The sequence below is a fragment of the Amblyomma maculatum genome, chromosome 1 (genome assembly GCF_055883805.1).
Source record: "Amblyomma maculatum isolate TAMU_Amacu chromosome 1, ASM5588380v1, whole genome shotgun sequence".
Taxonomy (NCBI): Eukaryota; Metazoa; Arthropoda; class Arachnida; order Ixodida; family Ixodidae; genus Amblyomma; species Amblyomma maculatum.
The window spans coordinates 449,724,429-449,970,368 of NC_139344.1; the positions used below are offsets into that span (position 1 = coordinate 449,724,429).

Genomic DNA, 245,940 nt, shown 5'->3' on the forward strand with positions numbered 1-245,940 from the left:
GCACTTCTCTCTGCCGTTTCGCTCAAAGCATGATGGGCCCACCTTACGAAGCCTCACGCTTGAAATATGTTCCTTCAGCCCTTCAACGTTCTTGCGTATTACTGCTTCAACGCTCCAGTTTTTCCTTTTTTTCTTCTGAAGTCTGAGCTGTCTGGATATTCTCCACGCGAAGGTTGAAAGGTAGCAGCCGCGCTAACGCTCGCCATTCTTTTCTTTGGTAACGATTATTCTAAACACTCTTCAATATTCTATAACATCCTGGTGTGCAGACATCTTGAATGACTGTTGCTTTCTTTGAAATACGAAGGAACGCTTGGCGCCTAAATTAGCAAAGCAAGTGGAAAACGAATCGTAATATACCACAAATTCTATTATGTTCAAGCCTAATAGTTTCCTTAGTGTTTCGTTGATTACACGTAACCTGCCGTTTAGTATTCTTTTCCTGCGTTTATATCTTATTGCTTTTCTTTGTTTGATGTGACTGACATTGCTCGTTTGATCCTAATAATTTAGTACTGAAATTGACCGTATCGGTGGTCTTGTAGTTCTGGCATCTATGTTTTGTGGAAGATGTGCATTTAAATCAATGCTGGGTGTCGCGACGGGGCACCTACCAGTCCTCAATGGCCTCAACGGGGTACATATTGCTCGTTACCCTACTACTCTGCCTCTCTATGGTGAAATGCCTATAAACTGAATATTTCCTCAATGAAGACTACATGAAAGCACATTGAGGCGCGGTTCTTTTGTTATTCTCAAGCCACTAAAATTGGTCGTCATTCATGCATGGAGGCCTGTACGTCGCTTCTGTGTGTGTGTTTTTTTTTCATTTTCCGTGACTTCACTTTTTCCATGTTCCTTCTCTACAGAAAGAAGCAGCCAGCGCACCTGTGAAGCGCCAATGTTTGCTTCTAAACAGAGGTTGACGTGTGTAAAAAAAAATTATTCTTCTTCAGACAGGAAACTTAGAAACAAAGACAAGCACCTAGCCATCTAAAGAAATCATTTCCATAAATGGCCGTCGTGCAGTCAGGCTGCGACTGTGGCAGTTTTAAGCAAAGTTGTTATTGTTAGCAGCGACCTTTTTCTTTCTCGCATTAAAACTCACTCCAGTATTATTCTCCTTCCGATGCGAAACCTTCGCCTGGTCCCAGGTTATAACATAAATGTATAACTGGCAATGCATTAGACATGCCTCTGTGGAATGTTCCGGTCTCTCGTGACAGCAGTATAGTTTACTTATACAAAGTGCTTTTCCACAGTCCCTGCTAATGCGTTCTTCCACGTGTGCGCACGGTACTCTCCGATTCCGCGTATTAAAAGCCGCTGCCATGGCTCGTATGTCCTTCGCTGTTCGAGGTCATGGTCGGCACCTGGTGTTCCAGATACTTTGCTGCAAGATTGGCATGCGTATGTTTGCACCTGATGCCTAGCTTCTGCAATATGCTTCGGCCCCTTCCAAGAATTAGTGTTCGCAGTAGGACACAGCATTCGACACTGCTAACCACTGAAAAAAATCAGTCCCGCATAGGGCTTGTTTGGTTTGGTTTGTTTGGTTTGTGGGGTTTAACGTCCCAAAGCGACTAAGGCTGAGAGAGACGCCGTAATGGAGGACTCCGGAAATTTGAACCACCTGGGGTTCTTTAACGTGCACTGACATCGCACAGCACACGGGCGCCACCCCGTTTCGCCTCCATCGAGACGCAGCCGCCGAGGTCGGGTTCGAACCCGGGCACTCCGGCAGGGTAGTCGGGCGTCTTACCACTGCACCATCCCGGCGGGGTTTGTGTTGATTTCAGGAACTAAACACGTCAATCAGTAACTGTACTGAGTGACGTTGAAGACAGAAAGCTGTGGTGACGAAGAGGTGAAAACATGGTATTAAAATCGGAATCTAATAAATTGAAAGCGTTTCGGAATGCCATTAAGCGACTTGAAAGTGGAGGTTCCAGTGCATTGTAAAATGTTCACGGACTCCAGCCATACTCAGCACGAAAAAGAACAGATTTTGATTGATTTAATAAAGGCAACGAAAAGAATAGGGTGATGTTAAAGCTTTTTTTTTTTTAAATAATCCGTATAGTGAAGTTTGTCATTCGCTGAAGTCCTACCCTCTGAAAAGGGTAACTGAGAAATCCTAAATTCCACAAAAGTTTGAGCACTGGGAAAGCATTAAAAACACAATCATGTGGCTCATAAATAAACCCGCTGGGCAATAAATGGATGAGGAAGACTTTACATACTGCCGTCAGTTGCAATCCCAATCACTAACTTGCCTCCAAACTAACGGATGAATGCTACATCGAAAGCGAAATGGTCTGACACCACGCTGAACTCTGCAAGAAGAACCATTGCGTATTAATTGTGATAAGAAATCACGTGCGTGCTTTTTTCCCGTTTTTGGAACGGTGCCGATTCCCCCCCCCCCCCCCCCCCCCCCCCGACATTTATGTTATCTGGGTGCAGCATTTCGAGACAATAAGCCAGTACACTCTTCCATAAATATTATGCTGCAATAATGCTTTGACGGACCCTTAGACGCTTTCACCAAACGTGCCGGCGATATAAAAAAGCAGCAGTACGAACTTCAGCGAGAAGACTGCACACATCTGGTTCACAATAGCCTCAAAAGTTCTCTCTCTAATTTGATAGGGGCGTTTACTATTTTTCTCTTTCCTGCTTTATTTTCCGCACTGCAGGCTGTTACGGAGAAAGATGTACACGAGTGTCATAGAGCAAGTTGGAAAAAGAAATTTGTAAGGAGCTAAAATTTCAAATACGCAAGCACAAAGGAGCGAAGGCTGCCCTCATGGTGCATGGACCGAAAGTAGTCTATGTAATGGAAAGGAAACAAGCGATGGAGGTAGCAGTCAAGGTGAACTGTAGGCTTCATCATTCAAAGAAATTTGGACAGGAGTGCTGTTAAGTTTGGGGTCAACAGAAATCGTCAAATAGGCCTAACATCGCACTGATGTAGTGCTGACCATCAACCTATATTGAGGTGACATTATCTTAAAATACAAAACCTGCTCTCCTGTTAAATTGGAGACAACAGGAAATTTTCTAAGCTAAATTTCAGCCTCGTATCCCAACGATAAAGTACAAGGGAACGTTTTCTCATGAAGTAGTTCATTTTTTTATGAGACAATCAATATTCTACTCCAATAAATTAGGCACTGCACCCTTGAAGCATGTAAGTGTTCTGTGAAATCCGCTTGTCAAAGCTGGGAAGTTATATCAGCCCTTACTATTCAGCATTGCTTAGTAAACCTAATATAAAGCGAAAGATGCCCCGCGAAGGGCTGATGAATCCACGCTTGCTGCCTGCAAACAAATAAGGCAAATCACAAGAAGGCATGAACTGCTGCCCATCGCCGAAGTTTTTTTGGAAACACGATGAAAGAGGCGCACCTATTTGTGCACCAGGTGCTTGTTAGAAAAGCAGTTCATGTTTTTACAATCTCGTGCTCTTCATTAAAAGCAAACATCGTGGCATCGTTAAGTGCAAAAACTATTTCCCCTTTGTTTGAAAATGTAAGTAAATAAACACAGGCATTGCAAAGTTTTCATACATCTCACGAATTCTTATGTCAGCATGCTAGCCAGGCGTTCACCCATCACTGGATGCATCGTCCATTCACCTGTGGAAAGCGCAGTCCCAGCTGCATCGCTTCCCACGCCAAGCTATATCGAGCGCCTCAGCCGACAGGCACAATGTCTAAAAGGAAATAGGTTGCGCGGAATTAAAAAAAAATATATCTAATCTCCGGTGAGATATGGGCATCCAAAGCTAGGGAAATTGTGTAAAGCTGCCTATGGCGCATGGCGCAGGAAAGAGCACTAACTTTGAAAACTGTTCTCCTCATCAAGCAAGCAATGCTTTTACTGGAAATAAACTTTCTTTTAATACATTGAAGTCTTCCAAGTTAGAACATTTGAAACATTTCGAAAAAAGTTCAAGGACTGCTTTTCTTTTCGTAGCCTTAATTATCAACGTGCACAGTCTTAGGCGTCACGGAGATTTAGTTTTCTTAGGGAACACAGTGCAAGGTGCTTGGCGCTTTAGGCAGGACATTTCGAGAGGTTCCTAAACGGTGAACTGAGGAGAGGATATATTGAGTTTATATCGCCTTTTGGTTTTCTCATGCGTTACGCATGGAGGTATGGCACAAAAGAAACGAGACTAAGTGTGTAGCTTCAAATAACAGTGGAATTGTAATAATTGAGCGGGTTCCCAGTGGCCAACCGTTAATCAACACTACTACATGCAAGTGCTAAGACGGCTTTGTGAAACAATTTAGCAAAAAAAGGTCACAGTTGTAGAGTGATGGATGGCTGTTGCACCGCAGGACAATGCGCCTACTCCCACGGCCCTATCTGTCAAGTAGTTTCTGACCAGCAAAAACATTTCTGCGATGGAGCATCTTCCTTATTCACCTGATTTTCCTCTAAGAGACTTTTTTTTTATTTCCTAAAGGTAAATTTTGCTTAAAGGGAGCCCACTTTACCTCAGGTAAAAAGGTTCAGGCGAAAACGGAGAATCTCCTGAAGGGCCTTCCAAAAACGTTTTTCCAGGACTGTAATTACCAGCAGTGGCAGCACCGAATGCAGAAGTGTGTGAATGCTGAAGGCGACTACTTTGAACGTGATAATGTTGATGTCCCTTCTTCATAGACATCTTCTGCACGCCACCTTTTTACGGCCTCATTTCAACGTGCCTTCGTGTTCCGACGCGCTACAGTAGCAGGTTTTTCGTCCTCCTCCATCTCGCGCAATGTTGTAACCTGGGCAGGAGCCCGAGGGCTCCTATTTAAACCGGTATCGCCCCTTTAGCGCCCTCCTCACGTGACCTTGACCTTAACAGCTGTAACGGGGCACTTGGTGGCAAACTTGACTATGCCCCAAGTCACATGGCGCGATGAAAAACTTTCCTATGTGACAGTGCGTGAGTGCAAGGGTGTATACAGCGCTGGGGTGGGTATGGCGTGAACAGCGGTAGGACGGCATGACAACATTGTTTTCTGGTAGCAATGAGTGTCAAAATGTATGAAAATTAACGAGACGACCTATTTTACGGTGAGATGTCAGGGAGGATGGAAGTGGAGGAGACACCAAGCTGTGCTTTTAATGCTGTAATACTGCTAATGTAAAGTACTCAGATCGAATACTACGAGTGGCGCGGCTTCGATTGGATTTGGGGATAATATTTAGCTTATTATGATGAGGGTCGAAAATAGCGGGACCATGTTCAGGTTTTGGTGGGATGAGAGTCTTGTAGTTAAGCAATTTAGGAAAAGGAGATGCAAGAGATAGATTGGGACGCAAACTGCTCAACAACCGGTTAGCCGAGTTAGTGATTTCTTAAGATGGTGTGCCCAAGTTAAATCCTTATAAATTTGGATTACAAAGTATACGAGGTAGAATAGGGAATGAGGTCGCGCTTAAGGAAATAAGTACGAGCGACATAGTTACGGCTGCGCTTGAAAGATGAGTGGGAAATCTTACATTGAACGTCATGAGCAACAAGTTACGTTCTGGAATAGATGTTATATGGTAGGTCGGTGATATATACTATAAAGAAGAGCCCTTTAAATTAAATTCAATTTTTTCACTGCTGCAAAAACCTGGTATATATTGCAAACGGTATCTATGTGAAGGGTTAATGCGCAGAAAATCGACAAATTGCTAGTGGTCTTCATGTTGTGTTCAGTTTGGGAGAGAACAAGCAGTACAAATTACTTTCGCTCAGTACATAGTAGTTGACTTGGTTTAAGACAAACAACGCCCAGGTTTATTTTATGTGCTCATGGCTATACTTTTCTGCGACAGGATTTTCAAATTTGACTGTGTCATGACTTACCGAAAAATTTTGAGTCGGCTAGGAGCATCAAATGCAGACGGCTGAGTGTTTTTTTAATGAAAGTTGCACTACACAAGACACAGCCGGTCGTAGCGTGAGGTTCAATATGCCCTCATTTGAGCTTCAAGGAGCAGCAAGAGAAACCGCTGCTATGCGGTTCATGTGTCCGCATAAACTGTGACACTGTTCTTTTTCTTTGCTTTAAAACAACACAAAATGTAAGCGTGGGCTACCCATTGACATTCAAGGACGCAAGGGAAAAAGTTGGCTGTAAATTTAATGTACCTTCATTTCCCCCTAAACATCTGACCGCATGAAGTGTAACCTTATGGGACACTTTGGTGTCGCGCCAGAAGGTCTTGATTTTGACTTTTTGACCTTTGGGCGAAATTTCACGTTTGCATTTGACTTTTCAAACATGGAGCTGGGGACAGAGTGGAAATGAAAATTACGACCCTCGCCTTGGTGATACAGTGATCAAAAAAAGACCGACTACTCGACCGGAGTACCCGGGCTGGAACCCGACCTCTAGCAGCTTCGTTTCTATGGAGGTGAAACGAAGAGACATCCATGCGCTGTACGATTTAAGTGCGCGTTAAATATCCCTAAGTGGTCGAAATTACTCCGTAATCCTCCACTACACCTCCTCTTTCTCTCCTCTCACATTCGCTCTCACCTTCCTTCCCTTATGGCGCTGCTCAGGTGTTCATAGAAAAGTGCCCCACACACTACGCCGCTACTTTCCTGTAGAACATCTATAAGCGATATTATGAGAAAAAAAAAAAAACGCTGATTGAAAATTAGGTGCTAGAGGGTCTATGGCTGCGACGCTCACAGCTTTCGCTTCAAGCACTATAGGTTCAAGCCATGGTTAAGCCATCTCAATTTTACTAGCGAGGTTGTTTCTCTTTTGCACCTTTTAAAGTAGGAATGTGAATAGAATAGCTATGTTCCGTGACCAAAAAGCACCTGTAAAAAGAATTCTTGACGTCTTGTAGCCAGTGATAGTGCATATCGTTCAGTATCCTGCAGATGTGAAAGTAAGGATGTATTAATGTTCGTTGGCGACGCTTAGATCGCTCTTAACAGCGGTAAGGCGAAACATGCCCCTCGACTCTTTGCTCTCATTTGCTTCGTTTTCACTGAGTTACTTCTTTTTTTTCATTTCCCTCTCTTTTTCTTGGTTTACTTTTTCTGCTTGTCTCTTTCTGTTTATTTTTTTTTATTTTACTGTTTTTTATCATTTTTCTTCTTTTACACTGGGCAGGCTGTTTTCGATGTTGTACCGAAATGACAAGGTCTGACATAAAAGCTTTGAAACATTTTTGCACTTTTTTTTTTGAAATTTTATGTATTTTGCGAAATTTCGACGTCCGTGGCTGTTTTGACATCTGCACAACAGTATCTATGTCTATAGTTACGAATTACTCCACATGAACGAATTATTGCACACTTAGACATTTTCCCCCTCTACATCACGTGCCCATTCTTTTTTTTTCTTCCTTTATTTGCTCCTCAGACAGTGTCTAACGGGAGGCAAAGGGTAAAAGCTAAAAGCCTGACAAAGCCTTAACATTTTTTACAAGTTTTTGCATCAAGAACAGAACTAAAGACAACACTTCTGCCGTTAGCAGGAATGCAACCTAACAAACTCATTAAAAGGAAAAATTGTACCTCCTTCTACAAAGACCCAAGTTTGTGGATGCACGAAAGAAAATGCGGCTTCTTGTAACACGTGTAGGCAGTGACGTGTAAGTCACTGAAAACTAAAAGTGGAAAGCTCGCAAGACAACACCAAAATCAATACATGAGAAGAAATACTAGAACATAGCAACAATTTTGTATCCAACTACACGAATTACATATAATTTCATGTGGAATCTAAAAAGCTCGGATTGATGATTCAACTATTTTGTTGACACCATAGTTATAGCATACACATCATTGAGCCGTGTATGAAATTACAGAAGTAACTAAGAAGCGTCTGCATTCCCGCTTAAAAACAGCAAACGATTTTTGAAATCGATGCGCATTCCAGAGTTCAATGGTTTGGTAGACTGAAAAGTTGGTGTTAGGCGACCATAATTAGTTCGTGTCATAGGCACTCTCCTTTTAAAATCGCGGATTGTATATACACTGATATGTTCCCCTAGGGTGATAAGCGGTCTGTTTTGGTGGATCCGCTGTAGCAATGAAAAGTAATAGACCTGGTTTGCTTTTAGCATGTTGTATTTAATGAAAAGTGGCGGGGTCCGTACGTTGCGTCTATCGCCACTGTAGTTCTCGCACAAGCGTAGAACCTTTTTTGTGCGACAATTAATTTTTTATAGATATAGGCGGTCGTCATTCCCCAAACTAATGTTTCATAACTTAGCTTAGAGGAAAAAAAGAGGATAACATAATACATGTTTTAAGGAGGTGGGTATAAGATTTTAAATTCTATAGATGCTCCCAGTTACTAGCGCCAAATGGGCTTTTAGTTGATTAACATGCGTAGTCCAGCCATTACAATTCTTTGCGGAGCCATACGCCCAGAAATGTTTGTTTTTTTACCCGTTCTATCATAGCTCCATCATAAGTTAAATTTATAGTTGTGCAGTCTCGCCTATTGAAGGGCATCATATTATGTACTTTGTTTTACTTGTATTTCGATTTACTCATAGATCACGTCATTCTCCGCCAGGGATGGTGTGACACTTTTTGCGGACGGACACTCTGTGGTCACTTAATTGCGACACCTTTAGTTTATTAAAATGCACAGTTTTTATCGACAAGTTCTTCGGTATAAGGTTATCAGTTCAATAGTACGGCGACAACTTTTCGGGTGAAAGAACTCAAAAATGGAGCTGGATACAAATTTGCAGTGTTCTTGACTATAACAAATTTACCGCGAACATTAACTCATCAGACGATCAGCAACAGGGAGAATGTACTTTGGATATTTTGCTTGCTTTTTTGTTCTATCCTTGAGGTATTGCGGGGGAGAGGAGGGACTATCTGAGACATTGTGGCGGTAGGGCGACCCTGTTGATGTGCCCCTACTGTTTTTCGGCCCACCGATTCTAAGATGGTTCGATCCGTGCTTGTCCTACTTAATCTCTTAAGTTGGGCGTTTCTCACCGTTTCAGTAAGTTCCGACCAGCTGTTATGCACCCCCGTTTTAGCAGGAGGAGATGGGTAGTCCCAGTGCCCCCTTGATGCACTGGGACTACCCATCTGGGACTACCCAGTGCCCCCAGTGGCTAATAACGGTGTATATCTTACATTTTTCGTTAGTCCTCATGCTGAGGATCGGCATGGCTTATCATATTCAGCTTATTATGTACGCCTGCATCAGTCCCATGAATATTCTATTTTTGAGGCGTCTGCCTTTAAGTGTGATCCTCCTAAATATTCCAATTACTTGAGTCGCGTGTTAAGGTTTTACAATTCCGCCGTTGTATTCGTCCTCTTCAATAAAAAGTTCGAGGATTCTTACTTGCTGGACTTTCACATTGTACCAGTTAGGGCTAAACTCAATAGTATCGTCTTCCGCTGGGGCTTCCACTTGCGCGCTAACATGCACTGAGGGTGTACAGCATAATTAGAGTCGTGTATCTGGATTTTTTTTTTCGCAGTAATTGTGGACCTTGAAGTTCAGAGAAATGCCTAACCTAGAACAGCTGCCTAGTTTTGTTTATCTTTGTCTATCGCCGTTTGTGGATACTGTTTAGAAACAGTTGTTAAAGTTGGAACCACGATTGAAGTGGCTGGTATGAAAGTTGGCAAGCTGTTATCGCCTTGTGAAAATTTGCCTTTGATCGTGTTGACGACAACAATGACCTTTCTCATAGAGGAAACAGAGTAGTTTGCACCAGAAAATTGACTATAGACAAAATTCAAGACATTGACCCGGTTTCTGAGGCTGATTGTTTCTGACGGTTTAGCAAAACGTGATCTTTTTGGAGGGGGGGGGGAAAGGAGGTTGCATATAGCGGGAATTATGACTAGGTACTAAGCCTTAATTCTCAAACGGTACACGGCACAGTACCAGCTTCGAATTAACTTGCGCGGCGCGCGCACTACTTTCTTTGCTCTGCCACCTCATAACTCACCTTTAACGCGCCATCAGGTGTCTTGCAAATACGTATTGCCAAATTGTGTGAAGGTAACGTTTGTGCAAACCAAGCGCTACACACACACACACACACACACACACACACACACACACACACACACAGACACACACACACACACACACACACACACACACACACACACACACACACACACACACACACACACACACACACACACACACACACACACACACACACACACACACACACACACACACACACACGCACACGCACGCACACGCACACGCACACGCACACGCACACGCACACGCACACACACACACACACACACACACACACACACACACACACACACACACACACACACACACACACAGGCACGCACGCACGCACGTGAGAGCAACCCAACGTGAATGCATACATGCATATTCATATTCAATATCGCCTTACTTCATCCAGATTTACGTATTCGTTTTAAGCCGCTTAGTAATAACTTGAACAGGAATTAAAATTACAGATGCGAAAATGTTTGAAAATATCATGCCGTGTTCTTGTTTCCTTTAAGGTATGTTAAAAGTGAAGCAGGATCTTTTTGCGTTGAAAGAAAGAAGAGGCCACTGTCTTTGTTCGATCTTCCTTTTTTTTTTCACTTTAGGTACTGGTAATCGACAGGCTTCTGCGCATCACGTAGCAGCGTTTACGTGTCCTATTCCAGTTGAATTTAAGCAAAAACTTATTCTTTCCTGTATCACGTGCTTCTTAAGCATTTGTTGTTTTCATTTTCGAGGCCTCATTTTTTATTATTGCTTTAGCACACCTTATCTGAAGAAATGGTCAAAAAGTAAATACATGTCACGACTGTGAGACTCAGAATATAGTAAATGTTGACAGCTGCCCCGGAAGTCAAGCAAACTTCTTGTGACCTTAAGGAGCTCTTTCCCGAGGACGTAATCAATAATTAATTAGCGAACTCAGGCGGACATAATAATGTGTGGCTGGGGCTCTGCATCACAATATTTCATTACCGCTCTCGTCTGAGTCTAGAAAGCCAATATTGACAAAGAAGAACATTTCCTTGGCGTGCGGCTTCCGGAAGATGTCAGCGTCCTTCAGTTAGGGTTTTATTTTTTATGTCCAGGTTGACCCTCTGCTTGGCACATAGCGCTCTGATCGAGCAAGAAGGTGTCTTCATATGACCTCTGAATGCAAGGCACTCATCCCACGACGTGCCGTGGACCGATTGCAACAGCGAAAGACCGGGGCTACTTTCGCTCACAGCTCAGTTTCGACATCAGCTGATCGCATTTCACGCCACATAAAATTAAAGGCTTCAAGAGGAATTTATTTCGGAATTTTCATTTGTTAATTTAACCTACGTTGTCCAAAGTGTCACCTTAGGAAGAGTTCGTTTCGAAAAGAACTCATTATCATTTACATCATTGGCGGCCCAGACAGCCAAGAGTAAGCGATTGTTTTCGCTTTATATCTGGTGTTTTCATTGGAACATGATTAAAACAAGGTTGCTGATGATGCTATTGAGCCCTTAAGCACTTCTGGTATTAATTATGCAGTGCTGGTAAATGGCTCTGGCAGTGATTGAAGAACTGCTGACGTAGTTGACTCAGGCTTGCTAAAGCATCTTGTGAAGTTTTTGTTGAAGCGTCTATGCAGATTACGCATAAGCATTCAATCTCCCTCTCCCCTTTGGCGCTTTCAAACTAAAAATTCTTTATCTCTTGCTTGCAGGCAGGAAGTTATATCGCTATTAACTGCGGTGTTACAAAAAAAATGGCTATTCCGAAAACTCTGTTAAAGACTGACGTTTTTACAGTACTACTATCAATCACAGTAATTAACATCATTGTAAAACGTGAAGCCAATGTTTATTTTGATATGCGAGGCTTTTACATTCGGGTTAATAATAAGAAAAAAAGAATAAATCATAAAGATAAAAATGATGATTAATCATTACTGCTGGGCTAACCTGTCAGTCTCAAGCAGAAAAATGATTAGGTGTGACAAATTATGCACGCACTAAAGTAAACGTGTGGGATCATTTTTGAAGCAAAACTGCCCCGCCATGAAGGCTTATTGGTTAGCGCGTTCGTCAACTGATTCCAAGGACGCTATCACCTGGGACAAGCATTCCCGCGATTTTGAAGCGATAGCTTTACTGCGCAATGTAAACCTAATGTTTCGCCAACTACAATTTGACCTTCAAGTGAGAAAAAAGTCAAACCACAAAACACTTCCCATGTCGCTATGGTGTCGTCCCCCCTCCCCCATGATAACAAAAGTGAGAGGTTAAGGTTGGTATCACAGGCCGAATGGATAATTTATGATGTGGGCATGTGGTTCGGTGTCACGTGGTAAATAACGCTTGTGACAGAGTATAGATCAACACTGATCTGTGACGTAAGCAGGATGCGGTTACGCTTCTGTCAGCAGGCTGGACCGACTGAGCGTAAAAAGTAGGATTAGCGCCCATTCGAATACATAAAACCGAAATATTTCAAAGCACTTGCCTCATTTCACAGGGCACCGACGGTGTAGTTATTCGGCACAGAGCAACCATGAACACCCCAGAACAGATCGTGAAATTATGAAGTCTCGTTACTGAAGGTAAGTATTTTTAAAATACCGCTAGATATATCGGGGTACGAGTTGGGAGTGCGACCCATAGAAACAAATGTAAACACAACTTAGCGCAACATTTTACTCGTTTCGCAGAGCACCAGAAGTGGTGGCCGGTCGTAAACGATGACTAGCGCTTTGATGAAGTGTGTGACAAAGTATGCTGCGTCATTACAGAGGCAATATACTTTAAAAAATTGGCAGTGGCTTAGCTCAGCTATGCCTGGATATAGATAGCGTAAAGCATGCGCAGTAGTGCGCCGCAACTGTCGTCAACACGGGTCCGGCTAAAGGTCACGCGTCGGAGAGGAGCGCACGCCGGCGGAGGCGGCGGCGGCGAGGAGCACGCACCGGCTGTTGCGAGGAGGTGACGCACCTGCGGTTCTCGTGAGCGCACTTGCGCTACAAAACACGACAGCTATGCACATAAATTTCTGATGCTGGAGACGTTATTATTGTAACAAGAAGACGTCGACGAAGTGTTTCCTTCCCTTGCCTCACAGAAAAACAAGGAGATGACGACGAAGTGGGACTACTCTACGAAAGGGGGAAGAAGAAGCCGACGGGAGCGGACGCACTTCGATTGTGCTCGGCTAACAAGAAAGGAAATTGTGTGGAAAATCCAACATATCCTGGAGAGTGTGTTTCGAGGACCTTCCTGAAGTCATCCGGAATTCACCGAGGCCTTTCTCAAACCCGTGAGTGTTTTATTGGACATCGAAATGGGCTTTTGAAGCTCCTCGGCGGCGGCCATGCTAGGCGATGCGAGGCCTAGTAATGCCGACTCAGAGCGCATGGATACCTTGGACCAAGGCGAAGCTGGATCTAGTGGTCTGTGTTCAACAACCGCTAACCCAGCTCACTCTGCTAAACACCAGGGAATGGAATTAGAAGTCCAAATCCAAACTTCTAATGACATGGAAGAGGGTCGTGCTTGGACGCCAGATGAACTTTACTCCAACTGGCACGTAAACATATGCAAGAAGAATCGCCAAAGGTTAGCAAGAGGCGAACAAGTCGTGATCGCAGGAAAGATCTATGCTCCCCCGACGCACTTGCTGCAGACCGTTGTGAAACCGATGAAAATGATAGCATCGCCAGTACAGCCGGGTATGGATCAAACAACGTCTCAGAAGAGGAGGAAATTACCACCCCTTCCTTAAACTGAATATAAGGTGATAATAAGACCCAAGAAAGGCATGGAAGTCAGAAAATTCGTTCCTGCCCAGTTCTCAAGAGCCATCGTGGCTGCCTGCAACAACCCAGCATTGTGCGACTTCTCCAAATTTATTGTGAGACCCTGTACAGGATCGTACATCATCATAGTCAGCACTCCTTACGAAGAGACTGCGGACGCCATACGTCACATCAAGAGTCTGACCTTGGAAAACAAGGCTTACGAAGTCAACGTCTACCTGGCAGTGCCTGAGGACGTCATCAGAGAGCTATTCATGGAGTGGATCCAAACACACCATCAGAGGAGCTTCTATCCAACATCCGACTACGCACACAAGGGGTCGAGATCTTTCAAGCACGAATGTTAAGAAAGTATAGCACGGCAGTGCTAACATTCATAGGCCCCATTCTACCCCGCTACGTCATCTATTACGGGGGAGAGACGGCATGTTACCCAATCGACCAACCCAACAGATCTGCCAAGACTGTCTCAAGGCAGGCCACAGAGCGGATGTCTGCCCAAGACCCAACGCCAAAGTATGTCGGAACTGCGGCCTTCATGAACCAGAGGAAAACCACATCTGTGAAGCCAAGTGCGTGGCCTGCCAGGGAAACCACCCAACGGGAGACAAGGCCTGCAAGCAGCGCCTCAGGGCACATATCGAACGTTACAACAACAAATCTAAACAAAGCAATAACAATCAGCAACAGAAGCCCCCCAAGCAGCACGTCAGCCGAAGAGATCAGCAGATCAAGCCGATGGAGTACCGCTGGTTTTCATCGGAGGAGGAGGAACAGCAGCTGGCAGAGAAACAGAGACCCCAGTCCCGATCGAGATCCAAGGGACAAGACTTGACAACCTACTATTCCCAACAGAAGACACAACAGATTAGGCCCAACCAGCAGGGACCACCAGAAGCGATAAGGGCGACGCCAGACCAGCTAGAGCACGACACCAAAAGGGTAAGCTGGGCTCAGGTTGCCTCTCCCACTGCTCTAAACGGGTACGGTCCATGCCAGGATTGCACATGGCTCGAAGAGCAAAATAGACAACTGAAAATCAAACTATCAGAACAACAGAAACGCCTTAATAAGGTAGAACAACAACTACAACAACTCCTACAAATGGGTCAGAAGCAAACTGCCCCCCAACGCCCATCAATAGTATCGGTACAGCCACAACCTTTACAAAATGCTGTAAACACCTCCGCATCTCAAACTCAACAGGCGAGTGTACTCCAAACGCAACGGCAGAAACCGCTTACACAATCTCTTGGACTTCACACTCAAGAAAACGCACCACGCATTCTTAGTCAAATGCAACAAATGATTAATCAAATGCAGCAGACCATGACACAACTAACCAAACAACTCCCAGACCAACAAATTGCCACGAAAACTCAATTTGCGGCAGTTCAAGAAGAATTCAATTCGAAAATCCAAATAATAACTCAGGGGGTGCGAAAACGCACGGGAATCCCCGATGACCCTCGACCAAAAGCCCACCGAAGGTCCACTGGCATGACAGATCTCAGCGACTGCGAGTCAGTGGCGAGCAACGCTGATGGCTGCCTCCCCTAACCGGCACCCAAACCACCTAGAGCTCTGGCAGTGGAACTGTCGCTCCTTCAAGAGGTAACGCAGCTCCCTGCAGATGTTTATTCAAAATCAACCGATACCTCCGGACGTCATCTGTCTCCAAGAAACAGGATGCACAACATACCTCAAAGGATACCTCACATACACCCATGACACGGCACCTAAAATAGCTACACTAGTGGCCCCCACACTAACAGTCATACCGCACGACCTTCCTTCAGCGAAATTAATCAAGTTCTCATCGAGGTCATCTCTAGAAAAAAAAAGAAGGTAGAGTGTGTTCGTCCTAAACCTTTACAGTCCTCCAAGCAACACGCAGGAAGATTTCAAGCCACTTTTACTGGAATGCACACGCATAGCGGGAACGAACCCCCTTATTATGGGGGACTTAAACGCTGTACATACGGCATGGGGCTACCACAAGGACACCCCGAAGGGAACCAAGTTGTTGGAAGCGGCTGAGCAGCTAGGTCTCTGTCTTATGACGGACACCATGTCCCCCACTAGAATAGGAAACAGTGTAAGCAGAGACACCTGCCCAGACCTAGCTTTCACCAAAAACATAAGACATTGCACCTGGACCAATCTAGAAGGAACACTCGGCAGCGATCACAAAATCCTTAGCTTATCCTTAATGACAACCCGTATGAAAAGGAACATTGGCTCTACTAAAATAACGGACTGGGATAAGTTCAGACAAATTAGACCGCCACACGACGGCATCACAACAATTGAAGATTGGGTTCAAAGCCTAAAGGATGCTCATGCAAAAACGACCCAGACCATCAACACAACGACAAAAACCCCAGAAGTAGACAGACATCTCCTACATCTATGGGAAGCCCGAAAAAGTCTATTTAAACGGTGGAAAATGCAAAAATTAAATAGAAAACCTAAAATGAAGATAGCACAGATTACGGCTGAAGCATAAGAGTATGCTATAAAGCTCGCAAAGCAAAACTGGGCAGATTTCTGCAATTCGCTGAAAGGTACCCTAAGCACGGCTAAAGCATGGTAAATATTAGGAAGCATGATAGACCTCTCAAAAACCAAAGCGGCCGCAAGAAGAACCCTCCACACCATAGCCCCTAAATACCCGGGCACAGATGCAGAGTTGATCACCGCCATGCACAAGAAATATATAGGAGACGCTACTCCGGCTTGCCAAACTTCATATGCGGGTCAACCAAACCCCTCCCTTGACACCCCAATAACACTGGCGGAGGTCTACTCAGCCGCCCGTACATTTACAAGAAACACTGCCCCTGGAGGAGACAAAGTCACCTACGCCATGATTAGGATCTTAAGCAGCGAACATCTGCAAGACCTAACGAAGTGCATCAACGAAGAACTGTGGGAGAAGGGACAGGTCCCATCAGCTTGGAGACACGCGGATATCATCAGCATAACAAAGGCTGGAAAGCCATCGGCTGTGGAGAGTCTCCGTCCTATCTCCCTCACTTCTTGCCTCGGAAAACTCTATGAAAATGTAGTCCACCTCAGGCTCCAAAATTACATCGACGAAAACAATATCTTTCCTTCCTGCATGCTGGGCTTCCGCAAGGTACTCTGCCCGCAAGATGCTTTCCTCCGGATTAGGGAAGAAGTCATCAACACCATACCACGAAAAGGCGAAAATTTCATTCTGGCACTAGATTTCAAAGGAGCATTCGACAACATTGGCCCAAACCATATTGAACGAATTAAACAGTATCAACTGCGGGGAGAAAATCTTCAAATGCGTGAAGGTTTTCCTCTCAGATCGCACAGCCACCATAGGAATAGGAGAGATCCGATCACCAAAAGTACCCATGCCGAACAAAGGTACACCGCAGGGTTCTATAATCTCTCCAATGCTATTTAACATAGCAATGATAAATTTAGCAAAATACTGTTGACTCGCAATGATATTGGCTTCACGACATCACCATCTGGGCTACTCAGGGATCCTTGGCGCGAAAAGAAGCTCTGAAAGCCGCTAGTCGAGGAATTTGCCGGGGAGAGCGGTCTTCAATGCTCCTTAGAAAAATCAAAAATTATCAGGCTACACAGAAGAAATTACAAGTCCCCAGGAGAAATTCAGCTCTCTCTTGGAGACCAGACAATTCAAGGGAAGGACAAGATCAGAGTTTTGGGGCTGTGGTTGCAAAGCAATTTTAGAGTGGATTATACAATCAAAACACTCAAAACCACAGTCAACCAAATTTCCAGAATGATTACAAGGGTGACCTGGCAACGGAAAGGGATGAGGGAGGAGGACACCCTCCGCCTTGTACAAGCCCTAGCCGTTAACAGGATTACTTACGGGCTCCCATATCACGAAATTAGAATCACTGATAAAAGGGCCATTGACACTATCATAAGAGGAGCCTATAAAACGGCCCTAAACCTCCCGTCAACAACATCAACGGAACGTCTTTGGGCACTCGGAGTGCACAACAACTTCGAGGAGCTCAAGGAGGCGGTTCTAGAGTGTCAGAAACAACGCCTAACAACAACGCAGGCGGGTAGGGAAATCCTGTCAAAACTAGGGCTATGGCAGGCACTAAGAACTTCCGAGATCAAATCACAAATTCCGACATTCACAAGAAACAACATCTATGTGAACCCGATGCCCAAGCACATGCACCATGAGTTACAGAAGGGTCGAAGGAAAGCCAGAGTCAAATCATTGGAAAAACAATTGTCTAAAGACGCGGAAGTTGTCTACGTGGACATAGGGGCTTACGGCGAGCCTGGCAAGTTCACAATAGCTGCAGTTGACCACCAGAAGAGGCCAATTATCCAGGCTTCGATCTATGCAAAGGATCCTGCGGAAGCGGAATCACTGGCAATAGCCGTCACCATAAAAACACAAGACCACCAAAAGAAGTTATCACACGTAGTGACGGACTCTCAACCAGCCTGAAGGGACTACCTGGCCGGAAAACCTCACAGAAGAGCGTGTGCAATATTACGTTCCATCTCCCAGACGCACAGAATTACATGGACACCTGGACTCGAAGGCCTAGAAGGAAATGAGGTAGCGAATGATCTAGCCCTAGCTCTCACAAACCGGGTGGATCCCCATCCCTACCCCACCCCTCTCCTAGGACCCTACGGTGACAGGCTGGAACACCTACGGTTAGAAAGAATTTTCTCACCACCACACAAACTTCCTTCCTCGGATGCTATAGACTGGAGAAAAATACAAACACATTCCCTAATCTTCACATTTTAAATAAGATAAGCCCAACCAAATACACGAGTTACTGTCCTTGGTGCGGTGCACGCCCCACACTCTATCACATCTCTTGGGAATGCCAGGACAAACCTGACCCAACGTTACTAGTGCCATGCCCGACACACGGCAGTGGGAGGCGGCCCTGACCAGCGACAACCTGGACCAGCAAGCCTGGATTATCCAGCTAGTCCGCAAGTCAGCTGCTGCCAGCGGAGCCATGGACTAGGGGCACCGACCACCCAGCTCCTGCGAATTCTTACTGATTATTATGCTCATTAAAAGTTTTCTCTCTCTCTCTCTCTACAAAAGCTTAGCGCTCGTCCTGTACCCTGTCTTGTGTGTGTCTTTGCTCACGCAACTATAAAATGTCTGAAGGCTACTCTCGCGCATGCGCTTGACGGGCGGCGCGCACTCACGCGAAACTCTGCTCTGATCCGTGTAGTGCAGGTTTACGCTACAAAAACCCTTCGTTATGTAGAATCTGAGTTAGATTACATGCACTAAGGTAGCGTGGTCCATGCAAAATATATATAAAGAACGGTTTCAAAGGAGCTGACTTTGCGCCTACGAAAGCAGTTGTTTGTTGATAGCTGGTTCATAATTTTAAGACCATGAATATATGTATGCAACAACATTTCGCGCTTGATATCTCTGTAAAGCATATTTATCAATGAATATGTTTCGGCGTGCTTCCAGACGAACCCCCCACGTCTAGGAAGCGAGTTGCCCAAGCGGCCTTTTTTTTTCGTTTAACGTCTTGTCATGTAACATCATGTTGCATGACAGTGCTGGCGACGCGCATGTGCCGCCTAGGGCAGTAAAATGATGCCATCGAGGCACTGTTGATTTTGTAACGCAAAATAACGGCTACGACGTCATTCCGTTCTGCTAACATCGATCGGGGCCAGATAGAGGCGCTTAGTGATAAAATGAATGCATACGTAGTTGCGTCGCGATACATGCATGTGGTGAACAAGTCGCAAGCAAACCTTTCAAGAGGGTTGATATTCCGACGTCTGTGCACGCGCTGCATGGTCTACGCCATAGGAGAAGACGACAGAGGAGACGGCACTGCTGTAAATCGGCTAAGTTTTGGGCGGCTGGTCCATCTTTTTCTGTTTACCCTGAGCCTTTGCGCCTTTTACCATGCTGATAACGCTCGCGGAGAGATTGTAGCTGTCAAGCTATGTCTACGCAGTCTCCCGGCTAGGGGTGCTCCCACTGGTCAACTTTCATTGCGCCTCATGATCTACCCCTGGAAGCGATGATCTGGCGTTCGAAACATTCCTGTAGCGCTGGTGCCTAAGATTGGCAGTTTTATCAAAATGAGAATCATTGGACTGTTCGATCTGCTCTCCAGGCAGCCCTTTCCCTTTATGACTCAATTACAGAAGTGAGGCAGTTCGGACGGGGGGGGGGGGGGGGGGGTATTGTGCCGACCTCCAGACCTTAATTGCGTTAAGGATTTGCTTAAATGCAATTCATTTAGAGCGCGTCAGATCAGCAGCTTCATCCCTTCTTACCCTGCATGCACAAAAGGAATGGTCCGAGGAGTGGACTCTTCTTTAACTCCAGCTATGATATTCTCTCTGCGGCTGGAGTAGTAGCGGTGTATCGTTGCAGTCGGGAAGTTAAAAATACGCGGGTACCACACAGTCAGTGATTGCCACATTTGCGGAACTTCATGCCCGTCAGAGATAAAAGCACAGCCATTGATCTTTCGTGTGGATCCTCTGGAATCTAAACCACTGCAATGTACTAATTTCTGGCAAAATGGCCACAGTGCTCGTGGTTGTAAGTCCTCCGTGTGGTGTTGCAAATGTGGCGGTGGTCATCATTCGTCACATTACCACAACAGAACGACAAATGGTGCCTATCTGGTGGAGCCCATGCTGCAACTCCTAGGATTTTTCATCTCAGAAACAGGAGCTTCAAATTCTAGAAGTAATACAGAGAAAACTCTGTTCGCATCTTGACGTTGTACGTTGTAACAGAAGTTAAAGAGCGATTACATGGTTATGCAGGTGTGCCAGCCTGATCAGGTGTGGCTCTGGATGCATCAATCTAAAAGGCGATAATCAGTGCTGTGGAAGCTTCAATTACTAAAATGGTCAACCGAATAGTTGCTGCGGTCACAGAGTTTAACGAACGTTCTGGCAGTTCAGCTAACTCAAGCCCTGCAATCAGGAACAGCCCCTGTCATAGCAAACATGCCCTCTGAACGGTCTCAACTGCTTGAAAGCACTACTGTTGCTTTGCCTCATAGGACTACTCCTCCAGATGAGGACGGAGTCCACTACGGCGTCTCTCATAGCCTTAGTCGCTTTGGGACGTTAAACCCCACAAACCAACCCACCATCATTAATGACGCAGAGATGGTGCAATCAGATGTAAGCATTCTAAAACGTTGCGTGCCTCCCATGTCCAATCCTTCTCCGCTGTCGCAACCAAAATCAAAGAAACATCAGCATGGATCAAAGCCAAAGGAGAATATTTTGGGACAGGCAGTTGCGGCTGTCCGAATTTCGCAATCATAGGGTACTAACTTTTATCCAGTGGAACTGTCGACTAATTCTAACATCTTCAACAGATGTAGCTTACACTTCTTCTCAGCATGATGCACATATAAATATTTCCCAAGCAACTTGGCTAACAACCAATAAGCATTTTCGATTTACAAAATCATCTTTCATTCCGACAAGATCGTCATTCGAAAGAAGGAGGTTTAATTATATTTGTCTCTACAAAATTCTTCCACAGAACAAAGAATTTTTTCCATCCATCTTCTCTAGGTAATGAGGTATTGGCTCTACACTTTGAAATTATAGGGCACTGTCCGTTTTCCTTAGTGAATGTTTATTTCCCTAGCGGTGTACAAGATACAAAACCTCTAGATCTGCTATTAGTTAGTTATTGGAACTCAGTTCTTCTGGCTGCTGATTTTAATTCGCATCACGTGTCATGGGGCTACCAGACAGATACTTGCGGCAAGTGTCTTTGGGATTGCGTAACACATAATAACTTTTCCGGCAGAAATTTGGGTTCGGTCACTTTCATAAGAAAACACACTCAGACTGTGTTAGATTTACTTTTACCTCTCCCAGCCTGTTTGTAAATAATTGGTCGACACTTGATTGTGTGGCCACATGCCGATTCCTTTTGATGTTAATTGCCCTGTAACTCCAGCGACTTTTCAGTTGAAGTCATTTATTAAATATAATAATCTTCAGATAAGACTACTCTCTAATCTTGAGTCAGTGGCAAACACAGATGAAGAATAAAAATCCATACTCTTATGCTCGGTGATTGAGGATTGCCGTAAGAAGTGTGATATCTTGGTACAGAATTCAAAGGCGAATACTTCAGCTATTTGGTGGAATTATGATTGTTCCCAAGATTACAGACGTAGAAAGGCGGCATAGAAAAAGCGTCTTCAAAATCAGTGCCCGAAAAACTGGCATGATTATAAGTTCATCGCAGGTATGTTTAAAAGTACAGTTGCAAAGGCGAAGGATGAGTAAGATTTTAGGCATTCCCTTTCTAAATCTGGTCACCGAACTGCTCGTTTTGTTTTTTTACGCTCGGGGAAAACGATTCCGCAATCACAAAATCTACATTCTCTTATTTTGACTCCCCATGAAGCAATAGACACCATTGAAACAATTGCCAAAGGACTGGAGAAGCGTTTTTTGTCTACACTTCATGCTCGATATCTGCAATGCCAACGGACCCAGTTAATTATGATCCTCAAAATTCCGTTTTTGAGCTTCCTCCTATAGTTATGACAATACCAGCCTCTGCTCCAGGTCCTGATAACGCAACTTCAAAAATGATAAAGATTCTTTTTGAGGAGTCACCTGACACGCTACTAGAGCCAATAAATTATTCCATCAAACATGCTTGGATACATCCAGAATGGAAACTTGCCAAAGCAATTCCTTTACATAAGAACAAATGCGGCTGCCTTTGTCATAAATAATATTACACCATTTTCATTAATATCAAACATTTACAATTAATTGAAACAGTCATACTTATGTGTTATTCAGACTTCGTGAACCAAGACAATATCCTAAGTCCTTGTCAAATTGGTTTCCGTCAAGTGTCCCATCTGGAATGCGCATGCTGACCTCGAGAGTCGAGTTCTTTTAGAGCGGTGCCAAAAAATGCACGCTGCTTTGATAACGCTATATATAACCAAAGCCTATGATAGTGTTGAACATAGCATTCTATTGCAAACATTAAATATTCTTCAGTTTCCACATTATTTAGTCGCATGGATATTTTTTTTTTTTTTGTACGCAAGCTTGCCTTAAGGCATATTTTATAAACTCATGTAAGTGGTTTTCCGTGAGGAACCGGAGCAAGCTCCCGCTCTTAGCGTTGTCGGTGAGCCATTTAGAAAAGTCCTCTTCCCTTGTTGTGTTTAGTCCCACTTCGCGCAGAACCTGTGTCCTTGATGCCCTTGTACCTGCACAAGTCAATAGCAGGTGGCGAACATCCACCTCTGCAGCTGGTGTGGAACACTTCGGGCATGTCGTTGGTCCGATGTCTGCTTGGGATTCCCATCGGCATTTTACCGATGGGGTAAGGGCCGCCCCAGCTCCTATCCTTCTAAGGGAAACCTCCTCCAATCTCGTTAAGTTACGAGGGAGTGGGAATGTACACGGAGGAATGAGGGCACGTGTACTTTTCCTTAAAGAGGATGCTGAGATGGGAACAGCGGAGCGGGAATCGAAAGGGAGCCTGGGGGGGGGGGGGGGGCGCATTAGTGTTTGGAACTTCGTGTGTGAGGTGGTCAACTTTTCTCTTCTCAGCGTTCCCAACATTTTCTTGTGTCCAATGTATCTGGATGCTTATCTTTGTTTTTTTACTGAGTGCGTAGATTTCCTGGGTAACACATAGCGTCTTCGTCACTTTCTGCAGTTGTTTTATGGCGGCTAAAGAGTCTGTATAGATGTGGGCTTCTGTTATCGAATCTATTTTATTTATGGCCTCCATAGCATCGCGGATTGCATAGAGTTCCATCGCAAGCGGGTCCGGGTATTCTGAAACATATTCTTTATGTACCTTTAGTTCGCTGTGTGTTGGACTAGTAGCTGCTGTTCTACCGCCATTTTCTATAATTGATGCGTCCGTATATGCAATACAGGTACTTGGAAGTGCATCAACCAGAGGTCGAGATGTCAGCTTTTCTTTGCGACGAAGCCGAGTGGTCTTGTTTGTCGTAATATAGTCGTGAATTCCCACGAAGGGGGGTCAGCCATTGGTGGTGTTCGAACTGCCACCTCGTTGTACAATGATGCTATGGGCATAACGTACTTTTGCTTCGTATCCCTTGTTGCCTCTCGTTGTTCAATTAATTCTATATGGATATTTGCATTTCTTCAAGACCGAGAGTTTACTGTGCATTAAATGGCGTTCATTCTGGCAAATATAAGCAAGCCAGGGGAGTGCCGCACGAAACAGTCCTCTCACTTATGCTTTTCTACATACTACGCCACTAAATTCTAGTTAATCGTGACGTTCGCACTTACGTATATGCAGGTGATATCGTGTTTTTTGCAGCTGCATCGGATATTCAATTCCTTTTCTCCTCTTGCAAACATACGTAAACTCTATTGAGAATTGGTTGTGTGGCTTGCGTCTCACAATAAATTTGAAGAAAATCGGGGTTCTTGTATTCAATATTAACGATCCTGTAAGTCAATCTGTAATGTATCAGCAACAAATAATACCTCAGGTTAAATCATTAAAGTATATAGGTGTCACTTAAGATGATACTATTTCATGGCAGGCCCACATTAACCATATTGCTATGAAAGGTGCTCGGGCCGTGAGCATGGGCCGAATTAGTCATCCCCAGTCTGGAATGCGGATAGTAGTGCTTTTAATGATTTATGTTATGTATGTGCGTCCAATTTTAGAGTTCGGTTCAGCCTTGTTTTCTGGTTCAGTAGCTTATAAAATTCTACAACTTGTTCTCTTGAAACGAGAAGCGGTGCGGTTGTATCATACTTCCAAAATTTGTTGCCAACAATGTGCTCTACCTTGAAGCCTGGATTCCTCTTTTGATATGTAGATTGCAAATTATAACTGCTCAGACGTGCCTAAGTATATATAAATAAGAGATTCACCAATCTATGTCTATATTTTGCTGTCAACCGACCTCCTTTTCAGGTCTCCGTTGGTCTACATTTCCCACCCTGCAGGTAGTTATGGTCCTAAATTTGCTAGGCCCTTTAAATGTTTCCCTTCCTAGTATTCTACCCATGCAAACCAACGGGTCGTCTGTTGAAATTGTCTTTGACCACATATTCCCGAATAATGCTAAATACTTATCATCCGTTATTCTAAACAAATTATTAGAAGATCATTTAGGAAGCCTCTTTGCCAGATTAGCAATAGCTACTGACGCATCTCAGTGTAATGAAAAGGCGGGTGTGTGTATACATTGTCCACATTTAGACTATTCTTTTTCTATTAGTGTTCTGGTCTTCCCTCCAATTTTTGAAGCGGAGTTTCTGGCGGTGGTACTCGCTTTACGCAAACTAGACTCCTATTTTTCTAAAGCGACTGTAATTTCCCACTCTCTATTCTTGTGTTCATCCCTCTCTTCGTCAGTGTATTCTCAATTGTAAAAAGCTTTCTCTCCCTGATCCCTCGACATTTGAAACTTGTATATATGGTATGGGTACCAGGCCACAGCAATGTGACTTTCAATGAATATGCTGATAGACTGGCAAAAGAGTCCCTCAATGACCCCGTATTATCTATCCTTCCGGCGACAGCGTACATCACCGCAGCAAGGTTTCGGAGAAACGTTCTATTGAATATGCAAACTGGACATCTTTTAAGATCTGATGACTATCTGCATCTAAATCATTCTTGGATTAGGAAATTATGTCATTTACGGCAACTTGATATTTTTCTAACAAGTCTGCGATGCCGTTGTCCTCATTTGGATTTCTATTTTAACAGGTTTGGTTTGGCACTTTCTCCAGCCTACGAATTTTGCGTTGAACAGGAATCATTAGATCCCTTTTTATTGTTTTACCACCGCTTCACTACTTTGAGAAGGCAGTTGATGGAAAGGCCATTGTAACAGCTTGGTCTCAGTTGAAGTAGCCCGATATAGTTATCGTTTGTCGCCACTATCCTTGGGCACAGTCACAGGTCTGTTTCTACCGCCATGCAGAATTGTTAACTGGAATAAACTCGTCCGCCTTGCTAAGCATTTCAACATCACTTGTTCGACATTTTCCAGTGTCAATCTCCCGTGCATGTTACCACTTTTCATTTTATATTTCATTGATGTCTCTTTTTGTTTTCTTTTTTTTATACCCTTCAAATCAATTTTTTTTTTAAACATGAAAGTATACTTCAAAAAAGTCCTTTGCTACCTAATTCCTGTTCGATCCCCCGCTGTGGGTAAGTGCCATATGTTATTTGATCAACAACAACAAAAACGACATATTAGAACCATAGTGATACCACGGGGAAAAATAAAATAAATGGTAAAGTAGTATAACTAGCATATAGGAGTATTCACTTGACGTCACAGCTGACGTCAGTATGCAGCCGACGCCATCTTTGCGTCCTGTTCTGACTAGTACTAGTACGGGGCGGCTGTTAGCTTAGCTGTTCGTGCGCGTCCGTTTGCTCTGTCACTCTGCTTCATGCCAGCACCGTTGTTATGAAAACTCAATCGGTATCATGAGTGACAGTTCGATTTATCGGCAAAGTCTTCGCGATGCGGACAGAGACCTGTACGAAACAAAACTTTGGTACCGACCCGTGTTCAGTCGATATGCGCAACTGCATGGTAAGCGTTGGCCTGTGCTCACGCATAAACATGGGCGACATTCATGAATTTCTTGTCCTACGAACGAGCTTCGTCGCAAGAAACCAATCGCAAGCCTACTGACCCCTTGAAGAACGCAACTACGTTACAAGCGGCTGGGTTTAGAGCCGCGGTTGAAGCAGAAGAACTTGCTCTTTGTGAATAACGTGCGGGCCGTGCCTTCCATCGTTTATGCCAACTAGACCACTGAGTTTTTGTAGCTGATATTTTGCATAGAAATGGCGCTTGGTAGCCACTATGTTTTATAGAAAACTTGTTTGGTGTACCTGCCTCAATCGATCAGAAGTCGGATGTTTGCATCGTCTGTGGCAGTAAGGAAGCAAAAGAAACCGCTGCCAAAGGCTACAGCGATGACACCGGTGGCGCCACCTCGTTGCCTCGCGGGCCCGAAATAACTTTTAGCAACAAAACTCTTGAAATACTGGAAATACAAGTTTAACGATAGTAAACCACGAGACATTTTTTCTTTCACAACTCGGGCGCCAACTTTCCTTGGGAACACATCTTATAACGCTGCCAGTTTAAAATGCGGTGTTACCTTTTCTTGTTTCTTTTGTCCGATATATTTTGAGCATCAGCGATGGATGCGTCTATGAGCTCTGAATGAAAAGGAAGCTTTCGCTTAATCTCGGGTCGCTTGCTGGGTACGGTGGTTACAGCAAATTTATTCAGAGCGCAAGTCATCGGCAGTTATTTTCAATTTGGTGATCACGTTCATATTAGTAGAACTCAGAAATTTGCCGAAGACAATCGCAAAGTAAATGAAGCAGAGAGGTAAGATATACGTGAGAAGTAAGCTTTAATGGAAGAGAAAATCTCCGAAAGAATAAAAAATTACCGGCGCCCCAAAGATCCGCCTTAACATTTGGTCTAAAGTGTTTAAGCGAGTTAAGCAATGAGGGAATACTTAGGGCTATGAAGCTATAGCTGCCAGCGGTCCTCTCTAATTAAGCACGTATTACTTAGCAATTAGTGGTAAGCAACAACCTCACGCAAAAGACCGCACAACGTATATAAACTGGATTGCCTCCGCTCCGTAAAAGCAGACCTTGCGGGGATCTGTCATGAAATTCTCAGCCGCTTCACTGCTTCCCAGCACCAGGATCTCGAGTTCCAATGCCACGAGAAACCAAAAATGTTTCCGAGCTTTTTTAAAATCACTTAACTTTCTTGAGAGTGTTAAATCTCTTGAGATATATTAGCGTTATATGTGCTTTAGTCACTTTCATTGTGGCCATTACGTCCCGTTTCATTTGATTATTGTGAAGCATTTGACACTTCCGCAAGACCAAGTAAAAACGAAATAAAAACAATCAAACAAAATTCTATTGAAAAAAAAAACGTTTTATCCAACTGCTGGAAACACAAAGGAAAGTCCAGACAAAGTTCTAATCTCTGCTGAAAACAACAAGCTTGCTATGAGTCCTAAACCTAACCTTACGCACCTTACAACTTGTCGAGCAAGACATCAGTTTCTATCTCCGTATCAAGGCAAATTAATGCGCTTAAGTGTCCACGTACTGTTGAGGATTGCAAGCTGCCTTCTGATGCGTCCTACCCATAGTCGTGTTTCATTTTTATATATATTCTTTTGTTAGTGCTGAACATGTCTCATTGTAGTATATTGTTCAGTTCAGTTCAGTCGTTCAGTTGTGTCCGACTCTTCGTGACCCTATGGACCATTTCACGCCACGCTTTCCGGTCTCACTATCTTCCTAACATCACATAACTTCATCTGCAGCGCTCGAAGATGCCTTCTAACCACGGCGTTCGCTGCCTACCCCTTCTCCGGTGACCCTCAACCTTTACCAATATCAAATCTTTCTGCAGCGACTCCTCTCTTCTCAACAGATGACCAAAGTAGCTGAGCTAGTGTATTGTTAGTTATGTTTCTATTTTGCATATATTCTCTTGTTAGTGCTGAACATGTCTCATTGTAGTATATTTTTAGCTATGTTTCGTATTTTTGTTGCAATGAGCTGGTGTTACAAAATGGAGTACTCATTTCGTCGCCCCTGCTAATGCGTATTTAGTACATGCCGTAAATGTTAAATAAGTAAACGAACCCACAGAATGTATGTGCGCTTGCGGTTTCGATCGTTAGCATGCGACAAAATCAACTTGAGTTACATCAAACTTTTGGGGCCTTACAGTAGAAACGCACTACAATACTTAGAGTGCATACAATGATTACGATTATATATTCAAGGCTACCACAAAGTACAACAGAAATACACAAAATTCTGTCGGCGACAAAACGACAGAATATTCCGCTGTAGTTTTAAACGCTTTCTCAGGTTTTTGATTCGGAAGTGATGTATAGTGACGTCAACACTCGCGACCAATCAGAATTTTGGTGACGCCATTTAAGACTCATAAGGTAGGGCGCCGAGTTTTTCAATTTATTGGAGCCCTAAAGCACTCGCTTCAAGTGTTTTGGAGTGACATGTGAACCAGCTGTGTAAACAAACTGCGCAGACAGCCATTTCACGCCGTTTCAGAAAACGGCTCGTAGTGTGTTCATTATAAGCCTCCTTCTAAGTATGTTGAATAACCTGGGCTAGCAGTACGACAGGAGACGAAATGCATAACTCATGAATAGGCCCACATAATCATTCTTTGGAGCTGACTGCGCTCGTAGCGCACGCTGGTTTTATTGCATGTGCTGCTATATTGACAACTATTCACAAAAACCCTATCAGAAGCCATGTGCAAAACCTTAATTACTTGGCTCCAGAGTGGCGTAGACAGGAAGTGCCCAGACCAATTAAATAAAAATCCTGTCACTGCTTGCTGGTCGACATAGCAACATGACTTAGTACAGTAGGTTTTGTCACAGGTGGAGGAGCGGAGAGGCCGCCGTCAGAGAAACAAAAAAAGGAGGCATCGTGGCTACCGGTCACGTGGTGGCGTGCGCAAGCGAAGCAACCCTGGAAATCGTGCGTTGCTAGAGTGAATTGCTAGGGCAGTTTTTTGCTTTTTTTGTTCTTTGCTTTTGTTAAATCATAGCACCCCTTGACTCCTTCACGAGTACTTAAGAGCATTCATTTTCCTCTGGGTGAACGCCCGTTTCACAATCTTGAAATACAATGCACCCTTGGCGCTGTATGTTGCCGATTTCGTTAGTAACGGCAGGGACGGCAGTACTGCAAAACCTTTTCTGTGATTAAATTTACGAAGTAAGGCTTCGGCTGAAAAAAATTACCGACGATTACGTCACTTCCTAATGCGAAATTTGAGCTCAACTCATTAGCTGTTTCAGATTTTCGATAGATAGAGGTTTGCGTATCGGCTCGGGCGGTAAAAATATCGAGATCCGCCGCCACCAATCCGGCGCTCTGATTGCCGCCGCACAAGGGTGGCATTGGAGGATTGAAGAGCTCAATTAAGTTATCGGGAGGTCGCGGGAGGCAGCGCTTGGGTCCATAGGAACATTGCGCGGCGAAGAGATAGAAGTGACTGAATGATGCCGCTGACGCCGCTAGCGAGTTAAGTCAACATGCATCTGCGTTTCGTTTTGGTATGCACCACCGTGATCCGTTGATGGCGAGCGGGCGCATAGGCAACCGGATAACACGGTTGGCGCCACGCAGGGAGAGGAGGCGGTGTGTCCACGCAGCGGCTAACGGTGGTGGCAGGAGTGGGCGCAGCCATCGGAGAACACGCGCGGTCGCCACCACGGAGGAAGAGGTAGTGGGGAGGGTACACGCAGCGGCGAACGGTGGCGGCAGGAGCTCTTCGAGGCAGCGGCGACTTCGGTCATCCTTTATGCCCTTCCCTTCGTCTCCCTTCGGTCGTCTCGAGTCATTCGTCTCGACACGATTCGAAGGCGCTGGATTAGAAGATTCCTCGGAGTCCCTCAATCCTCACAGATTCCCGCTACCCTTGCGGAAGCTGGTATCTACCCACTGGATCTTCTCCTCGCCCAGAGGGGACTGACCCACATTGATCGTCTCAGCCATGCTCCAGATGGTGCCTCACTCCTAGCACGGCTGCACAGCAAATCCCATTCTCGTATGGGTAAGCTGTATACAGTGTACAGAGAAATCATCGGTCCTGTCCCAGGTTTCTCAGTCCTACCCCCTCCACCCAGTCGACCCCCAATTCCTGTCTTTTTGGATACGGATGGTCACACCAAACGTCACACCCCTGCAGCTGCCTTCCAGCAGACAACTGCAGCCCTCCTTGAGGAGTGTAGAGGATCTACACTCCTCTTTACGGATGGCTCGGTTCGACCCGCTACCTTCCAAGCAGCTGCTGCTATGACAGCACCTCAGCTAGACCAGTCTAGGTCCTGCCGCCTGTCATTCCCTGCCAGTTCAACAGCTGCTGAGCTGGCCGGTCTACACCTAGCCGCACAGTTCATCGCTTCCAGTGTCCCTCCTGGACCAGTGAATGTTCTGTGCGACTCCAGATCTGCTCTGCAGCTCCTGACTATCTACCACGGCACCAACCTCTCGGTGAACATTCTCCGAGCCCGTCTCCTAGCCCTTCAGGACTCGGGGTATCAACTGGCCCTACATTGGGTTCCAGGACATACTGGAGTCCAGGGCAATGAAGAGGCGGATGCCTTGGCCAAAGCGGCGCACGACAACGGCGCCCCAGTCACTGAGGCTGTCACACCTTTTGACTTTTCAAGACCCCTCTTGAGAAGGTCGATAAGGTCTTTCCATCCTGACCGTCGTATTGCCGCTGGTGAACATCTCCAACGGCTCTCTGACAAACTTTCACGGAAGGACAAATCCCTCCTCCTACGACTTCGAATAGGCTGCACGTGGACTCCGTCCCGCATGTATGCCTGTGGCCGAGCTCCCAGCCCAGCCTGTCCCTCTTGCGGCAATACTGGCACACTGGGACACTTGCTCCTCGTGTGTCCAGCCTCCGCTGGCCATCGCCAGAAACTTCTGAATGGCTATCGGAATCTTGGTCTCCCAGCTGATACGGAAGGGCAATTGCTCTTCCCAGCTCGGAACCAACTTTCTGCTCACCGGCTCCTCCTGATTTATCTGGAGGAGTCTGGCCTCAGCTCTGTTCTGTAGGCCTGCATGGGCCTATAGTGCTTCGTGCGGAAATGGCGGCGACATAGGGGCGCCAGCAACCTTCCCCTCCCCAACCTTCCCCTAATCCCAACTTCCCCTTCCCCCTGGTCACCAAGAGTGATGCCACAAAGATGGCTAACATAAGACGTGACCAGTACCCCCTCCCCAAAAATAAACCATAGTCACCACCACCACCACCACGTGCGCGGCCCCATCTGCGAAGCTGGTTACGAGAGACAATGGCGACGGCTACGATGACGGAAAATGCAGGAACGGACTCCAAAGAGCTGTGCTCTAAAAAATGGGCTGCTTACGTGCTACGCACGCAAACTCATTGGGCTCAGCTAAAAATATACATAGGTGAGGTAGCCCAAAGTTTACGCTTTTTCGGGGAACTAAGTTCCCACAAATATGACGCACGAATAAGTGTGTGTAAAGCTAGGCCGCAAAATAAAACAGAACTCGAAAGAATGAGAGTCGATACACAGCTTTTATGATCCACGCATGACAGCTGGTGCCTCCTTTTGCGTACATTTCGCTTTGTTGTTTACCGTACGAACGGGCTTTAGCGTCTGTATGCAACGTACTGCATGCTGCTTAGTTTCGGTAGAGGTAAGAACTCTGCCCCCGCCGACGAGTATTGCACCCCTGGGGCTCTAGTATCATCATATGGCCCAGCAGAGAAATTTGTTCTGGGCCGCGAATTCCATCAACGTCTGGAAGGGTGATACATTCGCGAACGTACAGTGTTTACGTTTCGAGCCGCGCGCCAAACCGGTGGCTCGCACCGACAGGACAGTACAAACACACGTCAAGAAGCGACAGCCCGCGCACCCGCCTCCCACATACACAACGTCAGCTCAACAGCTCATACGGGCACAACGGAGCAGCTCACAGCAGACGGGAGCCGGCCGGTCGTCGGGCTCTTACTTTGTCATGCATGTTTTGCCTTAGCCAGTCAGGACGATAGAGCGCACTTAGCTTATCTCAACTCTTGCTTTCGACGCCGGATGCATAACGTGGCATAACGTCGTCCGTGGACGAAATATCTGCTTCGCGGGGACGCGCCCGCAGCGACGTCGAAGAGGCTAGAGAGCAGCTCCAGGGCGTTATTCCAGGCGTGAAGAAAACGACAGCGCTCGCCATCAGCTCGTTTATCACGGTACGAGAAAATGGACTGCTCAGCCGAGAGGCCGTTGCTGTGCTCCCTAAGCGATGAGAGGATAGACCATCGTACGCGGCGATGCGTCACGAAAGAGAACGCAGGAGAATGCATTCTTGTTGGGTGCACTGATGGGCACTATCGAAAAATGGAATGAAAAAACTTGGGAACTTCTAATTGGACAAAAACTGTTTCGACCAGAAGGAAAGCTAGGATTCTAACTGAACATGACAGAAGTAGGAATGACTGTTTTCAGGATAGAAAATTAGAGGCGAAACCAGGGCGCCCGTGTACTGGCGATGTCTTGTAGTCTGGAGAAATCGAATCACTTGCTTCTACCATGGATTTGGTATATACTCTATTGAAGGAGTACACTTGGCTGGCAATTAAAGTCATGACGCAGAAGTATCCGCTCATATTGTCAAGCAAGCTTACTGAACAAAGCAAAATGATCCTTGCCGAAGCCGGCCATTATGTGCTTCAGCCCTTTTTTTCTTCTGAGTAATACAAATAGGATCAGTTCAATCAAAAATCCGAATTATTCGACCTTTTATGATTAGCTGACAATGAAACAGTGGCGGTACGCTCGGAACAGCTGCCGGAAATCGCGGTTTTAAGAGGAAGACGTGAGCATTCCACAGGAGCATGATGAAAGTGTGATATATTCATAATGCCAATACGGTTGATGCCGTTGCTATAGACACCATTATCCTTGCTAAGGTATTTTAAGTCCCTAGGACAGTGCGATACTGGCACAAACGGCTTCATTGCCAGACAGTCTCCATCTCTGAGAGACTACCGGAATAGGGGTTTCGGCTGGCTATTCCGAAACCTTGAAATTGCTTGGCTGATGTCTTTTTATGCTTTTCGCAGGTCCTCCAGTCGCACTGCGGTGCCTCATGCTGTGAGCGAGAGGTGGCGGTTCTAGGGGCTTGTGCTGCTTGTTGCCCCAGTTTCGCTTTTAGTGATGAAAGTTTGAGTCAATTGGAGCCATGCAGGGACCCAGAGGCCTGCAAGCCCCGAATTGATGGTGAATAATAAAGTATAATGATGATGACTGGCCAGCTTGTGTACGCAATGACTGGTGTGATCGACGGTACCGAAAATCTGGATGAACGCTAACATTACATTAGTTCTTAAGAAGCGGACGCTAATGACTTAACTTACAGACCAATCAGCTTACTATCCGTTATGCTCCGTGTATTTTATAAAGTAATCAGGAACAGAAATGGACCAACTTAGATCTCAAAAAGCCAATGATCGAGCAGGTTTTAGAAAAGCCTACTCTATTATTGATAGTATTCATATCATCAATCAAGTGATGGAAAAGTTCTCCGAATATAACCAGCCCTAATACATAGCATTCTTTTATTGCTAAAAAGCATTTTACTCAGTACAGACATCAGCACTCATGCAGGAACTGCGAAATCAGGGTGTAGGCAACTACTGGAAACAGAAAGTACTGAAGACATATGTATAGTGGATGGATAGCAAACATAGTTATGCATGAAGAAAGTAACAAAATTTCCACAAAGGTGCTAGGAAGGAGGCGCAATCTACCCAGTACTATTCAATGCTTGCAGAAAGGAGGTATTGAGACACTTGGAATTGGAGCCGTCAGGGATAAGTGTGGATGGAGAATACCCCAGTAATCTGCTATTTGGTGATGACATTGCCTTGCTAAGTAACTCGGGAGATGAACTGCAAATAATGATTCATGACCTAGACAGGAAAAGTAGAAATTTAGGCTTCAAAATCAATATGCCAAAGACTATGGCATTATTCAACAGCCTCAGGAAGGAATAGAAGTTTACGTTAGGTAGCGAAGCACTGGAAGTAGTAGGCGAATATGTCTACTTAGGACAGGTAGTAACCGCAGATCCGGCCGATGAAAGGGAAATAACAAGACGCATAAGATTGGGATATAGTGCATTTGGCAAACACTCCCAGATTATGACTAGCAGCTTACGGGTATCGCTCAAGAGGACAATATACAACAGTTGCATCTAATCTGCACTCCTCTTTGGGGCTGAAAGTTGGACGCTAACGAAAAGGGTTTTACTCTCGAGTTAAGAACAAGGTAGAGGGCTGTGAAACGAAAAATGGTCGGGGTAACTTTAAGGGATAGGAAGCGTGCAGAGTGGGTCAGAGAAATAGCACAAGTTACTGATATCCTAGTCGAAATCAAGGAGAAGAAATGGTCATGGGCAGATGCAGGGCATGTAGTGCAACGAGGGTATAAGCGGTAGTCGGTTTGGGTAGGAAATTTGATTACAAGGGGAGGAAAGCGTAGCAGGAGTGACAGAATGTTAGGTGCGCGGAAGTTAAAAAACCCAAGGGGTCAGGTGCAGCGGCTATAGCCCAGATGATGATGGTGATGATGATGATGATTATGTAGCCCACACAGCCCAAGATTATTACTTCTGCTGCAGCAGAATTGTTTCCAGCTCTCTCTTCTTGCTATGTTTATGTATTTAATATTTCTGACACGCACTTCTGAATAAAACCTCGGAGTTAGGCATTATGTTTTGACCTTTGAAATCTTTTTCTTAAATTTGATCCACCGCGCGAAAAAGTGTAGTGATCTTCCTTTTATGGTTCTTCTGCAGGAACCGCTGTATGGGTTGCCGCAGCTTGTACAGTTGGGCTACGCTCAGTGGCGCAGTCTTTCTCCAGGGTGTACTTTTAAACGAACGTCACCAGTGCACTGCCTCCAGTTGTGATTACGGGGTAGCGGCAAAATTAAAGCATCGTCCGCTTAGGCAACAGTGCTTTCTTAGTGAGTTCAAGTCAAGTCAAGCCATCTCTATTTCAACATCGCAGAGATGTTAAGGGCGCCGCCAAAAAGCCTAAGAAAGGCTTAATTAAGGGCTACACCTCCATACAAATACTTGTCAACATTGGTGCAATAGATAACATAAAAAGATATGCATTTTGTATAGAAAGAGCAGCAGGGCGAAACGAAACTTCCAAATAGTGCGGACTCAAGGACGTACACGCAAAACGGAAATCATTTTTATAGAAATACCGTTTCAGTCTGTTCATAATGAACATAGAATCTGTATAGTGTAATCAATCTTCTGTTTCAGAGAACTGGCAAGTAGATATTAATACCCTGTTTTCATTGCCATACCTTGCCACTCTCTTCAGGAGTGTACGTGCTGTGCGTTCTTGCTCAGACAATACATTGGGCACGAAGGTACCCCTGTAGTTCATTTCAGTAAGTAATTAGTACATCTTGACTTTTATCGTAACTAGAATTAAATAAGTACGACATGTGCAGCTCAATAGCTAGTCCAGTTTGTTCAGTAACAGCAAACAGGAGGTTGGGGGAGGGCAGCGTCCAGTATTCCGTCCTGGGTAAGTCAGGGGCTGAGAACTTTCTCCTGGACCGACATTAGTGTCGGAGATACCACAACGTTATCGTTCGATTTCCACAAGCTAACCCCTTCCTGAATTAACCCCGCTAACCCCGTCTGAATTACTTCAGGCACACCATTAGCTTTTCCATTCTTGTGTGATACGAAAACGACTGCCTATTCCGTCCCCTCTGCTTGTCCGTCCGGATAACCGCAAGTGGCTTTTTCTTCCTGCAGTCTTTTATTCACTGAACCCTTGTCGATGGCTAGGACTGCGGCGACTATCAGATACTGGTTTGCACCGCTCCCATGAGTGCTGCACAGAGAGCAGCTAACAGCGACGTTCGTGGCTGGAAATACACGACGAAATAGCTAAGAGGATCGCGTGATGATGTGCTTCATTCTGTGGGCGGCGAACAACAGACCTTCGCAAGGGATCTACACAACCCATAAATTGTTCAGGAGACTTATACTAGAGAAACAGACCAAGACAATGACAGAATGAACGAATAAGGTTTTTATTTGCAGGGATGGGATGGCTCTCGAAAGCTCTTTACAATTAGAGAAATGGAGATAGTACTAGGAAGCCGACCCGCTTATCGTCGTCTTCGTCGCCTTCATCCAATTAGTGGGACTGTAATAACAGCCTTCCTTAATCCTGTCTCTAATTTCGCACGAAAGAAAGCGTAGTAAGGTAAGTAAAGGTTTATTAAAAGGCCCAGCAACGACATGAATTTTGTATTCTTAAACGGGCGCACAATCCTCTAGAGATGATCATATAGACTGCTTGCAAAAACTACTGATCTCCAAATATTCGAAACTCGCAGGCTGTCGATCGTTTTGATGCGCTCGCTTGTCCGCATTAAAAAAAAAAAAATATGGTGCATTCCTCGCCGCCGCTGCCAAGTGCTTAATGCAATATTGCTGGTGAGACCCGTGTGCGGGTCCTTTTTCGGATCATCGTTCCCGTACATATACTTTCATACCTATTAATCACTATCCAAATACTTGGTGCCTCTATTATTTCGACGTATCCACAAGAATACAGTCTTATGCCGCGAATTTATTCAAAGGCCAACGGAAAAAGATACCTGTATAGGTTCCCTTTGCCAAGCCATACGGAGTAGTGAAGGGGCAGTAAGTTTCATGCTTCTCGGCCAAAAGTGCTAGTAGGCTCGATTTCAATCTGAAATAACTTCTCTGCATTGCAGGGCCTTTACACTGCCGTGTAAAAACCAATGTTTTCATGCAAGATGCATTGATGCATTGGAATTCATGTATACAAAATAATACTTCTTATAGAGCACACAGAAGAAGAGTACGTGATATGGGGTGTTTCAAGGAGGAAATATGGGCCCAAATGTGTTTCGCATGCAACGTCTCCGGGTATATTAGTCCAGGTCATATGTAGCCGATATTTGTGCACTTCCAGCTATAGGATTTGTACGGACGACAAAAAAGCGGGCAGTGACGTTAGCAGGAGCGCTCGCGCTAGGCCCAGCGCGATTCATTAAATCATCTCAGTCATGGCCATCATATCTCTCTCTGTTGTCTGTGTTCATTGGCTTGCCTACTCGTAACATTTTGGTTGGAGGTGCAGGGTAATTTATCTCTGCTCATCCTGGCCCGGAGATTCAGCCCCGTACGTCTTCTTGCGCCGTTGGCAGATGGCCTCCGAGGCATCGCTTGGCAGCCTGCCGTACTCGATGCGACGTTGCCGTTCCACGGCCCTGGCCACAAGACACGACGAAGGAGAGACGGATACGAGACTCCACCCACACGACCACAAGACACGATGAGAGAGCTAAATACCAGATGAATCCACTGACCTGAATAGTCGACAAAAGACCTCAATGACCTGAGACCAGACAACCCTAGACACCGCTACTCATGAAGAGAGTGCCCCCTCGCGTGCCATGCGGTGCGTGTCTGGGCCTCCGCCATCCGATCTAGGCGACCTGTCGCACGTACGTGTCCTGGGCCAGGCTTCATCGGGAATCATCGTAGCGGAAAGCAGTTGCCTTCCTTTTTCCTCTCTTTCTTCAGCTATCCAGTCACGTCCATTTTCATGCCATGTATCTCATCGACACCGACACACTTTCTCGTCCATGATCCGGACAATCGGGACGATCGCTCGATGGCCCCGAGTAATATTACGGACGAGAAGAAATTGGGCAGAAGTGCTTGCGCTAGGCCCACTGCGATTCATTAAATCTTCTCCAGTCATGGCCATCGTCCCTCTCTCTCTTTTCTCTATATTCATCGACTCGCCGCGCCGCAAACATATTACGCTACACACTTTGGCTAGAAAGACGTCCGTTGCGAGTTATGTAGCGAATATTAGGCGGTAACTTGTACATATTTCAGCGCATGCCACAGGTGCGGTTGCATATGCACCAAGGTAAACATAGTAACTACTCTACACAAGGCGTGATACATATTCCAGCACTAAAAGTGTGCTCCGTAATATTTCGGCCCCACCTCTACAATGGCAGAAGGGCTATATGGAGCATATAAACTAGATGGGTCTTGCATCCATGTGTCATTTTAGGCATACTTGCTCATTGAGCCCCCGTCATAAGTTCCTATATACCCATTATGGCCAGGTTACATTATTCTAATCTGGACCGTCATTTGGGCAAAGTCTCATTATAATGGATATCTAAATCAACTAGGTAACCATATAAAAACTACTGAGTACCCTACAACGATAATGCGCCCACCAATCGATGGTTCGTTCTACGTGTGATTGTACGCTCCTGCTATGATCGCATAAGAAACCACATGATTATTAATGCAAGCAACGAATGAGCAATGTAGGTATAAGTCTGTGGAAACATTTACGGGCATCCTGAGCGCACCACATGACATCCAGCATTGATAAATTATGACACTCACAGATTGTCCTACAACAAAGTATGCTAAAGAGCATATGGGACCAAGGAGACTGTTCCTAAGTGCACATAAGACTGTGCGCACTGAAAGGCAACAAGCTAGGTATACTCCGTCTCAGAAGCTTTGTGCAACAATGAGAAACACAAGACGATACACGGCCTATAATGAATAAGGCGGTACCTACACGCGTAAGGGGGGGGGGGGGGGCGCCGGGGGGCGACACAAACCTAAAAGAGTGCGCAGGGGGGCGAGAGGAGCATAGGAACACAACTACCTATTTGTGTAAACATAATCTTGATTCTGCTGCGTCGCTTCTTCCCTACTGAGTGACACAAACAGCTCATGAGACCAGGTAAAAGAGTGCAATATGAGCACTTGGCAATAATGAGCCAAGTGCGGAATTTCACATTTTCGAGGACGACTTTTAATATGATGTATTGGCGTTGGGCCTTCACAGTATATGGAAAAGCCGGATGGCAGCACGTCATGCAGATCTTCACGCACGGCTAGTCGGAGAATACTTCAAGGACAGTGTTGCAAGATATTGTCAAATTATAAAACTTGTGGAACCAGCACCTGATGGCTTTCGCACAATGATATTTTGAAATCTTTAAATACATTTTGACCTTGGCACGTCAGTCAAATACGGCAGACGGTTCCTGTGTAGCTATTGTATACTTTACTTGTACTAAAGTAGCCAGCTGTTGGTTAGTGGTTAGCATGCCCAGCTCGGAATCTGGAGTCCCGTGGTTTGAAACCCAACATAGACGTGAATGTTTGTAGTTTATTGTTTTATGTCTTCATTGTTATGGGTACTACACCGAAATTCGCCTTATGCACTTGATAAATCAATCTATTTACGTACCCCTCAATCATTCAAATCATCATACGACGCATAGTCGTCATCATGCTAACAATGCCCATGCCGGCCACGCTACCTAAATAGTTCTGCCTAGCACATAGTTCGAACTTCATCTGTTTTTCAACATGGTTGCTTTCAAGGTTATGACTGTAGCATACTTTGGAAGTTTATTTGTAGGCTATCGCACATCCTTACGCATTCTTTACTTTATCATAGCGACTAAAGTTCGCATCAAAATACGATTTGGGATAACGTCCACACCTCTCCTTGCAGCATCCTATATTCCTGTCACTGTTCAATTACTTCTCCTGGGCACTCTTTCTGGAGCAGCAGAAGGACTGAATCTTTTTCCGGAGCTTGAAGTTTGGCCCTTTGTCAACGCTACACGTGGAACAGCACCACCCGTAACGAATGCGCATATAATATGAGGTATTATATTTCTGCGAAACCTTCAAAACTGTATTTGTTGTGTTTTAGCAGCCGCCGGCATGCTCCCTTATCACTCTGATTCTTGCGCAAATACCAGTTCTGCATGCTTTGTTTGTTAACGCTAGATGTCGCGAGACGTACCTTTATCATCTTCTTTGTCACGCCAGATGGGCCGAGATCTGCCTCGAAGATTCCGGCCACTCGTGTATGTCTGCACAATGTACAATGTTCGAGGTTGTCTGGTAACAGTTTCCTATTTAAACTAGAAATGTTGTGAACCGCCTTTTAAACTGAACGTTGACGTGTGCGACAGGCATTCTTTGTTCGAAGACCGACGAGCAGGTTTGTAGCTATCGGCGACTCTTACGACTACGACTCTTATCTTGAATCATTAGAAAGGAGTGCTTCAAATCGTCCTAGTGAGTTCTGGCGTTACGTTCGCAAGCGGTACTTTAAATCGGATTCCAGTATGAACTTAGTTGACTCTCAAGGGTCGTAAATTCGGGATGTTGCCGACAGTTTTGCCCAACATTTTTTCTCCGTATGCAAACCTCCATACGGCAATCCTGTATGCCTCCCATCTGGTCCACCATCTAATTAAATTTTCTTTGACGAGAAGTTAATAACTGCGAGTGTTAAGCGACTGCGACCATCTTTGTCTACTCTCCCTGATGGCATTCCAGCCGCCATAATAACTTCGGTTGTACCTTTGTACCAATACTCACTGTCATATGTAAAAACTTTGAAAAGTGTTGCCTTTCCTCGCGTGTGGAAAATGGCACGCGTGTTTCCTGCCTTCAGGTCAGGAAACAAATCTGATGTTTCCAATTATTGTCAGATTTCTCTTCTATATGCAACTTCTAAGCTTTTCGAATTAGCTTTGCACAAAGTATTTTCTTCCATGCTTCATATCTGGTCGCCCTACTTCTACCAACCTAGTCAGGTTTATGACGTATGCCTCTGTAGCAGTCCTTCAGAGAGGTCAGGTTGACACTCTGTACTGTGATTTGAGCAAAGATTTCGACGTGGTTACTCACTCATTACTACTTGAAAAGCTTCTACTCTCTGGCGTAAAAGCCTCGATTGTAGCCCTCCTACGTAACTATCTCCTTGATTGCTCCTGCTTTGTCAGTGTCAATGAACAGACCTCCTTCGTTAAGCCTACAAACAGTGAAGTTCTTCAAGGCACTGTTTTGGCCCGCTTCTCTGCTCTGTTTTTATTAATGACGTTTCCTCCGTGATCGAGAACGCCTCGTTTCACCTTTATGCTGATGATCTAAAATTATTCAAGGTCATACATTCTTTGGAAAATTGTATGCTGTTGCAATCGCACATATCTGGTTTTTCTGATTGGTGCGCAAAGAATGGACTTACCGTCAATTCTTCCAAAACTAGGGTTGTCCCATTTACTCGTAAAACGCACAGCTTTCTCTACCATTATTCTGTGAATTCTGTGCTGTTGGACAGGGCTGATGAAATTAATTACTTTGGTGTAAGTTTTGACCGCACCCTCAGCTTCTCCCCTCATACTAAACTCATTGCTCAGCGGACTATGCTCGCACTCTGATTTGTCTGCAGACATTCGGGAGAGTTCCGTACTCCACTTGTGTTCCTTAAGCTTTACCTGTCCATGTGCTTGCTGCTTTTGGAGTACGCGTCGGTTGTTTTGTATGGCACTTGTAAATCAAGCTGGGACAAGGTTGACAGAGTACAGCAAAAATATTTGCGGATATTTCGATATCGCTTTCTTTGAACATCTTCCTCCTCTTGCTCCTCCAGGAGTACCCCACTAAATCTTCCTTCTCTTAGCTGCCGTCATGCCAGAGTAGATATAAGTTTTCTCTACAAACTCCTTCATGGCTACATTATGTGCCCTCAGCTCTTAGAGTACATCTTGCTGCGTCTTCCACGAAAGAGCATGAGGGAATTAGGACTGTTTCAACTTTCTCTCTTCCTTCATTCCCATTTCCCTCTGAACAGAATGCAGATGTTGTTTAACTATTTTTGTCTTCAACTTGGCATCTTCCAAAACTAGCTCTCTTCATTTATATTGGATATTCGTAGCGTTGTATTGTAAACAGTACTTTACCCCATATGACTTCCACTTTCTAGCCTAAATAGTGTATTTATTTCACTTTTTGCTTTTCCTCCTGTTCAGTGCTGTTTTTATCTTGAACTGCTTTTTAGCAGTTTCTTATTTAAATTCTAACTTTAAACTTTATACTAGAACCTTACTGTCTCGCGTTCAACTCTATTTCTATATTTCATTTCCCTGTATTTCTAGTCTGTGTTTTAGATACCACACACTTGTTGCGCCTCGAGTGGCCGTTTTTTTTCTTGTGTGTGTATATTTCTATATTACAATAGTCGATGACAGGTATTTGATTTTTTTTCTCTCATATATCGGGGTGTTTTTATTTCGTGACGTGCTCTACAATTTTCTCACGTGTATAACACGACATGCTACTCATTTATTTTTTTTCTCTCCGCTACTCTTTTCGTCTAAATTTCATTTCATGTGTTATCTGTTTCTTCTTTTGTGTTCTATCTCTGTGTGTAAAACTTGGGTGTGCATATTTTGTACTGAAGCACGAACATCACATGGTTGTTCCTGAGTACATTAAATAAAGATTGATTGATTGATTGATTATTAATATTATTCCACGCTTAAGGCAACAAACCAGACTTCATTCTAAAGTTGCCCTAAATGATCTGGTAGTTCACCGCCCTGAAGCGAACGTACCATCAACTTCTACAGTTCGAAAGTAGCAGGGCTTCCCACCGGCGCCCAGTAAAGCATTGTGACAGAGGAGATAAAATGAGGTTATGTAGCATTTACCACCATGAAGCTCGATTTTTGTCTAAACTGCTACCACAAGAATACAGGATCTCTGCCCTCAATATATGACACTTGTGTCTCTCAGCCTTGTACTGTGCGTTTGCAGTGTTAGTGCTCGAAAACCTTGGATGAGAGGAACTGCCTACAGTAGGCATGTTTGCTATAAATGCTAGGTACTCACCGCAAACATTGGTTTTGCATAGGCGAATGGGCCTTAAAGGACTTCGCCGTTTGAGGTGCGAGTGCTGGAACTCAGCTGCGTGCCATGCACGGCCTTGGTTTTGCATAGGCGAATGGGCCTGAAAGGACTTCTCCATTTGGTTTGCGAGCGCTGGAACTCAGCTGCGTAGCCATGCACGGCATTGTTAGCATGATAGGCACGCAACTCTGAAGGCATAGACGGCATAGCGCTGGAGGGATACGAGCCCTCAAGTTAACCGGCGATCAGTTGTAAGCGTAGAAGTAATGCTCCGTACAGGCTACAAGGTTCTTGTTCATAATGAAACGATCGCCTATGATTACGGCCGAATGGTGCTGGCTTTACATTGAGGCGTGATAGCACACAGTGATGCCATCTTTCGGCAGCAGCCTTGTAAGGCGCTGAGTTCGGTAATGCGCATTTTTTCTGCGCGGAGTAAGTTTCTTACAGCTCACCCAGACGGGCAAGATGGTTTTGGGTCATCCGCAATGCTTCTCCATGTTACTTGTCTGCGTTATGGCTATCAATATTCAAACCTCGTCAGCAAATTTGGCTACTCGGAGAAAAGCTAGTCGATAATCACTGTCACCTAGATGCGTAGTGCAAATGGCTCAAAGTGCGGCTGAGCATTTGTAGCAATCCAACATCTATGAAAAAAAAGCTTGGAGGCTCCCGGAAGGACAGTTTATGCAATGTGCGTTTCTGATAGCCTAAGTCGCTTTGGGACGTTAAACCCCACAACTCAACCCAGTTTATTCGGTGTAAGGCCATATTGCTTACGGTAGTAAGGCGACACGTGCGAGCTTTTCGCCCACTGGAAAGTAGGTTTTGGAGAAGGAACAAAACAAAAAGCAAATGCACCGAGGAAAAATACAGTTTGAAAAAAAAAAAAAAACGCAGTGAAGTTCTTCAGGTATGGGCGAAGAGAGCAAGCTAACGCGTGTTTCTAGCAGCCTGAAAGTGATCAAAATTTTAAACTGTTATATTGAGTTTGGATCTTACTCATTGTTGTATATTTAGAGCTGCCTGTTTTGTAATAGTTACGTAGTGAGCCAATACCACAGTGAGCCTGGAGGATCATTTCGCAACGTTTAAATATGACACACATCTTAAAGGGCCTTAGCCAAATATATGGCTAAGCATCGCTACAACACACTGAAGTTTTTGCTAAGGTTGGCTTTTCTGGTTCATCCCCATGTTAGGAGCTCAGTACGCCTATTCTAATAACTAACGGCCTCTTGACTCTTACCCCAGCAGGACACAAGCTGTTATTTTTGCTCATGTTTTATTGTTTTTTCGGTTATTTGGAATTACTCCTTCAAAACTGCTGAACCTGCTTAAGGCACTATCATGCGTAGCACTATATTTTGGAGAATCTTCTGATTATTTCATTAAAACTTTCTTTGAAAGGCATCAGTGTGTTCACTACAATACATTTGGAACCTTCCGGCTTTACGACGAGCCTTGCTCGCTTTGAGGCCGTGTACTGCGCCGAGAAGAATCAATCATATTCTTCACCCTGTTAATATTTAGCCTTCGTTAGTTTCACAAGTGGTAGAAACAAGAACTTATAGACGCGCTTGAATTCAGCCATCATTAACCGAAGTGGCAAATTTCAATTTATAAAACAGATGACAATGATCACTTCCTCTGCGCATTCCTAGCTTGAATAACCAAAGCTTATTTCAGCTTGAATACCAGCTATAAATTCGAGCTTCCGCCGAGTTGTGTCGCGTACCCACCGGCATTTAGGTACAGAGCTCTAATGAATCATGGTAACAGCTTCAATAAACTGAAAAAAGTCCAGCGAGAAACGAAGATCAAAATATGCAATCCGGGCGCTCGTTAACAAACAAAATTACAAAGAAGCGACACGCATGAACTGATCGAGCGCATCTTGTAGAAAGCCCATACCATGTGGTAAATGTCAGCCACCCAAATGTTGAAGTATTGCCGGTCACAGCATCGCGTTGGTGGAAAGGCGCAGGAGCAGCTTCTCGTTCACTGTTCATAACCCTTTTCAGTGGTTAGGGTATTTGCAATGCGAGTTTTGATGGAAAGTTAGAATGTCTTTGAATGTGTATGCCCCATCACTATAACCCTTCCCGGCAGGACTGCTAGGCGACTCTTCTCAGCTGCTGCTACCTACAGGCCCAAACGGCCTTCACGTGGCGTGCGCGTGCGACGGCAACCGCCAATGGAGTCCCTGACTAGGGACTCCCCCATAGTATGTTTAAGGCCGATGCTCCTAAGGCAGCGCACCAAACATATAGCCTTTTTTAAAAGTTTAGAGCACAGGGAATCTTCGTCTGAGCATGCTATGTGTCTCTGAATGCATCCCCAGGTTTCCAAACTTGCTTACGGCAAGATTTTTTGTCATACCCTGTCCAGGACTGTTAAAGAAGTCATAATATACGGCTTAAAAGCGAACCCTCTGGGCTCTAAACATTTGACAAAGGCTGTACGTCCTTGTAAATATCCAGTAAACGTTTTTACCATCACCTGCAGTAACAGTAAGAAGACTGACGTGATTCTCTTTTCTCCTGTAGGTAGACATGAGAGCCGTTCGCTCCAGTAGTGGAGCTCGCTCTCGCTCGCAATACGGAGACAAAACGCGGCAAAGTAATGAAACAGAGTGAAACGAATGCGGCACACAGCCCATGTGAACTATTGCTTAACGGTGGAGCCAGGTATTTTGAGGCAATAAATATCAAACTAATATTTCCAGCGGAACATTTTAAAGCATGCCAAACTATTAATATGCTGTCTCATTCGTGACTCACTTTTGTACGCATGTTCAAAACTGTGTGAACGAAATTGAATTGAACGCCTGCTTTTGTTTTTTATTTTTCATTGCAATCAGTGCAACTGCGGCCTTCGTTTTTCGGAAGTATCAATGTTTCCTTTACTCAAAAGATCACGATTGAAATTTCATAAATGCATCTCCAGCTAAACCTTCCCTCTCAGGTAAACTTCTTTCATAAAAATAATGATGCTAAAGTTGTTTTACATTCATGAAAATTCAAAACCAACACCAACAAATCGGAATAAAGCAGTAGCAGTTCACAATATAGGGTTGCAGTTTGATTGATTGGCAAGTCTTGTTTTGGAGTCAAGAGTGAGAAAAGAACAACGGGCCTGTATAACGGGCCCCCGTAAGGCACCTTTCTACACCTGTTTACGGCTAAATAGTTATAAGAAGTTTTGTCACATCATCTTATCCCTATGAAAGTATCGCAGAGAGAGCTGGAACAGAGAGCAGAAAGCCATATTATTTTTTTTGTATTTTGTTACAACGTGTGGCGAGCTCAAGTCATCAAAGTATGTTTGCAGTAAATATTTTGCCGGGCTTGCACGGCACGCGGTACCTGAAAATCAATAACACAATTACCCTCCGGTGATATTTCGTCATGAACTTCAACTGTACCCCTTTATTTTGTTCTGTCGCTTCTTGCGCATTATAGAACAATTCTCTTTCTCTTTCATAGGACTCACACTGTTTCGAAGATCGGGGCTCCGACAATTGATTAAAACTTTGCTTCTGTGACCTCGAGGCAAAACAATTAAAACTTCTCTCGATTTCCCCTTTTCGCTTCCACGTACTGCACAAATTGAATGACACTGCTACTAGCGGGCAAGTGCAATAAAGGAACATTAAACAATCGACCACAAAAATGATTGCGCAAAAGCGGCGGTAGTGTTTCCCCCACAAAAAGAAATAAAACGCGGTCACGGTCAATCTTACAACTGGGAACATATCCGGGAAACTGAAGTCGGTAGCAGCAAGATGAAATGCCCTGTGGCTGCTTGTAATCTTTTAAAAACAGAATTTTCAGCCTAGCACTGCTGGAATTCGTCGATGGAGAACAAATTCCTGTATTGAAGCCTGAAAAGCGACACAAATACCTGGAGGAATTCATTCTCGCCGTTGCTTTCGGCTTCGGAACGAACTCGGAAGTTCCGGGGTTTCAAAAGGCAGTGATGTATTGGACCCCACTAGACTTGAAGTGCAAAAGCACAAGCGAAGGCAAAAAATGATTACGCAGAACAGACACGGAAAACCAATACAGGAAGTAAGAAGACAAACAAATATTAGCACTGAAAGTTCTCTTTGCGGGTAAGGGTTTAAGTGGAATAGACGGAGTAGAGAGGCGAAAGATACTATTCCAGTGTCCAAGGCAAGGAAAAGCCCTCATTCGGGAACGTGAAAGAGTGCGGGATTGACGACGTCCGCCAACAGGACAGTATTCTGAATGTGTTTCAGACAGCAAAGCTCAAAGGAGAGATTGAGAACGTCGTTCGGGTGGCGCGCAATAAATAGGGAATGCAGAGGGAAGCCCCTGAATGTGCAAATGTAGTCACGGGCTCTGCTTCCAGCGCTGAGCGCGTCAGCACTAGTGCTCTATCAGTATCGATTTCTCGACTTTCCGCTTCTTCACCGGACGCTGATTTTTTCTCACCCCGTTATTCGAATTTGGTGAACAAAAATTTACTACTTTCTACCACTTAGTTTTTGTTCTATTTTCGATACTCTTCTCTCTATTGGAGCCAGCACGGACACAGCTACGTTTCCATTGTTTTTATCTGCTTAGCTCTTTATTTCGGTATCTTTTCACTGTTATGAATGCGCTACGCGTGCCTCACTATCCGCGATAGCGTATAATGTGCTTGTTCGGTCGAGAAAGCATCGCAGGAATCGTAATCCAGGATTTGAAAACCGTGTTAGGAAAATTTGCCAATGTGACGTCATAGCAATATTGTGAGCTGTGGTGTGGCTGCTCGTAAGCCACACCTCCCGCACTGCCGCATTTAGTGCGTGATCTATGACTTACGCTAGCTTTCTTGACAATCACTGTGTGTTAAAAATTGTTTCAACGCGCCTAGAATTACTTACTACCATCTTGCATCTCAATATCTGTACGAACTCTCCGTGTTGAAAAACCTTGAATACTGGCGCATTTGTTACAAGCCAGCGCAGTGTCCGAAGGTGACCCACACTGAAGCGGATTGCGGCCTCCACGGATTGTAAAATGAACCAATAGCCCAAACATTTCCTCTTTCTTACAGACGTGCAAGGTCAAGCGGCCTGGACAATGTGGCTAGTTTGCTTCCGCAAGTACACAGGCACTGAGCTTGAAGGTAATAGCTCTCATGGCGACCGAAGAAGATCGCAAGCTGTTCATGCTATCAGGATGGCTTATACAGTGAATAATAATTTGATGAGCTTTTTCCAGACTTGTGAATAAAGTGAACTGCCGTTCAAGAAGATGTGCTTTTTAAGGGGACGGTTTTTTTCAAACAGCAAAATTGTCAATATTTATTTCGAAAATTTTAATGAAGGACGGAGTTTTGAAACAAAAATAATTTCACTATTTGTCACTGCTGCACAATACAAGTTTTCCGCTTCAGGTTTGCCATTTCCACTAATTTTACAAATTCTTCGAGGAAACTGAGAATATATCTCTCTTGAGTCCTTGACATAGACTTTAGGTAAAAAAGTATCTTTTCGGTAGTAATAAAAAATGGCGCAGAAACGACTTCAATTTTCACTGGATGGCAGACTAAGCGATAGCTTCAAAAAAGAACTGACTTCACTGTTCACCACTGGTTTACATTACAAGTTCAACGCTTCAGTGTTGCCTACTAGAAAATTTGAACGGCGGCAGAACAGTTTTTTCCTAATAAATGAACAGTGAAGCGTCCACCCTAACATTGTGGACCTCAACGCACAAGGTTGTACGGCACGTGCTATCACGTACGTGCCCTCCTCTTTATACAAGTGCGAACTGCATGCTGGTTGAACATGACTGCGCATGCTAGGCCTGTTCTTGGAACGGATGACCTGCATATACGCTTGCGGCTGCGGCAGCGCTTGAGAGGCAACGAGCGGAGAGCCAGAGTTTAGATTTCTCCGCAAGCGCTTTTGCGACATGTCCTCGCTGCTTGTGGGGATCACGGTAACAACATCCTGTTGTAGCCGCGGATATGTTCCAGAACTTACTCTTCATAAGGCAAAGGTTCATCGGTGGCCAGCATGGGGACAGTGCCTTGTTGCGGCACCCAGCGTGTGTGACTGCGCTTTCCTAAACACTGCGATTTCGCAACGCTGAAGATTGTTCACTTCGAAGTTTTTTATTTAGTTTTATTTTTTGCAGAAGGCACGAGTTTACCCAAGTTAATAGCTGGAGATGTAAAGATTTTTTGCCGACTCGTCTGCTACAGCGGGTATGTCGAGCAGCGCTATTTTCTAAGAATATATCAATTTCTGATACCTTTACACTGTGCGCTTCAAATCGATTGTGACAAAACTCGGAACCCATATACTTGGATAGACCACCGATGGGATAGCCAATTGCGATTGTGAGGACTTCGAAGCACTTGCCACGTGCCGCTAACGTCAGCGCCAGCGCCACAACAGCTGTGAAAAAGGTGCATGCATCTCCGCGTGCCTTGTACTTGTGCTGTCTCGCTTACATCTCGCGCCGACTGAGAGCAGGGGGCTCCTGAAAGGGCACCCAAGCTGCGAGGAAAGGGCCACAGGGAGATAAGTAGACTTCAAGACGATCATAAAGGATTGGGAGGCAGCTGCGCGGTCCCCTTCTAATGTTATTAACCGAGCGTTAGTTTCCGACGAGTGTAGTACGTGCGCTAACGCGCCAAATATCTGGCAGGGACAGATCTGACAGAGTAGCCACATACAGAGCGAATCCAGGAATCCTTCCTCAAGAACTGTTTCTCCTTTTGGATAACCCACTTGCCTAGTGCGACCTATGTTACTAAGACGCTAGGACGTCACATAATGACGTCTTTATCGGCAGAAAATTCCACAAGTGCTGCTGACGATCGTTGAGAACGCGATCGCCTTCATAGACCACAGGCGACAAGGCTTACCACGGAACAGGACAGAGACCTCGATCGGCTAAGGAAGCGTCAGACAAAGACTACGAAAGAAGTGCAAGGGAACCAACATGGGCAATGTGTGTTACTCCAGTCGCCACATTCCGCTAGTCGCTGCCCCGTGCGACACAACAGGAATACAGATGTAATTGAAACCAAGTTTCACCACAATCTGCTCTTTGTTTACGCTGGCAGAACATGGACCAGCACCTCTGCATTGCTTCAGTGGAATAATCTAGGCTTCGCACAGATTAGACCACAAATTTTCTTCTACTTTGTAATCAATCAACGCCCCGAATACTTTATTTTGCATTAACGAGATCAAAGATGCGTATCGCCTATGTTTTCTTTTGCGTTGATGCTGATGGCTCCATTTGTATGGTGGTACAGTGGTCCCGAAACTGGTTTAACTAGAACGTGTGGACTTCCACTTGCGCTCGAGTTCTAACCTTCTTCACTCTACGTGAACTATAGAATTTTGAATGTATAGAACCACTAAGCATCGTATGTTTTCTGAAAGCTGAATCATTATTGTCAATTTAAAGTCTTTCGCGCACCCTCCTTTAGATATCGACTCTAACTTGTAAAGTGGTAATTTTCAAGAACGATTAATTAATATCTTTATAGTAATCGCCCGGACATTTTGCTTTATCATTGCTTTGCCGGACATCATTGCTTTAAAATTACAATCTCCATCCTCAAGAAAGTCTGACATCTGGTGTAGGGTCATGTGCAAGCAAGAACCACCTGACCCACTTTCCTGTTCCAAAAGTGCAGGATAGGAGCTCTCACTCTCCAGGTGCTTGGGAGAAGCCGAAATAACCCCCAGAAATTTATTTCAATACTGATAACGACCCTCAGTGACTAAAAATTGCGCGGCGAAAATGAGAAGGCTTGAGTATAACTGAGCAAAGGGGAAAATTGTTGCTAAATACTCAGAAAAACAGGAAGTTAAAATTATTTCTTTGGCCACGAAAAACATTGCGAAGTACGCAAGCAAATATAAAGAGGAGGCAAAAAGTATAAGATCGACTTTTGAAAGCCTGAAACTTTAATGATAAATTATTCTACCAAATAATTAACATTAAGCCCCAGAGTAATTTTTAGCACCGCCTCAAACGTGGCGACAATTTTTTGCCGCTTTACTTTTGCGTGTATTCCTTGTTTTTTGGCGAGACTATATTTTGCCACAAACGGCAATTGCTCTTTTCTTGAGCACTGTTTTACTGCAACACACTATGTGCATTCTCGGCTACTGTGCTTTAGGCCTTGCAGTCTCGCCGAGACAAATGGGGTCGATACTCAGGCTGACGTTTTTTCCCGAACAGGTTTTCCGCAGAGGAATTTTATGCTGCTTTGGATGTCTTCAGTCTACAGTAAGTGAATGAAGGAATCGGGACAATATTTGGATTCAGTGAGTTGCCTGTATACACGTGAAGTGTCTTGGGGAACTGGCAGAGGTGCATCGGTCTCAAATTTTTAGGGCGGAACTGTGTTTCTCTTGTAGATGTTTTTGAACCACCGCATCACAGGTAAAGGACAAATCGCAGGAGGATGTTATGCGTACAAATTCTAACAGGATGTCTTCTTTTTTTTCTTTTTTTTAAGTGGGATGTATTGAAAGAGAAATGAAATATAGTAGCAGGTGGCAGCTATAGAGAAGTACGAAAGATATGTGTCCGCGTTAGGGTCGTTGTAACTCGCAAATGAGATGGTTTGTAGCATGTGAATGAGATATGGCCTTGCCCTACAATCCACAAAGCTATATCAGGCTCCGAAATGATGTCTACCAGCTCGCTGAATATGGCTCTGGGCTGAAGAGGCATCCTGTGCAGCTGTGTCACAAGCGCGTTCGCCTGTAGACAGTGCAAAGAGCATACGTGAAACATATTCCCGCCGAGATACGAAGAGCAGATGATATATTTATCCGCAGCTAGCGCAGTTGCAGTATCAGGGAAAAAATTTAAGTGTATGCCCAGACTTCTCCTTGTCATCTCTCCGTATGTAAAAACCTTTCAGCTCCGGAAACGATTACAGTCAGAAATCTCTGGCTCTTGTGCTCCTGGCGTCGCTCGTGAATAATGGGTTGACTTAGAGGAAGACCTTCTTAAAGAAGGGATCGAAGAACCATCTTCACTATAGTGTTCGCGATTGACGCAAGCGGCGATGTTACTTTCTGGCAATGTTTCTTGCATGAGCTTTCTGCCCCACTTCAAGCCTTTAGCGTTGCTTAGTACAGCGTTCACATCAATCAAATTACTTTGTGGGATTCGGGCTTGCTGCGGCTTCCCTTTGCGCGGCCGCCGCCCGCTTCCCAGTTGTTCTCCTCGTTCCCTTTCTCCCGCCTGAGGCGGCGGAGAGAGGCTCGGACGACTTGTCACTGTCGTTCGGGCCACAGCTCCGCCCTGGCGTCCCAGTGGCTGTTCTCATTGGCGCCTTTTGGCGGGAACACGGCACCGCTTCGACAGCCGCGCTCGCGCGACTGTCCGAGCGGAGCTCAGAGAGAGACCCCTCCGAGACATCGCAAGGTGCGTACGCAACTGTTATTGTCTGCCGGCCTTTGTCCGCGCAGACCAGTGTGTACTCGAGTTCGTCTGCTCCGGGTCGTACCTGAGAGCGAAGCTCGAGCCTGTCGATCGTGATCCAACGATCCGCGACAGGCGTGCCTTGCGGTGGTTGCCCACTCTCTCTCAAAGGAACCCTCTGGTCACTGCGAGAGAGATCACAGCACGCCCTTGCGTGCTTGCGGCGCGCACTCCGTGTCACTTCGTGCGCGCAGGGGAGCCTATAGCTCCTCGCGCGCTCCCTTGACACGGTGACTGCGTATGTGTGCGTATGTGCTTTTGTAAATATATGTGTGTGTGTGTGTGTGTGTGTGTGTGTGTGTGTGTGTGTGTGTGTGTGTGTGTGTGTGTGTGTGTGTGTGTGTGTGTGTGTGTGTGTGTGTGTGTGTGTGTGTGTGTGTGTGTGTGTGTGTGTGTGTGTGTGTGTGTGTGTGTGTGTGTGTGTGTGTGTGTGTGTGTGTGTGTGTGTGTGTGTGTGTGTGTGTGTGTGTGTGTGTGTGTGTGTGTGTGTGTGTGTGTGTGTGTGTGTGTGTGTGTGTGTGTGTGTGTGTGTGTGTGTGTGTGTGTGTGTGTGTGTGTGTGTGTGTGTGTGTGTGTGTGTGTGTGTGTGTGTGTGTGTGTGTGTGTGTGTGTGTGTGTGTGTGTGTGTGTGTGTGTGTGTGTGTGTGTGTGTGTGTGTGTGTGTGTGTGTGTGTGTGTGTGTGTGTGTGTGTGTGTGTGTGTGTGTGTGTGTGTGTGTGTGTGTGTGTGTGTGTGTGTGTGTGTGTGTGTGTGTGTGTGTGTGTGTGTGTGTGTGTGTGTGTGTGTGTGTGTGTGTGTGTGTGTGTGTGTGTGTGTGTGTGTGTGTGTGTGTGTGTGTGTGTGTGTGTGTGTGTGTGTGTGTGTGTGTGTGTGTGTGTGTGTGTGTGTGTGTGTGTGTGTGTGTCACTGGAGGATGGCGTTTCAATAAACGTCTCCTTTGTGAACTTGGGGGTTTGTGTCCTTGCAGCGAAGTGCTCTCCTCCCGGTGGAGGTTGAATGCGCGCTGCGGTGTTTCAGTGTGCGCGTGGGAACGGCTGATCGGTGCTTCGGCTCGCGCGACGCTCGAACCAGCGGTGGTTGGTGGCCTATGTCCACGTAGGAAACCACAACTGGCGCCCAACGTGAATTGTATCTGGCTCCATGAGTCGTTGGACAGCACATTGGCCGAGCCGGTCGCCTTGACGATCAAGCTCAAGCGCCATGCCTGCCGTCCATTGCGCGGCACTCGGCAAAGGCACTGAAACACGCTACATGGTTCTTCGGATCACCCTGCGGTGCGACCGTTGACCATATGTCTCCGCTGTTTCAGCTTTACGCCGTTGCGGAAGCAATGTGCGCGACGCCGCCACTGCCGGCATCTCCGCACAACAGCACCCGTACCCCGCTAGCAGCCATGTCTGTTCGGGGAACGGCGAGGCGTCGGCCGGGGTTCCCTCTGGAAACCGCGCCGACAGGGCGCTCAGTTGGCTGATGCGGCTCCGTGAACTTGCGAGCCGGCTGGTGCGCCATTCTCTCCTGGTACAGCATTTCGACTTTTCGGTGCAGTATCTACAGGGGAGAACGGGAGAACGAACGTGGTAGCTGACGCGCTATCTCGTGCCCCACTCGCCCGCGGCGGCGTCTTTACGCCGGCGGGCGAAGGGGGCAAACCAGCGACGAGCCTCAGATCGGCACGGAGGGGACGCCCGCAGGCGGGTTCCCCATTCCGCTATCCGGGTAAGCAGCGCTTCTCAAAGCAGGCGAGGGTGAAAGCTCTTTGTGAGCACATCTGAGACGCCGTTGCCAGCGGAAGTTTTGCTGCGAACCTGCGGGGGGACGAAACCAGGCTCTCCTTTGGGATGACTGGAATCGTTGTCAGCCATGAAGAGCTACGACGGTCCAGCAGAATGACCCGTTTTGTCGCGATGTCAGCGACGGTCTCTGGGAGACGAAGCGCCGTTACGCTCCTTGTATTGCAGCGGGCGCAGCGCCGTTACGCTACTTGTATTGAGCGGGCGCAGGGGGGCACGAGCCAGCGTGTGTCGCGGCGTGCCCCGGGGGATTCATGTTTGCTGGGCCACGACGGGCTCGCGCTTAAATACATAGCCACGGATGATGAGTCCATGAACTATTTGAAGTGGCTATTCCCCAATGTCTGAGCGGCGCTCTGTTGCGTTTCTCTCACGACAAACCATTGCCTGGTCATCTGAGTGGCTCCAAGGTTTCAAGAAACTGAGTCAATCGGTGACTGCAGCCCGGCATGAAGCGCGACATTTTCCGCTGTTGCCGTTCCTGCCATGTCTGTCAAATGGAGAAGTCGAGGGGTGGCAAGCCACCGGGTATGACGAAACCAACTGACAGTGTGCGTCCGTGGCAGATGGCCACCTGCGATTTCATGGGGCATTTCCCCAGTAACAAGCAGGGGCTCATTGCTGGAGGATCCCCCTATCGGGAAAGCCAGCCGTGCCTACATTGCAGACCTGAAGGCCTATGCGTAACGGTCTGACGAGCTTGCGCTGGTGCCCATTGTCACCACAGGCAAGCGCCAAGGCACACCCGATGCGGTGGAACGCAGCCGTGCCCCGCACCGGTAGAAGGTGAGGCGACGTTCACCTGTGTGATTGATGCCGGACGGCGGGCCTTTTCCGCAACCGAAGGCATACCGCTTCACCGAGCGAGCTTGCTCGTTCAACCCTACCCGGAAGCAAGGTTGGTCTCCGCCTTTTCTGGCTCGCTCAGTTCCAGCCTGTGTGCTTTATTATTTTTTTTTTTGTTTTGTGTGCCTCTGTTCCCATTTTTTCGCTTTCTTCTGTTTCCATTCTTGCTTCTTATCTTGTAAATATTGTACAGTGAGTGCCTTCTTTTGTACAGCGCGTCTTCTCTCCTCTTTCTTCTTGAAATACGAGGGTTGCTCATTAGGCAGCCCCGACGCGCGACTTTTCTGGTGCGTGTGGAAAGGAAGTTGGGGCCGTTTGGGGACGGGGAGCATGGACGATGCCCCTTTCACCCAAGGCGGCCGCGGTTGCGAAGGTGCTCGGGGCAGGTTCGCCGCTGAACGTCGGCATCACCCTTTGGTGTGTGAGTGGCTGTGCGTGTGCGTGCCTGGGCGTGGAGGCGACGACGTCGCGCCATGTGTGTTTGCCGGCGTGCGCGGAGCGCGGTGGAAAGGAAGCCCCGCGCAGTCTTCCCATGTGCGCCCTGGATCACCACGGAGTCACGGACTTTTCACACCTGGGGCCCCTTCGGCGTGTTCGCTGTCCCTGCACCTAACCTGTACCACCACCGACATTGTTTGCAGTCATGGATGAACGTTGGCCACCCAGAAGTCAACGAGCGGTGAGTCACCGCAGGCTCCCTGAGCTGCACCGACGAACTTTGGAACTTCTGTACATAGTTGTGTTTGTACATAGTTGTGTTCTGTATATGATTGTGTTCTGTACATAGTCGTTGTTACTTAGCCTCCGGAACTTTGTACATTATTCTTCATGCCATCTTGTTCATTTTTTTTGTGCTCCTTGCTAATGTTTGTCTTTCTTGAGTGTCTGTCTTTTCGAGATCTTTCTTGCTGGAACTGAAGTGTAGGTGACTTGTTGCGTGAGGATAGCATTCTTTTCTTCATGCTGGGGACCTGCCGCGTGCTTTCAGTGATGGGTAGGAGGGCAATTAAGGAGAGGAGGATGTGGGATTCGGGCTTGCTGCGGCTTCCCTTTGCGCGGCCGCCGCCCGCTTCCCAGTGGTTCTCCTCGTTCCCTTTCTCCCTGCTGAGGCGGCGGAGAGAGGCTCGGACGACTTGTCACTGTCGTTCGGGCCACAGCTCCGCCCTGGCGTCCCAGTGGCTGTTCTCATTGGCGCCTTTTGGCGGGAACACGGCACCGCTTCGACAGCCGCGCTCGCGAGACTGTCCGAGCGGAGCTCAGAGAGAGACCCCTCCGAGACATCGCAAGGTGCGTACGCAACTGTTCTTGTCTGCCGGCCTTTGTCCGCGCAGACCAGTGTGTACTCGAGTTCGTCTGCTCCGGGTCGTACCTGAGAGCGAAGCTCGAGCCTGTCGATCGTGATCCAACGATCCGCGACAGGCGTGCCTTGCGGTGGTTGCCCACTCTCTCTCAAAGGAACCCTCTGGTCACTGCGAGAGAGATCACAGCACGCTCTTGCGTGCTTGCGGCGCGCACTCCGTGTCACTTCGTGCGCGCAGGGGAGCCTATAGCTCCTCGCGCGCTCCCTTGACACGGTGACTGCGTATGTGTGCGTATGTGCTTTTGTAAATATGTGTGTGTGTGTGTGTGTGTGTGTGTGTGTGTGTGTGTGTGTGTGTGTGTGTGTGTGTGTGCGTGCGTGCGTGTGTGTGTGTGTGTGTGTGTGTGTGTGTGTGTGTGTGTGTGTGTGTGTGTGTGTGTGTGTGTGTGTGTGTGTGTGTGTGTGTGTGTGTGTGTGTGTGTGTGTGTGTGTGTGTGTGTGTGTGTGTGTGTGTGTGTGTGTGTGTGTGTGTGTGTGTGTGTGTGTGTGTGTGTGTGTGTGTGTGTGTGTGTGTGTGTGTGTGTGTGTGTGTGTGTGTGTGTGTGTGTGTGTGTGTGTGTGTGTGTGTGTGTGTGTGTGTGTGTGTGTGTGTGTGTGTGTGTGTGTGTGTGTGTGTGTGTGTGTGTGTGTGTGTGTGTGTGTGTGTGTGTGTGTGCCGCTGGAGGATGGCGTTTCAATAAACGTCTCCTTTGTGAACTTGGAGGTTTGTGTCCTTGCAGCGAAGTGCTCTCCTCCCGGTGGAGGTTGAATGCGCGCTGCGGTGTTTCAGTGAGCGCGTGGTAACGGCTGATCGGGGCTTCGGCTCGCGCGACGCTCGAACCCGCGGTGGTTGGTGGCCTATGTCCACGTAGGAAACCACAACTTTCAAAGCGTGCATTAGGGTCATCAGGGTAGGAAGAAAAACGATGGCGTCGCGTATGTACTCTTTCTTGAATTCGAGCTAAACTTTGCATTATAGCCGGCGCAAAGAAGATGGAAAAAGAAAACCAATATCTCGAATGCAAAGTGCTCTAAAGTGAAGAATAGAATTTACACTGCAGGTAATGTTGCTAGTAACGACTTATTAATTTGTCCCAACCGACTGCGAGCACTAAACCATTATAATTAAAGAAACCGTAAAGCTTGATAAAAAAGCGCGCTATACTCAAGAAAGAGGGCAAACATTCGACTATAGGAAGTGCGTTTTCATCGTTGAGGTTTTTTTTTTTTTAAGAACTTCAAGGGATCTGATGCTTGAAGGTTTAGACTAAAGCCGTTTGAGAACACGGAGGCACACAATGTCTCCATTTTACGTCGAGCATGATAGGAAATATAGTATGAAAGCTTCTAAGTTTTTATACACGAAGCTTCCAGCCGACATTTGGAGGTAAGCAAAGGTGAGAAAAGACGACTCCACATCCATTGCATTTTTCTTAAGAACGAAGTCATACTTGCTACCACAACTATCCTTTCCGTTTCTGATGAAAGCAGTAAGCTGCACCGAACATCTTCACAATCGAAGAAACTGGTCTCCTTATTTTGTTTTCTCTTTCTATTTGGTTCACCCATATATCAAATTCCTCGTGTTCAAACATCTGCATTTTTGTCTTTGTGAGCTGCATATTTTACATTTGTGCAAATTGTGAAAAGTAAGGTACATTTTATTCCGCGAAAGGTGAAAGAAAATACAATACATTTCGCAACCCTAAATTGAATACAGTATGTGGAGATGGGAGAATAAGTCCACTGTCCTCGCTGACCAGAGAACGCAGTGAATTTTTTTGGATTGAGAAGGAAGCTTTTGTGTGTAGCGAGCAGAAGTAACACAACCAAACCTTAAGGGGCCCATAAACACCTACCGAGCATTGCTCACGAACTATCCCAATCGCTAGATTATGCTGCGATGTCCATTTGAACGCAGTAACACACATCTACGCGCAGTAAGTTACCACAATCCTATTCGAAAGTTGGCGCTCTCTTTACTTCGACTTTTGCCATCCGCTTTCTCCTCTGTGCAACACTACTACGTATTAGCGTTTTAGAATGACAATTGGTATGCTTCTTTGCGATGTCACGCATCCATTAAATTACCACTTAAGCCAAAATAATTGAAATATGCTTAACGTTTAGTTATCAGGATATAAAATTAGGATGTTTTGTAGACTAAACATTTTTGAAAGATTTTTTTCTTGCATTTCAGGTCTCGCGCGCTCACCTTTGCCTTTCACGCGGGCACCACGGCGTCACGGCAACGGCGACCTCGTTTCAGTTCCTTGCGGGGCGCCTACCGCCTGTGTATGTTCTCGTTTCTTGTGTTTCCGTTGCGAAATGGACTTCGAAGTCGGCTTACCGGTCTCCAGCATTAGTTTGATGCCTTAAATGCCGTGCCCCAGTGCACCGCGCCGTAAGCAGTGCAGCAAAATTTCGGAGGCAAACCAAACCAAGATACGCACTTTGGATCGAGTCAAGGCGACAACATACACTGGTGAGTAATGTGTTCTCTAGCCTAAACACAACGCACAGGTAAACGACGGTTTCACAGCAGCAATGAGTTAGTGATTGTTGTGATCCATCATTACTGTGGCAGCTTTTAAAATCCTACCGTCTCAACTGTTCACTTGATTGCGTCAAACACATTTTGTCGCGCAGAATGTTTATAGCGAATAAACTTTTGTCTTATAGTAAATTAGCTAAGATAACTGTACCTACCTGGCTCGACCGTCCGTGATGCGCTAACCCGTGGTATCATGTGCCGGTGTTGGCGACTTTCAGCCCCTGATACCGGCGCAGACTTCAGGTTCGCATTGTACGCAGAAGCAACGAATTAAGCACCCTTACCTAGCTTACTACAAGCAAATAAAAGTTACCGCAATATCAAAGCTTCATGTGCAATTTCACCACTAACGACTGAGCGGTTGTGCCGGAAACATACAGGCCGCCACGGTAAACACGTATTAGGATACGCATGCAACTGCCCATTTCAAGGTTTCACATGACATGCAGTGATTAGGAGGCACCAAAGAAACAAAGAAAACAACTTTACTTCGAGAAAAGTCCTACATCATTTCTCTAGATAAGTCCTAGAACATATTCTAGTATGCCCTGCGGCAATAAACAACGTTATTAATATATATATATATATATATATATATATATATATATATATATATATATATATATATCCTCGCCGAAGCGCTATGCTTTCTTTGTCTCACCAGAATAAATTGCCGCTAAAAGCACAGCATTATTTCGCGCACATAACAATAATCAGCGCAGTTACACTGTTGTCTTGTAAACGGCGTAGCTGAACTGATGGGGAACAGCACACCCGTGAAAAGAGAGATGTGGCATGGTCACTTGTGAAGTCGGCTCACTTTAATTACTTCCATTTACTTCCAGCTTGGCCTCAAGAAGCTGAACAACTCTGATCGGCATAAATATTCACAATCTAGCCTTACACGCACCCTGAACCCACAGTTGCTCTGCCTCTCCTACATTTGGTTTCAAGCGACCGCTTTGGTGCAATACTTGAAGGGCCTGCGAGCGGTCGCACACCACGTGGAGCTGCCGCGATAAGCAAACAGCAACATGTTTTGTGTGCACTTTTGCTTGGCCGCAGCCAGAAGCGAAACACACAGACATGGGTAAAATAAGACTGCACTCACTCCGACAGGAAAAGTCATATGAAACTGAACTGCAGGTATTGTCAGCCGCAGCAAACACATTGAAACAATTGTTTTGGCTCCAGCGGCCAATGCCTTGCGGCGCTGATGCCAGTCTGTTGAGCATTTGAGTCAAGTATACTGACAGTTGTACTGTGCAACTGAATAATGGTGATGAAGCGCACATCTGTGCCTGTGTGCAGTGACTAGTTCTTCTTTTGACGGCATTTCAAAAGCATCAGTCATAAAGTGGCGCTCTGAAGCTGTGCTTGCAGCTGTCTCTCTACGTGAAGAGCCCTAAGAACGTTTCTCAGCATCCTGGCGGAGTCTGTGGACGTACGCTGCGTGAAATAGTCATCGAGATTACAACAGTTCACTTAATTTTCGTGTAATATTATAAGTAGAACAAAGTTTCAACTTAGAAAAATTAGGCTTCATTTTCACTGGAGTGACACTAAAATGCCCTTTTCTTGATTTTGCCATTTTCAATTTCCAGCGGCCCTCTCGTTTTCTTTTTTGCCTGGAGCATTGAGGAATTTTCATTGAAATCGATAACAGCCAGATGTTGCCTAAAAAGAAGGTAATATTAATGCATTTCTCATACTTTGAATTAAAAAAAAAATGTGTTTCTTCTTGCCTACTAGCAAAATTATGCCGAGTAGAGGCTACCATTATGAACCATTATACCTTATATGCACATCACTACGGCATAGATTGCTTCTGTTTTAGCTTCTATATCCAGCTCCTTTATATCGAATTAAGAATGTGATGCAATGATCTCCAAGCAGCAGAATGAATGGGCCATACAACATCATATTGTGAATCACCTTTGTTCTGCCTGCTGTTGTGTTCTAGTCATCATCATTAGTCCAAGTGATCAAGTGAACCTTGAGCATTCTTGCAGTTTCAATACAGTAGCTTCGGGACATTTGAGACGGCTCTAGAGGGGTCGAAACTTGCGATGATAACTTCTAGTTCTTTAAAAACTACCTTGGCTTTTGGACTGCACTAAGATGAGGAGCACAAAAGAATATGAGTTGTTTTTCCAGCCAGCTCTTCATGCTTGCCCTCAAATTTGTGTCATTGCAGTGTCTCAGCTGTTGTCTTTTTTCTCTGTATGTATTCCTAGTGTGCTGTTATTTATCTCATTTCATTTGCCTATTATTCTAACGTAACAGCCATGACTTTCAATGAGGACTCTTTGGTGGTCTGTGCAGTATGTCTGTAGCCTCCTGTCTCACTTTTTCCATGGAAGGGATTACAGAATGGCCAGTGCTACCATCTTATCAAATATGTTTTTACCATATTATAAGAAGCATTCTTAGAATATCATAAGTGTGCACCACACTCTCCTCCAAATGTATGAAAACTGTCTTTGACATGGCAGTGTTCCAAGTTTCGAAAAGAAAGACACCAGTTAAGTTCAGCTAATATTACAGCAGTGTATTTGCTATCAGGATGAAAGGGTTGTGGCAACCGGCTCATCAGGTGCATTGGGTGCCTATACTTTATGCAGAAGTTGGAATTGAGTTACTTGGTAGGCACGTTTTTTCGGCTGATGTCAGGTTGATGCTGATTATTCCATGAGCTGTAGCCACGGTTTCCGGAGGTTGGCGTCTTAAGGCATATTATGCAGAATGCTTTTCCTGCCGTCACTAGCAATGCTTTCGCAGCCAGGGACTGCACTCTGTAGCAACCTCTCGCTAATGTCCCGTAAAAACGACAATTCCACGCTTTGACAACTGCCTTCGTGAACTCGTGGTCAGTCGAGCACAGAGCTGTCCTGCACCCGTCTTGCACACGACGTAACACAAAATCGAGGGTGAGGTCAAGTCTAGGAATGTAGAGCGTGGCAACAAATCTTCCGAGTTGCACCGAAGGGTGATGACGATGAAGCAGACGTCGAGATGCCCTCGGCGGCGCATCGGCAAGCTAGCGCAACGAAACGGAAGTTGCGGCGTGCGGCGCTAAGCAAAAGAGTAAAAGCGCAAAATCGTCAGTTGTGACGTGTCAGTGGGCGAGACCCAGGGAGGGGGGCGAGCCTTTACGCGTGTTAAAACGTTGAAGGGAGGAGGAAAGTCACGAAATCGCAGATATTGAAATTTTGATTGCCAATAACTCTGCTTCCAAGTACCGCATTTCAAAACTTCTTGCAAGAAAGTTATCTTACATCGACATTCTTTCACATGCTAGGCACAGGGAAACTGTATTGCTATAGCTGTTTTGAGCCCCTTTAATAGCAAAAGTCAAATTTAAAACGTGCTTAAGCGTCATTGAAGAGTTTTGTTTTATCAAGGATCCTCAACTGCATGCTTGAACTTGATTAACTTATTCAGCTCGGGGTCTCGTGAGCCGAGCAGCGCTCGTTCATGTCACTTGTGCTTGTAACGTCGATAACTTTTCGGCCAATAAGAGAATTTCGTGACTCGGTTCGAGTTAGAAAAACGTGGAACAATAAGAGTCACGGAGTGTCTGCTCGTGTAGAGAGGAATGCAGCTTTTTTCTTTCTCTTTCCCCGCAACCACCATTTATGACCAACCAGCAAACAGTATTGGCATCGGCTATATACTGATGAACGCATTGAGTTTTACTATCAAGATAAAAAATACTTTGTTTGAGTTTTGCGTAACACAAAAATATATATGCTGCTGTGAGTTTCGAGTAAAGTCTTCTGGGTGATGAGCATAAAATAACTATATTGATAGAATGCTTTGTTTACCTTTCTGTTGTTACGTTTGGTTCGTAGGGTTTAACGTTCTGGAGTGACACAGCCTACGAGGGATGTCATAGGAGATGGCTCTAGCAACTTGAACGACCTGATGCTGTTCAACAGGCACTGACATTGCACAGTGCACAGCCATCTTGCTGTTCGCCTCCATCGAAATTTCGCTGCAGCAGCAGGCATTTGATTACGCGCCCTTGGCCTTAGTATCCGAGCACCGTAGTCCCAGAACCGCCACGGCGGGTTCTGAAGGAAGCCAAGCCGTTCTCAGGGCGTCTTTTTTTTTTTTTTTGTCTTTTTTTTTTTTTTTGAGCCAGCGCGCTTCAGATGTTTCCCTTAAAGCTCGGAGAAGAGAATCTTGACTGAAATATATCATTTGGAGATAGCGAATGTCATTTTTGCCAAAAACGCAGGGTTAGCAACCACAAAAGGCATGTAAGCTAAGGTAAGTACTGCCATAAAGAGGAAAGCAGGGCAACGGCAGTGCAACGACAATTGCGCTCATTTTCTTTTCATCACTAACCAGCATTTGTTCCCATTACTACGCGCAAGTACTTCGCTTCATTCCTTGGGCATGAAAACAAGACGTTTTTCGATTCACTAGGACATCTTCGCCACACAACAGTAGAAAACTGATTTTCTCTGATGCAATAACATTCTGTCCTTCACACATTACGACCACGCTTGAACGAAAGCTGCTTCACAAAAAAAACAATTATAGGACGGCGCTTAAGTAGACGAAAATCACTTCACAACACTGTATTAACCGACTGCTTCGTTACTGTCTTCACTCCTATCATCGCAATCATCATAATCATCATCACCATAATCGCTATCGCTACTATCATTATCTCCTAAATGCACCGTCATTGTCATCGCTACTAACATTACCATTATCCCTAAAGCATCACATGGGTCGATATTATCGTCATCCTCATTATCAGTAACTGCATCGGCATATCATCGCTACTTTGTCATCACGCTAGACAAGAAAAATTACGATTGGGTTTGCTTAATTGTCCACTCTCCTTGTCAGGGGGATTTTGGCATAGTGAATGGCCTCAGACTACAAGTGTCTTCGGCAATGTATTGTGGACAACATACGGCACCTAGGTTTCCAGGTGTCCCTCGAGTTTCACGATGATAGTAGACCTTGTTTTCAAAACAAGACTGCAGAACACAGAGAAAAAAACAGGATTTGGAGGATACAGCCTTTAAATGCTTTGTCGGCCACCAACCTGTGGTATGTAGTGCTCCACTGTTCCCGTCTAAATGTGCAAACATTGCATAGGGTGCTTGCAGTGTTTCCGTGGGGTTCCTCTGCTTCGAAGCGTGCGCGCAGCAGATCTTGGTTTATAGCACTTATTTCTGCGTCAGTTAGTTGAGGGTTTTTATTACTTAGTATTCCCAAAAACCCTTTTTTACGTGCTGTTATTCATTTGAGACTAGGCAGAGTACTATTCGAATTTGTTGGTACATCCCATTGTATTCAATGAGTTATTCATGAATATTCGAGAATCGTACAAACTGACCGTTTTCTTCATGACAATTTTCAATGAATTACCTTAGTAATGCGAGACGAAAAACCTTACAAGCGATATATATGACTCATAGTTGCTTTTCATTGTGTAGCAGCAAGTACATGCAGTGCAGTAAACATCTGCTACAGTGCACGCCCAGCTCAGGAAACTCTAAAACGAGTATAAAACACGGAAAGCCAAAACGTTGTTTTCTAGACTACAATACGGGACTTAACCGTTAGAGCACTGTTTTGTTGCAAGAGAAAGAAATATATGTGCCTTAGGGAGTCCACTGTCTACTATGCAAAAAGGATGAAACTATATACCATGTTTTTCTGGACTCCTGGGACGCAGATTTCTTCTTGGATGTCCTCCAAAGGACTCTTAAGAAAGGTTTTTGCTTGATCCTCGTGACATCAGACATCTCCCGATTGAAAACAAGCAAGGTATTTATATGATCTTGTAACGGCATTGGGCTCGCATAGTATATGGAGAGTAGAATGGCGGTGCGTCCCACAGTTCATGACGCACGGCCAGTAAGAGAATATTTTAAGAAAGCAGTTGCAAGGTGTTGTGCAATTACTAAATTTTTGGATCAAGCAAAGATCTGATTCCCCCACATTGAAACTATAAATATATAGAATAAATTATACTGATGCTACCTTATTCAAATACGGCTGTGGGATCCTATATAAATATTTAATATCTTGAGTGCATTAAAAAAGAAAAACGCTCGGCATGGTCCGTTTGAGCCAGCTGTAGATCGAAGGGATGCTGGTTTGATTGCCGGTGGAGACAGCTTTTTATATGTAAGTGTCAGTAATTTAGAACATTTGCTCCGATCTGCTGCCCATATGCTAGTAAAGGCTTTCGTCTAAAAACGAACGGACAAAGCGTCCCGGAGCGCAGAAATCAGTACTCCGGGACAGCCATTATACATCCTCGTTGTTGACTCCAGTGCTCATCGAGACGGCTCTGTATCGGGTGGTAGGCTCCTGTGGTCTCAGCAGAAACTATTCAGGCAAGACATGTGTCATAAAATTAAAGAAACGGGCACCCTTTGATACTTTGTAGCTAAAGCTACGCAAAGCGGGATCTCTATTCTCAGAATTTTTAGCGAAAGTAATCACCAAATCCGAAATAAACAAACAAAAATGATTTAAAACTCCAGTATCATCGTAGGCGTTTGACTTGACTTGAAGGTCTCCTGAGTGCATAAAAATAATGCTTGGCGTGGTGTAGTCGTTTGAGTGCTCGGGTAGAAATCCAAAATGTGGCAACGAGGATTCGTCGTCTGGAGAGAGGGTCGCTGGGGGATCTCGGCGCGTACGGAGAATCGTGCATAGAGGCAACTATGTTCCTACTAGACATTCAGTTCTGGAAAACAAGACCTGAGCGGAGCAAACGCGCGTTCTGCATTCGGCATCGCGCGCGTTATTCCAGTATAAAAGGGCTTCTTTATTCGGATTTTCACGTTCCCTGTTGTCAGCTGAGCTTACGGGGTGTTGCCCATCTAGCATTTTCTGGTGGAAGAACCCAGAAAAAGGTTTACTCTTGTTTTATCAAGCAGAAACAAACTAGTCACAGGAAGAAGGTTCAAGGCTACTTCTAAGAATCGCAATATACAGCACACGTCCGCCGCCATTTGACGGGACGTGGCGCCATCTGTCGTCATCACGATGATACGCGCAGCCTACTAACGCTCGCGTGGTAGCGGTAGAAGTTGTTCTGCTTTAGGGAGAAACTAAAATTCTTTAATACCGGGCGAAAATAAATGACTTCATGGAATAGCCTACGCGTGGACCTAAGGCGCCTCACCCAATGTAGTGCAAAAAGCAACTTTAGGTTATAAGGTAAGGAGAAGGAGAGGAGGGGAAGAAGGGAGGTGCGACAAGTGAGAATAATTTCGCTGTAATCAAATACGAGCACCGTATTCATGTATCGAAGTGTCTTTCAAAAATTGTTACAGGGTTAGTGTCTGCACAGCGAATAATGTGTCCCCCCCCCCCAAAAAAAAAAAAACATATATCATATGGATCTCTTGTTTGGCCTGAAAGTCATAACGAGAACATATGCTCTTTGTGTAAATACGAGGCAGACAAGCCTGTGTCGAGGAAGGGGGAAGCTCCTGGTTTTATTGTATCAGAAGGCGTATAGCGTTCATTCATAGAGAGGTTCATTGAAGAGGTTTATTCATAGATTGTTCATTCATAGAATACTCGGCGAGTGAGAGAATGAATTCGAGACACCTCACACGTACATGCATTTACAGAATAAGACAGGTATCGCTCCAAATGAGGATATCTTGAGCAATAGTCGCGATGTAAGAGGATAGTAGGAAGATGAAGAGTAGCCATTCGGAGTTGACGTAGGAATGGTACATCTAGCGCAGTCTGGATAAGGTCTTGCTTAACCACCCGAAAAACCGACGCCTTCATCTCACCAAAATGAAAAAAAAAAAAAAAAAAAGCTTTCATCAACTCAGAATTTTTTCGCATTTTTATTTGATGACATTATTGGACACTTTTTACCGTTTAATATTTTATGACCATTTTATTTGAGAAGTCCGAGGAAAAACAAGATTTTCTAGCATTAAGTGTCCTTCAGATCTACAATGGAGGCAAGGCTGGCGTACGTCTTTGTCCCACTCAGATACTTAATGAAATTGTGCGATCTGCAACATGAAAGCTTTCGATCAGATGCAGAACAACAACGATAAATAACAAACAATAAAAACAGACACTGAAATTAGGACTTCCCACTATACCAAGTGGTCTTTAACTGCTGAGTACATATTGTCACGTCTTAATAGAACACCAAGAAAGGCCAAAAGTTAAACAGTTTGAATGGTCGACCGGAACGAGTTTTGCCTGTAGGCTTCCTTCACTTCCAGGCTCGCGCTTGTGGTTCCACCTCTTTGGCGTCGTGTTCTATGCGGCGACATTGAACGGCACGATAAAAATGGGAGAGCTAGCCTAAAAAATAAGCCGGTAATGTGGGAAACATTAAGTAATATCGTAAGGAACAAAACCGCACAAACGAGAGGACAGTGGCAAGGAGAGAACAGGGGGAGGTACTGACAAGTAACATAGTTTGTAATTGCCTCTTTTCTGATGTTTCTGGTATGTTCTTTATGATGTCCAACCAACTGGCCTACGGCTATGTTCGATTACCTTACTATATATGCACTTCAAACTCCTTATCTCAACAGCCCTCTGTGTTAACCATCGAGCAAGTACGTTTTATGCAGTGCGCTTATTAAATACCTCTGCACAGCAGTGTCTGTTTGTTAATGCGCTATTCATTGAGTTTTCATTTGGGCAGCTCTCATTGTCCAACTCTTTTCAAAGGTAGCAAATTTCCAGTATAGCGCTATGATGAGGTAGTACAGTGCCTAAAAGGTTTGTTATGTAAGCGAACGGCTTTTCTGTCAAATTACTTAAGCGCTCCGAGATTTGCGTTCATATACAGGCATTTTGGTAGCACAAAAAAAATACACACGGCGTTTCGCATTTGCGTCTGCCGTGTTCTTCCAGTCATACGCTCTATAGACACAAATACCTTTGCAATAATTATGATGCGTTTGTTTGTTTGAAACCTCATGCATGATGCGGCTCATGCGGCTGTCTCATTTCCATGTGCGCTGTCAGCCGCACGTCAATTTCTCTGTGCCGTCATTACAAAACGCGCTGGACAGGAGAAAGGACACAACGCCACTATTGTGCTAGCTTTTGTTCATGCAAATGCCGACTGCAAGAGAAAGAGCTAGTTTCATTGAATTAGAAGTAAGATGTGCCGGGAAGCTTTTTTACTGGTTGGATGGAGAAATCGATCTTGAAAATATTTTTTCTGTATTTGGTTTCAGACTGCTAGCTCCTCTTCTCTCATGCACAAACATTAGGATTAATGAGTGGTACAAGCGAGACATTGATATCTCTCGTCGCGCAGCCAACATCATCGTCGTCGTACCCAGGCTTCGAGATCACCATGCCATCGCTGCAAGCGATCATGCCTTGTGTAAAGCTGCAAAACAATCTCGCGCTTTGTAGTAAACATTGTCGTCTCTATGAAGTTCCATCTGCACCGTTCCTTCACACAGCCTAGGTATAACGCTATATACATGCGCCATCTCGCTAGAGACAGAGACCTGAGACCAGACAGGCTGCCGAGACAGTCGAATAACCAGAAGCCAAACTAGATCACTTTCGTGAAGCTTAACAAGCGCAGGAGCGAGCCGAGATGGAAACGGCAGCGGGGACTGTAGCTGCGGCGTATAGCTAACACTCGTAAAACTTGGTTCAAAGATAGCTGAACCACAACATTTCTTTTTGCATTGATAAATTTGCCGATTGTGTAGTGCCTCACTTTAGCCAGTTGACGCACCTGACGGTGAGCGCGATTTTCGCTCAAGTGAGAATTGAGATTTGACCAATAACAGCCGTTCACTGCGCAGCAGTATCGCCGGAGGCGTGAATCCAGGCTTCCCTGTCTTCCGACGATTTCCGCGCCATGAAAAACTAAAGCTTGATTCAACAATTAAACGTTTCAGAGGTCAAACATCATTGCGCGAGGGATTGGTCTGTGACAGCCTTATTCCTCGTTATTTTAGAAGGCATGATAAATTGCGTGTCAGTGCGTTGAGCTCTCTCCCTTGCTTTATGTTTCTTAAGAATACTAGGAGATTCTTACCAGCACCCTTGAAAATCGGAGATGTACCTTAGATATGAATTTGCATGGAACTTCTGCTCACGCAACGGACGTCAGCTTAAATATGCGAATTGTTCAATTGTTCTCTGTTAAAGTGCACTTATATAAAACTATTAGGAGTATATAAAGTTTACTAAACAGTAAATGTAACGAAAATATTTCGCGCCCCGACTGTTGTCATTGTGTTGGGAAAGCAAAGAGCTTGCCTAATTTTTATGCATCTTTGTGCAGAATGCCGTCTTTTAAAGTTTCACTTTTATTTTCACATCCTGATAATGCTTTATGTGCATTAAAATTTAAGCATGATATAGGCGCTTGATGCGCCTGATGAATTTTGTGCGGTGCTGTGGTGACCGCGAAAGTTTTTCGAGCACGTTTAGTTTTTACGCGCTACGGTTTCTCTCACTCGCAAAGGCGTCATTGCGTCGCGCCTTCATGATGGCGGTCGCTGCCATGATCCGATGCCAAAACATTTAGCTCAAGAGCTTAGAACGATAGCCACCGGCAATCGCGCTGAGTTCTGCTACGAAGTTTAAAACCCAACGTAAAAATGATGACCACTCTAACTACACGAATCCAACCATAGATGAACGAAAAATAAAAAAATATATATAACTGGTTCAAATCCAGCGAAAAACCGGGATGTTCTAGGCAGATATCAAGCCGATTGCGAAGCTTTGGATACGCTATAATTACGTAACCCCTAGTCGAGAAACCGCGCGCTTGTGGCAGAAAAGTGTAATCCAATTATGCTTTCGAAAAGAGAACAAAATGAGGACATTTCTTCTTGACATGTCGTGCGATAAGGGCATGGGTGAAATGGTATTACGTCATCTGGTAAGCTGCTCACACACAGTTCTTTTTATGAGAATCTAAAGCGGTGCTACGCTCGCCTTTATGAAGCGAAGTAGTTGTTTTACTAAACACATTTATTTATTTACAGGCGCTATTTTTTTACTAAGGATATTAGTGAGAAATCCTTCGTTGCCTCATGAGTGGCGTGTGCATGGCTTTCACTACCGCGTGTCCTCATCAGCTGTCAATCATCGTAAAGAAAAAAAGAAAAAGAAAGCGTTTGAGATCACAGCGGCCGCTCGTATTGGAGGTATGCGAAAGCAGATCGCTTTGGAATCCGACATTACCGTGTTTCGCTGTTTGGATGTCTAATTGATTACCTAGGTCTAATTTATTAACTAATCACCCAATATGCATGAAAGCTTTTTCTCTGGCGAGCCTTTACACACTTTCTGACCACTTTCACTCATTTATTTGGCCCTTTAATGTTCAGACACGTCCATTTCCGGTTATATGACGTCACAAGCAAAGTCACATCCGACGTCGACATAACTATTTCACTATTCTAACGTCATTATAGATCGCGTGAGCGAAAGCGAGGTACCATTACCCCGCCTGGCTATTTCAATGCCAGTTGACCTAATTCTGTCTAAATAATTAAATAAGGACCCCACGTGCACCAAATTACACTTAATCCTCTATAGACTGCAACCATTTGCGTTTTCTTTTGTCTCCTCCCTTCGATAGCATCCTGCCGACAAAGTTCTGGTGACAATATCTAAACGTAGCCACCTAATGCTTACGTATTAATGAGCAGGGGGCAGCGGAAAGTTAGGTGAGCGGATGAGGTTAAGACATTCGCAGGGGTCAAATTGATGCAGCTAGCACAGATCCTGGTTAATGGAGAAATATGGAAGAGGCTTTCGCCCTGCAGTGGGTATTACAATGTCACGCATTCAATAAGGCTTTTATGGCAATGGGCGTCTTAGCCGCCTACGAAGAACCAAAGACGCAATCCTGGTCTGCTAAAAACGCAGACTAGAACTAAATTGGACTGGTAGACACCTACTGAATATCATGAGATGACCCATCGACGAGAAAACTAACCCCCTAAGAGAAACACTCACTCCCGAAAGTAGAGCTGAATACCAGGTCCTTCCAATTCCCAAAAACATGGACCCCCTACAGAACAGCGGAAGACGAAAAGCGCGAAGTCGCCACATAAAAAACAGCGTCGTCAGAAACAATAGTGACATACTCTATGTAGACGCCAGTCCATATCTGGGGAGAAAAGCGGCGGCAGCCATCACAGTTGACCCTACCGGAAGAGAGGTGACCAGCTCATCGATCAAGACCAATAACTACATAGAGGATGCAGAGGAAGTTGCAATCGCCCTTGCCGTTAAACACGCCAGCAGCCAAGGTAGAGAACACATAATGCTCAGCGATTCCCAAAAGGCCTGTCGTGCCTTCCTCTTGGGACGCGTATGCAAACAGGCACACCGAATTATGGAGCAGAAAAAAAAGACGGGCATCATGAAGCACACAATCCTGTGGATACCGACACACCAGCGAATCGACGGCAACGAGGCTGCCGACAGGATAGCCCGAGGGCATTCTTTCCGGGCACCTGCGCCAGCTGGCGCAGAGCCTTCAACCCCTCTCACATACGGAGAACTAATACAATACTTCAAGTTAGAAAGAAAACGATACGGAGAACCTCCCAAAGACCTCAGCAGACAGGAGGCAGTAACCTGGAGGAACATACAGGCTAGGACATTCCAAAATCTATCAAAGTACCACAAAATCTGTCCCGAAAGATTCAAAAATGACACAAGCACTGCATGCGCTGAAGTCTCAGACATCTTTCACATGATATGGAACTGCAAAGAGCAATTAGAGAAATATAAAGCTCGAGCACTCATCCAAGCGGAGTGGGAGGCAGAGCTGGCCCACACGGGTCTCTTTGAGCAGCGCAGCCTGCTCACCAGGGCCCGGGAGACAGCCCAGGCCAATGGTATCCTGGACTGAGGAAGCCACCCACGCTATTCCGTTAAACAATTAAAGTTTACTCTCTCTCCCTATAGTTGGGCGGATGATGATGATTAATTACGAATCGTGTCCACTCAGGGCTCGGATCACTATAATCCCGTTTTCTAGCCGAACGGGACTGCCAATACTGAAAGCCGACTTCGAAAACCAGTCCATATTTATCCTCTGTGTAGCGTACGGGAGTCGATGGGCGCCGAAAAAAGGACAGCAGCGGAAGTAACCAAAGAAAGAAAAAAAGCAAAAAAAGTATTTAAATAGGAGCAGAAACAACAAAATAAAATAGAATACAAAATGAAATGAGGTTAGAAACAAGAATTGAATTAAATGTAATAACGAATTAAAAAGTGGTACTTCTAACGTGCACTGGCGTCGCACAGCACAAAGATGACCCTCCTTCTCACCTCCATCGAGATGCAGCCAGCGGCAGTCCGAACCCGTGTATTCGAGCTTCTCATTTATAATCATAATATTATTATTTTTTTCCAAGATGGCGCCCAGTAAGGACGCATGTGCGCTGTGTTCCCGCCCGTTATTTGGCAAGCAGCAGTTTTTACGGTGTGCCGACTGTGCGAAACGTGTTCACACGAAGTGCGTCACCTGGGCGGATGACGAGCTGCAACTCCTGAAGTCCGGCTTTCGGCCATTTGTGTGTAATTTGTGTGCGTCATCATCGTCTGACGGTGTTAGGCTTAGCGACGGTGGTGCGCCGGCGGCTACGTTACTTTCTCCCGTCGCCCCGCTCCTGGCCAGCCACCTGACCGCTTTTCCCCCTTCAACCGCGACCGGCGAACATGGCGGTGAGTTTGCCTCGCTACGGGCTCTCCTCCTCAACGCCCTTGAGGGAATCTCTTTTTTGAGCGATGAGGTTGCCCAGCTACGGGAAGAGAACGAGCGCTTTCGTGGAGAGAACTTGCGGGCTTTCGTGCAACAAGACGAGGTCATTGCCTCTCTGCGTGCCGATGTTCGCGGCCTACGCCAGGAGCTTGTGCGGTGCGCTGCTTCGCAGTGTGAGCGTCCTCTCGTCGAGAGTCCTCTCGTTGTCTCCGTAGGCAATCCTACCCGTGAGGAGCAGCCATCTGTGGACTACTCCACCGCTCTTCATCGAAGGATGACTCCTGGCGATATTACCTGTTCATCTTCTGCCTCTGCTTCTCCCCGTGCGGTTAACTCACCCAGTGCGATGAAGAAGCACCGAAGTCGAGCCATCACTGGCGCATCGAGCTCATCTGTCCTGAACGTTGCCATTTACCAAAAGAAGCGTCCGAAGACTATTTTCGTCTCTAAACTCAGTCCCGATACTACATCGGTAGATCTTACCAACCATCTAAAATCAGTGAATATTACCCCGATTTCCTGCCGGCAACTGAAAAAAAGGTACGACTCCTACTCGTCCTTCCATATTGAAGTTGATGAAGAATCCTACAGCAAGCTTGTTGAGCCTTCGATGTGGCCGACGGGTTGCATATACAAGGACTTTCGAGGGAAGCTTTACGACAATATGCTTCATCCCTCTGAACTGACGCAAAATTGCAGTGGCCCCTAATTTGGATATCTATTATCAAAACACCCGAGGTCTTCGGACTAAGGGATCTGAATTTTTTTTCTAGCGTCTTGTCCTCTTGCTATACCGCTGTTGTGGTTAGCGAAACCTGGCTGTCAAGTGATATTCCTTCCAATGATTTCTTTCCAAATAATTACTCTGTTTTTCGTAGCGACCACCCTGAAACAGGTTTTAAATCAAGAGGAGGTGGAGTGCTCATTGCTATTGACAGTTTTTTGAAGTGTGTTGGACGTTCCGATCTGGAAACTGTTGAAGAATGTGTGTGGCTCGAGATCACTTTAAATCGACATGAAAAACTTTTACTTGCAGCTTTCTACATTCCTCCGAATCTTCCTCCTCCAGTCTATGATAATGTTCTGCTCTCAATCGAGCATGTTATAACCCGTCATAGAAAACAGAAGTTTCTTATTTCAGCCAATTTTAATACTCCTGGTATCAACTGGAACTCATTTATTTCTTCTCACAACAATCATTACATATTAAGTAAGTGTAACGCTCTACTTGATATTATAGCCTTTAACTCTTTGCAGCAACACAATTTCATTGAAAACTGCTGTGGTAATATTTTTGACATCTGTCTGTCGAATTTTGAAAGTGTTCGAGTCTCGAGTTCAGACATACTGCTTACTCGCTGTGGCAAATCTCACCCTCCGCTTCTAGTTGCTGCTGCTGTCTCTGCCTCACCTTCTACGAATTCAGATCGGGTGAGGAATTCGCCCCGTTTCGCGTATGCACGTGGCTATTATGTCGGTCTTTTCAATTTCTTCTCTTCGGTGGACTGGTCCCTTTTAAATGACATTAATGATACAGATGGACAAGTCAGTCGCTTTACAGAAATAGTTCTTGATGGTATGCGTCGGTACATACCTCTGCATACTCCTACGCGTAGGAAGTTTCCTTCCTGGTTTTCAAGGGAACTAATAACGGCGTTAATACTCAAGGAACGGGCCCATCGTAAAGCGAAACGCCCCAGGTTTCACAATTGGGCAGATGAGTTTCGCCGTGTGCGTTCTCTTTGCAAACGCTTATACAAGCGGGACTACGACTCCTATCTTGAGTCTTTAGACAGGAGTGCCTCAAATCGTCCTAGTCAGTTCTGGCGTTACGTTCGCAAGCGTTCCATTAAATCAGATTGAAGTATCAGCTTAGTTGACTCTCAGGGTTCGGAAATTCGGGATGTTGCGACAGTTTTGCCCAACATTTTTCCTCCGTTTACAAACATCCACATTGTGATTCCGTTTGCCTCCCATCTGGTGCACTAATTCCATTCTCTTTGACGAGGAGTTGATAACTGAGAGTCTTAAGCGTCTGAGGCCATCTTTGTCTCCTGGACCTGATGGCATTCCAGCTGCCATAATAAAAGCCTTCAGCTATATCTTTGTACCAGTACTGACTGCCATATTTAATAACTGTTTAAAAAATGCTGCCTTTCCTCGCGTGTTGAAAATGGCACGCGTGTTTCCTGTCTTCATGTCTGGAAACAAATCTGAGGTTTCCAATTATCGTCCGATTTCTCTTCTATGTGCAACCTCTAAGCTTTCCGAATTAGCTTTGCACAGCGTACTTTCCTTCCATCTCAAACATATCATAGTGCCGAATCAACATGGCTTCATGTCGGGTCGCTCTACTTCTACCAACCTAGTCACGTTTATGACGTATGGCTCTGCAGCAGTCCTTCAGAGAGGTCAGGTTGACACTGTGTACTGTGATATGAGCAAAGCTTTCGACGTTATTACTCACTCACTACTTCTTAAAAAACTTCTACTCTCTGGCGTTGAAGTCTCACTCGTGGCCCTCCTACGCAACTATCTGCTTGATCGCTTCTGCTCTGTCAGTGTCAATGGACAGACTTCTTTCGTTTACCCTGCAACGAGTGGAGTTCCTCAAGGTTCAGTACTAGGCCCGCTTCTCTTCTCCGTTTTTGTTAATGATGTTTCCTCGGCGATAAAGAACTCCTCGTTTCTTCTTTATGCTGCAGATATAAAAATATTCAAGGTAATACATTCTTTTCAAGATTTCTTGTTGTTGAAGTCGGACATATCTGCTTTTTCTGATTGGTGTGCGAAGAATCGACTTACCCTGAATTCTTCCAAAACTAGGGTTGTGTCCTTTACTCGTAAAACACATAGCTTTCTCTACCATTATTGTGTGAATTCTGTGCTGTTGGACAGGGTTGATGAAATCAATGACCTTGGTGTACTTTTGGACCGCACCCTCAGCTTCTCCTCTCACACTAAACGCATTGCTCAGCGGGCTATGCGCACACTCGGATTCGTTTGCAGACTTCCGAGAGAGTTCCATACTCCACTTCCGTTCCTAAAACTGTACCTCTCCATATGCTTGCCGGTCTTGGAGTATGCGTCGGTTGTTTGGAATGGCATTTGCAAATCGAACTTGGACAAGGTTGACAGAGTACAAAAAAAATTTTTACGGATATTTCATTATCGCTTTCCTTGCGCAACTTCCCCCTCTCGCTCAACCAGGAGCGCCCAACTGAATCTTCCTTCCCTTCACTGCCGTCGTATCAGACTTGATATCCTATTTCTGTACAAACTCCTTCATGGCCACATTATGTGCCCTCAGCTCTTAGAGTACATCCTACTGCGCGTTCCGCGAAAGAGCATGAGGGAATTCAGACCATTTCAGGTTTCTCCTCTTCATTCCCACTCCCCTCTGGACAGGATGCAGTGGTTATTTAACTCTTTTTGTCCTCACCTTGACGTCTTCCAAAACTCGCTCTGTTCATTTACATTGGATGTTCCTAGCGTTGTATTCTAAATAGTACTTAATCACATATAACTCCCACTTTCTAGCCTTAATATTGTGTTTACTTCACTTTTTGCTTTTTTCCTGTTCAATGCTGTCTGTATCTTGAACTACGTTTTATCCGTTTCTTACTTATATTTCAACTTTAAATTTAATATTCGAATCTTACTGTCCCTTGTTCAGTTTTACTTCTTTATTGTATTATTCTGTACTTCTAGCCTGTGTTTTAAGTACCATGCACTTGTTGCGCCTGGAAGGGTTGTTTATTTTATGTATATTTCTATATTACTATAATCAATGCCAGTTATTTGTTGTTGTTTCTTTTTCTCTTCTATCTACCGTTCTTTTTTTTTCTTTCCTGATGTGCTCAAAAAGTCTCTCACTGTGTATATAAGTGATGCTACTCATTGATTGCTTACTTTCCGTGATACTTTTCGTCTCAGTTTCATTTCATGTAATATTTATTTCCTTTTTTGTGTTCTCTCAGTGTGTGTAAACATGTTTGGGCTTTTTCATTTTTGTTTCTTTTTTTTTATTTGTGCTGCAGCACAAAGACCACATGGTTGTTCCTGCGCACATTAAATAAATATTGATTATATTATTATTATTATTATTATTATTATTATTATTATTATTATTATTATTATTATTATTATTATTATTATTATTATTATTATTATTATTATTATTATTATTATTATTATTATTATTAATATTAATATTCTTGACATCTGTCTATCGAATTTTGAAAGTGTTCGAGTCTCGAGTTCAGACATACCGCTGACTCGCTGTGACAAATTTCACCCTCCGCTTCTAGTTACTACTGCTCTCTCTGCCTCACCTTCTACTAATTCAGATCGGGTGTGGAATTCGCCCCGCTTCGAGTATGCACGTGGTGATTATGTCGGTCTTTTCAATTTCTTCTCTTCCGTCGACTGGTCCCTTTTAAATGACATTAATGATTCAGATGGACAAGTCAGTCGCTTTACAGAAATAGTTCTTGATGGTATGTGTCGATACATCCCTTTGCATACTCCTACGCGTAGGAAGTTACCTTCCTGGTTTTCAAGGGAACTAATAACGGCGTTAAAGCTCAAGGAACGGGCCCATCGTAAGGCGAAACGCCCTGGGTTTCATAATTGGGCAGATGAGTTTCGCCGTGTGCGTTCTCTTTGCAAACGCTTATACAAGCGGGACTACGACTCCTATCTTGAGTCTTTAGAGAGGAATGCCTCAAATCGTCCTAGTCAGTTCTGGCGTTACGTTCGCAAGCGTTCCATTAAATCAGATTTAAGTATCAGCTTAGTTGACTCTCAGGGTTCGGAAATTCGGGATGTTGCCGACAGTTTTGCACAACATTTTTCCTCCGTTTACAAACATCCACATTGTGATTCCGTTTGCCTCCCATCTGGTGAACTATTTAATTCCATTCTCTTTGACGAGGAGTTGATAAGTGAGAGTCTTAAGCGTCTGAGACCTTCTTTGTCTCCTGGACCTGATGGCATTCCAGCTGCCATAATAAAAGCCTTCAGTTATATCTTCGTACCAGTACTGACTGCCATATTTAATAACTGTTTAAAAAATGCTGCCTTTCCTCGCGTGTGGAAAATGGCACGCGTGTTTCCTGTCTTCAAGTCTGGAAACAAATCTGATGTTTCCAATTATCGTCCGATTTCTCTTCTATGTGCAACCTCTAAGCTTTTCGAATTAGCTTTGCACAGCGTACTTTCCTTCCATCTCAAACATATCATAGTACCGAATCAACATGGCTTCATGTCGGGTCGCTCTACTTCTACCAACCTAGTCACGTTTATGACGTATGGCTCTGCAGCAGTCCTTCAGAGGGGTCAGGTTGACACTGTGTACTGTGATATGAGCAAAGCTTTCGACGTTGTTACTCACTCACTACTTCTTGAAAAACTTCTACTCTCTGGCGTTGAAGTCTCACTCGTAGCCCTCCTACGCAACTATCTCCTTGATCGCTTCTGCTTTGTCAGTGTCAATGGACAGACTTCTTTCGTTTACCCTGCAACGAGTGGAGTTCCTCAAGGTTCAGTACTAGGCCCGCTTCTCTTCTCCGTTTTTATTAATGATGTTTCCTCGGCGATAAAGAACTCCTCGTTTCTTCTTTATGCTGATGATATAAAAATATTCAAGGTAATACATTCTTTTCAAGATTGCGTGTTGTTGCAATCGGACATATCTGCTTTTTCTGATTGGTGTGCGATGAATCGACTTACCCTCAATTCTTCCAAAACTAGGGTTGTGTCCTTTACTCGTAAAACACATAGCTTTCTCTACCATTATTCTGTGAATTCTGTGCTGTTGGATAGGGTTGATGAAATTAATGACCTTGGTGTACTTTTTGACCGCACCCTCAGCTTCTCCTCTCACACTAACCGCATTGCTCAGCGGGCTATGCGCACACTCGGATTCGTTTGCAGACTTTCGAGAGAGTTCCATACTCCACTTCCGTTCCTAAAACTGTACCTGTCCATATGCCTGCCGGTCTTGGAGTATGCGTCGGTTGTTTGGAATGGCACTTGCAAATCGAACTTGGACAAGGTTGACAGAGTACAAAAAAAATTTTTACGGATATTTCATTATCGCTTTCCTTGCGCAACTTCCCCCTCTCGCTCAACCAGGAGCGCCCAACTGAATCTTCCTTCCCTTCACTGCCGTCGTATCAGACTTGATATCCTATTTCTGTACAAACTCCTTCATGGCCACATTATGTGCCCTCAGCTCTTAGAGTACATCCTACTGCGCGTTCCGCGAAAGAGCATGAGGGAATTCAGACCATTTCAGGTTTCTCCTCTTCATTCCCACTCCCCTCTGGACAGGATGCAGTGGTTATTTAACTCTTTTTGTCCTCACCTTGACATCTTCCAAAACTCGCTCTGTTCATTTACATTAGATGTTCGTAGCGTTGTATTCTAAATAGTACTTTATCACTTAAAACTCCCACTTTCTAGCCTTAAATTGTATTTACTTCACTTTTTGCTTTTTCTCCTGTTCAATGCTGTCTGTATCGTGAACTACTTTTTATCCGTTTCTTACTTATATTTCAACTTTAAACTTTATATTCGAATCTTACTGCCCCTTGTTCAATTTTACTTCTTTATTGTATTATTCTGTATTTCTAGCCTGTGTTTTAAGTACCATGCACTTGTTGCGCCTGGAAGGGTTGTTTATTTTATGTATATTTCTATATTACTATAATCAATGTCAGTTATTTGTTTTTTTTTCTTCTATCTACCGTTCTTTTTTTTTTTCTTTATTTCCTGGTGTGCTAAAAAATTCTCTCACTGTGTATATAAGTGATGCTACTCATTGTTTGCTTACTTTCCGTGATACTTTTCGTCTGTCATTTCATGTATTATTTATTTCTTTTTTTGTGTTCTCTCTGTGTGTGTAAACATGTTTGTGCTTTTTCATTTTTGTTTCTTTTTTTTTTTATTTGTGCTGCAGCACAAAGACCACATGGTTGTTCCTGCGCACATTAAATAAAGATTGATTGATTGAAAGATTGATTGATTATTTTTAATATTATTATTATTATTATTATTATTATTATTATTATTATTATTATTATTATTATTATTATTATTATTATTATTATTATTATTATTATTATTATTATTATTATTATTATTATTATTATTATTATTATTATTAAAGAACTCCTCGTTTCTTCTTTATGCTGATGATATAAAAATATTCAAGGTAATACATTCTTTTCAAGATTGCGTGTTGTTGCAATCGGACATATCTGCTTTTTCTGATTGGTGTGCGATGAATCGACTTACCCTCAATTCTTCCAAAACTAGGGTTGCGTCCTTTACTCGTAAAACACATAGCTTTCTCTACCATTATTGTGTGAATTCTGTGCTGTTGGACAGGGTTGATGAAATCAATGACCTTGGTGTACTTTTGGACTGCACCCTCAGCTTCTCCTCTCACACTAAACGCATTGCTCAGCGGGCTATGCGCACACTCCGATTCGTTTGCAGACTTCCGAGAGAGTTCCATACTCCACTTCCGTTCCTAAAATTGTACCTGTCCATATGCCTGCCGGTCTTGGAGTATGCGTCGGTTGTTTGGAATGGCACTTGCAAATCGAACTTGGACAAGGTTGACAGAGTACAAAAAAAAATTTTACGGATATTTCATTATCGCTTTCCTTGCGCAACTTCCCCCTCTCGCTCCACCAGGAGCGCCCAACTGAATCTTCCTTCCCTTCACTGCCGTCGTATCAGACTTGATATCATATTTCTGTACAAACTCCTTCATGGCCACATTATGTGCCCTCAGCTCTTAGAGTACATCCTACTGCGCGTTCCGCGAAAGAGCTTGAGGGAATTCAGACCATTTCAGGTTTCTCCTCTTCATTCCCACTCCCCTCTGGACAGGATGCACTGGTTATTTAACTCTTTTTGTCCTCACCTTGACATCTTCCAAAACTCGCTCTGTTCATTTACATTGAATGTTCGTAGCGTTGTATTCTAAATAGTACTTTATCACATATAACTCCCACTTTCTAGCCTTAAATTGTATTTACTTCACTTTTTGCTTTTTCTCCTGTTCAGTGATGTCTGTATCGTGAACTACTTTTTATCCGTTTCTTACTTGTATTTCAACTTTAAACTTTATATTCGAATCTTACTGTCCCTTGTTTAATTTTACTTCTTTATTGTATTATTCTGTATTTCTAGCCTGTGTTTTAAGTACCATGCACTTGTTGCGCCTGGAAGGGTTGTTTATTTTATGTATATTTCTATATTACTATAATCAATGTCAGTTATTTGTTGTTGTTTTTTTTCTTCTATCTACCGTTCTTTTTTTTTTTTCTTTATTTCCTGGTGTGCTAAAAAATTCTCTCACTGTGTATATAAGTGATGCTACTCATTGTTTGCTTACTTTCCGTGATACTTTTCGTCTCAGTTTCATTTCATGTATTATTTATTTCTTTTTTTTGTGTTCTCTCTGTGTGTGTAAACATGTTAGTGCTTTTTCATTTTTGTTTCTTTTTTTTATTAGTGCTGCAGCACAAAGACCACATGGTTGTTCCTGCGCACATTAAATAAAGATTGATTGATTGATTGATTGATTATTATATTATTATTATTATTATTATTATTATTATTATTATTATTATTATTATTATTATTATTATTATTATTATTATTATTATTATTATTATTATTATTATTATTATTATTATTATTATTCGTGCAGGTAGAGGTGTTTTGGAGTTTTGGAGACGTATCCGAAACTGAGCACACTAATATTGTGAAACGCAATCTGCGTTGAGAGCGCGACAGCAACATTCGTCTAATGCTACGAGGTTTTACTGTATTAATCAGGACTGTTTATTTTGAAGCAACCGGGTCAAAAGAGATTCCACGCAGTACACTGGCCCCAATGAAGCCTTTCGGTTATACATAGATGCTTTGAATGCATATTTTTATTCATACTCGAAAAGCAGCTAGGCAGCAAACGAATGACAGTCGCTCCAGGCGCGTGCCATCTTTCTTGCTGTCTTCTTGGCGCAAAAAATTGCGCATGTTTCCGAAATTCAACAAAACTCAATTTTTTTTTTATTCTCGCGTCATTTGCTCATGTCCTCATGGGATCATTTGCCGATTTTCTAGTATCTGCCGATTGAAGAAGCCTCTCGAAGTGCCGTACGCCCCACACTACACTGTCATACTCTGGTTTCAAGCTATCGTCTCATGCGCCTCATGTAAGACGTAAAATGTTTATTGCGAAAGCCTTTCTAGGCTTCTGCGCGCCGTGTAGAAAACGGCCACTGAACGGACAGCAAAATCTGTCATCTCTACCGGGAACCGAACAGCGCGTTATTCCTCTTAATTCTAGCTGGAGGGCTGAAGCCACTAGGCCACGCACGGCTATTGAGAAACATATCCTGGTTCTTTTGTCCAGAAGGACTTTTTGTTGGGCTAGTTGGTGCAGCATTTTTTAGCAAAAGGACAAAGCGCTAACGACACATTCACAAGAAAGAGGACATGGACAAGCGCTCACTGACTACTTATCTTTTATTGAAGGAAAACACAATATATAGGCACACCGTGGCGGCGCTAATCAGATGCAGCAAACGTCAAAAGGTGAAAGGACCATAAAAGCGATAAAAGACAACAGGCATAAAAGCGATCAAAACAGTTATGATGGATGGTTCGGAAACAACAAACTGATCTATGACACGTGGTATATAGGGCCCGATGCAACATGAAGACAATCATAAAAATTGATCAAAAAAAAAAAACTGACAATCACATTTTTTTTTTCTTCCAGAAATATGACTAAACGGAAAATCTTCAAGCGCTCTAGCATAGTAAAGATATTAGTTTATTCAAGTAATCAGGCATGCTCATCTTAATGCGACTCTAAAATTCATGCGCGAAAATCAACCGCGCCCTTCTAAAAAAGAGAACTCGCTCTGATACAGCACTTTGGACGGTTCGCTAACGCAATCTAGACCTTTCTTTATTATGAAGAAGGCTTCTTTCAGCTCACGAGCTACATTGTCTCGACTTTTATCTAGTACAGAAGTTTCTTTTAGTATAGGCATGCATTTGCACTTCTTGCAATGAATTGGCAGATTAGATCCAGTGCCATTCTCAAGCGATCGCTCGTGCTCTCTCAAACGCTCGTTCAAACATCTCCCAGTCTGGCCGATGTATACCTTACCGCAAGTGAGTGGGATCTGATATACAACGCCTTCCGTGCAGCCGACATATGGTTGGGCATGGCGTGTTCCACATGTTTCCTTCACTGGTCTCGGGTTATTAATCCGAGCGCACAGGGAAGCCAGCTTGCAAGGGGCAGAAAATACTACTGGGACTAAATTTATTTGCGACCTTCTTCAGGTTGTGCGCCGTGCGATGACAATAGGGCACAACTACAGGCTTAACCCTTCTAGAATCCTCTTGAGTGGTCCTACCTCCCGTACCTTTTACTTTTTTGATCAAGGACTCAACTACAGCAGATATAACTGGTCTGTGGGAAGGCTGCCTTATGTAGCCTTTCAATCTGAAGTTCAAAGCCACTTTGCATGCAATGTTCACACGACTTCTTTAAAGACGATCCCAAGACTGATGTGGCTATGGCTCTTTTTACAGTCTTCGAGTGGGCCGATTCGTAAGATAAAAGCGATTTTTCTGCTCTGGGATGGTACATCCAGCAAACTCCTTGTGCAAAGGAGAGTTCTAAATCCAAAAACTGTAGCTTATTGCTTTCTGGAAGTTCAAAGGTGTACTCCAAGCCATGGCTACACTTTTTAAACATTTCTAGAATTTCATTTATAGTGCCTTTGTAAGTCGATGGGTCCTGTCTGTTTAACACTATTAGAAAATCATCTACATACCTAAACACTTCCAGAATTTTCCTTTTGTCAAAATTACTGTCAATAACTGAGTCAATGGCTGACAAAAAAATGTTACTTAAAACAGGAGCAACACAAGAACCTATGCAAATACCTCCTTTTTTTTTTTGTATGTCGACCTGATCTTCAAAGCGGACCAAAGTGGCGCTAAGATAGAATTCTAACAAGGAAAGGAACCGTTCTATTCACATGCCGGATGCATTCTGGAAGCGCACAACACCTGTCTTTTCAATACAAGCCTGAACAGCTACAAACAGCTCTTTGTGTGGAATAGCATAAAAAAGATCTTTAACATCTACTGAGAAAAAACTGCCTACAGTTCCACAGGACTGTAAGAGACCTATCACATCAGTTGAATTTTTAGTAGCAAAGGATCCTCTACTTCAAGCGAGTTCAGGTGTTTTAAGAGAAATTGGCTTATATGTCGTTGCCAAGATTCGCGCTCACTAACAATGCAACGAAACGGAACTTCTTCTTTATGAGTCTTGGCCGTGAAAAAGATGCTTAGCGTATTTTCCTTACATTTGCTTATAGCATTCGCTATCTTGTCCAGTTCAAGGTTTTTACAGATGGAGACTGCCCGTGATTTTACTTTTGCTGGCTTGAGACTTGTTGGAGCGAAATTCTTTTCAACAGCACGGCAGGCCTTTTCTTTGTAGATGCCTGGCGGGACCACCACGAAGCCTCCTTCCTTATCGGCTTGCATTAGCCGCATACCGCTTTCCTTGAAGAAAGTGACGACGGTGTTCATCTTAGATCGGCTGCCTGCGGCTCTCTTCGGAACTGTTCTTGACAGAGCATCTACACCGTCCAGCAGGCATCTCTCGCAGTCTTCAGGCGACGCCTTCCCCGCAACGCCCCTATTCAATGATAGAAGCTCATGGGCCACATTCGCAGGTTCGAGGCTGAACTTCGGTCCCTTCGAAAGAACCTTGCTAACTTCGTCAGGGATTTTTGCTTGCCCAAGAACTTTCAATTCCCCGCTGCGTTCCTTCGTTGTGGGGTTCTTAGGAGTGTTGTTCAACATGTGACGCCACCAGAACTCCACAGCCTGAGCTGCAAGCTTCCTGTATGCTCGAAACTTCTCGGCGATCCATTCCGGGTCTTGGTTGTGACATGCGACACGCAAACAGTCATAAAGTCGCAAACAGGCATAAAGTCGAGACAATGTAGCTCGTGAGCTGAAAGAAGCCTTCTTCATAATAAAGAAAGGTCTAGATTGCGTTAGCGAACCGTCCAAAGTGCTGTATCAGAGCGAGTTCTCTTTTTTAGAAGGGCGCGGTTGATTTTCGCGCATGAATTTTAGAGTCGCATTAAGATGAGCATGCCTGATGACTTGAATAAACTAATATCTTTACTATGCTAGAGCGCTTGAAGATTTTCCTTTTAGTCGTATTTCTGGAAGAAAAAAAAATGTGATTGTCAGTTTTATTTTTTTTGATCAATTTTTTTGATTGTCTTCATGTTGCATTGGGCCCTATATACCACGTGTCATAGATCAGTTTGTTGTTTCCGAACCATCCATCATAACTGTTTTTATCGTTTTATGACTGTTGTCTTTTATCGCTTTTATGGTCCTTTCACCTTTTGACGTTTGCTGCATCTGATTAGCGCCGCCACGGTGTGCCTATATATTGTGTGTTTTTCCTTCAATAAAAGATCAGTTGTCAGTGAGCGCTTGTCCGTGTCCTCTTTCTTGTGAATGTGTCGTTAGCGCTTTGTCCTTTTGCTTCTTCTGTCCAGCTCGCCGTCTCCGTGGCAACCATGGCCACAGTGCTTGTGTGCGCCACCGCGCAGAGCTCCGGCAGATTCATAACTCACCGCTGTCGCCGATTTTCGGACAGCAGGAAAGGAGACATTACAGGTGAGCACGCCGCCGCGAAGAAGTGAAAAAGAAGGTAATGTCAGATCTGCTTAGATGCCTGACCACTGTACTGGAGTGCCCTGTTTGAAACCCGGAGTGGCGCGGTGGTTAGGGCACTCGACTACTGTGGCCAAAGACGCGGTATCGAATCCCGGCGTCGGGCGCCGCTTTGGAAGCGAGAGCTACACTACGCCAGCCACTTCGCTTCTTCGCCGTGATCGCACTATCGCACCTTGATCGTGGTTGCAATACACTTGAGCCTACTCTACTCCGCTTCGTTCTCTACCAGGTTTAACCATTGCTAAACCCCAGGCATCTAGTCCCTAACCAGGGCTAGCTAATGACTAACTAGTAACTAGTACTAATTAGGCATGACTAGGGTAATGACAATGACTCGCTATGACGGCATCACGTTGTTACGTTATGCGCTGAAATCATGATCGAATGTGACGTCATCATGACAGCACAACAGGTCATGACGTCACGACGGTGATGACGTCACCAGGCGATTCACGCATATACGAAGTGTACCCCTCTGGAAGTTCGATCCAGGTTCCGTGCGGCGCCTTCCATTTGGAGCTTCCTGGAACGCCGCACCACACAGCATGTAGAGGCAGACGCAGTACAGGAGGCATAAGCGGCGTTTTAAATTGGTTTACAGGAAAGAAAACGAGCAGCGTCTGTCACAGTTTGTTGTTTTTGTTGCGACTGAATGAAAAAGAAAATTCAAGGGCCTGCTACTGGCCCTGTAGCCGAGCCACCTCCGATGCCTCGTGCGGATAGAAGAGAAAATGGAGAAGAAAGAAAAAGAAGAGAGAAAGACGCGCGCCAAACCGCCATCGTCTGCCACCAAAACGGAGCGGGTGAAATGACGGCCTACAACAGATAACAATGTGGTGGCATGCTAGCCCCCGCCGCAAGCGGCAGTGACCTACCATTCCCAGCAACATAGGGCCAGGAGCAGCCCCCACCCTCACAGTTATCCGCCTCAACCTCTTTCTCTCTATTTTCTCGGCCACCTACCTCTTTCTTCTTACTACTCGGTTAAGGTCTCACATATTTCCGCAGACACTTTAACCGAGTATTAAGAGAGAAGATGAAGGTTGGAGTGAAAATAGAGAGAAAGAGGTGCCATAGTGGAGGGCATCAAACCACCAAGCAACAAACGCTTTCACCTCATCCCACTTTAGCGTTCCAAAGTGCCCCTTGTGGCATAAATAAAACTAAAACCATATAGTAAATTACTTTGCGCAAAAACCATGCCTTTACTTTCAAGCCGAACCTAAGCGTTTCCATGCAGATAGCTCTCGCGTAACTCCAGGTTTAACAACCAGCCAAACCGCAGCTGACTTTTGGATGGAGCCGAAAGGCAAGGCACCCGTGTCGGCTGCGATGAGTGAACGTTAAAGAGCAGTTGGTAGACATCTCCGGAGTCATCCACTACGGCATCTCTCATAGCCTGAGTCGTTTTGGGTGTTAAACCCCACAAACCAAACCAAACCGAACCCGAGCGCCGGCGGCTGCTGTTCGGTGGAGGGAAATGAGAGTTGTTCGTCTGCTCTGCTACTTCAGTGCACGATAAAGCTTCCCAGGTAGTGAAAATTACTTCATAGACCTTCTCTAGAATTCCTATTTCTCTATTTTTCCTTTTCTCTCACTTTCTTCCTTTTACTTACGATGCGTGTCAGGTACATGCCCACAGAAAAACGTGTGATAGATACTCTGCCCTTCCCTTCCTGCAAACCAATCCCCGCTCATACGCGGACCATCGTACCAGATGCGTCTATTCACGGGATATAGGGCGATGGGCGAGCGGTATTCGATCATTATCATTTGATGCAAGTAAGTATAAGGCAGCGCATTGTGTTCAGCGTATATAAAGTAGATCCTATATACGTTAAAGAAGAAACAAATGAATAAAAAGTACTGAAAAAAGCATTATATCATACAAGCTGAGCTATTGTCGACATCTGCTACAGAAGCGTTGAATAATTGTGTTTAAAATACGAACAGTTCTGTCGATTAAACACGACAGTAGAACCAGTCCTAAAGGCTTTCGTTTTATCGACCTGTGGTTAGCATCCTGCAATTTTAACACAGTTCTCACCATTTTCAGTTCTGCGTGTTAGACCAGAGTTTTGTTAAGAGAAAGAGAGAGAGAGAGAAATTTTATTTGTCCAACAGAGTGACTATCGCGTAAACATATTTAGTCACGTAGTCCTGTGCTTACGTCGGTGCATACTGAGGGGCAAAATATGCCATCAACTTATACGCTAGTGATACGAGTGATATAGGTAATTTAATAACATTTGGACGGCCTCTGTGTCAAAGGTCAATAAACGCAGCTGCTGTAGAACTAAGACCGTTCTTTTAGTCATCTTCGGGGATGACAGTCGTTGAGGGAGCGCTTAATGAAAGATAAATATAACTCACACATTTGAGGGCGCATTAAGGAAAGCAGAAAGGACCACGCAGGCCGAAGGCGTACCCGCGCACAGCCAAAAGAATTTGCGCGACCACGTCAATTGAGGCTAGGTTTTCCTCGAAGCAGGCATTCTATGCCACTTTCTGTAGAACCATGATCAAGATTGTCAGACGCCTATGGAGAGCTCAAAAGACCCAGTCTTTGTTCTCCGACTATGGAATTCTTTCGAGGCTTGGCCAACTTTCCTTTCTTCCAAACAAGATATACGTGGATGCCGCAGGCACTGTGTGTTCTGTATTGTGCAGCGTTCATCTAAGTAATGCTCCTGTTACCGTATGCTTGCACGCAAGTCGCTTTCATGCCGTGTCAAGTGCTCCCTAAAGCGGACAGCGCTGGACCCACGGGTCCCTTTCACCGGCCTACGGAAAATGGCGAAACGCTAAGGTTGCCCAACCCATGACGTTGCAACAGCTACGAATGGCCTAGTTACAATAACGACATAGGTTTGTCTCGATCTTCGCACGATTGTATAGGTACTCTCGTCGTGAACAGTGTCCGCACTTTACCCTATGGTAGATTTAACAGCACGCATGAGAACAGTGACGAAAGAGAGCTAGATCGGTAACGTAGATGAATGCACGAACTCTCCACGACAGCTAAATGCGACTGTGATCACTATTCTGTCTCTGGACAAGGTTTAGTCCGAGCGGCTAAGTATTTTTTTCTCTCTCGTTTTAAGTTTGCGAAGGAAACGAATAAATATTCACGTCAGACGCGAGAAAGGTCCATCGCGATCCCGGCTTTCGACACAAATGCGACAACAGCGGCGCAAAACACAGTTATGTCCACACGCGGACAGAATCGATTTTTACCTCCATGGACTGAGGGTAACATGACGCCTAATTGCGTTCTCTACAGGGCTGCTGAAAACGACTGTCAGGAGTCGCTATTGAATGCCGTAAGCATTTCTTTCACAAGTTATTGAACCACAGCTAATATTTGAAAGGCGTTTGTGTGACGTGTTATATTTACCCACATGCCAAAAGCTAATGCGGAAAAAAAAATTGGAGGCTTATCAAATTTAAGCCCAGTGGATGCGAAGCATGTTAAGCAGCTGCCTCAGTGTGCATGGGGCTAAGTAACGGAGACGTGGTTTTACGTTAATCGTCGTACTTTATTCTTTGCAGCCCGACAAACACACTCTTATGGTCCGTAAATGCATGACTCTTGGTTTGCACTTCACTTACGCATACACGCCCGGGGCAAAGACGCTGGCGCGGTTGCGGGCACAGAGACTGACGCGACGGCGGGCGCGCGCCGCTTCATCCCTGGCGTGACGTCACATACCACGTGATGCAGCGATGATGGCGCCGCCGCCGCGTCGCGCGCGACGGCGCGAACCGAAGCGTGGCGGCCTCCGCCGGGCGACGTCCGACGGCGCGTTATAATAAAGCCCCTTGATACTTTGAAAGTTACGCCAACGATTGAACTTTGCCGCCGCCGCGCTACCTCCTCGCCTCCTCCTCGCCCCTTGCGCGCCCCTTCGCTGAAGGCCGGCTCTCCGCCCGATTTCCTGAGCGACGATTGGTCTCCCTGCCGTTGCCATTGGAAACCGACGCGCGTCCGGCGTTTTCCTTGTGTTTTCTTTTTCCTTCGCGCCATTTTTCCCCCAGTCTCGGCGAGCGAATATTGCGCGCTGTGCTTTTATTGCAGCGTGCAAGCTCTATGCCGTGCTGTTGCGCGTACAACTGCAGCAAGCGACCTGAAGATGGTTATGCGGTATTCATGATATCTCAAGGCAAGCGTGACGGCTCGCGCACGAGTCAATGGATTCACAAGATTAGTCGAAAGACGTTTATTCCTAGAAACAACAGAGTTGTTTGCGACGTCGAGTGCCTTTCTCACTCCCCGTAATAACGCGTCACCTGACGCTGCGTTTTTTATTCCTGCTTGCTGCTCAATATTTTTGCGGCGGCAGCATGTTCATTGTATAAATATAAGGTTGTCCTCTGCAGCATGCTGAATATTCTGCGAGGCTCCAAGGCTCCATCATTTAACACGCTTCGACTTCTGTACAGTGAGAAACAGGGCGCTATAATCTGCTTTTTGCTGTCAGAAATAACTGGAAAATTACAGTCTCTCGATTGCATTTGTCGCGATTATGCTAGGATCCTTGGCCTCCTTCACTAAAAATCAAAATTCGGGCTTGTAGAGGAGCTAGCCTTTCCAGCTTTTACTTGTAGTGTGCGTCGGTTACTCGGGAGCATTGAATGCTGGCCCTGAAAAACTGTTTGGCAAGTAAACCCGAGGTATTGCGGGTAATCTGCACTAGTTAGGTCGTATGGCATTTTTTTTTTTTCAATTCTTGAATGTGTCTTGCCATGCTTCGACGCACGCGTGGGTTAAAAAAATATGCGTTCGTTTTATCAGGGATACGGCCAATGTGCAGGAGGTGTTCATATGATCACACACTTCTCTTTGACCATGACTACAAGGCGTTGGCAGGTTACCTTCGCTTTGAAATCTGGAGCTCTAAAAGCGCGATTCCGCGTATTCATTTATTGCGAGAAAAGTTATCCCATCGATGTAAAATCAGTCGGAATCATTGCATCAATTTTCTGTATTTACGAAACTTAAACAATCAATGATGATTACAGTTATTATGTAAAAATAGGGGAACATTTTGCGAGCAACAATTCTTAACACTGTAACATATTACTCATTTCAATTGTATGCAAGATTTTTTTTTTTCACCTAGTCTGAGTAATTATCTCATCGCTCTCTGTTCTAGCTACATTTCACTGAAGACCAGTTTGAGCCGCCAATATTACACGAACTCGAAACAAAAAAACAGACCAAACGCAGTTCCATCAATTTTCTCTCACCAACCTGTCCTGAAGTAAAGGAAGCCTCCTCGACAGAGACATGAACCTCGCGCTGACAGTAGTCAGTTATTTCTGTGGCTTGATCTTTTCCCACCTCCATTTATGAGAAAACAAGAAAGTATACGAATTAAAAGTCAATGTATAGTTGTCTCGTCAGATATTATGAGATAATAGAGATATGACTGACAACGTAAGTCAATGAAAATTGAAGTATATCAATGGGTCATGGGACGGCATCAGATTAAATAGTGATGGTTATGAATAGTGATAGGTAATGATGGTGACTGTTACGGATAATAATAGTAAATTATAGTAATAGGCCCCGATAGTGAGGTGATAGTGTTCGTTGCGGATAGTGACAGTTACGATAGGTCTCTGGCATTAGTAGATATAGTGATAGATAGGCTAGCGATAGTTAATGAATTGGCAGTTATATGCTTTCTCATTTCCGCACGTTGAAGACCTATGTGCACCTTGTAATTTTTTTATTTGATTGTTGCGTTCAATGAAATCAAGCTCTTTTACACAGCACATGAGACCACAGCATGCTTGCCCCAGAACTTCAGTGTATCGGCAATAGGGCCCACCACTTCTCCCAGTGTACCCTGCTGTCTTTTAACCACACGCGAAGTCAGTGAGTGGCCGCGTACTCATAAAATTATTTAATCCCTCCATCAGCATCATATCAAGACTGCCGTGGCTAACCTGTTCCTTGCCTCGAAGCAGCAAGGAACAGCTCAAAATTTCGTTTTATACGAAATATAACTAATGAACGCAGATTATCGCGGATCGCTAACTAGCACAGTGCCATTACACTTGGCCTAAGCTTTCCAACGGTATACGGTTCGGTGTTGCAGCTAAAATTTAGATTTTAATTGCAATTTACTAACTATCAATTAATTTGGCCCAGTAATTGATTGAAATACATGTACAATTAACCAATAATCCAATCTCATGGTTGATCACGTGACATATACTATGCTTAGAGAGATAGCTTGACAGTAGCGAAATAGACTAAGTCCTGCTTTAACCTTCTCTAATCTTGAAGCTCAAAGCACCAGCCTGGATCGTTTTCTGAAGTTTTACCGCGGTGACAGATTTCACGCTCTAAAAAAAACAAACATAAAGTCAGAGGCAGTACTAGATTAAGTGCACAAAGTAAAACCTTATCATGAGACTTAAAAAGTGTCTGTAGCACAGAACTCGCCTGAAAGCTTTGTTTATCAGTATTCCCCATTCAAACCGTTCTAAGAAGAAAGCAATCAATTCATGAACTTTACTATAGGCATTCTCAATGCTTTTCTCGCAATTTTTCAAAAATTTTGTGCACTCCTGGAGCGCAGACCTGGCCCGAAAGCTCGCGCTTCACTCACTGCTGCGGCCGGCCGGCGGGCGTCAGGGGGAAAAAGCGTGTCGTGCGCAGCGCTCGCCGCCGCCGCGCGAGGAGAATCGAGGAGGAAAGCGCGGCGCGGAGGAGAGTGTCGCTACTTTCAAATTATCAAGGGACTTTACGTTATAAGGCCCCATCTGCAGCCGGTGTGACGTCATCACGTGACGTCACATCATGTGATCTCACTTCAAGGTCAATGGTGGCCACCGCCGGGAGGCGACCGACGGCGCGATATGAGGCCCCATCTGCAGCCGGTGTGACGTCATCACGTGACGTCATGTCACGTGACCCCACTTCAGGGTGAATGGTTGCCACCGCCGGGCGTCGCGCGAAGTCCCGAAACCTACGTTAATATGCTTCGCATAAAACAAGCGCACACAGACGCGACGCCCTATGGACCTCAAAGGTGTCCGCAATTTGGTCGTATTGAAAGCGTTCGCCCCCTATTATATTAAGGAGACGTCCCTTCACAGCATCCGGGAGGGACTGGCATATGTTTTTCAATCATAAATGTCAATACCGGACGCCTCGAGAGTACAGTGAACATATTCTATTTCACTGTAGATAGAGCCACGGACTCGCCGAATACACTGAGGCCTCGCTCATTTTTTGTCTTGCGCTCGGTCTTACATGCGCGATTGTTTTAATGTAACCTCTCACTGAATTGACGCCAGGAATTATTTTACTCAACACTTCTTGGGAATTAGACGGATACGCAGGAAAAGACAAAACAAAGAAAACCTTAACGATACTGGACATGAGTACTAGAATGTCGTATTGCAAAAGCAATTGTATTATGGATACTTTTGTAAACTTTAATTATTTTGGCACACTGTAACTGGAGCTGCCTCACATTAAAACATATGCAAGAGTTGGATTGGTTATGGCTGGCGGTATATGAAGTACCGTGAAACACGCAGTGAAAGCGCATTCAGACATACCTCAAAGCTGACTAAGAACTAGCGGCATATAGAACTTAGTTGTTGCTGCTCAATGAGTTATATTAACCTTTATTGTAAGATTTAGTAGCAGGAACGCATGTACAAGCTTTTTTACAGTAATCTAATAAGCTTTAAGAAAAAGCATTGATAACAGGACAGATATTTGTGGAAGGATCACGTTGAATGTCCATCCGAACAATGCTAAAGGTGTGGGCCCGGGAAGGCATTGTGAATAAAGACACCACCCTGGAAATGAATATTTGCATAAACATGTCTGGAACAGGTCTATTAACCCGACCCCGGACCGGAGCCGAATTTTCAACTCACTCAGTGTCGCAACACGCTTTATCGCGCAAAGAGAGCCATGTGTTTCGAAAAGAGCCGTCGCTGTCTCAAATAGCGCATGAAGTTAGGGAAATTCGCTAATAATTCCTGCTTCACGCCTTTGCTGGTAATGCACGCATTCGGTAAAGATGTCTTCATCAGTCGAACGCAAACACAAAGAGATTGAGTGTGTGCGTCTGTGTGTATATGGGGGGGGGGGGGGGGAATAACGCCCAGGTAAAGAAGCTAAACAGCTGGAGCATAAACACGAGTGATTGGTCGAGCTTGCAGCGCTTCGAGAGAGCGCTATCAAAAGATTTAAGAATCTGAATATCTCATTAAGTTATACTGTAATGCTGCAGTGTGTCACTCGGAAATCCGTAATCAGTACTTCAACAAATCGACCTTGCTTCCCCGTATCCCAAGAATGTTTTGCAGAGTTGGATCCAGGTATGGACTGTTTATATGATTTTGTATGCTTCAGCTCAGTCTGTTACAGAAGCACTGTCATCAAGTGCATAATAAATCATGACAAAACATGCCACTTGTGATAGATATTAGTGAAAAAGGTGTGATGGCTAAATTTCCTGTGCCGGAACTTGGGAACGGGTTTCGCGTGTGTTCCGGAAACCACTGACCTCTCCACAATTTTGTCTGCTCGTGTCGCCTTTTGTCCGAAAGCCGGATACGAGAAGGGTCGCGGAATGACAGGCTGGAAAGCGGGTAAGGCGCTCTAATGACTGCTACACGTGCGCTGTTTCGGGGATAGCGACGGTTCCGGGAACGGGAACAAAGGACCCGAGGTGACAAGGAAAGCAACAGAAGGAGGGTGGGGCAAAGAGGAACAAGAGACGCTTTTGAGCCGGTCAAGCCAGCCGCGTCTCCCGAGGGATGACGGCCTGAAGATACGAAGACGGCTCGCGGCGCGCCTATTGAGTTCGCCGTGTACACCGTCACCATCATCGCTACCTGTAGCTATGGCCATCATCTCCCACCTCAAGCACCGGATCATCGCAGTGGCGTCCAGAAGCAACCTCAACACCGTCGGGTGGGCGGGGGCATTCAGCTCTGATTAAATTGGTTACTGGCCCTATTTCGTGTGTGATTTCTGCTCTCCACCCCGAAAAGAGCCCTATAACCCTGACATCATAAGGCAACAACTCTGTTCAGTACTACAAAGTTGAGCCCATAGTTGCTTTGAAGCCTACTATTCATAATGTGCAGGACTCTTTCTGTTCCGAACGTCTCACAATTTAACGCTTTCATTACAGCGTCTCGCTTAATAATCGCTAATTATTTGCGCCGAAATTAGTTACAACGAAGCTCAGCGCAGCCTACAAGGAGGCGTAAATATGTACGAACGAGGTGAATTGGAAAGATTGTAAAAATAAAGCGCGGTGCTCCGATAGGAAAGAAAAGTCCTGACCTTTGCGAAGCCATTGGCGCGCAGCTTGACAAGTTCCAACGTGAAGTCTTTCCTGCTACCTTGGTCACCGATACGAACGTCTCCAGTGAGGCCGTTGACCTGAACCTGTAGAGTAGGAACAAAGAGTAACAGAAATTACAATTCTTAAGCGAGTAGATGCGATAACGTCATTAACGCCACATTACAATTGCAAAAATGTTTGGCACTGAAACACTCCCAGAGTTTCGCAAAGTGTAAAACGTCTGTAATGATAATTGGTTCACAGGAAAGTGAAGGCCCAGTATCTGTCACGCTTTTTTTGTGGAGACGTCAACCGCGCTGCAAGGAAGGTGGGATTGAAAGTTTAAAGAGAGAAAGATGTGCACTAATTTATTGCATGATTACGGAGTATTTTAGACCACCTCGGGATCTTAAGAGTGCTATGACATCGCACAGCATACAGCAGCCTTCATTTCGCTTGGATTGAAACGCAGACGCTAGCCATCGGGATCGAACACTGTTGCTCCGGAACAGTAGTCAGACAAGAGCGTCTCTAGATTGATTTTGGGTTAAAGGAAGGCGCAGTGCCTGCCTCACGTTTCGTAAGTCATCTAAACTTACTATAAAAGGCATAAAATTCAGGGTACGTACATATTTCATCGGTTCTCATCGTTTTTGCGAATATGCCTCCGTCATGACTAGCAAAATATGCTAATGGGACGGAAATGTGCACAGAGCAGTCTCAACGAACGAAAGTCAGGACATCTCAGATGAAGGCCGTAGGATAATGTCTAAAGCAAACGTACATAACTTTTAAAAGACTCTTTGGTGCGAAGTATCTGCTTTATCTTTCACGTCGATAGAACACCCAGTGCTCTCTCCATTTACCGCACGCGCTTTTTTTAGTTCACAACAAATATTTATATCCGCTATCAGGAGCATAAAAAAGTTGTACTTTTCAATCAAAAGTACAGTAGCTTTACGAAATCTTAGTTTTGTTGTTGTTTTCCATAACACCTTTTTTCTTCTTAAAATAACCTGAACCTTTTGCGTCCTATTATGTGGGAGGTTATTTCTTTACGCCAAAAGTGCATAAAATTTCTTACGACGCTTTCAGATAGCGATGATTAAAATAGCAATCAGGCGGAAAAACTTGTACGATAGAGCGCTTTGCCCTCTTGAGTTACTGTGAAAAGTAAAATGGTCGCAGGAGTCATATAACCAAACCTTGCTCCCTTTTCTGCATTTTCTAATAATTTCTGAGAAAACGTTTCGCAAACCCATGCCTGGCAAAAAAAAAAGTAGACGAATATACTTGCGCGCTTCCTATGTGTCCCTTTCCTTCCACAGTCCTCCTTTTTGCACTATATTTCTAGCATGCATATAAAAACCCGCCTAGCTCTGCATCCTCGTGGATTGTCTATAGCAAAAGCGCCAAGCGCTTGTTTATTGCTGCAGTATAGGGCCAAGACAAGTGTCCACTTTCCCATCTGGTATCAATCAATGCTTACGCAACAATGCCGCAATATTGCTATTCCATCTCACTATTCTCGTCTCTGGCTACAACGCAAGCGCGGCAGTGGCCGAGGACAAAGACGAGCGCTGAAAGCCGATGTCAAGTCGGGAACTCAATTCCGCGCCGGACGTAGCCCGAGTGCTTGCTAAAAATGACCCTGTGGGACGGCGCCTCTTCACCATGTTATTTACATGCGGATTTTCTTGTTTACCTTAGAAGTTCTAGATATTCAAAACGCTGGGTTGTATGCATAGCGGTTTTGGTGAATAAAAACACTGAAATGTCTTTGGTATGTTAGAGATATTTTCCTCCGAACACGCCGTTTTTTTCCACAAAGAAACAGCAAGTTTTAACACGAAATAACACAAAAAGACGCTCAAACAAAGGTCACTGAGGCCGACTAATTGTACAAGTATTCTTGCTCAGAACAGTGCAAAAGTGCCTACGAATGTGTAAAATTTTTAGTTTAAAATATTTTACACCTGTCATGAGAGTCATTGTTATAGGGGATTTGGACACGAACAGAGAGCGTAGAAAATCAAAAGCCGAAGTCGTAACTACAACATAACATCGATCGATAGATACAAAACAACACACTGAATCGTGAACTGGAAGTGCAGGACAAGCCCCGCCACTGTCGTAGAGTGGTAAAGACACCCAACTACTGAGCTGAATTTCCCGGGTTCGATTACGACCGCCAGCAGCTGCGTTTCGATGGTGGAGAAACGGAGAAGCATTCGTATGCTGTGTGATGTCAGTGCATATTAAAGGTCCCCAGATGGTCGAAATTACTCCAACGCCCTCCAATACAGCTCCTCTTTCTCTCTTCCCAATTTCACTCCCATATTTCTCCCTTACTCTATTGCGCGGGGCAGGTGTCCAATGCACAACTGTGACAGATACAGCGTCTTTCCTTCCCTGTGAATCAACTGAATTGTTAAATACAGAACAACAAAAATACCTAGACAACAATGACTGCCATATAATGCTAAGAAGAGAAACGTCAAGATTGTTGCATTCTTCCGGGCTGGGTGACGTCGACAGGAGCGACCGAGCATACAAGTGGAGTGCTGCGGATGGATGAAGTATAGGAGCTTTCCCTTTGAAACGCAACGGTACACTGTAAAAACAAAAACACCTTATTAGGTGTTTTCGCATGTCTATAACTAACACCCATGCACCCTTGAAAAAAAGTGGCTTCAGAGTGCCAGTACACCCTCAAAGATGGTGCTTCGGTTGGTTATAACACCCTTCTACGGGGACAATGCACTGGGGTGTTTTCATCACCTTTACACCCTATTGCAGGGTGGAAGCAGTGGCATTGCACCCTTACACCCCTTGATAAATATCAGTGCGAATAACGTCCATATATTGCATTCCCTAATTAGGAATTACTTTTGCCACTACACGTTCCTTAATGCTTTTCCTATGTGCACATTCGCAATTAAGCTTAATGGTATTCCTTTTAACCACCTGTAATGCCAAATGAGCATGTAAAGAGATGCTGCATGCCATTATTTTGACATCTCGAATGGCCCATGCCAGTATGATTGTTTTTTCAAATTCACAGAGCATGTTACAAAAAAATGTCACACAGAAGGAAACTGGAAGTCTTTTATTCGGCATAGAAGGGTCAGGGTTGGGGCTAGTGGGTGCTCGGGTGCTGGTGGAGGGGGGGGGGGGGGGGCAGGGGGGCACTTGTGTTCTGTTTCTTCATTGATGCGCGCTATGGAACCTCATTTATTTAACAATACTGCCACTCTCCAACGAGAGCCTAGCAGACGAGCAAAAACATATATATTATGTACATAAATACCTAAAAAAATGAAAGAAGCAAAACAGTTCCAACAAATGCAGACAACAAAGTATACAATTTTTTTTTCATAAACAAAACCGAACAATGAACACAACAGCATGGTGACATTTCTTTAAAAAAAACAACAACAAAACTTTTAGTCGTATGCAACAATAATCGCAGTACACAATATTAATCCTATGCTTTGTCAGTGTCAACGCGTGCGCTTGCATAAAATTCGGCCTTAAGCGATGAAATAAAGCGTCGTGCAGCGCATCTTGGCTTCGACACGCAGACGCCCAAAAAGAGGTGCTCTATAAAGCAGCACAAATTGTCGGACCCCTTGTCATATGTCAGATTGAACAGCCAAAATCGACCCATTATTGGAACAATACCCTAAGTAGAGTCGATGACTCGAAGAAGCTTCCGCTGCTGAATGAAGGGGAAATGCTCTTCAGCTTCTTTGATGCTGCTCCCAGTATATCCGACGCACGGCGTGGCAGGCTTTTCTTCCTGTTCCTTGATAAAATTGTAAAAGAAGCGCATAACAGAGCAGCTGTATAAATATGCACTGCACCTGGCAAAAAGCAAATTCAAGATATTTTCTACTCTATATTTAGAATACGCCAATGCCCCTTTAGTGTACAGCAGTGTGCTGGAAAAGGGCCCTATCGGAAACCACTGGTGGTTATCTCACAATTAACAATGCAGAGTATACTGTTATGGTTGGTTCAGGAGGCACAAAGCCAGCAGTCTGATCAAGTCATAAATGAGAGCACATAAGGTCAACCCCTTTTTATTCATGCAGCATGCTGTTGCATGGTAATTTCAGATTATGCAAGCTATTTTATGAAACAAATATGGCTACACTCATCAAAAGCACCTGGGTTAGAGAACTTCTATCCCCACGAACTTTTCATTTCACATGAACTGGAATGCTTAATATGATAGTTAAAAATGTAAATAAACAATAAACAGCACTGGAGCACGGTGTTTACTACTAAAATATTAACAGCTGGCTCAATTGAAGGCTTCACACAAGGCCTACAGCATACCCCGCACTGGCCAAGTAGATACTGCAGAACCAAACAAAAAAAACGTGGAAAGAGCGTACTTAGTGATGGGGCACTACAAAAAAAAAAAAAAACAAAAAAAAAAACAAAGTGCATGTAATACATAACACATAATGCATTTCTGAACTTTTGCACGTCTTCTTGTGCTAAGTATGAACCAGGCAAGCCCTAGGTCATCGCAATGCTTCCTGAAGTGTTTACATTTAGGGTTTAGTAACAAGGAAAAAGTGTTCTCGCTGCTCTATGTGGCAGTTCTGAAACTTCATCACACATTATTCATTGAAAGTGTACACAGGAGCTTTGAGTTGAGCGACAATTGCATGTGCAACAGCAGAGCATTACGAAACAACCAAACAGCAGAAGCTCTAAAAAATGTCAACACTGAAGCATGGCATGTTAAAACATTTTCCACGCATAGCACATTGTATGCATAGACATCCAGAACATCAGTGGTGAGCCTCAAGAGGCGGCAGGAAGCTCAAGTGTTCAAGAAGTTGTAATCGTTATAGCGGCAGGCAGTCTGAGCACTTTGCAATACTAAAGGTTCGAATATTAAAATTTGTTGACTAACTTGAAATGCAAAAATAACAATTTGGATTTATTGAAAATGTTTACTATAAATGAGAATGTCTATAACAGTGCCACATGGTTAATGCATGAAATGTTAGCATCTGTAGTTGAAGGCATTATATTTATACAGCATGAACCTTGAAACACAGCAGTATTTTCTCCCAACCAATGTGGTAAACCTAATCTCAGAAGAATTAAAATTATTACATCATTTCAAACTTGGCTAGCAAATTACAGCATTTTTTTAAAACTATTAAACTGCATTACCCACCTTCAGAAGCCTGTAGGATAAGACAATGTGGCAAATATTTCTTTTGAAGCAGTCTCAGATTATATATTCCAGACATTAGGAACATGTTAGGTACTAGCATGCATGAGCAGGTTGAGAGACCCCTTTCCAGCAAATGCTAAACCCCACCAAGCTGCCTGCAAGAGCCATCTGATAAAGCACTGCTGGTCCACTGCAGCAGAGTGCTTAGTCAAATGGCACACTGCACCAATCTTGACATTACCAGTGCTTCATCAGGTGACTCTTGTATGCAATACGACGTGGTAAGCATGTGATGGCAGGAGTCTCTTAAAAGTGCTTTTGATTCTACTTACAGTGCAAATAATCGTTTCACAGCAAAGGATTCACAGTTGTGATGAAAACTTGTGTAGTATTTCTTTGTGAATTATGAATCACTAATACATATTACAAGTTAGACTGTAAACCATTTTAGAAACAAAGAAAATTCGCTAATAATGTCGGTTTCAAGTAGGCTTCCTGAATATTCAAATGACAAAGAGAAGACTTACAAATGATAAAAACAACATCCAGAGCTCCCGGCTGGTTCCCAATGTTTGCCAAGAGTTGCAGAACGCATACTGTCTGTACATCTACAATAGAAATAAGCAACACAACAATGGTGTACCTCCTTGCATGTAAAAAGAGACAGCCGAGATTTGAGGCGATAATTTATTGTCTAATTTAGGAAGGCAAATAAACAAAATTGAAAACATGTAGAGGCACGCAAACTGAAAGCCAAACATCTGACAGCAAAAATTAGCAAAGCTTGTGAAGATTTGAATCAGGTATCACCTAATTCTCTGCTACTAGTTGAACAGATTCGAAAAGGCTGCACCATTACAATGGAGAAGAACAATAGGTAATTTAAATTTAGCTAATGCGAAAATTGTTACACATGGAGAAATGCACAGGCTAGTTATGGTTTTATTATTCTTTCTGATGCTCAGCCATGTTTTTAGTATATCCATAAGGCAATGCAAAATGGAAAAAATGTAGAAATTTAGCGAAAAACTGCCAATTAGATAGCACATGCAGCAAACAGAAGGAAACAGCTTAATACTTACGCTTCTTTCTCCTTTCACGCATTCCCTCAGAACATACTTCGAGCACCCGGGCAATGTCCTTTTTTCTTGCACGAATGGTGTCCTTCAAAACCAAGACAAGTGTCTTGTTAAGGCCAATTTCAACTGCCTCTTTGCCGTCCTTCTTGATCAGCATGTTGACGTCATGTAAGAACTGCAAGTTTGTGTGAATGGTAGCCATAAAGAATTCATTTTACTCAATGTTTCAAGTAACTGAATATTAAAAATCATTGTACAAAAGCTAAGGCAATTGATGCCTTTGTATATATCTGAAAAAAAAAAAAATGGCATTAGCAAACAGCAAATACAAATATTTACTAAGGTTAGAAAACTGAAAAAACCATCAGTATTTTGCCAATCATCGCCAAACTGGAAGCAATATTAAGGAAAGTCTAATATAAAAAATAACAAAGCAAAAATTATGATCTTCCTTCCCTCAACTTGGCACACGGCTGAATGGCAATAAAATATGTAATATATCTCCAAACTAAGGGTCCCCGCTCAGCTTTAAAAAGTAGACTTCAATTCTTAGAGACGATCTAAAGACATGCATCGTTAGCATATGAAAGTCAAATTGTTTTCTGGGCCCTTTAAATCAGTAAACTGCTTTCAACACATACATTACAATTTTTTTAATAACAGTAAGTCACAAATTTGCCTGCAATATGCACACTGTGATGAGCAAAGAAGGTAAACATATGCGACTAAGGCTATGATAACCGCTTCATATGTATACATTTACGCAAAAGACAAAAAAAGTAAACATCTGGTCAGAATCAAACTCTGTAATAGCAACATCCGGTACAATATTTGGCCACAGAATTCAAGCTGTCGACCTCTACTGGAATGCTGAGGCATCAGTATCGAATATCCATTTATTCTAAAGACACTACAAAAATCAAGTCTTGAGGATAACAGCGCGGAACACAGGACGGGAGCACAAGATTAGAGGACGACAAACGTCGTGTCGTCCTCTAATCTTGCGCAAAATATGGTCGACGTAAAATGAAAAATGCTCCCATTGTGATTAAAAAAGGCAAATCCAGACGCGGGGAAGTTAACATAGGCTGATGATAGCGGCATATAGTTTATGCAGTTTGAAATAAACTATTATGCAACCAGGCCGGCCGACCAGCGCACTTCGATGCCGAGAGCCCCAGCGCAGAGGCGTGCCGCGCTGAACGGCCGCCGAGAACGAACATAGCCTCCTCGAACAAAAAGTTTAAACAGAAGGGCTGCGGGAGGACGCTTCCCGAGCAGCAAGACGGTGCGCGCCTATGCTCCGAGTAAATAAAAAAAAAGGGGGGGGGGGGGGGATCGCTGCGCTCCGAGTGAAAGAAGATGACGAAGCATGAAACAAGTTTCAGGAGAGCGATCGCGAAGTGTAAGAGATAAGGGAGGAAAGGGGAGGGGGGAGTCGAGAGTGCTAGGAGAATTAAGGTAGTACGCCAACATGACCTTGCCGCACGAACGGAAACGGTAGAACAAAACCGAGTCGTTGCGAACTGAGCGCAAGTATCAAACTGTCAAGAAACGAAAATCGTTTCGTGAACCTCCTGCGCGTACAAAATGCAAGGAAACGTAGCACATACATTATTTCTGTTCAAGGAAGTTGAGACTGATGTTCTTGCGCGAAATCTGCGTAACTCGCCGCGACATCTACCACATGTGCGATGCCATTTTGGCAGCCATGTGAAAACAAGCGCGTGTCTCAGGAGCGTTCCGGCACAAAAAGACACAAAATGCAGCAATCCGGTAGGACACTGTTCCCACAAAGCGCAATATGCGTGAGAATAGGCTTACCTTTACAGACGATTGCGTCAGCCGCAAAGTACGCTGTCCGCCTTCGTATCACCGGCACCGAACCAACCAGTGCGATTTCAGCGCGAGTGCAATGTAGTCGGCGCATATACCTCTTAGTCACGCAGAAACAACAGATCGTCCATGCCTTCTTCTTTCGAACATCTCAAACATAAAGCGGTGCAGCAGTCCTTCGGCCTGAGCAAAGCAAAAAGAAGCCCGGACACTTGCCGACACGATAAATGACCGTTTGCGTTAAACACCACATGTAGAAGGCACTTCACAAGCGTACACACTTCTGTAACACATATGCATGGGAAATGCAACACATTTCACGAGGGTACACAATCGAAGAAGCACATTTAGCATTCGCCGAAACGTGGTCGAAACGCACCCCACAATGCTAACGGCCATATTGTGAAATTTGAAAAGAGCGTTCGTAGCTACCGGCGGCCTCCTGGCGGTGAAATTTTGTTTCAGTTTCTGTTTCATTTTTAGAAAGCACTCGTGTGTAATTTTAATTTTAGCATTACTTTTGGTGCTTTATTTAGGTGTTCGGTTATATTAGCAGCGCCGCTTGTGTATAAAAGGCTAAGAAGTTACGCAGCCATATACCCCCAGCATGTTAGGTGATATTGCTTGCCCGTAACACCCTAAGGCATATTCTCCAACCAAAGCACCCCTTTGGCATGCAAGAGGTGATTTCCAATGGCACGAACACCCTAGACTCAGGGTGTAAGGGTGTTTTGAATCAGACAAATTCCCAAAAAGGTGTTTTTGTTTTTACAGTGTAGCAGTTGCTCTCATGCTTGATTTTGTGTTCTTATATCTTAATTATATTGTTTTAGATCAGTTAACTATACCATCATTCCATTTATTGAATTTTTTTTCTATATTACTAACATTATATTACTTTTCTGCTTTTAAGACATCAATCTTCCAATTGTTTATTCTAGCTCCCACCGCAGATTCCTTCACCCGACCACTGGTATCTCTAAACTCCACTGTTCCGGAAAGAGTGGCTGTGCCTGCATCGATTTCTGTATGGATACCATCACAATCAAGTATGAGATGATAACTGGTTTCTATGGATTTACGAAATACAGCACATGTGTCATCTTCATGGCTAAATTTCTTGTTTTAGCTGCGTGTTCTAAGGCATCCTGATCTAGCTTCAAAAAGTAGGGCACTGCCTTTTGAGTTATCAAAGAAAGCTTCCTTCCTGATCTGACTTTTCCACTTTCGGTATAGTTCTACACTCTGTTTCTTTTCCATAGAATTTATGCAATTTTTACCTTCTGTGTTTTTCACCTGTTCGTTAACGCTCTTTATTTCTTCGTCCTTGTCACCAGAATATTTACTGGTTAGTTTTCTAGATCTTTTTTTCCAACGTGGCTCAACGCTTTTTAGGTATAAGTATTTAAACACTTTAGCTGACAACCTGTTACTCCCCGATTTCCTTATCATTTCCTCATATAATATTTTACTCTGAGCTTCCCGTACTTCTAAAGGAAGTGGCAGCGCAGCACCACCTTCCTAGTGCAGAGTTCGAGTAATGCGTGTTATTAAAAAAGGCAAGATGAACGCCTCATTATTGACCCTACACAGACTGAAACTGAGAAATCTAGGAACAAAAAAAAAGCGAAAATTTGAGATTCAATCTCTGTAAGGGGGTCAAGCGACTGCGACACTTTCGTAGTTGGCGTTGTAAGCGGTAGAGAGAACGAGGAGGACAGGATGGAAGGATGGAAGTATGAAACATACGAATAAAGCGCTTGAAGGAAGTGAAGGGGGAACTTGAGGCGAAAGCACAAGCAAAAAAGCGAATCCGGATGGCAGGGCAAAAGTGGCGGAATCATGCATCATCCGCGCAGTGGCTATATAGTCAGGAATATACAAAGCAGCGCTCCCCCGGTGTCGCGTTTACTGGAACTGTCACTCGTCGTACGCAGGAGACGAAGCTAAAGCGTATGAGGGAACACGAACAGGCCTCCACAGATGGAGGTAAGCATTATCCGTAAATGCCAGATAATTGTCGTGTAGCACAATGAAGATTTGGAATGTCTTCATTGTGCTACACAGTTGCTTAATTACGTATGAGAATGAACGTGGAGCTCTGGCAAAGCGTGCATAGTAAATCTAGGCTCAGCAAGACATGGGTACCTCGTAGACGACGGAAGTCATGCTTGTATTCAGGTATTTAAGTGTGTGTTCTATCGTGCATAAGCCGCAGGCTTTTAGACAACTAATCTTTCAGTCTCGTTCTACAGCTTCGTTGACGGCTTCCAAGAAGCAGCTGTAGTAAGAGCAGTATAGACATTTCCTCTCTACAAACAAGGAATACAATGCTCTCCGGGGCTTCTAATTAGGAAGTGTCTTTGTTACGATAACTGAATTTGAGCGAATATGCTCCACGCAACTGCTTTGTCGTTCAGATACAATCGCACGAAGCGCAAAGCCTTCTGGGTTTTATCAGCGAAGAATACAGTCTATACTTCTTTGCACTTTTTCATAGCAAATGTAACTTTTTAGTCAGGGCTTCGGGCTGCATTCTATTACGTTTTAGCTCACTTTTCTATTGAATTTTCACCATTTTCCCTTGACGCATGCTTGACCATTTGGGAGGATTAGTTAAATATTACAAAAATCCTCCACCTCTCTATAATAGAGAATATTATGACTCCCACTTCAGCAGCGCAGCTGCAATGTCGGAAGTCTTGACTCCTCCGTTCTTTGACTTTCACTGCTCGTCAGGCAGTGCGTCGGCCACTAGATTTATGAACAGGTCTCAGTCCTCCACTTTCGATTTCAAGGCTGTGGTTCAGACAGCTAACGTCCAAGAGCTGAGTTACTTTTTTTTTTTTTTTTTGACGCCTTGAAGACTATTTGGGCAGACAACAAGGGTCAAGGCTGATAAGGGTTTGGTGTGGAAGCAACACTACGCTAGTCGCTGAGCCAATTCGCGGCGCTCCCGATGAGCTAAGCAGCGCATGCGTGATGAGCCGAGTGACGTCACACGGAGCACAGCTGCAGAGCCGCGTTGGAGCCGCCAATTGTTTCGCTTGGGTGGGAACCGCTGGGTTTCTGAAAGCGCCAGGTTATTGAAATGTGGCCGGTGGGGGCGCATCCTATGGATGTGTGGCCACTATCTGCCGAGAGGTGAGCTCTGAAGTCTGGTCTGGCGTCTTTACTTCTTGAAGGTAACAGTGGTTAGAGATGCATACCCTAACGCTTTTATTTTGGCCCTGCACATCCATCCTGAGGTTGACTATGCTCGTGTACTCACTCAAAACTGCATATAATATCTGTGTACCTTTCAATAAACTTCAACTGCTAGTAGCATTGTGATGTTTCTTTGCCATTGTCTTTAGTTTGTGCTGTTCCTTCCTGTAATGTTACACCACCTAGCCCACAACAAAGTCTCAGGTTCAATATAGGTAAAGCAGCTCGAATTAGTACGGATATAAAAACCGATACTTTGTAGGTATTGACTATCACAAGGGTATGTCTGCGAAGCACTTTCGGTGCAGGAACCGAAATCTTGAATAGAAAGGTACCTTCGTATCCGTCGGTTGCCTCACTCATAGCGCCGGTATTTCGTTTCCTGTGACACCGGGTATCAAAATGGGGACGCTACGCTTAATGCTGATTTGTGGTGAGATCTTTCATCGTGTACGGTCGTACGGAAGGGTACCATCAATAGAGAGGTCAAGCGCAGCCGCATTCCAATGCTGCATGTTTTGTATGCGATCATCTATGCATGCCACAAATGGTGCGCTCTAAATTAGCAACCCTATTATACCTCATTCAACGACCATTTATTTCGCATAGAGAGGAAAGTTGCAGCAAGCGTGGTACTTTCGCTGGTCACCTGAAAGTCATCTGTAGGGAGGACATTATGTTGAGAGGTCAAAGAAGGCACAAAATATACTCCGTAATGAAGCGCTGTGTTATTTTCCTTTTATGAGAACGTTACAACATGCGCTCACGGAGTAGAGCCCATAAGTTTCTTTCCTATTTTTCCTTATTGGTCAGCAGCCCTCGCGATTGATATTGGAGCCCCCTTCATGCCGCACTCAGTAGTGCAACACCACGCCTGCTTAATCCCCACATGGGCTGTAAATGAGACATACCACGCTCAGGTAAACACCCAGCTGACAACACAAAAAAAGTCGCCAGTCTTGGACGTCTCCATTATTCTGGCATTTACCCATATTCTACTCGCCAGGCGCGCCGCCTTTATTGATTAAACGATTGAAGTCGGCTTGAATGCGTATGCCTCGTAGAAGTGTCTTTTCCTTACGTAGGAACAATGCACTTCTATTCCTAGTCTAGATAACTGCTTTTATTGATTGCAATGGTTGTTTGGTCAATTTTGCAGGTTTCGTGAGCGTACACGAAAAACTGACATATGTAATATTACGTCGCTTAATACGTTAAACGCTCCAAAGCCTCTAGGGCTGGTGGGCGCGATGTATATTATTTATGCTGCTTATCGTTTAAGACAGGCGTTGCAGACAGTATGTTAGCCAGAAGGGTCTCTTCCGGTTTATTTCGCATCACGCAGACTTGTACGCATCCATAAAGCACTCAACAATGCCATGGGCGGCTTGAGATGACGAAACACGTAGCCCAGGAAACGGGGAAGCTTTCTTATTGTGACGTGGTATCAACCGCTGCAACGAGAGCTTCTCGATGACGGCAGTGTTTAAAGAAGGGCACCAAAAATGTTTAGACAGACAGCGTCGACGCTTGCCGACAAAGGTGACGCTCGCAGTTGCCAGTGGCTCAGTCTCCATGCAGGATGGAGGTTAACGGAACGCAGATGATTGATAGGGTAGTGGGAAAGAGTTCACCACCAGACCCACGAATATGCTGAAGCAAGCGGTGCTCTATAAAAAACTGCAGCTCTACAGGTCAGTGCTCGGAGGGCAAATTAGCTGCGTTATGTTTCTTTTTAGGAAGCAAACTTCATCATAGGTGCAAAAAAGTGCTTTGTTACAAGCAGGTACATAGTGGCGCATTCACAAACGCGCAGAATTATTTGATAACTGAGTGAAGGCTTGTCGTGATAGCTTCTGGAAAACGATTTTCTTGTTGCACAATTAGTAGCATGGCTATTCCTAAGGATTAGCTACGCACACGTTAAAGACGCACAGCTAAAATATCGTTTCATTTTTCTCTGTTTGTCTTTATTACGTGGGAAACTTATCCTTAAGAAAAGCAATATATGTACCAACTAGCTCAACTTTCCGTATTACTAGATGTCGAAGAAACACACACTAGTGGCGCACCAAGCACGATCCCATTAAGCGGGAAGTTCGAGATTTGTCCTATTCATATTCTGGTTGCATATGCACTATTTCGTTTCCATTCAGATGCTCTTCGAACGCGACCTAAAATCGTTATATGGACAGCGAGTTATGCGTCATCGAACTTCACTCGCATTTTATGTTTCATACGTTTCGCTTTTTAATTGCCGTCAACCTCAGCTATTGCCAGGTTAGCAAGATGCAAACGGCGCAATAATAAAAAAAAAAGGAAAAAAACAAATGGCGTCGGGCAGTGATCCACAGAAAGTGCAACTCACCATCTTCATGTAGCTCACCAAGGCTCTGCCGTGCGGCCACGGTCCCTGGGCGTCAGGGTCCCAGCACGACAGCTTGTGCGTATCGATGCTTTGGGATCTGTCCAGGTCGTGAAAGGAACGCGCCAGAAGGGACACGGCATCGTAGATGAGCGCATTCTCCGTCTGCAAATACGGATGGCTATGTGAGTCTCGGCGTCGTTACTCAGCCAAGTAAAGCAAGGAAATGAAGACAACAGCTGCCTGTTGTATACGAATCTACCAGAAAAAAATTCATAGAAGCTGGGTTTTCGGAGACGCATTAAACGAATAAATCGAAATTTAATAGAGGTTTCATAAAGAGACCTGCCGATGGATGGATCTCGTGCAGATGACTCGTTCATTGGTGCCTTTGGGGCATATCCAAAATATTAAATCTTTCAAGACATGAAATAATTTTATGATAGGCAAAAAGGCTTCACATCTGAAAATGGATCCTGGGGGGAACCTCGTCGGTTGTTTTTTCAGGGGGCGATTATGTTGTATTTAAACACTGTATACTGAACAGGAACAGGGTGAACAGGTTGCAGTAGACCTGTATAGACAGGGCACTACGTTATAATCACAAATATGGCACCCGAATTGAAAACGCAGGTTGTTAAAGGTAATCAACACGCCTCCCGAAAAAAAAGAAGAAACGCAACCAAATGCTTGTATCGCCATTACGAGTCCCTTATTTAAGTACGTCCATGGAGACACATTTTCGAGCGTGAGTTCCAGAGGCCGTTCTATAGAGCCATATCCCTTAAAAAAGGTGAGAAACAGCATTTGTGTGTGAGACGTCCGAAGCATGATTGGACAACCAGGAAGATGTTTTAAAATAAATATCGTCTCTGACAGATTTTTCTTCTGACTTCGGAAGAGTCAACATGATAAGAAATGGTTGGAGAACAAATGTTTGCTAATAAGAATAAAAGGAACAACTACGAGGGATTTATTACACATTTTTTTACACGAAACATCTGTTTAATTTATCATCGGTGTGTTCTCTGTACACATTATCCATTACTTTGCTTGTCGAAAAAGAAAACACCTTATTTTTGTTTTGTACAGTATTTATAGCGTACAAATATCTATATACGTATTATAATCACATTAAACTTCAAGGGTAATTTTTTGTGATGTGCTTTCGTCCAGAGATGGTACGACGTCGCATAACTTTTGTATGTATTTCCTATGCGGTTATCTATTATTTCCGTGGCTTTCCTTTATCCCGAGGCTGCTGTGTAGGGGATGGTTGCACGATTAGTATATTTATTGCTTGCTTTTCGTGCATGAAACTCAAGCCCCAAAATGTTATTTTGAACATTTAGCCTCAGTGTTTTGTTAAATAAATTGTAGAAACAGCGAACAAAACCCTATATAATACATCTTCTATCAATATTCTTTTAAACTTTAATTGGACGCGAATGGAGGGGGAGGGGGTCGCCGAATGGTTTCCTATGTCGATACTATCAGGTCTCAAATCTTGACAAGATAAACATACTTCCCAAGAAATTACTGTTATGTATTGGTCACAAACCGTGATGGCAAAATAATGCCGCCCTCCTTAAACTTGTATGTGCAATCGTTCACATCACCAGATTGCATGCATGCATACTTCGTTCAGTTGTGAAAGCCCTTATGAGACAAATTCCACGTTATGCTATCAGAAAATGGAATCTAAAAACGCTGAGTAGGAGGCATCTATGCAAAGCGTGACACGATTGCGCAAATGACCTATTGGCTCATTTCACGCGCAACGTTACTGTATTTTGCTCCTTTTTCCTTACCTTAGATTTGCAGACAATATTCCATTTACCACCACGTCGAAATTGCATAGTAGAAATAGTAAATACTGGTTTTAGCTCATTAATCTTGAAGGCTGCCTTCTCCTAAATAACCGGCGTAGGGCTGAACAAAAACATCACCGGTATGACGCCGTCTGGTGATAGCCCGCAGGAGTCATAGCCGGATACACAAAGGCTGTTAGTGCTGTGAGACGTCATGCAAAAGCAGAACATGGCCTATATATTAGTTCAGAAGGGCGGCTGAAAAATACCGAACCCTTCAGTACCTATTCTGCCTTCCAAGGGAGACGAGTTACCTTGGGCCACCGGCCATGTTACTACGACTTGTTAAGCGCGTCTGGGTCGGGTGGTGTTTTACATGATTTGGTATTTTAGGACTGTTTGCTCAATATTATTTGTGAGACAGATGCAGATTAAGAGGAGGAGAAGGAGAAAAAGGAGTAGGAAAGGCAGGGAGATTAACCCGTAAAAGAAACCGGTTTGCTACCTGCATTGGGGGAAAGAGGTGAGTGGATATAAAAGTTGTCAGGGAGGGATGGCTGAAGTTAGTAAAATCACATGACAGGCATGTCACATCACATCACGTCACTGTCATATCACGTAACATAACACAAAATTCATAGTCTTTCGAATTAACATGTGCTTTTCATAAAGCGGAGCAGTGCCTGGGAGGCCTTCACCGCAGACGATCTCCGTGGCCAGGGACCTAAAATCAATTTCCATCAATGGGCGTCCATCTAGATACTCCAGCGCACGGCACAGACACTGTTTTCATCGCTGTATATGGGGCACTCGCAAAGAATGTGGCCAATAGACTCGTCGCATCCATAGTTTGTACATGCAGGGCTGTTTGTCATACCTATCATAAAAGAATACGAGTTTGGGATTGTTACACCAACCCACCGGCGGCACAGCAAAGCTTGTTCGCGTCGGGGTAGGCCAGGTGGAAGCCGGAGCTTCAGGTCAGGGTCCAGGGATTTTAAGCGGCAGTTCGCAAACTAGCCAGAATTCCACAAGGAGAGCGTCTGTTCTCGCGCAATTGCTCGAAGCGTACCCGCTGCGTCTGCCCCGGAAAAGGGAATCAAGACACAATCACCGTCTTTTTGGCCTTTTCGTGCGACCTTGTCTGGCCGAAGATTGCCCGCTATGCCGCTGTATCCTGGAAGACATTTTAAGATGATGTCATGTCCTCCATTAACTGCACCGTGATGAGTTTGTCGTATTTCCGCAACGAGTTGTTCATGGGCTCCACGACGAAGAGCCGCTTTTATGGTTTGCAGGGCTGCTTTTGAATCTGTGAAAATAGACCCCCCCTGAGGGCTCTGCTCACTGATAGGTCCAATTGCGACACAAAGAGCGGTTAGCTCTGCAGCTGTCGCAGAAGTCTGGTGAATTGTCCTAATCGTTATTTCTGTATTACAGATTAAGAGATTGTGGGCAAAACGAGCGGCAGATTACTTGTAAGTGACCGAGGATCTGTAGACGCGGAATGGGGTCGTTAGCACTTCGACGTCGCATATTTTAAAGGCGGACCTTAAATGTACCGTATAGACCTCTAATTTTATCTCCATGGTAGCGGCAATGTAGCTTTTTCTTTATTTTTTCAATATCAGATATCTCAAGTACAAACACAAATGTAGTTTATTTTAGATTACGGTATTTTTATCGCTATCAAACGAAGATTGTGCAATTAAATTCAATTAAAGAACATAAATTTGAACACAACGGTACGTGAAATTAAAGGCAAAAAATAAGGCTTAAGAAGCTAGCACTAACTACAGCTTGTGTAAGGAAACATATGCCAAATAAATCTTGGGACAGAAACTTATCGCATAAATAAAAATACTAGCACAAATGAGTTCCTAAAGGCCGGTGCTCTAAATGCCGCAAGCAAAAAAATAAACCAGTCACGCAACACAGCATGGATTTACAGCGTGTTTCGTTCTTCGGACTGACCAAAGAGCGCACTCGTTGGCGCTTGTTCGGGCCGATGTTGTTGAAGCAATAACAACAAAAACACGGGAGCAACACTGGGGCCCTTACGCCCCGCTCACCTTGAGCGTGCTGCGCTCGACGCGGCGTCCAAAGAGAAGTTCTCCGAAATTCCAGTCTCGGATCACATCGTGCACGGCCGCTTGGTCCGGATCTAGCAGGCGAAATCCATACACGCCAGCTGTCGTCTCCAGCGAACCGGAGGCCGGGTCCCTCGGAGTCTTTGCCACAACCGACGCTTCCGTGCTGCCTGCCGGCTCGGAACGAGGTCTCCACCAGGACAGCGTGTGCAGGTCCTGTCCAAGGAATAGACAGACAAGTAGATATCTTCAGAGGCAAAGTTGTCTGACATATCAAGCTGGAAGAGGAGATATCTGCCCAAGCAAAACGGAAGAGTGCCTGTCACGATCATTTAGTGGTTTTGACACGCAAGTGTTTAGCTGAACGGCATGTGATTGGTTACTGACTGTGTCATCTTCATTAGCGATCCTCAGAATTGCAGGACGGGGACACTATTAGTTAGAAAGACAGGTGACTAGCTCGGTGCGAGTACGCATGTGCGAAATGCTGCGCTCAAATCGCGAGGGGCGACACTTTCGTTCTAGGCATCCGCACTCACGTCCCACTATTCACTTATCCAAATAACTGTCACCCCCTATTCTGAGCTCGCTATATGGATGAAAGCAAAATGCGAAAGACGCCTGTGTGCTGGTGAAACAAACGATGTGGAGGAATGCAATGTTGTTCTAAATTATTCGAGAACTTTCCATCTCGACCTTCTTTTATGGCGCAACATAGCCATTGCTGCTTTTGCACAATGAAACCTCATATAACTAACTAGCTAATACTTATGAACATGCGCGGCTTCAGAATATCGTATCTCATAAACTACTTCGATTGATATTGAACGATCATAGAATAGAAAATACACTTTACCTTTTATGGTGAGACAGTGAAGAAGTTGAATAAAATTATATTGGACACATGTTTAAATCCATGAAGCCATAATACTTAAATTGCGTCCATTTCTCGGTAGAGTCGAAATATTCAAACGCTTTGCAATTGCATTTAGGTGAGTGTACAAAAGGCAAAATTATTCGGGTTTGTCGGAACCTTTCCAGTTAGCAACTCCTCAATGTCCATAACAAAAGTTTCATACCGTTAATCACTACATAAGCGAGGATTAATTATTGGCTTCACTGTGAGAAGCTATAGATGCATGGCACGATATATTTCACGCATTAGATGCTGTGGCTGTCAGGAGAGTTCTAGACGCGCCAAACACAAAGTTTACAGCACCACTTTGCAGTTCTGAATGTGAGCATCAAAACTGGTCTATATTTTACTGCATCACTTTTCCAAGCATTATGTAATCCTGTTTTTTTTTTTTATTTCTTGGACTCTGGCCGTATTACGCAGTCGTTTTGTGTTATATGTGCCAGTTTCCTGAAAATCATGTTATTTTTGTGTGTTTAGCGCGTAATACCTATAATATACGTACTTAGACATTTCATCACTTACTTTCTTATCCCGACACAGCCTGTGATTGATTCATTGTCCCGAAAATAAAGAAAAAAAGTAGCCTGAATCTATGAAATGATTTATAACAGGATAAGTATTGTTTTCTAAATTAAAGTTTGAACTACAGAGAGCTGTTCATTTTAAGTAGTGAGTGCATATTTCGAAGTCAGCATGCAGATCCCACACGCTACGCGTCGTGAAGTATTCTACCGCCGCATGTAGACATTTTATTGATTGATTGATTCATTCATTCAGTCATTCATTCATTCATTCATTCATTCATTCATTCATTGTTATATTGTTTGACTGATTGATTGATTATATTTAAGAGTTTTAATGAAAGGAATATTTCTGTCACCAGAAGCTTTTTTGGTTAAAAGTTGGCATCCACAAGACAAACTTCGTGGTGGGTTTTGTGCGGGCGCGAAATATTATTACGCAATAGGCTCTTATGTTATAAGTACAATTAATGTAATTCGCCTTTTAGCGATACCGGATGTTGGTCATGGGGATATACAGACTAAAATATGAAGACATCCATCCAGAACACCAAAGCTTCTTTACAGCATGAATAAACCCGAACAACTGAAATACCAACATTAAATGCTGACTGAATCCTCTCTACAACAACAGAGAAATGGTATTATTTTGTGTTATTGTTTCTCCACAAATTTCTCTGACCGTAATCTAGCCCTTTCTCCGCCAGTGTTTTTATCCTACGCGAGATGGACATTTCCATGCATCGCCATACTGACAGTCTTGGGGCACCGATGTGGCGCTGAGATCGTGCTGAAAGCTCTACAACTTATAAAATCCGAATTCCGATTCATCATTACTTGTGCTTGACTGGGACTCCTTTGCTTCGCACTCTACTCTGCACACTGAATTGAAAAAGGAGCGTCCACCGAAATAAGTTCATATGCGCTACCATCATGCTTATGTTTCTACGAACTGTTAAATTAAATCGGCGGGAGACCCCATTCTATCTCTAAGCGCTTGTTCTTTGTGCATTAATTTTCGGCATTTGCATCAGCCTTTTGTAAGTGAAAGAATAAAGCCTCCTTTCTCTGACAAAACTCGCGCCTGCCGTAAATAAAACTGAGAACCTTAGCACGTTGGACTGTTTATGATACTCTTACAGACGATCAGCATGAATTGTACGCTTTATGATCGCAAAGATAATACGTCAGATATCTCACATGTCACAGATAAATTTACTTATTCAGTGACAACACTTGGTCGTCTTGCGCTTGCACACAAGCATTTCAACTGAGACCCAATTTTATGTGTCCATCCCGACCATGCAGGATGCTGCTAACGTCATCACTACAAGATATACGTCTACAGAAAGGGACATAATGAGCTATGGTTCGCTCAGCCATGTTTTGTGCATTTATCGGGCATCCGCGGAGGCAGTTTTATGTCGCTCCTTTCCAGCTCCAAGAAGCATTGCTGTCGCTCTATGTGCTCCTCGTTCCGCCCCAAAATTGCATCTCTTATTTCACATATATTTAGTTTACTGTGTGTGAAGTTGTACGTTGCTACATTTACACTAGGTTGTGCTTTCTTTTTCTTTCCAGTGCTTTGGTTTTGAGAATGGTTTCGCGCTAGAGGCATGATAGCTGATCAGTCGTTACGAGCAGCATTGTAGAGGAATTCTTTCGCAGCATTTCCGACAAGATACCTACTCAGCTATATGCGATTCTTAACATTACAACTTCCGAAAATCTATTCGCTTATTCTCTACTGAACAACAATGTCACTCTCAGTTGATTATAGGCTTCACACTCTAGACAAACTTCGCTGTGCAAGGTAGATTAAAATCAGCCTTTGTATTTTAAATCCGTTTGTTCATTGGGCACTGATCAAGAGAAATGAATCTCCTTAGGTATCGGGCAGTTCCAGAGCACTGTCCTCCTACAGCTTCGATGCGATGCAAGTTAGTCCCAAGCAACGCCTAGCGAGCGGTGCCAGCCCCAACGCCGGTTTAGGGCACATCGCTGCAAGAAGAGTATGGCTATCTTCTGTTGGAAGTGGGAGAAGATTGTGTGTGCAGGATGCAATATCAACCGCAAAGTAACCGCTCTTTGTGCACCTTGAATAGTAGTTCCATGCGATTTCGCGCCCAATTCAGGACGCATCTGCTTGTCAAGCAGGCTAATTTTCGCTAGCGATTTAAATCGATGGCGCAAGTACAGTCTAACGCGATTTGAAAGCCATCACTGCAGGACCAGCCCACTTAGATTAAACTTTTCAAATACGGTTCATTTCGGGAGAATCCAGAACAAATGCGTGTGTTTAGCAAGTGGAATTCTGCCTGTATGTGTCTCCGTCATGTTTGTTGTGTACTAAACGAACTTGACGCGTCAAAAAAAAAAAAAAAATATCCGTCAGCTTCGCCAGAACAAAACGTGATAACCATAAAACGCATTACAGTTTACGTCTTATTTGTGTCACTATCAACAGGGGGTGGATTTTCGCATCAACATTGTGAGGCAACGTTGAGGTCGTTGACGCAGTGATGTGTTTCTTAGTCAGTTGCAGGCTAGTTTAGAACACGGATTCCAACTGACGACATATAAGTTCGTGACGAGTCACTCATGCTTTCGCTTTAACATAAAATAAGCAGTAGTAATTACCTTACACAAACGCTTTTGCTTCCAGGTAACATAGACGCTTATCTCGTGTCATTTCATGTACAGGATGTTCAAAGTTGGACTTTCTTGGTTTAAAAAAAATGCTAAGACGTGTGCGCGCTAGTTCGTGCGCATTGTCATGCGGCCAGACAGACGCAAACTGCGCATGTAATTTTCTTCGTAATATAAGTAATAAAATAAATTCAGTAATTAACGTTTTACTCAATGAATTTATTGTGCATGTCTACGTTGCAAATTTAGAGGGCGTGCCATCTGATGACTATTTCAATTAGTGCAATTTAGTAGCGCACCCTGAGATATGCACGTTATATGTTTCAGCCGAATCCTGCTAATTACGCATGCCAGACGGCGGCACTCGACATGAGTTCCTCCCCGGTAACACGCAGCTGTTGCGTATAACAACGCTTCGTCTGACAAGCACGTAGGGTTACAGGCGATGGTGATTACTTCTGATTTTTGGCCGGATTATAGTGACATTTCAGCACCTTATAGCGCGCTCTATAATTATATTTAAAAACAATTTCACAGCTATACTACTTTTAATACGAGACCAATTCTGCAAATATGGCATACGTCCTAAAAGAAAAAATAAACATTCGTTAAGGCATAAATTTATTTAGCGAAACAACTGAAAAAGTTTGCCTCTATGGCATCCGCCGCCCGTGTAGCTTCGGGGCTAAAATAAATCTAAAGCCAGGCACCTCTATCTAAAACTTTTAATTTATCCATATATAAAATTGTCACACATCTTTCCCGATTATCCTATTTTATTCCAACAACAGTTTCGTACACATAAGTGCTGTCCACGGTCCAAAACTGCTGTTAGAACGAAATAGGATATTTCGGAAAGTTGTGTGACATCCTTTTCAAATTGTCCTGATCCATTAGTCAAAAGCAAGCTATGGCTACTATATATATAAATATATATATATGCCCCGCCGGGGTGGTGCAGTGGTAAGACGCCCGACTACTGTGCCGGAGTTCCCGGGATCGAATCCCGGCCTCGGCGGCTGCGTTTCGATGGAGGCGAAACGAAGTGGCGTCCGTGTGCTGTGCGATGTCAGCGCACGTTAAAGATCCCCAGGTGGTCGAAATTACTCCGTAGCCCTCCACTACGGCTCCTCTTTCTCTCTTTCCACTTTCATTCCCACCTTCCTCCCTTCCCTTACGGCGCGGTTCGGGTGTCCACAGAGCAAGTGTGACAGTTACTGCGCCTTTCCCTTCCTGTGAACCAACTTATTTATTATATATATATATATATATATATATATATATATATATATATATATATATATATATTAAACAAAAAGTTTACTCCCGATGCCGCAGCAGTCTGGGCCTGAAAACTAGGCTCAGCTCCGAAAGGAATATACGCAAGCGCAGGTTATCTAAAGTTTTCTAATTTCGCGGAACTCCTATGATGTCGTTTTCGATTGTGAAAGCATGGAGTGCAGTATCAAAGGCGATATATTTTTAAAACACAACAAAACGCTTGGGGGTGAGAGTTGGGATAGCAACCCATTGAGGCACATGTAAATACAACTTACTTTAATGTGTTTCTCATTTCACAAAACACCAGCAGCAGCGGCCAGTCGATACATCGGCGAGAGTTTTGAAGCAAAGTGTGAAGAAGTATGCCTCGTCATTCTGGACTCAATCTAGATTTAAAACCCTGCCTAAAATATGCGTTACGAAGACGTGTATATACCGCCGACATGATCGCTACCCGCTCTTTGCTTCTCCGAATTGTGCAAGATTATCTTGTAATTTGATATGCTGCCATGTACTGAATCCGCTCACTTATAACAGTCGTTCAACGTGTGCAGCCTAGGAAAGCCTGAACTCAACAATCACTTCTCAAGCGTCCTGATAAGGAAACGAAAGAGACCGGCCCGCGTACTTTAACAGACAGCGGTGCAGACGACGCTCTATTCGGGTGCGGAAAACATTCCTGATATAGACAGAAAACTGTGCTGGCGCGCCGCGCTGCGATGTGGGCCCAACCAATCGCCAGTCCGGCGTGAGTTGATCACAAAGCGACTGCAGAGTCCCCTCTTCGGCACATGGGTGAGGCCATGGAGTTGATGCAAAGGCGGAAAGTTTAAAATACTATTAACTCTCTTCTATCAGCAATGCAACAAAAAATAAAACTGTGTTTACATCTGTAAGCACATGTTTGCACCCATATGAAATCCAGCATGTTTACTGACGAGTCCGAAGCAAGGAGGCTGGATATGCGGCTCAAAACGTAACGTATGCTACCTGCAATACGTCTGCAAACGCGGTTGCGTTTTATGCTTACAAAGATGTGTTTAAAAAACGCAAGCGCAGTTTTACTTTCCGCTGCGTTGCTGAATAGAAAGGGTTAGTAATGTAAAATTTCCGCTTGTGTATTAGCTCTATTGCCTCGCCCATCTACCGCAGTGGGGAGAGAGGCGCTGCGGTCTCTTTGCGACCAGCTCATGCCAGAACGGCGATCGTTTTGGCCCCCTTCGCACCGCCCAGTTTCCCAACTGTCTATATCTAAGACCGCTGAGTGCGGACTACTGGCGCACGTGAACGCGACTAGTGTGAGCAGACAGCGCGTTTTGGTCATCTGCTGCTGCGCGTGGTTTGTTTATCGTGCTGTGTGAAGACTGCCTTCTGCTTAAACGTTCGTATCGCTTAAACGACATTATTTAAGAGGGAGTGTAGCCTGAGCGGCAATGTGATGGCCAACAGGAGAAGCTGTCGCGATTGAGAGAAGCAGCCAGTCGACAGCTAATTTTTCAGAGCTATGTCAGTCTTTACAGAGCACGTTTATAGACACTTCAAAATTGATTGTCTTTGAAATGACGTAGCACACTTTGTCGAAGTTCTTGAAGCCATATGATAACTCTTAACACTCTGTCGCGTTCATCGGCGCTTTCTGAAACCGAAAAATTATTTTGGTAAGTCTTCTTTGACTGTGCTTCTGCTATGGACCAGGCTGCCGACTTGTACCGCCTTAAGTATCGCGGTTTTTTAAACATAACCCGCATCTTTAATGCGTTTTCACACTTTCACAACGTGTTCTACAATGTTCACAGTTGCTCTGCACCAAATGACGACATCATAGCCGCACTATGAACTAAGATAACTGAATTGAAATATTTTGGTTGTATGTAATCCTATAGCCTCTGAGTTTGGTTTCCACCGCAGTCGGCTCAGCCTTACTGCAGCAGCTCCACCGCATCCTACTTACGTCACAGATTGGTGTTAGTCTATATATGTATATACATGTATGTATGTATGTATGTATGTATGTATGTATGTATGTATGTATGTATGTATGTATGTATGTATGTATGTATGTATGTATGTATATATGTATGTATGTATGTATGTATGTATGTATGTATGTATGTATGTATGTATGTATGTATGTATGTATGTATGTATGTATGTATGTATGTATGTATGTATGTATGTATGTATGTATGTATGTATGTATGTATGTATGTATGTATGTATGTATGTATGTATGTATGTACATACATACATAGCACAGCTTTCGCCCTCGCTCTTGATCACGTTCTACGTGATGCTGGCGGTAACAAAGGACGTTCTACGTCTGCCGCTATGGTTGAGGGTGGCGCTGGTGAACACTCTCAAGGTTCGTATACAGACAACATAAATGCCCAAGCAAGTAGCAGGGGGGACAGCGGCCGATGTAGCTCAGTTGGAAGAGCACCGGACGTGTTATTCGGAGGTCGTGGGTTCGGTTCCCACCATCGGCACGTTGTTTTTTCTTCTACTTTGTGTTTAATTATATTTCCCCTAACAGATTACATTACTAATTTCTGTGATTATCCAAGTAAACATTAAAAAAAAGACAAAATACCATCCCCAACGCTTTCCTTGGCCTCGCCGACTGTGGGCTTCTTTCCTTCATGTATTATAACGAGCACCCTCATTTCCCCTTAATTGATCTGTGTATATATATATATTGTAATGAGGCAGTATAAGCAATTCCCCCCGCAATAGTTGTACCGGCACGTTGATGCTGCCAAAGCCGGCGTTCCACCGAACGGGAATGAGCCTCTTCGTCTTCGCGATTTTGTCGTCTTTGTCATTTTCGCGTATTGATCTCGCAATTCCAACTATCCATCCTACAATACGCCCCGTGAAAACACGTCATCCTGGCATATTAAGGGGAAGACACGATGGCAGGGTCGTAGTAGGGTTTTAGATGGTCGGTGTGGACAATTTTACGTCTTCGGCGACAAAGATCCGTGTAAGGTGTGAGAGGCTCGACAAGTTAGTTAAAGAGCCACTGTCCAGGGAAGGCCCTTTTAAGCAAAGGAGCCCAGTGTTTCGATCAGGTACCGGACATAGTTTGTGCAAACTGCTTAAGTGACACGCGCGCCGCAAAGCATCGAAAATACAATTCAAAGCTCTCTCAATCTCCATCGGGAAGCCAGCTTCCCCGTTTCCTGCGCTGGCCCGTCGAGCCACCGTAATGACGTAGGTGCCGCGAACGACGTCCATTGGTCCGTCTCGCTGACTGAAGGGAGAAGAATGGGTGTCTACCGCTCGCTGCGCGCTTTTCCATCGCCACGGCCAGACTGAATGCAGCGGCGCGCGCTCCCTCGGCTGTTTTTTTTTTTTCGCGCTCGCGGAGTGCCATGCCCCACCTCCCTCCAAACGCGGAGGAGGAAGGGGAATTTGTCTTGCTGAGGCTAGACGACCTCGGGCAGGAGAGTGAAAAACCTTTGCGAGGTAACGGAAGGAGAGAAGCATGACAGAATCGGGTGGTTGCGTTAACTGTAACTGCGTTATTAGTTACTCTTTTCAAAAACATTTTGCGGCCTTGCGTTCTAGGGGCGAAGTCTCACAGTCACCGGGAAAGAAATATTTTCGACCGGAGGGTGCACAGTGGGCCTTTAAGGGGTGAAGTTTGTGGAAGTGCACTAAGGGCCCTGGTATCTACTAAGAAGCTTGGTCGACCAGCCTCAACTTAAACGGGGCACACACAGCCACACTAAAGAGTCTTGACAATAAGCAGGTGCGCAGACATGTAGAAGAGGAGCGGTTTTTCTGGTTTTGCTGGCCTATAGCCGTGATCTGACCGCACTCTTCGCCAAAGGCAGCAGCTTGGGAAATGGTGGTCGTTTCCGAAGCGTCTGGACGGTAGGGGAGATAAGTGACCATTGCACAAGAAGGTTTTCGTCCGTACAGGTGGAAACAAGGGGAGAATCTGGTAGTCATTTGCGCTGCAGAATTATAAGCATAGAATATAAATGGCATGTGGACGGTCCCAGTTCGAGTACATAGAAGGTACATACGTGGCATCATGTCGCAAAGGGTCCGGTTAAAGCGCTCAACCATTCTGTTTGTTTGTGGATGGTAGGACGGTGTTGTACGGTGAACAACATAACACTCGTGAAGAAGGTCTTCATTATTACTTGTAGTCACCGCTCAGAAAATGCCCTTCGCTTGCTTGAATCACGCAGTATTCTTTTTGTAAACAAAATAATTGACTACAATTTATGTATCCTAATATATAAATCTGTTAGAGAGCTACTTCTATTTTCTCTAAGCATCAATGATCAAATACCGCGTCGTACCGACACACGTTTCACCAAAAGCAATACCTTCTTGCTGCCTAAATCAAAGACTAATTACGGGAAACAAACAGTCCGATTCCCTGGCACCACTCTTTCGAATTCTTTACCAGTAACTATCAAAAAATCATCATCTAATTGTGCCTTTAAATCCGCTCTTTGTCAGTTTTTGTTATCAAAATAATCGTATTTTTTTAAGGTAAACTGTTCCAGTGTTATCCTTTATATATTTTTATGAGTTGTTGCTTATGTTCTCATTTTGTGATTAGGTGTGCAACCATTTTTATTACAACAATAGTGCCTGTAATAAATTCACGTTTCGTTCACCCCGTCCCACTGATGCGAAATTTTGTATAAATTTTGCAACTGCATGCTCAATGTATATTCCCTTACAATAATCATTATAGGAGGTCCCATCCACAGTCCTTGACTTTGGGACCTCCTTCTGTATGCGTGTTTTGTTAACCTTTTACGTACAACAAACGAAACTTCAAACGACATCTGATAAAAACACGCGACCACGATCACTAAGCATTTTCGCAGGAGCACCGCGCCACAATATCACGTTCTGAAGTATGAAGCCAGCGACGTCACGAGTAGTAGCAGCGGGTGAAGCGGCATTTCTTCATGTCAATTAGGGTGGTCGATGGCAACAATGATCCACCGATTTCCGGTGAAGGAGCAGGAAAGAGGCCCATAAAAGTCGATTCTAATACGTCCGAAAGGTCGATCTCTACACGGTTGAGGCTGCAGATGAGCTGGAGGGTGTGGCGTTGGATTCTTGCTGCGCTGACAGTCGATGCAAGAGCGAACGTACTGGCGAACGTATGCCTCGCCAGTAGTAGCGATGACGCAGGCGAGTAAACGTTTTCAGCAATCCAGCATGGGTCACTGTAGATAGTCGTGACAGCTGGCGCAAAAGGCGGAGCGAAAATGGCGAGGAATTCAGCAGTCATTTTTGACCATCGAGAAGCTAGTTTCGGCAGTAAAGGAGGGTTTTACGCACAGAAAAGTGATGGGCTTGATGTCGGAGTGTTCGACAAAGGAGCAACGGTGTATCGTTGGCCAGAACATCCATGATGGAGACACTCCAGGGCTTCTTGCGCTGCTCACACGTCATGTCCATTGTTTCAACGGAAGGGGGAGTGAGGTTGACTACAGTGGGTGGCTCATGATCAGAGAACACCGGGTAGCGGGAGAGAGCATCTGCGTAGGAGTGGTTACTACCATAGTGATAAAAAAACCAATTGCCGTAATCCCTTAAACGGAGAGCCCAGCGGGCGACGCGACTAGAAGGATCTTTGAGAGACGACAGCCAGCAGAGAGCATGTGATCAGTGATAACATTGAATGGCCGTCCGTATAAGAAATGTCGATATTTAGTGATGCCCCAACCAATCGCCAAACAATCATTTTCCTTGACTGAATAGTTAGTCTCTGCTTTGGTCAATGCTCGACTCACGTAAGCAAGAACGCGCTCAGGGACGCTAGATCTTTGCTGAGTGAGAACGGCACCGATACCGTTGCTTCTAGCGTCTGTGTGCAGTTCTGTAGTAGCGCGGGGGCCAAAATGAGGCAGTTTGGGAGGGAACGTGAGTAGTCGGCGGAGCAAAGTGAACGCTTGATCGCATAAAGGTGACCAGGCAGACATGTCAGGGCTCCAAGCAAGAAGCTGGGTTAAAGGGGCAATAATTGCGGAAAAATGTCTGACAAAGCGGTGGAAGTAGTAGCAAAGCCCTCTAAAGCTGCGCAGATCTTTCGTTGAGCGGAGCCTGGGAAATAAAGTCACTGCACATAGCTTGGCAGGGTCCGGCATGACACCGTTCTTGGACACGACGTGGCCTAGTAGGGTTAATTTTCGAGCACCAAACCGACACTTTTTTAAATTGAGATGCAGATCTGCATCGCTAATACATCGAACAACACCCTCTAGGCGAACAACATGAGATGGAAAGTCCTTCGAGAAGATGACAACATCTTCTAGATAGAGGCATATCTGCCATTTCAGCTCCCGTAGGATGTTGTCCATCATGCTCGCAAAAGTGGTTGGAGTGTTCCACAAACTGAATGGCATGACAATAAATTCACATAGGCCGTCTGACCTGGCGAATGCGGTTTTATGGAGGTCGGCCTCAGCCACTGACACTGCCAAAAAGCAGAGTGGAGGTCCAGCGAAGAAAATTATTCAGCTCCCTGCAGACAGTCAAGGGCGTCATCGATACGAGGTAGAGGATCAACAAGCTTTCTAGTAATTTTGTTGAGCCGGCGGTAGTCGACGCAGAATCTAATGGAGCCGTCTTTTTTCTTGGCAAGCACGACTGGGGAAGCCCAAGGACCGTGAGAGGGTGGGATCACTACACGCTCAGACGTGTCACTCACTCGGTCGTAGATGATTTGGTGTTGGGCAGCTGATACTCGGTAGGGGCGCTGGCGCAGGAGTCCATTGGCGCCGCAGTCGATATGGTGGCGAACCGCTCCTGTACGTCCCAGCCAAGTTTGGTGGTAGTCGAAAGAGGTGCTGAGTCATTGCACTAAGGCGACAAGTTGGTCGCGGTGGGAAGGGGGCAGAGCGGCGTCGAGAAAACGGTTGAAACGTGAGATAGCGTCTAGTTTGTGATACCAATAGGCAGAGAGAGGGCGGTAAGATGATGCGCTCTAGGGTCATCCCTAACAGCAGAGGCGTCGGCGGAATCAATGAAATCAACAGCGCCAAGAGATGCTCCTCGAAGTAAGAACGGGGAAAAGGACATGGGTTGGAGACGTAGAGCGCTACTACCACTAGAAAGTGCGAGCATCGCATGCGGCAGCAGCTCATATTTACGTTGCGCACAAGCAGAAATTGTATATATTACAACAGCAAAAACGAGAGTGGCACACGTCACAGGCACAAGGACAGACGAGAAAGCAGGGACGTCGGTGTAGTCGGCGGCGAGGATAGGCGCAGTGATATCAGGAGTTGCTTCCACGATAGTGTCACAAAGTGGCAACAAATCAATGTAAGTACGTTCACAGCCGGTGACGGCGTGATGTTTAGAAAAAAAGTCCCATCCGAGAATTACTCCATGAGATGAGCGGGCGAGAACGGTTGAGTTAAACGGAATAAAAAATAAGCCGGCCGGTGCACGCAGCAAGGTATCGAATCTGCTCAGCGCTAGCGGTTCGCAGTGAAATACCTGGGAGTGTTGTCAGTTTATTAAGTTTTCCGTTGCGTCTAATCACGGATCCTGCGGCATCAGTAAGAACAAGGTCATCAACAGGAACACCTTCGACGAAAATTTTAATAACGTTAACAGGGCTTGACACGGTTGCTGAGGGCGCAGTTTTTGCGGTCAGAACCGCAGCATTTTCTTTCACGTCAGAAGGGGTGGTGCACGTTGGGCCATAGGCGAGCGGGACCAGCGACGAGGAGACAGCGACCGGTGTGTGTGTGTGTGCACTATTCGGAACGAGTCGTAGAGTGCGGCAAATACGGACGACGCGATACTGGGTCGGAGACAGGCACGTCGCGCGTTGTCGCGTGCCCGAAAGTGTAAGGATGGGATACGCATGCACGGCACCACCGGGCTACATGACCCGCTACACCGCAGACATAGTATATAGGGAAATTATCTGGTATGTGCTAGGGATTCATAGTGCGCGGACACGTGCAACGACGAGTAGGCTGAGCAGATGGGCCTCGAGGCATGAGCCGCCACCTATGAAGTTGAGGCTCGGTGTCACGTATGTAGGCATTAGGGTGAAAGCGGTGGCGTTCGCAATTTCTGCATAAGTCAGCGAAGCGGCGAGCATGGGCAGTGGGTTGCCGGGTGGCAGGATCTCAGCAACCTGCTCCCGGATGACAAGTTGTATAGGGGGCAAAATAGATGGTGGGTCAGGGCAGCAGGTAAAGACACCTTCTCTTTCCACGCAAACTGCTTGATCTGTTGGAGAAGCGTTGTGCGATGTTGAGGAGAGGCGAGAATATCCAGAATCGACACGGCGTCTTCCGAGCAAATGCTACGGCGCGCCATGATACGCTATTTTCGGAACTCGTCAAATCTCTGAGACAAAGAGATGACTTCACAAGCGGTTTGGGGGTTCTTGGCGGTCAACACCAGAAATACGTCATCTTAAATCCCCTTGAGGACATCCCTGATCTTGTCTTCCACAGAAATCGATAGACTCAAGACGCTTACATAGGTCGACAACATCCTCAATATAGCTGGTAAAGTTTCTGCCTTATTGCTGAGCCCATAAACGGAACCTTTGTTCGGCACTAAGTTTCTGAACAAATGGACGGCCGAAAACGTCGGTGAGACTGGTTTTGAGAACCGCTCTGGTAGGAATATCAGCTTCGCAGTTTCGGAATCATAATTTTGCGACGTGAGTCAAATAAACGATGACGTTGGCGAGTTCAATGCTGTCATCACTCACTCATTCGTAGGAGGTCAGTCAGTCAATTTGGTTGATTTATAGGAAGGCAAAGACGCGGTAACTGTCTCACTTGTTTTATGTGGACACCTCAACCACGCCGCAAGGGAAGGGAGGAAGGTGGGAGTGAAAGTGGAAAGAGAGAAAGAGAGAAAGAGGAGCCGTAGTGGAGGGCTACGGAGTAATTTCGGCCACATCTTTAACGTGCGCTGACATCGTACAGTACACGGACGCCTCTTCGTTTCGCCTCCAACGAAACGCAGCCGACGAGGTCGGGTTCAAACCCGGGTACTCCGGCACAGTAGTCTAGTCGTCCACGTCTGTGTCATCAGTGCCACTGAAGATGGGAAGGACGCGCTGCAGCACTAGTCCTGAACAGATGATAGTTTTGGGGACAAGCGGGCCAGGTTGAGCAGCAATGTCAGTCATAGTGGTACAACCGGTTATGGAGCGACTTTGGAGCTCCAGGATAGAAAAGGGCGGAACCTCCATCAAGTGCATGAGGTGGATAAGCAGATCGCACTGCAATAGTTTTACTGGCACGTTGCTGCTGCCAAAGACGGTCTCCCTTCGAGCGGACGTGATCTCTTTGTCACGTTTGTCAACTTCGAGTATTGCTCTTCCCGCAATTCCAACTATCTGTCGTAATATGTATGTATGTATGTATGTATGTATGTATGTATGTATGTATGTATGTATGTATGTATGTATGTATGTATGTATGTATGTACGTATGTACGTATGTATGTATGTATGTATGTATGTATGTATGTACGTATGTATGTATGTATGTATGTATGTATGTATGTATGTATGTATGTATGTATGTATGTATGTATGTATGTATGTATGTATGTATGTATGTATGTATGTATGTATGTATGTATGTATGTATGTATGTATGTATGTATGTATGTATGTATGTATGTATGTATGTGTGTGTGTATGTGTGTGTGTTTATGTGTGTGTGTGTGTGGCGTTCTTCGATTTTAATCTATTCCGATTCGACTGTTATTCGTGCTGGTCACTACAGTTCGTTTTTGCTTTCTAAGCATGGATGACGGAGGCCTTACATTTGTTTTAGCGCACAGAGCTATCTAGTAATTATTGGGCGAGCACGCTCCCGTGTTAGCGCACTATGAGACCATAAGGAAAAGGCTATGCATTACATTTCTTTTCCATACTATTCGGCAGCGCAGAGTATGTAAAAGGTGACCACGATTGTCTAGCTACGGCTTGGAAAAAGGCAGTCGAGTATTGCAGTGGGCACTACAGACAATATAGGCTTAGAAAACACAGTCGGCACATTTACATACACCTGGCAGAAGAAAATCGAGGCTTGCATGCGGCTGAAGAAGGTCGTCACAAATCAGTTCTGGTTTGACGATAGTTACTTAAGCTTTCTGAGATGCGACAGGATGTTCAATTCCCCAGTGAGTGTAGATGTGTGGAAGGCGCTCCCGCACTGTAGACGTCAGTGAACATGCAATGTGATGACATAATGTGTTTATATATTAGTAGTAATTTTCACCTTTTCAATCGACTTGCTTCAAATAATTTCGCCAGTTACCGCTAGAGGGTTTAATAACTACGTGCACTGTTATTAGTTGCTCATTTTGACGCTTGCTATTGTAGCAGGCAAACTCCATGTTTACAGACCCACACACTTTTTTCTCATGTGCAAACGCCAAAATAGAAGGAGTCATATTTGATGTATCGACAGCGCTCTCTATTATTGAAGTCTTTTCCTGTGGCTGGTATTTGTCATTAGTCAATTCACATGAGCGCCGAATAGAATAACGTAGTAATTAGGATGGCTTATTCCCATTCTCCAATTAGGCCTATTTCGTGATGATCACAGACCTTACGCCGAAATATAGAGCTTCAAATGTCAGCTCTTCTTTTTTTATACAGCTGCTAGTGTTTGCTTGATGTCTTTAGCTGTTTGACATTTCGCCTTTACCGAACAAAGCAGGGCAGGCCAGTAATCAGTCTGATTGCCGCAGTAAAAATGGAAGTCGCCACTGTTTTCGAGGTGGGCCCAGTTCCATGTACTTTATTCCTCCCCATTTGGTCCTCGATATTCTATCCTTGCCTCCTGACGCTTCTTCAGCGTTGATATTTAGATTTAAACAGGCAAGTGCCCTTCGATGAGCAAGCGGTTTGGGACAGGCCACCGGTCATTCAGAAACAACCTTTTTTCTCCGTGCCTTTTCTCGAAATATGAGCAACTGGTCTCAAATACTGCCACAGGTCTCCTGCTGTTCATCAACTAATGGATAGGCTAAAGTTCAGCGGCCAGTTATTTAAGAGGAGTAGCTGCCTGCCTTTATTCTGAGCGCACTGAAAATACTCCATACAGTCCGGAGATAAAGACATGTAGCTGATCCACATCGTTACCGTTGTTTTTATTAAGTGTTCAAGGTTTCTTTCAAATGGGCACCAACATATTTTAAACAAACTAAAGCAAGGGTGGCCCGTAAAGCCGCTAATTAATAGAGCGACTTCAGCAAGTGTAAAATCAAAAGAATGCCTGAAAATAATATGAAAGCACTTGGTGTTCGCTAGTCAGTAAGGAACAGTTCTGGTACATTTATCTTCTTTATAAGAATGGCAAATCTTTAAGGCATCTCTTAGTTTGGTATTTAGGCGCAAGGCTCTTCAGCGATATAACCTTACAACTTGTGTATGGTTAACTACATTCTATATACCGGAAGAGCTTAGGAAAATAATTTAGAACTGTTGCTTCTGATGCCTATATAGGAAAAATGTAAAAGAACGCATGCAGCATCCCCATTTCTCTTCCAAATGACGGATCGTCTGCGCAGATCAGCTGCGTCTACTAAGAAAGCAGACTGTCATTTCTGTTACCGACGACAAACTAGCCCAGAGTGCAGACTGCCATGAACAAAACTCCCTATATTCCTCAAAACCGAAAACTGAAATCTGTTCGTTGAATAAATTTAAAAAATACCCGTGATGAGATTGAGCACTTGAATTCATTTGTGCACTTTAACTGCGGACAAATCGAACATTGTCCTTTGGAGTGCATATTCTTAGTGCCCACGGACACGTGACGATATTGTGCTAATTGAACAGCTCCAAACTTTGCATTGAGAATTTGTTCTATGCGAAATGCTTGAACGATGCTTTCAAACCGGCATTGTAGAATCAGCACAAAGATCCGACCGAATTTCTGCACGTGCGCACGACTTACTGTATATGAATTCAGTGACTACAGTATACAGTCGTCTCAGTTTTCACAAGCGAAACATGTGCTTAACTTCTTGATGTAGTGTTTTGGTGGAAGTAAAGACAGGACGACACGGATTAGACGTGTATTAATGTGTGGTAGAGGATGTGATACCACGCAACCAAAAGTAGAGCCGAAAAGGGGCATAGGAAGGGACTGGCGCGCAATTTGAAAGCACCAAAAACTAAAATGGGTAAAAAAGAAATGAATTAAGCAGCTAGAAGCAACCAGAAGCAACCAAAAGCAACCAACAGCTGCATTCGTGCTTTCGCAATACTCCAGTGCAGGTTCTGTAATGCTGTTTATTTGTGTGCGTGCGTGTGTGTGTGCGTGTGTGTGTGTGTGTGTGTGTGTGTGTGTGTGTGTGTGTGTGTGTGTGTGTGTGTGTGTGCGTGTGTGCGTGTGTGTGCGTGTGCGCGCGCGCGCGCGCGTGTGTGTGTGTGTGTGTGTGTGTGTGTGTGTGTGTGTGTGTGTGTGTGTGTGTGTGTGTGTGTGTGTGTGTGTGTGTGCCTGCCTGCCTGCCTGCCTGCCTGCCTGCGTGTGGTAGTGTGTGTGGGGTGTGTGCGTGCGTGTGTGTGTGTGTGTGAGTGTGTGTGTGTGTGTGTGTGTGTTTGTGTGTGTGTGTGTGTGTGTGTGTGTGTGTGTGTGTGTGTGTGTGTGTGTGTGTGTGTGTGTGTGTGTGTGTGTGTGTGTGTGTGTGTGGCCTCTCTTGTCCTTGCCTTAGCGCTATAAAAACCTATATCAAGACGAACTACAAACTCGCCCAACGGGAAGTTTTAAGGAATATGTGCTTGATCACATTACATTATATTGCATGGTGTCCTACGGGTGAACTGCAGCTTGCGAAATATGTCCGCGTTACGTTATTTCTGGTTCTGGGAACGGTGCAACAGGCCTTGAACCCTATATGCTGCTGAAAATTGGATTACATGATAAATAAACTAGCCATCAATTTTGCGGCTAGCATAGCGAGGTCTTGCTCTTTTCTCTCACTGCAAAAACACACTAGACTACACAAAAAAAAAGTCTTGACAAAACAAGGAGCAACTACGCGAAACATGTCAAACATAAGAAATTGAGTGAAAAATTGGGGAAGCAAAAGTAATTAACTTCCGAACTCATTCTGCGATGAAACTATCACCCTTGTTTTATAAACATAAGACAATGTTATCTTTTCCAAATATATTAAAAACGAAACATCTGGCCAAATCGGCCAATTTTCGGGCTCTGGCATTCTTCATCGTTACTACGCTGGCTAGGGAAGCCAGCCAGATTTAATTTTCTGGGCACTTACCATGGACGTCAGAATATACTGGTGGTACGGAGTGGCCATGGACTCTTTCGCAGCCTGCAAATCGGGAAGGAGAAAAATCAGTGCATGGAACATTATTACTCTGCAATACTTTGGACATGCATGGCTCAATGTTTATGCTTTTAAATAAACATTGATATTTATTTTTCCCCTCTCAAGGACCTTGAAATCCTGAGAAATATTACGGACTAAAAATCTGTTGCATTATATTGTTTAAGTTTCCAAAAACAAGTTTAAAACTGAGCCCTGCTCCTTAAAGTTGCCAATATTCAGCCCCACGCTTACAGTGTGCATCCGAGATGTCGGAAGACAACGCGGATGTTTTGGGCGCTTGGCCGAGCAACAACAACACTGAAGCTGAAGCTCTTCTGCTGGTGTGGCCTGGTGTTTCGGATGTGTTCCTTACGTTGAACTGAGACTCTTACCGCTAGGAAACGCCCCGTAATGTTTGCAAGAGGTGCTGGGTTAAACTATCCCGGGACTACAACCGAAGTGGCGGAGATAATCTTGATCGGGGAAAAACCGCCTTTTTTACCCTTGACGTCCTGTATCAATTCAAAGCTATGTCTTTTGGCCTCTGCAACGCTGTGGCAACCTTCGAGCTTATGACAGACTTTTTCCTGCGTGGCTCACGCCAGGCTTCACTGCACCACCTACACGAACAGTTAACGTCACTCGTCTTAAACATTATTATTTCCGCTCCTCGGTTTGGCAAGCACAACGACCATGCTTGCCCCGCTGGGGTGGTAGGGGTTGGGGGGGGGGGGGGGGGGGGTGGAGGGTAGCGTTACGGTATGTATCTAAGATTTGGAAAACAACGAGGATTTTTCAGCACTGGACTGAACGACGACGACACTGAAGCTGAAGCTGTCGCGCTGGTGTGCTCTGGTGTTCCGGAGATGCTCCTGACGTTGAACCGAGAGTCGTTCCGCTCGAAAAAGCCACGTAACACTACATTCTGGCGCGACTCAATAAAGTGTTGCAAATAAACCTTTGTCACTGTATTGTCCTTGCCTTGTTCTCTGTTTATGAAATTTTGACGTTGAAGCTTTAGAGTTGTTCGTTCTTTATCCACATTATATTGAATTCAGCCAAAATTCATAAATATCGTGAAGTGGACAAGTTTGATTCGTATTTAAAAAACTAACGCGTCATTGATTTTAATAACAATCCTAAGTATTTTACAAATATAAGACTATAACAGATATTTCTTTATGCACCATAAATATAAATATAAAAAATGAGTATAAAGCTTAACACACGTTTTTATTCTATAGGAGTGCTTATGGCGTCATCTTAAGGAGTATGCGTCAAAATGTGAAGTTAGTATTTGAAGAATGTAGTTACATGTTATCTCACGCAATACCCAAAGCTATTTAAATCCTTTGAAAATCGTTTTCTGCTTGCTGGCGAGGTTGATGAAAGCTTAAAATTGAATAAATTTGCTATTTCTAGCAATTTCATGGGAGAAGGCAAGTGACGTTCGAACTTTTCTCTATCCAGCAAGGCTTTTTATTTCGAGGTGCTGTTGTGATAAATACGTTTATTAATATTATTATTTCATTTATTGGTTATGACAGAAATTTAAAATCCTATAGTTTTGAAGAGGACTTTTCTAATGCGCCTTAAGTACAATCACAAGCAAAACACTTTGAAGCGTGATAATTTTCGTAGAATTATATATTTAATTGAGGAAGCAGCCCAATTGAGCTCATATGAGTATTCTTGTCGACAGAGCTATCTAAACAAAATGCGAGCCAATATGGATAGAACCTGCCATCCACCTACTTCGCAACAGTTACAATGAACGGCGGGTTCGCTTTGTTTCGGATCACGTTTTCACTGGTCTAGATCGCTCTTGAAGTGGATTATGAAGACGGCGCGAAAAGGGACGAGGACAAGGAAGGAACACCAAACTAACAGGAAAGGCGCCAACTTCATAATCCACTTCAACCATGAACCAACTAGCCCAAAGCAAAGTACTTCTAGATCGTTCTGTAGACCAGAACATTCGTCATCTCGGCTCATTCGTGCTGCTTTTACATAAAAAAGTACAATTCTACCAAGACTATTTTGCAAAGCACTTTCCTTATTATTGTACTTAAGAGCACTTTGAAAATGCGGTTCAGAAATAGAGTATTCTTTGAACAAAATCCACCATCATTAAAACCTGGATTGAATTCCACTGGACCGAAGAAGAAGTTGTTGCCGACGAAGAAGTTTGTATACGGTGTTGTTTCGAGAAAAAAGGAGTGTCAGCGCCTGTCCTGTGTTGCCTATTTGTGAGTGTCGGTTTTGGTAGCGCTGTTAACGTCTCCTGTTATCTTCAACGATATTCAATGTGTGCCTACAAACTGGGACCCCGTTGGCAACACGAGCAGGTACACGATAAGGTAGGCGACCTCAGTCCCCACAATTTTATTGCCTAATAACAGGAGTAAAAGCATTGAATGACGACGCATACTGCACGGACCGGTACAAGATAAGATAAACGACTTTCGTCCCCTCAATGTTCTCGCCTGGTAACAGGAGTAAAAGCGTTCAAAGATGACCATCAGTAGAACGCGAAATTTGGTCCTATTTCGAGAAATATGCTTTCTGGGTCGTTTCATTTTCTGGGAAAGTGCACCTTTCGTTCAGTGCTCCTAACTACTACGACTGGCCTGCGGTGGCTAATCAACGCTAAACGAATTTCTGCTTGTTCAGGAAAAACTGAAGCACGGTATTTTTTATGCGTAAAGTGTGACAAAGTATAAAAGCAGTTTGTGATCAAGTTTAGCGGGCCACGACATGTTTAGCGGGCTACGACAAAGATGTCTGCGTGCGGTGGAGCTCAGGTGGCCAGTGTGGGCAACGTGGTTGTGTCAGGGATAAGATATGCTTTAACGTTAGATATCTGGGTGAGGCTTTCATCCTGGTGACTCCGCCCAGTTTGATGAAACTGTTGAATGCGAAAGCGCCATTTTCCGATCCCAAACAAAGGCAAAACGTCCAAGCGAACTTCACGCACACTTCCGTAAGCGTCGCAAAAGCATCCTCAAACAGGCAACGTATTTCAATCCGAACAAATAAATCCTGAAATCTCCTCTCTTCACACGCAGCTTCGACTATTAAGAATCTTCTTAAAGAAATTGAGAATGATGCTGAATATATTCGTGCCGTTTGACAGTGGGCAAGGATAGCAAAACTAAGAAACCCAAAAGCAAGCAGGCAAAATTATAGTCCAGCGAGAGCGGCCGTAATTGGCTCTACAGCGGAGCCCTCTATTCCGCGCTGATTGTCAACGTGCCAATGTGCTTTAGCACTAAGAATTGCTTGACTGCCTTTAGCAACAAAGCCGCAAACAGCGGCTCTCCACTTGGGTTCCCTTTCTTACCATGCGTAGGCGCCTTGCTGACGCCGTAATAGTTCAAAAGCGTGCTCCAAGCTGTTCAGCGGGCGAGTAATTACACAAATGGGCACCAGGGCCAGCGATCGATACTGAAGCCCGAACAGCCGCCGAGAGCCCGCGTCTCGCTCATATAGGAACCGACGTCTACCCGCGATATCACGCTTCGCTCTAAGTTCGTACCCATGCACTCTCACTGTACATGCAGGAAAAGAGGGGCCTCAGGCTGCCACTTAGCGATGTTCGCTCGTTGATTTCGGACGATTAGGCCTATCCGGTGGTTGTCCATGAGGTCGGAGGGGGTTGTGAGCGAGGTACGTGAGGGATCAGCTACCCATTCATCTGCATTGTTGGGCTGCTTTAAGTCAACCACAGTGTTTTGGACGAATATGCTGAAAGCGCTTACAGCGATCTGCACACAGCATTTGCGCGATTCAGTTAGATCTGTGTATGCATTATCGCAGGGTGCGAGCATTCCAGGAATATAAACGCGGGTTCAATGCGCTGATATCACTTTTGCTGCATACAGCGTTCGCGTGCATGCAATTTGCACTCGCTTCATCCTTAATCCATGAAATGTTTGCGTGTATTTGTAATTTTACATACCACATGACAGATCAACCTAATTGGTCCAAAGCATCACTTAATAAGGCCAGGCAAACGTGCCTAAAAGGCCTACGGGTAGCATTTTTTCCTCGAAGTGTACCGGGTAGTTTTCGAAAACTGTGGGCCTCCCATTGGAATTGATAATCCGGAGCTCACAGAACGTGCAAAAATGGCCATTCCATGGCAGTTCCCGGCCGTGTCAACTGCCATTTACGACTACCTTCCAGAGCCATGCCAGTGATTTTGCGCTCACAACGTTGACGCCGGGGGTTCTTGAAAAAAATATCTGTAGGAGGTTTCAGAAAGGGAGGTTCAGAAAGTGGCCCGCAAAACGCGTAAATATGAAAAGCGCGTGTTACTGCGCTTGTAGTCCACATAAACGTCTTTAAAACGAGCTGAGAATTTCCTGGATATTTTTGAAAATTTGCGCTGCCATGCTTCGCGATCACCGGCGGTGCCAGGCATTCGCCCGTCTTGACCGATTCTTTGACAAGTGATCAGTGGTAAGGTAACAAATGGTTCGCCCCAGTTTCCAGAAAATGTATCTCGTCACGCACGTGACGTCACAGTGGAAAAATGCATCTGAATGCTATCATTGTTTCGCCGCGCTGAAAAGAATAAGGTTGTCACCACTGAGCATTCAAGAAGGACTGTGACTCTTTCCTTGCAGAGAACGTCTCGATTTCCAGATGGGCAATAAAGGACCAGGAAATGAATTTACGCTCGAGGGTAAAGTTGCGAGGGGACACCACGCTACCCGAATCAGCCCTGCGCTAGAAACTTCATTTGCTGGCCCTTTGTCACCCATCCATATATTTGTGACTTAGGCTGCTAGAGTGCGCTGGCGCAGTCGAGACCTCAGTGGAGACGAGAAAGGGGGTGTCCGCGCGGTACTGCAGAAGACCATGGCTAGTCTCCTCTCCCATCCCATCATCTGGTGTTTAGTTGTTGCGGTTAAGCAAGCGACAAAAAAGGGTTTAAATCGAGTCGGATTGGCTATTAACACTTTTGCGGGAGCAGCTCGATATGCCCGCAATATTTATCTTTTTTTCGCTTGGGCCTGGCTACAGCTTTGTATACATGGACTTGACAGAGTCAGGTCCAGTTAGCCTAAAAAAAAAAAAAAAAAAAAAAAAACAGCCGTTTTTTTTGTTTCTTTTTTTTTTTTTACAGGGGTTTATAAATAAGCAGCCAGGTCGAGTAGGCCGCGGAGCGCGTCAAGGTAACTCTCCTGCAAGGGCAGCTGTTAACCCATTTGACACGCTTGCCTAATTTTATGCAGAAGCTGTCGAGTCAGTAAGTCGAGTTAATGGTAAGTATGGAATAAAAACGCTTCCGGCGTGGCTATTAACGTCAGCAGCAAAATTTAATGCTTGCTCTAGCGCTAATCAACGATTAAAAATAGTTGCGGTGCTCTCGATAGTAAAAGAACGGAAATGTACGTGAATAGGAAGATAGCACAGGAAGTGTGAATCTCGACTATGCTATATAGTGCTATACATACTCGCTAGAAGCGAGTTGAAGTAGACACCAAGCGGTACGGGAGAGACACCATGCGCTTACTCAACCCACTGCTGTCAGGTCTATACAGACAGGCTTGATGAGTTGACAGGGATAACGCGGAGGCTACTTTCAATCGCCCATACCTCTGGGGCTACACGTGCGCGATTGATAGAGTTTTTCATGTGGTGATAAGCAATTAAACATTTATTAGGATACTGTTTCTTTTTTACCATTTGAATGCCATTACAACGTGGGCACGCTATCCTCTAGTAAAATTTAGCGGACACTCGCTCGACGTTGGAGAACTGATGTGCCACTCCTAATGCTAGTAGTGAGATATATTTATAGACATTGCCATATTGCCACATAAGAAAAGACTTACAAATATATAAAAAACTTCACAATGGCACGAACTCGCATATGGGTTAGGGACAAAACACCTTTCTCAATAGCGCATCGTGGTCCACACAGCCTTGTCCAAGAAGAAGACAACCTTATATACGAAGCACAAATATTTCTCGCATGCAAATCCGCATTTATCTCATGAATTACATTTCTGATACAAAACCTTGAGGGGCGTACTGCCCTTCGCGTTTAAAATATAGTGGTAATCTTCATGGCATATGAATGAATGTTAAAATCTCATTTTTATTCACATATGTGCTAAACTATGTGTACCTATTGCGCCTTACGTTCCGACATGAAATTAAATGTGGCTGAAATTACACACACCGATTTACAAATCTCCGCTCCAATATTTTCAACTGCTGCTTATCCGGGTAAAAGGGTTTTTCTTTCCACTTTTTGTAATTTCATTTGTATCGCTGAATGACTTCCTGTTCTTGTAGCAGTTATCCTTACTTTCTTTCATAGAACTCTCTCCATAAAAACCCTTCAGTTTCCCCTTTCCCTTTTTATGCCCATCATGATTTAGGCCTTGATAGACTGCCGTCTAGGCGAAGCACGAAATGAAGTGTGACGCGATAAGCACGAGAGTGGCGAATGGCGCTATTACAGGCATTGCGGCACCCGCCTATTATGTTATGTTGTTTGTAGCAGTCTGGTGACCCTTAATATTTTTATTCATACTGGCTCTTCTCCAGTCTTGCGAGGATAATTTTTTTCATCTGAGGATACCACTCATGCTTTAATGACATTTTGTGCGCGTCACAAATGCGAAGAAAAAGCGTTAACCTTGCGTGATATCGCCTCGGCTTGGGATGATCATAAAAAAAAGGAGCGAATGACTATGATACGGACTATAGTTAAAACACTTCGCGAGAGCCACGTTGTCCCTTTACTTTCTTTGTCTTAATTAACTTTTTCTCCTCATTTCGTTTTCTTCTTTCTCGCTCACTTCACATTTATTTCGACTGGGCTTAAATTTTCTCTTTATTCCCCCTGCTTTCTTCTTTTTCTTTTTTTTTCCATTTTTGCCTTCTTTAGGTTATTCGTCTTCGTTTCTGCTCGGTTCTTGGCATATGACCTAGACAAGGATTTCTACGACAGCTACAACTGCTACAACGAACAGGCAGGAGAAGGCAGAACTCAAGCTAACTTATTTTCGTGTTTAGTGCACTATATTTCCTTTTCATTATTAGATCCTTATTACGACAATTTTCGTCTACCCCTATCAAGCAGATGCCGTCCCCGAGGCAAGGTGCGCCTATACGTACCTATACTCTGCAGAGCGTGAAACCTGCACACATAGGTCGGCAAAATCACGTGTACTCACTCAGGCTCACTCAGGAAAATTTGGTCCATCTGCGGGCTCACTCTCCTTCAGACTCACAAGGCTCGATCGGACTCACACACACTCATGCCAAGAGACTGGGGGACTGCTAGAGTGAAACCGCTTCATAAAAGTGGAGACAAGAGATTAATCAAGAAACCGACCTATATCACTCACATGAACTGCTTGTAAACTACTTGAACACATCATTCACAATCACATATCGAACTTTCTCGAAGCTAATAATTTTTTTACTAAATATCAGCATGGATTCAGGAAGGGTTACTCAACTTGTACACAGTTAGCAGAAACTATACATAATTTCGCCTCGTCAATTAACCATGGAACGCAGGTTGATACAGTATTTATGAACTTCTCGAAAGCTTTTGATAAGGTTACTCACGAAAAGTTAATTTATAAACTGGATACAGTACTTGATAACAAACAATTAGTAAAATGGATTTCAGCCTACTTTTCAAATAGAGAACAATTCGTTGTCTTTAACCATCATTCTTCTGACAGGCTTACAGTTCACTCTGGCGCCCCTCAGGGCTCTGTTCTTGGTCCTCTGTTGTTTTTAATATATTTTAATGATATTGTCGTTAACATTCCTGTGAAAATTAGATTTTACGCTGTTGACTGTGTTATTTATACAGAAGTGAGAAATGTATCTGATCAACCACTACTTAATAGTGCGTTACAAACAGATTTCGCATGGTGTGAAGCATGGCAAATGTCCAATAACTTTGAAAAAACTGTACTAATGAGAATCACTCAAAAAATGAAAGTCGATTATTGTATTAACGGCATGACACTAACTGAAGTAAGAGAATATAAATACCTAGGGCTCTGGGTCAGTAACAATCTTAGTTGGAATAAACATGTTGGTCTCATAACATGTAACCCTTTCCGTAAACTCTTTCTTGAGACGGGCATTGCGGTTGTCTACCCCATAAGTACGCCCGCTAGCTTACAAATCTATTGTTCTGCCTACCTTAGATTATGCTTCAATCATATGGGACGCGCTCACACAAACTAACATGAATAAATTAGAGAACGTTCAAAAGAGGACGGCACGATACATATATAACAATTACCGGCGTACATCAGTAACACACCTTTTAATTCAAGCTGGCCTTCCGACAATAACTGAGCGAAATCGTTGTGCACGACTTAGATTTCTGTACGAATTAATTAAAAGAAAGACACTACAGATCATAACTCACGGATTTGCTTGTTTTAGTTCGTCCGGATACGCAACTCGACAACGACACGAGCTAACTTTACTCTTTTTCGCATTCGAAATAGCTGCTTTACATACTCATTCCTTCCACGAACTATTTCCGATTGGAATAACCTCACTAACAATGAAGTGCTACAGCTATCACTGACGTTGTTCTCGCAACATATCACCTAGTTTCTTTTTATTGCATTTGTTATTTCACTGCTGTATTGTATATGTTTGGTTTTATTCCTAATTGTGCCGAAGAGCTTCAACTTGCGCTGTAATTATTTTTTTGCCTGTTTTGTTAAATTGCTTAGTTTGTATTCCCACCCTGCTAAATTCCCAACACTGGGATTCCAGTATCAATAAATAAATAAATAAACGAACTCAAACTCACTCAAGCTGTTGACTCACTCGGGCTCAATCAGACTCAAGATCTCAAACTCACGCATGATGACTACTCACTAGGGCTCGCTCGGACTCATACCTAATCTGGGCTTACTCACACATTTCAACTCACGACTCACTTGAACTCATTCATCTCGACTCACTCATTTTTGAATCGCGACTCATCTGCACTCACTCACTCACTTCGACTCACGACTCATCGGAACTCGCAGTCATCATGGACTCACTCATTTCAACTTACGACTCATCTGAACTCATCTCGACTCACTCCTTTTTGACTCACGACTCACCTGTGCTCACTCACTTCGACTCATGACTCATTCGATCGCACACTCATCTGGACGCACTCATTTCAACTGCGGACCCATTTGTGCTCACTCATTGCGACGCATCGGGGCTCACTCGTCATGGACTCACTCATTTCCACTCTCGACTGATCTCTGCTCACTCCAATTCATCACGCATCTCGACTCAGTCATTTCCACTCACAACTCATACGAACCATCATTTAGATGCACCTGCACTTTCTCATCCATTTCTTCTCAATCGGATGAATTTGCCCATTTAAATTCACAGAAGAATAACGTTGGCTGATGCTTTTGCACGTGACGTACAGCTGAATCGCGTTTTCATTCAATGGTCCAAGTTCTGCGGAACAATCGAGAAGAGACTATTACGACACCTCTCTAAGAATTACATTTTGGAGCCACCTTATAATATATATCATAGATCAGCATTGATATGTGTGGTTATACGTATACGTATATTACCTTCAAGGTCTGTTTCATTTCGAATGCACTAAAGATCACCACTTTCCTAGTATGTACCAAGAATCTTGCCTATCTTTGTGTATGTGTGTGTATGTGTCCAGGTAGAACGAAATAAAGAAGATGGTTTATACGGTATGAAGAACTGAACAAGGGTAAATGGGGTACGCCTCAGTTCGCAGATGAGCCAACGTTTCGACAAGTGGACTTGTCTTCGTCGGGGCCCAGACGAAGACAAGTCCACTTGTCGAAACGTTGGCTCATCTGCGAACTGAGGCGTACCCCATTTACCCTTGTTCAGTTGTTTTTCATATGTGTGTGTGTATGTGACTCAGATCACATACACACATACACTCACATACAGACTCAGACAGACAGATGCAGACAGATCACATACACATACAGACTCAGATCACATACACACATAAACACAGTGAGTCCGGACTCACGACTCAGATCACATCTGAATGTGAGTCCGAACTCACTCAAACTCAGATCATAATTTGAGTGAGTCCGGACTCACGGCTCAGATCACGATCTGAGTGTGAGTCCGGACTCAATTCAAATCCTAATCTGAGTGTGAGTCCAGGCTAACTCACGACTCAGATCATGATCTGAATGTGATCCTGAGTGAGTCCGAGGGAGTCAACTCATGAGTGAGTCCGCCGAAATATGCCTGCACACAACACGTTTGGGTCCTGTACAGCTGAAAGACGACACGAGATTTCATCTTGACTAATCGTGACCATCGTGGCAAAACAAGCGCTCTTCTGTAGATAGTCGGATGCGGTTGAATGAGCATTCTGGTTCAGGGGCACGCCTTGGTGTCTTTGTTGTTTTGAAATACGGAAGTCGCTTCTGATTAAGCAATGCCACAAGAGCCTCCCAAGATTTTTACGATGACAGTCTTCCTGGGTGCATATTTTAGTATACATAGATATGCTGCCTCGAACTTCGGTCAAACATAGTATAATATCCCTGTTGACCAATGGAAATGTTATCCTATGAGAAGCATAACTTGATGTACGAGAAAATGACACAAGGGCAATACACTGTAAGTCTTAGGGTTCATGTGGTATTCCGAGGGGCACTACTCCTTTAATTGCGAGTCGTAAATTGTCCCAAACCTTGAGAATGCAGTTTGTATTCTGCCGTGATATGAACTCTATGTAGGCATTTCGGTCACAGATAGGGAACACTCAGAGCTCGGCGCATGCGGAGGCGATGTTAATGCATATTCAGTGGCTGTTATTGAGGCCAAAAGTGTTGTGTTAAAGATACGCGTTTTAGATACACCCTCCTGCATCATCGAGACCCCCTTCCTCCTCAACGAGAATACTCTCTACAGCATCCCAATACATTTGAATGTAAACTAATCTATCAAATTTGGAATCTCGGCTATATACAAGCAACGCGTGAATTTATGCCTGTTTGAACCAGCTGATGCTTTTATTAAACCTAATAGAGCAACATTAGAGTACTCGGTAAAATAAAATGAATACCTCTGCTGCATGAGTTTATATTAGGCATGCAGCAGCAAAATAAAGCAGTATGAAAAATACCAAGCACAACTACATTTTTCATAGGTTGACAAGAATATACGCCAGATTTTCGTGTAAAAATAAACGGAACTGCCGAGAACAGCGCCCTTGCCGTCATCATCCCCAGTCACCAACATTTATCCTCATTTTCTGGCCGCAGCCGACCCCTGAGACTTAAGCATGTCGGCTGGCATTTTAAAATGCCTGAAACAACGGCATGCTAATTGTGTATTGCTGTCTTCAAACTAATTGCCCAGCCGCGATAACACAGTGATTACGAGCTCGTGTGCTGAGCTCAAGACTTGGGATCGAATCTCGGCCGCGGATACCGATTTTCGATGGAGGCAAGAAGCAAATCGCCCTCATGCTGCGCGATGCCAGTAAACGTCAAAGAACCCCAGGATCAGCAATCCTCAACTACAGCGTCTATTATAGCCTGAGTTGCTTCCGGACGTTAAGCCGCATAAACCAAACCTCCAAAATAATGGCATCATTTGATCTGAAATGAAGGGCTTGCAATGTAACAGAGAATTAGTACTTTCCACCTTTCTCCTCTCCCACATACATAGGAAACGAAGTTCGGTCTCCACCGTTCGCCTCAAGAAACATTGCACACACTTTAGGAGCAGGTACTATGAAAACAACGTGCGCAGTGGACTAGGTTGTCAGCGGCGATGCAAACTTCGCGAAAGAGCCTGTGAACTCAACGCACACATGTTTTGTTTGCCACGGAAGACGTCAGGGGAAAGTAAACGGCGAGAAGCAAGATGAAGGAAAGAGACGAGAAGAGGAACACAAAAGCGAGGGACAAAAGACAAGGCGAAAAGGAAACGGAAGTGCTTAATTTGCGCTCCCAATTTCCTCCGCTACTAGGCTGGCGGCCACAAAGGGAGATGACGAGTGCGCCGACAAGCGTAACTAAGTTGCGGTAATGCCCCAGATCGACGCTGCCCCGGCGCCATCATGAAACTGGCGAGGGCAGAGGTTCTTCATGACCCAGTTTTGCTCTGTGGGCCTTAATGAGAGTGACACTGGCCCCGCGGCAAAGTTCAGGCAAAGGTCTCACACCCCACGCGCGCTGCTGCCTATCAGTGACAAGCCAGCTTGTGTTCTCGGCGCCAGAATGTCAAGGTCGCATCCCGGTATACCACGCTGATCCTCAGGTCTTCTCTGCGCTGGAAGCTTCAGCCAGTCGAATTCGGCTGTCGCCTTGTCCCGACCGACCTTCGGCGTCTACTCATCGGTTCTCATTATATGGGCTTCGAAAACATTGTTGTCGTGCGTCTTGCTACGCTTGACCAGTAGTCGCAGTGGTTGTGGCTCGCTATATACGGCATTTAATTGCTGAGCGGAAGGTCATGAGATCGAACCACTCGGCCGCATGCAAGATGACAGAAGCGAAATGTTAAAGTGCCTGCGTGCCAAGATTTTGGCTAGCGTGTACGAGCCATTTGTGTTTTAATATTGCCCATTGCTTGGCATGTATGTTCTGCATTGTTTGATCGTCGGGAAATGGTGACACGAACCAAACATTGGGTTTAGAACATTAGTGCTGGGAAAGAACAATGCAGTCAAGAAGAAACCGAATCAACCTCAAAATACAAGGCTAAATTAAAAAAAACTGGCAGGTTTTATTACTACTCCGCTGATGTATTCCTGCCCAAAAAGATTGACTTCTATGCATCTTTATTGCTTTAGTACAGCAAATACGTTGCTTAGGTACGTTAAATAATTTGTTTAGAGCGAGAGCCTCTGTTCACGTGCTCTGAGGGTAGGTTAATTTCTGTTCTCACTTTTTCTACTTTATTAGACTTTTGATTTAAATAAGAGTGGTGTTCTAGTGATTAGGTCCTGGTATTTCATCAATGTGAGCCAACTTCATTTTTTTTAGTGTCGTTTTAGGAAGGGAGACAGGGCTAGGGGAAGCAATTTAAAAAAAAGCAGTTTCTAAGTATTGGTTTAAAATTCGTTCCAGAAAAACTAATTTATCTAGAAACAAAAAGAGGTAATGCTTTAAGGGCGCATCTTTTAGAGAAATATTTCAGAAGGTAATCTGGGGCAAGTGACAGAATTACTGCAGGTAAACAACAATATTGATGAGATAAAATATGCTGCAAAGCTCTACTGAAATGTAGGTTGAGAAAAGACCTCCTAAAATTGCGAAAATTTAGACTGTATTTTAAAAATTGCCGGTTGTCTGTTCAGTCTGTAAATGCAGATAAGTACCGATCCCACAGCGGGTGTATTTCGCTGGCTCGATGTGGAAAGAAGACTATGAGTTGTGCAAAATTATTGCGTGTCGAAGGAATTTCATTTCGGCGTTCAGACTATTTACTTCGAGCACCGCAACGATCTCATGAATCGAAGAGACACAGCAGACAATTTTCTTTTTTTATCGTCTGTAAGCTCCTTAGTGAGCACGTCTTTTTCCTCTTTAAAAAACAAAACCAAAAAAAAAAACGCCAGTCAAGGAATAGAAGCTATCAAATTCGGAGGTACATTAGCGTTTAACGAAGATTATTGAAATTATGTCTGTCTCCATCTCACGCTGCGTATTCTTATTTGAAATAATTATATCCTAGCCTAACTGGCGAAGCTGTCATTGCTTTTGAAGAAGCGGCTATAGCTCAGCCTTTGACCTCCATCTCAATTCTTGTACGATGACTGTGTCTATTCCGTTTCCTACCAGTCCAAAGGAACTGGTATCATCCGTAAGGAAGTATATGATCTGTCATAGAATGTCGATAATGCGCTTGTATAAGCGCAGCCACGGAAACAAGCAAATCCCTTCCGACGCTCCTAGGTTTCCTAATTTGTTTTCAGGCCCTATCATATTTATCCCACGTGAGCTAAACCTAGTGAACAGATTTTTTCAGGTAACCATGCATGTACAAAATCTGTGGAAACTTTACTTGAAGAAGAATTGCATATATGCTGGCCAATGCGGTATCTGCGCGCAACTAAATTTCTGCGCAAATGTCATCAAGGTGCAATGATCGGTAGAAAACGAAAACTCCGAAAGCATTAACGATTTGCTGTTCGTGATCAACATTACTCATACATGCGCTAAGAGCGCTTCAGTGGGTTCGATCATCTCCTTCCTTTTTTTTTTCTTCTTTGTATGGAGTAAGTCTCCCAACTATACTCCTTTCCCGACTGCATCACAACGAAACATAGAGAAGATCTGGCAGGACCAGTGTGAGCACTGCTGCGGTGGCGCAGTGATTAGGGCGCTTGACTGCCGTACCTCAGGATGCAAGATCGAATCCTGATTGCGGCGGCTGCTTTTCGATGGAGGCTAAATCCAAGGCGCCCTCGTGCTGCGCGATGTAAGTGCGACTTAACCGCAGGTAGGGGAATTGTCGACCATAAACCCTGACTGCTCATTGGAGGGTCAAATTCTAAAGTTAAAGCTCAGCTACTTTGGTCATCTGATGAGAAGAGAGGAGTCGCTGGAGAAAGATTTGATGTTGGGAAAGGTTGAGGGTTGCCGAAGAAGGGGTAGGCAGCGAACGCGATGGTTATGTGGCATCCTCGAGGCACTGCAGATGAAGTTATGTGATGTTAGGAAGATAGTGAGAGACCGGAAAGCGTGGCGTGATATGGTGCATAGGGTCGCGAAGAGTCGGACACGACTGAACGACTGAACTGAACTGAGGGAAATTTAAGAATAGTCCAATACGGCGCCTCTCATAGCTTGAGTAGCTTTGTGAAGTCGAACAAACACCATAAACGAAACAAAAACAACGGGTATGACGCCTACTACACGCTACTGCCGCAGTCATAGGAACAGCTGAGAAGGGGAACAGTCATGTAGTGTACTCCACGCTGGTGGGCAGATATGCCCCATACTTTGCGTAGTTTGGCAAACAGCACGAAGTACCGAATGATCAAAGTGTGGGATCTGCAATTCACGTTTGCTACCGAGAATAAAAGTGCCATCCTGATCAAGGCCTGTTTCCTTTCTTTATTCAAAGGCCTAAACAAAGGAAAAAACGGACGTCCTTTCACTGATAATGCCGTGTTCACGACACACTGAGACCAAAGTAAACACGATGGGAGACATGTCGACAGCATATTGAGCGTGCCCACAAATACAAAACTACATAGAAAGAAGATGTCGACGCTTGTGAGGTGATTAGACGACGTGGACAGTTTTGAAGGCGTATCACGCTAGTATGTTTGTTTTTTGGTCTTTCGTTTCGCTTTTTGTTTACTTCTCCGTTTTCTGACAATGTAAAACTCGCATCAAGGTGTCAACCCTATGTTTTAGTGCTGTTCCTTGTGCGTTTTTTCGAGAATGCTTTCCATCGTAAGAAAGGTTCATCCATGTGTGTTCATTTCTTCGCTTATCGGCATTACTTTTACACTCTTTCCATACCCAAAAAGATGTGTGCTGTCTTAAGCTTTGCACTGAAGTAACTCCCAACCAAACTCCCAACCAGCGAGAGATGTGTCAGCGTCACTACAGGCTGACAAGACATATTCCAGTAAATTACCTTCGGACAGTTTTTGAGTATGACAGCGCGTCTCTACTATTTCTTCACCTTCTATAGCTGTCGGTTCCTTGGCGAGTGGACGTGCGCGATGATCAAAGACGCGGGTCAACTTTGCAGTCAGGTATGACATCACAAGAGGAGGGATGTTATTGGTGCTGTCGCCTTCAGGCCATCGGCGTTCGGCAACGAGCGGCAGGAACATAACTGTTCAGAAAAAAAGAGCGTCCGCAGTCATTCTTTTGCAATGGGTAAGGATGTTGTAAAGCAACATCGTGCAGCTCATTACAGTCTTTCCTTTACATGTGTTTGCTCTTGAAGGGTTGAAGGGAGGAGGAAAGTCAGCGCCCGATGAAAACCATCCAAAGTGCTTCGTTTCGCCTTTTCAAATGCTCTTTACGTAAACGCGGTCAACCTGTTCGCCAGCGCATGAACACTTTCGTCAAGCGCTACACTGTCACCGACAGGCACCAGGGCCCTTAAAGGCTAAGGAGACGATTCCATCAAATTTCACTTGTATTGCAGCAGCAGACACATGCACGCTATTTTAAGTGTTGCAGCCAATCCCGAGACGTCGACGCCAGAGCTCCTTCATTTGCTTGCATTTTGTCTTACAGCGAAAACCTGAAACGAGTTGTAAGTACCAAGGGAAGGAACTTTCACTCAAAGGTTTCCGAGAAAGGAGAGAAAAATGACGCAACACGCTTGTACTTTTTGCATTGAGCTGGGTTCCTTTCTTCGACGTTTTTGTTTTAATATCTTGCTTGCGCAAATACAGATCGGCGCCACAGTGAAATCTTAAGCGACAAAGGTATTCACTAAAAAGCCATACCAACCGATATGATAAAAGAGGCACCTCTAGAAACAAACAACCGCTTTAGGCTTCTCAAACATAGAGCATCTTGCCACTAGAAAGCACCGCATTGCACTCGTGTGCAGACGCAAAGAAAGAATTGATTACTGACTGATTACTCTATGTATAGAATGTATAATATTGGATTTCGCAGCTGTAACTGACCTGGTGCGCCGAAGGAATGCGTAATGGCCAGCTGACCGTGCCAACATGGGATGTGCACATGAAATTCCGCTTCGTGATTGAATTGAATTCTGTTGTTTATTTCCATAAAATAAAATATATATACTGATTATCCCTGCGGGGAATCATTGTTTTCGAGAACATTCGCTTAAGTAAGGAATCTCCGCAGTTTTTTTTAGGTTCTACAAATCATTGCTAATGAAAGCAACCGAAATGCTTTGTAAGCTTCGAGAACAGTTTCTGGTTTATCTTTTCGGTTTGCACTAAATGATGTCTACAAAAGGTATCATTTAAAGATTTGTCCGAAAAGAGAGAATGCGGCAACCTCATTTGATACTTGAAACTTTTCGGCTCGTCAACAATGTGCCTACGGATCATCATCATCATCATCATCAGCCTGACTATACCCACTGCAGGGCGAACACCTCTCCCATATTTCTCCAATTAACCCGGTTTTGTGATGCCCAATTTTCCCCATGTTCCTTATATCGGCCGCCTTGCGCTTATTGATTAGCTTTGATATTTCGGCCGATTCTATCTAGTATGTTGGATTGGAAGCTTTCATACTCTGGCGTTTCTTACTAAAATTTTTCCTCTCCTTAGATAGCTTACCGGTATCTTCTCTAACTATCTTACCGCCCTCTTCTACAGCGCACTCAGTATGATATCTCTGAAATTATTGTTCATTGCTTACAGGGTAATGTCGCCTTCCTCGGTTAGAGTTGAATATCAATTCCGTAGCGAGATCCTGAACTCTTCTGCCCTCCCCCTCACCGCTAATTTGTTGATGGGTTTCTTTCTTACTACACTATTGCGTTCCTTCTTCCGTTTAGGCTAATTCGGGGCCTCAAAATCCTGTGATCACTGCATCGCACTTTCCCAATCACCTTTACATCTTGCATAATGTCGGGGGGTGAACACAGTATGAGGTCAATTTCATTTTAGTCGCTCCGTTAGGTCTTTTCCATGCCCATTTCCGGTTCTTCTGTTTGCTGAAGAAGGTTTTAATGATTCTTAAGTTATTGCGCACTGCAAACTCAACTAGTAACTCCCCGCTGCTATTCCTAGAACCAATGCCATAGTCACCTACTGCTGATCTCCTGCCTGCTTTTTTCCTACCTTGGCACTGAAGTCACCGGTTAATATAGTATACTGCGTCTCTACTTTTCGTATTGCCGATTCTACATCTTCGTAGAAGCTTTCAACTGCCTGGTCATCATAACTACATGTAGGTGTATAGTCCTGTACAACCTTCAGTTTTTACCGCTTAATAAGCCTAATTACGATACCGGCCACCCTTTCATTATTACTATAGAATTCATCTATATTTCCCGTTATATACTTATTAACAAGGAAACCTACTCCTAGTTCTCGCCTCTCCGTTAAACCTCGATGACACAGTACATGCTCATCCTTCAGTGCAGCATATGCCTCATTCTGCCTCCTAACCGCACTAAGCCCTAGGACATCCGATTTCATACCCTCTAGTTCCTCTAACAGTACTGCTAAACTAGCTTCACTAGCTAGGGTTCTAGCGTTAAACGTTGCCTGGGTTTGTTTGGCAGCCTGTCCAGCAGAGCTAGGAATTCTTAGCGCCCCCTGCTGCGTCACAGGTCTGATCGCCGCCGTGGCCAGTTGTTCCGCAGCCGCTTGAGACTGAAGGCCGGGGTTTTATGAAACTGATCATGAGAGGTTGCAGCCAATTACTGCCCCAGGGTGGGCAACTCCTGTTCTGGTGAGGGAGTGCGTTGCTGCAGGTGTTCACCGGCATCAGATCGCGCCCAAAAATCTTTATGCAATTCCATCAACACGCGGATGTTTTTTACTTCTTATTCGGTGAAGAATTGCGCGGCACTGGGATTTGAACCCGGTATTCTTGCATTGCGAAATCAGAGAGTAGACGAGCCGTACGTGAAATTGCTGGAAGATATATATAGTGGCTGCACAGCAACCATAGCTCTGCATAAAGAAAGTAACAAAATTCCCATTAAGAAAGGTGTTAGGCAAAGAGACATGATCTCCCCAGTACTATTCACAGCTTGCTTAGAGGAAGTATTCAGATACTTGGAATGGGAGCAGTTAGGAATAAGGGTAGATGGAGAATACCTCAGTAATCTGCGATTTGCTGATGACATTGCTTTGCTAAGTAACTCAGTGGATGAACTGCAAATACTGATATATGACATAGACAGTAAAAGTAGAAAGGTAGGCTTAAAAATCATTATGCAGAAGATTAAGGTAATGTTCAACATCCAGGGAAGGAAGAGCAGTTTACGTTAGGTAGCGAAGCACTGGAAGTAGTAGGCGAATATGTCTACTTAGGACAGGTGGTAACCGCACATCCGGATCATGAAAAGGAAATAAGAATAAGATTGAGATGGAGCACATTTGGCAAGCACTCACAGATTATGACTAGCAACTTACCAGAATCGCACAAGCGGAAAGAATGCAACAGTTGCATCTTACTTGTAGTCACCTATGGGGCTGAAACGTGGAGGCTAACCAAGAGGGTTCTACTTAAGTTGAGGACAAGCCAGAGGGCTATGGAACGAAAAATGGTAGCAGTAACATTAAGAGATAGGAAGCATGCAGAGTGGGTAAGAGAAATAACTGATGTTACTGAGATTCTAGCGGAAATTAAGAAGTAGGAAGGGGCATGGGCAGGACATGTGCAAAGAAAGGATAACCGATGGTCGCTTAGGGTAACAAACTGGATTCCAAGGGGAGGAAAGCCTGGCAGGGGGCGGCAGAAAGTTAGGTGGGCGGAGGAGGTAAAGAAGTTCGCAGGGGTGAAGTGGATGCAGCCAGCACAGAACCGAAGAAGAAATATGGGAGAGGCCTTCGTCCTGCAGGGGGTATAATCAGGCGGATGATGATGAAAGCTCATCAAGCGTTGACGAAGACCGCCATGCCTTCTACGCCCACTTTGACACAAAATGTCGCTCTAAACATCCTCGATGGAAAATTTACCATCCCGTCTCAATGTAGCGCACTAGTTTATGTGGGCAGCGCAGACACCAATACATCGATCTTTGAAGGAAACACCCAGTTGTTCTTGGATTGAGGTCCCGGGATCGCAAGACTCATGGCCAATGTGAGGAGAGGACAAGCTGGGCTGCTGGTAATGAACTTTACTGAAGAATGCCGGCATTTCCACAAGGGCACGACGATCGCTTTTCTCGACGAATTAGCGGGCACCCGAGAAGTCTTTTCCCACCCCTACCAGCCCGCAGACGATCTAGCCACCCGAGATCAGCTCATCTTCGACGTAAACACAGCACTGCCCCAAAAAAGACAAGACCAGATTCGCGCTCATCTTGGAAGCTACAGCGAGTGCATTTTATCAGCGTCAAATGTACGACAAATGCCGTTGGCAAAGCACCGTATACCATAGACAACCATGCGAGACCTCTGCGCCAAAGCTCCTACCGCGTATCGCCGCGAGAACGCTAAGCCATCCGCGAGCAAGTCGATAACATGCTTCGTGACGACGTCATCCAGCCATCAAAGAGCCCCTGGACAGCACCGGTCGTTCTCGTGAAGAGAAAAGATTGGACACTGTGTTCCTGCTTTGGTTATCGCCGCTTGAACAGCATACCGAAGAAGGATGTTTACACTCTCCTTCGCATCGACTACACACTGGACCAGCTCTGAACGCAAGGTGCTTCTCTTTGATGGACATAAAGAGCGGCTACACGCAAATTCAGGTCAACGAAAGAGACCGAGAGAAGACCGCGTTTATTCCACCAGACGGCCTATTTGAGTTCAAGGTAATGCCATTTGGCCTCTGCTTCCACATCACCGACGTTCCAGAGAGTAATGGATACCGTACTTGCTGGATTTAAGTGGCATATTTATCTCGTATACTTGACCTACGTCGTTGTCTTCTCTGCGACCTTTGAAGACCACCTGAAAAAGCTTCGCATAGTGCTCCGCGCAATTAATTATCAGGGAGCAAAGAGAAGCAGAGAAGTCCCACTTCGCTGACGAGAAGCAGTTGTTCATGGGCCACATCATTGTTCAGATCCAAACAAAACAGGTCGATCGCGCAGTTTCTCTGGTCAGATGATAAGAAGGCTGTATGCCTATTCCTAGAACTGTGCGCGTATTACCGATGATTCGTCAAGAACTTTTTGCGCTTCGCCATACCCTTTCTTACAAACGCAAAAGAGCCATATGAGTGGAAAGCACCGCAAGCAGAAGAATTCGAAGAACTTAAGCGCCGCTTACAGTCCCCACGTTTCCTTGGACATTTTGATAAAAACGCGGAGACTGAAAGTTATACCGACGCAAGCAGCGTGGGTCTGGGCACCGTCCTCGTTCAGAGGAATGCCGGAGAAAAGGTTATCGCTTACGCTATTAGGTCGCACTCCAAACCTGAAACAAATTGACAACTATGAAGGAGTGCCTTGCGATCATCTGGGCTACATCGAAGTTCCGTCCGTACTTATACGGTCGGCCATTCAAGGTAGTAAGCGACCATCAGCGCTATGCTGGCTGGCCAACTTGAAAGCCCCTTCCGGCCGTATTGCACAATAGAACTTGCGCCTCCAAGAATTTGACATCACAGTGGTCTACAAGTCTGGTCGCAAATATTCCGACGCAGACTGCTTCTCCCGGGCCCCTGTGGACGCGCCCTCAAAAGACGACGACGATGCCTTCTTGGTACCGTTAAGCGTAAGGAGTTTCTCTAAACAGCAGCGTTCGTCCCTCAGTTGAAAGATCTTGCGGGCTACTTAGAAGGAAATATTCCTTCCTTTCCAACTGTCTTCAGGTGTCAGTTGTCGTCCTTCGTGCTGCCGAACCATGTCCTAGTGAAAAACTTCGCACCCAAAAAGATCACGTACCTTCTTGTCGTGCCGAGGGAACTACGAAACGAAATTTTGAGGCTTTTCATGATGAGACGACAGCATGGCACGTCGGGATGGCGCGCACGTTGCATCGGATTCAAGAGAGGTATCTCTGGCCGCGGCTATCTGCCGACGTTGCCCATTACGAGAAAGCGGCCCGGGAGTGCCTGTGACGCAAGACGCCTACGATCATACTAGCTGCGCTATTAAATCCCATACCGCCCCTACCAAACCGTTTCAACAAATTGGGATGGATATTCTTGGCCCCTTTTCGAATTCATCTGCGGGTAACAAGTGGACCATCATGGGCACCAGTTACCTTACCCGCTACGTTGAAGCGATAGCGCTGCCTAATGGTACCGCAGGAGAAGTAGCCAAGTTTTTCATCGAGCGCATTTTTCTGCGACCCAGCGCCCCCGAAGTGCTCATCACGGAGAGGAGAACAGCATTTACGGCGGAGTGTACTCCAGCCGTGTTGAAGTACAGCCAGACAAGCCACCGGAGAACACTGCCTACCACCCGTAGACGAACGGTCTGAATATTATTGTAGAGGACATGCTTGCCATGTACGTCAATGCCGAACACAAGACCTGGAATGCCATCTTGCCGTACGTGATCTTCGCGAATAATATGGCCATCCAGGAGACGGCCAGGACAACTCCATTCCAGCTTGTGTATGGTAGAGATCCAACGAAACCGCTAGATGCAAAGCCGCCGCACGTAACAGAGGAGGAAAACCTGGATGTCACCGCCTATCTTCAGCGTGCAGAGGAAGCTCGACGACTTACCCGGCTGCGCATTAAGGACCAGTAACACACCGATGGCTTACGTTGCAACCTGTGACGCTTCCACGAAGAGTACAGTCTTGGAGACCAAGTTTGGGCATAGACGACAATTTGCCGTCACGGACCTAGTGAAAAGTTGTTGCGTCGATACTCTTCGCCGTATAAAGCCATTCCTAATGGTATGACAGCATCACAACGGCGACGCGCCAGCCCAGACATCGTACATGTTGTTCGTCTGAAACATATTACTCGCGTTAAGGAATCGGTGGTGTTCGCTCTTTGTAATATTTATGTTAAAGTTGCTTTGTTTTTTGTTTTTTTTTTAACATCGAGGCGATGTTTTTTAAGGGTGGAGTAATGCCGCGAACTATTCAAACGTTTATTTGTTCATTTTCGACAGCCGCAGGCATAGGGTCTTATCATTGTGAATCTGGTGCGCGAACCGCTTCTGTATTCTTTATTTTCTCATGTTAGTTGTCGCGAGACGCAGCTTTATCATTTCCTTTGTTGCGGCAGATGTTCAGGATGTATCTTGATGGAATCTATCCACGCGCTTGTATTTCTACAATGTTCCCGGTTATGCTGGTAACTATCCGCGGTTTTATCCAGATATGTCTACGCCACTTTAAAATTGAGCGCTGACGAGTGAAACGGGCAATCTTTTTTCGACAACCGACGAGCACATTTGCTGTTATCGCCGCAGCCTAGTTGCTTTGTTCTTTTGCAGGCGCAAGTCAGCCCAACACAGAGTTGATTACAGACGTATTAGGCCTGTCTCCTCCGTTAGTGCCTACGACATTCTCACCACTACGTGACACTACAGTAAAGGTGGTGATCATGCTAAGTGGCCTGATATCAATAGATGCGAATTGAAAGTGAAGTCTCTTGTATACCCTTTGCAGCGCACGCCAAAATAAAACTGGCTGTGTGGTTCACGATGGCTTAACGCCCAAAGCAACTAAGGCTATGAGGCACGCCCCAGTGGAGGACCAGTGATTTCGACCACCAAAACTTTTCTAAGAGGGGCTAGCATAGAGCAGTACGTAGGCGGCAGGCCACTTGATTTCCAACTCCGTCAGAAAGCTTTTGCCGCGGCCGGAGTTTAAACCCACAAAGTTGGGTTTAGTAGGCAAGCGCCCTAACCCCTGAGGTACCATGGCGGGAAAAAATACTTCGTCGCAGGTCATAAAAAAGTGGCCAGTGATTTTTGGTGCGCCACAGAGCTGTCGCCTAATGAAGAGAATGTTTTTTGTATGTGTGAAGTCATGTTCCAACAGATGCATTGAAATGCGACTTTAAAATAATGTAGTGGATTTGAAAAGTCGACATGTTATGCAATCGCTTTAACAAATGATGCCCGTTGGGTCGATGAAGAGAGAGAGAGAGAGAAAGACACATCTGAAGCGCTAACAGCCTAAATGGGAACTGCATATAGACTTGAAGAACAGTGCAGAAACAGACGAGAAACTTGAAGGAACACACCACGAGCACTTACTAACAACAATGGCGTTTATTCAAATGCATCGAAATTAATGCGCAGCAAGAAAAACAAGACAAAAAACAAGGAACAAAATCAGAAGATTGATTTTTTCCGTGTTTTATTTTGTCTCGTTTTCCTTGCGCCATATTTATTCCGGTGCGTTTGTGGTGCATTCTTTAAAAGCTCGTGGTGTTTCCTTCAAATGTCGCGTCTTTGTCTGCGCTATTATTCCTTCAAGATGAACCAATACCAACATGGCCAACACTTTGTTCTGCCGCTTATAGAGTTTCGCGGGAGTATATATGTAGTCGCGTTATTCTTGGCATGAAGAGATTTTCAGTGGAATTTGAGAACAGTAATATGTTCTAACGCAGATAGATAAAGTAAGCCAGCCAGGGGCACAGGAGCCACCGCAAAGAAAAAAAGAATAGAGCAACCGCCATGCAGACCCAGTCCGCATTAAGAAATGCAAGTGAAAGTTTGTGCCGCTCCAATGGGCGAAACTGGTTTTCCACCTCAAATGTGCCAGTGTTCGATGAAAGAGCTGAAACTACAGTCCCTGGAATTGGAGGGCGGAGCTCAGACAAATTGAATGTGGTACACCACTATAAGCCGCAAGAGTGGACATGACGAATAAACGAAGCGCCGTGCCCGTGTCCATCCTTCTTTCGTCCTGTCCCCTCTTGCGCCTTCTGTGTACTATATCTAGCGAACTGCATTATATAACATAAGCGTTGCTGAAAGTACAAGTTACACGCATGTGCTCGACTAAAAATGGCGAGACGACGCAGAATAGCAGTCTTAGCATAAGGCTTATACGGCTAGGTGCCGTTCCCTTCCAGTAATGAGCACTTGAGCGTTATGCGCCAAAAAGAACTAGGTATTTCTGGGACAATCGTTCTTTTAAAACTTGTTGGTGTTGTGCCTCATCAAACAAGCTGAGGACTCCGTTCCAAACTTTTAATTGTGGGCTGTGGTTTTGTTTTGTAAATATCTGGACCATCCAAGTCAGCATATAAAGGATATTCTAGGCAAACTTAGACAAACCTTTTGACTCCGCTGTCAAAGAGAGCAAAAGCGTGGTCATTAGCACAGCGCGGCATTCAACAAAGTGGCTCCATAAAAGCTAAAAAAATAATAATGAGGACATAGTACTTTAGTACTGAGCCACACTGTATTAATTCTCTTCCTTTCTTCGTCTCCCCGCACCCCTTAATGCAAGAAGGGATTTTCTCTCTCGACTGTACTACCTGCTAGCCGACGCCGCTGAGGTCACCCTGCTACTGCCAGCCACGGCCGGAAATTGACGTGTTACGTAAATGCCTACAACGCACAATACAGGAGCGAGCCTCCAAGAGCATTGTTTGAAAAAAAAAAGCATTAAAAATTTGAATTGGGATCCCATTTCTTTCAAACCGCTTCACGCTATATATAGCTATGGAGCACGAATAGCTATCACAGAGGTAATCCAGATTTGCGCGAATGTCTCGCGAATTTCTTTCATCTGTAGCGTCCTACTGCATGCGGTGGTGGTCCGGACAAAAATAACGACGACAACCGCCGTCCATCTTACGCGCGGGGCGCGACCAGAGCGCATTGGGCGTCTTTGCAAAATGGAACTTTAGCAGCACGCAGTCCCATTTTTCGCCTGGCTGAGTGGGCCTGGTGAAATATATTCGTGGACACCGTGCAGTGATGGCTGTCTGGCTTTTCTACGCCGCAAATATATATATCGATTTTGCTACGGCGCATAGTAAGAGCACCGAGTCATGCTGCTCCAGCAACCTAGCTAAAAGATAAACAGGCCGTCGAAGCATCACAGCAATAGTTGCCCCTCCCGTTGGACACCGTTACAGCGATGGAATACGCAGTGCTATATCTCGTCCGGGCGATATAAAAAAATGCCGGTAGACAAATTTGCTGAATGAGCTGCGCGGCGAGCTTTTCACAGATTCCCCCAATTTCCTACGTAATAGCATCCAGGTGAAGCAACGGAAGCCAAACTAGAAACCAAGCTGAGATACGGAGAAGACAGGAACTTGGTAAGAAAAACGCGAAAAATATGGTAGGCTTGAGAACAAAGTACAGACGAAAAACAGGAAACGAAAGAACGAAATATTGGAATGAGAACTCGACCTGACGGTTCACGCCAAATGTATTCACCAAGCCGTATACCGGCTAAGCAGAGCGTATTTTCTTTTCGCAGCAGTCACAAGGGCAAAACTTGTTTCGGACAAAGATTGGCACGCTGGGAGGGGAAATGGCTGCTGAATTGCGGTGGGTCCCTGTTTTTAATTGCACGGTGGAAAACCAGCATTAACTATAGCAACCAACATCTCGTCGAGTAGCTGTGCGAGATAACTGACATGATATATGTCCTCAGTAAATCCACTTTTTTCACAAGGCCACTCTGCGCATGCGTCCCCTACCCTGTGCGAAAGCAAACAACAAGCCCCAGCTGCGCATGCGCAGTTACTGGCCTCCGCGATTAACGCAGCTGGAGCTGATCTCGGAGGTCATGTGCAGTTCATAGCTGTGACTGGCGTATAAAACATATGGCGGTAGCTGTCAAGTATACACGTCGGCATTTTCCAGGCGGCTTCGTCTCCCAAGCATGTTTTCAACAAGAAGCAGACAAATTTTCAGCCACTCCCCAGAGAACGCCACATCTTGTGAATAAGGCGGATTGAAAACTTGACTTCGATCGAAACTTGTAGAGCATCGTAACCTCCCCACTACGCTGGACGCGTATATGTCCACCCTCGTACGGGGAAAGTAAGCGCAAAAAAAAGGAGACAAACACAGGAGAGGAGACAGGTCAACGCGCTACTGGCAACTGATTCTATTATTGAAATATACACACAATAAGGGACATCGTCACACCACCTATCGGCTCCCTACACGTCAGAAGGCAATATTATCTAATATAAATTCCATGTTCAACCTAGGTTGATCTAAACCCGATAAGAACACCTTACTCTTTAAACACAACAAATTGGCACGTGGTGCGTAAAGGGCCAAAGTAACATAAAATAAAACAATAAACAATAAATTCCACGTTTAACATAGGGTGGGCTAAAACCGATAAAAACACCGATGACTTTAAAAAAATGACACGGGGTGTAATGGGCCAAAGTAACATGATGGAATGAATAAGAAGTGAGCGGAACTTAGAAAACCAACCGCGAGAAATCATGTAACATCCTAAACCTTCAATGTTTTGAGCACTATAAGCACCTTGTGCCACCAAAAACAGGCAAACAAAACTTCTATGACGATGGGACCCAGCGAAATGTTGAAATGTGAAGCCGACATAAAAAGCACGCGAAAACATAAAAACCAGAACAGACACATGTACCAGCGTAAGCATTCACCAAAGCATTCGTCTTCTGAATACACACCGTATTTAGTAGCAGACCTCGTACTCTTGTTCAGCGAAATTTTTCCCAAAAAGTTTCCTCACTCTTGTACAGGGAAACCGAGGCATCGCTAACACAATTTTGGCCTTTCTTTCTCATCCAAAAAGTATCTTTTAGTTCGCGGGCAACACGTTCGCGGCTTTGGTCCAAAACCACTGTCCTTTCTAAAATGGGTTTGCACTGGCGATCACAGTCCTTACAATGCAGCGGCAGATTGGACCCCGTTCCAGTGTTCATTGACCGTTAATGCTCGCTTAATCTTTCATTCAAACAGCGCCTCGTTTGCCCAACGTACGTCTTACCACAAGTGAGAAGAACCTGATGTATAACCCCTTCATTGCACTCTGCGTACTATGCCCATGCTTTGTTCCACATGTTCTGTCTTTCTGTTTCTCTGAGTTTATATGAGGACACAACGCGGCCAGCTTACAGGGGTCAGAGAAAACTACTGGTACCTTAAACTTGGAGGCTACTTTTTTCAAGTTATGGGCTACCCGATGGCTATAGGACATAACCACTGGCCTATTTAATTCGGTTTCAGGATTCGACTGTTTGTTTTTCTTTCCTTTTACTTTTTGAAGAAACGACTCCACTACCCCCGTCATGACTGACTGTGGGAAGCCTGCATTCTCAAGTATGGCTACCTGTTGCTGGAAACTTGCTTGCATACTTCATGGTCTTCGGCTTTAGTGGGCACGGGAACACTGCAGGAATCATGTCGTCTAAGTTCTGCTTTCCTCCGGTGCAGGTTGCTATCGTGTTTTTGCTGAACCAGCTGCTTATCTCGTCGACACCCCGGCCATGCGCTTTCACGGTGTTGCGACCAATGTCGTCATCAGCCAGCGATTACCACAACAAGGAATCTACCTTTGCGTTTTTCCTGGATCCTCCTGCATTCGGCCAGCCAGCCCAATCGACTACAGCATCATCACCCGCCAAGCATAAAAGCGACGACTTCGTGGTCTTCGGCTTTAGTGGGCACGGGAACACTGCAGGAATCATGTCGTCTAAGTTTTCCTCCGGTGCAGGTGTGTACATTTTCTTTGTACGCCAGAAAAAGCGATGACATATGTTTAATGCTGTTCCCGTGCCCCGAAGTGCTATATGATACAGTGTGTGAATGCTTTTCTAGTGCCCTTTTATTGTTACGCTCTGGCGACATTGAAAATAATCCTGGCCCTACTACCCGATCCGAATTCCTCTCAGAAATTGAATCCCTCCCCGACAACCCCGCTGAACAAATGTCTGTTCTCTTTCGATTTCTGAAGGACGTACACACTCGGTCATTACAGAGCTCGAAAACGCAGGCCGAACTGGTGTCTTACGTTAAATCTATTAAAGATGGACAAACAACTATCGAAACAAAGATAACTGACGTTCAGCAACGCCTAAATGAGTTAGAGGAAAAGTCAAAGATCCTTGACAATTATAGCCACGAATTTGCAAGCATGCAGGAGTCGATTGAAACCTTAACTTCTCAGAATCACATGTTACAGTCGCGGCTGGACGAGCTTGAGGACAGGTCACGACGGGATAATTTACTTTTCCATGGCTCACCTGATTCTGCAGAAACCTGGGAACAAACAGAAACCACGCTTACAACCCTCCTAAGCAAAGTCGTTGACCCACTTCCCAACAACCCAATCCAGCGTGCTCACCGTATAGGTGCCCTTTCGCCTGACAAAAACAGACCCATAATAGAAAAATTTAGTAATTATAAAATCAGAGAACTAATCCTGTCGCATCGCAGTGACTTCCAGGAGCACCAGGTCACAATAAGCGAAGATTTCTCGCCCTCCACTCGGTTGGCACGCAGAAAACTTATCGAGTTTGGCAAGAGTCAACCGGGGTCACCTAAGTTTCGTCTACGTTACAACAAATTAGTTTTAAACAAAAAATCATTCATGTAGAACCGAGCTACTGACATGGTCGAAGAAGTCACGCCGCGAGGCGATCGAGTTACATCGGCTTATGATTCACCCCCGCACACTGTTGCCTAGGGGGGCGTGAGGGGCAGTGGTCATACATGATCATTTGGCGTATCAGTTCTGTAAACTAACATCAGAAGTATCTCAAGTAAGCGTACAACTCTTTCCTCGGCAATCGACACATGTTCTGCACAAATCATTGCACTAACTGAAACTTGGTTGTCATCACAGATCACTGATAATGAAATCTTTCCTAACGCTCACCAGTTTGCAATATATCGTTGTGACCGAACGAACAGGCGTGGTGGGGGCGTACTCCTAGCAATATCGAAAAATATTCCATCATCTTGCGTTCATACTAATAGCGTTTTGGAAACTGTTTGGGTTTCAGTCACTCTTGACTATAAGAAATTTATAATCGGAGTATGTTATCGTCCACCTTCTGCTGAGCACTCATTCAATAATGACCTACATGATGAAATTAACAAAGTAAGCTCCAGATTTCCTTCAGCTCCATTGCTTTTACTTGGAGATTTCAACTTTCCAAACATAAAATGGAATTCCCAGCCACCCTCTCTGTTTCCCTTCTCTTCCGATGCCAGTGAATTTCTTGATTTATGCTCAATTTTTTCTCTTACGCAATTAGTTACTCAAGCTACAAGAACATCTGTTAATACCGCTAACACCTTGGATTTGATTTTAACCAATTGCCCCGACGTTGCTTCCGCCATTACTTACTTGCCCAGTTTAAGTGATCCCTCTTTGCTAACCTTCGTCATTAAAGCAAATAGTCCCAAAGGTACCAAAAAGAAAAAGATCATACATGACTATAACAGAGCTAACTTCGATGCGATTAAGAATGAACTATCGGCATTTATGGAAGTCTTCTTCACTAACTTCAGTAATCGATCTGCTCAAGCCAACTGGGATATGTTCGCAACAAGAATTAACGAACTAACAGACAAATACATTCCTACCCGAACCATAACTTCCAATTCGCAGGCCCCCTGGTACACAGTCCATATCAAACGCTTATCTAACAGAAAAAAGCGCCGCTATCGCATTGCTAAGCTATCTAACAGCAACGTGCATTGGAAGGCATATAAGGATGTGGCCAATGCCTACGTAACAGCCCTAAAAGATGCAAAACAAAATTTTCTTTCTTCCATTTTACCTTCCATGCTATTAACAAACATTAAAAAATTCTGGCGCATTATTAACTTACAATCCGATGATTCTATCACTTTGTTAGATGAGTCAGGGGACTCCGTTCCCAGCAACTTATGTGCTTCTATCCTTAACGAAACCTTTGCGGAAAATTTTTCTTATTCTTCAAACTTGAATCTACCTACCACTCACCAATACAGTTATGTAGTTATGCCTCCTATACGCATCGACACATCAGGTATTGCCAAACTTATTAACGATTTGAAATTTCACTCATCTCCCTGTTATGACTGTATTAATGCCAAGTTTTTGAAAAACACCTTTCCCTGCTGTTCTGAAATACTAACCAGAATTTTTCAGCAATCACTCGATACCTCAACATTGCCCATACAATGGAAAATCGGGAAGGTTGTTCCGTTGCACAAGTCAGGCAGTCGAACCTCACCTGCGAATTATCGTCCTAGCTCTCTTACCAGCACATGCTGCAAATTACTGGAACACATAATATTCACACACCTTGTTAATTTTCTCGAGTCCAATTCCTTCTTCACACCCGCACAACACGGTTTCCGAAAATCATATTCATGTGATGCGCAACTTGCCTGCTTCACTAACAAACTTCATGTTATCTTAGACAAAGCATCACAGGCTGATTGCATTTTCCTTGATTTCTCTAAAGCATTCGACAAGGTATGTCACCGCTTATTACTTTTTAAACTAAATCAGTTGAACATTGATCCTAATATTCTTAAATGGATTGAATGCTTCCTTCTTAACCGATCTCAGTTTGTTTGCGCTAACAATTATAATTCACCTTTCAGTGATGTTTATTCGGGAGTGCCTCAAGGCTCAGTTATTGGACCGCTTTTGTTTCTCATCTACATTAATGATCTTCCTTCCAAAGTGCAATCTAATATCCATCTGTTCGCTGAGGATTGCGTTGTTTTTTGTGAAATAAAATCCCCTGACGATGCTAACCTTCTTCAGGGCGATCTTTCTAACATTTCTTCTTGGTGCAACGCTTGGCGCATGGACCTAAACATTGGCAAATGTAAAGTTATGAGAGTATCCCGACACACTAACACCCCCTTCAGATACTACCTAAATAACGCACCCCTAGAGTCTGTTACTACATACAAATACTTGGGTGTCCACATTTCTGCAGACCTCACCTGGTCACACCATATCGAGTACGTTATTAACAACGCTAACCGCATGTTGGGCTACGTACGCCGAAACTTCATGAAAACTCCGTCATCTCTTAAATTATTGCTTTACAAAACACTGATTCGTTCTAAACTGGAATATGCAGCTGCTATATGGGATCCCCATCACGATAAATTATATACTTCGCTTGAATTGGTCCAAAATAATGCCGCTCGTTTTTATTTTGTCTAACTTTAACCGTGGTGCAAGCGTAACCAGCATGAAATCGTTCCTCTCCTTACAACCTTTAGCATGCCGTCGAAAAATTATTCGTCTCAGTCTTTTTCATAAACTGTACCATCATTCCGCTCTACGAAACGCGCTCATTTCTCCTCCCCACTACATATCACACCGCACCGATCATCGCTACAAGGTTGGAATTGAAACATTTAACACTGTGTCTGCATTTCAGTCTTTCGTGCCTCGTACTTCACGCGAATGAAACAACCTTCCCGCTGAAATCACCGACATCACTGATAACCAACACTTCCGCAACGCTTTAGCTAACATTGTATGAATAGCAGAATAATTTTGTAACACTCACTGTTCTTGTTTCTGTATTTTTTCTATGTTATAGTTTGTAACTACTCCCCTCTTTAATGCCTCCGGCCCTGAGGGTTCAATAAATAAATAAATAAATACTATGGGGACATGCCCTTACAATGGCTGCCTCTAGGGCTGATGTTGCAATGGCTCGCTTCACTGCCTTTGAGTGCGCTGATTCATAGGATAAAAATCCTTTCTACGCACGTGGGTGGTACATCCAGCATAACATATCACCTGCTATAGATAGCTGCAGGTCTAAAAACTAACTTATCGCCTCCAGGCTGCTCTTGCGTAAATTCTAATCCTTCTCCAAGCTTACAATATATTCCAACACTTTCATTAACTGTGCTTAGGTAGGAGCGCTTATCCTGCTTACCTAAAAGAATCAAAAATCTTCTACAAATCTGAAAACCTTCAAGACTTTTTCTTTATCTAAATGCTCTTCCACACTGCGATCAATCATTGAAAGAAAAATGTTACTCAGAACAGGCGCAACGCAGGAGCCAATATATATCCCTTTTCTCTGAATGAAAAACTCGCCTTCGAACTGTACAACTGTAGCGTTTAGGTAAAATTCTACCAATGACATAAAACTTTCAAGCGAAACACCGGCTGCATTCTGAAAGGGCACGATCCCTGCGTTGCGTTGACGGGGGTAGTCATGACGGGGGTAGTGGAGTCGCTTCTTCAAAAAGTAAAAGGAAAGAAAAACAAACAGTCGAATCCTGGCACCGAAATAAATAGGCCAGTGGTTATTCCCTATAGCCATCGGGTAGCCCATAACTTGAAAAAAGTAGCCTCCAAATTTAAGGTACCAGTAGTTTTCTCAGCCCCCTGTAAGCTGGCCGCGTTGTGTCCTCATATAAACTCAGAGAAACAGAAAGACAGAACATGTGGAACAAAGCATGGGCATAGGTACGTAGAGTGCAATGAAGGGGTTATACATCAGGTTCTTCTCATTTGTGGTAAGACGTACGTTGGGCAAACGAGGCGCTGTTTGAATGAAAGATTAAGCGAGCATTAACGGTCAATGAACACTGGAACGGGGTCCAATCTGCCGCTGCCTTGTAAGGACTGTGATCGCCAGTGCAAACCCATTTTAGAGAGGACGGTGGTTTTGGATCAAAGCCGCGAACATGTTGCCCGCGAACTAAAGGAAGCTTTTTGGATTAGAAAGAAAGGGCAAAATTGTGTTAGCGATGGCTCGGTTTCCCTGTATAAGAGTGAGGAAAGTGTTTTGGAAAAGTTTGGCTGAACAAGATTACGAGGTGTGCTACTATATACTGTGTGTATTCAGAAGACGAAATCTTTGGTGAATGCTTACGCTGGTACATGTGTCTGTTCTGGTTTTTATGTTTTCGCGTGCTTGTTATGTCGTCTTCACTTTTCAATATTTCACTGGGTCCCATCATCATAGAAGTTTTGTTTGCCTGTTTTTGGCGGCACAAGGTGCTTATAGTGCTTAAAACATTGAAGATGGTTTAGGATGTTGCATGATTTCTCGCGGTTGGTTTTCTAAGTTCCGCTCACTTCTTATTCATTCCATCATGTTACTTTGGCCCATTACACCCCGCGTCATTTTTTAAAAGTCATCGGTGCTTTTATCGCTTTTAGTCCAGTTCAGTTCAGTTCAGTCGTTCAGTCGTGTCCGACTCTTCGTGACCCTATGGACCATGTCACGCCACGCTTTCCGGTCTCTCACTATCTTCCTAACATCACATAACTTCATCTGCAGTGCCTCGAGGATGCCATCTAACCATCGCGTTCGCTGCCTACCCCTTCTCCGGCGACCCTCAACCTTTCCCAACATCAAATCTTTCTCCAGCGACTCCTCTCTTCTCATCAAATGACCAAAGTAGCTGAGCTTTAACTTTAGAATTTGACCCTCCAATGAGTAGTCAGGGTTTATGGTCCACCGTATGTTAAACATGGAATTTATTGGTTATTGTTTTATTTTTATGTTACTTTGGCCCTTTACGTACCACGTGTCAATTCGTTGTTTTTAAAGAGTAAGGTGTTTGTATCGGGTTTAGATCAACCTAGGTTGAACATGGAATTTAATATTAGATAATATTGTCTTCTGACGTGTAGGGCGCCGATAGGTGGTGTGACGATGTCCCTATATATTGTGTGTATATTTCAGTAAAAGAATCAGTTGCCACTAGCGCGTTGTCCTGTCTCCTCTTTCGTGTTTGTCTCCTTTTTTTGCGCTCACTTTCCCCGTGCGATCGTGAACCAACTAGCCCAGCAACAAGTTCTACTTCAATGTCCACCCTCAATGCTACTGGTCGGCGCAGCACTGAGAGCTAGCATTGTGGGAAAAAGAAACATGTGCATGGTTTTTCTTATTTATTTTCGACTGACTATGATAGCCACCGCCCCCCAACGCGTATTAATAGCGTATATACCAAAGTTACTTTTTTATGGATATGGAACAGTCAGTGCGAGACTATTACGTCCCATACATAAAAACTGCGGTGTTTTAGTTTGCGCACATGGTACTACATACTGTGGATATTAAAGTACATACTTAAACCCGCCTCTCGTCTCTTTACTTGAGGCCAAACTGCCGCAGGCTACCAACGTCGATTGAAAGCGTACCCTTTGCGAAGGCGGGCTGCATTGTTTATTCAGTGTGTAGGCATCACGCCTAGCATATCCAGATATAATGGCCAGTACTTTGTCTATTTAATTACCAGGTCAAAACCTTGATTGCCGTTGGTGGCAGTAAATTCACAGAAGCTAAAATCGTACCCGCACAGTCATTCGCAAAATAAATACACCTCTTTCTCGTCAACCTCAAGAATCAGTGCCATTATTTTGTTTCTGAAATACATTTATGTTGTTTTTATAGCGCTGACGCACCATAATGAGTTCTCGTTTTTGAACACGATTCATTTCGCACTTGCACCATTTTTATGTGGTTACCGCGGAGCGCCGGTTTGAGCCTGGTGTACAGGCTTGTGAACATGCTACCTGAGAGAGATGACAACAGACCCTTCAGCCCAAAGTGAAGTTCGTGAAGTGAGGTCTAGCAAGCAAGAAAGCTGTGCTTAATTACTTCCGACACTAATTCTAGATGTAGTGTAATACTTCCGTCAAAAAAATTGTCATCAAAATGCTCAGTTCGGTGCGAACGCCACAACATTTCATCCAGTTATATATACCTTTACGGTTGGTTATAAAAAGAAACGAAAACTGGGTGCCACTTTGCCTGGTTCAATTACATATACCTTAATTCTACAGCACGTTTTGCAAGCTTTGCACTTAGCTTTATTTTGCCTATGTTGGTTTGGATTCGTTCGCCTTTGTTTGAGTTTTGCCTGGCCTGATTTTCTGGCACTGGTTGCAGATGGTGCAAAACCGTTGTATCTATGCTCCTCACCTGCTCCGCCACAGCGGCTGCATGCAGACTTTACCGGATCATAACGGTTTATAGGCCATTGGCAACATTTCATAGATTTTCCTTGTTCGACCTAGATTGCAGGAGGACGCCAACAGCCCTGAGAAGAGGGCGGAGCGGAGAGTTTGCCAATAATCGTAGACTCAAGCCTTCCGATGAGCGGGCTTCGGCGATACACTCTGTGCTTTTTTGCGGGTAACACAGCTAGAATTACAGAACTAAAAATGAAAACTCTATGCTCGTAATTAACGATATACCTAGTATGTTCTGAACTTCAGCGCCCGAGAGGCTTCCCCGGTGTACAGCCTCCATGACGCATACCGCTTGATACTTCGTTCTTGATGCCCGATATTTGCATTCAAGAGGTAAAAATTTGTAAGTGTTCAATGAAATTGTAATTATTTTCAGGAAAACGCTTGTTTCTATCTTGATCGCATTTAAAGCTGGTTGAGTGGAGGTAATTGTCACTTTACGATACTTTTACAAATTTGTCAGGTTGGAGACAACAGCGCGATAACTACGCTTTTTTAAATTCTTGAAGTAATCGCCACCTCGAATCTCATAAATCGAGCACCCACGTACACAGCCGCTCTGTTCTTAACAAACTCATTCTACATGCAATGAGACATTTATTTAGCCTCTTAACAAGCTAAGTGAGTGATGGTTGTAAGTACTATTGTCTGCGTAACAACTGGTTTGTGTTCAAATTAACATAGAATATGCAAGATGCAACATGATTACCTGAGACACTCTGAATCCAACTTGGTAGAAAAGGCCTTTTTGTCGATCTCAGATCGATCGGTTGACGGCGGTCAAGATAGCATACTAAAGATTCCCTTTTTTTTTTTCACGCTGCATGCCGAGGAAACTAGAGGACTTATTTACATTCACGTAGAAGTAACATCAATTCACCGATAGCTACTCAAAACTTGCGAATTAACTGCTGCTTTGAATAAGTACCGGAAGAGTAGCGTTGTGCACCATATTAAGGCAAACGCGATGTTAAAGACCCAAAGAAAAAACAACGCGTCTATCTACGGAGAAACATTATTTATTTCAAGCAAGGGAATCAATAGCAAGAGCTTCATAATTTGGAGGTTGAACGCATTTCTCATAGCATAGACCACAGTCGATCTGTGAAGAAGAAAAGAAAGCGTTCAGAGACTTCCGATTTCAGACTGTCTCTATGATTCCGTCCTTTCGTGAACGAAAGCCTACTGCATCCTAGAATCAATCGTGAGATTATGAAAAGTAATTTCGGAGGCGATGCAGTCACCTACGATTTAGGGTACTGGGCGGAAGTGGGCTTCTAGAAGCGCGCCTGCAGCTTGACTTTTTTTTTTTTTTTTCATGTTTCTCAAGTACGCATGCCGGCAGCTATGCTTTTACCCTTAGAGAGCACTTGGGCAAGAGGGTAGCAGAGAACTCTGTGTGAATTCGAAGCTGTCTTTTTAAAAAGCTTCGATAGATATGTACGCTGAAGTCGATCACATGATTATACAGTGGTTGTTTAAGCGTATTGAACGAGGTTCTTGTGGTTGTTTGTGTGTTCAATACAGTGGTTGTTTAAGTGTATTGAACGAGGTTCTTGTGTAGTCGATTGTCCTACCGCAAGTGCTTCACCGATTGTCAAATGTTCGTAAACACTATGCCACCCGTTGCAAATTGTATGAAAAAAAGGATGTATAAAACCTAAGGCATGACAGAATTTGACAATCATGCTGTGCAGCAGTGCACGGTGCAGAGAATAACACTGTCCGCCACCGGCGCCCGTTAACCGGACCTTTAATGACAAACACAGTGTATGTCTAGAAGCACTGTCGTCTTCAACTGTGCGCCGTTCATTCATCGTGCTCTTTCACGAATATATTTATTCAAAGCTTACCTAGAGTGTCTCATTTTAAATGCAGTGTCTGCGAAGAAATGTTATATTGTAGCGATCATAAATGGGACGTTCTAGCAAACACAAGAAACATCGAACAGTTATTGCGCATTTGGAAGAACATCTCTTTCATTACGCACACTTGTTACCGCCTTTGTAAAAGACAGGCAATCACAAATTCTCTTGCGCCTGCATGGTTAGCGGGCGTTTTTTGAAATGCAATCGACATTTCATGTCCTGGCTTGATTTCGACTGGCTTACTCTTTTGTAGTTTCCTTGACCCAGATGGTAGGAGCGCCAGAGGGATTTGCTCGCTGACACCCAGAGCGTACTAGAGTGTGAAGGGGGGATAGCACTTTTAGGCATGCGCAATAACAAAACTTTCCGCAGTCTTAATCTGGTAGCGTTAAGTATCCCACGCCGTTAAACGTGTTAAATTCATTACCCGGTTTGACGCTTAGGGAAAGAAAGGCTCATCTGTCTGCCTTCTCGGTTGACACCCATGCTTCTAGGTATATATATGTAATTGATTAAATTTCGTTTCGCAATCTAGTCTCCAGAAATGTATTTTAAATGGGTAACGAAACGGTACGACGTCACCCTAAAAGCTGCGCCAAGAACGATTCCCTAAACTTTTTTATCTAAAATCGCATGAGTACTTTTTTTTTTCAATACATTTTTCTTAAATTTTGTTTACAACGCCGAGATCACTTATTCGACGGACTGAGCTGTACAAGGTTTGCATAAAAATTCAGATACATCGTACATCAGGCTCACAGTGGCAATCTGTTATCCCAGAGCACCGAGGATAAAAATGGGGCCCCATTAGCATCATGAAATTGAAAACTAGCCCACTATGCATATCTGCAAATATTTAGCGAATACCATATGAGTTAGGGAAAATTATTCATTCAGTTATCTTTTTCAGAATATCCCCAAAATATATCATATCTTCAAAATTTAGCAAAAAGCGGGATCTGTTGTATCTATAGCTGCTTAGCGATAAAACAATGTCACATCCAAGGTGAAAAGAACTTCGATCTCTACTGCAAGTTAGCACAGGACATTACAAGACTGCCCATTTGTTTGAGCTGAGTGACAGTGGGCATAGGAAATTCGGGATGGTCATTGACTTGGTGAATAGTCTTATATACATATAGCTGTGCGTTACAGCGTTATAACGAGTTTGCAAACACGGAAATATGTCATTATGCTAAAAGAAAACAACATAGATTACAGAAGAGGAATAAATGCTACAATCGATTACGTCATTGTCATTAAGACGAGCAGAGCCCGCCGTAAAACAGCCATTGACGCTGCCTCTTAAGTGGTAGTTTCCATAAAGGAAATAAAACCGGCTTTAACAATTACATTGCATAATGGATACTTCAACCATTTCTGCACCCCTATTGATACATGAATGCAAATGTTTCATTCAGGGCCGCTAGAGGGTAGTACGGAGCAAGAACAAAAAAAAAGCGATAAACAGGACAAAGTTGTTGCGCGCGCGTATGTGTGTGTGTGGGGGGGGGGGGGGGTGCGTACGTGCGTGCGTACGTGCGTGGGCACCGACCGACAAACTGGAGCGAAATGTTGGCTTTATGAGTTCGCTTAATGTGATGATGTGATGGGTGCCTGCGCTTTGCTTATCAGTATCCATAGCTGATGTACTGCTGTTGGGCGCATATCGTTCGTACGGGTAACGTTATTTCTGACCTGCCAGAGTTAAGGAATCCCCTTCGCCGCAATGCCGCGAAAATCATTTCTAGTCACAATAAATGCGCCCCTTCCGTTCTCATTTACACGTAAATTTCTGAACTTGGTTTTCGAATCACCCATTACGATTATACACCAGAACCATGAGCAAATAGCAAGCTATGTTTTAAAGCACAGCCCTTATGCGCCCGGCTGGTGGTTCGGCGTCGCTGTTGATGGCGCTGTCGGTGTAACCTAGTGAAATGGAACCACAAGCAAAGCAGTGTTTTTCAGAAGGGAAAGAAGAGCCAATGTTCTTTTTGCCTTGAGAAAAAAATAGTGTTTCGTGGATACACATGCGTACAAACATATTTTGAAATTGTTCGGCATATACCTCATAAACTTCTAAATTTGGTATGAAGGAGTATCGCAATCGTCCCCTAGATTCTAACCCTCGAGGCAAGCTCCCATTGTGGTTTTCTTCGGACCCTTTGTTCCTCTTTTTATTTCTTTACTTAGAACCCGGTTCAGAAGTTAGCGTGTTATCAGGATATTGATGCGGGTTTCAGTCAATTTTGCTTTCGGCTTGCATTTCGCTCCCTTACACCAAGAATCAATGCTTGACATCCTGTTTGCCTAAGCACCTAAAGGTGGTATAATACGGCAGTTTGCTACTGCAGACTGCATACAGGATTGTGACATGATGACCTTCTATTCAACGTTTAACTCGCCTTTACTACTGTTTTCCCCGTTTCCCAGTGCAGAGTAGAATTGCGGTGTCTTTACCTCTGGCTGCCCTCTCCACCGTTCCTTTCATTAAATCCCTTCAAATCTCTCTCTGTCTCTCGCTTGCTTTGCATCTCGCGTCCGCGTTTTTCTCCGTGAACGTTGCTCGCACAGCAGGTCAAGCACACTATAGTGCCGCACCGTAATGGCTAAGCAGGCGTGATATAAGCAGCGGATAGGCTGAAGGCCACCCTCAGCGACTCCCATTAGCCACGTTGCCCGCCGGCGCCTCGGCTCATGCTTTTAAGAGCTTCATGTACAACCTCAGCACCTAATAAGTGATCGATTGTCGCGACACGGTCACACTTTTTCGCCGTCAAGACTGACAACGCCTCGTAGAACGTATAAGCATGGTCTTTTCGATCAGACTCGGCCGCTGTGCCTGCCTCTTTCAATTTCCGTCGCGTTTGCTTCCTGAGCAGTTATTTGAAGAAGTGCGCTTTGGCGATCAAAGGAGACAGCGGCTGAAAGCTCTGCCGACGTCGTTAGGAGCAAGACTGTGTGTAGCCTGCATCGTCCAGGCAGTTTCGTCGCCATCGATACCCGATATTTTTGGCGCGAAATCCATCTCGTTGCTCCGCCAACTTCTCCACCATCCTGACGGGCGGACTTGGCCAAAGAACCCAGCGCATTTGGCAAGAGAGAAGACTAAATGGCAAAGAAAGAAAAACCTGATGATTTATGCCTTTGCACCATCGATCTTGTTTCGCAATAAAAATTTAAAAAATACATAAAAAGAAGTGAGGAAGCCCGAAAGGTGGTCCTTCTTGCCGGATCGACGACTATCCCTACGGGTGTTAAAAAAGGAAAACAGTGTGGTCGCAGGGATGTGGTAAGAAGGTAGAAAAGGGTACAAGGCATTGAGCCGGCGAGGTCGCAACGAAAGGGCATGTGGAGAAACAACCCAGTTTGCATCGATCGGGAAGCAGCCGTTTCAGAAAACGGGGATCATGGCACGGCTTCGTTGCCGGAAATACATCTTCAAGTTGAACAGGAACTCAAGAGTAGCGTCTGAGTGGATACATGTATGTACAACTCTTGAAGTCTCCGCGGAAGAGGCCTCTTAGCCTTCCTGCGTTGTGCGCTTGGTGTTGTCAGCTCGGTGCGTGCGTCTGCGACCCAGATGTGACGTGGGAGTTTCGGGTATTTTGTGTTCATTATTTCTCGCGCCCCTCTGTGTTTGAAACCATTTTTTTTATTATTATTCCATCATCGATGCAGCAGATATTAAGATGTACATTTTTTATATTGAGGACATACAAAGTATGGTGACACTTGTCACACAGGTACAAGCAAAGCATCACATCCGCGTCCGCTTAGGCCGGTTTAACTTCGCATCGATATGCGCCTGCTTCAGACGAAGTGTTGCTTTCAAAGCACTGACCGTGGTATAGCTAGAGGTTTATGATCCTGTACATAAAGGAAACATGTTCGTGGTTACACACTCAAAAACGTGAGCCAGCTAGTTTTTCATATATGTAACTCAGCCCACGGAAAGTCTGTTGTAAATATTGATGTTTCAGGCTATTGCAGTTTCTGAAATGAAACAAATTGCTGGGTACCGCAACAGTTTGTGGAGTATCCATCTTATAGATGTAAACAGGGCAGAAAACAGTTGAGTTTTTGACGCAAAAAAATATACAAAGCACAGAATTATAATTACTGAAAGTATTACTCAATAGAACTGTGAACTGTGCTCTTTTCAATACAGTTCAGAGAGTTGAAAAAAGTGATTTACTCTGAGTAGGATGGCTACTGCACCGAACTCGATATCTGACGTTGCGAGCATTACTGTTTTTTATAGCAAGGCTGTATTTGGGCACGTCACTAGACACGTCACAGGCTTCGTATGCTATCTTTTAATTCAAAAAAATTTTTTTTGTCAAATTGGCTCTTGTCTCAATATGCTACGAAAACAGCACCGATTCGTTTTTACCGCACAAGAAAACTGAGAGAGCAAATGTGAATTTTTTTTGCACTCATGTGGAGCTAGCATGTTCGACAAGCCTTACTTGTCAATCGTTCCTATTTGGAGAGATGCGCCTTTTGATTTCGTCAATCTGAATACCCACAATGCGCTCCATACTTTATTTTTTTGTAAACTAGTAAATAGAATCTGTTTCTGATTTGGTTGCTCAGAATATATTACAGTCCTCATTTGGCCGTTTTGCGTTGCTTCGTTTTCCCGTCTCCAAATTTTCTCTCCCTCTCGTCAGTCATTGCAGAAAATGACGGTTATGTCAGTCCGGGAACTTTGAAACGGTTGGCCATACAAACCGATACCAAAACTCATTTCTAGAAATCGAAGAGCATGGCTTGCGTTTAATGCAAAGCTTATTTCTGGTTGCTCCTCAGAAGCAGACGTTTGTTACTATTACATTCAAGTCGCCTAAGGAAGGACGTATTTTGACAGTGTACTGTGCGTTCACTGTCACAAGACTATATCTCACCTGATCGAAGACGATATCTGTCCATATTTTCTTTCACATCTAAATCATTCTTACCCACTCTGACAAAACTCTACAAGTCAGACATCTTTATTCTTTTATTGCAAAAAAAAAAGGACAGCAGTATATTCTCTTAGCACCTCGGCATATTAATGAAGCAACGACCACTTTTTATGAAACTTCTCATCCGCCCTGTATATTACTCCTTAATGAGTTAGCAATCGCACCTTACGGGAAACAAACCCAGGAGCTGATATTAATAAGCACTAGTCGAATTTGTCGACATTCATAAAAGTACAACATTTGTCATAATAAGACACTGTATAAATCCTGCTCATACGTGGGTTACGGTACACAACTACTGTGATATTTATTGACGTCGTTGTTAAACTTAGGTGCTGTTTAATTGCTTCGTTTACTTGATACGCTTTGATGGCAAATATAAGTTTTCTTCTATTGTATTGCTTCCGATCAATTTCATTATACATCTCTGATGCTAATCGTGCTATTTCATAGCTGTATAGTTCCTGGTACTACCCTTTCTTTTCATGAGTGTGTACCTAGATTTCGAATGGGGCGCGTGAGTTATACCATCAAAGCGAATACGTTTTTCCTTTTTATCTATGCTCATCAGGTCAGGCATGAAAAAGCATAAAATTAACATTTTGACTTGAAATAATATTATACCTGATGAACACTAAGAAGCCTTAATAGGCTCTTGAGGCTCTTCTACATTTCAAGAAAACTGAAGATAATGTGACCATCCTTGTGTGCGGTCCATGTTTTCTGCACGATAGGAAACACTGAATTGCTCATAATCCTAAATTATTTCTTTCCCCCAGGGTAACTGATGGTAAGCACTTTGCACTTCCAAGCTCAACAATATGAGTACTTTGGATTCCGTTCCGAAGTAGCTCCACTCAAAACGCTATCTAATCACGTTTTGTCCTGGCTATAAAGGCGAACTAGCTTCATATATGTCGCAATGCAACATCTCAGACTGCTGAGCCACCCAGGGCTACAAAACGCTGTTCTTGATATAGTGAAAATGCTCAAACGCACCACATCATATTGAAGTTTGAAGTTTATTCTTAGTTTCCTTATACAGCAACTAAAGGCCCCGAACAAAAGGTGCGTACTTGCACCTGACCAGGTTCAGAGCCCCATACAATTTGTACACAGAGGAAACAGCGCGGTACAGATGAAATTGTTTTCCCCACCCAAAAATTCAAATTAACAACGGAAAAATACAACAGTAAGGAAACAAGTTTCCTGAAACAGCTTGCATCCTGATTTAGAATATTTTGGGAACGAGAGGCAAAACCGTGACATGGATATTTAAAATATCTTAAAACGTGTCGTGGATGGTATAGACATAAAGGTTGTATATTGGTATCTGTAATAACTAGTGATTTATAGCATCAAATTTTATTTATCTTTTTTTTTCTCAACATAACACTGCCGTTTCCTGGTTTATATATTCATTCTTTTGCCGCTTTCCCAGGCTTACTAGCGACATTCTTCTTAATTGCAGTCAGTAATTGTCAAAGATCTGTTTTCTTATGTGCACCAACTTCGAATGTAAACTGATGAACATTGGTCTTGCTTTGTTTGTGAAACTCTGAGCTCGCCATTGTAGTTGCATCTTCGTTGCTCTCTGAAGACAGGACCCTGCCAGGGGGACATGCTTCAGGGGGACAGGCAAAGGTGCTGGACTTACCTCCATTCTGTGCGTGCGCGTTTTTCGTTTATACAGGTAGATGGTTGGTACGGCCATCCGTTGTAGCAGTATGTCGGAAGGAAATATTGCCCGTTCGTCTGGTGGCCGAAGCATGTAAACCATGCATAATCATGGGCTTTGAGAGAACTCTGACCCAGGAACCATATCAGCTATGGTAGCCAAATCATGGTTCCCCATGGGAAGTTATGGCGCCTGAGATATCTGTGGCCCAGGAACCATAGCAGCCATGGTAACCAAATTATGGTTCTCCATAGGAAGTTATGGAGCCTGGGAGAACTGTGACCCAGGAACCATGGGAACCAGGATGGCCCAACCACGGTTCTCCATGGGAAGTCATTGTGTTTGAGAGAACTGTGACCCAGTACCCATGGGAACCATGGTGGCTGAACCATAGTTCTCCATGGAAAGCATTGTGTTTGAGCTAACTGTGAGCCAGGGAAAAGAAGCTCGCATGAAATGCAATTTGATTGTTTTTAAAACACGTGTCCACCGAAGCGATGTTGTTTGCTATTGGGACATATGTTGCATACGCCTAATAATCTTCTTCTATTAAAAAAGACATGTTCACCTCCCTGCTCCTTCACTGAGAGGTCAAATACTCCGACTATATATCTGCTACATAAAATGTGCTATCTTAGTGCACTTCATGGCTATTTCCTTCAGCATTCTTCTTACAGATCACTTCGTGTGAACCATCGGCATAAAACTGGATCCTAAACGTGTTGCACGATGCTTTTAGCAATTCATTCCTCCCGCATTAATTTAATGATTGCAACAACCTTCCTGCGGCACTAGTGTCTAAAACAGACCAGTAATAATTTACAAATGCCGTAACTGCATACTATGGTGTTCCTAATCACTGATTTTACACTCTTTATTATTGCGAAAGCATTACTACGCCAGGTCTAACCGCTCGTCGCTGTGTGCCGTGCCCGTGTCCGTGGTACATCATAAAAAAGTCAGCCTCTCATGAAGTTTGAAATCACGCTCCGCCTATGCCACGGAAAGAAGGAGGAGGAGGAACTCGGGTAGCTCCTTTCATACGTGAGGGTGATATCAGAATCAGTCTTCCAGAACTGTTTGCATTCTCGTTACCCCCACGACCCGCAGGCACGGATGGGAATAATGTCGCAGGCAAAATAATTTTCCGTCGTTGCTTTCGCAATTCAACTAGGATTCATTAGAGCTAAACCACAACTAATTTCTATCGTGATAGCAATACTACGCCAGGTTTGGGCCCGCCGCGTAGTGCAGGGAAGGGCCACGTTTGACCTTGAACACCCGCGAAAAAGAAGAAGAAGGAAAAATACAAGGAGGAGAACGAGGAGGAGGAGGAGAAGAATGAGAAGAAGAAGAAGGAGGCTCGGTCACCGGTAGCTAATGTTTTTGCTCCATATACGATTCAGCAGCGTTGTACCCTTATCATTTATATGTGGGCTGGTAGCTTAAGCTCTTGCCTCATACTGTTAAAAGATGAGCTTAAGTCTCCCCAATAATGCAGCACGTTACACTGATAGGGCGTGATAGAGGATAAATGTTGTGGGCGATTCCTCTGCCCGAGGGATGCGCACGACAAACACACAGTGGGCCGTATAACAAACATATTTAATCTCACAGGGATCTTGTCGTCCGGGTGGCTGCGGGTCGTTTCCGTGGAGAGCCGGGAGGGAAGCGGGAGCGACGAGCCAGGGACCAGGAAGCGCCAGGGACCAGGAAGCGCCAGGGACCAAGAAGAGCGCGACGGCGGCGCGTGCCTTCTTTTATAGCCCCCTCGCGCGGGACCGGTTATCCCCGCGCGAGCGGGGAGAGGGAAACAGGCACGCGCGCAGGGAGCATTGGGAAGTGGCGCGGCCTTCGAATGCGCGGCGCGCCACGAGCCCTACAATGTATCAGGCAAAAGAAGCTTCCGCCTACTCCGTCTTTGCTATCGCAATTCAACTAGAGTTAACTAGAGTTAAACCACAACTAATTTTTTATATTGCTATCTAAGCACTTATAAATTTGTCCATGCGTTTCTCGTATTCCTCAAGTTTTGTATTGTATTTCATTCCCCTCTATAATGCCCGACCCAAGCTGTGAGGGTATTACGAGTAAATATACAAATAAATAATAAATAAATAGGTAGCCCTGACGCGGTGTTGGCAAGGTTAGGTCGCGCGACTTCTGTGCTCAAGGATGCGGGATCGAATCCCGTCCGCGGAGGTAGCTTGTCAACGACAACGAAAAGCAAGGCGCCCGTGTAGTGCGCGATGTCAATGCACGTTAAAGAACCCCACGCGGTCGAAATCTCCGCCCTCCTCCCCTACGGCGTCTCTTGCAGCCTGAGTCATTTTGGCACGTTAAATCCCAGAAGCCAAACCAAAACAAATAAATTAACTATATATTTAAACGCGCATTCAAGAATTACCTATTTACGAATAAGGTTGGCACGAAGACATCGGTTTGAACACTACTGTCACGGTAATTACCTCATAGGAGTCACTAACGGTTGTTGTCGTGGGTAGGTTCGCCTTACTCGTCGCTGCTACATTGTCTGTATTTTTATTGGAACAAGGTCTTGCACGTTTATCCATTCTACTCTGATACACAAAGAAAGCGGCCCTACTTCCCCTGTTATCTTTTCTCTTATCTGCAACATATAGAGTCAGTGGAAAAAAATGGTGGACTCCCTTCTAACTCTTATTTCTTCATTTTTCAGTAAGTTCACAACTTTGGAAAATGTCACTCTTCGTCTCCTTCAAATCGTATCAATACGCACGTCAGAGATTGCCCCTATGAAGGCCCTAAGGCGATTTGCAGGTTTATGCCAGGCTAAAAGATTGAGTTCTAACTCTTGACTTAGCTTCAAAACATTTCTGGGACAGCTTATCTTCCTCTTATTATAATATGCGTTAAGGTTCATCACTGTATCACACACTGAAAAAATGTTTACATGTGGCAATTAGTAATTGTGGCAGCTTAGGGAAACGCATTTCAAAAATCATGAGCTTTTACAGAGCGTTTATGCTTAGGCGACTTCTAGGTACTTTATTGGGTAGGATAAGGCCGATTGCGTGTACTTTTGACATTTTTATAGAAATGTGAGCACTCTAAAAGCGGACTTCCTTTTTTCTGCTGTCATCATATGTCATCTACTTAGTTGCTTTTTTTGTGCGAATATATAGGAATCTAAAAAGTTCCTTATCATTTTACCAACAATGGTTTAGTCCAGAAGCCACCTTCAATATAGTCTTAGGCTAAAAGTTTTGGAGATGACAATTTTTTAACAGTTGTGCTCATATAAAAAGTGCAGACTGAGAAAAAATGAGTTAAAAAGATTTCAGAACATGATATTTAAACTTGGGCCCTAAAATAACAAATCGGAGTTTCCTGGTGTATACGCTGGGCAGTCTTTTTTAAAACCACGTTGCTCTGGGCCACTTTCTTCGAGCTGCTTATTTCTTTCTCAAACTTTACACCTTTACAGCTCTACAAAAAATGCTTTGCTTGATTACTTGGTGTCATTTTTCTTCATCTAAGCTCCATATCTATTTCCAGCTTGCTGGGCACTTTGTTTATCTAGGCTTCCAGCGGATCTAAAACAGCGTTCGAAGGTTACGTGCTGCGTTTTAGTCTATTGAAGCTTCTTAGTAAGTTCATATACTCGCTGTGCTATGTGCATGTCACGCGGTTTATTCCGCAAGATGCGAGGTAGGCTCTACTTAGGTTTGCGCGTTCTGGTAATATATACTTAGGGGGTTTTAATTACAGCTTGCAACATAGCTGTCTTCATTACCTGTTTATTTTCTTTTTTGATCACTATGTACTCCTCTCACTGGTTGTTTGCTATTACTTGTGCGAAGAAACATATCGCCGCTACTTCCCCTCCTGGCTACGACGCGGCGGCGAGGGTGAGGTGTGGCCTCTCCTCTCTACATCACGTGACAGCCTCCTTCCTCCTCTCTCCTTCGACTGCTGTGGCAGGGGAAGAGCGCGATGTGTTGGCTGGGTGTGGTTCTCGGGGAGAGGGAGTGCGTGTGTGGTGTGTGTGGTGGTGTGCAACCTCTGACAGAGCGGACCGGACGGGCCAGCAGTGCGGACGCGTCCGGAAAAGAGGGACTGGAACCAGGTGAACTGAATTGGTTGATCGCGCGCGCGCGGCCGAGGAAAACCAATAAACCGGTTTACCCATTGGTCCTCGGTGTTCGTGTTGTTCTTGGGGGCCACCACTGTGGTCTGAGCTAGCGGAGCGTTGTTTGCTCTGAGACGGAGCCGCAGCCCCGCAGAGAATCCCACATACTCTAGTTGTTCAATGTTTGCCCTTGTCTAGGTGGGATATATCAGTTTTCTTTTGCTTTGCCTCCACGCATGCAGTATATTGTCTGGCGGTCGCTAAAAAGGAATATTGGGAAAACGTATTGGTCTAGCTCTGCAATGCCGTGTATTAATGACAAGATAAGGAAGATGCTTTTATTCTTCGTTGAACCTGGTCTATTTTGGCTTAATTGTAAGTTGTATACTTTGTAGCCATACTGCGGAATCTATGTGTATGATATCGCACCTGCCCATTGTGTGCTGTATGTACCCAGAATGATAAGCGGGGCAATCGTGTCTCTACCCTCTACAACTGTCGAATAAGTTGGCAGTATGCAACAGAGCTGAGGTAACGGTCTGAAGAGGTTGTTTTCTTTAAAAATATAAATGTTCAGTATTGTTTTGATTTCCGTGGCATTGTGAGCTATATGACGACGCTCATTAGGCTATTTTCATTCTATGCGAACGTTCAATACTTCGCATTTGAAATATACTCTTGAATAAACCAAGCGGAATAAACCGAATGTGCATTTCACGCGGAATAAACCGCGTGACATGCACATAGAACAGCGAGTATATGAACTTACTAAGCAGGTACACTATCACAGGGAAGCTCTGGCTAACTCACCGTTCATGCAAGTATGCAATCTAATAAACAAATCACTTCACCAAAAAAGCAGGTCGCACCTTCTCCCTGCTTTGCTCGGACCACTGCCACCGGAGGCACCCGTACTAACCAAGCATTATATTGCCCTAGGGCAGCAGGGACTGAGATAAACCCTCATCAACCCCTCATGCCGCATTTACTGCACTAGTAGTTCCCATCATACACAGGGGCATCTAACTCCGAAATAGCGGACGAGTTCACCGCCGCTGAAGTGGAAGACGCCAGCCACAAGCTATAAACTGAACGAAAGTACTTCGTCGACTGTGTCACATACACTCTGTTGGAAATACTTCCGGATAATCATGAACAGCCTTAGCTATACCACCATCCACAATGCGCATGTGTAATCAAAGCACTGACTGCTCTACCCAGCGTGCAAGGCATCCGAACCAAGGGCACCATCTTTCAGTAGAATGCCTACAGCCGCCGCCACTGACTCTCGAACGTCCGACACTTCGTCTTCAAGAATCATCTCCCTTATAAATGCTACATCAGAATCTCAGCTCAATACTGCATTCTACCTTTCAGGCTGCACAGTACTGCAATCAACCACTGGTATGGATCTCAGTGAAGCTCTGCCAATCCGGAAAGATATCAACTTCATCTAGCATCCGATACCAACCGATCCACATAACGAGTACACTGGAGCTAATCTAAAGTGCATGAACATGCAGTTCACAATATTTATTGCGTATATAACAGCTCGTGCTAATTTTGATGTTGAACGCTTACAAAATATTGTGCGAAGCACCCCTGTGCCACACATAACAGCAGATTAGAACGCACATCATCCTGCTTGGGGAGCCCACAAATCGACAGCAACAGGCCGGCATCTATTTAACTTTGCTCTGTCCAACAATTTCGCATTTCGCAACGATGATCAAGCAACTTGTCACCAAGGAGCAAGGTCCAATGCGCGTGACATCTCCATGATATTTTGAGTTGGCAGCTTCAGGAACTTGACCTTCGCCTCCCAGCGGCATGAAGTTCGCTACACGAATTGGTAACCGTTTGCGGACGCTGTACAGAAGCTGGATCTGTCCAATCTAAATTATGAATTCTTCACTTCAACAGTAGCATGTGCTCAAACGTTTCACATTGAAGTCATGTACCTGCCGAAGATCTACTGAGCTGTTGACACTGAATACGAAAAAATTCGAGCCATATGCCGTAAATCAGAAAGACGAGCGTGCAGGACAAGCTCAAGAGATGACATCGTGATTTCTAGGCGAGCACGAAAAGGCGTTGAGCGTCATTTGGAAAAGCTGGCATGGAAAGAGTGGAGATCTTTTTGTGCAAAATTCGATTCTAGAAAGTTTCTTTAGAAAATATAGATTACTTTGCGGAGCCTAAGAAGCTAGTCTTCAGTACGTCATCATTTCGAGTGCGGCTGCAAATGCCATTATTTCTTGCCTTCATTAGCCGAAGCATTCCATTCAAAGACCATTGCTCCATTAACAGCTTTTTCCCTGCAAAATTAACTTCCTCCCATTTGTCCTGTCGCCTATTTACTAACTGTTTACTATTGAAGAACTACAAGCCGTGCAAACAGTTGGGAACAAAATATCCTGCCCAGTACCTGACAGTGTTAGTTACACTTCGCTGTCGCGTCTAGAAAGAAAAGCAAAGACTCAGCTGCTTACCGCCTATAACTCTTGAAGAACCAGTAGCCTTTTACAGAGTTATAAAACTGTATGTGTAATACAATACCAGTCCTTGAAATCCATCAGTTGACCTTAACACTTATTGTCATATCGCACTGTTAATTTGTGTCGGGAAATGAGACGGAAAAAATGGTCCACTCATGACTCAACTGGAAAGCGGCAAACAGGAGAATTTATCCCCACCAATGCCTGGCTTCCGGAAAGGCCGCAGAAGCATTGATTACGTTATAGCTCTTGCCAACTGTTTCAGGCGCAGCAAAGCTGAGTGGTCTACAACCATCACTCTCTTCCTTGACGTTAAATAAGAAATTGACAACGCCACGCATGAGAAGACTCATTCAACCTTTGGTACGACTGCTATCGGTGGACGAATGTATAACCGGCTGTGATTATTTTCGTGACAGCACAATTTACATCTCATCGGATCAAGGTGATACATTTCTTTCATATCTGTCTTGTGGCGTTACTCAGGGAAGGATTGTAAGTCCAACCCTCTTCGATATTTTTTTTCTGGGTTGGACAGTTCCTTGCAACCTACTGTTGAAATCGTTCTCTACGCAGATGATATCTCTGCATGGTGCTCCGGGCGAAACAGACGCATTAAGCACACTCGACGACAGAAGGCAATAGGCCTGAATTTCGCTATTCCTAAACAAGCAAGGTCATGTAATATCTCCAGAAAAGTGCGCAGGAATTTCAGGACGTTATCTTTCCCATTATGTGCCGAAAGTTGCTAGCACCCCTGTATCATAAGCCAGCCACAAAAAATACCTGTGGTTTAACTACGGCTAAGCGTAATAGTGTAGCGAATGTAATGGCTACGCTAAGGTTCAGCTTATAGTCGAGCAAACAGGTAAGGCAATGGCTTAAACTTTATTAATCCCAACGAAGACGCTCCTATCATCAGTAAAGAAGTGAGACATGGTGTCCGCCCAATCAATTACAAGGTTTCCATCTACGGTTCTTCGCTGTAGTACAAGTCCAGGCTACTTCCGTACTGCGTTGTTGTGGCTGGTTGCTGCTTATTCAACTCCAGTTGAAACCGCTGTTCAGCACTTCAATGAGTGCAGGATCCCGCACGGGGCCTTTATTAAAGTCCTCTGTAATCCAACCACGTAGGAGTCCAAACTATTCCAATCGTTCTTCTTCTTCTGTGACCTCAGACTACCGGTTTCGTAATGCTTTGTTTCGGCGTTGTAACTTGGCTGCTCTGCCAGCCTCATCCTCCATCCCCCTACTGTCAGTGTCTCTTGTCTACCCGTATAATAAATGCCTCTTCACATCACGTGATTATAGAATGGCGCGACGCGCTGCGGAGCATACGGTACGAACTCCTGGCTCAGCTCTCAGTCTATACCACTTGACAGTTGCTAGGCAACGGCACCACGTGCCGCGGAGCATACGGCCCACACTGCCACGGTTAAACGCCGACGGCTTGCTATTGCCTCAAAATTCCAAATTATTTAAGCAACACTAACTCTTAATAATAGGGTATCATACAGTAAAATCGACGTTATCAGTTATAATATGTCACCTACAATGGATTCGGGTCAATCCGCAACTCTATGTGCCATTATAACGAAGTAGAAGAATAAAAAAGAACAGCACCTTGTGCAGTGTACCTTTCGCTATAAAATTTCAAGTGCTACCTTTTAAAACGCTCTTTCATGGTCCTCACACGTTCAAAAATTTGCTGTCAAAATCTCCTTATGCATGCCTATAGTTGGACATCTCAGTCAGAAGTGCACTCTAACCGCTGTATAAAGCCGCGCCCTCTACGGCACAGGGCTCTTTATTGTTGCCTACCGAACTCTTTCAACACAGGCCTTAGCAAATAGAGCGCCTTTCTAGCTGAAAATAGTACAAACGTTACTTCAGCAAGTTATCATATAAAACTCTCCTGTACCACCCGTGAAAGCCTCCTAAATCGAAACTTTTGCTCAGACCCCATATCACGCAAAGTGGACCCCATCAAACAAGAGGGTCAGCATAGGTGAGAAGTTACTCATGATCAACTACTGTTCATGCCATACTCTAATTAATATTGACGCTTCACGCAATACTAAAGGTGAAGAGGCATGACCCATCATCGCACGCTCCCAATCACATTCATACAAACGCTGAAGGATTCTACTCTTCTGTTCCTATACGGCTGTTCCCCTGATTCTACTCTTCTGTTCCCCCTCCCACCACCACCATTCTCACGCTAGCAAATACATGTGATAGTACTAAGTTTGCAGTACGCCGTGAAAAATTACCTTGAGGCCAGCCTAATACGCCTTCCACTATTATTCTCAAGCACCTATCAGAGTCATATATTAGCACAGACAGTCTGCCCTGTGGCTTTCGCGAAAATCTCACGGACACACTGGCTGAACTCTGCCCGACTCCAGTTTTGGTCAAATTGGCTTCGAGCTAAAAGCTGAGTTCGCCACCGAACCTTATACGACGCACCTGTGTGGCTTACCAACCGTCCAGCATGGCGGTCATTAAAGATGTAAAGCAAATCGCATATACTACCACAATATTCACAAAAGTAAAGTTTCACAACCGCGCCCTAGTTTCGGCACCTCATCCATTCTTCTTCTACGAAAAATGCAAGTTGACATGTTTCATAAAAGTGAAAGGGAAAATATGCACCCTTATCGGGGCACCATAACATGTCACAAGTGCTCAGAACACTCAGCTCGCGTTTCCCTGTCTGTTTATTTATATCATTACCATCAGTCCCCGAGGGCAGTGCAGAGGGGATTAGGGCACATTCCAAGGAATTAAAAAAAAAGGCAACAGTAAAATAAACACATGTAACTGAATATATGTGCGGCTCACAAGAAAAATAGGAAATAGATTACATCAACGGAATAAAGATGTTAAGAATATAATAGCATAAATTATAAGGAACGAAAAAAATCAGGTAAGGATATGAAAGCATAAGCGTAACTTTTCGAATAAAGAAACATGACAAAAACTGACGTTCAACGCAGTAATAAAAAATTGTGGTATGAAATATTTTTTTGACGAGAAAAAATATACTAAATGATGATTGTATAATTTCGTGTGTTCATGGCAATAGCAGTTAGATAAAGCAGCTTTAAACTTCGAATTAACAGATATTTCGACAAATTACCTGGGAAGGTAATTGCAACTTGCTGACATGCGAGGGGATGAATACATTGTATAAACTATTGGTGCGGAATGAATGAGCATCAAGCTTATGGTGATGGCCGATGCGAGCTGAAACGTAACAGGATACTTTCTATTTTATTTTTTATTTCAATTTATTCTTAATGATAGTGTTACTGTCACAGCAGTACCGCTGTAGTTAAGATAATAACTTGAAAGAATAAATACGTATGCTACATAAAATTTCTAAATTACGCCTGTCCAAATCATAGAACACACAAACATGTCATAGAACACTCGAACAGCTGGATGGATGGATGGATGGAATATAGGAGCGTCCCCTTTGAAACGGGGTGGTAGCAGTAGCTATCATGCTCATTTTTCTCCATATATCTTAATTATTGATTTAGAATAGTTAACTAAACCATCATTCTATTTAATAAATTTTTGTTCCTACATTACTAACATTATGTCACTTCTCTGCCTTTAAGCCACCAATCTTCCAGTCGTTTTGTGCTAGTTTCCACCGCCGGTTTATTCCTGGCCACTGGTATCTCTAAACCCCAGAGCTTCAGAAACAGTGATTGCGCCTGCATCAACTTCCTGATGGATACGATTACATTCGAGTATAATATGGCCAATTGTTTCACTGGAGTTTCTACATACAGCACATGCGTCATCTCCATTGTTAAATTTCTCTTTGTAGCTGCGTGTTCTAAGGCACCCTGATCTAGCTTCAAAAAGTAGGGCACTGCCTCTTCAGTTATCAAAGAAATCTTCCTTCCTGATCTGTATTTTACACTTATGGTATAATCCCACACTCTGTTTCTTTTCCATCGAATTTATCCAATTTTCACCTTTTGTGTTTTTCACCTGTTGCTTAATGCTCTTTATTTCTCCGTCCTTGTGACTAGCATACTTACTAGTTAGTTTCCTAGTTCTTTTTCTCCATTGTGAGTCCACGCTTTTTAGGTACAGGTATTTAAATACTTTAGCTGCCCATCTGTTACTGTCCAATTTCCTCAGGCGTTCCTCATATAATATTTTACTCTGAGCTTCCCGTACTTCGAAAGATGCCCAGCCCATATCTCCCTGCACCGCCTCATTTGTAGTTTTGCCGTGGGCATCTAGTGCTAATCGTACAACGGATCTCTGATTTATTTCTAATGTCGACTGTACATCTGATTTTAGGCACAAAACCGAATTTCCGAAAGTAAGTCCGGGCACCATAATTCTGATACCATAAGCTGATACTTGGGCACCATAAGCTGATACTCATAGGGACGCCTGCTGCCAACTCGGTTGCCAATAAAAGTATTCTTTTCCGTCTGTCTACACTCTAAAAAAGTAAAATTTGTACTCCACTGCAGAACATGTTGAATGACAATACTTTTGTCATTTACTTACGGACCATTTACTCATCGAGAGCCCCATTTGTAATGCTTACGTGCTCTGTACGCAGAACCACCGAATCCACCTAAACTCCTCTGGATGTGTACGCCCTCACAGGAGCTGTTTGGCATATTCTGGGATATTGCGCCAGATGATGGGCCATATTTAGGTATTCTTAGCCGAAGAAGCCTCATTTTGCTTTTACTCTTGTTGCGCAAATCGCGAAGATTAGATAGAGGTGCCGTACACTTTTTCCTTTGTTCCATATATTGTGTGTGTGTGCGCGTGTGCGTGTGCGTGTGCGTGTGTGCGTGTGCGTGTGCGTGTGCGCGTGGCGTGTGTGTGTGTGTGTGTGTGTGTGTGTGTGTGTGTGTGTGTGTGTGTGTGTGTGTGTGTGTGTGTGTGTGTGTGTGTGTGTGTGTGTGTGTGTGTGTGTGTGTGTGTGTGTGTGTGTGTGTGTGTGTGTGTGTGTGTGTGTGTGTGTGTGTGTGTGTGTGTGTGTGTGTGTGTGTGTGTGTGTGTGTGTGTGTGTGTGTGTGTGTGTGTGTGTGTGTGTGTGTGTGTGTGTGTGTGTGTGTGTGTGTGTGTGTGTGTGTGTGTGTGTGTGTGTGTGTGTGTGTGTGTGTGTGTGTGTGTGTGTGTGTGTGTGTGTGTGTGTGTGTGTGTGTGTGTGTGTGTGTGTGTGTGTGTGTGTGTGTGTGTGTGTGTGTGTGTGTGTGTGTGTGTGTGTGTGTGTGTGTGTGTGTGTGTGTGTGTGTGTGTGTGTGTGTGTGTGTGTGTGTGTGTGTGTGTGTGTGTGTGTGTGTGTGTGTGTGTGTGTGTGTAAGAATTCGGGACAGCTTGCCACAGTGCGATATAACAGATCTGGTATTGTTTATAGTAGTTCAGGGGAGTCCTTTCTTGATTGCAAAATTATGAGACTTCACGCAACGACTTCAGCGTTAATGCGTTAATAAAAATGGGCTCGATGAGTGTTTATAATATGAATACTCATTGAACCTGCAAACCTTTCAAACTTATAGTTCGTGCAATCAATATCTTTTAAAACCCATTACATGCTTAAACCAATAACTAGAACACAATTCATCGTAATCATCAGAATCATCGTAATACGCTCTTTTGAACCAAGAGAAACCATCGCCAGAAACAACCGGCAGCAACCGTCGTATGCCCCTATATGGCAGATAGCCCATTTCCTTGGGCACCTGAAATGGTAAAGTAAAAAAGCTCGCCTCCATCCATCGGGTTTTCTGAAATTTGCTTATGCTATTGGGTTGAATTCTTATCATTTGCTATTCACACAGTGTACATGCAAAGGTTTCCAACAGCATGAATGTGCAAAATGGTAAGAAAAAAAAAAGAAAAAAACGTTGAGAGCACGCGTGACCCGAGTAGTAAAGCTTCTCGCGAACTATTCGCTGGTCCAAAACACCGCAAGTATTGTTAGCAACTGGGAGTCAATACCGGCGGTAGATGTCGATGCAACGTCTTCCAGGTCTCATTCTGCCTTTTTGCTTGCGCCCAGCATGTTCAATCTTTAGCTCGCTTGAAACCAACGTACTCGAGGGAACAGGAAAGACGTTGTCTTTGTGCAAGGAGCCTGGTTGCTTCTCTTGTTCGATGCAAATGAAGACGTCTCTCGAAAATTGGTCAAAGCGGTACATTATGCGCACTAATGAGCCAGCCACTCTTCAGCGGAGACGGAACGGAGAGAGCGTTCGGATTGTGCTCCACAGAGAACAAGACGTGCTGATCTACGTAATTCGGTGACTGATTTTTTCTGAGAAAACTTTGTTTCAGGAAAAGCACCGACCTTATACGACGTCACCCTTTACAGTGGTGGGAAGTCCATGAGGCTGCTCGCTGTCTCTTCTAATTCTTCGGGCCATTCAGACATACCTAGTGCCATGGTCGCACGTCGAAGGGAGCCGCTAAAAACTAAAACTGAAAGAGGCCAGATTAGTCCCTGTCTGCAGTGCTGTAGTCGTCGAGGATTACTACTTGTCTGCAGGCTGCGCTGATGGTTTATATGAAAGTTGATTAGCGACTCACAATAAAGAGATACGAAAAACATTTACACGCTATCATTAACAAAGATATAGCGGAATGTGTGGTTGCGCTGTGACTATATTTTGACGTCGCAGTGTTATGTTTGTTTGTTTTTGAGCTATAGTTTGTGTTTGCAAGTTGTTTCATCAGTCACGTTAATGCACTTATGACATTTACACATGTATGAACAAGATCTGGTTCCGTGCAATCTTGAGAAATGATAAAACAGGATAAAACCAATGGTGTAATTTTGTCACAGTAGTGGTGACCTAATATTTAGTCGTTGCACATATTCCTCCCATGCTGACTGAGCGGATGTTGTTTTTGGTTTTGCATTGGTTCGCTGGCGGACGAAAGTTGAACCCGACTACGTCCAAATTAAAGTGCGAAACTTTGACACCTTTAACTGACAGGGCAATTACCGCTTCCACGATTGAGCGATACAGTCGACAAAACAGTGGCTATAACATACCAGAGGAAATAACAAAGGTCGTGTGGTCAAAAGCGCCCGCTAGTGAATGTAACCGGTTAGCACGCCACGGATACAATTACCTCTAGCGTTTTTATGATTCTGTTTTTCTGCTTCTTCATTGATTAATGCCTCACATAACGACAGAACCGTGTTTGCGCAAAATCACGATACTACTTGCGCCCTGACAGGTGGCGGAGTGAATTAGGGATTAAAATATTTCAACGTTTCCAAACTGGGAAACGAGATCGAAACTAAGCGTAACAATTTTTGCGAGTAGTAATTATTGCACACCGAAGCAGAGTTTTGGAGGAAAATTAAATACTCATGATAAAATATTTTCTATGGCTATGCATAATCATGCGCTACGCCACGAATTGTTTAGGTAAACACTCTGCCATGTGCTACAGGGATATATGTCTCGCTTTAGAATCCTGATATTTGGTGCCTTTTTTAATGAAAGTGCTGCGATTCCTAATGCATGTGTTACGAGGTTCCGTTCATTTAGCAAGATTTATTTATTTCAATCTCATGGTCCATAAAAGAAGGGCAATTCATAACAATAAAAACAACACAAAGCATAATTTATGCAGTCAATGCAAATATGCTCCCGAGTGATATCTTATGGGTGCCTGACCATGTTCCTCAACTGGCTGAAGTTTAGTCGCAACGCCAGGACATTTATTACAAACGGAAGCATGAAAGGTGCCTGCGATTATTGTTCAAATGCTTCTAGCACTGCAGTAGGGTTTTTTATGCATGCGCTAGTAACAAATAATACCAGAAAATTTAAAGCACGTAGAATTATTGCTATAACTGAATCAAAGTACGGAGTCTTTCCGCGCGAGCCTTTTCTCCGCCTTGTTTGTTTATTTAAGAAACTCCTACAAGCCCTCACGGGAAACTATTGCATGCGAGTTGAAAAGCGGCCGAAGGTATAGTACAAATAAACGTTTTGCTTTGCACAAAGAACAAATTCAATCGGAATATAATCGCCCTAAACGTAAGCGTAACAAGAAAGAAATATCGAGGTTGCTACTCTTTTACTAAGGCAATAAAAACGTGCAACCGCTAATTTGTTGAGCTTTGTCATAGTGACCGCATCACTTCTAGACTTAATTGGTCATTACATATTACTAAACTAGTCAGCCGCCCTAACCTCTTTTTAAGATATCTGCACCGTAAAGTTTTCACTGCAACCACGTGAATTAATGTATTATTGTACAAATCATTAATTCGCAGAAAGCTTCAATGTACCGCATCAACCTGGGACCCATGCAAGGAACACTTGATCTACTCCCTCGAAATGGTTCAAAATACCTCCGCCCATTTCACTCAAAGTAATTATAATCGCATGACTAGCATAAATCCATTGAAAAATTCATTAAATGTTCCATCACTCGCATTCCGTCGTATATGATTTCATCTATGCTTATTTCAGAAAGAAGTTTTTTTATACTCCAGTCTTGGTTGATGACCTCCTTATTCCTCCTTTGTATATCTCTCCTCGCATTTATCGCACCAAAAAGGTTGGTGCAGCTTTCTACCATACAAAAACTTGCCGTCCGTCATTCATTCCCCGTGATCGGTGACTTCCATTATTGATCATTAGAGTAGTCACTGCGCATTAGCTGAGATTATAAAACTTAGGAAAGCAACATACTTATTGCTCAGTTTTTAGCTAATATTGTACAAAAAGGAACCATTTATGAATGCATTTTTCTTCTATAAGCACTCCCCTATGTATCTTCTTCGGCCCCGAGGGTATCTAAAGTAAATAAAAAATTATTAACATCAAAATTCTTCTTAAAATGCAATATTTCTAGCCGTAAGGTGAGTACGAGTGGCGCATATAATTACATCGCACTTATATTTATGTTAATATTATTTAGTAATGTAATAGGAAAGCACAAATGTATGGTATAATCAGTCATTTTGTCTTTGGCTGCAAGAATGTCATGTCTTAAATAATTCAACATAGGTGTCTGCAGGTTCACAGTGGTGCACATAGACTGAAACAATGACCTAACGGAAACAATGTTGCACGTGCGTGCTAGCAAAGTTAGTTTTCAGCCATGGATAACATAGGTTACTTAAAGAGAAATAAAGGTGCATTTTTTTTTTCAATGGTAATTGGCGCTCAGAAGTGTGTAAAGTGGCTATTGAAATTCCGTGTATTTTGGAAAGCAAGCGCAGTCACTCAGAGCTCTATTGAGGTTGACGAATGGGCTATTATGTGTTAAACCATTTATCACCTTACTCGAGTTTCTCTAAACTCTGCGATGGTGCTTATGCTGGAGTTACCATAATTAATAACCCCACTTCTCCCACGGCGTAAGCTACCCTGAAGCCGGTCAAAACAGACATATCACTTTCACATCAAGAATAACACCAAGATGTTCTGTCGGTGCGGACTCACCAATTCATATCTTCCTTCGTTCTCCGACCACTCTTTTCCAAAGGGACACATGCATTCGCATGTGCGATAGGAACTGAAATATTTATTCATGATACTAACAATATTTATGACACTAAGGAAGTCACGGTGATAATGAGCAGTGAGTGAGTGAGTGAGTGAGGGAGTGAGTAAGCGAGAGAGGGAGGAGGGAGCGATTGCCACGGCTATACAGTTTCAATGGACACCAGTTTTTCAACTGATCTGCGCAGACAGTAACCCACTGCCGAGATTTCAATTACAGCGGCCTTCTTGAACGGCGTTAAACACCATTAGCGCAGTCACAACGTTTTAGCTAAGAAAGAGGCAGGAGGGAAAGTGGTGGCGACGTTTATGTCTGAGCGTCCTCACTGCACAGGGCTCAATTTCTCATTCCAAGCTTAGGACTAGCTGAGGTCTCGTGTTTAGAGATCTCTTCTGGGATGCATTTAGATTGCCTGCTTAGGCCCCCTTCTTTAGCAAGGGGTTCTGGGTAGGGGCGGGATGGTTGACCCTGCAGTCGTAGTAGATCGCCTCCTTTCCTCCTGGTAACGGAAATTTTGCTCCGAGCAAGTTTGGTTTTGTTACCTAATGGCACTGAAAATGTGGGAACCCTAGCGGGTCGCAATCGTCACATCTGTCAGCCCCAAGTGAGAGGAGCAGTGCGTCGTTGACTTCGTTACGTTAGGCACGCAGAGTTTCGGGCGACTGCAGACGAATAGACTTGCCACGTAATGTAAGGCAAATAAATTAAAAGAAAGTTTTTCCTTGAAAAATGTTGCATTTAGAATTTTATTACGACAGTAGGCTTTTAATTATATTCCTACAATGTTCGTGTTTTCTGAAGGGAAGTTTGGCAGCCCGCGTGCTTATCTTACTTCTTGTAGTGCGAACGATGAACGCCTAATTTTAATATAAGTGTGTCATTTTTAGTAATAAGGCACGCTTTCACCGCTTTAACGCGAACACTAAAGGGAAATAGTGTTTTCAGGGAGCTGCATTTTGCCGCTTTTAGGTGCCGCAGAATGTATAAACAGCCATAAGCAGGAAGTACTGACCAATGCGCAATCTTGTATTGTTTGTTTTTTCGACCCCTGAAACACAAAACCATTTGTCAGGCTCTTCCTATTAAGCTTGCTAAGATCCCATAAATTATTGAAAATATTCACTTCTTGATCCAACAGCTCCTGGATTGTTGACATCTTCAAACTGGTTTGAGCTATTTTAAGAATTTCTTTTACATTTGACGATTTCTCAGAAATGGGAAATAACGGAACCAACACTGCTATACTCATCTCTTCATGACTTTAATTGCAACCCTTATTACGCTTCCAGTTTCCCATGGAAGATCATCACTTGGTGAAATACGCGCATTGCAGTGCAACGGCTTCTTCCATATCTCCCAAAATAACTAGGCTGAGTTCCAGCAGCTGACGGCTTATCCTGGAACTCTTACCAATACATGCCACCTATCTGACTTCCGGCTGCCACCTAAGACGTTTCGCTTCTATTGCTATCCAGTCAGTAACCTTAACGAACATAAGTTATTTTTCCGTCTCATTACGAACCCTGGCCACGCACATGAAACCTCCTTTCTGGCAGCTTACGATAGGTGGCTCATGTTCTCTGAATAATTTTGTCATTTCGTATCTCTTAAGAATAGATTCATCATTTTCCATCCCATAACCAACCGTGTTGTCCTAAATGTAACTAAGACAATTTTATTGGCTTTCAGTTTTCTGCTGTACACTTCAGTACTGGTAATAAATAATACTAAATAGCTTTTTTCTGCTCGATACTAATGTACATATACTGTAATTTACAATCTGATAGCGCCTGCCAAGTTCAATGAGACATGATGCACTGACATAGCGTTGCGACCAGGGGCAAAAGCATGGAGGCAAACGAGGAGAGGTCTGCCAACAGCAGCGCCTTCATCTTCGAAGCAATTGCAACTGGTGTCTATCTCCTTCCGTTGTTAAATGGCTCCCAACGGAAAGAAGCACTTTCCCAATGCTAAATTTAAGAGAAAAGAACAGCCGCGCGAACCCACACACGGCTTCTGAATGTCTTGTTGGCAGATAATCGTAGCAGCGAGAACAAGGAAGTGCTCTCTGAAGGCTATTCATGCTACAACTTAGGCTTCTCTTTGTGCCCAATAGAAAGACAAGGGGAGCGTCTTGATGACGGTCACATCACGAACAGTAGGATGCCATAAGTTAACCAATGCAACTTGTGCGGCTTAAAGTATCGCTTCAGGCGATTTTCTGAGACCTTGACGGCGAACCGGTGTTCATACCCTCACAATCAGACGTCGTGTCTATTTTGGGAATGTACACTATGTCTCCGGAGGTTGTACTGACGAGCCTCGGCATGCTATTGTTGCTGTTTGAGGACTCGAGCTGTTGCCGACCTTCCTGCAAGCGCTCATAGACTTGCAGGAAGTCATTGGTGACGTCATCTCGCGGTACGCCTGGTGGCATAGAATGAAGCATGTTGATTATCTGTATATTATGTACCACATGACATACGGGTTGTCTCATGCACTCCAGCATTGTAGGGGATTAAGATAATATTACTGTCACTACTTTCTTCCCGTCGATCGGACCTGCCGTAACTACCAGCCCTGAGTATATTCCCACGGGTCGCAATCCGAACATCTCGCTGCTTTTCGTAGACTGCTGCTGAATTTTGTGTCGTTTGAACATAACTTTTCTTTCTATTAATTTCTAGATGCACCTTTATGCTGTACTGTTATTGGCCATTTATTATGCTGTCCAATTTGCATAATAATCTAGCAAACCCTCTGCCATCAGCGAAATACCAATGATAGTGACTACTTTTTTCATTACCTCTCATCTCGAACGGTTTCCTATACAGGTCTCCAAATACCTGCGACAAGCATGTGGTAAATATCACTAAATATACCATGTCTTCTTTAATTTTTGCTCACAATCTTTTTAAACCTTTGAGGAGGACTATATCGGCACCACAGCAGCTATAAATACCCTCCAATACTTCGGTGTATGCATGTACTACATCTTACGCTATGGCAGAGGCTCATTTCGCCAAAAAGTCCAGCGTCGGCATCTTTGTAGGCGTTGGCGTTGTTAGCGAAAAATCACGAGCACGCGCTACTGCTTAAAGGCAGCATTAGAATAGAGATTAGAAATAAATCAGGGATCTGTTCGACTATTAGCACTAGGCGCCCACGGCAAAACCACAAACAAAGCGGTATAGGGAGGTACGGGCTGGACATCTTTTATGCACGTGAAGCTCAGTGTATAATATTGTTAGAGGTGGAAGAAAATGACCGTACCTCTACCGATTACTAGAGGTAGTTGACGTAGAAGTGTAGGCCCATTCCTGGTGCAATCGTTGAGACGCTGCAGTAGTTCTGTGCAGTACTTTCGAGTAACAACTGTTACGCATCTGGTAGAGATTCGGGTTATGCTTTCCGACCTGTGTACGGCTACTAGATAAAATACGGATCTCGCACCGGCCCATCAGAGCCAAAGCCGCCGCCTCCGTGGTGAGTCATCGAAATTCAGGCCTCTTGTCACATCGAAGAGAACTACGCAGCCTCGACCGGAGGTCCCACTGGAAATGGTCACGGATAGCGGTCTCCGGCGCCCATACTCTACCACATTCCGCAAATACCACCAATTTTTCCATGCGACGTGTACAAAGATGCGGAAGACTGGCTGGACCCCATCGAGGGGGTCGCCCGCTACAATGGCTGGAACAACGACTGTAAACTTCATTACTTCTACTTTTCGCTCGAAGACTCCGCTAGGACTTGGTTCGGGACCCACGACATGAAAACCTCCTGCTCACCTGAAAACATTTCGCTGAAATCTCCTAGGTATAGATTCCCCAAAGCAGAGCGCCGGGAGACAAAAAAATGAAGCCGGTTTTCACTTCCGTAATCAACAGATGAACGAACGAATCCGCATGTATGTGGAGAACATGACGCGCCTCTTCAACCGTGCTCACCCTTCGATGGTAGAGAAGCTTCGCTACCTCGTGCGCGGCGTCAAGCAGGTGCTGTTCGCCGCTCTTGAGTGCAGTCCACCGCGTACTGTAGCGGATTGCCTTGCTGAGGAGACCACCATGAAGACGACTCTCTTGCAACGAGCCCGCCAATACAATCGGGGTGTAAGCACGCTGGGACCCGCTATTCCTTCGAGGCTACTAGAGAGCGATGTAGTAGTAGTGACCTGATCATGTCGATTGTAAGGGAGGAATTACAAGCACTACTGCTGCCTCCCAGACCGCCTACTATAACATCCCTGTCTAAAGTCGTCCTGGACGAGGTGCGCCTGACAGCGCAGTAGCAACAAGCAGCTGAGGCACCCTAGCCAGCTTGACATCAGACCTACCTACGCATATGTCCTCGGTCAGTCACCAGCAACAGGCTACGACGTGAATACCGCGACTCGAGCAGTTGAGCAACCTAGTATTGCTAGTGTGCCTGCTCGAATGCTCTGTCAGTCTACTAGCAACCACGGAAATGTGAGTGTGGCATGCAGCTGACCGTCGGCCCCTCTGCTACCACTGTCGTCAGGCGGGTCATCTCTATAGGACGTGCCCGTACCGCCGAGTGGGCCTGCGTGGTTTCGCGTCCGACGACCCTTGCCTGATATGTAGGCCGGTCAGAGCCCTGGAATATACACCCGCTATGACTCTCGATCCCCCTCTACTCTGCGCTACAATCCCTCAAGCCCTTGCTAAGGCGCCAGCTCTACATGCAGGTTGTAACGTGATATGTCGGGCATGCATCCGCTGCATGACTTCGTTATTTCTCGCGCATTGAACAATTGAGGTACCTACTCAAATAGAAGGTGACAGCGTGTTTCATTTTTTTTTTCGGAAGGATATAATTATTCGCAGGTCCAGGCTACGTCAAATTTCCTCCGTTGTCATAGTCCGTCTTCCTTCTGTGTTTTTTGTGTTTTGCAGCTTCATTATTTGAGATCATGCACTAGCTAGCCCCCCCCCCCCCCCCCCCCAACCCAGAGTATTCTACTATAGGTCCAAACTTGCGAAGGACCAATACCGGATCTCCATGATATCTGGTAAGCATCATACAGCATCAAATATACTTATTTTATAAGCACTTTATGAAATCGTAGCTACAACACGTGAGCGCTGAAAGCAGGGATTGGGAAGACATGACTAAAAATTTCCTCATGCGCGTTCCTAGGCTTTTACAGGATTTAGCACTAATCTGCTAATCAAGTTGGAAGATGGTTGGCGATAGAAATTGGAACATTCAACTGTGTGCCTAATTGCATGTGTAGGTGTCCGCTGAGAAGTGAGAAAGCTACTGCAATTTCGTATTCCCAAAATCCAAACCTAGTAAAAAAATGTCGTGGAATGAACAGGAGGTATTGAATGCGCTATCTCGTCTACACATAACGCGAAGCTTAAGCGTTCAACTATTTTTCCTTTCTTTTTTGTCGATAGAGCGGGAACACAGCAAGGCTCCCTGAAACTTGAACACACGATGACCATCGGAGGCGTAAATGACAAAAAGTTACGACTTGAATTACGGCGCTTTGTGTTTTTCAGGGCACTTTCGAGTTTTATCGAGGAGGAATAACACTGGAGAAGTCAACAGCCAAGATTTGTCGTAAGGTCGTGCTACATGCAGCATTGGAAGCACTGATTTCGACAAGCCTGCTTCCGCTACTTCGGGGTCCTAACGACAGCCGCATTTGGAAGCAAAGTTGTAAATGGTCAGTCATACCAGCGCCTGCCATACTTTCTTGATATGGGCTGCCCTATCTCTTTCTAGTTTAAATGCGATACCCTCCCGGGCTGCCTACTGCCTCGGTCGCTTAGATTGCTTGGCTAGAGAGCGTCTTTGCACTAGTACATGTTATTGGGTATGAATAAAAACGGAAAGAATAAAAAAAAAACTCATTTTTTTCTTGCGCAGGCGTATCGGCTTTAGGACAACGACTGCGCTCTAGCGATGAATGTGGCTCGATTCCAGCTATCGCAGAGTTTAGTGGAAGGATGTCCTTATTGATATTCTGACATTGTGCTAAGAAGAGCCGTGCTTTGTTGAATGGTCAGTTTTATTCTCATGATCCACACACAGGTAAAAAAGGCGAACAGTATTGACGAAGATTAGAGACCGTAAGCAATATGTCATGGTTCATAAAGGGTAGTTCTCGTCAGGTACCAGTGGTAAATTCTGGGAGCAGTCCTCTTTTCCAAATCTACGCAACGTAAGACGTGCGATTTGAACCAGTAGGCATGTAACTCTTTGCCCTTCTTATTGGTGCCATTATTAGAAATAGTGTTCATAGTGTCATGAGGTAATTAATCAGCATGAATCAGGATTGGCTCTCTTCGTCAAACTCTGTTTCCAAAAGATTCGAACTGTATACGCGCAGCAAGAAACAGGATGTGCAGCGCATTTGATGCGGTTCTCGTTCAGCCAAATTTGCGCTATTTCCCAGATAACAACTGTGCGCCATTAGAAGGCAAGGATAAAAGAACTCTTTTCATCGATGCTAATCATTCACTTAAATGACCGGAGGTGTCGATACACTGAACCAAAATAAAGCTTCTTTTTTTTATTCAAAGGGCCTGTTTCCTCCCAGTCACCGGAAGAAGCATGGTAGCTTTCAGAGAAATAGCGTAAGTTAAGGTAATCACAGTTTGCACATGTAATAATCTTGGAAACTAGTTTTTGCGCGCCGCAAACCAGCAGAGACTTCCTTAAGAACCACCTCCAAGCATGAGCGGTGGTTATTTTAAACGAGCTCATCAAAAACAGAGTAATTCGGCTCAGGACATGAAGTCCTAAAAGCAACTGGGCCGCGAAAAATATACCCTGAGCTCCCCCTAATTGGGGAGATCTTAATCCATAACAAACTTCAATATAGGCTATTGCCGAGGAAGAACTCCAGCACATCAGGATGGAACGAAGGAAATTCCTTCATCCTCACGAAACTTATATACGCCTCCTAAGCAAATGGAAGCAAATAGAAATTTTACCTGAATCTTGTTACTTTAAACACTATCAGCCAAAAGCAACACATTTCTACATTCCCCTTGTATATAACGCTTGTTATACCTTTTCCACATACTACATGGAGGTGCATAGTTAAATCTAAGCACTTCGCACCGAGAAGCGAGCCACATGAGTAGTGGGAAGTGACCAGCGAAGAGCAGCATAAACAAGTTCAGCTACTCTGGCTACTACGCGAATCTGCGCCAGTGAGTGGCGTCTTGGACAAAGGATGCCACCTTTACGTGCCTCATCTAAGATTTTACTACTTTTTTGATTGGGAAAATAACCATCTTATACACACAGACAGACACTCAACGGCAATGTATATGTAATTTTATTACCTTCCTCTTTCTCCTGTATTTTCCGATATTTACGGTGCTTCGCGCCCATGCCTTCAGAGGTCTCAAATGACGTACACCCCCCCCCCCCCCTTCCCCCTCCTCTCCACTGCGCTTTAGAAATGCGTTGTGAGCGTTAGCATTCATAAAACTGTGCTTCGATAAAAAGGTGTATGTTAAGTGTGGACGATGTCCAATAACGAACGTTAATAAGCAAGATGCCTGCATGTTACCGTTATTGCAGTGAGTACAGGTCCCTAATGTCCGGTATGGACATCATTATTAGGCTGCTATATAATTCAGCACTGCCCTCGTTAAAACTCTTAGGCCAGTCACTCTGGACTTACTGAATACTCCAAGACTGCGGCTTTAATAAACAATGCGTGTCGTCATGGCTCAGACACGCAGGGCCAGCTAAATTGCTTCCCCTTCCATCTCTCTCTCCACACGCGTCAATTACACATCGGCAGGCTAACCAAATTAACCAGCTGTCATGATGAATGCATACGTAATATGGGATAAGGAGAAATGTAATAGGAAAGCAAAAATTGGAGTATACTCCAACTGATTCCAAACAAGCTAAGACAATACTTGTTGAAATACACGATGGGTCTCTTTCTTGTTTTAAAACGTTTTACTGGGGTGGTTATGGTCTCACGCCAGTGAAACAATTAAGGCTTCAAAGCAATTTCATACAGCCTGCGCAGCACAGTACCTAAGTATCAATACACTAGGCATTAGGAGACCTGTACAAGGCTGCCCAAAATATGTGCGAACAGGGCTTATTGTGGCCGCGCTCCGCGGAGCCTCAGCACACCGTATACGTCGCGGCCGCGCATCGAAGCAAAGTGGCACAGACGCACAGGGGCCTGGAGTTTCGTGTCGTCTACTGCAGCGCGGAAGCACACAGCACTGACATGATTACAGCGTTTTTATCAGTGAAGCAACATAATTATATAAGCAACAAAGCAAAAAGTGTCATCTGTACATTAAAAATTGATAGCCTGTTGTTTGTACGACGACGAACATAAAAAATGTGTAATGGATCGAGTTTTCACAATCATCACAGAATCCCGGACTAGGACAGACCAGCGGCTTAGCTTGGCACTAATTTGCCAGATCTTGTCAGCCTCGCCAGCAAACAAGGGATTGCAGTACCCAAGCTAGCATGGTCCGCCCTCTGATAACATCTCTCTCTGTCTCTCTCTCTCGGCTCTGTCTCTTGGAGACGACGTAACAGCTAATAAACTAAAAACTATTTTATTTCGTTTTCGGTACGTTTCACACGACATTATTCTTGTAGGGTGACCGAAACTACATCAGAGAAAACGTTAGAATGAAATATTTCTGATATTGCGTGAAAAAGGTGTTGAACAGATTTTTCTCTTCTGTCATCTAACTCAGTATAATTGGCTCAAATGAGGCAAGCATTCGGGAACCGATGAATTTGCTATTTTATTGATTAGCTGCCTGTCTGCAGCTCCATACCACGGGTGACGTTGCGTCGACACCGCTTTGCTATGCAGCTGTTCCGTATTTGCTATGCACACCAGGCGTCGGTACAGAGCTGCTCCAAAAGCAAGACAAGCTCTTGCTAGCTATAGTCGCTTCTCAAGTATTGCCTCACGCTGAATATTACGGGAGGCCCAAGTAAATGTTTTATGCAATTTCTGTTTTGTAGGTTCTCGAAAAACGTTCAGGAAGCCCATAATTCGTGTGAAGCATAAGACTCCTTGGCTTTTTACTTTCTTTGTTCGCGCTTTCTATTGAAATACAAGACTGTGGGCCTTCTTTTTTGCGCCTAACGAATGCTGAGCACTTTATATTTACATCATATATATATATATATATATATATAGTGTGTATGTATGTATGTATGTATGTATGTATGTATGTATGTATGTATGTATGTATGTATGTATGTATGTATGTATGTATGTATGTATGTATGTATGTATGTATGTATGTATGTATGTATGTATGTATGTATGTATGTATGTATGTATGTATGTATGTATGTATGTATGTTACATATATACAGATGCACATGCAGGTGCTTCATTATGTAAAAAACCATGGCGCTATTTAAGGGGTTCTGCAACGTAATATGAGTGTATTGTTTCTTGTTTATTGCAATTGGTGAGTTATGGCGCAGCTATTGTCACCAGTCGTAACAAGTATATTTCGCTGTTTGTTATTTAAATTTGCTCGAGAACTAAAATCATAGTACTAACGTGCCGGTAAACAGCGGTGATGCTTTGCAACGGATCCGACTTCACCTGGTGAGCATATATTATGTCGCGGTGTCGCATGTTTTATTAAGTGTACGAATCTAACATGTTTGCTTTACACAAAGCTACTGCACAGCAAGTTACTCAAAAAGCAGAAACAAAGACAATTGATGCTACTTTTGATCAAAGACTTTCAGACTTACAGAGCTACCTGTGGCTACGGAGAAACAATTAGGCAGAGAATTTAACGACTTCGCCAGTCGCTAGGATAGAGAGAAGGGCAGACAAGTAGCATTATTTGGGGTACATGGTAACAAAGGAAGGTCTCCTTCCCCTGCCTGCTTCCGGTCTTTATGTTCATCATTTCAATTTAGTTAGGCGCCCACGCGTTCTTAGCCATCGAAACGAGCTCGTCAACTTTAGCAAAAACGTTTTACAGCGAAAAAAAAACATGAAAAAAATCTTTCGCGAAGTTGAAGTGACGTTCTCATGTAGGCTATTTCGGCAGCTAGGTCCCGAAGCATGTCGTCATTGGACGAATGAAATGGGAAAGCAAAGAACCGGCAAAATTGAACTGACAATTTTTGGTTTGCTTCTATGTTTAATATTCATTTCTCAATCACTCCCGTCTTAGTGCAGCGATTCCCCTCATTCTTTTTGATTCAGTATCAGCCAGACAAAGAATTCATCTAAAGCGTATTGGACAGGCGCTACAGGGCACAAGATATATATCAATAAAACTCAACTTTAGGAGACTCGTTCAATAGTATACGATAAATCAAGGAAAAAAAAACAAGCTACAGAAGGAAATTACCACCCAAATGAAAGGAATGAGTGGCGAGTATGAAAGGAAGCTTTTATTCCCGCAGTTTAGTAGTTAGACTGAACTATTTCAAGAGAGAGAGGTTTTTAACGTATGGTTTCGTTAATCCAAACTCTTCGTCACTGCTTTTTCGTGCAATATTTCTACGCATTTTTAGTAAATGATGAACCAAGGCATTCAAATCTCTTATGAATTTTAGCAAAAATATTAAAACACAGTGACTTGCTAGTTAGGCTTGCGTATTGGAGGATGTATCGTAATGCAACTTGCATGAGAGGGAAAAGAGGCCAACAAAAGCACTGCGCTTCTCGCCTCGTCTATAGTACTATTGCGCGTCAGTCTCCAGCACAATGTACGCAGTATTTTCTGATCAGCAGCGCTTTTACTCTAATAACTAAACACTAATAACTGTGTACGAGAGCAAATATAGAGTAATGCGTCTTGTATATCTCACCCCCTACGGAGCAGAGGATTATTTTCAAATCAAGGGGTGAGCTTTTCACCACTAAAAAACAAGTTGGCAAGAGATACATACTCCGACTTGAAGATGCAGTACATTGATGTAATTAGCATTTGCAGAATGCTCTTAACCACGCCACTAGTATTATCGGGATCAGCATTGGAAGAGATACAAAGCTCAGTTAAAATCCTGGTTACTGGAGGGTTCTGCACATATTGAAGTGAGAATATCCTTCTTTGGTCCACCAGAGGTGTTAAGCACCTCAGAAGTCAAAATTTCCAAGAGCACTGCTGAATCAACACAGTAGGAATGCGAAAGCCGAAACATTGTTGCTGCACATGGTGCATCACGTTTGCTGCCATTAAACTAATTGCACCATCATGATTATTGCTACTGCCATCACTGTCATTATCACTTAGTTCAGTGTCAATGTCATCACCATCAGCCTCAGAGCAGAGTTGTCCATCATCCTGATGACGTCATTAGAGAAATCAAACAAAATGACAAGGAACAGATTAAGGATGAAATCAGAAATAACGCAAGGGTATGACGCATACCCAGACACATGGATCCCAATATGCATCATGACAGAAGTCACGCCAGGGTCTGAGCACTCAACATTGACAATCCCAACGTAGTCTGCACATACGAAGCAAAGTATCTATACCAACTCAAATCGATCGCCGTGGTAACGGGTGCTGGAGAGAAAGAAATATGTAGCACAGCAACAAAAAACCCAAGCATAGAGGCACCTGAAGAAGCCGCGATCGCTCTGGCAATAGGCACGGCGATACAACGGAAGAGAACCTCACTATAGTGACGGACTCTAAACACAACGGGCAGAATTGACAGAATCGCAAATCATATCCTACATACGACGACAAGATATATAACAAACACTAAACACAACAGCAGCCGTGGCCTAGTGGTTAGAGCGCCCGTCTCGGCTGCGGGAGGTGGTTAGTTCGAAACCCACCGCCGGACACCCACCGGTAAAAATGGGTACAAGCGTCCCCCGGCCTGGCGCTCGGCTTTTCCAGGGGTGTGCGTTTGGGAGAAGCTCCGTAAACCCCGCTTCGCGCCCCTCCTCCGCAGTGGGCCCAAACCCAGTTTCCAACCTCGCAGCCTGCAAAGGTGGTTCTGTTTGTCTTGCAAAGTTACTTCCTTTGACCCTCACCTGAAGTGCTCCCTTAGAGCCTCAGCTGCAGCAGTCCTAAAAACAATGACTCAATGCTCTGCAGCACATGCACCTTAAACCCCGTTATCCCCACGTACTCAGATATACTAGGTCATTGCAGAAGCCATTAAAAGCGCTACCTAACAGCACACAAAAGGCCAAGACAAGGGAAGGTAGTAGACTGGTGCCGCTGGACCAGTCTAATGCCTCCTCTTGGGTCAACCTTTTGTGTGGTGTTGGGTAGAGTTGGGTAGAGAAAAGATACAGATTGGTGATTACCACGATTACACTTCGGTGTTTTCCGGCTAGCAGACGACGCGCAAAGCTACCCCTCTGTCTGCTCGCAGTCCGTTGTACGCGACGCTCGCGCGGTCGCCTTATCGAGCTCGGGGGCATTTCGTTTCGCATTACTGTTGCCAGGGGGCGCGCATATATGTCTTTCTCTGCAAGGAGGCTTGGGGAGGAGGAAAGCGTGACCAAAGCCGCGACGGCGAGGAAAGGGGAGCGGAGCGAGAGTGTACAGTGCGAAGCTGAGCGCCGAACGCGGGCTCGGCGTTCCTGTAGCAAAATCGGCCTACGTTGAATGCTTGCAGCGCGCCAGAGTCGGCACTCCTGCCAATTATCTTACTCTGTGCTGCAACTCAAGTATAGAATGCCGGTGAAATTTGATGCGTTTAGCGGAACGCTGGTTGTGTTCGACAAGGGGCGCGCGATGTACCATGAGCAGCAGCAAAGTTCCGGCTATCGCATGTCTCCACTGCAGATTCTGAAGTACTATAATTTTTTTTACCTTCTTGATTGCAGCATGTATATGCAACATAACATAGGAGAGAGAGAAACTCCATTCCACCTTCGGTTCATTCGCCACAGCGTCCATGCTACCCTTCCAAACTTTTCATTATCGAAAAATATAAATCTAGAGAAACACCCTATTGATTCCCTGAAAGTAACTATTCTCCAAGGGGTATTTAAAAACGCTCGAGAACGTGAACAACGGGAATACTAAATTTTTGTTCACAAATTTAATAATATTCAAGAGACTTAAAAAAAATCAGTAATCCTTTCCTTCATACATTTCTCCAAAAACGAAAAATTCCTTTTCTCAGATGCTTCTTAACCGGCCGTCATCGTAAATATAAAGTAAATTTTATTGTAGGAACCATTTAGAATCCTTAGGGTGGACTTGCGCCACAAATGCGTGTTTGTGTATTTTCTCTATTCAAGAAACTGGGAGAGGGGGATGGTTCAATATTCCACACATCTCCGCTGCTAACACGTTTTGATGTCCAAGCCCGTGAAAGCTTTGGCGCAATGGCTCTACGAGTATTATATTTGTCAGTTGTGCATAGTTACTTGAGCTATCGCATACCTTCATGGGGCAGTGCATACTAAAGTTACTTAAAATCTATTAGCCGTCCACAGAAGAATGCTATAAGAATCATTACCATTTCAAGGAGAACGGGCACCACAGTCATTGTTTCACCTGATGTGTGTACTTCCACTGGAGTCTGGTCATGTAATAACCGCTGCTCCCATGATACATAGAATAAAAGCATATGACGACCCCCTGCCATTAAGCTAATTTCCCTTACCAGCACGCAGTACAAGAGTGCAATGAATAACGGCTTCAATCTACAGGTTGCCAGGAAGGCTCATGTTCGAAGGCTAATAGAGTTCCAGAGGGCCCTTATATGGAATTCTATACACATCGACGTGAAAGCATCACGTAATTATTCTGTGGCCACGAAGCATTTCTTGTTCAGGAACGAAGCAGTATAGTTGAACTCATAACCAATTAACTTTGCAACCCGCTGTTCTAATGAATGCTTCTAGTTTTGTTTTCCTTTTGTCACTGTGTGGCTGTACTACCGCATGCTGTATTTCTTTATTCGGTACTTTGATCTATTGGTACCGCTACTAGCCAGTCAGGCTATGGGATCGAACAAGTTCATTCAAGGTCTATGTAACATTACGATGAAAGTGTGAATAAAAAAACTGAATCCTGAGGCAGCAATCGTTGCCATCCGAAACCGCCGATGGCGTCTTACTTTGTTAGCCTACTGTGAAGCAATCCTACCTTCAAAAAGCTTCCCTTTCATACGCCACAGTCCGTACAACATCTGTTTGGCACTGCACTTACCTGGGATACGACTTATCCCTATCCTTGTTCGTTTTCTTTTGTCTATTTTTGTCTAAAAATTGTCCCTCAGACCACAACCCCAAATTCCACTGACTCATTCTCTTTACCCTTTTTTGCGAACGTCCTTTCTGCTACCCTTTTTGTTATTTTATTTTCTTTGCAGTTCTCAATACTTAAAAAGGGCATCCCAAGAAATTTAACCCAGTAGATGTCCGACCAAAACGTCCGCATTAAATGCGTCTCTGAAAAGTCTCTACTCTCTTCTATTATATATATCACTTTTTTTTTACCGGGATAGCAGTCTGGTTGCGCAGCTACCTGCTGAACTGCCGTATGTTGTGCGCCTTCTGAAAGTTCATCTCATCTTTCAGAAAAAGAGCTCTTTGAAGTTGTAAAGGGCGAGAGGGGATCGCGTATATGACCTCATTCCATGTCTTCGGAGAACTCCGATCATTACGTGGCCATTCGGCGGAACTGTTCTAAGGGTTGCGCAAAGGTGCCTTCTCTTTAATGGCAGTCGTCAACGGGAAAGGGGGTGTATAATGCGCCTGGGTTTCTTCGCTCATCCTACCCTCCATCCCACGTTGCTGAAAACCATGCGTCTGGGAGCAGGGCGTTAATATGCTAAAGAATGAGCTTAAGGAGTCTTTATAAAAAAGCTCAAGGCAGAAAAGAGCTGTGAAAGGAGTCAAGTAATTTATGATACAGTTATCAGCTATGAATTCCAGAGCTACGTGGGTGATGTTCGTTTTGCAAACTGCAGATGCGTCTTAGGAAGTAAATCCCAGACCCGGCGGTGGAGAGGGGAGGGGGCAAAAAAAAAGGAAAAAGAATACGCATGCAGAACATAAAATTTCTAGAATCGGACCTCAGAAATTTATGAAATTATTGAAACATGCCTTCTTTGATCTCAAAATTGGTCCTATAATTCAAGAATGCACCAGGAGCCGTTTACATTCATAACGAGATAAGCATTGAAGTGTAGAAAATTGTATTTGCAGTTCACGTCTGTAATGAGCAGAGTGAAAAGCATGAAGCACGATTATGCACAAAGGATAAGCAAGCCATATGCAAAAAAAACAAAAAAACTTCAGAGAGTACTGCAGAGCACTGCACACGGTACATCGCGTTCGTGCATGCGCGCGTGTGTGTGTTTGTGAGTTTGTGTGTGCGTGCGTCCGTGCGTGTGACCGCCGTGGCTCGAGCTCGGTGGACCAGGGCCTTTTGGCTTGCCAGGCCAGGTGGTGGTGGTGGTGAAAACGTTTATTTCATAATGAGAGGTTTGACGCGGAGCCTTAAGGGCTTCGGCTTTATAATACTGGGTGGAGACCCTAGTCAGGGACCCCACTGGCGGTTGCCGCCGCCCGCGCACGCCGCGTTAAGGCCCTTTGGGCCTGTAGGTCGCAGCAGCCGAGCAGGGTCGCCTCCCAGTCCTCCCGGGAAGGGTTAGGGATGGGGGGAAGGGATGGGTTTTGTTGGCAGGCCCATACCATGTGGTAGGTGTCAGCCACCTCCCCACAGTACTGGCACTGTCCAGTGAACTGTGAGTCAAAATGTTTAAGTACTGCCGGGCACATCATTGTGTTAGTGAAGAGGCGCAGGAGCAGCCTCTCGTTCGCTTTTCCTAACCCTTTGCAGGGGTTAGGGTATTTGCGATGCGCGTTTTGATAAAAAATTACAATATCTTTGAATGTGTAGGCCGGATTGGAATCGATGTCCTCAGCCGATTCGAGTCCCGAGGAAACTGCCCGGAGAGAAAGCGCGCGGGCGGCTGCGTCGGCTGCTTCGTTCCCTGCAAGACCTTGGTGGCTAGGAACCCAGACGAGATATCGGCACGCGGGGTCCGGGTCCCGACAGCAATTTTGAAATATTCTATAGGCTAAGGGGGTGGTCCACCCTTGGGCGACGTTCCGGCAAGCCCCTCGTGAGTCGGTTATGATATATTTAGAAGTGTGGTCTGAGGCGGCGAGTGCAATGGCTACCTCTTCAGCGTGTGTTATAGAGTTGGCCTTGAATGTAAGGCCATCGACTGTGTTCCCGTTGTGAACGACAGCGGCCGTGTACCAGTCCCCCGAATGTGGGCCCGAGGCATCCACGTAGAACACACCTGATTTATTGCCATAATGGCGGGCCAAGGCTTCCGCCCGCGCCAGGCGCCGCCCATTATGGTCTTCTTGTGACATGTTGGCAGGGAGAGGTCGCACTCTGAGGGCGCGTCTCCAGAGTTCTGGGATGCGGAGCCTCTCCTCTGTGAATTGTTTATGTTGAATGTCCAGCCGGGCAAGAAGGCGGCGACCCGGCACTGTCTGTGTGACGCGGGTATATTGGTTCATCAAATGTGCTTCCCAAAGCTCCCTGAAAGTGTTCACCACCCCTAGGGCCATGAGCCGACTGTTGGAGGTGGAGATTGGGAGGTCGAGGGCACGTTTCATGATTTTTCAGAGGATCACCTCAAGGGTATCCTCCTCGTGCTTCCGCAAGTGGAGGTAAGGAGTCGAATACAGGATTAGACTGGTTACGAAGGCGTTTGCCAGCCGCAAGGCATCCTTACTTCGCAACCCCCCGCGTTTGTTAGACACCCGGCGGACCATACGGCCCACCTCGTCCCCCACCTGGCGGAGCTTGGCTGGTGTTGTGTTGGGGCGTCTTTGGTGATGGATGAAGAGACCGAGTACTCTGATCTCTTTTGATTCATGAATTGGACCGCTCGCAAGCGACAGCGAGATTTGTGTACTGCATCTCCGAGAGGGGCGGAGATGCACAAACTGTGATTTCTGGGGGGAACATTGAAGACCACAGCGCCGGGCATAGCGGTCCACTATGCTCACCGCTGTTTGCAGGCAGGTTTCAATGTCGCCCACACTGCCCTGCGTTGCCCATAGAGTGATGTCGTCGGCGTAGAGCGCGTGCTGCACGCCTTCGACCTCAGCCAGCTGGGCCAGCAGATGCATCATGGCAATGTTAAAAAACAGAGTGGAGAGAACTGCGCCCTGAGGTGTGCCCCGCGTGCCGCGCATAAATGGTCCGTGCTCCTTGTCTTGTATTTTGATGTATGATTGTCGGTCTGTAAGGAATTGTCTTATATAATTGAATGTATTGCTGCCACAGTGTGTTTCACTTAGATGGGTCAGTATGACTTCGTGTGTGACGTTATCAAAAGCGCCTTTTAAGTCTAGGGTGAGTACAACCCGGTCATTGTGGGGGCGTTCGAATGGGTTGAGAATTTCTCTGTTAAGTTGGAGAAGGACATCCTGTGCGGATCTGTGTGGGCGAAATCCGAACACGGTGTCCGCGAAAGTGTGCCTGTGTTCAAGATACTCGGATAGCCGATCGCGCACCATAGTCTCCATTAGTTTGCCCACACAGGAGGTGAGAGAGATGGGGCGGAGGTTATCCATGTCTATTGGTTTGCCAGCTTTCGGGATGAAAGTCACAAGTGCCGTTTTCCAATCGATGGGTAAGGGGGTTTCCCCTGTCCAGATTGCGTTAATGTATTCGAGTAGGCACTGGTACGTCGAGTCAGGCAGGTTCGCCAAAAGCTTGACGGTGACCTTGTCCCGACCCGGCGCGGTGCCTCCCTTCATTTTGACTAGACTGGCCCGAAGATCGTGAAGCTGGAAAGGTTTGTCCAGCTCCGAGTTCTTGCCTGCGTAGGAGTAGACCGATCCTCGGGGGTCTTGAGCTGTGCACAAGTAGCGGTCCCGGAGCGATTGTGCCATCTGCATAGTGTTGCCTTTAAAGGAGTGGATTGCTCGGTGTCGGTGCGGGTCTGCGTAGGATTGATGAGAGCTCGAAAGAGCCTCCATGTATTACGGCCAGACATTTGTCGGGCCGCTGTATTGCAACGATCTACCCAGTTCGAGTCAGCGAGCTGGGCCGCGTACTCGGCGGCTCGGTGGGTGATATCGGCAATACGTTCTTTAAGTTTGCGGTTGTGTTTCTGGCGACGCCAGCGGCGTGTAAGGCTGCGGCGAGCTTCCCAGAGGTGAATGAGGTGATTATCCACGTCCGTTGTTGCCTCTGTGAGCTGGATCTGCGCTTCATGTGTGCGAAGGTGTGACATCAGTGACCGGGACCAGTTGGTGTACCCTTGCTCTGCTACGGCAATGTTGGTAGTGGCGGGAAAATTTTGTCGGAAGGTAGTCCAATTAGGGATGTGGGCTTGTGTGGTAGGACGGTTGAGGGGGCGTGTACAGATCATGGTATTAAGAAGGCAGTGGTCGCTGCCGAGGGTTTCTTCGGTGAACCCAGTCTGCGTGTCGTATGTTGCGAGTGAAGGTAAGATCCGGACACGTGTCCCGCGTCACGGAGTTACCTACGCGTGTTGGGTAAACAGGGTCGGTGTGGAGGGTGAGGCCCAGTGTGGACACAAGCTCCGCCAGTTTACGTCCTCGCACCTCCTCTTTACGGTACCCCCACAGCTGACTGGGGGCATTAAAGTCACCCAATATCAGGAGGGGGTCTCGACCCGCTGTCTTCAGCGCACGGCTAAAGATGTCTGCGAACGTCACTCGCTTTAGTTTGGGGGAGCAGTATATGTTCAGTATGTGCATGGGAGGATCTGAGCGGGGGAGGGGTAAGATCGTTACCATTACATACGAATAGGGAAGTGTTAGGTCTATATCCACTTCTGTGGCAGTGTATAATTTGTGTACGAACAGACAGGACGAGGGGTCTCGCTGGAACGTCGTGTAGTTTGTTAATTTGGCCGCCGCTCCTGGCTCCTGGAGGGCGACCACACCGGGCAATGTTTCGAGTGTTTCGAAGTAGAAGCGTAGACTCGCGCGTTTTTGGCGGTTCCTGAAGCCCCTACAGTTCCATTGCGTTACCAATAATGATTGACATGATTTTGGAGGGAGGGGCTGCTGGTTAGGCTGTCCCGCCATGAGTGATATTTAGTGAGACTGGTACAGACGCCACCCCGAAGCCGGCACCTGAAGTAGGTGCGGGGCTGGAGTCCTCGTTATCCGAATCCGCAATAATTCGGGAGTATTTTGAGAGACGGGACATATGTTTAAAGTTCCCTGCTCGACGGCTTGTTTTTGTAAGACGGCACGTGTTTTTAAGGTTCCCAGCCCGACGGCTCGTTCTGGGATGATCCTGCATATATTTAGAGACAGTTTCAGGAACCATTGACGAGCATTTGGCTGCGACGCGGTCCATGGCGGCCTCCACCATGTTTTGCAGTTGGGAGCCGAGACGCGCCTCCATAGCGGCCATAGTTGACGCGAACGCGGCCGGCAGCTCCGGCTCACTCTCCATGGCGTCTGAGCTCTGGGGACTCGACGCGGCTGCGAGTTTGGCTTCCAAATTTTGAATTTTAGCGAGCAATTGCTCGTTCTGTGCCCTGAGCAGCTTGATTTGTTTGCGACTCTCGGCGTCTACGCCGGTGACCGCGGGAGGGAAGGAAGGTGAGGAAGGAATAGGAGAGGAGGCAACCTCTGCCCAGCTGCTCACCTGCTTATGTTGCGGCGAGGAAGCATGGGCGCCGGCAGCGCCGTTTGTCTGAAGCAAGGAGGTTGCCTGAAGGGCCGGGAAGTGTCTGTCATTCTTGCCGCTTGGAAGCGGTGGGGGCGCCTTCTTCTTGTCTTTCGATGACGTCAGGTTACGGGAGGAAGAATCGTTGACGTCACTGTCACGTGAGCCGGCGGCGCGGTTGCCACGTTCCGCGCTGTCATTGGCTCCGCGAGTGGCGTGACCTTGCTTTTGCTAGGTGTGTCCGTCTTCAAGACGCCACGTTGCCGAGGCTTGTTTCTGGGCGTCCGAAGTCTTCGGAATTTTGCCTTGCAATCCTGTGAGCCCGTAGGGTGGGCCAAGCCGCAGTTTACACACGACGGTTTACATTCATGTGGAGCTGGACCTTCTGGAGTAAGCTCCACACATTGACCACACAGGCCGCACTTTGAGGGGTTCGGGGCAGGACACGTGTCTGCCCAATGCCCGATAGTACCGCACCTCACACACGCCGGAACAGTACGCTTGTATTCACGCACGACAGCCAGTTCCGAACTGTCCCCACAAAAGTGAGAACCGCGACGTTCGTCTTTCCTAGCTTGCGTACTTCTGCGAGCTCGCCAGCTCGCCACTGCACTTTCTCTTTCAGGGTGTTGCTTGTCTCCTGGTTGGCCACAGAGATCCCACCTCGGCAGATTTCGCCGGTCTGTTTCAAATGTCCACGCATAGGGAGGGGTCCCTTGTCGGTATCCAAGTTGAAGTCGCCAATTAGGCGGTCCGCTGTGGGTGGGTCCTGGGTTCCCACTACTACAAGATTTTGGTCCCATGCCCGGATGATATTGAGAGTGGCTCCCACCTGCTTGCCAAGGTAGGCGGTGAGCGCCGCTCCCAGTTCGCATTGTTGGAACACACTCCGCAAGTTCGCCGTGACGCGGGGCTTGAGGATTACAACAATGTCTTGGAGGTGCGGGTGTGGCATGGGTCGTGGACGCCATTGCATGCCTGCTGCAGTTTTCGGTTGGTCAGCAGTTTGGACAGGACGGGCGTGGGGCTGCGTGCCAGCGTCCTTGTTGGCTTGAGGTTGGGAGGCCGTGGACGTGTCGGCCGCCATCTTGCGTCCGCTTCTGGACTGGAAGCGGCGTTGTACAAGTTTGAAAAGGTTCTCGTTCTCAAGGGGCTGTGAGACTGAAGAACCAGTATCATGGACCGTCGAAATGGTGGACCATGACATTTGGGACGGATCATAGCCGCGTTGCAAGGTAGAAGTCATATTGGAGAAAAAAGGGTGAGCGACCCAGCGGCGGGGAGCGACGCAGCCGTTAGGCTTAGCGCCGCTGCCGCGATGCACGGGTGAAACTCAGCCCCTAATCGGTGAAATTGGGGCCCACCTGGATAAAACTGATGGCTCCAGATGTCGGGTCACTTGCGTGATGCAGTCGCTCTGATTTCTTCAAGGGTCGAGTTCCTGTGCCACGAACACAAGCGAAAAATCACGGAGCCGATGCACCATGCGTCCGCTTGCGTGAAGCAACGAGTGGATCCCCCACACGTGTCATGACGCCACCAGGCAATTCACGCATGTACGAAGCTGATCAGGCCAGAGCAGCTGAGCAGGGCTGCCTCCCAGTCCTCTCAGGTGATTTTGGGTTTGGGGCCTGGGTTCGGGGTTGACTGGCATGCCCGTACAATGTGCAAGATGTCCGGTGATTTCTACGCAGAATACGGCAATTTCCCGTACAGAGGGATCGAAGTGTTTTGAAACTGCCGGGCACAGCAAGCTCACCTGCTTTCTATCTTTGGCTTACAGAAGAGGAAAGGCGCAGTATCTATCACTCGCGGAATCTGTTTGACACATCTCGGTGTCAAATCTTGTCGACGCGAGATTTTCACCATTCGCGTAGAAAGGCTTCCGCAGTAATAATTGGTTCACAGGAAGGGAAAGACGCAGCATAAGTCGCCCTTGTTTGGGTAGCAATGTGGTCTTTTTTGGGTACACGCAGTCCACACACCGACGACCGGAATTTTGCGTAATGACGCTTGTAAAGCATTCGCTTTAAAAATGAAAAGTAGGGTGGATTTGATTCGCTTTAGAGTAAATTCTATAGCGCCTTACCAACGCCTTATCCTTCTGTGATTTTTTATATCTTTTATGTTGGTTTTTAGGGGGAATGGAAAGCGCGGTATCTCAAGTTTCGGTACACATCTACACGTAATATATAATTTGGTTTATAGAAACGTAAGGGTGCAGTATCTGTGACTTTTTTGTCATGGAAACCTGAACTTTACCGTAAGGAAAAGGAGATCGCCTCCTATAGAGGCCTCCGATTTTCCTGCCACGTTCCGAACAGTTCCGACAAAATCAGATTCAAAACCCAGGCTATATCAACGGTTTTTCTACCGGCTCACTTGTTTACGCAATTGCAAAAACCTTGTCTCCCAACGGGACGGGATTGGTTAGCCTCTGACCAGCTGAATTATCAGTTTGCCTTGGTGCCCCTGGGCCAGGACATTTTCGACGATTAGTAATGCGTTGAATAAAGTTGTTTCCCCCCCCTCCACCACTCTAAATAATGATCATCTTATGATGATCCGAGCTGATAGATTTCCCACTATTCCGTCAGTAGCGGGATGAACGCAATTCATGTACCCGCCAGAGTTCATTTCTGCATGTAACCTCATACATATTAGAGATGTATCATCCAATACAAACTTATACGCCTACGACGAAGTAAAAGCTCACGTTAACAAGCCGCTGGGAATGACCCAATACAGGCGTCAGATAATAACTTAAATCGTCAAATCAGGTTCGCTTATGGTTATAATATTTTCGACGATGCTAAGCAACAAGTTCTTTCATTCCTGTTTCGTACTTCTGGAGCAGTTCACGTACGTTAAGCAACATTGTCTTGATTAGCACCATTCCTGCAGCGTCATATCTCCGCGTTAGTAAGCTGCATGCTGAAATTCAGTCATTGGCAGTGGCCTCGTACGTGTTAATGCTTATTTTCTTCCACTTCACCTTACATCTATATTATGCAGAGCGGAAAGACATGGAACACCAAAGAGCAGTCTCGCTCAGCGCATTTGTAGGCCTGTGCTTTTGGTCACGCCAATGATTAAATATGTACTACGTGTCAAGTGAACTACGAAGGAATGTATAGGTGACAGGTGAGCTTTGTAATAAGTACACATCGTTGGCTTACTGTCTGATGCTCCTGAAAGTGCGCCTTAAAAATTCATAAAAAATTGAGGACTTTTTAAGCACACCTCTGGACGTTTTTCGACATTCGCATTAGCTAGTAAATATTTTCCAGAAATTTTTTTCTCTGCGCCCTGACACATTCTGCCGTACTGGGCGCCATGAGATAAGTAAATCGCACGCATTTTGATTTTGGAATGTGCAGTATTGTTCAACTTGGCCATGACACGCGTCACCGAGAATCTGGAAATCAGCACAAGTGCAAGATTCGCTATATATGCCGAAGATATTACCGTCTGGACTGAGGCAGTGGATTACGTAGACAAATAATTTATGCAGACTGAACTTCAGGCGGCCCTTCTTTGTCTCGAAGATACACTAACAAAATTGGCCTCGAGCTCGCACCACATAAAACAGAAGTGATCAGTATCGACGAAAAATATAACACCAACTCCAGTATGCAGATCCCTCTTCACACCGGAGGCAACACCGTCACCTCCTCAAATGGGCAAATCCGCATTCTTGGCCTGCCCATCTCAAGCTGCAACCGTCGCCAGAAATGGGTTCATCAGCTGCAACGCCTTTGGCCAGCAGTGCTACACACTATTCGTCGCCTGTCTAACCGGCACAGCGGAGCGCGGCAACATGCCTGCCATGCGATGGCCCGAGCAGCGGCGGTATAAAAGCGGAATAAACTCCTTTATGGCACACCCGTCCTCCAACTGTCGAAAACTGACTTCGCTAAGGTCGAACGTCTTCATCGCGCAACACTACGCACTATTTATTACCGGTCTACCTAAGCACACTCCTATAGCCCAACGTGAGCGTTTGGCCGCTCTTCCACCGCTCACTACCATCGTTACCGAGTCACAGACGCGTCATCGAATACGTCTAGAGAACAGTGTCCAAGGGCGCCCCTGCTCGGCTGGGATGAACAGCGTAACACACAAAAAAACAGCTCTATATGCATCTCTTCCCCCTTGGGAGATGCCAGTATTCACACGCCTCCATCGCCAACCTATAAACCGCGATTTTGTCATTCCCCGAAAGCTCCTCGCTGCCCATTTGCGAATCCCTGATACGACTGACATATACACCGACGCATCGATTACAAGTGAATTTGCATCTATGGGCTGGGTATGCGATGACAACCCTTCCCTTTCAGGCGCTTATGCCTGCCACCTACCTCAAGGTACCCTCTTCATGCTGAACTCCTCGCAATTTGGGGAGCCTTGTCAGGAGTGCCTTGCACCGGAACTGGTTCAATACGTATTCTGACTGATTCCTATGAAGCTTAAAAGGAAATCGCTACTCCGGGTTCACAGGATGCAACAGCTACGAACATACAGCATCTCCTTAAACGCCACCAAGTCGCGGCCAGAACGGTCGCTATTCACTAGACCCCAGGTCACTCGGACGAATCAGGGGGCAATGCGGCGGCACACGCCGTGGCTGCCTTGGCAGGTAGGATGCCCACATTTGCTTCCCCACCCCCTTTGATTAATCCTTACTCGACCTTGGGCGGGCAACTCACCCCTTCTCTTGCCCTTATGCACTATACTCGAACTAGTCTTCGTAGCCTCAGTCAGCATCGCATGCAGGTGGCCACACCAGACCTACTTTTTACGAGAAAAACCCATCTCACCCGAAGTAAAGAAGTCTTTTTGAATAAGCTCATCGCCCATGCGGCTTACACGCCACGTATTATGGCCCGCTGGCGTCAGTATACAGAGGAAATGATTACGTGCCCCCACTGTACGACTAACTCGCGGCGGCATATCTCATCTACTCTGGGATTGCCCCGCTTTTTCTACTGGACGCTCCGATATCAAACCCTACCGCCTGAACTACCGTTCCCTTCTAGAAACTGATGCTAATACACAGATGATATTTGCCAAGTATGGCTCGCTTTGTGGCCCGGTTAGAGCAATGTGTTTTGAGTGACGACCTAAATAATGAAGATTCTGTCTACTCCCCTTTATCCCCATCCATGGCCATGAGCCTTCTCATTCAATAAAGGACATTAAATCAGTCAGTTTTTGTGGCCTCGGACCAGACGATTTCTAAGCACAACAATGCGTTTCTGATGTCATAAATATTATACCCACTTTACTGCCCACTCCTGACATGATGATACAGTTTTAAGATCTGCATTAGGATATTTTAGACATCGTATTTACTGGACCAGGATTTCCATACTTTAATTTCGCTTTCCAACGCGTGAGCGTGTGAGTGTTCTTCTAATACTGTATATGACGTCACCGTTTCGTCAGCCGGGACATCGTTTCTGGCTATGAAACCAGTTTCGGTTTCGATTTCATTTTTTTCCTTTTAAAAATGGTTCCATTCGAGATTTCGCAAACCAGTAGTTAGCGTCAAACTCAGGAGACATTCAGGAATGTAATTCAATCAAAATTTAAAATGATAAAAAAAAAAAGCGGAGTTGCCTTTGAGTCGAACGCGAACGCGATCACCGTTCGCACCGCCGGCACCGCATTCGTCGCACGCGTGTTCCAGAATGCTCCAGAAGTACGTCCTTCTATTTCGCTTGTTTATTACATACGAAAGATGGACAAATTTAGGTGGCTCACGCCATATAATTCTTTTTTTTTTTTTGTATTTGGCGCAGGGTTAAACTTTACGCTTGTCTACGCGTCCCATAAGCTCAATTTGGTTATTTCTCCTCACCTAAAGCCAGTAGTCTGTTTTTTCTCCTTCATCCTTAAACACGTTGCTTCGAAAACGATGGATCGCTCTATCAGGCATTGAACTGGGCGGCGGCTCCCGCCACCTGTTGCAGCTGCACAGTACTACCGAAGGAGTTTTCCCGCGGCGCATGCAAGGAAAGCGGAAAAGTTCTTTGCTACTCACTTAACTATTACTTCCGTGATTAGTCCCTTTCTAATGGCGCACCTAAGCATTAGCTTAGAGTCATAAGGCAGTGCATACATTAGGTCTGCCTTTATTCGGAGATGTGAAATACGGTTCTATAGCGTGCGTAAGCATCGAATGGCTGTTCGTCATGCTAAACTTCATGTTAGATGAAACCAAGGAAATTTTGGGGATTCTATCTTGGAGATAATTGATGTTCTTAAAGTTCAGTCTTGTTTACCTGAATATATCAATGTATTTGAAAATGGGAGCAGTTTGAAGGTTTTATAATTAGGAGTATTGCATTTGAACCGGCTCATTTTTCAAAATCGACGACCGCGTGGTGGTTGCGAAAGGAAGGTAATAACGACAAAAAATGTTCTATATGGTGTGTCTGCTTGCTCGCCTTACACTGCGTAGAAACCGTGTTCGACTCCGCCGGTTTCCGCAACACCTTTATCGTTTCTTTGCTTATTTTTTTGCTTAACCCAATGCTGATATCTGCTTTTCCGCGACACGACAACCTTAAGGATATCGCGTGGAAAGGGGAACACGCTCGATAGATAGTGAAACCCCGAAATTCGATGAATTGTCTTAGTCTATGATTTCCGGACACATTGTGTGAGCTCGCCTGCTTATTGCACCACACCGGCTTAGTAAAGTGGGTCTAGTAATATTGTACTTCACCTTGTCAAACTGTGCCATGCCCGATTTGTCGTTATTACTTAATCGTATCAGCGTAAAGAAATATTTTGACGCAATCACATTGTTTCAAGTCTAGCGGCATACCGGAATCTCTCAAGAGGGAAGTATATAACAGTTGAATCTTGCCTAAACACACCTATAGGGCAGAAACTCGGAGGCTTAAGAAAGGGCTTATACTTAATTAGGTCGAGGACAATGCAGACAGCTATGGATGGAAAAATGGTAATGGTAACGCGGAATCTAGCAATGTGGAACAGAGAAATAACTGCAGTAATTAATATTGTATTCGAAAGAAACAAAAGAAATGAGAATGAGTAGGACATGTAGTAAAAAGTCAGGATCTGGGATGGTTTCTAAGTGTAACTAATTGGATACCAATCGGAGGAAAACGTACCAAGGAACAGCAGAAAATTATGTGGAGGGCTGTCACGAAATCGGCGCACATTTTTATCAAGCCGGCGCGGCGCGAGGCCTCCCGCCGCGCCGCATGGAAATTTCCACAAAGTTCGAGAAAAGCCTCCTTTCCCGCGCGAGAGAGCGCGTAGCTTTGTACGCGTCGCCGTCGCCCTCTTTTTCATCACGGGCGATGAGGGTGATTCATCAGTCTGGAATATGCTAGGACTCTCAAGAAATTTCTACGGGTCCTAGCCAATGACGACGCGCGGCTCGACGGGAGGAAAAGGGAGCGCTCTAACCAGCGAAGCTAAGTGTGTGTGCGCGTTAGCCTTAGCGCGCCTTAACAGACAGACGCGGCGCGCCCTATTTATGGAGGCCGCGCTGCTTGTGCAGGCGATCAGTCAGTGGTTGCGGCGTGTTCGCTAGTGCTTTGACTGGACTCCCGGGGATCACCCGCTGCTGGCAAGCCCGCGGACCTACGAGGGAGCGGCGCTCGTCTTGTACTGCGGCCACATCGTGACTCTCGAGGCGTCGGACTGCAACAGTGCCCGGTGAACAATTTGGTGTTTGTTCTTGTGACTCTCTCGTGTTTGATCTGTCTTGTAAAGCCTCTGCATTATTAATACCTCAGTAGTTGCATGCTTAGCGTTTGTTTTTCTGTGAACCTCTCGTCTGTGCAATTTTAGTGCTTGTGTGTTCCTCTGTATCGTCTCTTGCTGTGTATAAAGTTTGTTTTCTTTGTTACTTCTGACTCCAACCTTTACTCTGGCTTGAGCCGTCGACAGCTGGGCACCAAACGACCACCCCCTTCTGTCAGTACAAGGTAGTTGAATTCCCGCTCAGCTTGCCACGCTGGTCGAGGGCATCTCCTTTGCGACCGGAACAGCTACCCGCACTCACTCTAAGGGTGTCTGTAAGAGGGCGCACCGTTAAGGGCGCATCGTTAAAATTCCTTCTAATTATTAACGGGCGACAGTGGATGAGGCGAACAAATCTACAGTGATGAAGCAGACGTAGCAAGGATATGGTTAATTGTTAAAAATGGGGAGATAGTCTTCCCTTTGCAGTGGGAATAGATCAGCTTGTGATGATGATGGCATTGGCTACGCAGGTACGACACGAACGATTCATTTAACGCTGCCCTGTCTAAAGACAATAAATTCAACGATGCACAGATGCTTAAACCGACCCATGTTTTGCACCACAACGAAGTAACTGGACCTCGAGAGATCTCCAAACTCCTAACCCATCTAAGCGACCTATCTGTCCATGCTGTCCATGCTCGCTCACAGCTAATACCGAATGAACCCCGAACGTCAGATTTCCAACGGCAAAAGTAGAAGGCAACATTGTACCCGACAGAACAGGGCACATTTCACTTTGATAGCGCGGAAGGCACTGCTTAATGTTTCTCTTAAATCATATGCTTGTATCTGAATTATTCTCTCAGCGTTCTTTTTTTTAAATTTTGAAGTTGTAAGTTTACTGTTCCTCAATCACATTGAACTGCCGGTATTCTTATTCAGTTTAATTTGCACATATATTGTTATGAATGGTATAAATCCATGGTATAAAATGTTTCTTATAATTTGCACATATATTGTTATGAATGGTATTGTTATCCATGGTATAAAATGTTTCTTGTGTAAGAGTCTTTCATGAATATTTTAAACACAGATATAATCATTGCTGGTGTGAAACTGCCTTTTCCAATCTTCCAAGGGCAAGCAGGAAAACACGTTACTGTTTTCCCTCGACCTATTATCGGGAATATCCTGTATTAACTTCGATTTTCCTTGTCCTCGTCGTGTAAGCTAATCGCTGGCTCGTAGTCGTCGCCTAATCTTGTATTTCTGTTGATGGGCCACTCTTAAAGAGAAAATATTACTTCGCTATGTAAAGCACTAGACGCGCAAGCTTTAGCTTGAAGTTCAAGTTGTACTGACAGATACTGCTCCTTCGTTTTCGTATAAGTCTGTTTGAAATCGAAGCGAAACCTTTAGTACACTGTATAAAGCCGGTGTTCACGAGGCCTTAAATTTGACCTTTAAGTGACCTTGGCATAATTAAGTGTTAGTGCCCACAGTTCAGTGAGGTTCCCACAAAAGTATACTTCAACTTACTTCCCCCAAAGCCTAGTAACTTAAATGAAGAGACAGGCCCTGCTGAGGCGGTGCAGTGGCTATGATGCCCGACTGCTATGGCGTAGTACCCGGCTTCGATCCCAACCGCCGACGGCTGCATTTCGGTGGAGGCAAAACAAAGCGGTGTCCGTGTATTGTGGGATGTCAGTAACAATAATTTGTTCACAGGAAGTGAAAGGCGCAGTATCTGTCACATTTCTTCCTGTGTACACCTGGACCAAGCCGTAATGGAATTGAAGAAGGTGGGAGTGAAAGTTGAAAGAGAGAAAGAGGTGCTGCAGTTGAGAGCTACAGAGTAATTTCTGTCATCTGGGGATCTTTAACGCACACCGACATCGCACATTATACAAACGCCTCTTCGTTTCGCCTTCATCGAAACGCCACCGCCGGCGGCCGGGATCGAAGCCGGGAACTCCGGCACAGTGAATGCCCGATTAATGTGCCCAGGTTCGATACCGACCGCTTGCTGTTTCGATGGAGGCGAAACGAAGAGGCTTCCGTGTGCTGTGCGATGCATCCCCGGGTGGCCGAAATTACTCCGCAGCCCTCAATTACGGCTCTCTTTCTCTTTTCCAGTTTCACTCCCACCTTCTTCTGTTCCCTTACACCTAGAATGAGCTGTCTACAGAACATGTTTGACAGATACTTCGTTTTTCTTTTGTCTAAACCAATTAATATTATCATTTTAGCACTTTGCGTAACTTAGCACTACCCTCTAAATGCCAAATTGCCAAGAAAACATATGCAAAACAGTGGTTTCGGAAGCCTATAGGTTCAAGCGGCGTTGAACAGCAGCTCATTTACAGATTTTTGAAGCAGCCAATTATTCTATATAATTTAGTTATATCGGTACCATTTCTTAAAATGGAAATTAATGTGACCTAATTATCACATGCCGAATCCTTTTACCCTGGTAGATGCGGTCCTTGCAGGGAACTAGCTTCTTCTAGAGGCTATATTACCTAGTTGGTTTGGCTTGGTTTGATTGGGCTTCTGGGCTTAATGTCCCAAAGCGACTCACTCTATGAGAGACACCGTAGAGGAGGACTCCTGAAATTTTGACCACCTGGGGTCCTTTAACGTGCGCTGACATCACACAGCATGCGCATGCCACTCCTTTCGCGTCCATCGTAACGCAGCCGCCGGCGGTCGGGATCAAACCTGGGTATCTGGCTCAACAGTCGGCCATTTTAACCACTGTACCACCGCGTTGGGGCATTGCCTCGTTGAAAAAACAACTGCAAGTGGGCTAGAGTTCGTTTGCCAATAATAAGCAGAATCTAGATTATAGTCCAGAAGTTCCGTAATTAAAGCCCAACGAAATACAAGCGCGAATCATTACGGTATATTGTAGCGAAAACTATATTGGCCAGGTACAAACACGTGATTTCGCTGTGGCGGTGCTCCGAGGAGGCACAGAGACCAACCTGGAGCCGTTGCCAAGCAACCGCTGCAGCTGGCAGACGCCGTGCGCTCGCCGCGCCTTCTGGAACGACTTCACACCGCACACCTCGCTTCAAAGCCGCCGCCGTTTCGTATGACGTCACACCACTTGCTTCGGCGTTACGCTCGCCTCCGCTCGCTTCCACAGCTGTGTCGCTAACCTGATGACATGTCGGAGCATGAAAAGGGAACGAGATGATGAGGAAACGAACCGTCCAGAAAGCAGAGGAACAGCTCGCCGAACGACAGGCTAAAACCCTGTGAATATGCCGTTTAACGCCCGAAGTCGCGACCGCTAGCAGCTGCAACAGCACCCGGAGGAGTGAAGTGAGTCGGGCTTTGGTCTTGTCTTTAATGTAACAAGATAGCTAGACATCCAGACTAACTTGGACTTGCAACGAAGATTAACCAAGGCTAATCAAGTTATGCAGGGTTTCGCTAAATATTCGTATATAAAGGCATAACCGAGCTAAGCCACTGCCAATTTTGTTGGCCTCTAAAACTGGAGTAAAAAAATAATTGACACGTTTTCAGAGTTGAAAAGAAACCTTATATGCGCTTTCAGCCTCTATAATTATGCCGGAACAAAGGCAGCGTGAATGGACTCAGATTCATTCTTTTCAGAGCGCGCCTAAATGAAAAGAAAGCGAGCCTTAATTGCTTTGCAATGAGCCAAGAGGAACAGTCTTTTGGAATTGTACCAAAATGAACTTTCTTGAAAGCGTTCCCCAAGATACATCGGCGTTCTTTCCTAAGACTCACCCTCGCTTATCCTTAGTTTTTACGCTTTTCTCTGACTAGCTTAGTCGAGACCGCGAAGCGAACAAAGACAGTTGATAGCTTTTTAAAGGAACCGAACAGTAAAGAACATACATAACAGCATGTGGGCGCTTTTTCCTCTGCTTAGGCCTAGGTATTTTTCTTGTATCCCCTGTTTCCCAAGCAGCGTAGCTGCTTCCTGAAGAAGACGATTATGACCTCCATTACGCTGGTTTATTGGAGTACAGCGTAAAATTTATCGGGTTAGGTTGGTGGCCAGAAACAAATGCTTGGGGCATTATGCTTGCTTATCGCGAGAATTTTGCTTGCGGGCTCTGGTTGTTCGCCGTATGCGTTGTTACGTTTGTACGTCGACGTTCGGAAACAGATATCAATTTCTCGTATGCCGCTGCTTCTCTGACATTCCCGATGTGTCCCAAACAAGAAACATTGCCGCACTAAAAAGCATTGATTGCAACCTTGGGGTCTCCAGTGTTTTCAATACGTTCTATGACAACTACAGCGCTTGCTCATGGACTAGGATAATCTAGTTGTGCATTCCGTGCGGGATATACCATGTAAAAGATGGCCATATGAGAACCTCGCCGAGACGACCATGCCAGAGATAGGGCGTCATGCATGCTCCCGATTCTAATGCTCTCTCTGGAGTTAAAATATAAAAGGAGCTGCTTCGACACATCCACCTCTACGTTCTGAGGACAACGTTAGGGTACTATGATGCCAGCAGCTCAGTTTACGTTAAATAAATTCCTGGCTCATTTGCAAGGATCACTTCTGGGTTAATAATGCGTGTTGATGTATGGTGTGGAGCAGATGTTGCTACGGTGTTGCACAATATACGATGTACATTACGCCACAGAATTGGCATTGCTGGTTCCCGAAGCCTTCAAATGCAAAATTGCGATGGTCTTTTGTCGTTACAAAGATTGTAGCGGCGGTACACATCATCTTTGGCGAAAGAAAGGCTTCGCTTCATCCGTGTGACCGTTAAACGCAGCATACTGAAAGGACTATGTCTACGTGAGGCTTGCGAAATAAGATTGGAATCCGTTCCACATGTGAGGCATATGCCTTAGTTCAGGTTTCAAGGACAGTACCACGTAAAACGCTTATACCTGAACAGGCTAGCTTATTACAAAGAAAGTTGTGATCTTACGCGGGGGTGTTGCGTTCATATCTGAGCATTGTTTTAAAACACGCAAGATGGAGCTGGCCTGAACGATTCATAAACGTGAGAAGTCTAGAGATAGTGAAAACAGGAAACTAGAGTTACAAAGATGCTATAGCTTAAGTTAGGTTCGAGATTTGAGGTGTCGGGCACTCTATGACGTTTTTGGTAACACGTTCATACCTGATTTCACTTCTTTCTTTAATCGGTAGAATATAGTCTATGCTTGGAGTTGCTAATAAAGCAGTTTGTGGATATACGTTGCTTAACTCTCTTTTCACATTCATCTGCCATTCAAAATTGTATATATCATCATCCCGAATAGCCAAATTTTATTCTCTATGTAAATACTGATTTGTGATATATTTGTTCTTTAGAATGTATTTTATGCGCACTTTCTTTTGTTCTTAATCATGTGTATTTCCTGTTTTGGTCATTTGTCGCCGCTCCTGTGAATGCGTAATGTGTAATAAAACTTTCTCTAAACGCAATGCAGGTGTCCACATAAACAATGGTGACAGATACTCGCCTTCCATTTCATTGCAATATAATGCATATATATATATATATACATAATATGTCCACTCACAGCTATTTACTTCGCAACACACATGTGAAATACATACTGTGCATGCGATTGCTGTATATGTTTATATCTATTTTATTTCGCAAATTATTCTACATTATCTATCCCTTTGTTGGCTCTCTTTTTTTGTCTTTAAACCAAGCAATGTGGTAGTGGATGTGTCCGGCAGCTAGAGCAACGACATTCGCAATTAAAATGTACTTAAGTCGAGCTTCCTTACTGGGAGTCGTAGGTCGCGGTGCACAGACCGTGATCACTTAGCCATTAGGCAGTGAGATAGGCATGGACATATCTATCAGAAAATATATTTATTTTTTTATTTATTTTTTTTTATTTATTTATTTATTTGCAGGGCTGCCGATCTCTAGTTGACACCATAGCACATGGTCATTACATGCATAATATCTAACAAAACGTGATGAAAGGAGTCAAAGCAGCTCTACAGAAATACTGTATTAAGCAATTAATGCAGCGCAGAAAAACTAAAAATGTCGTGTTAACTCCGCACAGACGACACACATCACAAAAAGAAAAGTTCAAGAAGGAAAACCATGGGATAACAGGCCGTCGACTTCGTGAAACAAGGAACGAGAAAAAAAGGAAGCGAAATTCGTCACCGGATAATTTCTGTTCAAACCATGGTATGTAGTTTGGAACAAAAACTTGAAAATGAATCAGCGTTAGTAACAGATGCATGCAAGCGATTCCATTCGCTTGTTGTTAGCGGGAAGAAATATGTGACTGTGACATTAATATTCGGTTGGCGTACAGGCGTGCTGGTTTCTTAAGTCTCGCCTATGTGATAACAAAATATAGTGATAGAAGAATTTTATTCTCGACAATTTCGCTCTTGTTCATAGAGTTTCGAGTCCAGATATTACAGCTAGTTCGGTTGGTGAATCCGTTCGGTTGTACAGTACTCACGGATTGAAATAGGACACTCGGAGCGCAAGCCTTGCAGCGCCACGCAGGCAGTGTGGTAAACAACAGGCCGGTTTATTGGCGATCGGAAGGAGCAGTTCTGCTTTTTACATGTCCTCCCCCTCGCGCTATACCACAATGCAGCACCTTGGTTCCATGAGCATCCACGGGCGGCGCTGCATGCAGCGACGGCCACGCGCTCCGAGTGTCCTATTTCAATCCGTGAGTACTGTACCTATTGTGAATGAATTTTCGTGCTTTACGCTGTGTTCATTCAAGCCATGAACTATTACTTGGAGACTGGAGAAACCTAACGGTATTAGATTATCCTAGTAGAGACCTAATAAATATCCTATAAGATAGAAGGTTTAGTTTGTGCAAGGGAAAGTCGAAGACATGTTATAAGAAACCATAACTTGCGTAATGCAGTTGGAGCAATATTACTGATGTATTCGGCCCATCTAAGATCGTTGGACAATGTGACACCTAGATATATGTGCTCGCTTACAAAGGTAAGCGAAGTGTCATTCATTTTATTCACAAAATAAGAAGGCTCATTTTCCCCGGTTACTTCTTTGTTTTGATTACACCTTCAGTTGTCGCACCAATCAGTATTTTGTTTCCTGTTGAGAATGACATGATCTTCGAGGCTTCTTCAATCGCCAGAAAAAGAGTTTGATCTCACAGTTCCCATTGTCAGTAATATCACTAATAACGATAAGGAGTAAAAAGGGTCCAAGAACACAGCCTAGAGTAACTACGGACGTGACTGGTACTGATTTGAACTTGACGTGGTGTAAAAGAAGAATTGTGATCGTTGCTGCAGAAAATCTATCCAAGCCAATATTTCCCCATCACTAACAAAACCTCGGGGTGCAGCGGTGGCGTAGCGGTAGAACATCCGCCTCGCATGCAAGAGGACCGGTGTTCAAATCCCGGTGCCGCGCAATTCTCCACCGGATGAAAAAAAAAACATCCGCGTGACGATGGAATTGCATAAACAGGTTTGGGGTGCGACCTGATGCCGGTGAACACCTCCGGCAACGCACTCCCTCACCAGAACAGGAGTTGGCCACCCTGGTGCAGTAATTGGCCACAACCTCCTATGATAAGCTCCATGAAACCCCGGCCCTCAGTCACCAGCGGCTGCGGAACAACTGACCACGGCGGCGGTCAGACCTGTGACGCAGCAGGGGGTGCCAAGAAAGCCTGGCTCCGCTGGACAGGCCGCCATTGGAAACTGACCCTGGCAACGTTTAATGCTAGAAGTCTAGCCGGTGAAGCTAGCTTAGCAGTGCTGTTAGAGGAACTAGAGGGCATGAAATGGGATGTCATAGGGCTTAGTGAGGTTAGGAGGCCGAATGAGGCATATACTGTACTGAAGGATGGGCATGTATTGTGTTATCGAGGCTTACCAGAGAGGCGACAACTAGGAGTAGGCTTCCTTGTCAATAAATATATAGCGGGTAATATAGATGAATTCTATAGTATTAATGAGAGCGTTGAAGGCATCGTAATTAGGCTTAATAAGCGGTATAAACTGAAGGTTGTACAGGTATATGCACCTACATGTAGTTATGATGACCAGGCAGTTGGTAGCTTCTATGAAGATGTAGAATCGGCAATGCGAAAAGGAAAGACGCAGTATACTGTACTAATGGGCGATTTCAATGCCAAGGTAGGGAAAAACAGGCAGGAGACAAGGCAGTAGGTGACTATGGCATTGATTCTAGGAATAGCAGGGGGAGTTACTAGATGAGTTTGCAGAGCGCAATAACTTACGAATCATGAATACCTTCTTCAGCAAACGGAAGAACCGGAAATGCACATGGAAAAGTCCTAACGGAGAGACTAAAAATGAAATCGACTTCATAATGTGTTCATCCCCCACCATTATGCAATATGTAGAAGTAATCGGGAAAGTGCGATGCAGTGACCACAGGATGGTGAGGTCCCGAATTAGCCTAAATCTGAAGAAGGAACGCAACAGATTAGTAAGAAAGAAACCCATCAACGAATTAGCGGTGAGGGGGATGGCAGAAGAGTTCAGGATCTCGCTACAGAATAGGTTTTCAGCTCTAACTGAGGATGGCGGCATTATCCTAGAGGCAAGGAACAATAATTTCAGAGATGTCATTACTGAGTGCGCGGTAGAAGTAGGCGGTAGGATAGTTAGAGAGGATACCGGCAAGCTGTCTAAGGAGACGAAAGATTTGATTAAGAAACGCCAGAATAGGAAAGCTTCCAATCCAACAGACCAGATCGAATTGGCCGAGATATCAAAGCTAATCAATAAGCGCAAGGTGGCCGATATAAGGAAGTGTAACATGGACAAAATTGAGCATGCTGTAAAGAACGGGGGAAGCCTTGAAGCAGTAAAGGAGAAATTGGGCATAGGCAAAAACCAGATGTATGCGATAAAGGACAAGGCGGGCAACGTCATCACTAATATGGAAAAGATAGCCAAAGTAGCCGAGGAGTTCTGTACAGCTCTCTACAGTAGCCAAAGTAGTCAGGATCGTAATTAGATTGGCGGTAGGGAAAAACAATCGGACGTTCCACCAGTGAAGAAGGACGAGGTCAAGAAAGCACTAGAAACTATGAAAAGGGGGAAATTAGCTGGAGAGGATCAGATAACTACAGATTTTGTTGAAGGACGGGGGGGATATCGTGCTAGAAAAACTGGCCACCCTGTATACGCAGTGCCTGGTGTCATCGACGGTACCGGAACTGGGAAGAATGCAAACATTATCCTCATTCACAAGAAAGGGGACTTTAAGGACCTTAAAAATTACAGACCAATCAGCTTACTGTCTGTTACGTATAAGGTATTTACTAAGGTAATCGCTAATAGAATCAGGACAACCTTAGACTGCAATCAAGCAAAGGATCAAGCAGGGTTTCGGAAACGGTACTCTAATATCGATCATATCCATACCATCAATCAGGTGATAGAAAAATGCTCGGAATGTAACCAGCCCTTATACATAGGATTCATTGATTACGAAAAAGCATTTGACTCAGTTGAAACCTCGGCGGTGATGCAGGCATTGCGAAATCAGAGGGTAGACGAGCCGCACGTGAAAGTGCTGGAAGATATATATAGTGGCTGCACAGCAACCATAGTTCTGCATAAAGAAAGTAACAAAATTCCCATAAAGAAAGGTGTTAGGCAAGGAGACACAATCTCCCCAGTACTATTCACAGCTTGTTTAGAGGAAGTATTCAGAGACTTGGAATGGGAGCAGTTAGGGATAAGGGTAGATGGAGAATACCTCAGTAATCTGCGATTGTCTGATGACATTGCCTTGCTAAGCAACTCAGGGGATGAACTGCAAATAGTGATTGATGACCTAGACAGGAAAAGTAGAACGGTAGGGTTAAAAATCAATATGCGGAAGACTAAGGTAATGTTCAACAGCCTCGGGAAGGAACAGCAGTTTACATTAGGTAGCGAAATACTGGAAGTAGTAGGCGAGTATGTCTACTTAGGGCAGGTAGTAACCACAGATCCGGACCACGAAAAGGAAATAACAAGAAGAATACGATTGGGATGGAGCGCATTTGGCACGCACTCGCAGATTATGACTAACAGCTTACCGGTATCGCTCAAGAGGAAAGTATACAACAGTTGCATCTTGCCTGTACTCACCTATGGGGCTGAAACGTGGAGGCTGACAACCCAGAGGGCTACGGAACGAAAAATGGTAGGGGTAACATTAAGAGATAGAAAGCGTGCAGAGTGGGTCAGAGAAATAACTCAAGTTACCAACATTCTAGCAGAAATTAAGAACAAATGGCCATGGGCAGGGCATGTAGTGCGAAGAGAGGATAACCGATGGTCGCTGAGGGTAACAAACTGGATTCCAAGGGAAGGAAAGCGTAGCAGGAGGCGGCAGAAAGTTATGTGGGCGGATGAGATTAAGAAGTTCGCTGGGGTCAAGTGGATGCAGCTAGCACAGAACCGGGTTAAGTGAAGAAATATGGGAGAGGCCTTCGCCCTGCAGTGGGTATAATCAGGCTGATGATGATGATGATGATGATGATCTATCCCTTCAGGTACATTGCTATTCAAAATTGTATATATCATCCTCACGAGCAGCCCAATTTTATTCTCTGTGTAAATACTGATTTGTGATGCATTTGTTCGTAAGGATGCATATTATGTGCACTTTCCTTTGTTCTCAATCATATGAATTTCCTGTTTTGGTCATTTGTCGCCGTTCATGTGAATGTCTAATGTGTATGTTTAAGGTCTAATAAAACGTTTTTCTAAACACGTGAAAAAACGGTTTCCTTAAACAAACCAAGTTTGTAAGCACGCATATGGTAACTAGAAGCTTTAATTTAACGCCGGTAGCCCAACGCCGCTGAACTATTAGCCGTCGTGACCCATCACGGACACACCGCACTTATAGTCTTCGTATCAGAGCTAAGAAAAGCTACCGTCAAATACAGTTACGATAGTAGAAAGGGCATAGACGTAGTACGTAGCGTACCAGAATTATTCGTAAGAAGTATGTTTATTCTGCACTTGAAGTCATCCAGCCACGAAGTTGCAATTAAGGGTGATTCAGCAAGGTAAAAGATACATTGCGGCAAACAGCGCAAAGTGATCAGGTAAACTTCACTGTGATAGACAACAAGCTTGCCCCCTATGTGGTTAGGGCACTCGACTGCTATGCTCAAGGGGATGAGGGACTGAATAACGGCCGCGGCGGTCGCTTTTAGATGGTGCCAAATAGCAAGGCGCCCATGTGCTGTGCGTTGCCAGTCCAAGTTAAAGAACGTCTGGTGGTCGAAATCTCCGGAGCCCCCCCCCCCCCCCCCCCCCTTTTAGTGCATCTTTCATAGTCTGCGTCGTTTTCGAACACGTTAATACCCATAAAACGAAACCACGCTTTAGCTTGTGCAAGAAGAACTCCTTAAATCAATTCACATCATAACGCGCGGAAATCGTGCAGCTTTTCCTACAGCCATGTCACTAGATTCCAAAGCCACCACTTTAGACTCCTTATCCTCGTAAAATGCTCAAGTTAGCAGATTTTCCGAACTGGCAATAACTTGCTTGGCACTGCTATCAGTAGCAGCACTACTACTAACTGCAAGAGAATTTCATAAAAACGTGCGTAGTGACGTAAATTTACTTTTACTAGTGAGATGGTCTCTCGGATAGAAGACGGTACCGGATCATCTTGGTCTGCTCGACCCAAGAACGAATCACAACATCTTATCTTGAGATTGGGAAATGCGGTCCGCCGTCTTTAGAGAGGGCTTCTCTGTCACAGCCAATGGCGAAATAAGGAGAGGTCGGCTAACAACACACCTATTACTAACATTTTCGTTTCCTTGTGAAAGCGTTGAAGGCCGATACGCGATGTATTATATATATATATATATATATATATATATATATATATATATATATATATATATATATATATATATATATATATATATATATATATATATATATCCAGTAGTGAAGAATGAAGCGGAGATAAGGGGCTTTACGTTTTCAGCCGATTCAGCATTCAGCAGAGAATTTTAGCAAACGACCGAGAGAACCAAACACTGCCCGGAACACGAGTCGCAGATCGGCCTCAAATGTCTTCCTCATTTCGGCAGATGGAGTACTTGAACTCGAGTTCTGAAGTAGCGCGGGCGCACTGCTGAAATATGAAGCGTTGGCCAAGACAAATACATCTTTGAATTAGAATCTTTTACTGAAATAGCAGCACAGTCAAGCTACATTGCTGAAAATCTTGAGCTTCTATAGAAATCAGGCACATCAGTTTAAAAGCAGAGGAGGCCCTCAGCCTTGTTTATCAACTTCCCAGAATGGCCTCAGTTTCCGCTGAAAAATTAAAGGCGCTTTTTCAGGAAATAAGTGCTATGCTGAGTGTAATGCGAAACCTGCATCTCGAGTTTCTGCCCTTGTCTCTGATAGATGGGCTGTCTTAGCGTAGTTAACGTTGCTACACAGGAGTTTCTTTTTTATAAGTAAAAGCATTCTTGCGAAATCTGTCCTGCGATCCTTAAGTATCTATAACAATCTGCAGTGCGGGTCTAAAATCGTCGGTAGAAAAATTGTTCACTAATTTTCATAGTTATGTTCTCTTCCATGGATATAGAAGTATTCTCAGTCTTAGCATTTAAAATAAATAAATAAAAAGCTTTCAAACAACTGGTTCGTTACTTAGCATACCTGCAGTGCATGATAAGGAAACAATCTATTATTGTATGTTACTTGCTTGAAATACCAAAGGCTGCCAAAATGAGAAGCTCAGCTGGCTGTGCCTAATGGAAAGTATTGATTACCATTGCTGACGCTTCAAACGACAGCGGATTCGTTTTAAATGACACCGATACTGCTTTCAAACATATCGGCACTGTATTTGTCCTCATGTTCAATAACAGGAACAGTTATTTTGTATCAAACATTTTTCTCGTTCTTAACCGCCTTCATCTATCTATGCCTGAAAGAACATTCTCCAACCATAGGATTGACATGCGGGAATTCGCATGACCTTTTGATGAAATACTAGTTAGTACATATATAGATGTTTAGGTCGATTTTTTGTAACGGTTGCTTAAGGCAAAGAAAGCCCCAGTTTTCAGGAAGAGCTTATGTTTCAATAAGAACGTGCCCCTTTATCATTTCTTCTCAAGCTCTACATTTTCCACAGGTAGAGCATTTTTCTTTTGCTTGCGATGGGTACACCCTATTGTACTGAAACGCGGTACCTGTTATTTTCCTCACTCATCACGTATTGTACGCAAATTCGTGTCGCTGAGATATTCGATGTTTCCTTGTCGCCCATGAAAAGCAAAGTTCTCGCAAACCACTCTGAGGCTGCGTCGCTCAGTCATTCACAAACAGTAGCATTATAATATGTCTTCCACTGTGTATCCCTGGTAAAAATAACTGCGTTGTTTAAGAACATGGTTACCAAATGCAGGATGCTCTTGCTGATTGTATTCAGTTCAGTGTTTTGAAAGTTTCCTGGGTAAGTCAGCAGCGTTCTTTACATTCTTCGGAGGTTTACTATATTTTATTAACAGTGCACCCTGCCGTGCCGCAGCAACAGAGAAGTGGCGTGGGTACAGTTTCAAACTGAAAAACAAAATCACACAGAATAGAAATGCGAGAAAGGAGCGATTATTTGAATGCATATTCCAAATAAAGACCAGGATGATACAGATGCACACAGGACAGGGGCTAACTTGCACTTTATTTTTATGAGTTTTAACTCTCACTACACATGTGTTGCTTTCTTTACATGGTTTGCCCTCAATTTTGTCTTCTTTTATCTTCACCGCATTTTCTTCAAGTCTGGAGCCTTGTACACTACTGTTTTTTTTTTATTATAACTCTTGCTTTTTTCGCATTTTGCTCCGTATAGTTCACATCTTATGATTGTTTTAGCCTGAGAGCCTAGCACACTACTTTTATATTTCTATTTTTCACTTCACCCTCAATCTATTTGCTTGCTTCTCTTCCCCCGTGTTAATTGTTGGGTTTTGTTATTTTGTTGACAACCTTTAGGGCCAAGGACTTTTAAAAGTGATTCCGTGACCATTGCTGTGTCCTTTTCGTTTGGAACCCCAGTAACATGCACTTATATTCTATTCCCCTTTCTTTTCGTTTTCCCACAAGTGTTATATTTATTTTTATTTTTTGTGCACATGGTCACAAATTGATAGTGGTAACTGCTCCTATATATTCGACGTGATGATTTTTTTCAAATAAGTTGCAAGTTAGCACTGTCCTGTCTACATCTGTGTCGTCTTTTTCTTTATTTGCTCTGTGTCGTCAAGAAATTGCTACCAACTAGTTCAAACAAAACATTTGTTGCAACAAAGAAGCAATTTACAGAATATAAAATACTGAAACGGTAAAGTAAACTGACAGCAGGACCAGCAGTACATTCAAAATACAGCGTTTCATGTTTAGGGGAGCGAAGTCACATATCATTGTTGAGAGTGAAGCCACATATCACTGATTATCCCCAAGTTTGCACTCGATCACAGCTCACACCTTCAGTTGGCAGCTTATTCCTCCCAGAAACACTGCGTGAAAAAAATTACCACTTCCTGCAGTTTTTTTCGAAGTTAATTCATCTTATTTCCAAATTGTGATCTCTCCCGTAGATACCATAACAATGTACTTATAGACATTTTGTGTTTTGGTACCCGTTGAGTCGGTGTATATTGCGTGTAGTTGTTGCGTGCAGTTGTCGTCTTCATCGTTTTCATAAAATGTTTCACCATTCTCACCTGCGCGAAGAACTTATTTCACCCTCACAGTACGTTTCGGCCCGGATGGATCACGCCCACAATGTTGGAGTACCGTTCTGCAGAACAAAAACCTACGTTCGTTCTTTTTTTACTCCGTACATCCGACGAGTGAAATCACCTTCCTGCATCACCGGCACTAACCAATTGCCACCGTTTATTTCAAGAATGCCTCAGCTAAAAATGTATAACCAGCAACATTTTGTAAACCTCTGCTCATATTGTTGTTCTGATTTTTATTACACTGTATAATTCACTCCCCTCTGTAGTGCCGTATGGCCCTGAGGGTATTTTAAATAAACAAATAAAAAATAAATAAATAAATACATAAGCGCTTGCTTCGTTGGGTTTACCTGTAGGGGTTCAATTTCGATTTATTTCTTTATCTCTGTTATGCCCACGACTGGAGTACTGCGCTCTGTAATAAACCTTGCTGCACAGTTTCATTTGTCGATTATGTAAACAACAAATCAGAGCGCAAAAGCCACAAAGGACGAGGAGAGAGCAGGACAAGCGCTACTTTCAACAAATGTTTATTGCTGTTCCGGAGCATATATATATATATATATATATATATATATATATATATATATATATATATATATATATATATATATATATATATACTTCAGTATCACAAGGGAAAGAAGGAAATACATGTGCACATGCCGCCTAAGCTAAGAAATCCAGCTCTGTTTTTGATATAGCCACCGACGGTTTTGCTAACGCATTCATCCCCTTACCGTGCTATCTCCGATGCTTCCACCATCTCTCTAGTCAGGCTGGTGCGGTGATTTTTGACCTTTGTGATTTTTGCGCTTTGCTTTGTTGACGATGAACCAACACGCCCAATCATTTTCTCTTCTGAAGATCATGTAACGCTAGCGCAGATCCCATACTGCAGTCGGGTTTTCTCGTTGCGATCGCATTAGTGACTTGTATACTGAATTTTTAAGTTTCCGAGGGGCAGTCTCTAGGGTTGGTATAAGTAGGCTAAGCATTCTTACAGAATTTTATTAATCATATCCACGTGGCTTGAAAAAGACCGATTATTAGTTTGTAGAACACCTAAACATTACTTAGTAAGAGTGCAATTGCTCGTGTGGAGGTTGTTTCGTCAGGGATATTAGATTTAGCAAATATTCGTTGGTAACGTCTACTGGCGTTCAGGCCGAATTCCTAGGTTTGACATCAGGAGACTATGCTGTTCAGGCGTTGGTGGAGGGTTTTTACATCATGTTGGGTTGGAATCGCTTTGTAAAAGCAAAAATCTGCAAATAGCCTAAGTGCCGAAGAGTTATTTTACAGGACTGCATTGATATAATTAAAAAATAGTAGCGGCTTTAACATCGAGTTTTGCGGCGCGCACGACGTGACTTGAAAGGAACAAGAAGTTTTACTTGCAATTACTAAGCACTCTGTTATGCCGCTCGGGTATCCGTCAACTACTTTTACCTAAGTTGACAGTTTTTATTTTATGCTTTAAGAGTTAATGCCGGACGGGCTCAAATAAACAGTGATGCTCAAATAGCTCATTTTTAATATGGTATATCCAAAACCTAACAATGCGGCAGCTTTATAGAAACCTACCATGAAATACCAGTGACTGAAATGGTACCAACTACCAAGGTGACAATTAGGGAGCTTTATTGGCAGGCACTTTAAGAAGCTACCAAATACAAAACTGTGAAATAAATTTCTCGCCTATGCACGTAGGTGCAGAGGAACATCAGAAGCGCCGGAGAGAGGAAGGGTTTTGAACATACGTCATGCGAAGCGGAAAGGCCATTGCGTCCATGTGCTTTCTCTTTGTACGGTGTTTGTTATGCTTATGGTTGGTAAAAGTACTTTACGCAAGCAACTTGCGAATTCTATTTTGCCCTTCAAGCCAGCAATTAAAGAGATCGCAAGCTATTATTTATTGATACATAGGAGGGGGAGCAAGAAGATTAACACAAATTACCTAGCAAGCAGCATGCGCTTATGTTTCGTTACATTACAGCGACTTATTATCAAATGAAAGTTTTCATCCTCAAGGTACTTTCGATTAGTACTAATGCATTTCTCCTAGCCTTCATTGGATCTTCGGAAGCACATTGCAAATTCGGCTCATTTTGTAAAGCCATGGCATTGCATTTAACATGGGCGACATCAGCAAAATGCTTCCCATTTAAGTACCTTTTCATCCAGTGGAGCAGAAAGAAGTTCCAGGGAGCCAAATCTGGCAATTAGTGTACTTAGGTCAACGTCAAACACAGGTAAACACTGAGATCTATGCGTAGGATGGGTCCCAAGCATGGTGGAAGAATCTTGCACCATGGCCCCAAGTTAGGAGCCTTTCTGCATTCCCAAATCATCTTGCAAAATGGGATGAATGGAGCTCCGGGAAACACGGACGAGTCTTCGAGTTGCTGGATTGCTCTTCGGCGATGTTCGTTGTGGAGATCACGGATTTTGCCGATGCTGCAACTTTCAGCCGGAAAAAAATTACTTCGGCCACGCTGTTCTGAAAGGCCGTGAGTTTGCTTGACGCAGTCAAGATACCCAGCAATGTATTAAAGCTACATACTACATTCATGTGAGATGCCTGCTATATAGTTTTGTGCCTGCTGTGGGTATCCTGTTTGGACATTGCATTGCATTGTATTGTAAAGAAATTATATCAGCCATTCTCCTCATTTTCTCCGAAGGACTTTGTGAATATAGTACCTCTTCCATTTTCTCAATCGATAGGCTTCCTTCAAATACGCACAGCAGCTTTAATTATCTTTTATTTTCAACCCTTCACCGTACCCTATATAAGGCAGAAAAGCCAGTGATAATGTCACCAACGTGGAATGTATTTAGTGCGCAAAAGGTCTTGAAAAAAAATAATGAACTAAATCTGTTAAAGTCTTGGTGCGCTCCAAAGCCAAAGCTTCAAAGGGTTCTTCTGTGGTTACGGAGGGAATAATTTCACAGCGCGCTTGAGAGTAACACAAGCGTCCCTATAAAAATATTTCCGCCGCCATCCTCGAATTTCCTTTGCGCCAGACAGCGAGACTAGACAAATAAAGACACCCTTTCACAACTCGAACGTGTGGGCTTTAAGTGCACGCAAGAATTGTAGTAGAAATTTGGGGTGGCCAGCGAATGCGGAAAGAAGGGAGCAAGACCTCTATATACGCGGGTGTCTCCCCGCAGAGAGTGATTCTTCAACCGGGCATAAACAGCATTGACGCATAGCCTTGTTTTTTTATAATAACGAATATGGTTAACAGCGAGCTCTGCCGAGGAGGGTTCAACATACTTTCGACATTTTGTTTCCTTCACTTAACATTCATTAGCGATTGTTTTCAGAGTCTGAGTTGCTTTTGCACCTATACCCCTACCCCTACACCCTATAGCCACACCATTTCTTTCAGGTTTATCGTGACTCTCTAATGTCAAACTTTTCCCTCCTGGCAATGTAGTCGATTTCTCCGCCTTCTGTTGTCTAGTTTTCCATCTCGCCCCTTTGCTTCCGTCCAGTCGTTGTCCGCAGAGGGGTCGTAGTACGATCAACGCTCTTTGCCCCAGTTTGTGTCCTTCTCTCTCTTTGCACTGACGTCTGCGCACTTCATGAAAAAGCTAATAAATATTGCGCGACGGATACTGCATAAATGCGGCCACAAAGGAGACCAAGCCTGTGTTGCGGCGTAAAAATGATAGGATCCATGATCTGTAAGCTTCACACAATCTATGCTTTCTGTTTGTTTCCTGTAGTCTTTATTTTATCAATGACCAGAGTAAAATAGAAGACTGTAGTATCAACCGTAAATACAGATGTTCAAAATTTTTAATTCTAGTTTTTATAGCACATGGCAACTGTAGCTGAATTTAAAGGATGACATTGAAGCCTAAGGCACACAGCCGAAAAAATTTGGCTTGCATTTTAATGAAAACCAATATTTACAGTTATGATCCTGCTATAGCTTTCACATAGATTATATCAGGCTGGCTATCGATAAAGGAAACTTTTCAGGCTCAGTTTTCATTGATTTTAGCAAAGCATTTGATTCCATCGATCACTCCATCTTGTTTCAGAAACTTGAGTCGCACCTCATATCAGGACCTCCACTAGTGCTTTTGAAGAGCTTTCTTCGTCACCGAGAGCACATAGTCTGTATTAATGACCATGCACCTAATAAAGCTCTCACTAACATTGGGGTTCCACAGGGTTTTATTCTAGGCCCTGTATTGTTTCTACTCTACATTAACAATTTACCATCATGTTTTATAGGCATTGTAACAGTATATTATACGCGAAGACTGTACTATGATAACATCGCACCATGACATTTACCAGCACATATCTAACCTTCAAAATTGTATTAATTCTATTGAGCATTGGTGCCATATTAACCGCCTTACTGTGAAAGTTACTAAGACTTGCTTTCAGATTTTCCATCTCCAACAGAATCCATTGCCTGTCTCACCACTGCTATACTTCAATTCCACTGCCATCGCGTCGCAAGACCGAATTTTGTTTCTAGGTGTTGTTATTGACACTAACCTAAAATTCTATTATCATATCGCGGAAACTTGAAAGAAAATTTTATTTGGGTTACGCGCACTAATCAAAGCCCGATCCTTTTTCCCAATCCACACGTTACTATCGCTTTACTACGCTTTCATCCACAGTCACTTAAACTACGGCACTTCATACAGGGGTAACGCCTATCATGTTCGTCGTTGGCCATTAATCAAACTGCAAAAGCAAACCATACGCATCATAGCCTCCTCCCCTCGAATGTTACCATCGCGCATTGTGTTCATGAATTTAAATGTTCTACATGAATTTAAATGTTCTACCCCTCTCGGCTCTTTATCTTTATAATATTGGTGTTCTATTCTTCAAGATTCTTCACCATCAGTTCCCATTTAGCATTTTGCCTCCCGGCTTGATTAAAAACAACAGCGTTACATAGTTTGCTCTACGAAATAATTTTCTACTACCTAAGGTCAGTACTAAAAACGGGAAACAAGGCCTTCAATTTTGGTCCATATTATTTTGGAATTCTTTGAATTTCGACATTAAGCAAACTAATATACTTTTTTGTTCAAGTTGAAACTAAAAATGTTTCTTCTTAATTTGTGATTTCCTTATTTATCTTTTGTGTCGCGGAATGCATAAGTGTTTTTTGTACTTTTTTCTGTATTCTGTTTTTGTATCTAAATCTGTCGGCAATGGAATCTTTACTATGCATTTCGTTATTTATTTTCAGTGTTGCTTCATAACCTTTCTTGCAATAGTAATATTCTTTATGTTGCCTATTAAAATCTGTTACCATGGGAGGTCCCACCTGCGGTCTTGTACCAAGGGACCTCTCGCTGTATATTCTTGCAAGTTGTTTTTTGATTTAAAAATAAACTTTCAACTTCAACAATAACACACATAAAATAGATAAAGTAAGTATATAAGCAAAGCTCCAGAATGTCTAGTGCGTCCATCATCCAAAAATTACGCATTGCGACACAAGAACTGGCATGGTAAAACAAAAGTAGCGTGTGCTATCACATGCGCGTGAAAATTGGTTCTGTATCTTCCATGTTCCTTAATAACAGTGGGTTAGATTCAGGGCACCGATACAATGAAGGTTAATACTATAATCAACATTATCTGGAAACGTGGTACACATCTATGTGTACACAGCGATGGCCCGAGTGCTCTTCATTTTCTTAAAGCCGTCATCGCCAAGTGAGTAACATGAATATTTAAGGACATGCGTCTTGCTAAACGATTTAACAGCTGTCTGGGTTCCTAGGTCGAATTATTGTCGCAAAGGGGTGGCGGGTAAGGAAGCCAAGGCCTTTTATATCTTGTTGGTAAAAAGGAGAAAGGAGCAGGAACACGCTGTAAAGAATGTAAGCGAGAAAAGAATAAACACGGCCTCTACGAAACTGGCGCACAGACTTGCAGAGGAAATCACGTGTACCTGGCAAGTACGCCATTGAGGTAGCGCTGTTCATCGCTTAGCAGACACTAGGCCGGTTGAACTTAACTCGTAAAGAAACAAAAAAGAGTAAAACGAAATGCAGTGATAGGTACCAAAAGCCAAAGAAAACCTAAGAAGGAGTAAAGGGAAGCTCCAACTCTGTAGCCAACAAACTGAGGCTCAACCTCACCACTTGTTTTGCTTCCTTTCATCTAGTAGAGAAACAAAACACAGGAAGCTAGCCGCCATGATAAAATAATGTATAAAGAAACATTTGTAACCATGTAGCGTTTCGTGAAATATCTTCAGGGACAATTTAAGAGAAAGCCATACTTTAGGAATGATCGCAGCTCTTTCCGATATCGCATTTTTTTATCCACGCTCATGTAAAACATGCGACAAAACCGAGCGGAATTCAGAGTTTACGAGGGAGTAGCAGGCGTACAATTTGTCTGCCTGGGAATGACATCAACGGGCACAACATATATGAAAGACTGTTCACATTAGAAATAACAAAAAGCTTTCTGTGGGCAACTGTATATATTTCGCGTTGAAGAGACTCATTGAAAAACTCTACACTATACATAACGGCAAACGTAATCATTACACCTTTGTGTTAGTTGCAGACAAATATTCAGACGGTAAACGTATTATTGTCGAAGTGTTCAATCATATAGCTGTAAAGGCTAGTTATCCACAAAGTACCATATGGTCTCGAAAGTTCCAGTTGGAAGGTGACGTTGCCTGGTGCTAATTTGTCAGTGAAAAGAACGGTTTATTCGTGCAGCTTGTTTGGAACAAAAATCGAACCCTCCGTGATGGATCCCTTGTCAGACGAGCTAGTAATAAGCCATACAATAAGCCAATGCTGAGACTGCAATCAAGCAAAGGGTCAACCAGGTTTTCGGAAACGGTACTTTACTATCGATCACATCCATACCATCAAGCAGGTGATAGAAAAATGCTCGGAATATAACCAGCCCTAGCTTTCATTGATTACGAAAAAGCATTTTACTCAGTTCAAACCTCGGCGGCGATGCAGGCATTGCGAAATCAGGGGATAGACGAGCCGTACGTGAAAGTGCTGGAAGATATATAATGTGGCTGCGCAGCAACCATAGTTCTGCATATAGAAAGTAACAAATTTCCCATAAAGAAAGATGTTAGGCAAGGAGACACGATCTCTATTCCCAGCTTGCTTAGAGGAAGTATTCAGAGACTTGGAATGGGAGCAGATAGTGGTAAGGGTAGATGGAGAATACCTCAGTAATCTGCGATTGTCTGATGACATTGCCTTGCTCGGCAACTCGGGGGATGAACTGCAACTAATGATTGATGACCTAGACAGGAAAAGTAGAAAGGTAGGCTTGAAAATCAATATGCAGAAGACTAAGGTAATGTTCAGCCGCCTCGGGAAAGAACAGCAGTTTACATTAGGTAGCGAAGTACTGGAAGTAGTAGGCGAATATGTCTACTTAGGAGAGGTAGTAATCGCAGAGCCGGGCCATGAAAAGGAAATAACAAGAAGAATAAGATTGGGATGGAGCGCATTTCGCAAGCGCTCGCAGATTATGACTAGCAGCTTGCCGGTATCGGTCAAGATGAAAGTATACAACAGTTGTATCTTAGCTGTACTCACCTATGGGGCTGAAACGTGGAGGCTAACCAAGAGAGTTCTACTTAAGTTGAGGACAACCCAGAGGGCTATGAAACGAAAAATGGTAGGGGTAACATTAAGAGATAGGAAGCGTGCAGAGTGGGTCAGAGAAATAACTTAAGTTACCGACATTCTAGTCGAAATTAAGAAGATGAAATGGACATGGGCAGGACATGCAGTGCGAAGAGAGGATAACCGATGGTCGCTTAGGGTAACAAACTGGATTCCAATGGAAGGAAAGCGTAGCAGGGGGCGGCAGAAAGTTAGGTGGGCGGATGAGTATAAGAAGTTCGCAGGGGTCAACTGGATGCAGCTAGCACAGAACCGGGTTATATGGAAAAATAATAGAGAGGCCTTCGCCCTGCTGTGGGTATAGTCAGCTGATGATGATGATTCCGTTCGTTTTTCAGAATAATGTGGCAGATTACGTCATTATATTAAGGAGTATGACTGAGATAACAAAATCGCCAGGTAAAAGATTAGTGTGAGGCTGTGAGCAACAAAGTTCATGTACCGGATTGAAGATTCTCAACGGGAACCGCAGGCGTAAGCCATAACACTGTGCCGTCTTGCGCTTATAACAACTGCATGTAGTTTTCTCCTAATATCGCCACATGTTATCGTCAAACAGTATCGCTTAAACTGAAGTTTAGCCAGCTTTTGTGAGTTGTTGAAGAAAAATAGGAGTATTTTCAGTAGCTAGGCACCTATATAAAAATTATGCTTACATTTTGCGAACTTTGACAGAGAGACAGCGAACTTTGAAGATTTCCATGTGTCTCAAATTTTCGGAGGCCTTCACTGCGGCGTCTGTCTTTGCCCGAGTACCCCAGGCGATAAAACAATAAACTTGCTAAGCTGTTTTTTTTCTTTTTTTGCCTCGTGCCACAGAGCTATCCTCGTAAGTTGGAGTGTCTGTTAAGGAATATGGCTGGATGTATTGCGGGGCTTCCATGCCTTTTTTGGCATTTTGAATTACGCGCACTGCTTCCACTCCGTCTTGGTGAGAGCGGAGGTAGCGCAACTGCGCATGTGTACACTTTATCGCGGGGCGTGACATATGTTCGGCTTGAGAGAGTGCCTTGATAAGGACAGCGGAAAGCCAAAAAGAGGGGTTTCGAGAGAGCGCGGCTGGGATGCGGTCAGGCTGTCAGCAAGCGGCACGATGCATCCTGGGTGAACGCGGATGGCGGAGTGGAGCCCTACCAGGCTGAAGAATGAGGCTGTGCCTCCGGAGAAGGGTTATGGCTGTTTGCGTGAATTGTTGCCTCGCGCGAAGCTAAGACTCTGGAGTCGCCAGGAGCACTTTTATCATGCAGCATCCCCTACTCGCGCCCTAGTTTGTTTTGCCTTGCCGTGCCGTGTAAAAACAGTCCCTCTTTGTAACTATGGCATAGCGCTGTCGCAAGCCTCGAATGTATGTGCAGTGTTATCAGGTACGCGTGCTGATGTATAGCATAAGCTTGACTATTTACACGTGCCGCATTCTTGCGTATCATGATCTGTAATCAGTGCGGTTCTGTTATAAAACCAAGCACACCTATCAATAAAGGGGCAGTCCTTTGGCCTCCAGCCGCCGGCTACGTTCCGTTATTTCAGTGGCGACGAGGATGGGATAGTTGCTGTACGATGGCAGCCAGGCCACCCGAGTTCGACGACACGACTAGTAGGGGGCACTTACCGTGTTCGTTTGGAGGCCTTTTTTGAGGGCCACAGCATCACAGATCCAGGAAAACAGCGTGCGCTTCTGGTGTCGGCACTGAGTGACAACGTTGTGCGCGTGCTTCAAGGCCAGTGCCAGACGGAATCGGTGAACAGTCTGAGCTACGAGGCCGTCGTACAGCTCCTGGACAATCACTTTGATCCCCAAGCCAATGATATAGCCGCTAGCTACGCTTTCTTTATGCGGAACCAAGCGGACGGCGAAAGGGTACGGGACTACATCACCGACCTGAGGCGTCTCGCCAAGGATTGCAGTTTTGACAAGTTTTTGGATCGCATGTTGCGGGATCGGATTGTCTGCGGAATCCGTGACGAACAAGCTTGACGGCATATGTTATCGCAAAAGAAGCTGAGCCTGGCAGAGGCAGAAGCTTTTGCTCTAGCCGCAGAAACCGCCGAGGCGAATGTCCGGGTGATGCAAGAAAGGAGCTTTAATGACAACGGGGCGGCTGCCAACGTCGTACGGAAGCACAGCCGGTATCCGCAGAAATCCGGACGCAAGCAAGGATCCACGACCGAGTCCTCGCAATGCGGGAGATGTGGCTCGAACCATGCTTCAGAAGTGTGTAGACACAAGAAAGCGACGTGTCACAAGTGCGGCAGGAAAGCACACCTAGCATGGATGTGCTCCAGTGGTCGCGCTAACCCTTCAGGAACATACGCGGTGAAGGAGGCAGACGGCAGCGACGGCAGTGAAGAAGATATGCTCTACGCTTTGGTGGCTCACAGCTACAGTACTAACGAGGCCGTACGGCCATTCGAAAGGGATTTCATCTGGGAAGGTCGGAACCTGCGCATGCTCGTGGATACAGGGTCTACTGTCAGCGTCATTCCTGGGAAGGTATTCGAGAACCACCGCGACTTTTGGCCGACACTGGAGAAGACTGCACTGCGCCTATCGTGCTTCCTGGGGCCGCTTCCGGTCCTTGGCCGAGTGGCCATGAAAGTCGAATGCGGTAACACGCAAGTGGACAGCTCGCTCGTGGTTGTGGATTGCGACGGGCCTTTATTGTGCGGCCGGAACACCATCCAAGCCTTCCAGAATGCGGGCATGGCACTACTGGAAGAATGTGCGCCGCAGAAAGTACATCTGGTTCAGGGTGACGCAGCGACAGCCGAACTGTTGGCGGAATTTCCGGAAATTTTCGAGGATAGTTTGGGTCGTTGTAAGGGGCCGCCGGTGAAACTACACAAAAAAGAGGCCGCGGTACCACGCTTTCTCAAGGCTCGACCAGTGCCCTACGCGCTTCGGGAAAAGGTATCGGCAGAAATTGACCGCATGGTACAAGAAGGAGTGCTTTCACCAGTGAGAGTTTCCGAGTCGGCTACGCCTGTCGTGCCCGTAGTAAAACGGAACATTGAAATTAGACTGTGCGGTGACTTCAAACTAACCGTGAATCAGGCGACACATTTGAAACAGTACCCATTACCAAAAATCGAGGACATCTTCGCATCTCTGTACGGAGGGGAGGTGTTCACCACTCTGGATTTACGGCACGCATATAATCAACTTCCACTGGACGACGAGGCACGAAAAATGGCCGTGTTAAACACCCACGAAGGGTGGTTTGCATACAACCGCCTCGCTTTCGGAATCGCATCGGCTCCAGCTTTGTTCCAGCGTCGCCTCGAGTCCGTTCTACAAGGCATCCCTCGCGTCAAGGTGTACTTAGATGACATCATTATTGCCGAAAAACAGAACGACAACTCAACTCTCCGGCAAGTCTTCGAGCGGCTGCGCGATAATGGGCTCAAGCTGAACCGTGACAAATGCAGGTTCCGCGAGAAGGAAGTTTCGTTCTTGGGCCACAAGATTCTCATATTGTCAGGGGGGACTACACCCCCCTGAGAATATGGAAGCCGTCACAGCCGCACCCAGACCGGAGACGGTGAGCCAGCTTAAATCCTTCTTGGGATTGATCACATATTACGCCAAGTTTTTGCCCAACCTTGCCACTACGCTGGTTCCCCTCTATAGGCTGTTGACTAAAGGAGCGCAATGGCAATGGGGATGCGAGCATGAGGAAGCATTCCAGGCAGCAAAGCAGGCTATGGCAAAAGCACAGCTTCTCGTACACTACGACCCCGAAAAGCCGTTGCGGCTTGAATGCGACGCTTCGCCAGTGGGGGTCGGCGCTGTGTTGTCACACCGGATTGGAAACCGGGACTATCCCATATCGTTCCGTTCAAGATCACTGACACCTGCGGAGCGGAATTATTCGCAACTGGAGAAAGAAGCGCTGGCTTTGGTTTTCGGCGTTACCAAGTTTCCAGTTATTTGTTGGCGAAACATCTTACTCTGGTGACGGATCACAAGCCGCTGACAGGTCTGTTCCACCCGGAAAAGCCGATTCCGCAAATGGCAGCAGAAAGAATTCAGCGGTGGGCGTTGTTACTGGCGGCTTACCATTATGATCTGGAGTATCGGCCAGGACAGCTAAATGCTAACGCAGACGCTCTCAGTCGCCTTCCACTGCCGTGCATGGAAGACCGAGGATGGCAAGAACCCATGGAATACGTACTTTATACGGAGAGCCTCAATTCCACCGCCCTTTCCGCTCAACAGCTAGTGGACCTAAGCGGCTCGGACGATACGCTTCATCAGATCAGGTGGTGGATCGCACAATGCTGGCCACGGTATTTATCAGCAGCACAGCAACACCTGATGCCATACTTTTCTCGCCGCAACGAGCTCGCGGCCAGTCACGACCTGATTTACTGGGGTCATCAAGTAGTGTTGACGGAGGCGGCGCGACAAAGCATGCTAAAGGAACTGCACGACAGTCACCCCGGTATCAGTGCCATGAAGCGCACGGCTCGGGCGTTGTTTTGGTACCCTGGGTTAGATAGGGACATCGAAGTGTTGGTTCGAAGTTGCCCGCATGTATACAATGCTGGCCCATGCCGGCTGCGGAAGTTCCCAGTCCCTGGCCGGTGAGCAA

General features: G+C 44.6%; 1 protein-coding gene, 1 long non-coding RNA gene and 1 other non-coding gene across 3 annotated transcripts; 1 reads left to right on the top strand and 2 right to left on the bottom strand.

Annotated features, from left to right (window-relative positions):
- Positions 1-98,466: 98,466 nt before the first annotated feature.
- On the bottom strand, positions 98,467-103,615 carry LOC146209640 (uncharacterized). The gene is made up of 4 exons (XR_014707011.1): positions 103,229-103,615; positions 101,408-101,579; positions 100,853-100,933; positions 98,467-98,930 (listed from the first exon to the last, which is right to left on the bottom strand). It is a non-coding gene; the product is annotated as an uncharacterized LOC146209640 (long non-coding RNA).
- Positions 103,616-106,237: 2,622 nt separating this feature from the next.
- LOC146209641 (uncharacterized) lies at positions 106,238-243,329 on the bottom strand. The gene is made up of 5 exons (XM_084580750.1): positions 242,958-243,329; positions 131,353-131,406; positions 112,696-112,929; positions 108,816-108,977; positions 106,238-106,309 (listed from the first exon to the last, which is right to left on the bottom strand). The coding sequence occupies exons 1-5, from the start codon at positions 243,327-243,329 to the stop codon at positions 106,238-106,240; spliced, it is 894 nt and encodes a 297-aa protein (XP_084436876.1).
- On the top strand, positions 120,497-120,569 carry TRNAT-UGU (transfer RNA threonine (anticodon UGU)). The gene has a single exon. It is a non-coding gene; the product is annotated as a tRNA-Thr (tRNA).
- Positions 243,330-245,940: the final 2,611 nt, after the last annotated feature.

Bases quoted from the DNA above. Each gene is read 5' to 3' on its own strand.
- LOC146209641 (XM_084580750.1), bottom strand. From the start codon at position 243,329: ATGCCGTCAAGCTTGTTCGTCACGGATTCCGCAGACAATCCGATCCCG. The intron at 108,978-112,695 runs GTGAGCGGGGCG...CCGTATTTGCAG, and splicing joins TCGAGCGCAGCACGCTCAAG to ACGGAGAATGCGCTCATCTA. The intron at 106,310-108,815 runs GTGAGTTGCACT...TGGCGCTTTCAG, and splicing joins TGGTGAGCTACATGAAGATG to AAACCCAGCGGTTCCCACCC.